The sequence below is a fragment of the Anopheles funestus genome, chromosome 2RL (genome assembly GCF_943734845.2).
Source record: "Anopheles funestus chromosome 2RL, idAnoFuneDA-416_04, whole genome shotgun sequence".
Lineage (NCBI taxonomy): Eukaryota > Metazoa > Arthropoda > Insecta > Diptera > Culicidae > Anopheles > Anopheles funestus.
Window position 1 is genome coordinate 8873804 of NC_064598.1, and position 232759 is coordinate 9106562.

At 41.0% G+C, this 232759-nt stretch overlaps 7 protein-coding genes across 15 annotated transcripts in view; 2 read left to right on the plus strand and 5 right to left on the minus strand.

Annotated features, from left to right (window-relative positions):
- Positions 1-730, minus strand: part of LOC125764757 (uncharacterized) — a 1970-nt gene extending 1240 nt beyond the window's left edge. The window contains exons 1-2 of the mRNA XM_049429336.1: positions 484-730; positions 1-409 (exon numbers count right to left, since the gene is read on the minus strand). The exon at positions 1-409 is cut by the window's left edge and continues 1240 nt beyond it. Coding sequence (XP_049285293.1) covers positions 68-409; positions 484-723 — 582 coding nt within the window. The 5' untranslated portion in view covers positions 724-730 and the 3' untranslated portion in view covers positions 1-67. The remainder of the gene's footprint in view (positions 410-483) is intronic.
- An 847-nt stretch (positions 731-1577) lies between these two features.
- LOC125764754 (uncharacterized) lies at positions 1578-2349 on the minus strand. Its single transcript, XM_049429333.1, has 2 exons — positions 2105-2349; positions 1578-2044 (listed from the first exon to the last, which is right to left on the minus strand). The coding sequence occupies exons 1-2, from the start codon at positions 2342-2344 to the stop codon at positions 1700-1702; spliced, it is 585 nt and encodes a 194-aa protein (XP_049285290.1). The 5' UTR covers positions 2345-2349; the 3' UTR covers positions 1578-1699.
- A 462-nt stretch (positions 2350-2811) lies between these two features.
- Positions 2812-4020, minus strand: LOC125764758 (uncharacterized). Its single transcript, XM_049429338.1, has 2 exons — positions 3513-4020; positions 2812-3438 (listed from the first exon to the last, which is right to left on the minus strand). Exons 1-2 carry the CDS (start codon positions 3750-3752, stop codon positions 3097-3099), a joined length of 582 nt encoding a protein of 193 aa, XP_049285295.1. The 5' UTR covers positions 3753-4020; the 3' UTR covers positions 2812-3096.
- Positions 4021-4073: 53 nt separating this feature from the next.
- LOC125764756 (uncharacterized) lies at positions 4074-7837 on the minus strand. Its single transcript, XM_049429335.1, has 2 exons — positions 5007-7837; positions 4074-4947 (listed from the first exon to the last, which is right to left on the minus strand). Exons 1-2 carry the CDS (start codon positions 5244-5246, stop codon positions 4606-4608), a joined length of 582 nt encoding a protein of 193 aa, XP_049285292.1. The 5' UTR covers positions 5247-7837; the 3' UTR covers positions 4074-4605.
- Positions 7838-41350: 33513 nt separating this feature from the next.
- LOC125764708 (octopamine receptor beta-2R) lies at positions 41351-131761 on the plus strand. 9 transcript variants are annotated; one of them, XM_049429245.1, is made up of 10 exons: positions 41351-41905; positions 42368-43039; positions 71664-71681; positions 102556-102605; positions 121494-122357; positions 122639-122737; positions 122948-123046; positions 123195-123316; positions 124799-125243; positions 125417-131761. In XM_049429245.1, the coding sequence occupies exons 5-10, from the start codon at positions 121870-121872 to the stop codon at positions 125736-125738; spliced, it is 1575 nt and encodes a 524-aa protein (XP_049285202.1). In that variant the 5' UTR covers positions 41351-41905; positions 42368-43039; positions 71664-71681; positions 102556-102605; positions 121494-121869; the 3' UTR covers positions 125739-131761. The 9 variants fall into 9 exon arrangements, with proteins under 9 accessions (XP_049285202.1, XP_049285201.1, XP_049285203.1 ...); XM_049429244.1 differs by having other exon boundaries at positions 41351-41628; XM_049429246.1 differs by having other exon boundaries at positions 41351-41540.
- A 649-nt stretch (positions 131762-132410) lies between these two features.
- LOC125764675 (uncharacterized) lies at positions 132411-190506 on the minus strand. Its single transcript, XM_049429142.1, has 10 exons — positions 189606-190506; positions 171734-172902; positions 158251-158349; positions 156968-157066; positions 155389-155664; positions 155074-155296; positions 149452-151129; positions 144416-144943; positions 140168-140279; positions 132411-136228 (listed from the first exon to the last, which is right to left on the minus strand). Exons 2-10 carry the CDS (start codon positions 172159-172161, stop codon positions 136009-136011), a joined length of 3663 nt encoding a protein of 1220 aa, XP_049285099.1. The 5' UTR covers positions 172162-172902; positions 189606-190506; the 3' UTR covers positions 132411-136008.
- Positions 190507-193091: 2585 nt separating this feature from the next.
- On the plus strand, positions 193092-205197 carry LOC125764764 (uncharacterized). Its single transcript, XM_049429344.1, has 2 exons — positions 193092-194854; positions 201615-205197. Exon 1 carries the CDS (start codon positions 194039-194041, stop codon positions 194474-194476), a length of 438 nt encoding a protein of 145 aa, XP_049285301.1. The 5' UTR covers positions 193092-194038; the 3' UTR covers positions 194477-194854; positions 201615-205197.
- Positions 205198-232759: the final 27562 nt, after the last annotated feature.

Consider the following 232759-nt stretch of genomic DNA (forward strand, 5'->3'; position numbering starts at 1 on the left):
CTTTTCAAATATGTCTGCCGTTGTGATCATCAAATTAATTCTACTTCCATAACTGCTGATCTAATATTTAAAAAAGTCCTTCCCGTGAAACTCTAAAATAAAATTCTGTTATACAGACGGGCAATGCTAAGTTGCCACTTTTATATATAATCATTGAGACCTGCCATAATCCTGCCTGGAAATAATTGTTGATAATGTTTGGGTCCAGCACGTGATTTTTGATGTAATACTGGTTGGCTTTTCCTGGGCACACACCTGCATCGGGAAAGTTCGAAATGTTTCTGTAAAACTCCCGATAGTCTCGATAGGTGGTGTTAAAGAATTGGCACATCTTTTGCAACGGCAACCGGAACGGTGACTTGATGAACTGATTATTACCGAGCGTGCTATACGCTAGTGCGAGGGTAAACTGCAACAAACATTACACATGAATAATTCATTTTAAATTCAGCTCATTCCTTCTGCTATTCTTTGTATACTTACGGAATAGTCGTCACCCACATCTCGAAATACATCAAACGTTCCGTTTAGTACGGAGACTGTTCGATTATACTTTCGGACGCGGAGATTCCGGGAGTCGAGTAGATCGAAACCAACGGTCTGTTCCACCCGTTCGTACATGACCGTTACACGGTCGGAGCAAAGTTGCATTACTTCCAGCGTCAGAATCAGCCAAATGGAGGATCGTATCGTACGGACTGTTGTTTCCACTAAACCGTACATGTTTGTGCGAACTCCAACGCTGTTGTGACGAAATGCTATCTAAGCATTATGTATGTATGTAAGTAAAATAGAAAATATTTAAAAACAATAAAAGGTCACGTTTTGTTGTGACAAGCGTGTGTTTTAATCTTCCATCTACATCATGCTGAACAATCACTTCAACAGATGCGCTATTAACAAGAAATAATGATATATGTATGACTTATTTAAAACTCTATCATTTTGGCGCCGTAGCACAGCAACGTTTTCGGAGTCGGCTCAAATATTCAAACTCAAAAATAACGCAAACAAAGGCAGACCAAATCATCTTGTTGCCATCGACCATGCTGCCATCTTCTTGGCAGACCGAAAGCTGAATATTTGTTTTCTAACAACTCCTTCCTTTAGTGAGACTAACAACTTAGTAACTTCGCAAAAAAACTTTATTCATGAACTCAACGTCGCCAAAAGTGACTTCATTCTTAGTTTTTATTTGAGGTAAAGGTATTGATGGTTTTATTATAGGTTTAGAGAGGGATATTTTCAAGGAGGAGTTCTAGGTAATATTCTGAAGTAAATAATTTTTGGTATTGCTTATATTCAATAACATTGCATTAAACGATGTGTAGCGGAACAAAAGGGGCGGCCCGATGGTGTATGTGATAAACGGCGCCAGTCCACACGGCCGGACCGGGTTCAAATCCCATCCAAACCGTTCCCCCCGTAGCAAGGATTGACTATCCGGCTACGTGGTAAAAATAAGTCTAGTAAGCCAGAAATGGCCGGCGTGACCTGTAAGGTCGTTAAAAGCCAAGAAGAAGCGGAACAAAAATAAAAATAATCACATAATCACAAGAATGGAAATGACGCTAGGATTGCTGATATCAGCTGACTATTGGTAATCAATTTATTTATTTTTATCAGAAGACATGAAGACTAGCCACACGATGATTCACATGTTATGTGCAACTAAACTGCTGAAATTGAAGCAAACTTTTCATTTAAACAACCCTTCGCGTGACACACGGAAAAGTACCTCTATTGTACAGGCAGATAATTCTAAATTGCTGTTTTTGTAGACAATCATTGTCATCCTCCACAAACCTGCTTGGAAATAATCGTTGAATATGTTTGCATCGAGAACCAGATTTTTGATATAGTACTGCTTTGCTTCTGCCGGACATGCACCAACGTCGGGGAAGTTCGTCGTGTTTCTGTAAAACTCTCGATAATCCCGATAGGTAGTGTTTAGGAACTCGCACATCTTTTGCAACGGCAACCGGAACGGTGAATTTATGAACTGATTGTTGCCCAGTTTACTGTACGCTAGCTGGACTGTAAACTGTATCGATATCGCACACATGAGAATGTTTTTATAGCATTTTGGGATAGCCATACTTACGGAATAGTTGTCATCCACATCTTGAAGTAAATCAAATGTTCCGTCCATCACGGTCATTGATCGGTTGTACTTTCGGATACGAATATTTTTGGAATCGAAAAGATCAAAACCATCAATCTGTTCCATTCGTTCGTACATCACTGTGACTGGACCGCAGCAATGCTTCACCGTTAGTATCGTGAGCACCAACAAGATGGCCGAACGTATCGTACGGACTGTTGTTTCCACTAAACCGTGCATACTGTCAAAGTTCGTAGAATACTGTGAAAAAACGTTCCTTAGGAGAAAGATAAAATTTATATAAAAACTAATAGTCACGTTTTGCTTCACGTGCTTGTGCATTCATCTGCAGCCCGTTTTAACAAGCTGTTTAATTGCATCAAGATCGTATGACTGTTGTCATCAATTGCGATAAACTAAACAGGTTTCTGTTAAAAACAACTAAACATCAGTATTGAACTTAACACAGCGGGTTTAGGTGGAACTGATTTCATGCCTTTCCCTGGTTCCTTGTGCAGACATACCCTGTAAGATCTATAGACGAACAAGAATATTTAGGTCAGACATGGTTCTAACCAAGTCCAAAAAAAAACATCCATTTGAATCGGCATCTGCAGCTCTGACTACTCTTCATAGAACTTATGCTACTAAAATTCGATAAGCTTTAACGAATTTAAACTAAACCGCATAAACTAATTGAACTGATGCAATAACACAAAACTGAGAAATAAAGTGTAATTTATTGAGGAATAATAAATCATCAATATCATCCTCATCAATAAATCGTTCAATTAATGATTTATGAGTAAAATGAAAAATTATGTTGATCAATGAATAATTTTGCGTGACATAGAGCTTGAACGTTTTTTTACGGGTATTTTTATTTGTCTGTTTGATACTTAAGATTCAGGTTTAGTTAGGAAAACAATCAGTTGATTGTGTCAAATGTTAAAGGTTAAATTTTTTATTTTTTATTTAAATTGAAGTTTCTGTTAAAACAGTCCTTCGCGGGACACTCGAAAAAACAAATTTCCCGAGACGATGGGTAAGTCTGGTTTGCTCTTTTCATAAAGAAATAGGGTGATCTTCCACAATCCTGCCTGGAAATAATCGTTGAATATGTTTGCGTCCAGTACCTTATTTCTGATGTAATACTGCTTCGCTTCTGCCGGACATGTACCAACGTCGGGAAAGTTTGTCGTTTTTCTGTAAAATTCTCGATAATCCCGATAGGTAGTGTTTAGGAACTCGCACACTTTTTGCGATGGTAACCGGTAGGGTGAGACTATAAACTGATTATTACCCAACCTACTGTATGATAGCTGGATTGTAAACTGTAACAATATAAGGCACAAATAAATAAAAGATTACAACTACATAACAATACATCTTCTACCTGCATACTTACGGAGTAATCGTCATCTAATTGCTGAAGTAAATCAACCGTACCGTCTAACACGGTCATTGATCGGTTGTACTTTCGGATACGAACGTTTCTGGAATCGACCACATCGAAACCAACGGTTTGTTCCAGTCGTTCGTACATCACTGTTATTGGAACTGAGCAACTCCGCACCACTAGCATCGTCAACACCAACAAGAGGGACGATCGCATCGTACGAACAGTTGTTTCCACTAAACCGTGCATGTTGTTAGGCCGAACTGAAACGCCGTTGTGAGTCAATTTTGTTTAGGTAAAAAGCAAAGTAGTGTAAAGTAAAGTGATAGCCATGTTTTGACTGACATGACAAGAAATAGGAATAAATGTAACAATTACGTTTTGATGCCGTTGTAATTCATTTGTATCATGCAATCGGATAAATAAACAGTTGATTTTAAATGAGTTTGTATCTCGGATTGTAATGTATGATTGTGGATGTTTAAGTGTATCAGATCATTTTTGTATTTCAATAATATATAAGTTTTCAAAGTGTTTTGCTAAGTTCTACAACTGATATTTCTGTTCTGATCAAGTATCTGAGCAAGTAAGCTATCAGATCATTGTGGACTCCGCAATGTGAAGGCTGATCTTTTGATTAGACGACGTATTTTTTAAAAGTTTTTTGGCAAGTAATTTTTTGAGTGATCGATTTAATAAGTTTCGTCTTTACCACAGTTATGCATGGCACGATGGGAAGGGATTGGACTCAGGGTTTTTTTTGTATTTTATATTACCTCATGGCGATGATAGAAGAACATTTACACATATCAACGCACTAAGTTTTTTCTCAGTAATGAGTACAGCTTTTTAATCAGAGAGATAATTTATTTATGTTGTTTCATTGAAGTGTGTTGCATTGGTGTATTTTGATAAAGAAAAATAAGTATAGGAAGTGGAGTGTATGCAAAAAGGGAAAAAAACGTTAAGACTACAAAAACAAGCTCCCTTCGTTCGATCGTTTATGCTAGGCGTTTCACTACAATGTTTAGCTGCCACGATTCAAAATATATTAAATTAAAAATATTTGCCATTGTTCATAATCTTTTAAGCTAAACACGTGTCAAAACATACCTTCGCGTGATACTTTAAACAGCAAATCTGCGACAACGACAGGTACTTGTAAATCGCTTTTCTCCAACAACATTAACGTTACCTTCCACAATCCTGCCTGGAAATAATCGTTGAATATCTTTGCGTCCAGTACCTTATTTTTGATGTAATACTGCTTCGCTTCTGCCGGACATGTACCAACGTCGGGAAAGTTCGTCGTTTTTCTGTAAAACTCTCGGTAGTCGCGATAGGTAGTGTTTAGGAATTGGCACATCTTTTGCAACGGCAACCGGAACGGTGACTTTATGAACTGATTGTTGCCCAGCGTACTGTAAGATAGCTCAACTGTAAACTGTAAACATAATTAATTACAATACAAGGTCACAACACTATTGCTGCTAGCATACTTACGGAATAGTCGTCATCCAACGATTGATGCAATTCAAATGTACCGTCTAACACAGATACCGTTCGGTTGTACTTCCGGATACGCATATTTCTGGAATCGAACATATGAAAACCTTCGCGTTGTTCCAACCGTTCGTACATGACCGTTACTGGACCGCAGTAATGCTTCACCACTAGAATTGTGAGCACCAACAAGATCGCAGATCGTATCGTACGGACTGTTGTTTCCACCGTACCGTGCATGTTGTTATGGCAAGCTTCAACGAGGTAATGAGAAATTGCTGCTCTGGTTGGGAATAGAATATTTGATAAATCAACAATTATATTTTCATTGACATGCTAAGGGAAGAAGATGTAACAATCGTGTGCATTAATCGTCCATCTACATCGTGTAGTCTGTTGAACAAGCGCGCTGATTGCGTGATTGTAGATGTTGATGTGTGTTATTTCATGTCAGGTCTAGCAGCATAATGGCAATCGTCTGTTTCACTGTACTATTGGCCAAATTAGTGCATATTAATATTTGAGCGAGGTTTTGGAAGATCAACCTGAGGTGATTCCGTTGAAAGTTAGTACGCTTGTTGGGATCACTGTTGGGGTGGCGCAATGATCCGTTCCAAACTAACCGAAGGTTAATCTCTTGGATGCCTGTTATTCAACATATTCCTGGTTTTTGTCATGCAACGGTTTATAATTAGGAATATGGAAAGCTTTTTGCCAGGCGTGTCTAAAGGTGGTCTACTCTATGATACTCTAATTTTGCTTTATATATCGAGGATATGAATTGTAATAATAAAGGAAGTCAGAGAGCACTTTTCTATGTATGATTTTAAATTTGACCATGTGAAAAAGGTAATTCGTAGTAGTGAAAAGGTATCAAGAATAATGATATCAAAAACAGAGAAGATATAAAATTCAGGAGCACAAGATGGAGAGAGGAAAGCGAAGAAGCAATGGCAAGCAGCTAATAGCCCTGCCTGAGGTGGAGTTGAAGGAGCTGAAAGAATCTTCACTGATGCATGATACGATAGAGTATTCAAAGAGGTAAGATAGAGGAGAAATTTTCAAAGAAGTTAGCATGTATAAATTAATCAATAGAATGTTCTAACGAAAGGAACTATTCTAATAGGTAATAGATATGTACTAGATAGCATTTTTACGACTAAAAATAAGTTTTCTTCAAGGAAATGAATGTTTCAAAAAATTATAAACACCATACACGTTGCACAATCTGCCAAGACGAAGACATGATTTGCTGTACCAACCGTTTCCTGCTGATCTATTTATCAAGAACCGAAAGTGGAAACAATGTGCCTGCCAAACAACTTATACGAGGCGAAAGTTGTTCGGTTCAGGTAAATTGAATAATTTCCCCGCCCCCGCTTCGAATAATAAGTGGATCGCAAGCTGTGACCATTCCTACCAGCAACCAGGTTCGCGTCTTCTTCAACATTCCTTTCCCAATGTAAGGTACTTTTGTGCCAAAAAGTTTTTAAATTTCCGTGCTACTTCCGGTGCAAATGTGATGTTAAACCAAGTTAGGCGAACCAGCCGTGCCGTGACGCACAGGTGTTTGAATGCATGCGTGCGAGTTGTCATCGCTGCACACCGACCAATTCTTGGTAAGGTTTAATCATATTTTTATTTCTCACGCGGTACAAACGTTTCCTACGCATTTTCACGCACCGTTTGTAATCAGCTTGTAATATTAAAACCCTCCTTACGATGGATGTGCGCGCAAGGAAGTGTTGTAGATTGGTGGATCTTCTTACGCTACCGAAATAAAGCCGATTCGTATCGACAATGATGAAGGTGCGTTAGGAAGAATCTTTTCCCCCGTTTTCCCCTCCTGCCGACGGTATGCTCTGTGCGTGTGTGTGTGTATCAGTGGAATTTGCGTCGAATTCAAATTCAATTCCTTCACTGGTTTCATTTCAAACACCTCATCAACCGTCCGGGTGGTGTCGATGCGGGCACAAAATAATCAGGCCAATCAAATTAATAAAGACTTTTCATTTTATTTTCGGTAAATGCTCGGGAATGAAGCGTACGGTGTACAACTGGGGAGGGGTTCACATATTTGTGTACGCTTGGCGGAGCATATTTGTGCTTGGGTGGTGATGATTGTTGAGAAGTCTTGCGCGTAAATAATCCCGCACAACAAAACCCAACGGCAACTTTTGTGGCCGCGAAAAAAGAGTGTTCAGTGTCAGTGGTTCCTTTTTTTTGGCGTGTACAGGAATGGACAGAATAAAAAAAGCCTTGAAAGGATAAAGGGTCTTCAACGGTGCGGTCTACGCGTGTGAGCATCATCGTGATCGTGCTCGTCATGATTGGGATGTTTTGTGAAGCTCACCTGCAAAACACATACACAAGACATGGCATACATACAAAAGTGCTAAAGTGCTTTCAATTGGTACAAACGGGTGGATTTTTTTTCCCTGTATGTAAACTTTTCATTTTATCATACGGATATGGAGATTTTTTTGCTTCGCCCCGTACATGAGTCTATAAGAATGATGAGCGGTGTGCGAGTGAACAAAATAAAGTATCACACACACACATGTAGGGAAAAGAAAAAATGTTCTCAGTTCATAACAAAACTGGGGGAAAAAAGTTTTATCAATTTTTTACCACCCATATCTCGCACTTCCCAAATTTCCTCTCTCGGCTTTATGGTGCGGCAAACTAGCAACGCATACACACTTTCAGTGAAACCGAAAACACACCTTTTTGGGAGGAAAATTGTTTGGTGTAAACGAAAGAAAAAAAAGGGAGAAATAACAAATTATGAAAAACGAAAAATGGGCCACCAAAAAAAAAGAAGTTTTTTGGTCAGCTTGTTGTGGAATCAGAAGTTTGGGTTGGTGTTATTGAAGCGTTATTCTTTTTTTGTTCAAAGAGATGCACTCTTACCACTTCTGACGCGGTGGCCGACACTGAATACAACGGTTATTGTGTGCGTTTTGTTGCTGTGTGATACCTAAAAGTGCTAAAAAAAAACATTACGCTACTGCTTAGTCACGAACTACTCGAAAGTTCATGTACGCAAGAGGGGATGAAACTGTTGCTCAGTGAATGGGCGATTTTATGATTCTTCCTTTTATGTTGGTTGCTCTTTTATACTAAAGTTTATTTTTTTTTTGTTCTTGAAACCTGTGGTCCGTTTTTGTGGTGGTGTTGATTTTATAGTGCTAATTGTATTGTTATTGTAATTTGGTAAATGAGTGTAAGTTTTTAGTGAATGAATATTTAATATGAGTTATTACGGGTTTTGCTACAATTGTTACATAATAATCCACAATTTATTATGGGTAGATGAATATAGAAATGTTTTTCAGCTTCTTAGACGTTTTTTGGGATGTTCAATTTAATCAAAATAAAATAAATACTCTAAATATTGATAATATATTTCTTTTCTAGGTTTTAGATTTTTTTCCTTTCATCGTGACTTAAAAACCATCTAAGAGACATGGTTGCAATATTGATCCTTCCAAGACTTATTTTTAGCTTGCACTTTGTCTTTGGGATAGAAAACTGATTTTGGTAAAATAAAATAAATTGATCGTAAAGTGCAGGGTCAGCACATACACTTGATATACCATTGATCGACATAGTATAGCAAACAACAAAAAATCACTTTTTCTATTAAAACTTTCTTATTTCTTCGCAAGCGGTTCATTTAATTTCCAAGAAAGAGATTCCAACGGTATTTATAGTACCGAAAGTTATCTTCCCTTTTTCTAGTCTCTACAAACGACCTTGACGACTGCTTCACTGTATTGAAGTTAATGGGAAATAAGATACTCACTGGAAGTATGTTTTTATTTCGGATATTATTTTTCCCGGTAGTTGACCAACTGACCCTAAATTGGTGGCTCTTGGAAAAGTTTGTAAAATATTCCAACTGCTTAAAATGCTTCGCATGTTTTGGATTGGGTTTTGGGACTTTAAGATGGTTTGTCTTGACAGTTGATTTAAGAACGAATATTATTAAAGTGTGGCTAAAAACTTGACGACAATTTCGAAAAAAGTAATAAAAGGCTTTACTAGACGTGGCCAACGGAAAAATAATACATTTGATACGATATGTGATTCTTTTTTGGTGGTTTCTTTTTTCCATTTTTATCTGACATTCATCTCGGAAGGAACTTTAAGAACACAGAAAAAGTGAAATGTAAATAAAATCAAATAGTTCTGCATATGTTTTTGTTTGTTTGTTTGTTTCGAAGGTTGGCATATCGTTTTTCCACTTAAGCCGTCCATTTCCATACCCATTGATCATCACCATTTGAGCGAAAGCTGCTTGAGACGATAAATCTTTTACCACGAGCTTCGTTCGAAACGAATGAAATGGTTCAGTGCCGTGGGTACTATAGTTTTGCTAGAAGGGTAAAGGGTAGTATTTTCTTCCATTTCCCATTATCCGATTCCATCCACAGTCAATTTACATTCAAACTATGTATGAAGAATGTTGAATAAAAAAAAATCGGTGGACTTTGTTTATGAGTGTAAGTGAAACTAAAAAAAAATCAACTTCGATCAATAGTGAAGGATAAGAAGATTTGTTTCGATGGCTTCAGAATGGTTTCGAATTGTATTATATTTACACCTCCTTTATTCCACCTCTTGCTCCCAAAGGTAGAATGAAACATGTCCACGTAGCTGCATGTAGCTGCATACTACCGACAATGTAAAAAGGAAGGGAAAACAACCACAAACGATAAGCCAGCACTGGAACTATATTAAATGATTTATGGTGCGACAGGATGGCGCATTGTTGATGGTCTTTTAGTTGTTTTTTTTGCTGCCGTTGCGCACCCCTCACCGACGCGTGTCGTTTGTTTATTGAGTGTTATTTAATTCCGAATTGCGTTTGCTTTATTTCATCGCTTTGTAAAGTATCCGTTACACAAACTGGTCTGTAATCAAGTGAGAGAACACGCGCATTCAGTAAGCGTTACTGCGTTAGCGGATGTGTTTCTTTTTAATTCGGGCAATATATTATAGCACCCTCCCTCTAGCTCCCGCCATCCCTTTGCCACCCTTCTATGGACCCCTATGGGGACGGATGGGATAACAGCTTGACGTTTCGTTTAAAGCTTCAGGTTAATATGAAAAGTTTTAATAAAATGTTTCGCTTCATTTCCCCGCATAGCTTGCGAAAGCTCAAATAATTTTCTTCGATCGTCACGATTAAACTTCCGAACACCTTCTTGGCCTCGTATCATACCTTACGCACCAAAACACACACACACACGCACGCAATGAAGGAAGAGGAAAAGTCACCGCAAAAAACGATCTAACCATCCCGTCTTGACTGTTCGCATCAACAACAGTCGATTGGTATCAAATTTGACACTTTCCCATTCGGTTTTGTGGTTTCATTTTCTCTCCACAACTTCGGGGCTTTTTCCCCCCAAAAAAAAAACTGCTCGCGTACCCCATCCACGCTAATGGAATTGTGTTTTATGTGTGGGATAAATAATCGAAATGGAAAATCGAACTTTCGGAAGACTCCATGGTGTTATGGTGCGTGGTGCGTTGTTTTTGGTTTCTTCCTTGTTTCCTCCTTGGCGATACGATGTCCACATTACGCTAAGCCCGTAGTCCATTGCTTTGTAGAGATTTTTGTTGTTTTTATTTGCCTTTCTTTCGTGCGCTTTATCTTCCGTCTATCGAAAGCGTCCATCCGGTTAACGGGGGCTAGACTAGTAAAAGTGGGAAAAGAAATCTGGTAATGGGAAAAACAATAGCCTTTCAGCGTAACCACTTCCGCGACATTGCTTATCGGATCGGAGTCTCGGGTCGCTTTGATCCCGTTTTTTTGTTGGGATGGCCACCGTTCGGCTATGGAGCGTTGATGATGAATGGCGGTATCCACGATATCAATACCCGATCGTGTTTTATTCTTACCCCTCGGAAACAAGTTTTTTGGCCAGTTTTCTTGGTGCGGGTGTAATCTTTTGAGGCGTACGTTTACGCTGGCAGTTGGGTGGTTATTTTTGATATTCCTTTTATTCTATTATTGAGAAATAAATAGAGAAAAACAACAAATGGTACTAGTTGCTAGTTCCTTTAGATGGAGAAAATGTTGCTGTTGGGTAGAATGTTTCAAGAGAGAATAATAAATGTCCTCTTGGTACGGGGTAGAAGAAATTTTAAATTAACCTTAAATCCTTGAGCTTCTGCAAGGGAAAAAGCCATTAAAGAACAAAGTATGGATTTTAGGATTAGTTTCCATTTTGTTTATTTATTTCTACTTTATTTTCTTCCTCTTCTTCCGTAACACACTTTGCCTCATTCGTACACTGAACTGGACATACCATTGGGCAACGAGAGATCTCGGTCCCTGTGTGCCATTTCTAGTCGCCCCCCCCATTCATCCCCATTTGATGTGTTTGGGCTTCGTATCGTACAGTTTATTACCTCGTGCTGTTTTTTTTGCTTCTTTCCAGCAACTGATGATTTTTGGGGAAAAGTTTTACTGGGGTATTATTATTTCCCTCGGCTCATGCTCAGTTGAACGGGATGTTTCCGGTACCGGGAGTGTTGGGAAGCTTTTAAAGGTAATTGAAATTTGTTTTTGTTTTATTGATTTGCATTTTGTTGTTGTTGCTCGTTTTCGATTTTGCTTTTTTGTATAAGACTGCAGCAATGTTTATGTGTGGGTGGGCCAAATGATTCAAGCTGGAACGTTTGTAGACATTATTGATCGTTTTGTTTGTGAAGCTTTTGTATTTTTGTACATACTTTTTGCGATTGTTTTGCACACCAGGAAAATATTGATTTTTGGAGTTAAAACAGTTTTACCATGGTTATGAATGGTTGTATTACAGGCTGACCATACAAAGGAGTAATAACTGATCGTCAATGTGGTCGAAATTCAGTTTCAATCAATCGAATGGCTTACCCGTTAGATAGTATTTGCTTAGAAAATTGTTCTCACTCTTAGCTAGTCATGTACATATACCTCTCATTGTAAGCCGTTTTTTGACTCAGTTCTAGGAAAATTTACATCCTATCGTAGGTAACGTGAAGTGCAACGTTTCAATGAATATGTTTATCGTACAGCTGGTATCAATTTATAAGCTTCGATGGGTTGTTTGCTTGTGGGCTGTTGGTGTAGGGGTAAGCTGTTTTTTGTTGATTGATTTTGCAGTAAAATACAAGCTTCGGCTTCCTGGAATTGTGGGGCGTGCAGAAATTGAAGAGATGTAAAGAAAATATGTCAAATTATTTTCGTCAAGTAATTTCCATACATATTTTATGATGATTTCATTCAATCGGTTACGGAGCAAGTTTCGTGGAAAATATTGGCACTGAAAGCGAAACCCTATTTCGATGAAATGCTCCAGGCAAATTGTTGTCATTCCATTTAACTCTAGTAAATGAAGAAACAGTTTCTGATTGGTTTTATTTAGGTTTATTTTATTTTCGACACTTTTGAATTGTATAACACAAATTGCTTAGTAAGACAGGTATGTTTAAAAAATGCTTGCTCTAAATAAATTGGTTTTGAACGTTAAATAGGAAACCAACAAAAAACTGGCCCAGGAAACCGGTATTGTTCGTGCCACAAAATAAAGTTGTGCTGGAAACGGTCGAAACAGCTGAAGGAAAAAGTTTCCCCTTAAACTATTTGCCGAGTTTGCCTGTTAGCTAACAGTCAGCTGAATGTACAATCAGCAGACGTTCCCATGGTACAGTTTGTAGACCAAAAAGGGTTCGAAACATTAAAGCAAATGAGTGGCAAAAAAAAAATCATTCCTCCGTCCATTGGTCAGTAAATAGATGGTGGTGCAAGAAAGGACAAAAACAAACCTTCACACAAGCGTTGGTCATTTTAGGTAAAGAAGTCATTGCGCCGGACATGTGTGTGTGTGTGACTATTGAAAAAGTTATTTCTTCCGGCGTTCGGGTGCTACCGTGGAAAATCGAACATCGTCCGAAACCGACTCACGACTCGTCAGGCAACTTTTCCATGAGCAAAAGCGAGCTACCACCCAGGGGCCTCATGTTGCCCCATTGGCATGAATCATTTGGCTTTATTTAGAGCTTCATTACAAGAACAAACCACAAAACCGTCGTTTCCGCTGTCCGGTCCTTTACGTATGCACAACCGAAAGGGTTGAGGGTGGATGGACCCGAATGCTTTCGCTACAAATGGTACAAATTTTCAACCTAATCGAATAAAACAACCCACTGCTTAGGTGAAACGGACACATTTGCTCATCACGCAAGACTGTTTCACTCGCACGTTTGTGGATGTGACCTCTTTCATCCTTTCGGTGTGCCGAAGGCATCTACACATCCGCTTCCTGGTGCGGATGTGGATTGTTTACACCGCTTACAGTAGTGCGCGTTTTACGGGACGACTTCGAACCGGTTCGAGTCGTTTTTCTGTTCAAAGTTCATTTCCGCTTCGTGGGTGCAATAATTTACATTTTAATCACAAAACCCAATTCGTGTCTCGGCTAGGCAAACCCAGCCTGCACGGTGTATGGAAACCGTCGTCGACTTTCGTTTGTGTTCGTTTTGCGGTTCTCGCTTTCATGTGGGTAGTAAATGCACCCCGTGAATCTGCCAATATAGTGGAGGTTATGTGGTGGTTTCGCAGCAAGAGATACCACTAAACACGACGTGTTGGAATATTTTGCGCCAAAAGTCATGACAGTAAAAATGACTGCATACTTTCGAAGTGGATTTACCCCATTTGCAACTACTTCACGGAATACCTGATAAAACGAGTAAATTCGTGAACTAAGCTTTCGAATGTGGCTGTGGGTTGAGGGAGAAAAGTATATTTATGTGTGTGCTCCCATCTTGTTTGGTGTGTTTTCTCCATTCGCTATGCAAGTTATCCTTAATTGTAGGTTACGATACTTTCAACGCAGCTACACCGTCGAGCGAAACTGTAAGTTGTGCTCGGCAGAACCCAAGCTGTTTGGATTTTAAATTAAACCTTTAATCACATTAATTATGGAAGACTTTGATGTACGCACGAAATGAAGCAATATTTTAGCACGGGAAAGGATGAAAATTTGGTGCTGAATGCGAATGCGTGAAGCAATCGACTATTGCCGCTGTTGAAAGAGGTTAAATTCTTGATGGAGGCGCCCGGTGGTTGAAATGCTAAAAGTGATGGAGGCGCCCGGTAGTTCACACTGTAGAACCAATGGAGACGCCTAGTACTTTAAGAAGAAATGGTGATGAAAAGTGAACACTGTTTTTTGCTCGCCAGCGTTCTATTAATTACAATAAAAATGATTGTAGAAAAGTGAAGATGTCTAGCTTACACCTGATGTGTGTTGAAGACACACGAAATAGAGAAACAAAATTTCATTGGGTAAAGATGATTTTAATCCGTATATTATATTGTATGATTTTTCCAAGAGCTTCAAGTAGATTGGCCTTGTTCATATTCCAAGTAGAATATTTTACATCAAAACAATCCTTAGACCATCGTTGAAAAGGTTGGCTTCTGTCCCTTTTATGTGACCGATAAATCGTCTCCAGTAACCAGTAACACAAAAGCCATTGGATTATGGACGTTAAGGTAAAACAATCGTTTCGTGAATTTTCTTTGACGAAACCATAAAATAGACTATCAACCGGTAGAAGTCATTTTTTTTTGCTAATGGCGATTTTTATTCGCCAGTGACCCAGCATCGCCGTTTATTAATATTATTCCATCATTTATTACGACCGATTATCGACACACAGGAATGACACTTTTTTTCTCTGACATAACCATTGGCGGGTGTCTTTCTGATGCGGGATCTACCGGTCATGCCGGATGATTCATGGCTGTGGATGTCATCGCCAGTCAGCTCACTATCCTTGACGCGTTTGCTTATCTTTTGCGTTAAAGTTCACTGGTCGAGAATGGTTGTGATAAGAAGTAGATGTGGATGAGGAGCAACAACAGATGAAGAAAAACTCGAAAGAATTTATGACCACAACCTGATCGTGAGTCCGAATCCATCGTAGTGGCGTCCCGGTTCCAGCTGCTGTCCGGAATACGTTAAGAGGTATCATGCCCTAGGAAAGTAAGGGAAACTCAAGCATAATGAAACACGTTTACCAAGGCATGGTAAGAGTGCGAGTAAAATGATGGACGAGCAGCAATGAACCTGTGCTGGGTGGAGGAGAGGGAGAGGCGCGTGGCTGGTCATCGTTTGGCTTAAGTTGGATGGCGATAACGGTGCGTTAGTGGTGAGAAAGGTGGCGGTAAATGGTAATTAAGGACATTGCGTAATATACGTGGTACGGCTGAGTTAAAGCCTGCTTAAGCTGCTCCCATACTCATGGGCTGGAACTCTCACCATGTTTCGGGATGATGATTCATGTGTCGAGTTTCACCTTTTCGATGAACTAGATGGTTGCGTCTGGTTTGGGGTGCGTTAAGTGGGCTTACGCGATAAATCCCATTTTGGCAGGGCTCATCAATTGCCCGGTTTAGTGGCTGGATGTTGGCTTCGGTTTTTCGGTCGGTTAGGCACCCAGCCATAACCAGCCAACCAGGGACGGGTTTTGCGCAAAGATGAATTCAATTGTTGCAACGATTTTTTATGGGCGTATAGCTTTTAAGTTTACGAGTTGCTTTTCCCTTCGAAGTGTCGTTATTTTGGGGGCAGATAAAAGTAAACTGGAGAGCTGAGGAAAATATTCTTTAGTCAGACGTATAAGAGAAAAATGTGTGCACATTTAGCGACACACAGTGTGGGAATACAAAACGTATTTGCTTAAAAGACCGGAACATCATCAAAATTTGACTTAAAAATGCTCACACAGCCCATACCTTCGGCGTGTTTGTGTGAAGTATTTCAGTGAAAGGAGAGCAGGGTAGATTGAACCAAAAAAAAAAAAAGAAAAATGGTCATTCGAAGCCCATTTAGAGGCCGGTTCCCGATTTAGGACTTTTTTTTTTGGTTGGGATAGCTTAAATTCTATTAACCAAAGGCCTTCGCCTTGCATTAGCTGTGGTTATGGTTTTTATGGGGCCCCAGGATTATGACATTACCCGGCCGGGGGGATGATTTAATTGATTAGGGCAGGCCGGCATTGCCGCTCTGGTTCGGATTAATTTGCTTTGGAAATCATCGCACCGTAGGACATTAGGGTGGGTTGGCCGAAACGAAACGTGATTATCGCACACGGCGGTTGGTTAGGGCCGCTTGTTTGCTTTGACATTTTACAGCAAAAAGGGAATGGTGCGTGGAGCTTTGATTTGCATACTGCAATCATAATGTTCGTACCGTTCGGTTAGGAGCTTTTACTGGCAATAATTTATGTTAGCAGTCAGGTGGAAAATGGGACTAGAGATTGGTGTTTTTAATACTTTAACCTTATTAAATATTTCAAAAACTGTTAATTAAAGTGTGAAATTTTAATGATGTCGAGTCGAGTTTATATTTTAATGGAAACAAATTGCAACGTTTAGGATATAATTGCCCTAGCTGTTCATGCATGCTTCATTATCAATCTCTTTATTCCGGAAATCCATTAATTAGTAGAAATAGATTGCTTTTGCTTTGTATGTAATATGTTCAACCTGCTGTGCTAATGTTTGTAAAATGCCTGGGATCACATCACATTACGGGACCCGACCCGATCCAAGCGATGAAGATACCGCACATCGTATCCAGTGACGTCCTCAAATCGGACAAACTCTTTGAGGAACGCCTGTGTGTGATCCGGCAAACTACTGTCAACTTCTGTACATTAGTCTAGAGCGCCTAATTAAACAGGCAGTACAGCAAACGGCTATAATGAGAAATGGGATGTAGCCAGGGATAAAAAATTTCCCCCGGAACAAGGGTACGGCCGGGCACGAAAGAGCAGCAATGGGACCACCCCTTTGCACCGGCAACTACTTGACGGGTGACTAGAAGTGGTGGACTGATTAAAAGCACACTTTATTAAAGAGTAACTTTGGTGTTGCTTAAGCTTCTGGGTTGCCGTTGAGGGCATGCTGCACCTTCACCTGCCTGACCGATGTGTTGCGCGAACGTTTCTCACTCACTAAACATAATTAATTGGATCAAATAATTCACCCGCAGTGTTCCATAAATGCTGCCTCCCATCCAGCGATGTGGATGTCGAAATGTCGGGAACAAGCAATGAAAAACCCGAAGCAGGAGCGTCGGTTCCGTCCCTGGGAGGCATTGCCGTGCTGGTGTACTTGTACGGCAACACGGGATAAGCCAACAGTAGCCAACGCAAGGATACGGGTATCCGATTTCTACCGTATTAGCAAACACCTAGACTTCCCCGGGTGTTGCATGGTGAGATGAAAGGAAGAAGATGAATGATGTACAATCCAATCTTTCCGTTATTTATGAAGGCAAATAGTGAATGTGAGGCAACCGGGAGGGGGGGAGGGCTACCATCCTGAACGGTGGCGAGGTGGCAAGAGCATCGAATGAAGCCGAATGGAAAGTGATTACACTAAATGAAACCAATTTTTCGAGCAAATAATTGTTTTCCCCCGAAACACTCAGCATGTACGTTTACGTTTTGCTTTGATAAAGGAGCCCATTTTCGTTGAAGTAAGTTTATCGATAGCAAACATGTCCAAGGGTCCATGGGAAAAGATGGTCGGTGCCTGAAGGGGAAAAGCGTTTGACGTATGCGTTGTACTGCTAATGAGCGTGGGAAAAGCTTTCCCTGTGAAGAAAGGCTAGCAAGGGTTGGTGGTGCTAGAATCCTTTTTTCATGGTAAAGATTTTCTCTCGTCCGGTGTGCAGAATGGATAACGAAGTTAATTCCATTCCAACTGGCCATTGGAGTCCAATTTATGTGCGTATGTAGATGTAGATTAGACGATATGCATCGTATTTTAGACTCTCGTGAGGTTGCATGGTTTGAGGTTGTACCGATTCGGTGAAAATTTTATTCAAATAAAGTAATGAAAATAGTTTTACAATATTATAAATAAAAGTTATTAAATGTTCTAGTATAACATTAATGACAACATTAGTTAATGTAAAATTTTAAGAATTTTCCCTAAATAACTTTTATTTTTTATAAAATATGTTAAATACATTTTAAATAGCTTTTCCTAATAATCAAAAAGACAGTCCAAGCTTTGAAGCTCAAATGAAATCATTTTTGAATCTCATTTCATCAAACATAAAACTGGCTTACGCACTGTAAAATTTAGCTGTAAATGCAATAATTAATCTTATGCACATCGTAACAAGGAACATACATTTTGCTTCCTAATAGAGACAAAGATCAAAATCGACTGTTCTGTCGTAGGGTCCTTTCAGGCAAAAGGCGGAATGGTCGATGTTTTTTGTTCGAATTTCTGAAAGGTTTCACATGTCCCCATGTCGTACAGTTGTCACCCATTGCCGGCTAGTTCCATATCTCTGTAGAGTGTAATAGCATTACCAAAGGAAACTCTTTGCTCACGTTCTTTGCTGTTCCATATTTGAAATCCCTTGGCATGGTTGTGAAAATTGCGAATCGAATGAAGATGACACGTTGTGTGGTTTCTTTCTTTCAGTTTCAACATCATAAAAAAAAACTCGAAAATGAAGCTAGATTGTACTCAATTTACTTGGATTTTTTCTAGTAAAGGTGTTCAAAATTGACTTCGACGTTCGTCTGTCCTAACCTCATTATTTCGTTTTCTCATCTTGGCTGTGGAATTGGAATTGAGGTTTTGAATGGTAAAAGCTATGTCGGTGTGATATGGAATCGTTACAGACAGAAAAGGGATGGATAATTAAAAGCGTCTGAATACTGTTTTCATTATGTGTAATTCCTTTCGGGATGACAATCAAACATACTGATGACTGTATTTTAGTGCAGTGTAAGACTACTGACAGAAGCACATAAACGGTAAGGCAAGACTAGAATCTGTTAACATGAGCAGAAGTCAATCAATAAATTTGAAGTGGAAAACATTTCCGAAACCCTTGGGAGAGAAAGGAAAAAATATTCATTTATCAATTAATCAGATTTATGTTGTTTTATGCCACTCTAGGGATCCGCACACCGTACCATCCCTTGGGTAATTCAGTTAAAAAGGGTTGATAATTTCTGCGTTTTTTTCCATATCCCAGCCACAGTAAATCTAAGAACAAAGTGTGATAAAGTTAGCTTCGGTAAAACAGTTTTATTTAAAGTTAGTTTTTCACTGTGCCATTCCGTTTACTTACTAAAGAGCTTTTGCGAATTTGCTTATGAATTGAGAGACCCTTGAGACTGTTTGTTTGCGCATACGTTTGACTTTTAGCGAAATTGCTTGCATGGAATATTGATGCTTTTCCTCCTCGTCTTACTTTCGTTATTGCACAAATATGCAGAATGCGAGAGGCGTAGAATCGTCTGATCACACGAACGCTTTCAGCACGAGGGAATGGCGAATGATTACGGAAAACAGAAAATACAAAAATTTCCTTTTGCAAAAAGGACACATTTGAGGGGGAGATCTAGAAAAACAAAAATGGCTGTAGACCGGTTTAGTGATGAAACGACATTTTCCCGCCCAAAGCCGTGCGGCTTGTTTGTCAGTTGGAATTCGACATTTTTCATCCTTCCAACTAACGCGCTGGTTTCGTATTTACACTGATGCTGCAAGACCCGTAACAGGAAACGAATGGCATGTCATTCACGGTGTGCGTTTCCTTTAACTTTTCTCGTATTTTTTTGTTGCGTTTGTTTGCCGTAGACACGTATCGATCTACAGGCTTGGAGCTTTACATTCAGTTCCATCGTACTAGGTGCTGGCTGGCGGTTTGTGGTTCGTTCTGGTTCAAGGCTGAGTGAAATTCACTCACACTGCATGAACTTATCCGATAGGACAGACCGAGTCTGAGGTTCGTTTCGGTGCGAAAGGTGATGATAGATGCCGTAAGGCACGGGACGAAATAATTTCCTGCGCTTGGCACACCGTGGGAAAAGCACCGTTTACGCTGGAAGCCAAGGAAAAGCTGTGTTTTTTGGGGTGGAGTATGTTGTAATGCACGATGGTTGTATGAAAGTTTTATCACAAAACTGGGTTGGTGTTAAAATATGCCTGCAAGCATTCCTGGTTAACCTATCGTAAGGTATCGATGGTAGGCAATGGCGTAGCTCGTACCAAGATAAGACAGATTCGTGATGATGATAGACACGATGAGGTGATGTGATCCTTCCACCTCTCTCATCAGCGCCAGGAGCATCAGCGAGATGGTCGGAATTAAAGGGGTGATCGGTGGTGGAAATGGCAGTCATAAGCTTGAGTATGGATTACGGATCGGAAGTCAGCAGGTTCGATAAGTGATAAACCGAACGTGTTCGATAGAGGTCAGCGAAGTTGAAGACTGTGTTTCTAGCCAGAGTTCTTAAGAATGTGACGATTTGCTGGAAGAGATAAGAGTTTATGTTTTAAGTGTCGTATATTACCTTGTTTCATTACCATCTGCCAGTCTGTTCAATGTTGATGTGGCTTGTTAGAAATTGACATACTAGAAAGCATCAGGAATTGAGGATTTCTTATCTAAAAATTTAAAAAAACAAAAATTGATGGATATTATCTAGAAATGTCAAACATTAAAGCTTACCTTATCTTCATGCCTATCAAACAAACCGAACAAGTTCGATCTCAGGAAAATAGAAAGCAAAAATCTCTATCTCCCATTCCTCATAATGTTGAAACATTCACATCTTCATCAACCCACAGCAAAAACACCAATGAACACCACCATACAGTCTTTTACGATTATCCTCAGTGTCACTACTTAATCAAACCTCGTTTTATGGTAGGAAAAATGGAAACGTCCAAAGCGAGAAACAAGATCGAAATTATCGGGACCATTCATTGCGAAAGGACAGTTTGCCAGCTGCTCGTTCGTTTCTCATCAACGCCGGGCCGGCGAAACGGTCCCACGCTTTTCGTTATTGTCGGATCCTTTCCGTCCTGAACGGATGGTTCAGGTGCGTCCATTTGGTCACGAACGGTCATAAAATTGTTTTACAACCAAATCGAGTTGGCAGTGGGTGATGGAAAGTTTTTATACATTGCGGACCCGTTTTTTGGACGAAGCTGGTGCGGAAAAGCACCGCCAACGCGTGTTGAAGATACAGAGTGTGGAGTTTATCGCCGACGGCTTCCGCCGGTAGTGGTGGTGATTTTTTCGGAAGTTAGTGGTTTGGATAAGGGAAACAACTGAACGGGTTTGACGCGGTGGTATGCTGTAGAGAGGAATGAAAGCGTAAGCTACTTGTAGCTCATCCGATACGATTCTATTCTTCTCCGATCGCTTCAAGGGTTTTGACTAATTTGGAATTCACCCGATACCGAGAACGTGTTCCGCCGTGGAATGGCGGGAGATCTGGTGTAACTTTACCAGAATGATAATGCACCCATCCGCGGGGAAAGAGCTTCAGCAAAAGGTTTCACCCTTCGTTCCAGCTCATCTCGCTCGTCTCGGTTTAGCCGGATGGGAAGATCAACCGCATGTTCATTGCCCGGGACGTGTCATTATTCAAATGCGGTAATGCCAAAAGTTTTTGAAATTGATTGAAGGTAGAACAGCGGGGTTGAAGCTCGTTTCGGGATGTTACGAAAATGTGATTCTATCAGTATTTCTTTCGCTTTAAAACATTGACAAAAAAAACGTGTTGGAAAGGCATTTCGTGCCAACGGTATCTTAAAAGGTAATCTTTTCTCCATTGCGAAGCACCGGATGTCAAAAATGTGGGAACTAAGTTGTCAAAAGATGAGGAGCACAAACGTGTCCTATCAATCTGACGGTCTGTGAAGTATTATGGCTGAAGGAGATGGGGAAGAAACATTTTGTACTGTCTTTTACCTGTGAAGTTAACAAGCTGTTTTGCGTGTCATATGGTCATCAGTCTTTTGCCTCAGAATACCTAAAATCTAGATACAAATTTCAAAGGAAGTAGCACATCCTTTATTCAATGCGTTACAGATAAACTCAAAAAGCGTTTTGAAAGCGATTACCTAAATGGCACGAAAAATGCAAGATAACTACAAGAACGAACAGTCTATCAGTAAAACAATAGCCACTCAATCAGGCTAACAACGATCGTTAGTGGTTGTAAATTTTGCATTCGTTAAGTTTTCAGCCTTCAGCCTTGGAGTAGAGCTAGACGATATTCACACAAAACTCCTCACGCTCACTGCACCGTACCGTGTATGGTACGAGGTGGAAAAGTTTTCCCCCGAGGGGAAAAGCCACAACCCACTGGTTTGGTTGCGGCTTTTTTCCGTAGCGCAAAGTGAAGATGTACCGTCGCTCGGTAAAGTTGGTTCTGTTTCTGATTTGAGATGGTACCGAAATTCAACTCCCTCTGCGGTTCAATTGCACCCGCCCATTGGGAGAATCAATCTTTATTGATGGAATTCACTGGTACTTCCCGGGGACTTGTACTCGATAAGAGCGTTCTGAGGTTCTTATTTCGTTTTCGTGGTTTGTGTTTTGTTGTGTGTGCTTTTCGAATTGTTGCTGAGGAATTGCTGTTTGTTTCGAGATTTTTTTTTTTGATTTCCCTTTTCCACAGTACTTACACTTGAGTTTGAAAATATTTTTCTTTTTCTTATGTCTTGCTTTGTAGGCGAGGGATGTTTTTGTAAAACTAAAGGTTTATTTTGAAGAAAAAGGAAAACATAAAATACTTATAGTTTTCACATAATTTCGCTTCACGATAGCTCGATTCGCGATTACGATTGCTGCTTGAAATTAGATGGAGTTTTCATAGATCTTACTATTTACGGTTTATCGTGCAAGCTGTTGGAATTGGCATTGAAGGGCTCTTTTTCATCGTACGGTCATCACCACGGTAGAAAGGCAAAGAATCAATCACACCAGATGCTTGTTGATGTTACCACTGTTTGGATTGGATCGTTTGCGGTCGCTTTCATCCGTGTGTACAATGTTGCTTCAATTGGTGTGATGTTCTAAGAAACACTTAATTTCAGTTTGATCCGGTGGTGAAAGCAATCACGCTCAACAGAAGCAAATGCCACTCTCATGGTGAATTACGAGATGTATCAGAGATGGTTTAAAATAAAGGGAGAACAAAAAAGTTTAATCGAACTGCATTGCTCTTTGTGAGTATTAAAGTCTTACAAAGACTAAAACATTAAAATACTCAGAGAGTTTTGTGTAAGAATTGTTGGTGTTTTATTATTTGTTCATTTACACTAAAAAAACCGAAGCCGAACCGAAAATTGATATTAAAATTTTGATACTAATATCTCATAGATAAGCAGATTAAAAGCTAAGTATTTAAGTAACGAATACTAGTGAAGCGTTATTTTGTTACTTATATTAACGAAATAATATTTAAAGCTCATTTTTTTATTCTGTTTACAGATCCGACAAGAAAAACAAGTCCATGAATAGCATCATTTGTTTTCCCTGATAAGACAGCTCTTTCTTCAGACGTCTAGTGAACTGACTGTGACGAGACTAGCTGAACCATTGAGCGATAATATTGTAATTTTGGGGAATCATGTCTTGACAAGCCCTCCACAACTGGTAGCCGTATTTGGTGTCTCCGGAATGCTTTCAATGTGTAAAAGCCGACATAATCAGCTGCGAAATCCGAAACGTCCATTAAGGAGAAGGGATGGTATTTTATTTCACTGTCGGTCCGTCGCACCGTCCTACATTTTTGGGGGACGTTTATGATGTTTTACCGGCCTCGTATACCTTAACCGCAAAGTACACCGTACACACCGGAGTTGTTTTAAATTTACGCAATTTTCAACGGTGAAAATTACCCAAAACATTTGCCCCCCCAAAAAAAAGGAACCAAAGTAGAGCGCGACATAAAACGAGACAAACATGTTCGGTGTGCAACGGTTTATCCGGTCACCCTGGCTGATATCACGAATGAGCTATCACACTTTTAATCCTTACTTAAATATTTATAATTCATAAATTATTTATCGCTCACCAAGGAATAGCGCGAGCAGCGCGGTGCGGTTAGATGCACTGCTTAGGCGACGACTCCCGACGCACTACTGGCGGTGATGGTGGTGGTCGTCATGTTTTCATGGTCAGGGTCGGGGTTTTCGGTAATGGGCCAAGCTTTGGGTTTTTGCAGCTGCATGATTACGCTTTAACTGAATAATTAATGTTTGCAGTTCGTTTTAACGTCCGTGTGGTGGATGTATAATTATATTAAACATGGCGAAGTGCGAAAATACCCGTGTGCCTCAGTTAGAAGGATTTTTTTTATGTGTAGGGATACGGTATTTGGTGAGGAAATGTTACTTTGCCTTTTCGTATAGAACTTTTGTTTAAACAAATTTTGTGAAAGGACACATACAACCATTTTAGATGTTTTGTGATCGATCCAGAGAATAAAAATGAACCAAAACTCAATTATTTAATACATATTCTACATATTGCCACTTATTTCTTGTCGATTGTTTAAAAACGCGAGCCATATTTGTAAGCTTTTACTGGCTTCAAGGGTTGGAAAGGGACATTATTGCATAACAAGCCGTAAGTACTGTACTCAAGCTTAATCATCTGCATAAGAAGCGAGTAAAATTTATGCAAAAAAGATTGTTGACTGCTGGAACTATGTCAGCTCCAACAAATACTTACACAAATCAGCTGTTCACAGTGTAAGCACTTCATTGCGGTTGACCGCAAAGAAAAATGCAGAAAAGAACCGTACCGACAGTTGCTGGCTTGTTTTACCCAGTGGTCAGTGCAGGGAATAAGTTCCAGCAAGCTGAATTGCGATTTGGTGACCGCACCAAAGATTGTTGGGCATTATCTTTTGATGCGTTCTAAGCTACCGCCGTTTAAGCGGCTTATCCATGCCGGGCGCCTTGTGTGGCGCTTGTTGTTCTGTAAAGCTTGTCGCCCGTTGTCGCCCATTTCGCAAAATACGTTTTGATGCGCTCGAGCACCAACGAGAACATGTTTTGTGTAACCCATCTGCAAACAAAGTGTTATCGTTGCCATCCCCGTCTGTGTTCATGAATTATTCAACTTTCTCTCCATTTCGATTTCTGATGCGTCTTACTTTTTGTTTTCCTCGTGGCCCTTGTCTGGGAGCTAAGAGTCAAAACTCTGCTCAGAGCAGAAGATGGTTGTGAGCACCGTTTGGGATGCGAAGTTTCGGTGGTACATCGTTCCACTTGATTTCCACTGACTTGTTCGCGATGTCAACGGTGGGCGAATGTTTGCGAAGTGCATTTGAAAGTGCGACCACTCAGGCTGTCTTTTCCGTCGTGTTAAATTTTCAATATTATCACGACATCATAACGTCTGAAGTTATGACAGTGAAGATGGCTGAACGATTCCGATCAGGGGGTGTGGAAATATAGCTTTTGAGGTATGTTTGTCGGTCGCACGTTATAGTCTCCGGTGAACTTGAACCGAATTCTCGATAATATTATCGCAAATAAATAAACAATTTGAACGATTTCTTCTTCTCCACTGGTTGAGAAAGCTCTGCTTGAAGAGTTATTGTGTTTAACAGTCCTATGGTTTTTATTTTGTAAAAGAATCTTACTTTGAAATGTAAGCATTCGAAGATACCGAAAGAGATATTCAAACGATAAAACATTCTAGAACAATTGAAGGAATTTTTACTTAGTTCACAGCTATAAAAAAATTATTTCCTCTTTCACAGCTTAACGGTACGATCTATTTTGATTTTTTGCAGCACGGATGCTTGTATTGTCGACAGAGCAGAAAAGCGAGGATGCACAACAACAAATGAACTACAAATCCTATTTTTGCAATGACCCAGATTTTTCCAATGCCACTTCGCGTTTTGCAATTACACGATTTCCATGTGCATTGACCCGGGAAAGTTTTTTTTTTGTTGCTTTCCCTACAACGGGTTGTGAAATTCTACTAGGAAATTCGTGAACCAAACGGATGGGAACGGAAAATTAGAACAAAGGATTGGTAGTGAACGGTAAAAACACAAAAGAATAATTCATAAAAAACGATAAAATCCTCTGTGAATGAATAAAAAATGGACCATTTTTACCGGGGTTTTTTCGATTTAATCTTTTCACATTTATTGTTGCCCGATAGTTGGTGATTCCTGCTACTGTGGAAGCAGCTTACTGCGCGATCGGGTTTTAAGTCAACTGTAAATGAGTTCGTGATAATGCTCGTGTTGGTGAAGAGTAATGATGGTTGGTTGCATTGTACGTCGCAGAAATACCATTTTAGCTAGTCATTTGCATTCCAAGAAGTTCGGATCATTGTGATTTGCTTGATTGAAGTCGAGCAGGATGTTGTAATGATGCTTTTGAAGCTAAAATTGTCTTTTCTGGGTTAATAAAATTAATAGTGATAAAATCGATGTGATTTGTTCTATAATAACAACATTTCAACAAACTTTGAAGATCGATTTTATGTAATCAACAGTAACATAGTACTCGCATATATCTATCAGACTCGAACTCTGTCCAAAACGGACGAAATCCTCTTTGGCGCATTGGAGAGGAAGATGCTCGGGAAGTCTTTTGTGTGAATGTGTGGACGAACATTGAAGGAGACGGAATAATAGTAGAAGCTCAGCGATAGAGTCATTATATTCTTGAGCTAATTGGGAATAATGAAAAATTGGCAGGATACTAAGGACAAACTACTTTATCCCTACTGTTGGATCGAGCCTTCTCCAGTAATCCAACGTTAATTGATGAAGATTTGAGCTTTTCTTAGTCCGCAGGTGTTGGGCGGAGTACTGGGACTCTCCAAAAAAACAGAAACGCAACTGTTGTCTGCGATTGCAAATGCTTGATTCTCACGAAGAAGCAATTGTTTCATGCATATGTCTCGTAACAATTGAAGCGCGTAATGCTTCAGTGCGTTTAACATGAGATTTTAATTCCTAGTCAAAGGTGGCAAAGCGCTAAAACAAACTTTTGGTCAGGATTTTTTGGATATTCGACATCTCGTTTAATTTCCCAATGCGTACTGTCCTCACGATGGATTTTTGAGTAGTGTGAAACGTTTGTTTATCTTGAGTACACACAGCTTCCCGGTCAAACACGTGTTCTCACCAGTGCTTGGTAGAAGTTTAAGTAAATTGAGCTTTAGCCGCTTAGTTAATGGGAAGCGAATGGGAATGAACGGAACGATGTCTACCATCGCCTCACAATAGGCGTAAAAGCGGATAAAATTAATTTGAAAAGTTTTAGATAATACATTAAAACACACTTTCCTCTCCATGGTTTCCTGGAGCAAGACTTGCTACAGTTTGTGTCATCGTGCAACACAGTACAATAAAAGTTGAACCACGAACATTTTCCAAACCAACTTCATCGTTACCTCCCGTGCCAACTTCTGCCAGCTGGATATGCAAGAGACCAGAAAAACAAAAATATCCAAAATGGGATAATAATAAAATGTCAGATGATTTACACCTTTCCAACGAAGGGTGACTTTACATGTTATTTCCCTTTTTTCGTTAGTTCCGTTCGGAAGGAGGAAAAAACTACCTTCGGCTGGTGGGCGAAAAAACGTGGAGCAGTGCTGCTTTGTTTCACTTTTCTCACCAACATCCAACAGTTGCGACACATTTTCTTCCCACGGTGCGACTAAGCCGCTTAAAAGCTTTCTTGGGTTTCTTTGCCGTTGGAGTTGAAGGATACCGTTTTCCCCTTTTCCACCGCATGTTGGCAAGCGATTGCCGTTTGAATTGCTTTAGCGTGTATCTTTGTACGGTTCTCGAATCCACGCGACGAAAGGGTATTACGGTATGTGTCACCTTTTGTTTCGCACCTTTTGCGTTGGTACTTTTTTTTCTCTCCATGGCGAACCTTGAGGGTCATAAATTGTGAAATTTTTTAACTTGGTTTGGATTGACGCTTGGCCGGTAAAGGATGGCGACTTGAGGCAGTATACAGGAACCAGACGTTACCCTCAAATCTTCAGTTTTATGTTGTTTTGGTTGTTTGAATTGTTAAAATAAAAGAAATATGTTTTCAGCCGGTACAGCACGTGGCATGAAGCTTTTTTTTCTATTTCCACAGTACCTCTAACACTTTCGCTTACATGCGGGAGGAGTTGAAGGAAGTTTTTGGTTGTTGCACAGAAGTGTACAGAGCAGTGATTGTGAATTGATTTGTGGCCTATTGGATTGTCATTCGATATGCTAGATTTATATGGCTTGAGATGGCTGAATAGCTTTGCAACAATTTTATTTTATTGTCATTTGATGCGATGTATGTAACTTGTGTAATAAAGTATTACTTTAATATGGTCTTCGTCGTTGAGTACGCAGGATTTAATTACTTTACTTTTTGTATTAAATTTCTTTCTATTATGCTTATACGAAGCTTTAATATTTCATCTAAAAAAAACAATACGTATACGCCTACGATTTTCGTTACCAACAGCCACCGCAACATTAAACTTGATCAAATATTCAATCTGATGTCTGCGATTGAAGGTTACTTAAAGGTAAAATAAACTAATCGGAAAAGTCCATTTGACATCCAAACAAATAAACAAACGAATCTACACAGTTGTGTACATTCGCAGCACAAAAGCACAGAACGAAAACACACGCACACACACAAACAAAGAAGCGCTGTAAGGATAAAACTTGTAAGCGGTAACCTCAAAGCCACAGCGGAAGCAGCATCGGTCTCGAATGGCGCTCGAGGGAATGTTTGTTCCGTAGCGACCATTCGATGTGCGCCGTATCTAGTAGCTAGTCTTGTAAGGGAATTTCGGTGAATTATTCATTCGAAACACGAAGCCCTGAGTGAACATGGAAACGGGATTTTCACGTGGAACTTCCATAGGATGATCGGGCGTGTGTGTACCAGCGGTTCTGTCACCTGTGAAAGTATGGCGATGGGACTGATATCACTCATTAGCGTGAAGTGACTATGCCAAAGGTGTTTCGCATCAGTGCCATTTTGGACACTGCGTCCGTATCGTTAGACACTAAGGTCAGGAAAAATCAGCAAATGACTGGCAGGCGGGATTAATTTATACATCGAGCAGCTGGAGTATGGCCAAGTTGGTGGGATTGTTGCATAGGCTCGAGCCATGTTCCAGCTGCAAACATTTGCTGCTGGCTTATCGATACAGAGCTGGGTCGTTTTCGTTTTGTTTGCATGTGGCTTGTAGTGCCCATTAGGACAAAGCTGATCCCGAAATAGCAACAGCGCTAAAATTTGATTTTCCGTTATCCGGCCGTTGGATGTTACGCCTACGGATGTTATGATGGAGACGCCTGGTGCTTGACAACGACGAATCGCAAATTCGTCGTTTTCTCATGATTATTTACATTACCATATTTTTTTATGGAGTTATAATTATGTATCACATAATAAACACAATTTCTTGTCTTTATCCAGGAAAAAAATTTAAATGGTACATTACATATTGTCAAAAGCATAAGAGATCTAAAATTGAACTGTGACCTACTTTTGACCGAGTATCCTCGTCATTCAATCGTGCATTTTTAATGAGTGGCTTTTCAACGCTAAACATAAGATCAAAATGCAAGAGGAGGGAAGGTAAGAAAATAGCCCTTACGAATTGATTATGTGCATGTGTGCTTAGTACTTTTTAACATAATTTGTGTATTTTTGTGTAAATTTGCGATGTTTTTTTAGGTTGCAGAAAAAACTCAACTGTTTAACGAAATTATCTATTTGAATTTGTATGGCACATGATTTTCAAAATAAATTTGCCGTAACTTTATAGGGCAATTGTCCTGAATAGGAAGAATAATTTTAAATGATGTTCATTACCAGCTCATTGAGAACAAAACCACTTCGGAAAAATGAGCACTAAGCCGTGGCTGTCACAGCATAAACCATGATTTTTAAGCAGCACAAAAAGTGCAAACGAATGCATTCATTCATGCATGAGCAAATACGGTTGGGGTGCAAAAGCCTTTCAAAATGGTTTCAGCTAGGTGCACAGTTTTCTAAAAAGCAACCGCACATTTTCAATTGAACACGATATACTTTTGTAGCTTTATCTCTACCCCATCCTAGCCATTCGGCCGGGAGAAGGAGTCGAAACTTACTCACTCTGACAAGTGCGATGATAAATGGTTCACTTAAGCATACATTCGAAATTAAACTTCATAATTAATTCAGCGAGTCGTGCAGAAGTTCTCCAGCGTGTGACCGAATCGGTTGATTGTGGGAGGTTTCCTTTTTTTCCTTGATGCTCCTTGGAAGTTTTCGTTGTGGTCAAAATGAATGATCTCACAGCAGAGGCTTAGATTTATGTTCGAAGTCCTGTCCACGTGTGTGTACCTTTTGTGCAATTGTGGTCGAAGCTAAGTGGTCGTACTGAATCCGGTGTTTGTTTTTCTTTGCATCACACATCGTCTTAAATTGAAGAAGAGCCATGATACAAAATATACTTAAATATCCCAACGACATTTTTGCTCCAATATTTAAATGTGTCCTTCGTTTCAACCCCGAAACGGAGCAAAATACGGAGCAAAAACCAAGGGGACTAAAGGCAAGAGAGAAATTGATCCAAAATCCCCTGAAATCATAATAGCCCAGAAACACAGCCATCATCCCCAATATCCCAAGTTCGTTTCGTGGTGCAATAACTGAAAGTTTCAACCGTTCATAAATTATTCTCATGCTTTGAAGCGTGTGGGTTGAGACCCATACCATTAGAATGGTGGGATGTAGGATCAGGTTCATGTGTTAGTGTGATGGTTGTTTTTTTTCGTGCATTTATTTCGTAGGTAATACCAAAGAGACCCAAAGGCTATCCATTGTAACATTTTCCGCTGTCTGAGGAGCACAGGAGCAGATAAGGGGATGATGGAGAAAGATATGATTTCTCGTTGTTTAACAAAACGATATTTAAACGATACATCTCGAAGGGTTCAAAAGAAAATGAGACGACCGCTGTTTGTAAGATTTTATTATGTATCGCAAGGGTGCAGGTTATAGCTCTTCGTTTGAACTTGAAAAAATGTAGCTTAAGTTGGGTAATATATTGAATATATTTTTGCATAAGAGCATCAAAACTAAATGTAATATAAAATAATCAAACTATAATGTACGAATAACACTACAAAAAATGTTGAAGTGATGGCAACAATTTGCATGCCACTGTTGTAGAAAATTTCATCCTTCAATACAGGTTCGTCCTAAAACTCCCCGCCCCGTTAGCAAGGTAAATAAATCATTAAACTTTCAAATTCTCTTAATGCGTGATGATGTGCGCCCTGTTGTCCATACGGTCCTTCGAGGACATTTTCCCATCGGTGCCGGGGCTAGGATTTGAGAAATAATCGTTAGACATTCGTAAGCTCTTGCCATCGTCATCGCAAAGCCGGCCCCTTTCTCTGTGATCTCTGTCTCTGTGTGCCTAAATTGAGTACCATCTTTTAGTGTCCTTGGTTTTCTGTGGAGCGGCTTTGGTTCTTGTCCGGGGCTGTCAGGTTACCACGTGGGAGACTGACTATTCTTGAAGTTAATATAAAAGTTTGCTTCATTCAATGAAACATGGTTATGGTGTTTGGTTCACTTTTCGTCCCAGGTGGATCGGATGATGTGTGGTTATTTTTGTTTGTTATATGAAAGTTTCTTAACGATCCGTTTGCTTGCGTCGAAGCCAATTGAAGTGTATTGAGGTCTTTAAACTAAAATGTGTTACGAGAAAAGGTTTGTATACTTATGTGTGCATTTAAATATTAAATTAAAGAAAAAAAATCTACCAGAATTCAAAAGAAACTTTACAAACGTTCAACAAATCAAAGTATTCTTTTCTCTTAAACGAAGGGCATAGGTATTCTAAAAACCGGAATAATTAGCTAACTTAATTTCAATATATTCAACATTAAACTAAAATTCTATAACATTTTGTTCTCCGAATTTGATGGTCCTGCGATGTGCATCGAAGTATAACGGTCATAGATAATACCGTTCACGTATATGCGAATATGACCACAGTCTTGTATGCAATGAAGAGCTTCTGTCTTTCTTCGAAAGTTTGCCCGTGCGGTATGTTGGTCAATAAGTTATCGTCACTAGAGCGCTCCCTTGCCGGGGCACGGAAGACAAATCAAATATTAAATGTCTCGGTTGAGATCATCTTACGAGTCAGGTGCTGGACATACGAGTGTCGAATGGTGCGAAACTGCCCCCGAGCGCTGCTGAGCTGTGTTTGAGTAAGGTATAAGCTAGCTGGAACGCACCCAACATGGGCGGATATCCTGATATGTAGCCCGCAATGACTCGGAGCAATGAGAATTGTCATTAGCTCACACAGTTCAGGAACGTCCCAGGAAGTTAAAGTGGTCAGGTCACGTTTAGGAAACAGAACGTTCTGCTACCGAAAAAGTTGTACGGTTGGACGAAGGACATTTTGAGCTATTGATAGACTTGACTTATGGGAACGCTATTCGAAGAAGTCAAACATGTTCGTCTTTCTCAAACCTATGTTGGGGTATGAGGTGGGACTTATCATCATCATCATCATCAACATGTAGCTATATTAAACGTTATTTGTACGATTTGTTTATTTTGTTCTCATTGATATTGATCGGTGATCAAATTTACAATTTTATCCTTGAATAATCTTCAGTGAAACAAATAATTAATTTTGAGTTCAAATGAAATAAAGATGTTTAAAAAAAAGATATTTAGATATTGTATGAAATTAACAAATTTCTGCATCTTACTCTACTTGCTGTCTTGTTGGGCAATACTGTTGACTAATTGTCCCACTGAGACAATAATAAGGTATAGTTACCAGTAGGTTCAACCCCACCTCTCGAACACAAATCATGTCACACTGACTGGTTTAGTGATGTCAGCCATCAGATGCACAAGATTCTGGTGCAAATCGATCGAATGCATCACCCATAAACAATCTAGAGCGAAGTTCCAATCTACTGTGCTCTGTGTAAACGCTGCTCCTTCAACGTGCTCGGCGACTGGGCGAATGCTTTGTGGTGGCCAATCGTAAATCCAATTATGTTAAGATCCCTATTTACATACGGTTAGGGTTGAATGGTACCGCCAACATCTCGAAGTAATTTTCCTTCTACGCTTTGAATTATGTTCACCCGGGGGTGGCCTGCTGCTGTAACCTCTGATGAAGCGAGCTCCAGAAATGGGTTATTCGAGGTTGCTTAAAGATGTAGGACGATGACATTGGTGAAATAATTTCAGACTTTAAAATTATGTAAAACATTTGCTCTACCTTTTTCTGGATGGAAAAGCATTCTTAAATTGGAGCACGCTGCAAAGTGCATTTTTCCATCGCTTTATTGTGGTCCATTTTAGCAAACAAGCTCCAATATCCCGCAGCAAACAATGTTGGCGTAACAAAGGCTACCCTCCCGTTGCTCGTGCCTTTCTTAATAAATATCGTTAATCACAGCGATATATCCTTGCGTACGGATGGACTTGCATGTGTGCGTTGCACCGTATCGCCGTTTGTTGTTCTTTCAAACGACCTTCAGCGCAATGGGAAATGGGTGCTGTGCCCGTGTTTAGGAATAGAGTGAAAAATAAAACCTTGGAAAAAAGGATAACAAAACACTCCACCATTAACGAGCATGTGGAGCAGTTTTTCGCTCATTTCATCCTGTAAGCTGCTCGGTTGGTGAATATCTTCATATTGCTGTCACTGATGCAGCACAGCAGCAAACGTGATCCCTTGCGGCCAGCAAACCGTTTTCGTTTTTTGTTTCTCCCCTCCCCGGTGCACTGTCGCATCGTTTACCTCGGTGATAGTTTTGCATGCTGGGTTTGTGTCCGTTTTTTTTTTGGTTGTTGCTGTTCTTATTCACCTATTGCCGTACGGCGAACGACGGCGGGAAAACAACACGAAACACTCATATTAAGTCGATTCCGTGCAGTGGCCGTGAAAAAGAAGCTTATTATTTCACATCGCTCCAGTACGGTGGCGTTTACTAGCTCGCACCAGCTAGTGTTACGGTGAGTCTACTTACTGGTGGCAGTGTCGTTGCTCTTAAGAGGTTTTCCCCAGTATCCGACCACCATCATTAGCACCGTTTTTTTTGGGGGGAGGTGAGTTTCGTGACGTCCTACTCTCGCGTCCCAGTAGCGGGCAAACATGTGAAATCGAAGTGAAAATCAACAACAAAACAGCACTGTTGCCGTCCTGTTTGCCAGTACCGTAACGCGTCATTTCGCCCCATTTTCTTCCACCGGCTCGGTGGTGGCCCGGATGTACGAGTGGGCAAACATTGTTAAGCTTGAAGAGGTAAGCAAAAGCGAAGGCGAGTATCATCATCATCTGAGTCTGACAATTAACGGGGTAAATTTTATTTACCATCATCCACCTTTCCAGGAACCGGCCAGGGAAAGCAAAAGTCTCGACAACGATTCTGCAGCTTTTTCGCCCCGATAAGTGGTGGAGCGTATTCGATGGCTTGTTTCTTTATTTTATTTTGTGCTGCATGTTTGCCTATTTCAGGGTGGTGGAGAAGCTTTTCCATGTGATTTTTTCATCTTCGGAACGGTAAACCACGCGGAAGCGATCGTATGTGAAGCTTGTTTTTGTTTGTGCAGAGAAAAGCGAATTTGCCATTAAAATGTGATTAAAGTATTTTCTACTCATTCGAAAGAGTTAGTATATAAATTTGTTTAAAATATAAAATGGCTTTAGGTTTAATTGATCTAAAGAAAGCTTCGATGAGACATTGAATAAAGATAAATAAGAAATTCCAGATGATTTAACAAGAACCAACCAGACGGTATGAAAAAAAAAAATTGTATTAATTATTGTATATTATTTATTATTGTATACTATATAATTGAAATATTTGATAAAAATAATTCCATAGTTAAATTATATGAAAAATATTTCAGCTTTTTTTAAATAATACTTTTGCTACCTTGTAACAACTGTACATATGGTTGCAACTGGTTCTCAATTTTTTATACTTACTTTCAATCACTGCAAAATGTATTGTATTAATAATTGAAATTGAAGTACTGTGTCAACTGTAAAAAAGGCTTTAGCGTATATTTACAAAACACATTTAATTTCTTTCCGTTTCAATTAAATAATGAAGTGCACCGTGTCCATTGCCTGAAGTACGGTAGCATGCAGAGAAAGACAACCGAATGGTTTTTTTTGTGTGCAAACGGTTGTGACCTTAATTTGATGTATTTCCCGTATGAAAAGCATCCATGAAAAGTCCTTCTGTCAGGCATTCGAGGCAAATAATGGTCAATTTATCTGTTATATAGTGCAGCTACCTCTTCTCGTTATTCCGATCGGATGCACTTGAACAACGCCGGGTCGTACATTGCAAACTGCAACGAAATCGCGTTGCACGATCAATGACTTTCGCCATCGATAGTACCCATTGAGCCGTCAGTTTGAATAAACAAACCCCAACCTATGGTTGTGCCTGATGGGCGGTAGGCTCTTTGGAGCTGATTTTTAAAAAGGGCCTCTTGATGCTTTTATTTCTCTGTATTCTCCCACAGCAGAAGGTCGGGGTAAGCGTGAAATGTGCTTGGAAAAGAAAAAACAAAAAATAAAAGAGGAAATGAATAAATGCAAACCCCGTTACAATGTTGTGTTGACGGATGGTTTTAAATAAACAACCATGCATACCGGAAACATAATCGTGCTGGTTACTCTGTTCCTTTTTTTTGGGTTTTTATACCTAAGAGTGCCGAATGTGGGCTGCCTGGGCTGTGGGGCAGTTCGTACAAGGATTAAAAAGTGGATCGCTTCCGAAATGGAATCGAAATTCAAATTGGAAAACGATAGGCCTGGGAATGGGAACAGCAGGGATAAAAACTGATACAAGCATCGATGAGTGAATTCAGTGAAAACAAATCTGAATCGTCCTTGAACCACCCTTCAAAATGCTAGTTGATCTGATATGCGCCGAATAGCAAAGCAAACATTTGATTTTTTTTAAATAACATTGAAAAACTAAAGGAAATTCGGAAAAAAGCTCATAGAATTGTAAGCTAAATGTATGCATATCGATGCTATTTTTTCTAATAGTTTAACTTTGACTGTGTCGAACTTGATTGAAAATAGTATTTTACTTTATAGAGGGTTGAAAAATTACGAAACTACTGTTGGAAAAATGTTGCTTTAGAAACATCTGGCAAATAATAAATTAAATAGCAAAATAGCACTAAATAGTATATAGCACTGACGAACGAATGGAAAATTAAGGAGAAAACATCATTGAAAAGTTGCAGTTCTTTGAATAGTCGCAAAACTCTATTGAATGAAAAAAGCACTAGAAACCAACAAGAGTGCGACGATGAACGAATGGACAAAGGTATTCCACAGGACGAGGCAAGCTTTCACTCGAACGACTTCATTAAAATCCTCACACAACTGTGTCGCTAAAAATGGGCAGCAGAGCAACGAGCGTCAAGCGCTGTAAAATTGACACACAAAAAATAACCTTATTCCGGAGTGTCCGGAAAATGAAGCAGAATGAAAAATAAAGCAGAAAAAAAGACTACCCCCGTGCTTCTGCTGAAAGAGACGAATTTGTTTATTAGCTAAGTAAGGGACACCGCACCCGATGTCATTTGCGGAAACCCGGTCCGTTCGGCTAAATAGCATAACGCTTGCGTGTAAATAAATAATCGCAAAATGAAGAGAGAAAAAAAATGACTCCCGATGCGGTGCGACGTAACAAAAAATCAACGCAATCACGTGAAGGGAAAATGGTGTATACACCTGGGGCAGTTAAAACGCGGCCAATTATTTGTGGCTCATCTCTGGTGGAAAATTAGGTTCGTTAATTGGGCCGCTGTGCGGTGAGGATAGCAAAAATCGATCGAAAAAGTGTAATAAAACAAAATAAAATCTTCCGAAGGTATCTGGTGGTAATAAGTGGTGTTAAATGTGAGGTGTGAGCAGGTTAAGCAGGTTAAAAATGTGTCTAAAAAGGTGAGAAATTAATTTGCACATTAAGGTGGATGATTTCTTTTCACTGTATTTTCTTTAAAAATGATATATAACTATGTTCAAATCGTGTAAAATTTGTGTAATAAATGGATTGACATTGGTTTTAACGCTTGTTAAAATTTATTTTGATTTATTTTAAATTTGTTATAAAAATTAAAAGTCCAAACCTGTAGAGTTTAAAGTGTGTAACTTTCAAAAGCTCACACGAAGACTGTCTTGGGTTCATTTTTGTATCAAGAAAATAGATTTTTTTGTCTTAGCAGACGTTAAGTAGAGAATGAAAGCAGATAAGCAACAACGCACCTGTACCTCGTTGCGTGTTGTGCGTCACATATCGCAATGAGCGTATGAGCCAAAGTGATTCGAAAACGGTCTGCCGTTTTTCCGTCCCGTCAAGTCAATCGTCGCTGGTAGTTGTTGCTGTCATCTTTTTTTCTTTTTGTTGTTGTTGAGCGGCTTTGTTTTCCCTCAAATCATAACGATGCTGCGAATAACGTGAAGGTGAAGCCAGAACGTTGACTAAAGATGGTGCGAGAAAAGTCCAATTTTCCGGATGATATCATCTAGCAGCATCTTGAGCTGCTTCAAGACAGAGCGAGAAAGCGAAGACGGGAAATATAGAACTGGGTTAGGCGGGATGGTGACGTTATGTGCATGCCTTTAAGAGCATTGCCACAGGAATAGAATACTCTTATGGATAAAAGGAAGGAAAAACACACACAAAACGCCATCTTTATCCACCAGCCTATTGCTTCTAGCTTCCACTGTGGAGTGGAGTGAATTGTGTGGAAATGTGGAAAAAATCCTTGAGAACGAATAGCTGCTCTTTAATGCAGCACGCTTGAATCGTACTCGTGTGTGTGTGTATGTCATTCCAGCGCTGTGGTATTAGTACGGGGTGAATATGTGTGCATGTGTGGTAGGATTCTGCTTAGATCCGTGGCCCCGTTACATGAACCCCCCAAAAACCCATGGTCGATGTGCGGGACCTTGAGAATGTTGCCGTTTGTTTGCACTCCGCTTTCCGTCCGCGAAAGCTAGTTCGTTACTTACATTCGGGCGCAAATCGACGCCCACCAACTATGTTGGCTGGCCATAGTTGGACGCATTTACTTAGGACCGAGCACTTTGAGCGGGTACGGCCGTTGCCGCCGGCCCTTTGAATAATGCCAGGGCCGTACTGCTCGTCATCAACATCCCGACAAGCCTTGGTGTCTTGTCTCGGGCGCTTTTACCTGACTCTACTAATGCAAGTGGCCGTGCTGGCCGTGTATTTCTTCATTTACAGTACATGCTCGGGAGCGTTTGTTTCCTTTTGCCTCGGTTTTTCTATCGGAATGTTCATGCTTATGTAAAGAACATCCGTTTTGATGAGGGTCGCTGTGTTCGCCGATAGTTGCTTCCCGTGTATCCGTAAAAGAAAGTGAAGCTCATGAACGTCATAGTCAGGGGTTTTATGATTTCCTAATCTGCTTCTGAGAGGCTAGAGTTTTGAGTTCTTAGTGGTAATGGTGTCGGAATAATGATTGAAACGTAAGTTTGAACTATGTTTGAACATAAGCGCATAATATGGTTAGAGGAAGTTCTTCATTTTTACTTGAGAAATTCGATTCACTTGTAGCAGCAGCAGCATTAAGATACTACTTTGTAAAGGTTAAAATAGTTTTGTGAATATTTTTTCCCCATTTTCTTTCTATTTTGCATGCATTTTCTACAGGTGATATTCTCTCATGGCGCACTAAAACTGCAACTGGGTGAGATGTAAATTTTGCAACGAAGCAATATGAATTGCGCGGTTTTTTGCCATTCCTTACTACACGTCACACGAGTGTAGTGTAATCACAGGTCCTCCTATTTTCCCGTGATTCATCCTGCAATACGTATGCACGGTGTCACTTTCTTTGATTTGATTGCATTTGTACGGGACGTGTTTTATTCATGCCTTTTTCTCCGGCTTCCGGGTCGGACTTTGAAGCAGTACTTAACGAACACATTCAGCGTACGTCTCGTCATCCTCGTGCCTCCTCCATCATTCGGGTATCAGGCTGCCGGGCGTTCAAACGCTTCGTACCAACGCATCACGCATTATACCGGCTGGCATTAGTTTATGCCACACTGGGAAAAGGTAAAATAAGAGCGGTAGTAAAAGTTTTATCACAAAACCCCCTTTCTGGCCGAGTGGTACGAGTTAGTGGTTCCCGGGGGCGGATTCGACAAACTTCACTGCGGTACGGGTTAGGTTATTCTGGGGGTTAAGTTTTTTTTCACTTCCCACGATCCTAACCAAATGCTTTCCTGTTCAGCTAACCCACTACGTCCATACCATCCGTTCTGCTTCGCCACTTCCGTCGTCCCACTTCTCCGTTTTGTTGTCGGGTTGAAGTGGAACTACTGCTTAGATGGTACCGAATGCACTTGCCACCCCTTGGTTGGCAAACGTATGTGTGTGCCACGATGCGAGTATTGTAATTAATTAGAAGTATTTAACTTTCTCCGAACCCAGCTGCTTCGTCTGTTCGGGTTTGCTAGGTGGTAATTTTCGGGACATGCTGGTTTTGTTGAAAACCATCCGGAAAGTACTGACATTGGTTGTTAAAAAAGTAAGTTATCAGTTCCACATTTGCAGGAAGTACTGAGTGATGACTTCATTACAGCATGCAAGGGATGCTGATAGTTTGCATGAGAGATCTGATGCACAAATAATGTACAATCTGTACTTCACTTTCAGAAATCTTACATTTGTAGTGCAATAAATTAAGCTCAGTAGCAAAGTTCGACCAAAGCTTTGGGCTAAGATGAAACTCAAAGACAGCGATGTATTTTTACTCACATATATTCAAAGTCACGCATCAGTAAAATGTTTCCTTATACTAAAGCGGGAAGTGTGTTGTTATTGCCATTCTTGTACCATGCTTACATTGAAAGAGTTAGCGAAATAGCACGCGAGACAACTTTCCACTTGTTTGCCGTACGGTCCTCGTGTCGGATCACTGACGCTAAAGTGCTGACAAGAAACCGAATTAGCACATGTTTAAGAGAGAGTGATGGTAGATCGTGAAGGGCGTGCTAAAGTTCCCTATCACCATTTTGTTTCGCGGAAGAGTGGAATTCATTAGTTCAGTCGAAAAACCCGACCATCAGTGTGGAAAGGCTAAAAGGTGCATGCTACGTGACATGGCGTGATGTGTATCGAACAATCGAATTTCCTTACTGACAGGCTGCTACTAATGAACACTTACCTTGTTCCGCTTCCCCTGTCCTTATCCTTCCACTGGAAGGGTGATGGTCCACACACACACCTGGAGGTGTTTGATGCTCCATGCACCAAAACGGAAGTAACCCAATTATTGCTTGATTGTTTTTGATACATTTGCGAAAATCGTTAAGCGTTTGGTACGCGTTTGTTGGCACATTTTGTTGGTTCGCTCAAGTGCGTTGTATTTGCCTGGTGGTGCTGAGAAATGTTAGGTTAGATTTCGAAAGCTGTCCGTACATAACTTGAAGGTAAATAGTTGAGGTTATCTGAAGTATTAAAGCGTTTAGGAGTTCTTTAAAATATTATTTTTCAAACTTGAAGCCCATAATTAATGCAATTTAAAATTGAACAGTAGCTTAGTTGCGTTAATTAAGCTCAACAAAATGTTGATCCTGTTAGCAAATGGCTATTGCAGTTTTTAGCTGCATCGGGGACAATAGACAGTAACACAGCCGAAGCTCACCGTGCAGTGTGTAAACTATGCGCGCTTCGATTTTCTAGCCAATTCCCGAGTCCCGGGCTTTGCTCTCGACCCCGGTAGAAAGAAAATCCCGGTCCTGGGTGAAGGAAAAACCATTCCTACCCGCGCGAAGGAGGCGGCTGGTGCCTCACGCAGCATACACTTGACTGTCGGTCGGTGTACTGTTGGAGCGGAGCGGAATGCATGCATGGAGGTTCAGTGCGAATTCGTTCGTTCGTGCACGAAGCAGTAACGCTCGCAGCATGGCGCTCAGCATGAAGCATATAGCATGTGGTGAGAACATTCGCATCTTTTTCCGAGCTGGGCTCTAAACGGAGATGAGCTGGGGACCTACGGAGCTGTGTTTGGTTCTCCTGTTGAACTCGAGAGAGCTGCGCTGCGAGCGATACTGTACGCAGCGTGTAATCTCTGTTTTGATCCAACGCAAGGTGTTTCGCGTTTCGAGCAGTTTGGTGCTGATGCTGAGTGAAACATTTCGAGCACAATCGCTTCTTCCTCACCGCACGCACAGCTGTTCGCTCTGGGTGAGAGTGAGTGACTGCCGTCGGAAGGGCAAAGGTACTCGACTGATGAGAGTTATTAGTATCCCATTCTCCCGTGGGGTAGTTTACAGTCGAAAACCGATACAGCGTCGTCTCGTGCCCTAGGTGCCCTTGCATTTCCGCCTACCCCCCGTAATTACTCAACCCTTAGTTTTTCCCACACGACGGGACGGAACGAAGCGTACCGTGAGTACTCTCAGTCTCGCCGATTGACGCGCCGATCGTGGACGGGTTTGACCGTAGCTCCCGTAGCAAATTGTATGGTGAATATCGCATTTGCTGTCAGTTATCAATAGTGAAGCTTTTGAGCACTACCAGGCTATCCGTGTTGCCAGCCTCACATATCTCATTCGATCCCTGTAACGTACGGGTACCTGTGTATGTGTGTCCGAGTGTGTGTGTGTGCATGGTGACAAAGTTAGGTTGAATGTGAAACCATTGCCTAAATAGAGGATGTAAATTAAAAGTATGGTCATGTGAATAAACCAAACAACCACAAGCACCACGCTGCAGTAAAACAGTACACCAAAAGGTCACACCAGAAGCTTGCTGCTTGTTGGGTGACGAATCTGTGCATGCGATAAACGGCGCCAAATGGCGACATTAAACTTATCCCTTTAAATGTAAAGCAAGTACTGCTTAGATGGAAGTAAAATAACCGAGGCGAGGAAAATAATCAGTGTCAGACTCTGAAGGACATGGCTGATGTGTAAGCAGCACCCAAGGCCGCTGGGTGGAAATGGGTAATAAAAAGGGTTAAAGAATCGTAGCCGCATTAGGACGATATCGCTTTGCTAAGAAAATGTTCCTTATGCTAGGATGAAGCCATGCATGCTGCTGGATGGAAATTGTTTTTTATTTTTATCAAGGTTTAGTAAAGGTTTTTCCTTATGTTGCTCGCCGTACTCCGCCGAATTGACGTAATGGTTAGGAATTCGATTATTTTAGTATTTTCAGCGGAAGTTTTCACTCCCGGAGTGAATCGTTTTTGAAAGTTATTTTGAATTGAGTGCACGCTAATAAGTTAAACGGCTGTATTTTTGGAAAATTGTGTACGAGCGAGTTGTTTGTAAATGTTGTTTGATTTTATTTTTTGGTTTTTCAATCGCCGACCTGCTTAGTGCGAGCATTCTAGTTCCAGTGTGTGATTTTACCGAAGGCTGTTAGGTTTATTTTTATTTTTCCTCCACTTTACAAAAATACAGATGCGTGAGTAAAAATAACGTGTGCCGTGCAAAAGTGTAGTCCCAAAAAAAAAAAAAAAAAGGCCGGAAAATGTCAACCGTGTGGCCATCGAGACGCCAGTGTCCTTCAGACGTCCAAGTGGTAGACAACAATCGGAAGAAGGCAGCAGCAAAGGCAACACAGCTTAGGCAGTGAAATGAGAGTGAAAAGTGTTGGTGAAAAGTGATGCTTGCGAAACAAGTAAGCTAGATTTGTCCGAGGGCCATCCTACCCAGTACCATTGCCCTCCCCAAACCATCCCGCTTCAGTGTGGCCATTGTTAACAAAAACATCCCATGATCGATTGTTTGAACCGCGCGTTCGCGAGTGTTTAGTATGTTTAGGTATACGTGCTTGATGGTTGTGGGTGTGTGAGTGCTTATTAGTTTACTGGGCCGTCTGAAGAAGGAATGGTAAATTGGCCTTTTTTGTTTGGAGCGTTGCGGCAGTTAGTTATTTTCGGTGAAGTGTATAAAAAATAAACCAAACGGAAAACGTACCATCGCATCTCGGAACGAGCGTTTGCCCCCCAAAAAACGGGACCGGATGGGTCGGTAGCTGCAATAAGCTGCGAATCGAAAGGAGTAGTGCTTCAACGTTTCTAACCGGTAACCCAATCATCTGGCTGCGTGGAATACTTCAAAACTAAAACCGTTAGTATCCATTTCGTTGTCGTCAGTGTTTTGACCTTTTTCGTATTGCCTTGCTCTTTAACGGCGCGTACGCACGTCCTTCGCATAAGAGCATTATCTATGACCATTATCTGCTAGCATTAATAGCCCCGTTCGGGATGATTGAAAGAGTTTCCCCCCTCCCCCCTCCGCCCCGCATCCCTACGTGGGCTTTAGCTCGGTGTAATGGGATCCGGCCACTTCGTAGCACGCTAGCGGAGATGTTCAATTTTTTTATTGCCCTTTTCGCTTCGAATTTGCGTTTACTCGAAAGAATGTTCCTTGGATGTGGGAGTCGAACGTGGCATGGGTCACGCGCGAAAAGGTATATTTCATACTAAACGCCTTCTGAAAGTTAACTGATAATGATGTTATTTGTTTGAAATTGTACGGCTGTTTCCGTATGGTGTGTCTTTCAAGTAAAACTTTATGAAAGGTAGATGGAAAACTGTTTTTGTTAAAGGTTCTACTCCATCCGTAGGCTGCTTAACATTTCATCAATTTACTTTTTCTTTCTCAAAAGGGTTGATTTAAATATATATTGCAACAGATGTCGACAAATTGCGTGGGATTGGTTTTTTGGGGATCCCCAAACAGTCCCAAATCGACGTTCGGTTGCGGTCAACATCGGAACGGAAAGCGACAAACGCAGCTGTTGCAAAGTGCTCGATGTGAACGAACACGCAGTATTAAAATTAATGATGCATCTTTCGAATGCGCACCGGGAACGACATTGAAAACGGTGCTATAGTGTTTCGAATGACGATGAGAATCCAACAAGTGTTTCGTATCGTTGGCTATGGCGAACGAATGAACCAAACGAAAATGAATGGATCTTACATCATGCTCAGGAAGCTTGAAACCTGTTGGACATCAGCATAAGCTAAACCTACATTTGTTTGAGTTTTATGGTTGAATGTTTTTATATCCAAACAAATTATACTTTGTTTCCAATGCTGCAAAAATATTTGTTTGAATTGATAAAAAAAACCTTTTTTCTCAATTATTGACAAAATATCCTTGAATTTTTGGATGATTTTTTTTGTTATTTCCGTCACCAAAAAAGGAATGGAACTGTAGTTACCACTTTTTTCATACCTTCAACTAAAGCCTTCTAATGAATTATGTGCTTGAAATTTCACCGAAATAGCTAAGCAGCGGAATGTTAGACGTTTAGCTGTATTTCCCTTCCAGGAATACTTAACCTGTAAAAGCATTTCTGTTCCTCATCTGCTGTTTTGCGTAGCTATTCCGGTGCACATTATTTTGGTGCAGAGTTAACTACTCATCTTAAAGGAATTTTTTGGCGGTAAAAAATATAGCGGTAACCATGACCTTAGTGAAGGATTCCATGTCGAATGGCATTCCTTTACTGGTACGCAAGAAACCTTTAAAAATGATTTTAAGAGCAAAATACTTGTTGGAGTTTTTATTTATTTTTTATATTTTAGTTATACATTCACTCCATGCGCTTAGAATCCTTATTAAACCTTGACCCAGTTGAAGCAGAATCGCACGTACACGTATTTGTTATTGAGCAAATCAAACTCACATTAATGTGTGTAGTATAACTCAACGATTGATTCGATTCCATATTCAAAACGAATCACGAAAAGCCCTAAAACCCCCGAGGCTCAACCCATCGGCGAGTAATGTCTAAACAATAATGTTACATGATCGATCGGTCGTTACGAATATCGAAATTGCCATCATTCGGATGCTTCTGGTCGAATATCCGTATCTAGCCCGATTGCTCCATACGCGTACCTCCACGGCAAGCAACAAATTAGTTAAAGCACTGCTAATATTGACACAACAATAATGACTTTTCCGCACTCGGAAACCAACCACGGTGGTTAGAGTAACGCCTTATGCCTCGATGCTCCATCCTCACGGCGAAAGCTCTAGCGGTGAAGCTGCGTCTCCACAATATTATGTTGATTTTCTGAACCTCGGTGCTGGTGCGAGGGAATGGTTTTGGTGAAATAATTCCCTCCGAGCGAATGGTCGTTGACGAACCAACATTGGCGTGGGCCAGCATCACTACGGAACACGGGCGTAGACGTAACACAATTTCCATTTGTTCATTCACTAGTCTCGTCCTCTCCCCCAATGAGCTTTTCTCGCTTACGTGCCTTTTCCAACAACATATCTACCATATTGTCGAAGGATGAGGAACACTGTTCTATGTGCGGCTTGAAGAGAAGAACGGAAAATGGACTATCTGGTCTTGCTTGTCAGCCTGAGGTCGTGTTTTTTCTGCCCTGGCCTGTCCTAGTTTGTGTGAGGAATCGTAATTCTTGTCTCATGTTTTCATCCTCTATCTCCTCTATCTCTTTATGTGGAATCCTGAAGGAATATTCTAGAACGTTGTACCCCTCCCTAACGGCCTAGTTCTGCATTCTATCCACATAGACACGTAAGCGAACGGTATGAAGCATACGAGAAGATAGAATAATATTTAGTACACCAGGATGTTGTTCGTATGCCAAGGTGGAGAAGATTTGGCAGCCGCTCAATTGAATTGTGGGTGAAAACAGATTTTCCATTTATTCAAATTACGCCTATTCATGTTACAGACGACTGGACGAAGAAGGGAACGAGCGAGAATGATGAGAATGGAGTGGCAGAATGATAAGAAAACTATACCCACCAAAGAAGGGCGAAAGAACACTCGCCTTGGAGCATTATACGTGTACTCGTACACGGTTTGCCGATCGGGTGTAACATATCCTCCAATCGAACTGTTCAATGTCGGCAAGATGAGATTTGTTCTTTCGCTGTCGCTAGCAGCATCCTTTCACCGGTCTGTTTTGCTTTTTCTTTCGTTTGATATAGACGCTCCGATTGGATGGTGGCCGGTTACTGGCACCCGATCATTTCCAATTTTCCGGTCTGCTAGTACCGGATAATCCTTGATGATGGCTTTACGCCATCGGTACGGTGGGAGCCGGTACGGTTCACCGAGGCAGCAATATTTGAGCCGTTGCCAATGAACGAAACCAGTGCAGTAGGTTCAAGTGTTAAACCGACAGTAAAATATTTGATACATCGTACGGTGAAAGTAGTTAACGAGCGATCCTTCCCAGATGGTCCGGGATACTCGAATGACAGTCGTCTTCTACTTCCACCAATGGCTGGTGGTGATGAAAGGATCTCTACTCAGGTGTGGTATTTTGAGGTTGTCTTTTTTTTCCTCTTCCCTTTGGGCTCAAGTCTTTACAACGCCTGGCAAACTAAAACGTGGATGATAAGAGGACATCGATGGCGTTGGTGTGGTATTACTTGAGAATTTAATATGCCTTTTTGCTCCCCGGAGATACCCGGAGATCAAGGTGGGGATATCAATATTTTATCAAGCACCCACAACAAGAAACACTCATTAGAGTACGGTTTCACGTGGGATGAGAAGAATAATAACAATAATGAAAGGGACAAGATTAGAAAAGCCTTAGAATAAATGTGCAAGAAGACTCCTACGGTGAACCTTTACAAGATAGTGTGAAGTAACATCTCGCTCGGGCGAAGCTGTATGTACGATAGAAGAAGAAGAAAAAAGTTCTATTCTGGACTGTGAAACACTTAAAAGCAGCCTGATACACGCTTGCCATTGGAGGTAGAGCATCATGATTAAAACAATTAATAATGGGAAACCAAGAAAATGCTCCCGGCTATTACGGTAGCTAAGCTTGGCCGCTTTCAGCACACCATTCTGGCACCAGTGATTGGCAACCGTTGATGTTGCAGCAAGCACACCGGGACCTTCTGCTCGCTGCTGAAGCCATTCCGGACGAGCTTTGTGCTTCACAAAGAAGCATTAGCCATTACTGGGTGCACCTTGGGACGCGTGGGATAAGTGCCTTAGATCCCAGTGCTAATCACTGTTGTCGTCGTAGTTTCTTGCCCGGGGATCACAGATGGCAAAACCCCCCAAAAAGGGTTTTTGCTCCGTGCGCCTTGAAGGCTGCGAAAGGTGTTCCGGTTGGGCGTGGAGACGTGAAGAAATCGCGTTAAAGTAACCGTTACATTTAGACCACTAGACGCAGTGGCAACAATGGGTACGGGCGATGAGTATGGGCTGTGAGTTAAAAATCTCATTTTCCACCAGCTGACGGTGGGTTGAAATGGACGAAGTTTGGGACTGTTCTCGCGAAGACGGAGGGTTTTTTTCGGATCCTTCCATTCGTGACGTGCCTGAAACTGAAGTAAACCGGTGATGCGATAGATGGATAGATGAAACCATTTGACAGGTTCATGCTCGCAGTACATAAAGTAGCGAAAAACCGAAAGAGGGAGAGAAAAAACTACAAAGACACGCAAACCGAAAGGGATAAACACGGGCCAGCAGTCGAAATGGAACCGAAAAGGATGTGGCGAATTCTCAAGTGTGACCACCCACGCTACTCGGTGCTCGGTTTGCTGTACTAATTAGTTTTAATTGGTTTACGACTAATTAGCTACGAGCGATCTGTCGAAGACACTGACATCCCGTTTCCCTGGACACCGTTTTGCGGTTGAGCACTTGTACGGATGCTTGATTCTTGCCCGATTTCGTCCGTGTCCTCGGTGTAGCGCAAAGGTGTAAATTATAGAGCGCATAGAACACGTAGGACAACACGTAGCGATACGTTGTAACGCTATCCGTTTGTGGGATGGTATCGGTTTACCGTGTTTTGCGAATCGTGGGAGAATCTTTCCGGATGTAAATAAATGATCGCTTGATGTGATCAGACTTCGTACGATGGCGGTAGACTGGTACAACTGGTCCTGATGGAAAATGTTGGCTTGCTGCCAAAACCAACGAGCACGAGTTGTAGTTGGTACGAATCGATTCGTAGTTTCACTTGCATTCGTTACGGTAAGCATCACTACCCGGTAAGATAGCTGGACTAGAACCAGTATCGCTAGGTGGAGTGTTTCACTAATCCTTACACGGGTAGAAGAGAGCACATCCTGCCCTTAAATATGCCGTACCACATCCCTTGCCTTGACCTATCACAATCCAGGTCAGGTCGTTAGAAAACGGATGTTTTTATTTAATCTTTCAAGTGTACATAAAAACAGCATAAATTCCCCTAGAGCTTCCGACAGCTTCCTTCCAACCGGTCCCATGTTGAACAGGGACGACCTCGATAGGCATGCTGCAAAATGCAGCCTTGCAGTGTGTACACGATCGATGAGCGGACTATTTTTATCCGCCCAACACCGGTACAAGTTGTGCGGAAGTTTTGTTTTTCGAGGTCATGTAGTCGAAAAATGGAATACCGTACCGGGTTTGGCAAAAATCGACCAGTTTTGGTATTTTTGGGCTGAGTTATGGAAACATAAAATAGAGCAAAAGCCTTGTTTCTACTGGTGTAGTTATGTTTGTTACGATTTGAGTACCGTGCAATGATAGGACATGAAAAGTTTTATCGTACCAAACGAAGCATGGGAATAGAATTGGGTTTGCAGGAACTTTACAAAGCATAAACATGCCAACATGGACAAGATGTACTACTTTTGTGTGGAAATTTCATCATAATCGTTCTGTTTCACATGGGTTTCAGTGGAGTAGTGCAGTTGTAAGGGTTATTTACAATATTATTAGCATTTTATGATATTCAACATGATATAGATGACATGCCTTTTAAGTGAATCATGCTATTTGGAAAGTCAAAATTATATTAATTTCTATGTTTCTACAATACATAGACATTCCGACATTTAAGTAAAGTGTATAAAAGACAATACTTCTTACATTAAGATCTCCCCATCAACCTTTCTGACAAATCTCTGTTTCAGTCACAAATGTTCCAGACAGCTTTTAGAAATTTAAATCGTAGATTCAAGTCCTTGAGATCTACTTTCCATAGCCATCACTTCATCTCTGTTGGAGTCTAGCGCTTGTCTCAACGATTTAAACCAAATTTGGCGGACAGAGTTGTCTGGTGTTGTTTGAATAACATTAGCGACATAAAGAGCCTGGAGAGTTTAATTCGTTGCACGATTTGGACGTCATCTTTGAGTCATCTCAACACTGTCGTAGTTCTTCCTACACAAAAAAAAGATCCAACAATATTTCTGGATATATTCCTTTCAAACTCAACAACAGAAGATTTCGTCAGTTATAGACGAGGTTTATGGTACTTAAAGAGGTACTTAAAGAAGAGTTGTCTACATCTATACGTTGAATATATCTTTATATTATCACTTATCAGCTGAACGGACTGGTCCTTATAACGAGAATAACAATATTCTTCTAAAGAAATGTTCTAATCATCTGACAAGACACCAATCCAGGAGAGACCCTAAGCATGCATATTAATTTATGTGCACACTTGATAGGTTTATTGTTATTCTAAGCATGATCTCTCTGAAGTGGCTTTAAACCTATCACTTTGTACTGACAAATACTTCAATCGCTGTTATGCTTCTGTGGGTTCAATTAATTATCACTAAACTATGCAACTTTCCAATTCAAATTCATGAATGGTGATGCGCGGAACAGAATATTTTAAGCTTGTTGAGTCAAGCACCAGAATACATTACCACATAATAAAGCATCTGGCACGGGAACGGTTCGATCTACGGTATCGATACATATTTGCATTCATTAAACCGGTGATTCACATTCGGCATCGATCGATTTAATACCATCGCTTACGAACGTTTCCCATTATGTGAATCGCAACGCATGAACTCGGCACAAAAGGAGAAGTGTCTATATTGTTGAAATTAATTTTCAATCCATTACCCGCGTGACACGGGCAGGACACTTTGGAATGGGATGATTGGTTAGACAAGAGCGTGGAAGAGGGGAAAAAAGAATGATAATAAAAAATAGGAAATGCCTCTAAGGAATGCTTTTGGCACGTTCGCCTTGGTGTGAAGTCGTTCGTTCAACTGGGCCTTTACGGAAGGCCTTTGGTATGAACCACCGTAAGGAAAGGTGTGAGCCGTGGGAAAGTAGCTTAGTTCCGACTGATAGGGTGGGTATGGCATATGATGAAGGTTGGCACCAACAAGAAAAGGTAGATGATGCCAGTGGAACCATTCATCCGTTCGACGTTTGATCCTTTGGCTTGATTACTTCATTCAGTCTGGGAAGAAAAATGACTTTCGTCAACGGTTAAATGCCGTTGAATGATTTACATTTGTGGATGGAGAATAGTATCGAAAAGAGGGAGAGAGAGAGAAAATGAAAAAAAAATCCGCACGCAGCTCGAGTGGATATCAAACTGGCAGCCGTGAGTTCTCAGTCACAGTGAAACATTAGCATATTCGATTGATTGGAACGAATCGAGAGGGAAATTTTTGAGTGTGTGTGTGTGTGTGGATTTTTTTTCTTCATTCATTTTTTGTTATTGCTTTCTTGCTTCATGCTTACCCAAGCACACTAGAAGATGTATTAACTGGCAAAGGAAAACTTCCGATTTATAAATCGAACTCATCTTGAGTCAGTAAACGAGTCGGTTACGGATGAGTTTATACGCCCTTTGCGAAAGGATTCCACGATGAAACGTTCCATTGGTTGGGTGAATTTAATCGTATGGAAGAAAAAAAACTGTTCAGAGATAACGATGCAAAGCGTATTGAAAACATTCTTTTATTTTCTGCACTCGGATGATTTTTATTTGCTTTTTGTATGGTTTTGACTGTGCTATCATGGAAAACATGATGTAGAATAAGTGGATTATGCTAAAAGAAATAATGCTGAACAGAGTTGTCCAGGAGGAACAGAAAGAATATTTATATGGAAATATACAGTTTAGCTTACCACGCGTTGAAATCTTTTCCGTATGTCATGAAACGGCAATCGATCAAAACCATTCAAACGCATTTTTCTGGGATCAAAAATAATGTCCTACCGTATTACTGGCGCCCATTATCATACCGTCAATTTCTTGTGCAAAAACCCATTTTGATTCATAAGCACGTTCATGCGCCCGTCAGTTCGAACAAATAGCCCGAAGGATATTGTAACGCGCCAGGCCAGCAGGGCTTACCGTCGACTCAAGCAGGGTTTACGGTCAGTGCTGCAAAGTACTGGATAATTTTATCTCGAATGGATTCGCGAACATTTGCCTGACAATTGACAACCTTATCGTGGTGCCCAATTCCGTTAAGTACCGTTTTCATGTAATGTCCATTTGGCTGTCAGGCGCACGTCTCTTTGACATGCACCGTACCGATGTGGAACTGTATCATTAAACTTATCAAACATTCAGGCACTTGGTCGCGTTTTCTTCGTTTGATTTCCTTCCTGCCACTGCCCGATTCGTTTGTTCAGCGGTCGTGGCTTCTTGAGCCGGCAATATCCTCCCGGGAGCCACTTCCGACACGTGCCATCGTACGATTTAGCTTAAACGCTGATGGCAGCGATTCACCGTTTCATAAATTGCTCCACTGACTGACGGTACCAACCGCCCAAGTGCATTGAGCTTTGTGGGATCGTGGCTTTTCGGTGGGTACGTAACAACTTGAAAAACAGGAAGAACTGAGAGCAAAAAAAAAAAATAAAGGATGGTCTGGCAATGGGGATTTCATAAATTTTAAATTGAACATTCTTTCAACCGACGCTCCGTACGGTTGGCACGAGGTCTGCACAAGGTCTTGCTTTTTTGGGTAGAGTGAAGCAAATCAGTGTTTCCACCTCGGTATTTTGGCATTGCTTGTGTAAGCGCAAAAAAAGGTAACAGTGGCTCAGTTCGTCCTGTTTCAGTGCTGCTCCCCTGCTTTCTGCTTCTTCCCGGAATAGTCCGGAACTCCCGTTTGAAAATGGTTCCCCTTGTATGGTACCAACCGTTGGCAGCAAAATGCCCAGCATCAGCAGCAGGGCATTAGTGCTCGGTTCGGAGGCCCACTGCCGTTGCCATTATGATTCGCCTTAATTCAATAAATTCCATCAGCAAAAGTGTGCGATAATTTGATAATAAATTCGAATAAATAAATGTGTCCGCTTCGTGAAGCAGACCGAGCGAGATAGTGTTAGAGTGAGAAAGAGAGAGAAAGAGAGAGAAAGAGAGAGAGAGAGAGAGAGAGAGAGAAGATAGGAAAGGGTGTTTGGAGACCATGAATTTGCATACGGCATTGCTGTCACTCCGTGGAATGGGGTTTTGTTGATGCGTTTGATTGCTGTCAAACGTGGTAACGATGTTTTGTGACATTTTCGGTTAAAGAATGTTTGTAGTGTTTGTGTGTTTTGGAAACCATTTTTGAAATTATGAAAACTTTTTTCTTAAATTTAACATTGTTAGTAAATATAATAATATTACTAAATTAAAAGCTAATTTCATATAGAACTACTTATGAACAGTAATGTTAAGTAAACATATAGTCTTACAAAAGTAAAACCATAACACAAAAACAATAAGATTTCGCCCAGTGTTACTTTAATTACTTTATGTAAAATTAAAATTAATCAAAAATTATTTTAATTTCCTCCCCGTTATTATTCGGGTAATGTAAAAAAGTGTTCACGAGTCTCTTTATAACAACAATACATACAATATTAATGAAACGAAGAAAAAAAAACGCTCGTGTACCCTTTTTCGCGCGCTAAGCTATACATTAAAATTGCACAATAATCGCGTCGGAACAATGAAAACGCGAGCTACACGCCTGACTTTGGCGACGAACTCAAACCACCCGGCCTACCTTCGTCTCTCTCTCTCTCCCATCCCCTTGGGTACAGTAATTGGTTTTGTTTGTGTGCAAATTGAAGCAAAAACTGAAAAACAAAACATACATTTAGCGCTAGCTGCTGGTACACCGCCCTTGCAACTGCAGCACTGAAAAACAAACTTTGAAACAATTCAGCCACTCGAGGGAGGGAGGGCTTGAAAAAAATGGCACGACAGAAAAACAAAAAAAAACTAAAGGACGGAAACTACGGAACCGGGTAATGCAGTAAAAGTGCTGCATTGTGCGTTAATCATGGTGTCTGTAATTTAATGAAAATGGTGGTATCCTTTTATGGTAGCGTTTCGCGTGGAATTGATTTGCGTGCAAAAAAGTGCCTTTTTGGTACATTGTTTTTTGTCACTTAGAGGAAGAAGGGAATTGTGTATGGACTAGCCATTTTTTAGGGAAAATACTGACATTAACGTCGCAAATCGGCCTGTCTAAAATACAAATTTAGCTTTTATAAGGTTATCACGCGCAACAAACAAATATGAACAGTAGTTACTGACATGAAATAAATTTCTTTAGCAAATGTGAAATAACCTTTAAAAGAAACGATCGAATTCGAAACCTAGCTCAACCAGAAAATGTCGTACCGTTTAAAAATTTTCCATCGACAGACGATTAGAATTTTACACATTCCATTGCGCTCCGTTGCGGTACGGTTCTTGTCTGGTGAGTGAAATGTGAAATAATGAAACGAAACTACCGAGCCAGAGTGGCCAGCCAGCGGTAAAATGTGATCAAATTAAGTAAGAAGCTTTTCCGTAACCGTGAGCTGGAAAGTTTTCGCTTCTATTTTAGCTCGCAGCAAAACCAACACTTCAGCGCTACCTTTTGCACCCGTAATGCGCTTTTAAGGAGGTTTGTGAGAAAAAAAAGGAAAACAGTGGCAAAACGAATCACACACCAACTACCAGGGTACTCAAGGTTTTTTTTTGTATCAGAATGGAGAGCAAAATTTTGCCACCACGCTGAGTATTCTTACCGGGAACCCGGGAAAGGATATCCTTCGCTTCGTTTGCTGACAAACTCTTCCTGACCGCTGGCTGATGTGAGCATTGACCTAGCCCGGTTTAGAAAACAGCAGCAATAGTAGCGAATAATATCAGATGAAGGAAGGCATTTCGTTTCGTGCGCCTTCCCGTCCCATTTTGCAGCACACAGCGCACCGGCGAAGCGCTGAAATATGCCACTGGGCAACGAAAGATAACGACCGGCACACGCTCAGACACGAGAATGGAGACGAGATTCGCAAACTTGTTGAGAATGGAGGACGAGCAGGCTGTAAATTTTGCTGACATTTATTCCACCATTTCACCGACCCGACTGCTGCAGGTAGGGGGAGGGGGATAGAATGGGTGGCGGACTTTCGCATTGGACAGAACGAGGCCGATGCACGAACATGCAATGGTCCGTTTCGTTCGGCGGCTTTCCTGTCGGAAGAAGAACTGAAATATTTTGAACAATTTCTGTGCAATAGTTGGTGGGCAGCGGAAAACGTTGGCTGGCATTTGTAGCGATGCTAACAGTAGCTCCTTCGTGTTTGAACCGTTTATTTGTTTAAGCACAGAAATGTTTGAATTGTTACAGCATCTCTCGGGCGGAATGTCGTAAGATTGTATCGCGAAATTAAATACTTTTAGCAAGATTGTGCTCAGATTGGCCCGTTTGCTAGAAGGTTGCAAATATTTGTAAATAATAAATGTTTAATTGTTTATCCGCTGGTGGAATTAAGTTTGTTTGGCATTGTGGTGGTATTTTGACCACATTTCGTAAAGTTGCTTCTTTCTATTTTCTCTGTTGAAGAGTTTAAAATTAAGTTTTCATCCAACTCGCAAAGACTTCAAAGTTATATATTTCTGTGATGCCTAACTAATGTACGACACTGTAACAGAACAATTTTCCCGTTTCTCATGAAGCGTACTGCATCAAGCAGAACTACACAGTGAATGAAAATGTCCATGTGTCCGCTGGAAGTTATTTCACGTCCAGCATTGGAACGACCAGAAATGGATGTTATGAATGCACTGACCTGTTGGTGGTACCGTACCGTTTGCCACCCTCATAAGTGACACTCATACAATTACAGTGCACTGTTGCTGTCAGTGCCATTATGGGGTAGATTGCTTACCATCCCTTGAAATACTAATCTGGCACAGTAATCCGCATCTTGCACGTCCTGTACGGTTTCAGCACAACTTGTTGTATGTTGGCAAAGGGCAGTATTCCACTATTGCTCAGCGACAAAATTTAGAGCTTACGAATCGATATTTATCTCTCGCTTTCTCCCTCGACAGTTGTCACAACCAAATGAAAACGAAGTGAGTGGAATACGACCGGTAACACGATACACACATACAATGTTGATGCAAAGCAGAGCGAGAAAATGGGTGTCGAAATTTTGGCCCCTTCGGCGTCAAACGATGAATCGGTATGATGAGAAAAGTTTTACCTTTGACTGCGGGCCAAGCCTTCGCTGCCAGTACGATTGTGTCCGGTGTAGAAGAAATGATCGGACATTTATTGAGAAAGTTTCGGGATGTCTTTGTTCGCCGGTTCTTGTCGGTTCCAATCTACCACCTTCGGAACCATACGGTCATGCTGGGATAAGAAGCTAGATGATGAAGATGATAAGGCTTTAGCTAGTCCTAACCCCCTGTTTGCTTTCATTAGCGGTCATTCTGTGTGCGAAGTTGTGCGAACGAAATCATTTGGAACGAAACCCTCGTTTTTGGGTAAATCGGTTGGGGGGTGAGAAATGCTTTGGGTATTGGTAGGAACCTAAGCATAAATGGGATGTGGATAATTAGTTTACGTTGGATGGTTAACGATCGAGAGGTGGAACCAACAGCTAAAGGTTAATGTTATTGAACTGTATCAGTAAAAAAAGCTCATTTGTGCTTATTTTAGCACGACCTCGAAAGAAATACATTGAGAATAGATTACTAAACACAACCAAAAAAAATTATTTCTTTTATGTTTCTTCCACATTGCGGTCTATTTCCCGCTGATACCACATGGAACCAGTGACAGCAGCATTTATATCTGAGAATGAAATTTCCCCAAATATTATCTGATTGGGAAGTTCTTGGAATCGCCATCATATATTCAATTTCATGCCCCGGATCTCGTCAGGCTTATCGACCACATCGTATACGAAAGATTCGATGCATCACTTCGACAAAGGCGTCGAAAAACCAATATTTACTTTGGCAAAAGTCTGCGCCTGTCTGCGTGTCTGTCAGCGTTGACGTGAAGCGGAAGCCCTTTGATTTCTGCCCACAAAATGGTGTGTGCTTGTGGTTTGGGCTGTAGGTACATACGGGTTCGATTCCTTCCAGGCTCCGGCGTCTGTCAGTTCCGATGGATTTTTGTTTACGTTAAAACTAAAAGTTTCTAATTCCAAAATCAATAACCTTCCGAGCTGGTACACAGCTTCGGTCAATTAAGGCGGTTAGCTGCCTTGTATTCTCCACTTGTTGGGTGACGTGTGAAACCGGAAGTAGTAGGTCTCAAAGGCATGAATTAACAATTTAGATTTACTTTTTTTTAATTCCATTTTTACCCATTTCCACCATTGAAAGCGTTAATCGGCTTTAGAAGATTTTTTTTGGGTGAAGATAAATCTGTTTTTTCAATAACAAAATGGCCTGGTTTGTGTTAGAAATATCATTTTAATCGCCTATAAATAGACAGAGAAAAGAATTTAAATGAATTATTGTCCGATACCAGTGTTGAAGATGTTCGTCCATTGACCGTCACTGAACATAACCTAGTTTCGAAGTGGCTTTTTTTTCTTCTTCTGAAGCATCCTCGACGAAACGATTCAAAACGGTATTGGTTAGGCCGCATTGCCATGGCGCAAGCTCTAGCTGTTATTGGGAATTAAGAAAGTTTTAATTAGTTTTTTTGTTGTTATTGCTTTGCACCTTACATACTATCTTCGGATTCTTGTTTGCTGTGCGCTAGCGCCATGGCAGACATCGGACACTGGGGAACGTTGGCCGATATCTTAACCTTCTTTCGGTGCGCCTTCTAATTGCAAGGTAGAAGAGCAACTGCAGCCGGTTGGGAAGGGTATAAATGCGATTCCCATTGCTCTTTGGTGCAGGGTTTTATCACTTTCTTTACACAAATTTATCCCGCCTCTTGGTAAACGATTTTTTCTCTTTCCCTCATTAGAATGTGTAGCTTCTTATTCAACTTTATTTCTCCATCGGGAGCAAAAAAAAAGTGTTTTTTGTTCCACGAATACTTGTCGAAGATAGCACCGGAAACAATGCGTCAGGAGTGCGTTTTTCTTTTGTTTTGCTACAAGTTGCACAAAAAGGGAAAAGAAAAATCAAAACTTCATGTCTTGGTTCTTACCACTTTTCACTCGTAATCTTCGCCCGGAGCTAAATTGGTTGGTAGAAATGTTGAAAGTTTTCAGCTTCATTTAAGAGTTTTCATTCGGGAATGGAATAAGGTGCAGAAGCATACAAAATGGTGTGCGAGACGAGAACTTGCGTTCCTTTTTTTGTTGAGAAATATGAAAACCCGTTCCCTTCCCTCAGAGGAACCAAATTCTAAAACATTCTTTGTGCAATGATTTTTATTGATGAAGCAAAAAACTCATCGGGTTATCTTTTTCCGATGAGTGTACCCGTGCCAAGGTTGGTAATTGAAAACAGAAAAGTTTTGTTCATACTTGGCCCTTTTCTGGCAAATCTTGGCAATGTTAAATGATAGCACGAGTTTGTTCGAGAGAAGTTTTTGAACGAATTTAATTTCGTACAAACTATTGAGAAACTAATAAAGATTTTTCTTCCTTGTTAATTAAACAATGTTTGCACATAGTTTGTTAATTATGATACGTTTTTAAGTGCTATAAGTTGAGAAGTAATATATATGAGATATGGTTTATTAAGCTAAAAGCAAAATAAAATGAAAATCTAACGCTGTCTTTCTTTGTTTGCTCCTGAATCGACTTAATTGTTCTGCGAATAAATTTATGTAACTTTAATTTGACAAGCTCGTCTGACGATGTTGTTCTCCGTATATGTAGTCTTCCTTTATTTTTCCACAAATACTCATACTTTTGTTAAATAACAAACCACAATTACGCTGCGAATGTAGGAGAAAGTATGCTTTGCCACATTCTTGTTTAGTAATTTGAAGCATCCCTAACTTTGCACTGTAATTGTCGTTGAAAGTCGACAAAATGTCTCTACCCAAGCAAATTCTACGAATACGGTGCTTGGTACACTTTAATTTGTTCGTTTGTACTTCCGGCTAGCGAGGGGGGCGAAAAAGCTTAACGCGACAATGTATTCGCATCGCGCCAGTCTCCATGTTTGGTGCTTTCTTCGCTACATTTTCCCGCAAAGGACAACAATCACTCCACATAAGCCAGCACCAAAAACCACATAGGGTCCCAGCGTAGGGGATCACAAACTGTACCGAATAGCCATGCCAGCGAGCGTGTGGAGAATGCTTTCGTTTTTCAAACTTTTACCCACCAACTGAAACTCAAACACACACAGCATCTGTCGGATCTTGCCCGGTGCTCTTGACAGGAGGATGCACTTGCACAAACGGTAAAGGAAACACTTGCCACAAAACCGGGAAGTGCCACTCTGCCCGGTTGGGTGGTAATGGTTGGCTGGAGCGAGCAAAAAGGCAAAAAGGCAGGGAATGGAATGGGTCGCCATTCTAATGGTGTGGTTATGCTGATAAAAGCTGTACCATATTTTAGTAGGCCACTTGTGTGCTACTGGGGAAAACGGTTGGGAACCGGCTGGCAAGTAGCATGATACATACATACGCACACCCATGTGCCGAAGGTGGAATGTTTCTGAATGTCTCGTTAAAAAGTTTTTCGATCGGGAAGTTTCACTTCGTCGCTTCCATAAGAGGAGGGAGAAAATCTGCACAGGATGGTTGGAATATTTGTTCTATTTTTTGGTGAAATTTTAAGGCTTCAAGGTGTTTGTCTACTTTGGTTTATATATGCTTAATTCTACAACACTTTATTTAAGTGATTTTCACTATTAAATTGAACATGTTATTAGGTACTCCTCTACCCCAAAAACAGTGCGGCAAATCAACCTGACAGCAATGTGGTACAAATTGTACAAAAGAAAAAAAAGGAACAACACATTGAACATTAATAACGTACATTTAATAGCTTTCCAAAATCGTTCGTATCGTGTTTTTTGTGTCGCATGTATGGCCACATGTGTACGAACCGTCGTAAATTCAGACGCCTTTAAGAAGCGGCGGTCGAATTGAATACTGTTTATGAGGGTACTTTTCACTAAGCCTTTGCCGTTACGCCGTTCGTCCACAGAGAGAAGGTGCACCCGGTGCGCACAAAGGATTAAGGTATGATATGCTTTCCAAGCGGATTAATAATTTGTCCCGCAAGCTTCCCCGGAACGAGAACATTATAGTAACACCGAAATGACTATGCCGGCCGTTTGCGAGGAATGATGTTTTATTTTCGTTATGCGTAGCCCCGTTGTTTGTTTGTGTTTTTTTGGATTAAAAAAGGCACAAATGGGCAATTTTTTTTCGTTAAAAATATTTTTGAAAAACAAAGTAAAAAACAAAAGATTTGATAGCATGTACCAAAAACAAAAACTAAAGATAATAAAAAGATTATGATAACACAGGTGATCGTAACAATAAGTATATATGTTCAAAAAATTCCCCATACCAACAAACGACTCGTACCAGATTGTTGCTTCAAGCTTAATCCTCACTGTTTACGGCTAGTTGTAGCCAGGAAGCAAAGTCCGTTGGAACCGCCGTTAGTATCGCTGTCTAGCGAATGCCAACCAAAGGTCACACGGGGTGTGGAAAATAATTAAATTTTTAGTATCGTTCCGTTTCGTGACCATGGATGACTGAACCAAAGCCAAGACACAGCTAGATGCCATTTTTGGCCGGTTCGTACACCGACCGTGAATGGAGAAAATCAACAAAAATACACCCAACACACAAAGATCATTCCATTTCTGTGGACCAATTTTGCCCTGAGAATAACATAATAAAAATCGCTACCACTCGTACTCTTTCCCATCGTATGGTTCTGGTCCAAGCAACTCCGGAATGGAGCAGCAAAGTAAGACTCAATTATCGAGCGTTTCGGGCAACCGAAATGGACTCGTATTTTTTTTCCTCCCATCAGGCAAGACGCTCGTTCAGCTGTGGTTTTATTAAATTAAACAACCATAACAACCGATCATAAAACATCGATTATTTTGAGCTTGTCAGGTTGCAGGGGTTGCTGTGGCACATTCCTTTAAGCGGTTCAAAACCCAAGAAATCGATTGACCAGTCCGAAATCTGTGGTGTGCGCCCGCGTTTGTCGAGATGTTGCTGACGATGACCTGGCGGCCTCCACCGATGTCTGGTGACGTCCGGTCGAATCGGAGTTTCGTGAGCGACAGTTATTACGGCCGTTTAGTATCAATTGTGACTGACCCCTTGATGCTCGTCACGTTTGCGACATAACACGGTAACTGTGAGTGGTGTAGAAGCAAGAACAACAAGACGCATAATAGCGATGAACTCGGTCACGTACCAAATAAACAACATTCCAGTGGGGCAATGCAATTGGGATAGGATATGTGAAAAACATCAACAAAACAAAGGCAGAAATACTTTACCGTTTATTGTGTTTTAGGAGAGCGCATTATTGAAAAGTGAATTTTAATGATTGTCGGAATTACTCATTAATTAAATTTTTCGTACTGAAATCGCTCACTGAGGAGTTTATTAATGCTGATTAATTATTGCTATAGACTTGGAATACTTGGAAAATTGTTCGTTAGGAACTTTACATTGTAAACTAAAATTTCATAGAAGTTCTGAAAAAGCTAGTTGAATATTTTATTAGTTTTAAACTCATTTCTTCACGGTGCAGTTTCACAAGCCATCGTTACTGGATGTTAAAAGGCGATAGTGAACTTTCCTCCAAAATTCCACATCTACTCCAACTATGCCAGGAGGAAACAATATTGTACATTTTTCCCTAGAGTGATTCGTACAACTTTCCTTCCATCACTCGACCGGACACGAGTCTGGTACACTCATTTGCTGCCAAATTTATCGCCAATGTCCCGACCTTCGTTGATGAAACTGGCGTAACCGATGCCGTCGGGTATAGAGCGTCGTCAGCAGCATGCCCGTCGTCGAGCACATCTCTCATGCCGCCGCTGGACGGTGTGTCGGACGGTGTTGGAGGCACGTTAGTCACGTAGCGTAATGCAATCGTCCGTTCATAGCACTCCAAAACCGCAATCGGCCGCAATCGAGTGCATGTGCAGCACATAGGATCGTTCTCGCACGGCCAGTTTAAAGAAGACGAACGAACCATCCGCACACAAAACCGATGAATCAATGCTGGTAAAAGGGTGTCGGTTGGGGAAGGAAAAAAAATCCCCAGTAAGAGATCGCTCGACAACCATAACGAGGGTATGGTTTATTGATGCGCCCTAACACACACTGCTCGTTTCGTGGAAACCTTCAATCGGACAGGGTTTCCTGTAAAACCGCCAACATGATTCGATCGTAAGTTACTGAAAGGGGAGCAGAACGATGGCAGCCGGGTGGGTCGAACAGCCATAGGTCGAACAGTTGACTAGCGTTCCACTTGGATGACATCATCGAACCGAGACGAGACGGTGAAAGATGCGATCGTGATTATGTTGCTTCTCACGAGCTTGATTGACGATATTGGCGTGATTGCAAATGCTCTCTCAACGCCCTGTCAAGTACGGGACCGGCGTTCCATCAGCATGAATGGCATCCGGCGAGTCGGCCTTTGGCGGAAAGAGAGAATGACAAACCTTCGAAGCTCCGAATGATCATTGGGCTGGGCTTAAATGGTCTCAACGGCCTACCATAATGGCCGCTTGATATGGTCGAATGGCGATGGCGTACCATTTCATTAGCAAATTAGTTAGTGCGTCCCTTGATAGATGTTACTATCACTGATAAGGAATGAAAGCGAACGAGTGGTTTGTAGAGCTTTCTTGACCTTTTTGAAAAAGCTTACCCATACTATTAGCAAGGAAATTTCTTTGACTTCGGTTAAGTTCGGGTATGCTAAAAGACGTTAAGTGATACGATAAAAGAAAACCAATCCTATTACAGCACAGCTGCCAGCGGTGCTATGCTGTGAGCAAATTGTAAAAGCTTCTCGAGTGCTTTCACATAGCTTTGCGTTTGCTAACAAACAGAGTGAAACTTGTTCAAAAAAACCGGATTAAAAGTAACTCTAGCAGACAAATCGGATTTGCTCTACACGCAAATTGATCAGTGCGGCGAAAGCAGCTTAAATAAATCAATTAGTAGCATCGGGTGCCAATCTCGATTGCATGTATGCTGCTGCTTCGCCATCGTACGGAGATGACAGATACGTTTCAATAATGTTCCTTGCTAGGCGATTAAAAGTTTCTTAATATTCCGCTCATACACTTTCCGACCGATCGTGTGGGAACGATGGAACGCACCGTTGCGATCGAACGTTTTCCCATTGCATCGTTGCACATAATCTACCGATGCATTATCCCCGGGCACTTGAGCAGGAGCATGCAGGGTTAGAAAACTTTACCTTCCCTGCTGTAAGGGGGATTTAGCTGTTAAGGGATGGGTGTTGAAGGGGTGATAGTTTTCGCACAAAACTTGTATACCATGGCTTCGTATTCAATTTCGCCTAATGCCACTGGAACCGAAAGTTTTCAGTGGGTGAGAAATTCAAACCTCCATCCCCATCTCTCGTGGACAGTTCTTTCGCACTGTATGCGTTGGTGAGTGGATGTCTCTTCCTTTCTCACTCTCATTTAGCTCTCTGGTTGTAAGTTTTAAGAATTTTGTAAATTTGCCACTGACGGCGCTCGATGGAATGCTGACGCAAAGTATAACATCTCGGAAGGTATTGGAAGAAATCTTCGCACTAACTGTATGGAGTGGCCACTTGGCACAAAGAACTTAAGTCAAACTGGTGCTCAAAAGCTGTAAAATCATCGAATGTAACGTAGTGGTGAAGTTTCTCCTGTTCAAGTAGCAATGAAGCCATCTTACTTTGTAGCATCGGATTGTTGCAAATGGATGATTTGTGCGATGGAATTATTTTGTTCTGTGTTTTTTGTGTGTTTTTTAAGAAACGAAAGTATTATTTTTTTCGGAATATGAAAGTTTACTAAAATTACACTTTAAATTATTTATTTAGTTAATTTAAGTACAACACATTTTATGCTCTGATATGCAAAAACAGGTTATAAAACTTTATCGATCAATTAATCAAGCAGCTAACGATAGATTAATTTACTTCGCATGAAGAACGTATAACTTTTCCCTTGGAATAGTTTATGCTACGATGCACACACTCGTTTTATGGTGTTTGCGTAAGTTTTTGCATCCTCTCAAGTGGCTTCGTATGGAACGCTTTATCGTCCGTAAAGCTCTCTCAAGCGTGGGATTCAATTTCAAGCAATTTTCGGGAAATTACACTTCTTATGGGTACGTTTCACCTGTTGCGGAAATTCAGTTAAGTTTTTCACACGATCATTTGATTTGTTTGGCAGACATTGAACTATTACCGAATGGAGTTCAACTAACCCTTAGAAATTGCACTGTGTGATGGACTTTTTCTGACTTTTCAACAAAAAAAAATTAGATTACAGTGAAATGCAGCAAAAAACACGGGAAAACTTTTGACGTGCTCCACAATTGATGGACTTGTGACATTCTCTTGCTTAGGAGACAATGTGTCAGACACTCGGGGTGCCTGTGTCCCGGATATCATTAATTCTTTGTGCGGTAATGGTGGTTGGATGCGATTGTTAGCAACACAAATCATTCACCCTGTTACGTGCGTCTGTGCGTACGGTACGAATTTATCCACGCACACACGAATGTCGTTTGCATGCGGTAGAAGACACAATGGCACAAAGTAAACTGTCCTTCTAATACCGCAGTTGATTAATGGCCGTATCGCACTGCAGGAAGGCCGGCAATGAAGGTAGAAATTTCATCCGAAAATGTTTGTTCTTCCAAAAACCGTCCGAGGAAACTCCGTAGAGTCACCATCCGTCTCGACTCAACGGACAACGGGTGGCATCAACCACACCAGAAATGTCACTTTTGCGGTGGTTTGTACCGGGTTGGTAAGAAACGACGTGCCGTTTCGGTTGTTTTCGCAGGGAACCGCAACGACCACGAGACGAATTCATTCCACCTTCGCACCGGGAACCGTTTAACAAGAGTAGCGCAAGATTGTCCCTATCTGCCGACAGCATCGTGTGGACGCGAACGGACCGCTTGGAATTCTTCCAAAAACGCAATCAACGCAGAACTGCGCTGCGCTGTTTTTGGGGCGGGAAGAAAGATTTAGTGAAAGTAATTCGGCAATTTTAGATGAGTGTGTTCCAACGTTGGCATGTCTGTGACGTTCGTGCGGGCAGACGAGCAGTTAAATTGTAAGAAAATCGAGCAACATTGTATTGTAGTGGTGCGGCAGAGCCAAAGACATCTTGACGTAAATTTACGTCAAGATGATTCTTCAAAGCAGCAAACGGAAAGAACGTGTCGGAGATGTTTGGTGACACACATGTTTGGGTTTCTATTTTTCCCTTCAACCCAACATATTAGCCTTTTCGGTTCATCACGATGCCGCGTTTAATTACAATAAATATTCTAACATATTGTCTAACATAATATTCTAACATAACATCTTGAAGATTTCATTACTGATATTAAGAATACAATTTTGAGAGTTTTGTTGAATTTATTTGTTATTAGTAAAATTATTTACATAAATACCTTTTCGTTTCGTAATTATATTTCACCTCCACCTGAGCCATTTGATAAAGAATGATTTTTGAGATCTTACGTAAGAAATTATTACCATAAGTAACACTTTATCATTGTCTTACGCAACGTTCGGTGACATATTAGGGGTAAAAGTTTTTCGTACTTCCTACCCCATCACTAGTCGCAGCCACGTACGCGTCACTGCTCATTTGAAGCGCCAGGAAACATTACTTAACTTTCGCAGCCTGACAATGTGTCACCCATGTCGGAGCTCATTAAATGTCTCTTAATTTGAACAGCGGCCCAACCGGTGTCCCGGTCCCGGTGTCGGGTACAAACAAAATGCCACATCAAGCCGCAGAAGCAGTCAGTGTAAGGTCGCTACAGTCGAGACGAGACCATATCCTTCCCGTAGCTGGACGATCCAACGCTAGACACTTCGTGTCATGGTCCGCTACTTGCTCACTAAGTATGTTGGCCGCGTCCGTAGCTTCTCGACCGGACCGGGGCCGGGACGGGCCGATGAATTGGGCCTGGCAGTGACTGGTTTGAAGTGGATCGCAATTGGTACAATTTAGATTGAAGAGACCGAACGGAAGGCGTATGTGATTAGCAGTAGCTGTTACGCTTGTGCACTTACTCAATCGACCCGCTTGATGGAATGGAGATTTATAGCCCCGCGAAAGTACCCGCGCAGCCACTGGTGCCAAGGTGTCAGGTTTTCTGCAACGCGCTTGATAGGTTACAATTAAGAAAAGGATTTAAATATCCGGGGCGCTTGGATGTGATTTAAACAAGAACCTTTCCAAAACCGGAAACGCAATCTGTGCGGACATCATGGTGTAGAAAAATGTCTCGAAAGCAAAGAAATTATCAATGATTTACTATCAGCCCGGGGGGCGAATAGGTGAGCATCAATTGATGGGACACGACGTTTCAATAAATAAATGCCACTCTAGGTCAGCGGTTTAGTCAGCGAGTGATGCGATGTTTGTGATGAAATGTATCATAAATTTACGTCGCTGACAGACGAATCGTCCGGCTCCGGTGATATGACACTCAAACGCGAGACGTTTAAGCAATTGAAACGAAGATGACCGTCGTTGTGTCGTTTTGTTTTGCCCTATAGTGGGTGACTGTAACAGATACGATTGATTCCGATGCGGTTCCGTACGTCTGGCAGAGGGTTGTCTGTGAAGTGTTCATGTTTTGCTACGTGTTTGCAAAGTAGCCACTCTTCAAAGGGGTTTTGTGGCCCGTTTGATGGATTTGGCTTTAAAGTCTAAATGCAACAAAGTACTCTACAATGTTGTATGTTTAATAGATTGCTTCAGCTTCAATTACGGCGACGTGGTTTCCGTGCTTCAGCCGGAAAGGAGGCATATGGTTTTCACAAACGCGGCCGCCCAGTGCCTTTGTAGTTGATGATGATGAGGCAACCATTCGATCAATTTTATGATCTTGTAGAGTGTTTCAGGTTTTATCACCGAGTGCTCGGTTAATAGAGTGAGAGAAAGAGAGGAAGTAAGGTTTGTTTATGTTTTGAATCAAGCCACCTGTCTGTTTTAGACAACGAACAAGTTGTAAACTTGCCATCGTGAGTGATTTATAAATGTTATAAAAAATACTATTTTTATTTTCAATTATAAGCTAGTAAAAGAATAGTTTTTCAATACTGTAATCTGTAAAATACTCAATCATTTAATTGAAATATATTATTTTAAAAATAAATTGAATAAGTTGCGACGCAAAAGAGTAGTCAAAGGATTAGTTTACAGCATAATTTTAATAAAATAGTAACGAATATTTAACGACGTTTAAATGTATTTCTTTGTATTGTGGTATGGCGCTAAAGACCCCAACATTGTAGTTGCAGATCCGTAGTATCATGGGCATGATCTATTCAAAGGCAACGCTAATCTTGTTTATTGTGCTCATTACATGATCGTGGCTAGTCACTTAATTTGAAAAGCTAATAAACGTAGTCTACGCTCTTTCACATACAACCTACAAACGACACTCGCTGGGTCGCTTGTCCATGCTGGTTAAAGTATGTTTGCACATAATCCTCTCCATAGCAGAGAGGACTTTTGATGAGGGGCCGTTGGCTTGTTTTTACGTTTCATTTTGTTTGCCGCGCTTTCGTGGATCTAATTATTATGCAGCATATTTCAGCGCACCGCTGCCATGGAAGTGGGCACGTTGAAAAACTGTAAAGAAAAATCCCTTAAAATTTCATTTCCTCCTCGCTAATGAAAGCTGGCGCTTTGAGTTGGCTGGGCCGGGCCTTGTATGAATTTCTGCGGCGCAGGGGCGCGCATCGGTGCGGTACGATCTTTTGTTTTCCTAGTGACCTTTCGCTCTATGGTGACGCTACCATAAGCGCAGTTAAATCATGGCCCTAGCCAACCGGGAGAGCTTAGTTGGTGCGTTGTGTTTCGCGTCTCTTTATATCCCTCGTTGAAAGGTCTTCGTTATCCTTGCCATTAGAAGGAACTGTTAGCTTGACGATGGTTTTTTCCGTTGCTTTTCTCTGTGAGAAGACGAACCGGTATGCTTCAATCGAAATAATGACCCCGAAATAAGAGACGCATCGGGATGAACCGCGTTGTGCGCGTTACTACGGTCCGCGAAGGTAGGCAATTTTTAATTAAAACCATTCGCGTCCGGTTATAAGCCCATGCTCGCCCAAATTTTGGGTTTTTTTGTGTGTGTCAGTGGGTGATTTTTGGGGGGCGCGGTTTGAATTGCAAATAGAAACGGTAACGATGAACGGGCCGGTTCTCGGTACTGATGGGAACGCGGTTAGTGCTGTGAGCGCAGGTGGAAATAATTAGCGATTCCACGGCCCATCACCTCGTCAGTGCTATTTGCTTACTGGTCGTTCGATCCAAGGAAGTGGGAAGATTGAGAAATGAGGGAGGAGGAGAAGGAGGAGAATTTTTGGCTCTCCCACCACAGCAGCAGCTACACATTTGTCCTCTGTTCGTCCTTGACCGAGCCGGAAAAGCCGCATGATGAAGATCATGTTACTACTTGGCCGCGCTTGGCATCTTCATGCTAGTGAGCTGTGAGCTCCATGCAATCTAATGGCCCTACCGCCGATGTGAATGACTTTGCGGACTGACAAAAAGGGTTCAATTCCTGTGGCCATGGTCGGATGATGGATTTCCATCAATCACGGCACGAAACATCATCTTTTTCAATTAATAAACGTCAGCCAGCGGAACTGACATCGGAATCTGGTACGAATTTGTAACCGTGCCCGGGTAAGATCATGAAGAAACGATGCTGATGCCTGGCGCATGGTGCCGCTTGCCGTCGCTCGACACACTTTTCGGATAAGATTTCTTCTAAGCTTGCGTTGTAAATCGTCGTAAATCTCGGACACTGTTGTGTGTTTTTTTTGTTGGCCGAAGAAGAAAACAGACTGCTTTCGCTTAATGCTTTTGGTATGCTTCAGTTTTCGTCGGTGGATTTCTCGACGGAATTTTTCATTTTTAAGGGTTTTATCGATAAATCACTGCCTGAAGGTTCCCGTGATAAAAAAAAAATGGAAACACGAACTAAAAGGATAAAGCGATATGATTAGGAGCATATTTTAACTGTGAGAGCTTAAGACGCCGTTGGAGAGCTTTTGCACTTGACAGGAGGATGAAAAATTAAGACCATTCACCAGAACAAAGCAATTTCGATGCATTTTCCAAGGTGTGCCACCGTACCTGGGATCTTGCTCATTTTGATAACTTCATTAATGTAAATTGTGATGGTTTATTTTGTGTAAGCGATTCGAAGAAGAGCTATAGAGAATTTGTTTTAACAATAAACATAGAAATTAAACTTCAAATGCTTAGCAACAAATGAACACTCAGTAGAATCAGCTTAACTTTCGACATAAAACGTTTTCTTTTTTCTTTTGCATTTGGACGTTCATTTTTTTGTGTTGCTTGCATTTTAACTACCACGGCGTTCAGATTTAATACTCTATTTATGTTTCAGCTTTTCCGGCTAAAAACAGCGAGAGTTGAACGATCCTTCTCTTATCTGTCTGCGCCACTTTTTTGTGCCGCTCCATGTGAAGCGAAATAGATCTGAAATCCTTACGAAAACAAACATCCCAACAACCAAAAACAAAAAAAAAACCCGGAACGAGAAAGGCACCTGATAATGGGGCTAGTATCTGCCAAGCGTCTTGCAGCATCAATGAACGTGCAAACACAGCCACAGACGGAGAGAAAATCTCTTTTAATTAAACCAATGAAATCCGTCAGACGGGAAGTGGGCTGGGCAGTAGCAAGTCCGGTCCGTTTTCTTTATTTCATCCGGTAAACAACAGGGAAAACTGAAGAAAGACAACAAAAGTATTAGGATCTATCTTGGCCTCACCGTAAGAAAAACCTCGGGGGGCTTTACCGTTCTGTGTGTTGGGGGATTGTTTTTGGGATTTTCGGTGTGGGGGGTTTTTTGTGCGTTGCTGTTCAGCCACAGTTTGCTGAACTTTTTGACTTGATTTTTGGGTTCTTCAGCATCCAAAATAGCTAGGAAGTGGCTACTCTTTCCCTTACAGCAATGGGAGCGAAAATTTGGCTACTGATGAAGGTGTGGTTGACCACCGGATTCTCATTTTATGCCAAACTTTCATTGCAATTGAACAGATTTGGTATTTAGTTTTTGTGAAGCTTTTTCAGAACAACAAAAAGAAGAAAAAAAAACGCTTTCCACCACAACAAAGCTGTCCTTCAAAAGCACCGTTATTACTGTCCATACATTTTATAATGTTTTGCTGGAGGATGGAAAAAACAACAAACAATCAATACAGCGGGATTCCGGGATGAAACGGAGTGAAAAATGGGTTTCGCCTATGGTTGGGTGAGTTTGTTAATTATCCATCTGGCTAATTTATGTGCAATTTCACTTGGCCTTCGATGGTTGTTCCCATCGCGCGGGAATGTTTTTGTTGTCGAAGGACCATCCGTGTGGCAATTGAAATAAACACGCAGGTTGTAAAGTTTTAGAAAATCAATCAAACGATAAAATCAATCGTCGCAATTCGTCCACCAGGCACGGTCGGTTGATTCGATGAATGTGAAATTGGATTCTCGCGTTTTGTTGTTTGTACCATTTTGCAAATCGACACGGCTCGTTACACGTGACTGGCGTTTGAGTTGCTCAACTCCCACCCGCCATAAACAGCTTCCGGCAACATTTCATTATCGGCCGATGTGCCGGCCCCATTATGTGACCATTTGTCGGATCCACTCCCAGCGCATGTTGTGATGTGCAGATGTGACCTTAATTCCAAACCACCGCCATGCAGTGTCGAATAATTAATACCCGTGCGTAGGATGCAATCGAATGGATGTTCGGAAGCCGTGGACGAAACAGCCGGGGTGGCATGTGAATGGTACCACGATTGAAGGTAATTTCAGAGTAATTGTGCTATTGTCAGCATGACACTAAACTCTTTACTTATTGTGCTTGTGATCGGCTTTTGCCGGTTGAAACAAGGGGGGGTATAACGAGCATATGTACTTGTGCTTCCCTCAGACTTGCACCTAAGCCTCTGCTTGGTTGGTAATCACATGAAGTGAAGAAATAATCTCATTATTGTGCACACAGTAGGGCTGTGATGATTGTATTAAGGCGCCAGCAAGACGGTATGCTGGATGGAAATAGAAATAAACTTTGTATAGCAGCTTTATCGAGTAGCTTAGAAAGGATTTGACGTTTAAAATCGTGTAGTGCTTATATGCTAATCCATAATTTATTTTGTAACAAAAAAATATTGTAAAATACGGCATTGGTAGCGATCGAGAGAATAAAATGTTATTGGTTTATGACACTATTTTTCTAAACAAAATTTAATAAGAATTAATTCGATTTTAATTGATCGATTTCGAATTTTCCTATATCACGTTGAACGACCAGGCGTCTCCATTATTTAAGCGGAGTAAATAATTGTGTTAGGTTGGTCGGAAGTTTAGTTTTGCACAATATATAAAATCCCAAATCCGGTTATTCCTAAAACATTTCCCTCACACGAAAAGTAAAATCTACTGGGAAATCAGTGAAAAAGTTTGGTTTCGCACCACAACAACACGAGAATCATTGCTTTTTGTGAGTCCCCCGTTGGAAGGAGCTGTACAGCGTGTATATGTGTGCGAGTGTAACAACGGCAAATGGCTAAACCAACCGGTACCGGGATTAAATTGACTTACCAAAAAGGAAAGCAAACGTCCGGTTGTTTGAACTTCGTTTGTCGCTTTTCGTCCATCGAATGTTGTACCAAACCGTTAGTCCAATTGTTTGAAGTTACGGATTTAGGCAAGGTGCTTACTGGAAGTCATCGCTACCGTAATGGGCTAAAAAGGAAAATGAAAAGAATGGAACACATTTATTGATCCTTGGAGAATATCCTAAATATAGCAGCGAGTATCGAATCCATGGTACTGTGGACACCTTACTTCGTGGAAGTGATGCTTTTTTTTTTCTTCTACTCGCCGCCGAATCATTAGAATATGAGCAAGAGAATTGACAGAACAATAGCAGAGCAAGGGCGAAATGATGAAAGGTCACCTAAGAGTAGAGTCGGATCATATTTGTTCGTTGCCTCTGGTACAATGATGGTGTGAGTGCTATTATGTAGCAAATTGATGTCGTTACGCCGAACGATGGTTTTGACACTTCGGGCTAGAAATCATTTGTATGATTGAGGAGGCATTTATCTCGAACGATGATACTGACGTTCATAAGGACGGCAAGGTGAATGAAGGCACTCGTTACGATCCAATCGACTGGAGATGGTCAATTTGTTGCTTTTGATGTTGGTGTTTTTGGTAGGATAATTTAAACATGGGTATGATAAATTGACAACATCATGACTATGATAATGATTTCTTTGAATTTTTTTACTCAATTGAAGGGGCGGTTTTGGGAAGAATATAATTTTGAAGTAAAATATCTTCTAACAGTTTTTTAGTTTATATCATTGAATGGAACGCTTACCAGAGAGCTGATTTCAATTAAATAAATATAAAATAAAATGTACAAATGAATTGAAAAAAAACTTTGTTAAATACTTGCTTTAAAATTGCAAATTATCTAATAACATTTTTCTTTACTTTATTTCCAGACATAATATCCAGCAAAGGTATGTACTGAACACAATAATTTAAATAATAATTTTCATCATTTTCAATCAAATAAGAAGCTCATGTTAAGAAACAATATAATGAAATGTATGGTAATGATGAGAACAGATAACATTTATTTATTTTTATTTATTTATAATTAATTATTACGGCTTCGGCCGTATTGTCAGCCTCTGAAGCTGAAGAAGTACATTTTTCACAAGGCATTTCCTCCTTGTATTTTACCTTATCCCGGGCATACTCGGTTGTGATAGCGCGTTTTGTGGTTATTGCTATTGTTGATGGTATTGTTGTTGTGGGTTGAATTGTTCGAAGTCCTATTGCTTTTTGTGCGTATTGTTGTTGAATCCATGTGGGTAATTGTCCAGACTGGTTCTATTGTTTGATGGTGGTGTTGGTGAAAATGGTGAGTGTTGGTGTTGGTGAAAACGGCACCAATAGCGGTCTTGTCACTCGTTGCGGGGGGCTGCACATGACTTTTGCGGCTCTGGTGTTATCCTCGAAGACGACTGTTTCCTCAACGGCTTGGCTAAGGCACTACAAAAAAACATGTAAGGACAAATACAACACAACGGATAACAATAGGAGTATGAGAAAGGGGAAGGAGGGAAAGTGGGGATAGGATTCAAAGGAGAAGACGGTTGTCCCTGGCGAAGCGGAAGACAAGCCTCATGTATTCCAGGTCCCTACAAGCCAAAACATCTCGGATCGGTGTATCCGGCTGTCTGCCGATGGCCTCAAGTGCGCTTATCAAGCTGGGTCTCGCAGCTTCGAATTCCACGCAGGACCACAGAAGGTGATCCACATCGTGGAATCCAATACCGCAGCCACAGACTTTCGTGCATCCAGAGCGAAATGATTCGACATGAGTCGAGACATCATCCGAATGAATGCACGATCTACAGAGAGCCCACCGAACCAAGGCCGCAGGGACACTTGCGGAGAGACCGAGAAAAGGAACCGCCCGAGTTCATCCGCTTCCCACATGCTCTGCCAGCGAGACAGGAAAAGTTGCTGTGGGGAACGAAGGAACTCTTGGGATGAGATGGGTCGGTCGTAAAATGCGCCCTCTTTGACGCCTGTTTTGGCCAGTGAGTCTGCCTTTTCATTGCCGGGAATTCCACAATGAGAAGGGACCCATATTAGCGATATTCTAAACGCCTTATCAAACAGCGAGCCTAGCAACTCGATAATTTTTACAATAAAGAAGTCTTGACTCTTAACAGCCCTTGGAGTTTTCAGTGCTTCAATAGCGCTAAGGCTATCAGTAAAAATGAAGTACTGGTCAGGGGGGCTCGCTGCTATTAGCAATAGTGCGTAAAAAATTGCGGCGAGCTCAGCTGTGAATACAGTACATGGCTGCCGCAATTTAAAGAAGGCTTCGGTAGTCTCGCTAAAAACACCGAAGCCGGTGCCCTCCTCAAAAGATGATCCATCAGTGTAAAACTGGCTCCTTTTGTCTATATGGCCGTACTTATTCACGAAAATGCCCGGCACTACCCTCGGGCGAAGATCATTGGGAATGACCTTGATTTCCTCACGCAACGAGGAATCTGTACTAACAATAGAACTGTAGCACTCAGGAAGGGCAGCACGGTTTACTGCTTGTGGGGCACTAGGATGGACTTGTAGAGCAACAAAATCATTATATATACTAATGATTTTGCTCTTAGAACCTGCCTCTATAAGCGCTATAAAATTCTCTATGATCAAGGGATTTGATACTGAAGAACGGACTAGAAGGCGAAGCGACAGCATTTCAAAACGTAATCTTAGCGGCATCACTCCGGTCATCACTTCTAGGGACATGTTGTGTGTTGATTTCATGCTCCCCAGTGCGAGTCTAAGACCACGGTACTGAATACGCTCCAGTTTAAGTATCTGCGTATTGGATGCCCAATGGAAGCATATGCTTCCATATTCCAATACGGATAACACCGTAGTCTTATACAGTCGCAGGACATCAGTTGGGTGTGCGCCCCACCAGAATCCTGTGACTGTCCTTAGAAAGTTGATTCTTTTCGAGCACTTTTTAATAAGGTATGTGATATGAGTGCTCCAGTTTAATCTTGAGTTGAACCACACACCAAGGTATCGAAAGTTGTCGGTGATTGATATCTTTTCCCCATATAAAAAGACATCAATGTTGGGGTCATATAGTCCCTTCTCCCTATTTTTGTCAGTGTCGCTAAAGGGAGAAAAGACTACCATTTCGGTTTTCGTTGCAGAAAACTTGATACCAAGGTTTTCAGACCACTCGGCAAGGTTATCCAATGTGGTTTGTAAAGCCTGTTGTATTTCGACGGCGTCCCTGCTAGCGACTGATATGACGCCGTCGTCCGCCAATTGTCTAAGGCTACAATTTGGCGCTAGACAAGAATCTATTTCGCTCACATAAAAATTATATAACAGGGGGCTCAAACAGGACCCTTGTGCTAGTCCGTGGAAGCTGGTTCGTTTCAGTTGTTCGTGACCATTGTTAAAATTCATTGCTTTTTCCGACAAAAGATTGAATAAGAAGTTATTCAATTTCGGCCCTAGCCCAGCAGTTTGCAATTTTTGACTCAGTTTGTGTGGAGAAACTGAGTCAAATGCCCCCTGTATATCTAGAAAAATAGACCCCATGTTTTGCTTGCGAGCACGAGCAAGTTCAATTTCTGTTACCAGAAGCGCTAAACAGTCATTAGTACCCTTTGCTTTACGGAAACCAAACTGGGTATCTGAAAGAAGGTTGTTGGATTCCAACCATTCTTCTAAACGGAAAAGAATCATTCTTTCAAGGAGTTTTCTCAGACACGACAGTAGAGATATCGGACGATATGAGTCGTGCCTTGATGGCGGTTTACCAGGCTTCAAAATAGTGACAACTTTCACTTCTCTCCATTCTTGTGGGACGATGTTGAGTTCCAACATACTGTTGAAGATGCTCAACAATCGTTTCCTCCCCACGTCTGGAAGGTTTTGAAGTAATTTACTACCAACCTGATCCAAACCTGGGGAAGAATTTTTACATGATAGGAGAGCCAAGGATAGCTCCACCATGGTGAATGGTGAGTCCAACATTGGGTCACTGCCAGGCGCATCTTGGATGAAATTCTGCGCTGGAACGAAGTCGGGACATAGCTTGTGTGCGAATTCAATAAGCCATTCGCCGGAAAAACTTTCGCTCTCCTTAATGTTGTTGCTGTTTCGCATCCTTCTAGCCATTTTCCAAAGCGAATTTAAGGAAGTGGAAGGATCCAGATTGTTGACGTATCTGCGCCAATAACCCATTTTCTTCGCCTTCAACAGGTTTTTACACGCTCTCTCTTGTCCTTTATATTTTTCATATAAAGGCCTCGAGCCCGTGTCCCGGAAGGCTTTATACGCCTCCCGCTTCTTATTGAAAGCCGCTTGGCAATCCTTGTCCCACCAAGGAGTGGGTGGCTTTTAAAATGTCCTTGCTTGGTGGGAGCGCCTTGTTTGGGCTTCAAGGGCACACTTGTTTATGACTGCAACAAGATTTTTATACTCATTTACAGGAGTTGAATAATAAGTAGCAAGAGAAAGCGAAGCGGCTACTAATTCGCCGTATCTTGTCCAGTCAATGTTCCTCGTTAAGTCACATTTAACGGGGATCCCATCAACTGAACATCCTCCCTTGATGTAAGAGATTTCTATCGGCAAGTGATCACTGCCAATAGGGTCCTGAATCACCTTCCAGCTAAAATTCAGGGCCATAGCTGATGGACATAGAGACAAGTCCAGTGCACTTTCCCTACTTTTTGGCGTCGACATCCTAGTTGCCTCTCCTGAGTTAAGAATTGAAAAATTGTACCTGTCGCAGAAATCTCGGATAATGGGAGCGCGGATATCATCCTTAACGCCCCCCCATTCTACTCCATGGGAGTTAAAATCTCCCAGGATTAAAAGCGGACCAGGCAAGACCACTGCTAAATTTCCAAGATCCTCTTTGAACTTTTCAATTTTTTCTTTTTCATTGTTGGCTATCGGAGGGATATAAACAGATGCAATTGTCACGTGAAGGTCGCCTATTTTGGCCTGTATTGCGACAGTTTCCATCATTTCTTGTCTAGGGGTTGGTACTCTGGAGAAGGTGTGACTCTTTCCTATACCAATCAATACTCCCCCACCCCTGGTAATTCGATCTTCACGGATTATGTTATATCCCGGGAAGGTTAGCGTAATGTCGTCCGATAGCCAAGTTTCACATAGGACGAACAGATCGCAATTGTGTTCGCCTACAAGTGCTTTAAAAGAATTCAGTTTTCCGAGTAAACTTCTACAGTTCCACTGTATGAAGGTAGCCATTGGTGAATTAATCGTCCAATCGGACCATCATACTTAGGCACGGCCATTGAGCCAGCCACTGTTTGATCATCCCCTTCAGGTAAGGAAGGGCCCAAGTAGCGATCAGTTGCAAAGGTTGCGGAAGGTTAAGGGTCATGAGGAGGGACTGGAGGATCTCAGAAAGGGATGGGGCAGGGATCCTCGGGAAGTTCCTAGGCTCTGTGGAGAAAGCCAGGCTTTCCACGGGAGCTTCGGTCCGAGGGGATCGCTTACTCTTGGGCTGTTTCCTGGGATTTTGTGGAGGAGGAGCAGAAGGAGCAGCGTCACGTGTTGGAGTGACGGGGGAGGGGGTTTCTTTTTTCCCGCGACGCTTTGGTGCCAAGGGTTTATTTTTCGCTCTTAGAACCTTCCGTTGTACTTTTTTATAAAGTACTCTCCGGTTCTTTACTGGTCTCATAGCTGCCTGCTCTAGAGCAGCCGGGTTAGATGCAGCATTTGCATCACCTTCGGACAATGCCGCAAAGGGATTAGAGGCGTTTGCTCCTTTGAGAGCATCGCTATAAGAGCCGCGTGCCCGTTCGGCTATCGTTTTGATCTGCTCCCTTTGTAGCTTCCGGTACACGGGACACTGCGCTACCTCATGCCAATCGTCTCGGCAATGCGAACATTTCTGAGACGATGCTTTGCACTCCTCGGTAGCATGCGTCCCTTTGCACTTTCCGCAGCACGTTTTGTGGGTACAAAACGATTCGGCATGACCGATGCGGCTGCACTTAGAGCAAGCAGCTACCTTAGGCACGTATGGCCGGTCGATGGGTATCCGGAGGCCTTCTATTACGAGGGCCTGCGGAAGTACCGTACCCTCAAACGTAATTCGGATTGAGGAGGTCTGAACAAATCTCTTTTCGTTTGGTTCTGAAGCGTCCAGCCTGTAAAGCTTTTTCGCTTCAAGTACCTTTACTTTGGGCATGTTAGGGGAAGAAAACACACCCTGGCCCATTTTGACAACTTCCTCTACGGGGTAATCAAAATCCTCAATTACGCCGGAAACCTCGACCAAACTACCGGGGATATAAACCCGATAGTGCTCCGTATAATCGGAATCAGCCGCAATCAAGTTGGCTTGAGCCCGGTCCTTTGCGGTTACCCTTATCTTGTTTGGGCGCATCCGAAACACATCGGAAACACCCGGATACTTTTTAAAGATCGACGCCGCGATCGATCTAACGTCGAGCTGCTTGGCCCGCGGCATGAAATATACACAAGGCCTGCCCTCCCAGGACGCGGGATACGCACGCGCTCGGTGTTCTAGTTCCTTCGGCTCATTTGCACCACATTGTGGTGCCTTAGAGGTCGACGGACGGGGGTCTTCCAAGGCCACTTTTTTAGCGGCTGGTGCGGATCTAGGGCGCCCTGGCTTTCGCTTCACGCATGGTTCTATCTCCCTTTCGGAATCAGAACACTCCTGCTCCATGGTAGAGCCGGAGGCAACGGTCAAGGAAGGAAAGGATACACTTACCGTAACGCACGTTAGACAATACACACACGCACTGTACTACACTACACACTGCATATGACAAACTACCTCGATCGAAGCGAAAGCGTTGCTACGGTAAGCAATTATCGCACTCGATCGAAAACACTAACACCACAATCGTCTTCCGAACGAATATCGGAGACAGACGGAGACACCGATTAGCACGATACAGCCAAATCGCACAAGCACGCTGAGTACGCAATCGTACTTCGGGGCATTGACCACTTGCTGCCTTAGCAAAATTCCGTAGGCACGCTTTCAAACGAAACACGTCCTCTCGCAACGGATGCTGGAGGCAGACTGAGAACAGATAACATAATGAAGCAATTTTTCACTTCAGAATGAAATACACCTCATTAATGTGCTTTTGTTTCTCAACAATGTGTAATGTGCGTTAAGCATAAAATAGCTTATAATTGTAACCATCATTATTTCATTTTGTGTACGCTGCAACGCTTTTCTGCACTAAAGAGAGTACATCAGCCAAACACACAATAAACTGATAGGCGTTTGTGTAGCTGTTTGTCAAAGGCGGAGAAAATATATCAAACCCATGTTGTGTACAAGGTATGGGCGGTGCGGGCGAAATACATGCAAGGGAAAACAAAATTAGCAGTCTTTCTACAGGGAAAGCCGATTTAAGCGATGTAAACAATCCCACGCTAGCAATATGTTGGTTGGTGGTGATTGTTTTTCATGGCGCTTTTCGTTCCTCCATCCATACTCAGCGCCCTGTTTCCGGCGCTGCTCTGCTATTGATGAGGAAAATCTGCATTGTGACTGCAGTACGCGAAACAAATGTGACACCATTTTGTTGCACCCGGTAGGCCCCTCAGCGGTGCGTTGGGGGTGGTTGTGGATGAAATGATGTGCAGGTGAACCATTAATGAGCGGATACTTTGTAGCGTAAATTAATGTACCATGAAAGTGTCATTGCGTGTAATTATCCGTTTCTGCTAACCGCAGCAAAATGTTTTTGTGCATCGTAAAAAAAAAAAACTGTTGAGAACCGATTCATGTTAGGTAATAAACCTAGGCCATGGGTTGTTGATGAAATGAAATCAATTGAGTAGAGTTTTGTGAAAAATTATATTCATGTATTAGCGTGTGTAAATTTATTCTATATCAAAACTATTTTAAAATTTGGCTTAATTAGCTCTCCTGAAACGATGAAGTAATTAATGAAGAGAAAAATTCCGAAAATAAATGAGCGGTTTGAATTCGTTTACTTCTGAAAAGGAGCAGAATAGCTCGAATTAATTTTTGATCTTGGTTCCAAATATCGCCTCTTTGACAGATTCAGCATCGTTTTTTTCCTGTATATTTGTTCGCTACAAGAAAAAAACGATGCTGAACCAATAATCGCTCGTTAAACACCAACTATCATGTTTATTTGAACGCTGTGCTTCGAGCACAAATCATGCCTTTTACATCCAAAGCAATGGCAGTGTATGGAACACAAAGCATCAACTTAAATCAACACTTTCCTTCGAGGAAGCTTCATTTCCTCCCCTACCAAAACTGTGCGCGGGCCGACAAATAGTCGTGGTTGTCGTGTAATTTCACCCCCTTTTTGCCGGAAAAGGGTGCCAATAACGAATCTCCGTTTAGAGATCCGCTAAACAACTTCTAGTGCCATTTACCGTGCGGAAAGTTTCCCGCATGCCTGACTTTGGAAGGAGGATGAAACGGATCCGGCCTACGGATGGGCTGGGGACAACCATGTAAAACAATAATCCACTTAATGATTTGCAACCATCACCTCCGGGCAGTATCGTCTCACGTTCCGCATTTGTCTGCCACCGGGCTACATCTTTTCGGTTCGCCGTATTCTACGTCCTTCGTGGAATTGATGTCGGACGGCATGGTAAAGCGAGTCGATGCTCTAAACGGTTCGGTTTGGAGCTTTCTACAACTCCTGGCTGCTACCCGCTACCCGGTGGCAATTGATAGTGCAGGTATTCGGTCGAACGATCCTTCTTCATTTCTCTAGGCGTTGACAGATTCGATGACGGTGAACCCCCAAACCATCACTAATGGGGAAGGTTCCTTTCATGGGTTAGGTGTGTCCTTACCCGATTTCCGGTCAACGGATGTAGAGAGTGATTCCGAGGAAGAGGGAGAAGGGCTGGTTAGCGATTTAGAGCATCGAGTTTCAAGTGGACATATCATCCGTTCAGCTTTACTCCGTAGCAACCGTCCATCGGTTTCGGTTTTTGTGCGAAGGAGAATGTGGAATTCAGTTAGGATTTGCTTTTGATCTTCAATCGTACACTGGATATAGGGTCGAATGGAATTTTTAACTCTCCATTGATGTGTGTGTGTATACTGAAAAAATGAAGATGGAGCTAAGAGAGTACCTTGTCAATAAAATATATTGATTTTTATTTCACAGCGCTTAAGTCGATTGCATGAAGTGGGGTTCGGTGTCGAAACAAAGGCTATTGTTTTAGATTGTTCATGTTGGTTTATGGTGCACGTGGCAAAATACAATATGTAGTAGTATAAATGAGTATTTTACTCACTACTGACGGGTGTAGATAGATAAAGAAAATAATATCATCATTACAGCGTTCGATCACTTCATCGACCAGTTGTTGCTGGTGCCATTAAAAACCGATAGTAGCCATTTAGATAATCGGAGCTCTTAGCACGAAATGGGAAGGGGAAACCAATAATGGAAAGCCATAATTTAATAAAGTTTACCGACACGTACCCATATCCAGGAGATCTCGTCTATAGTTTCACTTCGTACGGTGAGAATGTGGTATCACACCTAACCCATAGTGACGAGGTTTCTGGAATCTACAAAACATGGTGTGAAAACTTGTTGGATATTCGTTCGTAAGTGTCGGGATAACCTGTCGTAAATGGTGAATGTATGGTTGGAAATTTGAAATTGAACCCACTTGATAGTGTAATCGATAGATAAAAATTTTTTACACCGTACACTATCCTGTTGGAACCGATATTACAGTACAGCAATCCAGTGGGTAGGAAAATTCCGATGAAATCAACATAACGAATGCAGCTGTAGCACACTTCAAATGTATGTCGGTTGAAAATTCTCCCCGAAAGCGATAAATCGAGCTATCCACAAAACCCGACGGTGATTTTGAGGAATTTGTTGAGCTTAGGATGCAAACAGAATGCATTTTCGCAAAAGAAAAAAAAACCAGAAAACCATCATCCTGAGGGCTTTTGCCGTTTTGGATTGTCTGACTCCGTTTTGAAATTGGTCGATCATATTGAATGTATCATTCCAGCAAAACGGAGATATAAGCCTACCGTGCACAATCCCGTTCTATGCTCGGATAAAGATTTGTATTTCCAACGTTTCAATGGCTTTCGGTACTATTTCAAAGTACGGTACGCGTATCATTCTCAGGATGAAATTGAACCTAGTACTTTGGGGTGAAACGGAACGGTAAAAACAAATTATAAACTCAATGTTCAAAGTTTCGGATTTTATGAATATGGACGAATGAAATGATTTGGTTTTCCGAATGACATTGATAAAGATGTGTGATGGATGGAGTGTTTTTTTGAATGTACAGTATGAAAGCAGGACTTGAATATGATTGTTTTAAAATTACTTTTTACAGTTCAGTGGGTTTAATACGCAACCCAATAGATAGACAATACAGCATCGGCAGTTTATTTGAAACATTCGTTTTTCTTTTTTTCCCCTTAACCACTTCAACAAACAAAAACATTTTGCTCTATAGATCCAATCAATCGCCAGTATTTTAATTGGATTCCATAGCAGCTTTTATAAAATTTCCACAAGAATGTTAATTTGTGTGTCTTGTTCAAGTTTCCGCCAGAATGCAATACCGGAGGTTTAAAAACTGCTCCGTCCGGAAGCATCACGTTCGCATCCGCCGAACAAAACTTGTGCTGAAACGTAACAGGGACGATAGGAAAAAAAATGGAAGGAAGCATGATTTTCTATTCGACGAAGGACATCTTTCTACCGTTCTTTACCGTGGTCAAAACATTTTAGCCATCTTGCCCAACAATGTTAAACATTCAACAACAACGAAAATCAAGGCCATTCGACGCAAGAACGGTGAAACCATACCCTGCCGGCGACAATAATATCAGCGATGAGTACAAGGTGGTTCATGGTAAGGCGTCACTGGGAAATGGCGTGGTTGGCCATCCACACCCGGCAGAGAAAATACGACAACGAACGGCCTTGGGACTGCGGCTTGCTTTTTGGGGTGGCAAGAAAAACACGAATTTTCTCGCTACCGCACACGAATGGCACTGCCGGTGGCGGTGGTTTTGTGTTTTATTTTTATTTCAAATTAATTAAGTAGCTTCGTCGCCACGCAGGCTCAGATTGGGCAGGTTCGGATGATTTCCGAAAAACGCGAATGGAGGCGCCTGGTACCAAACCTGGTGAAGAGTTTCGCTTTCCCTCCTGAGTGGCACTTGAAATGGGAGGATCAAGGACGGGGTTAAAAAAGTTTTCCTTCTTCACTTACCGGCAATGGTACTGCGGTGTGCCTGGGTAGTGTTCGTGTCCTTTGCAGTTTATGAATTTGATGATTTGAGTATAGCATGAGAAGGAGAAGTTAGGGACCCGCTTTTCCTCAAATCCCTGGACAATCTGTCGACAATGGTCGACCATTGGGAGATATTTTGTGCGTATATCCCTGTGTGTATGTGTGCAGATTATAGGTGCTCGTTATACAAAGGAAAGCTTTTACCAACATTATGAAACACTGTCAAATGTGCAAACAAGCAGCGAGCGCGACGGTGAACTCTAGGAAAGTGAAAGTAAACATTAGTGGTTGTTCAGCTTTTTATAAGGTTAGGGTTTGTCTAGTAATTTGAAGTAAGTACAATATGCTTTCTGTCACTTTGCATTTGAAATATCCAACCATTAGAATGCTAGTATTTCCTTCTAAACTAGGCTTCTACGTAGGGTAAACAAATTGGATTTCGATTTGATTTTATTAGAATTATCCTTCTAATTAATTAATTTCTGTATAAACTGAAGGTCAGCGCAACAATTCATTACCTAGAAAGCCTCGGACTGGTTTTAGCATTCACCATCTGTTTGTGCTAATTAGATACAATATTAAACGATATCGATTTGTTCGATAGTGAACATTTCCCGTCCAAACAGTCCAACGGCACTATAAAGGAGCAAGTAACATTTCCTGCCCTGTCCAGTTCCAGCTCTGTCGACCTTGGTACAAAGAACCACTTCACATCGGAAAATCGGAAAAAAAATCTTCCACTTCCGATCAAATTATCCAAGAATAGAAGCACTATTTGCAAACCGTTCGTCGTACCCTTTGCTTTCCCTACCGAAACAGTCAACTGGGAAGGTCAACCATTTTGGATGATTTCACTCTTATGGCCATCGGTTCGGCATCGTTTGAACTTGGCCTTCTCCCCCCCCCCCCCCCCCCCCCCCGAGGGGGAACCAACCAGCAGCTTCGAAAGGGTCAAAAGGCATACGCAAGCACATACGACCGAGCAATAAAAACAAATCAAAACAGCTTCAGATGTAATCAGTGCCCTGGCGTTTTTTGTTGCGCTGGTACAAATAATGAAGATTTATTGGTAACATCATGAATTTCGGCAAAGGTAGGTAGCGTTCAGAGGGCCAAAAGGTATGTCAATTTCTTTGACCGTTAAGTTGGCGCGCCATTACAAACGATTCGGGCGGGGGATGCATGCAGTGCCGTTTGATTGGTCCACTGTTTACTGTTGGCTATGTAAGTTTGGCTTGTTTTGGGTAGTTGTTTTTGTTTTGTAGCAGAAGGTCATAAACCGTTGGCCGTTGGTTGGTATGGAGAAGTTTGGAGGAAAAGTTTTGTAATGACTATTTTGGGATGATTGACGGTGGCAACAGGCTGAAATTGTTCTACACTTTGTCGATCAGTAGCAATGGCTTGTTGTGGACTTCGAGACAGAAAGCACTGAAAATATGTCTTGTTATGTGTATATTATCTTTGAACAACTAATTCAATTATTGTTGAATGTTGCATCGAGAAATATCTTCAACGGTAGTTTCTTCTTTAGGATTTTGTTGAGGTTTTATAAAAAAAACTAATAATGACATTGAGTGTATGCTTTCTATCTGAAGAAGTTTGTGGTAGCCAATTCAGTCCAAAAGCGGGTTTTTCATGTTTTCTATGGAACATTCCTTCTGTAAACACACAAACAAAAAATCCACATACAAAGCACCCAACTTGTTTGAACCACCTAAGCACTGTCAATCCCTTGTCTACCCGCGAGACAAGTTGTTCCTCTTACCCTAAATCCTAAAACACATCCTAAACGTTGGCTTGTTGACAGAGTAAAAACTTTGATGCGGTTAGGAAGAACCTCGGAGCCAAAGGGAAAGAACCTTTTTCCTTATTGAGAACTTTGCCCTGGAAGCGAGCAAGTAGGTAGATAGCTTTAGCCCAAATCAAGTTGGCCCGAACTTTGGAACGTTTTGTTCGTTAAAATGGTGACAAATAGTCCGTACTTGTGAACCGAAAGGTAAACAAGACAGCAAAAGAGCCAACAAAACTATGCATCTTTCCTTCATCTGCAGGAAAAATTTTACTCCGTCAACGTTTGACGAAACTTTTCAAGGACTGAGTTGGCAACAAAGCAAACTGAGTGTATACAAATCTTTTTTCCCTGCTGGTCGTGTTCGTTTGATACGTACAGCACCCGTTGAAAAGTTTGCTCGGAAATTCGGTTGGTAAAACATGCGCATTTGCTTAATTCAAATCCCGTGTCGTTGCTTGACAAACCCCATGGATCACAAGCCTTAACAAGGTACATCTGCAAAGCATTATGTGTACGTTGGTAACATTTTTGGTCGAAATCTGTGTTTTACCACCCAGCACCGGCAGCTCTCGTTCCGTGCAGTGAAATAACACGTGTACGAACGCGTGCTCAGTGTGTGATGCGTGTACATCCTGCGGGTTCTTCTCATCGTCGAGCCAGTTTCGGTAGGTAGCAGCTAGACAGAATCAGTTTTTTTTCGGTTCACTTTAGCGCAGAACGGTGACCGGATTATCGGGAAGCTTCCATACATCCAATAAACACATCACCAGCCACATGTACTGAACGGCCACCATTTCGTCATCGAAAAACCCGGAAGGACATCCAACGCGTCCGACAGTCAGGACGAAGCGTCACATCACGAGATTACCGAAAGCTTTACACTTTCTCGCACTGTTCATCGGCGAGTTTTGAGTTTGGGCTAGCTTGTGCTTGTTCCCTACAAAGAGATTTCGCATCAGTCTGTTCCTTTTCACCTTCTTCTATCAGTCCCAGTGACTGAAGAATGTCGAGCCGAGTTGCTTATAGTTGAGCATGAAACATGAAGTGTAGGGTGGATTTTTGTATCCTTGGCTCAAGGTTCTTTGCTCTATTTTCTTGTCCTTTTTTAGTTCTCTCAGAGTCAAAGGATATAGCGAATGGCAGTGTAAATCCCTCAAGTAAGTCTATCAGACGCTAGCACAGAAGGGATCGTTTACGATGGTCATAATCTTTAAACTCTTCATAGCCATTATGGCATACAAGTACGCCTGCACATCGTAATGATGGGGGCAGAATCGATTCAATATAGTAAAATAGGAAAAAAGGAAACAAAATCCTGATTGCCTGACGTCCATCTTTTGCTGTACGAGCAAAAGGAGAGTCTTTGTAGACCATGTTAAAAACGAGTTTTTAACTACATGAACCAATCTACAGCATAAAAGAGTTGATAAACATTATATTATATTAAAACAACACGACAATCGATTAAAATGTATTTGCAAAAAGGTAAATGTGTAAAACAACAGAATAAAGTACCAACAATTAGTTTTTCTTCGACCGTATTATTCATTTGTTTTGCACCACTATGAAGTAGTCAAGTGGTGCAACACCCTTTTTAGATTGAATTAGCACTGCAAACGACCATGAATCAGTAAAAAAAATTGTAAACAAAGTTTCGAGACTCGTTTGCAGCGTACTGCAGATGGTAAATGTGACGATAATATCGATAAAAAAAATTGTTTCTCTAACGGCGTGACATAAACGAAACGATTGCGATAAACAAAGCAACAAAAACGCGGCACAACGAATGACTGAACTCACAGTACATCCGTTATACCACGTGCTGCAGCAAGCTGTGTGTTGATATGTGGTGGATGAGGGAAAAAAACATGGTAGCATGGTCACCACTACCAGCAAAGGTATGCAGTGAATGAGTGAGCAAAAAAAATGGTGGATATAATAATATAAACAACACCCTGGTCTAGCTTGTCGCGCCACTAAGCGTTCTTGCACGAGCGGTGGTGAGTTTCCAGCTGATGATCGTAAAATAGGTTCTACTGACGAGAGGGTGTACGGGCCCTTTTTTTCTAACCACGTTCATAACATATTGCACCCTCAGCAAACGACGGGTTGCAGTTGTGTTTTTGAAAGCAGCAATCATTGTGAAGTACCCTCAGAGCAAACGTGGCCCATCGGCGCGTGAGTAGTGCCACACCGGCAGTGAGTTGCTGTGCAAATAAACAATAATAGCGGGTATGTATGTGGCCACTGTGCTGCTACACGATGCACGATTCATCAGAGTTGGTGGTCAATTTTTTGTTGTAGTATTCGTTATTTCTGCATGTGTCGTCTGTACCACCTGAGTGCTATTGGAATGAAGTTTTTTTGTTGTTGTGTCGTGTTTGAGCTGTCTTTTGTAGTTGACTGAAAGCTAATTTGTGATACAATGTTGCCTGGTTTCGGTCGTTCATATCCATGCTTTCACTGTTCGTGCGGATGATTGGGCTTTTGCAAGAAGAAAAAAAAACGAAGGTGATGAGCTTTAGCTACACGAATCGAGTCTTGAACGATCGACCGGTAAGACGTAACGGAATGCATTTCTGTACCTTTCCGACGATTTATCACGATCTTAATTAATTGCATCTAATTCGATTGACAAAGATGGATAGTCCGTGCATATTCAGCGCTTCAAAGAGGAGTTTTGTTTTTCTTTTCCATTTTATTGCAATCCATTCCATACCTTTCCCAGTTCCAGTGAATTGTCGTATCGGAGAAGTGCATCTGACTTTGCTAACGAATGATGCATTTTAATTAAACTATTCTATGCATCACTTCTAGCTACCGTCGTCCGCTTGCGTAGTGTCATGCCGATGCCGGTTGAGCTATAAGCTCCGTATCGGGATCCATACATCACTTTAATTCTGGAACTACTCAACTACTTCGTATTATAGAAGTCTCCTCACTAACGGCAGCTTTGTATGCTGTTTAAATATATTTAGATCCATCGTGACTCTTCAAAGAATCGTTTCCAAAAGACTTCTTTGTCGTTATTCAAATATTCCACAAAAAGCTTATCTGTTTCTTGACGTCCCTCACTAGAACGAGAAGTGAATTCCCGCCAAAAGATGTTTCATTCCGCTTTCGGTGAGATGTTGAAGTGTTCTAACTTAACATCCTTTACTTTAAGCCTTTCAAAATAACATCCTTTACAATGGATGTACATTCGAAACATGGGCCGGAAGGTAAGGAAATGCACGAAACGAAATGCAGATAGGCAGTGGAGTGTACTCCATATGAATTCCGTAGCTTTCCATCAATCAATCGTTAAGTTGATCAATCGTTCGTCGAGTCAATCATTGGGTTTTGCTTTAAATCATTCTCAGATATGGTGACAAGGAGAATGTCCTAAAGGGATTTTTGTTTTGAAAAATCAACTTGAAACAATATTCAAGCATAAATCCTTTACATCTGGATTAAATCCTTTAAATTTCCTATATATGCGTGACATAAATCATATATATTTTGTTCGTGTTTTTTTTAAGATAATTAAATTATCTATTCATGAGACCATTTTTACCCCCTCTTCAATAGCAGCAATATTGAATCATTCCCATTGGCGTGCGCTCCAATCAATTCCATCCGTTTGGCGATACTGGTGGCAATGAGGCGAATCCATGCCTTAACTTAATTACGCTCAATCAACGCGTACCTCTGCGAATTAAAGTCCCATACCGGGTCCGCTTTGCCTTCTCTCGCAGTTGGGCCATTATTTGCGTTTCTCCTCTCCAAACAAAATGGTCCGTATCGAGCTGCATCTAAATGCTTCCGGAACTCCATATCAACCCCGTGAAGCTGAATTAAGTTCATTCAACACCCCCGTGTCTTTATGGGGACAGACACGCGAGCATACTGGACCCAGTGGTTCCAGCTGTCAATTTACGTTTTCAATTTGGAAGACCACTTCTAACAATCCAATTCACCCATGCCAGTGCTTACGGAACCAACACACCGACTTGTAGCTGTATCAGCCATGAATGAGCTGATGAGTGAATTTAGAAGCAACTCACGGCCTGTCACACAACACATATCAGTTTCAAGCGGTCGGTTTGTGGGGCGTCCGCAGCGAAATGTCATCCGGCGATTGATCGCGAGCGAAGGAAATGATCGCCAATTAAGCGAGTGCGAATTGACCGATCGCTCACGAGCGGGTGGTAGAATTAGTGACACACCATTAGCGAAACGTGCGAGCCGTGCATGGACGGCGTACGCGGCTAGCAGCGCTTACCGGAAGCCTTGAACTTTGCCGCAGCGCTCGTTAGTTGCGTTAGCGCGAACGTGAGACATGCGGTCTGGCATGGATGGTTGGGCACGATTTGTTCAGCATGCAAATCTCTGTTCATCTTCATTTTTAACATATTGTTTTATTTTTTTGGTTCAGGGTGCTATAGGAAGTTGAGAGACGGTGATGAAAGTTTAACGTTTAACGCGAAAATGCATTAACTTATTGGTTATGGCTCGTTTGTTTTAAATCTAATGTATTCCAAAATCATAGCACTCACTTAAACAAACAAATGAAAAGACTAAAACACTCAGAGCTTATATTATGAGGAAATTTGTTTTCAACTCCCTCGTTCTCTCTCTCTCCTTCTCTCAGTGGCTTTCGGTTTTATGTGACTATAGTTGATACTGTACTGTTCCACAAAATTTACCATTTAAATCAAACCACCGTCAAGATAAATAAAAAACTTCATTTAATTTGACATACCTTATCCAGTGATAATTTTCGGTTATCACGAAACCGATTGAGGTTTTGGTACGAATGTAGCAATCCTTTGCTGCAATTATCATTCCCCTTTTCGCTGAAAGCGAGATGATAACGATTCATCGCTCCGTTTCATTATCGACGCATAAAATCGCAAATTTGCATTGCAAATATGCCCACCGTTGCAGATTATCCGTCCGGTCTGGTGCATGTTTGTGCCGGCGTAACACGGCGTGAGTGCGCATCGAATCTTGCTTATGGCTGCATAACGCTTGCTATAAATAATTTCCACCGTATTATCACCATTCCGCAATGGTTCTAGCCGCATTTGCTTTTACTATTCCGGCGTGCAAGTTTTGAAGGCCATGGTGCCATCATCCACCATTGCAAGGGCCGGTTACACGGTCGGGAAGCGATAAAATGTAAAAAAGTGTCGTCTGTACTTCCCTCAGCACTGGGCACCATGTTTTAGAGACGATTTAGATTTTGTCCCGGGGTAGAGGAATGAGAGTGATCGCAAGCAACGAAGGAGGATGCTGGTCCACAATTCGAAATCGCAATGTGCAAACTGCATCCGCTCAATGCAATGGTGTCTCGCTGGCGAGTTACACGTTTTCTGCATGCTGGATGATGGCGAACGCTAGAAACGTGCCTCGGGTTGCTGATAATCTTTTACGGTGCACGGGCATTGCGCTGCCTTTGTGTGAATGCCGATGGTCATTCGTGCTCTGAGGACTTCATTGATGCTTCCATTTATTGAAGAAATTGTTTTCATGAAATAAAACGGCTTCATAAATAAGACTTTTTTGAATAATTTTTCATTTTTATTGTTTCTTGATTTTTTTTGTTGAAACTGCTATTGATTTTAGTAAAGATGACTCAACGAACTATGAACAAAAAAATTGAACGACGTATAAAAATGCTTTTTGAGGACGTTTATCATGTGAAAGTCACATTTTTTTGCAGCACAATTTCGGGGCTCAAGCTTACGCGGACGGTAAAATATTGTACCGTGCAATGGATGACACGTGTCAACGAAAAGAAAAAAAAAACAGATGATTCAAAAGTAATCATTTTGCTCGGTTGCGGCAGAATCGGTATGTGCGAGGTGTGAAATATTTTACACACATTGTTACAATTCATTGTTCTTTTTCACACTTGCACCTGGACCGAAATTTGAACGTGAATCGTAATCTAAACTGGCGCCATGGTGCATTTCATGGTGTCACTTGTCATCCCTAAACCGTGTGCTGGTATACGATATGTTGTGTTACAGCAGGGATGGGAAACCCATAAATCGAGGAAAATATTAATTGTGTGATATTTTAAAACTTTCAACATTGAAAAATATTGATTAATTGTGCAAAGATCTGTTAGGCGTACAGTAGAAAAAAAAACATTAAAAGAAATCTTATTACTTAGACGCTTTATTGTCTGGTTATCGACATTTACCTAAGAAAAAGAACAAAGTTATTTTCACCTTGTTAGAACTTTTTCGCCAAACAAACTTAGCTGGGTTTCAATTATATTTATATTTCCAGTGTTTTTTAAGTTATCAAACACTCCTATGAATGTAGGTCTATCATCAAACAACATTAACAGTCAATTGAAGAATAAATGGCACAGTTCTGGAGCTGGAAGAAATCCTCCAAAATATCAATAAAATTTCAAAATTCATTCAGATAATCGCTATCAACAAAAATGGAAGGAAGATACGATTCCAGTTTCTATATTTACTGAAAAGGTTGGTGGATTACGACGTTCCCTCCCGTTCATAATTGTTTTCTGACTATTCGAAGGTAGTTAATATCAATAACCGAGGCTATTAGCTTACTTTATTTAAATTCAAATAATTGAAAGCAATATTTCTTCCCAAGCAATTGCTGGTTGGTCAACCCTGCATTGCGCAATTCTCCCGCATAGAACAAATTTATCATTCACAGATCTGCTTCCCTGCCATGCCTCTGCTGACATCATCGGGTTCGGGTTGTATCGTCGCGAGGTTGGACAGCATGCTGCTGATCAGTTTGTTGTATAAGGGCACATTATGCACCGGTCGGTCCATTCACCACCGTTTGGAAAGTTCATTCAAATAAAACTGCATCGTGATCGCTTCGGAGGAATTGCATTCGTACGTTGATTGGTATTCCGATTAGTAAGCGTATGTTGGCTTTTTTTTTGTTTGTCTACGGATTACGGTACAGTTTCATTGCGACACCATCAGCCTTTGAACTTTGGCGAATGAAAGGAATGTTATTTTATGACATGAGGCGTTTTTGTTTGTTTGTATATTACAAGCGTATTAGAATGAACGAACTAGGCTTTATCTACCTCAAACAAAAAAAGTACTTTCCTTTGATGGAACTATAATGGATTATATGCTCTCACACACCTGTTCGCTCCATAATTGTATGATGGGAAGAATTAATCCAAACCGCCCCAAAAGTATTGTTAGTTTTTGTCAGGTATCAGTATGTGTCAGCAAAAAAAAAGGTAACAGCTCTGAGAATAGTATCCGTTACCGGGTGATGCAATAAAGCATATCACCCACCGCTGTCAATAAGGGGAAGCTGCCACCATTAAAGCAAATTGCCTGCAGTTATAGGCTCGTAAAAATAAATCCTACCCGACCCGGTTGGGCTCGGCGAGAGCAAACCACTAAATGGCAGCGGCACAGTGAAGCAAAAAAAAAAAAACCGAAACATTTAGCAAATAAAAAAATAAACAATGCTATTCCCTCATGCCTGGCTGTTCAAAGCACGTCTTGAAGCCGCTGTAGTGGGAACACTATAATCGCTTCATTACGGAAGCACCGTTCCGTTTCCTGCCATTTCCTTACACGTGCTAGTACGGTTCGCTGTGATGAGCTGCGCTCAGTAGCACGGAGCTCGCTGTTCATAACGATCGGAACAATTTTCGCCAGACTTCCCTCCAGGTTTTCCTCACCCTTCGTTGTCCGCTCAATCCCCGAGGGTGTCATTTAGCGAACAATAAGTAAACGCTTTGGAAACGCATATGTACATACATACAAACACACACACACACACATTTAGAGCATGATGCAGACACACCAAGACCAGCCACTAAAGTGAACGAGTAGGTGGGAATCTTCGCCGCGGGAAAGCTAACATCTGATTGACAGTGGCCGTCTTGCCGGTGTTTGCAGTTGCACTCGGTTGACGAGCATCGAGCATAGCGGGCAACTTTTCAAGTGTGGTTACACTATCGTCTCAACCACCGGCACCAAACACCGAAGATGATGATTAAGAAACAAGCATGCATGTCAGCCGCCCGAAAAACACAACGAATCGAGTTGTGGATCATTCCAGTTCCAGTGAGAAAAACCATCGTGAAGTTTGCGTGCGGTGCGGCTGTAAACAATGTGAACAAATGGCAAATTTATGTCCCGTTCCCCTTGGAACTGAAAACGCTCGTTGCAGTGGGTTGGACTGCTTGAACATTTGCAAACACGTTACAATTGAGTATAGTGGGCGTTTGACATAAGATTGCGATCTTTATTTGCTGCTTCACGGTCAATGATGTTAATGGAAAAACAATTGCATGAAATAAATCATTTGTATAACGGTTGTTTATTTTCACCCAAGTCCGATGGTATGGGATGTGGCTGAGGAAAGTGTTTATTTGCGATTGTGGATCGTGTAAGCAGTAGTGCATTTAATTGATCCACTGAGCGGCTTCTATCCAGGATTTGGTCAGGATTTGTAAACATTTTAAACGCGTTGCTGCCTGCGCTACCGTTTCCAATACGTAAAGACACTGCATTATATGTTTACTGTCTTAATGAAGTTGGCTAGTGATCAGCATTCACGTCAGGGAATATATCTTAATTTTGTAATGGTAGATGAAATTTGTAGCACATTTGTAGCAAGTTTTTTCGTTAATTTGAATGAGCTTACTTTCTGGATGCTGTTGAACTGAAGAATCTATTTTAATTCTTTTCAAATAGTATCTTTTTAGACGGCACGATTGTATATGTAAGCTGGGACAACTATCTCTGTACGGATATATTTAAAAAGCAAGTAAAAGCCAAGAAGTCTAGATGTTATAGAGACACAAAATAAGAAAAAGATAGTTGGATCGTTTTCTTTGTCATATCACTTTTAAACAGTTTAAAGACATTACCTACATATTACTGATGAATGCGATATACAAGAACATATAAACATAAGCATAACATCGACCAAAAGGCATAAGGCACATAAAAGGCAATGACTTAAAGACCTGGTGTTTAGAAACACTCCGTACAAATCACATCAAGTATTTGTCCGGGGAAGTCAATGCGTTCAGGCGTTCAGGGAACTCAGACAAACTCAGTCTTATACTATACAGAATCAGCTAGTTGTAAATAGTGACTAAAAAGTCCTAATTCCTAAATCTCATAATTAGTATCACGTTCATTTACATGGATGATGATTCTCGGCTACACAACTACAAAATCATTTTACCTGGAAGGCAAAAAGCATGGTTTCTGTACTTTTACACAAACATGCATGTCTTGTACGTCTGTGATGATACTGTCAGAACACAACGATGCCACTGACCCGCATTAAGACCAGCAACGGCAAATAAGCTCGTCATCATTTGCAGCTCCTAAAATGTACTCCACCTTACGGGATACATTGTTTTATCCACTGAAAAAAAAACCCGTCCGTTCCAGCTCACAAATTGGAGCTGCTGTGCAGGGTACAAAAATAGTTTACCCCCTATCTCACCCAAACTCGGTATGCTTCACAGCGACCGAACGGCAGGATGTCGTACAGGTTTGACTTTTTATCGGGTCAAGGACAAATCGTCCCGTCGTCGTCGTCGTCGTCGTCGTTGAACCCATGGTTTTGCTGGCGTGCTGCAGTCTCAACCCAAGGACGTACACGGTGACATTTGGCAGCAAGCTGGCCAGTTTCGCCCGAGGACAGCAAAACAGGTACTGTGGAAGGGTTGTTATTTTTGGCTCAATAACAAACGGCCAACCATCTGGATCTGGGCGAGCAGTGGCAAAGTCACGACCCGTAAAGGGGATATGCCCCATCATGCAATCCACGTGCCACACGAAAAAACTGTCCACCAGCGCGAGTGTGACACAGGGTTCCAGCACGAAAATCGTGCTAATGGGCAAATGTGGGGATGATATAGATTTTTGTTGTTGCTCCTCGTTTTGTTTTTCTCTCGCTCTCCGCCAATTTCATATTGCCAAAGGGTGCCTTAGGGTGCAGCTGATTGCAGCCAGTGACAGCATTGCACGCCATCGTTAACGGGGTCGTTTCGAATGATAAAAGTTTGCTTGCGCTTTTTTTTCAATTAATTGTCGATCGATCAACGAAGCGTGCGGGATTTTTCACTCACACAGTCACTTTTTGGAGGGGCGATACCGACTGAGGCCAAGGGTGAGGTGGTAAAGAGAGATCTCAAATTGAGAAAAATAAAGATCATTAATCAGTGATTCTTGTCAAGATACGTAAAAGCTTTCCCCGAGGGCACCATTCATTGACCTGATTTCTAATTAAAATAGCGTCTGAGTCTGTTTGCATATCCCAAAAGCGATTGCAGAGGGTACGGTTATATATTATTCACGAAAAAAAATCGCAACCAGCACCGAGATTTGCCGGAATTGGGAGGAAACGCAACGATAATACCATCCCCATCATGTCACATTGCTGGTCGGTTGCCATTGTGGATCAAGCGATTGATCGAATTCTGCTTAATTAAACCTATTTTCTTCACTCCATTACCTCTAATTAGTTTCGCCGTCCAGTTCCAGGCAGGATAGGGGGACTACGCCATAAGGGTTTCGGAAAAACTGTCTGCCAGTGGAGTGGAGAGGAGTCTCCGGAAATCCCGTTCTGTTCGCATGGGAACACCGTCATGTGAAACAAAAAGAACTTGGCCAGCAAAAATCGAAACAGTTTTCCCCAATCATGTGTGCGCCATGATACGGGAACACAATCATCATCAGTATCAACATCATCCTGATCATTGGAATCATTCCACTCATCCTGACCGATTATGATGACCATCAATATCCTCATCATGTGGTCCATTTTTTTCCCCTCTCGCTCCTCGAGTGTGGATACGATGGCAAAAAAAAAAACAGATCCATCGAAATCGAAACAGGAACCGTCCAAAAACGTAGTTCAATTTATCAGCGTGTCTGAAATGTTGCTGGCTTTCACAGCAGAGATCCCATGATAATTTGGGCCCTGTCAAGCTCAAGTTGTGAAAGCATTTTTTGTCGCTGCCATAACCTTTCCGAGGCTTCGGTCCCTTCAGATCAGCCATCCATTGGGAGTGCCTCGTTGGGAACTTGAATCCTGACGGGAACGAGCGGCACATGACATGCGAAAGAGGGTTTATATTATCATCGGTTTTTGCGTATCTGTGTGTGTGGTTGGTGAATTTATGTATGCATATTGAACGAAAATCGCTTACGCCGCGTTCATGTGCGAAATTGATTGTCGTCCTTTTGCTGGGAGGGTGATCCAACAGGGCTCTCATATTTTATTTACCAACCAGATACCGACCCGGGCTGATCGGGCCGAATTTTTGATTACCTTCCCTTTTTTCTTTTCTTTTCTTTTCTTGCATAAGACGGCTGTTGTCCCACTGCCATAATGTTAAAAGCTTTCGTTAAGCGTTGGCGTGTGTTTTGTGGTGATTTGGCAATGTGGTGTACCATTCCTTTTGTCAATGTTTCGATTTTTTGCGGTTTAGCCAACAGCTCATTAAAGAGCAAAAATTATCATAAATCTTGCAGAGTGCTATTTTTGTGCGAAAAAGAAAAGGCAGAAGAAAAATTTGCAAAGTAAAGAAAGTAAAGAAACAGAGAAAGGTGATGTTGTGGTTATGTTCTTAGATTGAATTTTAAAGACATGGTAACAAGGACTTCCTTTGAGTGACAGTCACGTTTGGTGAATTGGTAATGGCACCAGTCTTCTTTAAGGATGAACAAAACATTTCCTTCTGTACATTGTTGTAGAGAAAAATAATTCCTGTCTTTATTTAGTTTGCATTAGGAAGGCTGGTCATTATTTTATTTACAGAAATCAATCAAAAGAGTAAATTCACGAATTTCATCCATTATCTCAATGGTTTCGTTTTTTTGTATAATAATTATACTGTTATGGATATTTGAATCCGTAATCCGTAAGATAAACACACCAATATACACTGCCAGAGATGTTTCTTTTTGAGATTCTGATGTTTTTGTTCCAATATTTGGCTCTAATTCATCAGGGAAATCATAGAGTATAGTGGAAGAGCATAGATATGGCTATGAAAAAACTCAATAAACAATAAGTGAAATATTGTTTGAGTTACATTAAAACGTTTTCCAAAAGTCAATACGTATAAAATTTAAATTTTCGTTTGTTTCCTATCTTGGATTCCGTTCAATCCGCATCCGCAGAAAATTTAACGGAACCCGAATAAATCTCTCCCATTTCTCAATTCGTACGGTAAGCGAAATTATGTTTGCACAATTAGAACCGATTTTGTGGTTTCGTGCAAAAAGTTTACATTTCTTACCCATCCAAGCTTTGATGATCTAATATACGGATGGGGAAACAACGCACCCGAAAGCGAAAGCGGTGGGATGCAATTTGGAAATATGATTTTTACGACTTGCCATGATCAAACAGCCCAACAACCGTTCCGTGCAACGGCGTGTACGATGGATGGGCGCGAGTTTTCAATACTTTGATGTTATTTTTCATTACACGCAGCAACAACCTCCGGATGTTTAGCGTGATATGTGCGTGCGTACGGTTTCACAGCCCAGCATCTGTCTCGCTTCAGTAACTCGGAAAGAGGGTTTTTTGGTTGTTCCGTGAAAAAGTAAAACTGATTCCATCAATGTGATACAGCTACGGTAACAAACTTTTACATTTTCACCCCTCCATGTGTGAGGCATCGAAGCAAAGCGAGCTAGAATTATGAAGATTAAATTACGGAGCTTACAGGCGCAGCAGAAAGAGCGAAGAAACAACTTCCCGCATGCTGGCAACGAAGTCAAACGCAGAAAAAAAAACTTATGTTATTGATGCCGGTGTCTGTGGGCGCATGTGCGAGTGTGTACGAGTGTGTCGCCCTTTTTCTAAGCACTTACATTGAGTTGAATCCCACACGGAACAGCAGCAGTTGGACGTGAGCAGATTGTACCATCAGAAAAATGGTGATTTTGAATAAGAAAAAAGTACATACTTACACACAGTCTGCCAATTCCCGTACCCCTTTTTGCGAGGTAACTTTTACATTTGAAGAAAGTTTGCGTAATCCTATTACAACACTCTCGTGGACCGTTCGATGGTGACCGGTTACGGTGGTCGGGGGCATTGTAGTAACTCCTTCGGGAAAGTCAGTAACCGTTACAAATCAAATTTTGTGTACGATCTTTCGCCCTTTTGCACCCGGGGTCACATTGCAGCCCGTTTTCCTGCATTATCCCGCTGTGTCCCACTCCGGGAATAGCTGGAATGTGTGCGTGATTCGATTGCTTTACCCATCGCAAAATAGGGAAAAAGTAACATCGATCCACTAGGGAGAAAAATCAGATCTTTTTAAGGTTTCGGAAGGGTCGAACTGTGCTGAAACAGCCACAGCTGAATTTTATTTTAAAAGCATCCATGTGAGATAAACAATCACTGCCTTGTCGGGAGTTGCAAAATTTATGGTTGAAGTTGTTACAAAAATAAAAGTTTACACAGCTTTTTAAACAATAATAATACTTAACCTTTTGAGAATTATAACTTCTGGAAAAACACCTTTTATTACCCTTTTTCACATAAGATTTTTATTATCTTTTTCACATAAGATTCTACAAGGATTTGTCTTTTATTTTTGATTCTTGCAGTCCTTGTGATCTTCTTTTTGAATATATTCAGGATGGCATTTATTTGTTCAGCAAATCCTCTCGAACGTGGCTTAGATGGTTTCGTCAGTTTTGGACAAAGTCCAAATCTCAGATTCGTATGTGAGGAGTGGAACTATATGAGTTCTATACTATCTTAGCTTCTATCGTCGTGACAGATGTTATGAGTGGAGATGTTTCCTCAGACTGTAGAAAGACCTGCTAGCAGCCAGCACCGTGTGCTTAGTAAAGCTTAAAATTCCACTCACAACGACCCCTATTTCGACACAAGATAATTAAAGTTTCGAATGACTTCATAAGGGCGATCACCTATCTGTACATCAGGATTTGTTAGCAAGGCCACCAGAGATACCACCATCAATTTAGTTTTTGTCTAGTCAATCTCCAACACGAGGTTTGCTCCATCCGGTTCGATTCTCTGATTCTTCTTCAAATACATTGTACTTTAACTTCTAATTAAACATTTATTTATTTATTAGCGCTAGTGTTGGGTCAAGTAGCTCTTTTAGTGTTGGGTCAAGTGGCGCACCGCTCTCGTTCTCTTAATTGTGGAGCGATTGTGCGATTGTGCGAGGTTTCGCACCACAAGGAGTGCTGCACGCAGGAGCGATTCCTGCGATACAGATACCTCTTTTTCCCGTGAGCTATGCGGGAGCGCGCACAATAAGATGACCGGAGCGATTGAAATGCCCCTTTCGCTCTTGACCCACTAGCTATAGCCTTAGAAAATTTTCAAATTTTTAGAAATTTTTAATTTTTTTTATTTCTTTTTTATTAAAAGCATTATTTGAGTGAAAAGAAACTTATTCCAACCAATTCGCATCAAAATAAATCAATTTTTAAAATTTTGCTAAATTTCCCAAAAAAAACCAAGGCTATATATAGCCTTAGGAAATTTTCGGGTTTTCAGATGTTTTTTATTTTTTTCTTATTTTTTATGCTTTCTTCTATTTAAATCATTATTTGAGTGAAAACAAACTTATTCCAACCAATTCGCATAAAAAAAAATCAATTTTTAAAATTTTGCTAAATTTCCCAAAAAAAAAGCTAAGGCTATAGCCTTAGGAGCTACCTCTTTTTCCGTGGGCTGTCCGGGAGCGCGCACAATAAGCGCGGATGAGCGGAGCGATTGAGGTACCTCTTTCGCTCTTGACCCAACACTAATTAGCACTCATATGCAGTATACATAAAGGACCACTTTAATTTCGTTTCTTCATTTTAAATGTGTCTTCCATTGATTTCGCTGGAAAGTCATTCTTATATGCGAGTTTTGTCGTAATATTCGTTTGGCTTATTCCTTTTGTAATGTACGAAATGAAAAAAGAAAATGTTTCTACGGAAAACATCCAAAACTTCCAAACACACACTAAAAAGGAAGCAAATATCAATTTAATTTTACCAGAATCATTTCTAGGAATAACTTTGCCTCAATTGGGACCGGATTTCTCAGAACATTTAAGAGCTGTAAAGGCATCAGAAGCTCAACAAAACCGAATTTAGACAAAAGCTCACAAAAAAAAACACACAACCACAATACTCTACGGCAGAGATGTCAAACGCAGGATGTCGTTTGATTAGACCGCGACACCTTAGAGACAAAATATAGAAAATTGTGTCAAGTGCACACGTTCTACAAATAAAAATTTGAGAGCATTTTGTATCTACTTTTTGCCAAGTAAACACCTGTTATATATAGCATTTTATGTTATTACACATGTAAGAAAAATATTTATGTAATTTTAAAGCTCTCAACTGTTTAAGTTAAAATATCCTTGATACAAACCATTTTTGACCCGCAAACCAGACTTGGGAAGAAAGTTGGCCCGCGTGCTCAAACGAGTTTGACATCGCTGCTCTAGGGCAACAACAAAAAATAAACGAATGAAAACAGATCCAAAAATATAGAAAGGAAAAAAAAGGTTAAGGTTCTCAAACGCACTTTTTAATGGTTTCCATCGCTTCATTTTTGTGAATAACTGAAACGGAAAAATGAATTCCCCTGGCCGACCCCAGCAGCCGAAGGTGTCGGTCGAAAGTAATGAAAACAGAAATAACGCTTTACTTTTATAGCCTTATTGAGCTTCCGGTACCGTGGCCTTATTTTCTGCTGTTATTACATTTCTGAGCGATTTGGATACTTTTCGATGTCGATGTGAAAAATCTACCCTGCGGATACGTACAGTGAGTATTGGGAAAGCGTTTGATTTCTTTTGCTGTGTCGTTGGGCCACAGACAAACACTAAAACCCATTGAAAGTTTCTGGGGGAAAAAAATTGAGCGATTCAAATCAGCGATCCACTGATAGGCCGATTTGGAGTGGAAATGATTTTGACTCTGTACTACGGCTACTACTGGCTGCTAGTGGCAGGAACGGAAAAGTGTGTGTGTGTGTGTGTCTTATTTACTTTTGCATTGTTTTGTTTCCCGTGAGACGAATTTTGGGTGTATAAAAAGGATGCGGATCAACCTTTCCAAGAAGAAGTGATCAAATGCAGTCGGAAAGTTGTGCCTCCAAGCAGAGGGATTAGAAAGTGATCAAACTTTGTAATAAGGTTCAGGATAACGATTGGATGGAGAAAAATAAATAAAGTTCACCCAACCAATGTGTTCTTTATCTTTCGATTCTAGCAAATCTAGCTCAATCAGCAAAGTATTGTGTTTTTATGCATAGTCAACCAAAGACCCAATCAATTTATATGCTTCATCGAAAAAGTATTGATTTTATTCTCCATCAAGTGCGAAAAGTTTGTGTTGTTGATTTTACCATATTTTTAAATTCGCATTACAAACGCAAATAAGCGCAGTAAGAATGTATAAAGCCCGATCAGGCAGACAGTCCATCACGTTTTGGGACCTCTCCCCGATGCGGTTTGACTGATAGTTCGCAATCGTGTTCGCTGTCAAATTTAATTTACACCCCACCCAAAAAACCCCTTACTGTCACTTTGCGCCATAATTATCGCGGGATGCGTTCGTTCCGTCCGTCCGATCGACCGACCCGTAAGGAACGCGGATCGCGCACATCGCGCGAGCTAATTTGATTGTCACGTCGCGTTTTAATGCAGTAATTAGGCTGATTCATGCTCCCTTCTGGCCCGCCCGGTATGGGATTGGGTTTTTGTTCACCAGCTGTAGTAATCACGGCGCTATGGTCGACGATTATGGTCGCATTATGTTTATCATTCGGTTCGGCGCCTGCCGGGGATTATACGTCATTGTTCGCAACACCCCGGCAAAGCGAAATCTTAATATGCCCCAGGTGATGCGGATTTGTAGGTCGATTAGAAATAGATGAATGTGTGGGACAGGCATGGGATGTCTTAAGACGGTTTAACGTTAATTATTAAATTAAGAAGCAATGTGCCTACATCATAGGCAATTGTAATCGCAACGGGTTTAGCTACATATTCAACAATTATTTATAATTTATGGAAACGACCATTAAGATGGCTTTTTGATACGATAACAATAATCTCTACCACAGTTATTATTGTTAAAAAAATTGTGTAGAATGTTGTGTCATTTTGGCCATTTGAATTTGAAATTAACGAGTTAGAAAAAATAGATAATAACGTTTTATTACGATTCTTTCATATTTTTACTCATAAAATTATTGATGTATTAAAGAGGTGATTAATGAATTAACTGACAAAAGATGTATTAATAAAAGATCGAAAGGTGCAAAGGAAATAAAACTGTACTCTTATAAAAATAGACCTACCGGAAAATAGGTACAAAAAAAAAATCAAAAATCAGTTTTGTCTTCAACAGCAAACATCAAACAGGTAACAATAAATCTACAAAATTGAAATAAAGCAAAATCCTGCGAAATAGGTCATTCGTGTAATAAAGGTTAAATAAAAAATGAAACGAGCTAACGAAGCAGCTAACGAAATGTACCGATCGCCAACAAACCCACCCTAGCAGGTGGCCTTTCAGCTAGCCCTAGTGGTTGGAAATAAAACAAATGGCCAACCGGTCGGTACGGTGTGGAGCATTGTAAAAAATGACGGAATTTCCCATTCAACCATTCCATACCCGTACCGTACATACCTTCACGGACAACGGCCAGGCCCCACACTATTCGGATTCGTGCAATCGTGTGATGGAATTTCCATGCCTTTCCTTCCTTTCCCGGCCGAGCCGTTCACCATTCGCCATACATTACACTCTGCTGCCTTTGAAAAACTTCGAAAGTCACGCGCATCCATCTCAGCAGCTGAAAATTGGACATTTATCTCCGTTCGTGTGATTTTGCACGCGAAATGAAGATAAAACGGGGCGACATATTTCTTCCACCTCCCGAACGGATGGGCAGACGAACAGCAAAAGCCGTTGCAAACGGCATCATTCGGCGAGACATTTCGGAAGCCTTTGTTATTTATAACACTTTCCCCGTTTCTTTGCCCTCATTTACACACGAAAGCTGGGTGGTTGGTTGACGGTGAGTTGTTTTATGATATTTTTTTGTTTCGTTTCTTTTTTGGGACCATTTTCTTCACTCACTCGTCGCATCAGATCAGTTGATGTTGATGGTGATGATGATGTTGGAACCATCAAGAATGGCAGCTTAAATGAGTCACGACGTGCCGGGACGGAGTAGAAGCTTCTTACGAGCGATCTCGCACACCGCTTACAACACTTCCCTAAGAGATCATGGACTATAAATTGTTTCATTACTGTTTTAACGTACCCGGCCACCATCGATCGGCGGAGTGTGATTTACCAACAACAAAATTTAGCATTATTTCATGGTTTTCCACTCGAAGGTCATCACCGACACATGCACGGGGAGAAAATCCGCGACAGGATGACTTGGGTTCATCATCGAAGTATCGGGGAGGTGTTTCATATCGTAAGACGATAATTTGTTTACACTCAATTCATCACCTATCTATCAAGATTGATGTCGAAGATGGTACGTTATACAAAGTAAACAGACGTTCGAAGAGTGTTTTACAGTTTGTCGATGGCGGATCTGCTGGCGCACACCATGTAATTTGATCCAATTATTTATGTTTTAAATAAATTTCCTTAAAAAGGGGATAATATTTCCTGAATATTGCACTCATTATGCTCATTTTTCATGTTCGTTTCATATTTCTTCCTTCTCCACAGAGTCTGGAAAAACTTTCACCCGTCTGACCCATCGACAAATCATCGAAGAGGTGAGTTTTAACACCTTTCTCTCTCTCTCTTTCTTGTGTCAACCTCCACTTCACTGATCCTCATCAACAGTTCGACTTCACCGGCCTGACAATGACAAATGGCACTCGGCGGCATCTTGCCACGATGGTGGCTGTCCGCTTTAAGGATTCTCATTCTCCCACTGAAGTGGACACTCGCTGCGTACGCAGCAGGATGTAATAAGCGTCACCGTTGGTGCGTCCGTGTGGCGTTTGCCGGCCGGAAATTTGATACATCCTTCACCAAACGCAATCCACCCCACAGCGGTTCCACGGGTGTTCGGATTTGCTTTGTTGTCCAACATCACGCGCGCCTTGAGTCTCACTAAAAGAACAAAGCACAACATGCGAACCGAACCGTCCCGGGGAATGCTCGTCATATGTTGATAATATTCTGTTTCTTCCACCGTTGCGTTTTTGTTGTTTCGCTTCGCTTTTATCCTTCGTTGCCTCCCCGCCCCCGGGCTGTCTTCTTTCATCGAGCGAGAGAAATTGGAAAAGCTTCTACGAGGCTGAACATGAATCTCCCACCGGGGCTAAGAAAACAGGGCTTCGGTTTCTTAAGGGGCCGAACGCTCATCATCTGCAGTAGCAGTAGCGCCGGGGGCTTACGTGACACAATCCCATATCGGAACACTTGGGGGACACTTCGGCAGACCCTTCCCACTTTCGGTGCTTTCGGCTTGTATTGAACGTGCACGATGTCTCGTACAAGAACAGTCTGGCCGTGGGTTTGAATAGGATGCTGAATAAATGTCTCGAGAGGCATATTGCAGATAACGGACGTAAAGCAGATTAGACCTTGTTCGGTAGAACCAGCCCATGGAGGCATCGATTCGAGCAGCGTCTTTTGTGCTTTGGAAACATTTTTTTTTCATCTCCTTCTTCTTCTTTGTCTTACCTGTCGGGGCTGGTCAGCCGACCAACCGGTGCTAAAGAAAAGGTGGCGCCGGTGCCATTCCTGTGTTACAAAATTTTCTATGAAGAGAATGAAAAATAACTAAGCTCATCGTCGAAGTTCCGGACCGGCGCCAGCACAAATTGACTCGAAGTGTTCCAATGTTTGCACTGTTACGGGTGAGGAAACATTTTAACAAGAAGCTCGTGTGCGCATCATGGCAGGCAAAGGTTCGCCGAGGGACCGGCACTCGGAATGTCGTACCGTTGTATGCGTGGCCGGACACGTGCCGTGACATTCAAGCATTTAGAATGAAGGTGCAAGCACATGCGAAATTTTCAGTAATCACATCAAATGTTTGTTTGCTTGGTTGGTAACAAGACTTAAATGAAAAAATAAAATTCATTAAAAAATGATTACAATAAGCTTAATTACTATCTAAAGGATAAACAAATTTAAATCTTGCACGGTATTCAGGTCCAAACGAGAATGTTTTAAATATTTCTGAATATTTTCCAAGTTTAAGTAGAACATTGTTATGCAGATATTTAATCAATTATATTTTCGAAACTGAGAATTGAAATCGTTTCCATGTATAACTTTCACAATTGAAACACTGGAATGTGTGAGTTAAAAATGCATTGGATAAACTCGATTTTATCCTGCGAAAGATAGAGAAAAGGACATAGTTTACTTTTACCTGGAATTATCTAATTTAGCTTGGAAATGAGAGGAACTTTCTAACAAATTCTTTCTTCAATTCTCAATCATGTATCCTAATTTAATCCGATACGACTTGAAAGAGAGAATTCTTGACGATGAATCGCAATTCTAAAGTTTGAGTGTCTGAATGTGCGTTTGGTGTTAAATTTTACACTTTTTTATTATATCCTTTCATCGTTCCACCAGTCACCGTCTATTCATTTTTCAAATCCCTGTGTTGCTTCAAACCCATTCAACTTGTATGCGATTTTTAAACGAATTCGTTTTCAATTTATACTCAACCCATAGGAGGTTGTGAAAAAAAAGTAAGAGAAGAAAAACCCAACATATAAATGACGGGGTGGCCCTTCTAGTGCACGTTGAGGTAATTAGATGTTCCGGAAAACTCCATGGTTGGCAAACAGTACCGAGCGTACGGAAATGTAACTGTAAGGTACGCTGCACAACACGATACGGTTTAACTACCCGTGTAATGTGTGGTTTTAAAGTGTAATTTTAAAGCATTATTTCACACGCATTGAGCACGCAGCTAATCCTTTTTCCCCATGGGAACCTTGGGCGAATGGGAACGGTACCAGACCAGTAAAACCCAAGTTGATTACAAATGCGATTGAGCGTTTTAACGCAAGAGCGTGTTTTATAATGATTTACTCGCTGAACGAAAGCCTTTGCCGTTGCCGATTCGATTGTAGTAGACGAAGGACCGGCTTGTAATGAGTTTCATTTATTTCAGTGACTGGCAATGGTTTGCAATTAGATTTATGTGTTTTTTAGATTAATTTCGCCTTTCACGAAAATATCATTAGATGTTTGACTTTTATCAACAACTTTGCAACGTAAGGCTATTATGTTACGATTTACGTTACGATCCTGATGTTTGATGTTTTTTCCTGTAAGATACAGCTTAATAAAATCATTTTCTCAAAGCGAAATCTCGATTAAAAATCTAGGAGAAAATTCAACATTATAATTGTCACACAAAAATCATTTAAACTTATACAACGAAACCGATACGAAAGATAGGAAAAACCTGAAATGAAAAATGATCCCTTTTTTATTTCGAAACAATACATATTTGAGAGAAATAACCGATAGCAGAATATAAAAAAAATATTCAAGAAGAACAAATATTTTTCGCTTTGGACTGGAGTAAAGAAGTTCGGTTCATAAATAACTGATTGGAGCAACTACGACAGCAAAGGTTTCTAAACCTTCCCATTAAAAGGAAATAACTAATGGATGAACTTATTCGAGTTCCCGGCTAAATGGTTTCAAAAAGGAGTATCGGTGAAGAACCGGAAACTTTTAAGAGTGGAAAAAAGTCTCCAACACAGCAAGCTCCAGCATCGCATGAAGATGTCTTCCAGAAGCCCAACCCGGTATTCATCTTTCATATACGTAAAGATCAATGGAAGGATATCGACCAGAAAACGGTGAAAGACACGAAGACACCGAGAGGAAACACGTATATTACCCGGTGTCTTTTGCTGGTTTCTTATCGTGTACAATACCATGGGGATGTAGTGTTTCCCCCAACGGTCTCAGCCATACCGATCGGAATGATCGAATTAAGTAATTTACCTTAATGCAATGGCTGCCCTTTTCAATCCGCTTTGCTTTTGGTCCTTTTTGTTGCGAGCCAAAGCCAGGAGTACCACTAAACTTTACGGACGATGAAGATGTTGGGCGAGAAGAAGAAGACAGTAAGTAAAATGGACACTATAACCACAGCCACAAGCCGGCAGTAGTTCGTTGCCAAGGATGTGTCGGTTGAGACTAGTAAGGCTTCCTACTTATTCCTGATCGAACTGATTGGTCTTCACTAGCAGCACAGTTCATAAAGGCATGATGTCATTTTTTGATGAAGAAGTTCGAGATCGAAATTATGTTTTGTCCTGCTTTTAACAGCAAAACCATGTCATATTTCTAGATAATTTTAATAAACATGTGACTTTAAATATCCTTATTTAAAATAAAAAGTATCATGACAATAGGTTTAATTACACTCGACAAAACGGTATGAACCAGTTCAGCATGGTCGCAAAGTTTTATGTTAGACTTAATTTATTTTCCCTATTGTCTCGTGGACAACAGCACGACTGTTTGGTACGTGTTAGTTTCCGGTGCAGCTAGACCACTAGATTCACTGAAACTTAAGGGAACAGATCGGGGCTGCATTCATGCCGATTGTACCACGTTCCGAAAAGTTTCTAATCAGTTCCTGTCAGCTACTCATAGGAGCTGGTCCACAACCATCACCAGAAGCCACTTTATTTACGAGAGAGGGCTAAAGTCATAAATTAATTCCTATTTCATCGCTCACCAGCACACTTTGTAGTAGCACTTGCATGCAGCAACGTCTGTGGTATTTTTTTCCAACCCCTTCTATATAGTCTCTTAGCAAACCGCATCCCATCCGTACCGGCGGTGGCACACTCGTTCTCCCTGCTTTCGACCACTTCGTTCTTGTCTCACCTCGAACAAAATTTAAAGTTCTGCCATTCTCATTCACCACGGCGTGAGAAAAAGTTATCAACGTGAGAGAGATGTGAGAAGAAATGAGAAATGAAAATAAGGTGTCATGTTTTAGTTTGCCATTGAAAAAGCTCATCGTCGTTTATGGTGCTGGAAAGATTGGACTACTTCAGAAACCTCCGAAGAGATTGTGGCTCCTTTTTCACGACAAAATAACGTCCGCACATTGTGAAATATTAAGTCAATGGTTAACATTTCAACCACCGTCTCAAAGCTGGTTTATTTAATTTTTTTGTGGTTTCGCTTCGCTGATGCTACTGCCTTGAGCTTTTATTTGTTTTACGACTGTACCGCACGAAGAAATTAAGCTCGTAACTGTCGCATCACAACCCGTTTTTTTTACTTGCTACATGCAATCCTTTCAAACCGCTGCTACGTTCACACTTCGCTTACTAGTTTTTGTTTTTGCCGCCTCAACCCCAGAGCAAACTGTAGCAAAACATGCAGAAAGACTGATGCAAGTCGTCGCATTTTGTGTCCATGGTAGGTTTTTGTGTGCGTTTTCCCTTTTGCACTTACGTTCGCGAACCGATTGCTGATGACAATGGACGATGGGCGACGGTGAAAATGTGAGTGAAAATCTAAAATTCCATTATGAATAATGGGGACGATGTAATTATTTTACCGGATCGTGTTGGAGAAAATTGCAGCAATGGTTTTGCGTGGTTGATGAACGTCAGCGTAAAGTGCGACGGATGGTTGTGTCCTGTAGAGTGGAAAGTTAAATTAATAAGCTTTAGCTTGTACCGGGCAAAAGCCATCTGTCGGCGGTGCGTCCGTTGGTTGGCAGTGATTGTTTCTGCATAAAATATTGCTACCGACACGTGGAAAGGTACCTCTTTAAGGGTGTCCCCTTTAATGGTTGAGAGGATTTCTGTTTTGTTGAGAATATGATACTTGAATAAAATCTAGATCCCTGTTTTGATTTCATACGTTTAACACTGAGATATTCAATTGGCATAAATTAATATAAATTGAAATTACACCTTAAACCGAAATGGAGACACCCAATTAAAATAATGAAGCTATGACTAAGAACAATAGTAAAACAATCGACATTATGCAACAAAAAGGTTACAATGAACAATTCTATAGTATTTTTTCTGTCGATTGTAGGTTTGAAGTGTCAATTACTGCTTATGGTTATTTTCAGCACTTTAACATCGATTCTTATGAAATTGGTTTGTACCGAAACGGTTTCACAAATGATCGCACATTTCCACACAATTGAGCAACATACAATGATACATGGTTGGTAACATTGCGACGGGTCAACAGAATGCTCGACATTTTCGATGTCCTAGAAATACCGATGCGTTCGGTGAAATTTCCACAAATGTTTTCGAACACCGAACGTGCGAGCGTCGTTTGTTTCCGGAATAAAATGAAGCCATTTAGCGTATGTTACACGTACCGCACGTGTCAGGCCTGATTGGAAGGCTTTTGTTGGCATTTTTGTGTGGATGGTCTAACATCTAATTTGCATCTAGTATAGACTGTGCGGTAAGATCCACGAAGAAAATGATCATCGTGAAGATCATGAATAAATAATTTGTATGAATACTAGAACATGATTGAAAAATTTCATTTTCTGTGACGTGCTATGGTACAGAAAAAAATCCTCTAAGTCAGATGAAAGTGATTTCATCAGATGAAAGGATGAACATATGAAACATTATCTACAAATGCAAGGCAAAGATTTTTTTGTTCGGAGCTTTACATTCCAAGAAATTCGGATAGTATTAAAATGACATTAAAAGACAATATATTGGTATCTAAAAAAGTAATAAAATAAATTAGATTAATGTCCACATTAACTTTTCTGGTGTCATAATAAAGCTGGGCAACTTTCCAACAAGATTACAAAGAAAGACTTCAGGCTAAATGTTTTTCCTTGATAAACCTAATAAGCTCTCGGAAGTTACATCCAAGAACCTGTCAATTTGCATCATCAAAACTTCCTGGAGTTTTGGTTCACTTCCATATTTCGTGTGGGTGAAGTTAAGGAACAATTAATCTGGGGAAATTGAAATACCAACGTGACTAGTGACGCATGGATAAGATATCTAGCGTATAAAGCTCATTATTCATACAATAGGACAACTTCGTTGGACTTTCATTTTACTTGGAAGTTTGTTTCGTTCACAAAAGCACCGATTCTTTAATCAATGACAGTAATTGTAGGAATATGAGATTTTTCATTGAAAAGAGTGAGCGAAGTGATGGATGTGCAGAACACAATTATCTTTAACTCATTTGTGAGAAGTTCCAGGAAAGTGAGTTCTAAAAATCTGAACGAAAAGTAAGAAACAGTCTGGGCTACTATTTGTTTGGTGTTTTACTATGCATACATCTTCTACATGCAAAAGGACATGAAATGAGCAATAAACCCGGAAATACTCTTGCATTGTAAAAATCGTAAAAAATACTCATGTAAAATCACTCTCCCAAATCCAACATGCAATAAAACTCAGCTAGCAAACTGTACAGTAAACGTTGTGCATTGTAATAAATTAGAACAAAATAAACCTACCACAAGGTTTCACCTGTCGTCAGCAAATAAACCTATACTGCTGTACCAGCAGCTCAAAACTAAGAGCCAAACGAGCGTTCAGCAGCACCCGAACATCTGTCGCTGTCAGACGTGTGCCAGAATTAATGGATCAAAAACAATCGTACACCCGCAAAACCTGGTTGATGGTTATGAAAGTGGGATGATTGTTAATGCTCTGCTGTATATTTCCCCACAGCGCCCGGTAGTTGTGTGGGAAAAAGTTTTTGGTTTCGGGGACAAAAAGAAATATCCCGTACAGTGGTAAAACAAAGGAGAAAATCCACGAGATAAAGAGCCTGAGCGCTGTGCAAATCTGTTGATCGTGAACGGGAAATCAGTTCGCATTGTGCCAGCCGCACCGTGGTTTTGGTTTCGTGTGTTGATACATAGTGGCGACCGCATTCTGTGCAACTGTTTTGCTGTTATGATGTTGCGCCGATGCGTGAAGCGGGACGGTCGGACGCAACGTTGACAGACGCGTGAAGGGGTGGATGACGATATTTGTCGCCGTGCACGTTTCTGGCACAAAAATAGATGTCCCGCAGTGGCCAAAAATAAAACCCCTATCGAGACGAAGGGGAAACAGTGCTACGTTATGTCCCCCCCAACGGTTGCGTCTGGCCGGTGTGAATGTTAAACATGCGACAAATTTATCACCTTCGCGCATAGCATCAATCCTACCCCGCCCCGGACACACCCAGCGAGCAAGTGCAAATCCTTACCCTTCGGTGGTGGTGGCCTACGGTCGAATTGGTCGACACATCGACAAGAGCAATGCGAAGGATCTTTGGTGCAAACGCCATGAAACGACTCCCACCGGTGACCATCATGGTGGATTATCATCATAAGTGGATATATTTCAACAGTAATTATCTTGCCGCCTGCTTCCATCTTTTTGCCCTGTTTCCAATGTAGTGACCAAACTTTCCTTCACACACACACACACTCACGAAATCAACGCTAGCCTGGTTTTCCATCTTTATTTTCCGTTCCAGAGGACTTTGCTCTGCGTTTTGCAGCCGCGTGGCCGTGTTGGTTCGTGTTTGTTTACTTTTAATTTTCATACTTTGTGACTCTCTGGCGTGATAAATGGGTGACTTCTGGTCACCAAACTCTCTGGTCCGCAGAATGTTGCGCCACGAGTTGACGTGTTGTGTTGATGAAGGTAACCTGTATCTGGCCAGAGGTCGATTGAAAAGTGGCACACCTCTTGTAGAGCACGTGTTAATTACTTATGAAAGAATACAAACTAATCTGGTGATGAAATAAGATACATCTTTGATAATTACTTAAGAATGTTGTTGAAATTTCTTTATTAAATTAAAAAAAAGAAACTTGTAAGATCGAATGTTGGAGAATGTGTTTTTTTTATTCGTTAAGAATATCACTTCTTTACTTATAACCCTGAAAGCCATGCCGGTCATTTCTGGCTTACTAGACTTATTTTTTACCACGTAGCCGGATAGTCAGTCCTTGCTACGGGAAGGCGGACCAGATGAGATTCGATACCCGGTCGTATCGTGTTGAACCAGCGCAGTTTATCACATACACCACCTAGGCGGTCCCTTCTTATATTTTATGCGTTTATAAACCTTTCTTTTCCTAGATATCCAGTTACATTTAATGAGCATTTATGCATCATTAAAAGCACACTTCATAACGTTTAATTTTATTACTCTCCGATGAACAGACAGTACATGCAAGATGTGATGAAATACTTGATTTTTACAGGCAAATTAAACTGTCTGCATGAAAAAAGAAAAAAAGATTTACTGACTGATCGTTGAACAAAGCGGTACCCGAGTGCATGATGCACTTTACCACCCACAAGTGCCAATGATTGACGATTTGAATTGTTCTACCGAGCGTCACCATCGTTCGATAATTTCGCGACGAGTAACATTTAAATTGCATTTTACACTGCCACACGACGAGTTCCGGTGAATCGTTCGGATTTTATATTATTATTTCCCAAACCGCAAACTCAATGAATGAAACGGGGGAGGCGGTTTTTTTCACTTGTTCAACTCTCCATTCCACGTGTGTATGTGGCACTGGCCGGCACTGGATATTTATTACACAATAAATCTTCTACAACGGAACACATTCCCGGCGGTGCACGCGGACATGATTGCATTTGGTTTTACGAATTCCACTGCGATAACGGCCTCCGGTGGCTTGTGGACAACCCTCGAAATTGACGGTTTGATGAATTTATTCGCCCATTAACCTTCACCGAACAGCTAATCGATCTGCCAACGGGACTCTCGCCGGATCCCCTGCTATGATGGATGTTGTTTGATGAGGAATCAATTGCATTTTCGCGGAATGGCACTATCTATGAGAAGCTGCAATTTCTGGAGAAAAAAAAATTAAACTCTGTCATTAAGTTTTGCTGATGGGCTGTGAAATTATTGGAAAAACATTTACACTCGCTTTTAGGGTGCAAAAATCAGTTAGCCAACATTGCATTTATTACACGATTTATTGCAAGACAGCTTGAAAAGGCAACGTAAATCCATTTCGTAAAAGGCTCTTGCTAACACGACTTCATTACAGGTGGTTCACAGTGCCTTACGGTAATTAAATTACAATGTAAACTAACAACACAACCTTCTGCAACGTCTCCAGCTGGCAGACGATGCATCAAATATTGTGAGAAGAAAATTGCTTCCTTTAGATTTCTCTCCAACCCTAGCCCAGGTTAAACGTCAGCGTTTGATCGATTGCCACTAATTCTTGCCTTACTCCTCCTGCTGTATACGTGCTGCAGTTTGATTTTTTGGCTGTGAAAAGTCAGTGTAAACGGTGAATCAGCACGAACACAGCGTGCACCCTGCATACGAACGGTACCCAAGTGCAGGCAGCCGGTTCTGAACTATTGCAATCAAACTTTCGCCGTACGTAGCCACGGACCGGTTTCGTACGTTCCTTCAAGATGCACTATCAAACACGCAGATGGGAAAAGAGCGAATCGATTATTGATTTATTGCAAAGTGCTTCGGTACCGCCTTGTGGCATCCGGGTTTGTGGCCGAAGTGCCTGCAGCTGGTGGTGCTGCTTTGGAAACCGTTTGCAGGTTTTACCGTGAAATCCCCCACAGCTGAGCCTGAGTGAACAAAGGAAATCCATTTCCCATCACTTTTCCGTATGAACGAGATCTGCATCTTGTTGGTTGGCTTTTTCTCGCCACCTTACCCTGTCGCTTTCTCTTATTCTTCACACCGACTACCGCGTTGTTTGAGCCCACAAAACGCACACCACCGCCTTCCCGAATGTTCCCCAAAAAGGCCTGCTTGGTATAACGATTTATGAGCCCATTGGCAGCTGAAAATGTACGAACTTCTTGGTAAACTATTGCCCGTACGGATCCGATGGATGCCAGTGCCAGGGTTAGAACGAAAAGGAGATAGAAATTCCACTCTCAATCCTACCAAATACCTTACAAATACCAGTCGCATGCTTATGCAGTGACCACGTCATGGAACGATCGCCTCATTTTCAGTTCTAGGTCGCTGTTTTGGTAGTTTCAATAGCCATGGCAGCGCCTGGCAGGTGATTGAGGTCGATTACTATCGATTTCCATTCTGACCGACGCGTCAGTAGGCAACAGCGTTTGGAGGGGCGAGGCACTGCCGGAGACAACCCTCAAACGGAATGTAATTATAGCTTAACAAGCAAACAAGGAACAGGCGCACATTGTACTGGATTGCTTTCTGATGAAATATTCAGGACGTGCGCTTCTACATGCAATATGATGCTGCAACGCATTGATAGTTTTGTTCGGATGTAGCATAAGTGCACTAGCCCTCAGTAGCAGGGATATAGTTGCAACATTATTTGCGGTGCACAGAGTGTGGCAGATAATCAGATCTGTAAATACACCGATCTTTGAAGTAATGCTGAGGGTGTGTGTTACTTCGTTTGTTTATGCTCTTTGCATAGAGCGACCATATGCAAATATCAATTGAAGCATCGTTTCTTCCTCCAGAGTTGGTACACTAGATTGGAATTTCCGATTCTTCTTGAAAAAAAATTAATAAAAATCGACATCTCGACAGTCATTACTAGAAGACAAAATGTACTTGACACTTCGGCTTATTCGCAACCGCAAGGAGTTCAGGATATGGTAAACATCCTTTTTACATGAGTTTTCTCTCTTTCTCTCCTTCTCTCTCTCACCATCCATTTCTTATTTGCTAACAATCAATTTTACATTCATCTTTGTCTTCGTGTGTAGAAAAGCAAACCTGCCTCGATTGTACAACCGGGTGTGGCGCATACGATCAAAATGTGTCCTCCGAAATAAATTACCTTCAATCACGATGACAAATAGAATAAATTCCGTCACTGCCAGCTGGGCACAAGGTGTGCGAGAGAGTGAGCTTTCAGGGCCGTACCATTCGATTTAGCCACGGCCATGTCGGGCAGAGAATTAACGTGATTTTTTTTTCTTCTTCTGCACCTTACACTCCTCCCCCTTCCCATCTGCTTTACTTCCGTCACACACGCATACATTCCATAGTTTTTGGTGGTGAGTGACTTCGATACACACGGGGCTAAATTCTTACCGGTAAACCTGCAAACCAGACTGCTGCTGGCGTCAATTGTGGTTAAATCGTTTGCTGCCGAAACTGGGCCGAAGAAAAATGGTTCGCTTTCCTCGTTAGCTCGTCAAGTGTCAGTCTTCAGCCCGGTCGGAAGGTAGACGCTTGTAATGTGTTTTGCCTGCGCAACCGCGAATCACAACAAAATCTGCAAAACATGCAGTGAACGGGCAGTCAGCGACTAAAATGTGTTTTGCCACAAAAAAAAACTTGTCGATGATTGAGAATGACGTCGATCGGGTCAATATTTTTCACCGGCTAAGCATGTTGTCGCTATTTCGGTGCCGCTCGGATGGTTGTATATGTCTCAACCATATGCGTGTGTGTGTTTCAAGTAATTTCATACGAAACCGGACCAATGCCGATGAGTGATCTTGCACTTGAGCAGAGGAAAAATCAATCCACAGCGAACGAACGTTTAACAGCGAGTGTGAGTCGTGTGCGTTCTTGCTCTATCTCTCACACGTTGGCGGTCGTCGTTTATCTCACGTTCGGATGGGTGGATGGCTTAAAAATAGTCACAATTTTCAAGTTTCATCGATCGTGGTCAATAAGAATAGATCAAGCACGTTGAACTTGAATGGCGTTGGGAGAGGGATTGTTGCTGTGTGTGTCTGTCCGAATCGGATGAAGACGGTATTTACTCACGTGAGCTTCAATTGACGGTCAATTATCGCGATCGTGTTACGATCGCTGTGCATTGTTTTGATTTAGTTATCCAAATACATTAGAAATGTTTCGTTTTCCTGACGGGCCGAAAAAGACTTTCAAAAATTATGTTTTTCTGTTTACCATTTAGTTTGCCGGATGTTTCATTGATGTTGATATGTGAGTAAACATAATAAAAAAGGGGAATTTATGTTTAATGCATTATCTAATTCGTTCACTAACCACAAACTTCCGCTCCTAATAATCATGCTGATGCTTTTACAAATAGTAAATACAATTACCTAAACAATGTACGAGAAAATCCCCGACCCTATGTGTGACTTGGTTTACAGCAAACTGAACAAATTTACTATTATTTTTTTGCTCACTCACTTCCGCTATGAAAGTCCAGTACAATCACCTAGTGCAGGGGGTTTACCTTCACCGTTCGATAGTTTGTGTGCGGTTCAGTACAAAAGCTCTTCAAACCCCTTTCAGCAAGAATTCCTGCAGGATCAACCAACGAATCGCACACAAACGATGCTATTGGTATCGTACCGGTGGTTGGTAAAAGCCAATAAAAAAATCGAGCTACCGAGAATATACACTTAGGCACAACGTCACATTACCAAGGGAACATCGAGTGGCTTTGGCCATTTCGAGTGGACCGCATCGTTCGGAATTCAATTTGCACCGACCGACGAGACATGTGAAGCCATGTGTCCATGGACACAATGCAACCATTGGAAAGGGGAACAGCAAAAAAAAAAAAAAACAGAATACACGCTAACATCGCCGTGCTGTAAAGTTCCTAAACCGACAAACCGTACGGTTGAAGGGGGCCTATTTGCAAAATCCATCACCGTACCATCTACATTCGATTATCGAATTGACAAGGCAGTGGGACCGTCTTGCGACGGGACGAGCAGTGATGACGCCTCTCGAATCCTTTCAGCATGTTTATTTGAAATTTCAATCTGGTACAATTGGTTTTGCGGTTAGCTTGTTTGCGTGCGAGTGTACTTGAAGGTAAATATTGATGGCAATGTTTAGTTAAGGTGTAGCATGCCATTTAGAAAGGCATTTAGAAGGATCTGTTTTACTTTATTTATATTTTATTTTAATTTTTCTTTCTCGCTGAGTTTTGTCCTTTTTTTCAAAGATGTTTTATTTTAACATTTATTTGAAATGAAGGACAGCTCAAAACAAACGTTTTATTAAAGAAAATGTGTGTATAATAAAACAAAATAAACAGAGAGCTCTTTATAAATTCCGCCGTCTCGTGTGGTTGTTGCAAATGATGATTGAAGCTACTTTTAACATCTGATGCAAAATCTGTATGGCAGCATGACATTAACCAGATCAAAAGAGAATGGGAGCATTCACTCCTCTGCTTACGACACGATCTTCCCACGATGAGATCAACCTTGTGTCACATCACTTTCACCTCGCATGAACCTGTTGTCCCACGCCCACATTATTTTTTACGGTACATTTTTAGCGTAGTTTCGATGATTTATTTCACATTTCGGGACTGGGAATTTTAAATGCACGCTAAATGACAACATTACCGAGTAACGAAACAAACCTTTGCTATGTTCATTGTTAGAAGAAGAGAAACGTACGCCACGATGCGAACGGAATCACGATGGTGAGGTGTCAAAATGAAGCACGACAAAGAAATTCATTCCACACCAGATCCGATGATGTAGTTCGTGAACATGAAAATTTGTTTTACCTGTGCCATTGTTCACAATTTGTTACGTCGAGGTTTCGTTTCGTGCTTTAGCATGTTTTTTCTTCCTCCTTACAGATGATACTCTTGCCCCAGCTATCGACTCTATCGTCGTACAGAAAATGGTATGTGGAACCTTTTCAGGGCCGACCGAAAAACGATGAGAAGAGAAAAAAAAGTGTAACAAAAACAAATTGGAAAAGGCGGCAAAATGTGCTGGAAACCCGCAACAAACTAAAACAAAACCACAACAAAATGGGCGAACGAGTTGGGTCCACTTTGTTGTCACGGCATCACGGGCACGAATTTTCGGTTTTCGTGAACGGTAGCTCGCCCCGCTACGCCGGGACCGGTTTGACATCGATTTTTGGCCTCGATATTTTTAGTGTCTCCTGTTAAACACCACATCGACAGGGTACCAACCCATCAAATGGAATGGAATCGGGAAGGGGGGATGTTTTTTTTTTGTTGTATTCTCACGAGCGGATACGTGATTGTGCAGGAGTGGTTGGAAATTGGTTTCTAATTTTAACAAAAAAAGACCACCCCTTTTGTGTCTCGCTCGTTTGAGTTTCCTTTAGCACAGAAAACAATAAAACGAGCATGTGAGGAATGAGTACCTGTGTGTGCGTGTTGGTTCTTTGTAGTTGTATGTTTCACTTTTTAGCGTATGTCATCGCTTACTTTCATGACAAGTTCATTTTGTGTTTTGAATTCGTTATGATAAGACAAGGCCACGGCATGTGCGGTGAGAGAGAAGAGTAGAACGATGAAACGAACAGCTACGTCGCCATTTCTCATCGTCAGCACCTGCGATTTACGATGAACGGTTTGGGGTTAGCAGTAGCAAAAGCAGCACCGAGTGTGATTATGTTGAATGAATGAAATCTTCGAACGGAACGTTTCTATTCGCGGGAAGAGCCGATATTTACACAGCTGTTACTGTTGGTTTTGTAGCGCTACCGCTCGCGGATCAAACCGTTGGCCACCCTTTGGCCGATTGAATGTGATGTGAACGGAACCAGATGGTTTTTGGTACGTTTTCTACGGCAGACGTTAGAAACAAATTGGTGAATGGTGAACATACAAATTTACGTGTCGAAAGGATTGTCATGTTGAACAACATGAGAGTCCTTTTTTTAATTTAATAGCCTATTTGTTGAGAAATAACCGTTCTGTTGTGGTTGGTTAAGGTACGTCGGTTTTAAAAGTGAACTCGTTTCATTCGACGTTTGATTTAATTAATCATTAACGATCGTACACAAAATTGCATGTAATGGAGGCGCCTAGTGTTTCATCATTTTTAATGGAGACGCCTAGTGTTTTATTATTTCGAATGGAGACGCCTAGTGTTTTATCATTTCGAATGGAGACGCCTAGTGTTTTATGTGCATCGCAGGGCAAAAAAACCGAAATATTGAATTAAATTAATAAAGAAAAAGTAAGCCAGCTTTAAGCGAAACATCTGGCGAACTTTAATGCTTCGATGGGTGTTGAAGCTTGCGTATTGAGCACAATGAAACCATTCCCTACTGTAAGCGTCTTCAATTTATCACCCCACAGGAGACAAGTAACTGGTCGACTGCCACGGGGATATTGCATATTCGGCACGTACGAACTGTGCTCCTTCACCCCAGGTGACACGAACACATTTTATCCATCTTTTAGTGATATACGAACGGCAAACAGGCGTTTGCTTTTGGGGTTTCGTTTTCTCCCATCATTTGCACGTAGCATTTCGTTTCCTTCAGGCATTTCCCCATTGTGACGAGTGGTGGAACACAAAACAACCAGTCAGACTGGTATGATTTCTTTGCCTCTTTCATGTCACTGCTTCGTTAACGAAGTATCTTTCTTACGAAGATGTGAAAGAAGTTCAGTAGTAGCATGGCAGTGTCTTTCCGGTGTTTCATCAGGAGAGGTAGCAGCAGCATCCGTGGGACCGAGCATAGTGTGCGTATGTGATTGGCATTTGTTTCCGGCACAGGTGCAAAGATGGATGCCGTTGTTTAAAACATGCACCATCTTGAGCTTACGTGCAAAGGACACCGAAACACCTACAACGATGGATAGCTCGTGGTGTTTTATTTGTTTTGCTTTAATTCGTACCGCGTCAGAAAAGGGATGCAAAGATACAGCAAGGTACAAAAACACAAAGAGGTCAAGTGACAAATGGAACGAACGCCCAGCTTTGTCACGCAAACTTTTCAAGCTTCTAATGAATGAATGGTGTTTAACGAAGGATAAAAAAAGAATTTTAGTTCGAAGAGTATTAAATTTGCAAATTTGTCGCTAGGAAAAGCGATGAGCGCGAGTACTTCTCGCAAAACGTTCAGAAAGCGGAACGAATGTGCAAGCGAAAGCATTTCACAAAATGAATCCGGTTTTTTTTTATTTGCCTTTTCGATTGTTTCTTGTTGCAGGTGTTGAATTCTCGCATCTTTCCGCTTGGTAAGAGACCACTCCGGTCGATTCGTTCAATTATCTGACGTACCACTTAAGTTACGGTGCGATTTTCAATTACTGCGTTTCGAGTGCAATTAAAATGGATTCATGCTTAAAGCTAAGGCTTAACTCTTTACGTCTGCGCTTTACCTGCTCATCTGTACATTTCTGTAAAATGTTAGTAATTAGAGGTGAAAGAAGACAAAAAAAATTAAGCGAATATTGTACCACCGACCATCACGTTTGAATGAATGCGGTACGCTGCTGCTTAAAGACATAAGCAGCTTTTGCTATTATTTTCCGATTTCCACAGAAAAGCTGCTCTAGCCGCAAGACAAAGAGTTGCTCAGCTGCTTCGTATTTCCATTCACGTGTAGCTGTTGTTTTACGATAACCGCTTCTTCTACGTTCCGATTTTGTCCCATTTGGCGCATGAAGTCGACTGGTATGAAACTTTCCAGGGTAAACTTCTTTATTAAAATTTCATTTCATAGCAATATCATACGTGCCTGCTTCGGTGCAGTTTTATTGCGGATGTGGCATGATACGGTGGATAAGTTCTTCTCAAATGTAGCACTTTGGCGAGTGCAGAGCAGCTTCCCTTCTATTGCCGTCTGACACGACCGTCCGTCCGACCGACCGAGTGTGCTGTGCCGTGTCTCAACAGAAAATAAATAATCGTTGATAGTCTAGCACCGACCAAAACATGGTAAACATGCCATGACCTCGAGGAACACGAGAGTGCAACCATCATTAGTATGGTTGAGGCTAGTTACCGTTTGCTATACTGTCTTACGATAGCGTTATGAATGGTTTCGCTTCCTTCCTGCGCGATCATCTGCGCGTGTGCTCATGTGGGATGGATTGCATGCGTTCTAAACATTGAAACGGATGGAGCTCAGTTTAAAAACAGAAAAAAAAGACAGAAAGTGAGTGAAAGAGAGCGCGAACAAGAGTGACTAAGAGAATGAAGAAAACAGGTCAAGAGATGAGGACTGTGCATCGCGTCCCTAGAACGTTGGCGAAATTATTGCGATTATCTGCATTGCAAATAATGTGGAGGCTGTGTACCGTCAACATGCACCGAGGGTTCCTCCAGCCAGCAGAAACCCCCCTTCCAACCAATTCCTTCTGCTTGATGATGATGCTTTCCAGCGCAGCTCAAAGTGAGACGTGCATTATGAACGAGCGTATTCATTATGCTACCGTGCGCCATGACTCGCTACCGAGGGGGAATTTTCCATCCTGTCCAGCTTTTGTTTCACATTTCTAGTACTTGCCGGGGTTTCACTTTGGTTTACCAACTTGACGTACCGGCCATTGTCGATGGGAATGATGATTTTTTTTTTTGCTCTTTTAAAAGCAAATTTACGCTAGGATTCCGGTGAAAAGCAAAGGATAAGAACGTAAACGATTGATGTTGCAATTATTTGCTCCGCTTTTCATTTCCCAAGCACTCGACAGGACGAACTGGGCAAGGGTAAGCAAATGACCAATGAATCCTCTTGATGGCTTCTTTTAATGTTTTCGACAAAGTTTAAAACACTCAAATTACGGCTGATGTTTGCTGGAATATGCGATTAACTTAATAAATAGGAAGAGTAACACTATTCAGGAATGTTTTCAACAAGAAAAAAAAACTCTTCAGCTGTGAGATGTTTTCATCGTCATTTTTTTCTACCTACGATATGCTACCAGCATCGATCGGCAGGTGGGAATGAACTAGCTTCAACTGTCCTTATTTCCGGAGGACATCATTCTACCAGGGTAAATGATTCTTCTCCTTCGCTTGGACATTTTCCTGAATCGTAATACAAAAAATAGGAGGGACTTTTCCCTTAACAAACTCTATGACCCATTTCTCTCACACGTTGCACTTCCCTTCCTTCTTATCCACTTGGCGTGGACGTGACGCATTGTGCTTACTTTCATGCTCCGTTTCACAGAGCCTTCCGGTCCACATCTGAACGGACGTCAGGTGCAATGTTTTGATAAAGAGTGTGTCACTTCAAAGCGGACATTTTCCAACCAGCTCCGTACCGACCATATGCCTTCCCGCTGGCGCTTATGGGTGAACCACACCGAAGGAAGGAAATATCCCAAGACACATATCATTCTTGCACGATAAAGAGCGATACATCGAGATGCACCTTGCAAGCAGTAATTTTATTACGACAAAGTGCTTTCTTCATGATCGCTGGGCAATTTCGACCCGCTTTACGTGCAATTGACACATGTCAGATGGGAAACGGAGAAGCTAAGTTAGTTTTACGCGTCTTTTAGAGATAGTGAGGCAGAAGCTAGAAATAAAACTTTGTGTATGGCGTTCGAAGCGCTCCAGCGCTCTGATAAGATGTGAGATGAAGATAGCGGAAGTATTGTCTCAAATCACCGGGTGCATTCAGTGTTATTACAGAGCAATGTACAGATACTAATATTTGTTGGAAAGCTGCTATAAGCATTTACAAGTTAAAGGTAGTAATTCTAAAGACAACTAAAGTCCCATAAAATAAAGAATTGTCTTTATTATCGTCTAGAATATATATGCTGAACCCAATGCCGAGGTAGTTTTTCAACTAATATTTTCGTTTCATATTATAAGCTAGTTCATTATTAAATATTTTGTCTGGAGCGACACTTTTGTCAGCTAGAATATGTCTTATTTTCAAAGAATTTATACAACTTTTCTAAATTTCTCTTTCTCTCTTTCTCTCTCCAATTCCAGGAACATTCCTACATTCAACTTTATCACCCGGTGTGTGAACTATTGAAACCATTTCACTCAAGATGTGTACGAGGGTTCGCAGAACTAGCAGAAAATTAATGATCATCAAATCAAAGATGAAGTGTCACTGAGCAGCACCCCGTAGCGAAAGCTTTGCTCCTTCCAATGGAATTCCTTACCGTTCGCCAGTAACCGTGTATGTGTGCGCGTAAGTGTAAGTGTGTGAGATAGAGCGTGTAGAGGGTGTGTTGAAGTGTAGTGTGGCGTGAAAAAAGGTTTTCCACCAACCTGAGTGAGTGAAGCAACGAAGGGGACGCACGAAGCGAAGTGGGGCCGAACCGGACAGTGTGGTGTGGTCCTGCGTCCCGTATACTGTATGATGAATCCTTCCAACGATGACACGACAAAATACATGGTTTCATCCTCGTCATCCTCGCACCTGCAGTCGGCCGCCGCCCTGCTGGCTTCGTCGCTCGGACTCGCCGACGGTGGTCTGTTCTTCAATCAAAGTGCCCGTGATCGGGACGTTGGCACACTGGCGTCGTCATCGGCGTCGGCGGCGGCAGCAGCAGCAGCAGCAGAATCTGCGCTGGAAAGTGCCACTGCCAGTGCGGACACGCTCTCCATATTCGATGCGTCCGGAAGCAGCATAATGTTGCAGGGCTTCTCATCAACCGCACCCATCGGCAGCTCGATGGAGACGCCCGGTGCGGATGAATCGATCGTCGATGGAGGTGTTAGTGGCGAATGGATCGACGTGGTGCTGCTGGTGCTGAAGGCTTCCATCATGATGTTCATCATAGTGGCGGCCATCTTTGGCAACTTGCTCGTCATCATCTCCGTCAAACGCCATAGGAAGTTAAGGTAAGCACGGTGAGGAGCGTATTTTTGTTCCTGCCGGTCTCCAATCGAAAACAAAAGAAAAAGCCAAAACCTGTTTTATCCGGCTACGGATCGCAGTTACTAGTTTGCGGACGTGCTAATGCGTCAACATACCTTCAGGTTGATGGTAGAGTCGATGAAATGATCATTAGTGTGTAAAATGCGCAACTAATGGTAGGGAACTTTGGCGAAGACTCGAGCGAACCCCGTTGTAGACTATCGTCCGGCTAAAATGTCTTAATCGTCGTTTTCCTCCTTTGCAGGGTAATCACGAACTATTTCGTCGTATCGCTCGCCATGGCTGACATCATGGTGGCAATGATGGCCATGACATTCAACTTTAGTGTACAATTAACGGGAAGGTAAGCAATAGTGATGGGATTCATCCTTTTTTTCGTTCGTTTTTGAAGTTCGGAAAAACCATAACGTCATCTTCGGTCGATGACTAGCATTGAATGAAGAGCTTTTGCGTAGTATTTTTAAAAGTGAGATAATCTTTATAATCTTATTAGTTTAATGTATTACAGTAGAGTAAAAAGGTTTCAATAATTGAATTGACTTGTCTTAAACAGCTGGAAATTTGGGTCGTTTATGTGTGATGTATGGAACAGCCTGGATGTCTACTTCTCCACCGCCAGTATACTTCACCTTTGCTGTATTTCAGTGGATAGGTATGCGAATAAAACATTTTTAGAATTAAAAATTTCTCATATCTTAGCAAATGCGAACACAACGGATAGCAGTTAAAGTGAAAATAACAATTAATCTAGCTAACTTAACCTTCCGTAACACCTTTCGTATCGAACGTTATCATTTCAGATATTATGCCATAGTAAAACCACTTAAGTATCCGATAAGCATGACGAAGCGAGTCGTAGCGATAATGTTATTAACTACATGGATATCACCAGCGCTGTTGTCATTCGTGCCGATCTTTGCCGGTAAGTAGCAAGTGTCGAATGAATGAGTTTGCACTAAAGCTCCTAATCAAACCATCCTCACGGTTGACACCTATATGGAAGTTCAGGGCAAGTGATAATAATATTATAATCGTTTAGAGCTTCAATGTTCCATCGTTCGTTGATGAAAACGAATCGGTGGATGTATTTAAGTAAATTTCGCATCAAAATAAATCAATTTTTAAAATTTTGCTAAATTTCCCAAAAAAAACCAAAGCTAACCCCTTAGGAAATTTTCGAGTTTTCAGAATTTTATATTTTTTTGTTTTTTTTATGCTTTCTTCTATTTAAAGCATTATTTGAGTGAAAAGAAACTTAGTTCAACCAATTCGCATCAAAATAAATCAATTTTTAAAATTTTGCTAAATTTCCCAAAAGAAACCAAGACTAACCCCTTAGGAAAGTTTCGAGTTTTCTGATTTCTTTATTTTTTTCTTATTTTTTATACTTTCTTCTATTTAAAGCGTTATTTGAGTGAAAAGAAGCTTATTCCAACCAATTCGCATCAAAATAAATCAATTTTTAAAATTTTGCTAAATTTCCAAAAAAAAACCAAGGCTAACCCCTTAGGAAATTTTAGGGTTTTCTGATTTTTTTTATTTTTTTCTTATTTTTCATGCTTTCTTCTATTTAAAGCATTATTTGAATGAAAAGAAACTTAGTTCAACCAATTCGCATCAAAATAAATCAATTTTTAAAATTTTGCTAATTTTCCCAAAAGAAATCAAGGCTAACCCCTTAGGAAATTTTCGGGTTTTCAGATTTTTTTTTTTTGTTATTTTTTATGCTTTCTTCTATTTAAAGCATTATTTGAGTGAAAAGAAACTTAGTTCAACCAATTCGCATCAAAATAAATCAATCCCCTTAGGAAATTTTCGGGTTTTCAGAACTTTTTATTTTTTTCTTATTTTTTATGCTTTCTTCTATTAAGAGCATTATTTGAGTGAAAAGAAACTTAGTTCAACCAATTCGCATCAAAATAAATCAATTTTTAAAATTTTGCTAAATTTCCCAAAAAAAACCAAGGCTAACCCCTTAGGAGATTCAAATTTACAGAATCTTTTTTTTAAGATAGTATTTAAGGGATGCTTTTTAAATACAAAAAAAACATAAATGACCATCAATTCACCAAACAAGGAACTAAATCAACTAGGTGAATACAAATGAGGTATTCTAAAAGGTCAAAATAGTCTACACATTATCAGCTCGTGAAACGGAAACATTTCTTGCTAGTGTGAGGGTCATTAAGCGCGGCAGTTAGTTGTTGTTTACATGTTTATGATGCATGCTTCCATTATTGGTTGTTTCGATCGTAACACCAAACATCAAGGACGATCATTATCACCACAACCTTAAATGTTAATCGATTTGTATGAATAATTAATCATTAACCACAACCACAATATGTCACGTTCGCTTCTTTTGATTTCTCTTTTTATCACCCAAAATCACGTTGGTCATTAGGTTGGTACACCACGGACAAGCACAAGAAGGAGGTGCTGCTGAACCCGGACAGCTGCCTGTTCATCGTCAACAAGCCGTACGCGGTCATCTCCAGCTCCATCTCGTTTTTCATCCCCTGCACGATCATGGTGTTCACGTACTTCCAGATATTCCGCGAGGCCAACCGGCAGGAGAAGCAGCTGGCCCTCCGGCAAGGCACTGCCATGCTGATGCATCAACACAACGTGGGTGGGGGCGCGGGTGGTGGCAGCGGGGGCGGTACGAATGGGGAGGCACTCAGTGGTAGTGGTTCGTCGAAGACGCTTACCCTGCACGAGGTGGATGCGGAACAGACGCCAACCAAGGATCGGCATCTGATCAAGATGAAGCGAGAGCACAAGGCTGCCCGAACGCTCGGCATCATTATGGGAACGTTCATACTTTGCTGGCTTCCGTTTTTCCTCTGGTGAGTAGGCGGTTGATGCAATATATGCATGAAATATTTACCCAGCTGAGCTTCAGGTTTAAGTTTAAGTTTGTATGTATGCATTCAGTCTGATTAAATTCTTAACCGGATGGAAGCTGTATTTTATATAAACAATAAATTTACCCAACTTCATCTCGCCCTTCCCGTCCCAGGTACATCATCACCTCGCTGTGCGACAAATGTCCCAATCCGGATATAGTCGTTGCACTAGTCTTCTGGATCGGGTACTTCAACTCCACCCTGAACCCGCTCATTTACGCCTACTTTAACCGGGACTTCCGGGAAGCGTTCCGGAACACGCTCGACTGCATGTTCTGTGCCTGGTGGCGCCGAGAAACGTCCCCACTAGACATTAACGTACGGCGTGCGAGCCTACGGTACGACTGCCGGGCCAAGAGTGTATACTCGGAGAGCTACCTACGGCCCTCGTCCCAGACGGATCGGTTCAATAGCGAGATCGGTGAGAGCCTGTAACGGCGGTACGATGATGTCGATTCTGAAGCCACCGAGTGTACCCGGTTCTTCGAGTGAATGGGGTACATATCTCTCCTTCCCCCTCTCCCTTGCGCTCCTCCTACCCCCCTTCATGCCACATGCCAAAGAAGACTAGATCATGTTGTGTGCAACCGGAAGTGGAAAATCTCCTGTCAGAGGAAACATGTCACATGTCGTTACCAAGGATACGCTACAAACGCTTCTGTTGCACTAGTTAGTACACTAGACCTGTTAAGAGTTTATACATCGGAATCTATTGCTTGGTTATGTATTTATTACATTAGCTCATAGTTTATTGAGTCGTTTCGAGACAAGTCTGTTTAGTTGTGTAGTGTTGTTTTATTTTTTAAATACTAGCTCTAGAACCGGTCACTGTTCTCGTTCGCCAGATTGTTATAGGTTATCAACTTTAGGGAATATAATAATTGCACGCACACACAGTATGTTCCCATTATCTGCCTATAACGCTCAGATATACGCTGGTGTTTCATATACGTTCCCGCATTCGTCTTCACACAAAAAAGAATCTATTCTCGGACAGTTATTTCCGTCTTCTTTCCAGCAATAAAAAAACAACGGCAAGTCCCAAAATTAGCATACGCTAGCGTAAACCATCACACTTAAGCGAAGAAAAGTGGAGGTGGCTTTCTTGGCATCTCCGAAAGGGCAAAGGACAACTGTACGCATTCGAGGTGCAGCTGTAGGGTTGCGTTAAGAGTGAGTGGATCTACTCTTCTTCTTACCATCCCACTCCACTACTACTGAAAGACAGAAAAAAAATTAGACGAATCGCTGCCAGTTTTTATCCAACCCGTGTCGGGGTACGTGATGCATTCATGCGACACAAACCCCAAAACGAAATGATCTGTGCACGATCAGTCTTAAAAGGGCGTGTGTGTGCTCGAAAGGTGTTGCAAAGTGCAACGAATCTTGGTGTAGAAAGCGTCAAAAAAGCGTCGCACGCTGTCAAGATGGGAAAAACGGAACGGAAGCGGATATGTAAACCAATGTGACGTAAAACATAAATTGTAAAACATATAACAGAAATCAATTTAGTATCACAACATCCTTGTGCAAAACATTAAACAAAAAGTCGATATACATTCTTAACAATATACAGACTCGTACACATGATTCAAGATACACAAAAAACACACACACAGAGCATAACTATTCAAAGCGGGTATTTGTTCGTAAGAAATTATAGTCCGTACATCAAACGTATTGTGTAGTATGTAGCAAAGAGAGAAAAAAAGGTGAGAAAAGCCGAAAAGCGAAAAACGTGCGAATGTAACTGTAAACATGACACAAGAAAGCTAGTGAAAAAATGGTGAATGAATGTTAATATTTAGCATTGCAGCATTGTAGCAAATGTAATGGTGGTATCATTAGACAAAGTAGTAATGGAAAATGTAGCCAATAAATATTACAAAAAAACCATTAGATGAATAAGAATGCCCAAGTTTTCGGGGTTCCTTCGGATTGTATGTCGAACCGATTTACTGAACTGAAAGCAAAGCATGCAAAGCAAACAGATCGTTTAGCAGATCGTAATCTACAATAAGTTTCGTAGTTTGTGAAATGAAGAAAGAGAGAGAGAGAGAAAAAACCCAAAAAACTACATCGAACGTAAAATGTAAATGTAAAGTGAATGAATAAAGTGTGTAACAAAATTTCATCATTATACTGCTACGGAAGGCGTCGAATCAGTGACAAAATGTTACCCGTGAGCAGTCTTAACACAAGCAAGCAAAAAAAAAAAATCAAGTGAAAAAAACAATAATTTTCCCTCCCAAGTTGTAAACGAAAATTCGCTCCATGGACAATACATTCGTGCAATATCTTTAACACTCAATTATCTACCAGATCCGGTCGGATCACTTTTATGCTGGCACCATGCCAAGATATACACGTGCGACATGTTGCACCACTTCGGTGGACTTGCATTCCATTTGGCGCATTTTCCAGCGTTGCATATCGATGTCCGCGTGCTTGTAATGATTGATGGTCAAACACATGCACTGCGATTTGCCGCGTTGGAAAAGTAAGCTTTTCTGATTGGTCAGTTTTAAAAGCAACGATGGCTGCAGGAACATGGTTTCCTTCGCTTCTGCTGCGAAAAACCCAACAGCAGGGGTTAGTTGTTTTTACTGTTTTGGAACCGGATCGTTCGGAACGAATTAATTGACAAACCGAGGCAGACCGTGTGCGTGGCATCGTTGTCTCGGATGGGTGTGGGCGTGCGCATGTAAATGCAATGAAAAACAGATAAACATCGCCAGCGACTTGGAACTTGGAACGGTATCAATTTAAAAGCAATCCCTTCGCGAGATCCAATCCGCTCGCTCTCTCTCTCTGGAAGGATGGCGAGGATTCACTACTGTTGCACTGTTGCACTGTTTGCTTATAATTGCCAACGGGTCGTGATGCGTTGGAAGTAATTTACATACCTTTGCCGTAGCGTTCATCGCTGATGTTCGTGATTGTGTCCCGAGATAGCAATCGTCCCGATCGCGATCAATGTGGTTCAACACACGAGACGAACAGACGTTTGATTGCTGAAAGGTTAGCAAACAGCACAAGAGCAAAAACCCCGCCGGGTCAGTTTGGTTGTGATTCGACTTGATTCCTTTTCCGGATTGAATACAAGATCGGAGTACGTTCGACATCGTTTCGTATGCAATTTCGGAACGCGACTTCACCAATAATGTTGTCGATGCGTACGATACACTTTACTTTTCCCGTTGCAATGAGATGCAAATTTCATTTTGCGCTTTCGAAAGCTTCCAATTCTGTGCTAATGCTGTCTGTTTGATCCCTTTCGAATCAAATAATTCCTTCCCGTTTTTCTCGCGTTTCCCCGAGCAAAAACCCAACAGCAACACACATAAACACACGTAACGTAAGCTGACGAAGATAAAGAATTCAATAATCAAAGGAAAACATACCACCGGCATAGAAAGTGATGCATTTGGATGGTGCACCTCTGCTAATGCAGAACTGCTAAAACCGCAAAGCCCTGCAAAAACCGTTACGGTTTTGCAAAACGTAAAGCGCTAAGTTGTTGGAATAATACAAAAAAAGCAATATTAAGTGTAAAAAAATCAAGTGAAGTAAAATTGAAGAATAATATTTAAAACTGCTAGTTCGAGCTGGCGGTGAAAACAAAACCGGTGAGATGGAATGTTAGGATTATGGTAATAAGTAAAAGTAGTCCCGATTAAAGGTCACCGCCATCGTGTGGGCGGATGGCCAATCGTTTATCATTCGATGTGCACTCGTTTTTGATGGATTGGTAGAGAAATACGAGCAGGAACAGTGTAGAACTATAGGGGTAATTTCATCGTCCATTTTTCTACCCGTCTCGTCGGAAAATTGTAGAAATCATAGAGAAAGAAGAGAGGGAAAAATACATCCGTTCAAAAGGGAAAAGTATTTTTCTTTGATAAATGGAGTATAGCTTTTTTATTGCAATATTTATTTTGTTAGAGAAATTATTATTTAAAGCAAGTTAAACATAAATGGACGATTTGCATCAGCGAATGACGGCTTAAGACATTGATCGAAATATTTCGATTAGAGAGCTCGATAAAGGGAAACGCATGGCGAAATGGGGAGTAATATCAAAAGCGGTATATAATTTTTTTTACCCTTTGAAGCGTGTACAGTAGTTTCGAAATATACACCCATCACTTCCAATATAAATCAATCTTCCAAAGGAAAGTAAGTCGTTTCCAAAAAAAAACCTTCCTTCTTTTGAACCTTCCTTCCTTGCGGAGTTACACTAATGTACCTTTCATCCTCACCCACTTGCCCGTCTTTTCCCTCAACAACTCCCCATTTCAAATCCTCCCACTCCCTTCTAGCTCATCGTTTGATAAAGGTAGTGATGTAGAGAGTACTTCTAAACGTCGTTGTAAAATGTTGCATGCATGTGCAGCTCGTGTTGCACGGATATGCTTCGTCTGTAAATGCCAGAACATAAATGGGGCAGACAAAAAACCAAAAACCTTCAAAGTGTGCTGTTAACAGAGAAAATGCTCGGATGCTTCCGGTCGGAACTAGTGTGCTAGTGTATTTTGCAGGTACACGTGGGACGGTTGGGGAGGGCTATCAAGGGTGTGCATGTGACAGAGCGAATGCAGGATAAGGGTGTGTGTGTGTTTGTGTGGAGGTGCGTATGTGTGCAGTAGACAACCGTTGCTGCACTGGGTGTATGCGAGTGAGTATCGTTGTACAAAAAACAAAGACAACTCGGAAGCGGAAGAGCAAACAATCAGAATCAACGCGTAGTGGAATATAATTCATAAAATGCAAACATTACGCAAAGTCAAAAACAAGTAACAAATCCTTCCCTGTTTTTCTTCCTACGGACAGCGAGGCGACGGATTGTACATGTGGGATGTGTGCGGCATTACGATACACGTTAACTAAAAATAGTAATACAAAACTTCTTACAAACCCCCTTTATACAGTACGCACGCAATTACGCACAACGCGGAAAGGTCGAGTGGCGCACTGGCCGACCGATAAATACTGATGAATAAAACGCACGCGAAACGTGTGTACGAAGGAGCTGAAGTGGCGAGAATAAAAAAAAACAGTAAATAAAGTTGTATAAACACAGACAGAGAGCATCGTCCATCAAAGACACGAATGGCTGGAGATGGTTCAATTCCTTAAAGGCAAAAGCGTTTCCAGTTAACCGCCGGCACTCGGGAGGAATTGGTCCAAGCGCTTACTGTGTGTGTGCATCTCGTACATAATTAACTTACCCATGTATCGTGGCTACCGAAAATGGCAAAATGTAACAAATCTGGCGTTCAACAATCAAAACTGTTTCCCTACTTTCACCGAATGTTCCCCATTCTCCCTTTCTCCCCCTATGCAACCCTTCAAAGTAGACCATAAAAAATGATACAAAGCAAATCATCCATAGCAACCGAGTTAACCAGTGTGTGTGTATGTCTGTGCGTGTGTATGAGCAGGACGGGAATAAAAAAAAAGCAAAATCATGCTACAGCAATGTAGAAATGAGAAATAAGAAGGAGAATGGGTGTGTTTGTGTGTGTGAGTGCGTGCGTGAAGGGGTTGTAAGTGACAGAAAGGGTTTAGAACATTCGTAGTAGAAAATTTATATACAAATACACAAGTAGCGTTAATGGGTCTAGTCGTATAACTGATGCTTAACAAATAGATAACTTTAACTGGTGTAAATGTTATCCTTAAGATGGTGTTCAGTTTCCGAAATCGAACACTAAACCGAACAACAAAACCACAAAGATCAACACGAAAGCGAAACAACAACAAACCATGAAATTACGTTGGTCCTTTTGTATCGCTTTGTTTTGTATTTAACCAACTCGATTCATTTGGATCTAAAGCAAAAGTAAAAGTTTCTATTTATTAAAAAAAAAACAATGAAAATCGTTAGTAGTGAAAGGTGCCATAAAGGTTCAAATGCTAAAAAATGAAGTGACCCGACATGAGGTGATAAGAGTGAGATTATCCTGAGGATATGGATAAAAGCTCTAGGAGCTCTGAAGATTCTAAATTTGCAGCATGAGAAACAAAAACCTAACAATCCATCAGCGATCACGTTCTTGGGTTCCGAAAGCACAAATTAAAAATCGTTCACACATGGATGGTATGCATTTATTTCACCTATGAGCGGGAAGAGTAGTAAGGACTCATCCAATATCTATGATACCGAGAACAGAGTAATAGAGAACGGAGGCTCCAGCCAGCCGTCCAGTACGGTATGAGTGGAATTGTTGCTGCGAGCTGCTTATGGTGTTTTATTTTAAACTAGGAAAAAGACTAAAAGGCCGTTGTATCAGAGCAACATTTGATCATTAGAGTCGAAGCTTAGCGTAGAAGACAAAAAGCGTATAATTATTTATTAAGTCTTCTGATTTTCCCCCCGCCCTCAGTAATGGTGACGTTGAATTGAATGCGTTTCACTGAATAAAACAGAAATGATTAAAATGATGTAAACTTTACATGACTCGAACTATTGCATTAATATCACTATTTAATTTTCTTTAATGGTAAGTTATTTCAATTTAATTTAGATTATTTAGTCTTCTGTTGAATAAATAAAAACTTTTTTTTTGTAAATTTTTCTCAAACAAATCATGAGAACTGTAAAGTTTATGCTAATAATGAAATGAAATGTAAAAAATGATACTCACTCGTTCCGCTGTGCGTGACGTTATAATTCAATCGAATCCGTTGTGCTGTTATACATACAAACTGATATTGTTTCTCACATATAGATGGCGCTACATGACAGACGTTCAAAATAGATGTGCGTAAAATATTAAATAATTATGTTTCTTATTAAAGGATTATGTGGATATTTCATAATGTATTATTGTTTTAGAAAATAAAAAGAATACTTTAATTTAAAAAAAATATCATTATAATTTTTAATTATAGTTTATCATTTTACAACAAGAAGTTTGTTCGTTTTCTACAAACCACTAGGCGCCTCCATTGCATAAGAGAAGTCACATTTTCCGTGACACACCTTCAATTTTCACCCTCAGCTTCTTTCAAAGAGTTATCAACCAAAAGAAAAACAAATTTTCTTTCACAGCCAGGCATTTTCCGAAGCACACGGCAACACTAGTTAGTTACACTTTGGCATTTAACATTGGTTTCTATTTTCGACAGTCTTTATTCACGGTTGTTTGCAAGTGTTTATTGTTATTCGAGAGAGAGAGAACCTCCGTTAGTGAAGATACATGCGATAGCAGGAATCTGTTGTCTATCAAGATGTGTTTCATTACCAGTAAATAAATATATCCTTTCCGATAAAGACCTTCCACTGGTGGAAAAAAATACTTTCCATCAGAACGCTTGGTATAGCGCGTTGCATAGCTTACCTACAATTTCGCCTAGTGAGAGAGCACAATCGTTTCACCTAAATCCTTATTCTTACCAAACCGAACGCTTTCAAACGCCAAAAACCCAACAATACCGTAGCAGAAAGTTCTTACAAATAGTTGTTAACGGATAGCTTTTCTTTTTTAACAAAAAATCATGCCTTCGACCCTACCGAAGTGTTTTTGAAAATCATATACTGCTCTACACGTAATCTCTCACCCACTACACACTCACACATGCACACAAACATACACACACATACAAACCAACATATACACCAAACAGCGATACAGTTTTCAGTTAACTAGCGTGTGCATCATGTTGCGTTGGTTTAACATCGTACGTTTTCTCCTTGTGCGGGGATATGGTTGTTTTTTTTTGTTTGTTTGTTGTTTGCTGCTTGCTGTTCGCAAAGTTTCCAACACTACCATAAACTGTTTGACGCTTCAGCAGCAGTAGCGGTTCTATTAGTAAACATTACTTTAACTTCAATAGTTTGCAGGCTAATTTGTTTGCGTTTGTTTTTTTTTTCGTAAACTATAGATTTTGCACAGTCGGCTGATGAATATTGCCGCCAATATCTTGACGGATATGATTACAGGGAGGGGAACAACCTTTACATGCGTGTGGCGCTGTGTTTGTTTGCTTGATTTTTGCTTCTTCTCTGCTTTGTGAGTGTTTCATTTGTTAGAATGTTTCGCTACGGTTTCTATACAAAATATTTCACACACACACACTAACACCGTGCGCAACGTTTACTAGTGTTAATTTACCCGTCTGAATGTTTAAGCTAGGAGTTTTCTCACTTGAAAGTTTTTAACAGTACTTTGATGAAATGGCTGCAGCCCCTTCGAGCGTTCATCATTTCGATTCACACAGTGTTTTTTAGTTTTCTTCTATTTGTTTCAATCCTAACTTGCAATTTACTGCATGCTGCATCAATATATTTGCTACAAAAAAACATTGCCCACTAACATTTATTACTGCTTTGCTGTCTTTTATATTCTTTTACAAAAGAAATACAATCAAAGCTGTAAATGGAGAAAACCAAAAGTCTGCCCTAACGCGCTGGATTGTCGGTTTGGATTGCAATGTTGTAAAAACAAAACTCTTTCTATCTATTCGTTTCGGTCGAAAATATAAACAATCTGCATTCACCGTTGAAACGCAATGAAATGTTATTCTCCATTTTGAACTGTAAAATGGCGCAGCTTGTAAAGCCTCGTTACGTTTCGCACTAAACAACAAACAGCGGAAGCTTTCACGTCGAGGGCGCCACTATACGTGGTATGAAAGTATTCACTCCTTTAGTGAAATATTTCATCATGCGCTTTCCCGAACCTAACACTACTAAGCCGTTGCAGGAGGCAACCGATTTTTGGCGCGAAATGATGTAAAGCTTCGTGTGAACTAAAATTCAGACCGATCACTACCTTGGCTATGTCGTAACGCTATCAAGTTTCGTCTCTTTAAAACAAAGAGATCCACTATGCTATGAATTTATGAACACCTAAATTTCATTGCCTCAGGTTTCAAGCGCCTTCGTCAATTTACTTTGATATAGCGCGAGTACGTCTCGACTTTAGTGTTTAGACACATCGGCATTCACACATCTACAGGTAACATCTACGTGTGGTAGGACATGTTGCGTATGTGGCTGCTGCTGGTGATGTTTGTGCTTAGACAAACATTGACGGTTTGGCGTACATACAGATAGCGATATAGGACGCTTCATGCCTTACAACTGTCCAGTATGGGAGGAAGGCAAAACAGAGGATTCTCTTGGTTTGTGAGAGGAAATTCATTTAATAACAGCTATTATTGCTACATTTCACACTATGTACTCGGTGCATTGTTTGGGTCCGTAATATTAAACAAGAACACAGTTTCGATTTCGAGGAAGAAAAAAAAAGGTCTCTAAAAAACTAAAGTACCTATAAGTGATGTTTTTTTGCAAGGATCTCTCTTTCGTACGAATCTCGTTTGTAATCACAAAGAAATATTTCTATTTTTAGGGACGGGAGACAAAAAAAAGCAAATGTTTAATACACTATCATCCGGTTAGAGACATGTTTTGTTTTTAATTCCCATTAAAATTTGTGCGCTTCTGCTTAGAACGTTGTGTAGGTGTATGGAATCAATATTGATTGTAACTTCGAGCTCATCACCACCACCATTTCCCAGCATAAGGAACTTCCAGCACTGCCATGCTGGAAATCGGATTATTGCCAAATTTGGTCCTGCGAGAGCGAGCTACCGTTCCGCCTTCGGCACACACAAAAAAAGCACTGCAAAAGGCCCGTTGACGAGCAAGTTACATTCAAACAGGTAGCCAATTCCCTTTTGGGGAAAAAGCTGATGGGTAAATAACGCTGAAAGCGTTTGCACCTCCCGTATGTTTGCTTACCGTGACGCTCGCTCCGGATCGTTTCGCTGGTACAGTTACGAACACATCCAAACCACCCGAGTGTATGTGTACCACACGCAGCCCATCGTGCTGGCTTGAGGGGCAGGATGCAGGAAGCAATACGCTCGGCAATGTTTGTCAATATTTGTCCGCTGCCGAACAGGCGAGTCGCGTGAATTGATCAAAGCTGACACAATCTGCCGGGCTGGCAAAGTGAGCAAACAGTCAGGGTTCGAGCGACAAAACGCGCTTTTTGCCCCCCCGGGCGGTGCGACGAGGTGACACGACCCCCGGGCACTGTCGGAACGGGTCCACAAAACGGCTTTACACCGGTGAGTCAATAGTGGGGCCAGTTTTGCAACCGTAAACTTCCCCGATTGCGTCTCTTCGATGCGTTGTAAGCAGCTGTCTAATTCGATTTTGAATCCAAACACCCGACCATTCCTGCCACCCTGCCTGCTTCCAGGCGTTTGCCCAAATTTGTGACACCTTTGCGGGTGGTACCGAAATCGTTCAATTATGCAGCACAAAGTGTCAGACTCGATCAGCATGATACCCCGCGGAGCAAAAAGCTTACCGCAGAGAGCTTATCAACGACGGGTCGGGGTCGAGGGCGGGAAGGAGTTTGGATGCTTTTTTGAGGGGGGTTTCGAGACATGGAGTTGTGGTTGCTCCCGTGGGTAGACAAAAAAGGTACGCCGTTATAAGAAAGGGCAAACATGGGGCACTGTTTGATGAAGATATTCATCATACGCGGTTCATTCAATCAGCGTCGGAGGGTTTTTACTGTTGCGTCTTCGCCGCAAGAAAAAAAAAAGAGAAACACTAACAACAAGTTGAAACAAATGTCGTCTTTTCTTCCGCGAAGCTGATCCGATTCGAACAAAAAGCAAACAAAATCAAAATTGAAGAAATCGTCTATATGTATAACCTACGGGTATGCACTTAATACTACACATAGTACACGCTGTGACCGTACGGGCTACGCCGGACAAAGCACGGCAGCAGGGACTGGAGCGTATTCCGGAATGCTTCCCGGAAGTCCCGGTTGAAGTAGGCGTAGATGAGCGGATTAAGCGTTGAGTTGAAGTACCCGATCCAGAACAGTATCGTGATGACGACGTCCGGACATGGACAAGCTTCTTCGCCGCAGAGCGATGTGATGACGTACCTGTAAAGGGTGAAAAACGGACAAAGAATACTTTTTACCTTCCGGCAAGTTGAAAGTTTTGTAATGTTTTGAAACAATCATTTATGGCATGAAGGGAGAATTTATCAATTCCTTCACCGAGTGATACACGGAACAGATATTATAAAAACCAAAAACGGAAAGAAACGAAATTTGTTCGCCTCGGGATGTAAAAGGTTCAGGCCTACGGTTCACAGTGTGATTCTTTTTAAGTAAATGCTAACAAAAGAACAAAAGAAATTCAAACAAAAAAGCAAAACATAACTAAATTCATTTCTTGGTACCGGGCAACGGTATTACGCTTGTCCAAACTCGTTTAAAGTTGAGTTCGCTTTTTTATGTTTCAATTTGTCATTCACTTCCACACGCAACCCCTCCAAGCAACATAGCGCCGCATTGGTTCCTGATCCCCAAGATCCAACGGTTGAAAGACCACTTTATATTCCGTTTGTTTTATCTGACTTTGGTTGTGTAATCCGAAAAATCGGCTTCCCATTGGGAACAGGGGACGATACATCCCAACGTCCCTTTTGGGGGGATGGGCGGAGTGTTGAAATACGAAACGCACAAACCGAACCGAATCCTCTGAAAAGTTGTTGGCAAGCTTCCGATGAGGTAAGAACTGATGCTTCCAAAAAAGCGGAAACTGAAGTCAGTTCATATTTCACCGCGAGCACAATGACTTGACATGCGTTGACAGCGTGCTCAAATCAACGGTGTATGTACATCTCGCATATGGTTCATGTTCCGCCGACATGCATGCATCCGTTCGACTGGAATTGTTTGGCTGCTTTGGTAATTGTTGCCAGTCGCAGTCGGTATTCACACTGAATGATAAACAGACGGATAATCCGGGCACAGGCTCCGAAGCGCCCGATGGCAGAGTGTGCGTGCAAGTACTCGTGACGTTGCTCTGTCACTGTGTGCCCGTAACAGTGTGACCGGGACCGAAAGAACGTATAACGAACGTATCCACAGAGCGTAAAAGCAACAACAGAAAAAAAAGGAAAGGAAAATGTCCTGCCCAGCTCCGATTACAGCCACTTTTCACTTTTGATTCGCGGCAATCATTCTTGCGGATAACGAGCCGTTGAGTGGCTGCTCTGCCCTCCGATTCGTGACCAACGTGAACGTGAACGTAGGAAGGGAAACAGGGGTATCAAGGGATCAAGTGAAGTGATCGGAAAGGAGGAGAGTGTTTCATTTGAAACTTTACGAGGTTTTTGGTGTTTTTTTTCTGTTTTTTGTTATTTTTATTTTTTATTTTGCGTTTTTATTTCGATTACAAGCGAAAACTTTTGCAGCACGTCGCATAATGGAAGCGATATTCATGATTTTCTGGGCATTTTTTTGCGTCTTTTGTAAAATATTCTGACGTGTTCGGAGTAGCCGAAACAAGACGAAAGCAATCCTACGCATTAATTGAACGCTTCCATTAAATGGTGACAACCAGAAAAAGAAATTGGGCAGCTATTTAGATGACCAAACGAAGCACGACAATGGCTTCCGAAATGAGAAGAAGGCACTTAAATGGAATATTTTAAAAGTGTGTTTTTTTATAATGATTTTGTTAATTTTAATAAATTGCTAAATTGTACCAGCGCAAGTTTTCGGGATTAATACCTTATGAAAATATTAATATTATGTTTCTTCAAATCTTTTAAAAATAATATAACGACGCTCCAACCGAACATCTATATGCCAGCTGGGCCGAACCTTAGAATATGACTAAAGTACTTCGGCTCCTCTGTAATAGGCTGTCAATTATAGACTTTGCTTAGGCCTTAACATAATTGGAGATGATTTTTAGTTTGAGATTTCTTCAAAAAAGTTATATCAGTTAGATCTCAGCGTCATTAAGAGAGTTTGAGATCTACGTTAAAACTTTAATTTATCATTCCATCACCTCTATTGATCTCTTGGCAAGATGAACCCATATAATGGCCAAACACTCCAACTTGTGACAAATCTTTATATAGGCAGCAAATTCCAGAGGACATTTTGTGGACATGTCTATGGTTCCTGGCAGAAAAAAAAAACATTACCTTTATGCTGATCGTCAACCAAAGAAGAACCATTTCTCGGGAACATTTTGTCGTGGTGGCGCTGTCAACATTCATCGCTTATGTAAAAATTTTAAACAACCCAGCCATTATTCCAATTGTGAAATTTATTGACTAAAAAATGTATTCATATGCATCAATTTATTTCAGATACATTTTCAATCAACCTGTTACACCAATTAACTGCTCCAATGCCCAATTATAACACTAAGCGTTGTTACTTTGGTGAAGCGAATGTTGAAATTGTATTTTTCCGTATTCATTTTTTGTAGTCAAAAAACATACAAAGAGACGAAAATCTACCCACAACAGAATGAAACAAGCTCGGTAGAACGAACATCGCTGTAATGGTAGCAATGCCGGTACAGCAAAATCGTTCAGTGAAGTGGACATATTTTTATTCTCTTCTTCCGTAATCAACTTAATTTAATTGCACCAATATGGCATGATCACAAACCTTGCTCTCCCCACACACACACCAACACAAACTCATGCAAACATATGGAAAATAAACCATTCAGTGACGATTTCCCGATTCTAATGAATTCCCTTCGCAGACAGCCACTCTTTGGAAAATGCACGATCCACGTACGATGACGATGACTCAATCAAATGGAAAATCGGTCAATTAATGTGTGCCACTACGGACACCAAACGGATGTGTTGCAATTTTGATAAGCATCGATAGTTTTTTGTTTTCTGCTCCACCCCGATGCTGATGCGTTCCATTCTTCGTGCGAAACGAAGGACAAACAAATGATCGTTTTGATTTGATTCATTTATGCTTCTTCATGCGTACGATACGATGTGGACCAATGTGCTACCCACAGCTTTAATCCAATTTGTCTGTCGGCGTGTGAGTTAATTATAAATCGACGACACTAGTGCACGGAAAGGATAAATAAAAGCGCCACGGCATACGGGTTGGAACATGATTGCTGCTATCAAATTAATATGCCTTTGCCCAATGTGGTGCTAATTGGTCCGCAAGCATGTACGGGGTGTATGGAAGATTAGGGGATGGCAGTGACAGTTAGTGACCAGCAGCAGTTCAACGGTATTTGCGTTCAATTGCGGTGACATCGGTTTAAGTGCAGCATTAATTGCAATCGCTGAGGTGCGAAATAAATACCGTGACGGGATTAGTTCTAATGAAATGGTATTCGTTTAGGTTAGGTATTTAACAGTCGGAACAATATTTTGTAATTAGAAATTGTAAAATGCGAGCGGAAAATGCGCTCAAATAATGCATGCATAATAGCTTACCAAGTATGCAGTAGAAGAATTTAAACTCGACCACCGAATGAATTTTAATAGAAACATTACAATTTCCCACAAGGTATTCCGTTAATCTGTTGTCCATAGGCATGCAAACAATTCCATTCGAGGTCGTAATTTTAAGCTTTGATTTAAAAATAAACCATTAACAATGCTGTTCACATCTTTGATGTGTAAATTAAATCAATCAAACACATTTCCTGCCCGTAAACCGCAACCGATGCAAAACCAATTGATTAATCATATTATCTACTAAATGGCATTCCGGTGGCACAACCATACCTAAAGAGAACAAAAAATAAAGCTTAACCTGCTGCCAACCTTTCCCCAGAGCTGGTTGAAATAAACGGCCGACGGATGGGTAAGTGAAAAAAGCTCTTTTTCCACTAAAGAAATTAAATTTAAGCTACCTTTGTACGGTATCGGCGTGTGTGAAGATTCGCCCTTTTCATCCTTGTGCAAGGGCGCGTCTTTTAACCGGATCGGACAAACCCGAACGCTGATACTATCGAAAGACAAAAGCCGCTATTCGGCTGCAGAAAGAGCGAAAGGCAAATGTTCCGATCCGAAGGATACTCACCACAGAAAGAATGGAAGCCAGCAGAGCAGAAACACTCCCATGATGATGCCGAGCGTCCGGGCCGCCTTATGCTCCGCCCGCCATCCTTTCGACGGTCGGGTCGAGGTACCACCTGCCGTCGTCCGCCATTCCCGATCGACACCGATGGTCCAGCCGGTTTAATTAGATTTCCCGTCCGATCGGAACGCGATGTGGTCCGATTTGATTCAGCCGGTGGGCCATTTCAGTCCATTCCAGTGTGAAGTGAGCAAGGGTCCGGTGAACCGTAGGGTACGTTGTTTGATGTTTAGATGACGCCGTTGATGGAGGTGGCAAACACACAAGTACCAGGTATACCAGCACACCAGACAGCCCGGAATCGAACCCGAACGATCAGCACGTGCAAGCGCACACGCAAATGAGGACGACGACACGAGGGAGTAAGAAAAGAAAACAGAAACAGATCGAAAGGTGGTAAGTGTAGGGCATAATTAAATCACGTATCGAGTATGCCCACCGGGAGCAACATTTTATCCCGCTGCATGACGTTTGACGAGGCCTAGCCTCCGAACGAGATTGCGTTCCTGCGATACAGCAAAGCGATACGGAAAAGTGAAGCAACACCATCGCGATGCACACGGGCCAAATGGTGCTCGATTGTACTACAAGTGCAAATTACTATGGCGCCTGATGGTGTGGATTTGTTCGTACGAACGTGGACAAATACCTTTCGGCACTCAATGCTTTTTCAGCAGCGTACAATATCACACAATGCCGGTGTTGTTGGGTGTCATTTTTCGCAAAAACACTGTATTAATGAACCTTTACTTAGATGCAACGAGTTTCAAAGTAAATGACATTAAAGTTCTCAGTTTTCTGTCTTGGTTAGTTGGTGTTTAAAAGGAAAATTTTAGCATTTAGAAAAGCTTTGCGGGTTGCTTAACAATTTAAAAATTGGTCTTAATATTTTAATTCAATTATAGAATGTTCAAGGTACACGATCATTTCGCCAAACTTTTTTTCTTTTTATCAATTAAAGAATTAAGACAACATTCTGCTTTTCAAATACAGTCAACCCAAGCTCATAAACGGTCCCTTTCTATTTCAGCCAAAGAACAAACACAGAAGGGTTTATTTGGCTTATCACCTGTACTTTGAGTATAAATATTGTTTCAACATCACTTGGTCGCTTCGTTGTACTTCTTCGAAAATCGCTGCGTTGTTTATTCAATTACCCAATTTTCTACGAAGCTCACATTTAGATGATATTTCTTTGGGGTCGTTTACAGATGTTAAAACAACACAGAAGAGTAATAAAAAATAATTGCGGCTAATGAAAGCTCAAAAGGTTCAGATGAAACAATAAGAATATCATTTGCGATACGATTCGAAGCATGTAATAGCATACTTGTAGCATTTGATAGCACAATGTCCGTTACAATATGTTACAATATTACATTTCTTAAATATTTCTCTTGTACGAAACAGTTATCCTCTGGCTGCCATCATATATACAGATTAAAATACTGAATACCTTTCGCTTAACTAATTTTTTGCTATCATGTACCATAATTATGCTAAAATGTGTTGCGACCGTCTTGCCATTTGAAGATTTTAAGCTGTCATATGAAATAAATATTCTAACATCTGGAAAACTATGTAGTTTAACACAAAAAGTGAATGAAGCTTATAAAATAAATGAAAGCTTTATATTATATTTATATTGAAAATAAAATTGTTCCAACAAATGTCAACACAGTAAGAATGTTGTGATACGAATGTTAACAAATATTCTACAAAGATGAACGTTACACATAAACGTTACACTCAACCAAAATGCCAAATTTAGCTCTATTCACAGTTTTTTATATATTTGACACGTAAAATAAACACTCAATTAACAAGTATTCTCTATATAAAAACATTAAACAATGTTAACAATCCACAAAACATTGAAAGCGTTTTCTGCTTAAATATAATCACAGAAATTGACATATTTTCCGATCATTTTGGTATCAAACATTGTTGTTATAAAAGAAGCACCCACTTTCTCATATCATTTCATATCAATCAGACATCTTAATTTGGCTTCCATCGTCCAGAAAAGCATGAATTAATTTACACTGTTTAACAGCGTTGTGTTGAGGTAAACAATTTCACAAACAAAGAGATGATTTAATTTTTTTCCACAACACAATGTCCTTACTGTATGGTGCAAATAGAAGTAATGTATTTACCATAAGGGCAAAAATAAAATCAAAATGCCCCATCAGTTTTATAAAAACCATCTTTTGCTTTACTTCCCAGCATAACCCAACATTCGCTACCAGTAAAACCGCAGCAAACGGGTTCGCGGTTTTGTTTGGCTTCAGCGCGATGAGTGTGGTGTATAAAACGTAAAAGTAAACATTGTCCAGTTTGGGTGAAAAAATAAGATAACAACAACCAAATTCCTACAAATACCACCGTTTCATTCTACACATCGTCGTGTATGCTGAACGCAGTCATGCTCTGTGCGGCTGACAGTATTTCCGCTCACACTTTCATCTTCCAATTGCGATCTGGCCGTAGCACCGTTCGCTTTGATCGGGAACAATTTTTTCCCCTCTTATGAAAAGCGACATGACGGAGCAGGTGGGCAGCAAACTCTAGCCGTAATTGTTGGATTTTCGCTTCTGCCGCAAGCAAAAAAAAAAAATGACAACGACAGTGGGAAGCCAAAAGTGGCATAACTAGTGGTAGACATTTCCTATCCGCGTTTGCTAAACGATTGTCCTTTGAACTGGCGTACATTTCAATGGTTGTTCCGGTTAGTTTTTCCGTTCGTGCCTTGGTGGGATCAAGGAATTTAGAAGGATCAAGCGGAAAAAGGGAACGATCCAGATCGTGGAATAGACTGAGCGATGCTCGGTGCATTGTTAGCGGAAATAAATTATCGCTTGGTGAGGGATGTGCACATTGGCTTTGTTGGTTTCGCAGGAAAGATATCGTCTTTCAATCTATCTGTATTTATGAAAAAAAGGGTTTCTTCATTATTTTTTTACAGTAAACGGCGTTTAAATGTTGAGCAAAGCGTTTTATCAGCTGAATTATTTGTTAGGAATAAAAGAAAAGGGTCAATTTAAGGAATACATTTTTTCATCACGATGGTGTTTCTAAACACGCAAACATTTTCGTATACAAAAACTGTACCTATTGCTTGAAAGTTTCATTTACTATTAATAACTGTTCAAAACAATAACCATATATAAATATTGTTCTCGTAGTAAACATTTAAATTGTTATTACATCTTTTCTTAGATCATGCAATGCGCTATCTTTCCGGTAAAATAACAGTTTAGCATAACTTAAAGCCGATAATCTACACTTTCTATGCAAGCAAACGTTTATATTCAAAGGCAGTGAATAGATTGGAATTGCAATTTAAATATGTATGGCAAGCGGAAATGCGAAGCGCCACAGTTCCCAGGCGACCGAAGCGACCAAGCAGAGTTAGCAGATGTGATTATCCGTAAGGGAACGTACTCCTACTTCACCCGCGAAACGGCACACAATTTTCATCGTAAAACATTTAATACGTCCATTGGAATCCAGGTTTTCCGATCAATTAAGTACGGACCGAGGTTTAATCGCTCCGTTGACACGGACGCTTCCATTAGGCGAGGCGTTGTTGGAAGCCACGATGGGCGCGTAGTTTTTTATACAAACGGCAAAGAGATGCGCCATTATGAGAGTGTTGGTAGGTGATATGATGGTTTGCTAAAACTAATCGCTTTAATCCTAATGGTGAAAATTTAAAAAATAGGCTAAGCTCTAATGAACGGTGTGAGTAGTGGATTAGCAGATTTAACAGGTTCCGTAGATGTTCTACAACAGCTACAAAGCGATTGGCAGGAAGCAGTTTTGTAACGATCAGTTATCTATTGAGAACAGGAGTGTAGCTCTTTTGGAGATCTTTAAATGTGTAGTGTGTCATAATTCACTACAAAAACAGACACAACACGACTAGTGGCTATATATCTAAGGAGGTGGCTAAGCAAACGTTAAACGCTAGTAAGGGAATTTATCTTAGTAAGGGAAGGAAGAAAACAGACACATTCCGAAAGTTTGTTAAGCGGGACAAGCGTTACAGAAGTACGAACAACACAACTGTGCAAGGTAATAAGCGTGCAAAGGAAGGAAGAACACTACGCAAGCAAAAAAGCAATCGAAGCAAATCGGCCAAACAACGAGCAACAAGCGCCGGGACAAGTAGACAATCGGACTGACCTTCTCCACATCCGACGCTGGGGCAACGCGACTGCCGGCAACCGGGCGGTACGGGACTGGGCACGGTTAACCGATTTCCGGCACCGGCACTGGTGGAAACGGTGGGTGAGGGTGGACCGAACTCGCATCCACCGCCGCAGGACACATGCACGGACGGGGCACGACGCAACCCGTACCGCTTCAGATGGTTCCACAGGCATTTGATCTTGCGGAACTTATGGTGCCGGCAGGAGGCCGCACCGGAACCATCGTCCTGGTGACCGGCCGGATAGCAACAGCTTGGCTGATTCGGCCGATAACGTTGCTGGTGCTGGTGCTGTTGCTGGAACTGCTGATGGTGCGGATGCTGATAGTGCTGATCGCCATGGGTACGACTTCCGGTACCGTCACAACCGGGCACACCACACATACCACCACCGGCACATCCGTCATCGTCCAGATCCGTGTCGGTATCGTTCGCGTGCACCACATTGTCGTTGTTGATCACAATACAAATGGCGCCACGGCGCTGATGTTTTTGACTTGAGTCTGCGGGGTTGTTTCGTTTCGATTGTGTGTATGTGTGCGACATGTGCGACAGAATGTTTTCGTTGGACATTGTTTAATGGGTGTAGTAAAAAATGGTCAAATTTTCCATTTCGAAGGACACACACACAGACACACATACAAGCAAGTTCGATTCACGTCAACGTTTGGTTTTCGATAATTCAGCAAAACAGATAGTATGCGACAGTGGCGATAGTGCAATAGAAGATAAAAGAGATAGATAGACCGAGAATGAGCAAGAGAAATAGCAAGATATGGTAGAGATAACGAACAGGGTTAATAAGATGACAAAAGGGAAAACTTTCAAGTGCATAATAACGTAAAATCGTCGTCCCAATTTGGTTCAGTACTGTTGTATGTGTTCAGTTCTTCGCTGAAAATGCAAACGACACTTCGCAGCATCCGAAAGAATTCAACATCGTACACACGGGAAACACACGCACTCGCGTTCCAAAAATACCGGAAGGAATGGTTTTTCTTTTTCGTATCGTACTGTGAACATTGAGAAGAAAGAGAAAGGAAAAAAAACAAAACACCCGAATAGCTTCCGGATCACGCACTAATGGGCTTCGTCTCATGGGCAAATCAATCAACCATTGAACCGAACCGGGCACACTTTGGAGCATCGCCAGTTGTTGGAAGCGATGATAAACGAAAGCTCTCACACGCGGGCGAACAAACTGAAACGGATAGGCGAACGCTGCCGAAAGCACTCACGGGGTAGGCTTTCAGCTACTTGTCTCTGTTGTTTGGGGTTTCTTTACAAAATCCATTGAAAGCGCCATCAGACAACGTGCGATAACAATGGTTTGCTGTGCGGTACACGATTGTGCCATAGCAATATGTGCCTTGTTTGATTGACGTGGAAGATAAATTACACCTTTTGCTGATGTATGAAAGCAGCTTGGTTTTGTTCAATAATTTCTGATGCTGACAAGCGTGGTTACAAAAAATATATATAGTGTAAGTTCAATTAAGTACAACACACTTACAGCACGTATTCACATGTGTATAAGCAAGTTTTGTGTGGTATAAAATGTACACCACCATGTTGACGATCGTTTCAGAAGGAAAAAATAGCCATTTTCAGCTGTTAGGTCTTACACTGATTCTTGTCAGTTACAATCTGTTTATTTTTTGTTATTGAAGAACTACATTTTCGTTCCGCTCAAACACCCATAACGTTTGCATTCCATTTAGGAAAGCACAACGTTGCAAAGCAGTATTTAACTTTCCATTCATGGGTCCAACTTCAGACAGGCTGTTTCGGTACGGTGCAAAAGGTTGACGAAGTTGACGAAGGACCGACAGCACTTAGCAAGCATTGAAAAGCAACACCATAAATCCATTTTGCAGCCGAAAAGGTTTATGGGCCATATTGACATTGGGCACTGTAAAGGTTGAGTACTTTATTTACTGCAATTCAGTAGGGTACGTTGATCTCTGATATACAGATGCTGAGTAATGTCAGTAGCCTAGCTAGGTCTCTTAGTATATTGGTGGAAATTACTGTTATTTAATCTATTCCAAGCTGAATCTCAGAATTCTGTAAGTAAAACAGTTTTCTCTATGAATGTATGTAAAATAAAACATCAAAGAGATTTAATTGAAGCTTCAATGCTTTGTGCGTTTTTGAGTAATTTCAATGGAATTTAGAATTTTAAGTAGCATATTATAAATGAGATTAGTAAGCCAATAATCTGTTTTAAATACTTAAAACTTCTTTTATACTTATATTGTGTGTTGCCTTCCGTAGTATTATCAGTTGTTAAAGTAGGATAACATTAGGTGTATGATTAAACTCCACCAACAGGTACATCCTTATGCTTTCAACCTTAGTCAAAAAGGAGGGGCAAGAACACGTCTTCGTGAATGAACCACGAAATGGAAGAAAAATATAACGGCCTCAAAATGTAGGCCAGCGGGTGTTCCGAGAATGTTCTCCCTCGGTACCAAGATGCTGTCACTTTCTGCATAACGAACACTCATTAAATGCTGGCGATGATTTAATCCTCCACCATGGTACAACTTTTTAATCAACTTTCTGCAACTTTTACGAGCGAAGGGGAAGATTTCCCGCCAACAAACAGAAGCGAAAGCGAGAAAAAATTAACTAGAGAGGTACAAAACCAAACCCCAAACCTGTCGAACGAAAATCAACTGGATGCAAAACTTCACCATCCCCTGGAGTCCGTGCCTTACGATGGTCATTTCCATCTAACGCTGCACGGCCACAGGAGACAAGGGGAAAAGCGAACAAGACCAGAAAGAACGATGCAAAATAAATCCCAGCTTTATTAAAACCCAAAATATTTATCCGAATTTATTTATCCAACAACACATCACACGATGGAGGCGCCTTGTTTCTCACGCTACTTCATAGTCGATGGAGGCGCCTGGTGCTGAATGATAGTATTAAATATTAACAGGCGTAAATCGATTCATAATCCGACTTACGGTTGATATTTTTACGCCAGTTTATAAAATGAAAGTTAAAAAAATCTACCACAAAATTATGTCATTTGGTAATTATTTGTGATTTGTAAAATAAATGTCTTTGGCAAACAAACAAAAAACCCCGAATATAACAAAACGTGCTACATGAAACGTATTTCCGTAAAAATGACTAATCATTTTCTTGATTACCTGAGCCAATTCCATCATTCCACAGAGGTATTTACCGTCAACAGTAAAGCAATGTTAGGTACCAAATCGTACGATTTGGTTTTTAATGGCAGCATTAACGTACCACGCATAATGACATGTAATTAAATTCTCCATCCGAAATTCTTCTATATTTTCACCAACGATTTAATGACCCGACACATTTCGACAGTGCTCCAGATGATTGTGAAACAGCAAAAACAGCAACAGCAAAAAAAAAAATCGCACGTGGGCTACCAATGAATATGATCCTTGTTTCATTTCTTATACTTCAGCAATGAAAACACACAACCGAAAAAAAACGCCAAAAACTGTTGGCGTAAGATAAGTGTTACTTGTTTTTCGTGCTCATTCATTTCGCTTTCGTTTTGCTTTGTTGAACGAGCGTTAGCGACCATAAACGTACAATTTCTGCTTCATTCAGCCGTCTCGTGCCTGTGCGCTAGGCTGCAACAAATTGACCAACTTCATAATGCCGCCGGGCTATGATTACGTTTACAGCAGACGGAAAAGCCTCTCGGCTGCTTCGTGGGTGTCGCGAATGTTGGAGGGTAGGGAAAAGAAAAACAAACACCTGCATTTATCTAAACAGAAACACCCAGAAATATACACAAACACAAACACACGTTACACTGAGATGCTCTAGGCGACACCGACTGAGGAAAAAGTAGTAATGACGAGAGTCAGGTGTACCAGAATGAAAGTAAAGTAAAAACAAAACAATGCCTTTGGAAACACCACATCAAAGTTCGTCCTAGGACACACAGTCATCGTACTGGGAGTTTGGAGGATAAGGAGTAAAAAAATAACAAATAACACAATGTCCAATGACTGGGAAGGAAATGGTTTAAAATATGTAACAATCAGGCAGAAGAAAGAAATTATTTTTTTTTTTTTTTTTGGAGTAGAAATGAGCATCGAGGAAATAAAAGAACAGAAAACAATAGGGACAAATTTGGGTAGGAAAAACCACACAATCAACGATGGTAAAAGAGTTACCAGTAAATGTGCAACCTTTTATAACCGATGCATATGATAATGCAGATATCAATTCTATTAATTTGTTTTTGGCAAATTCTATTGCCCAACGCCTGAACACGTGCTACAGGAAGCACACCAACACTCACATCGAGTCGGAATTCATTATCGAAGGTACGTTTATATACACAGACTTATTTCAAACTCACACATACACACTGAACCAATTGGGACCCGAAACACAAAAAGGTTTTGTTTACAACGTACGTTGAAAAGAGTTATGGGAGAAAAAATCTAACAACCATTAATGCAGCTAAAACACACAAACACATCGTCCGATTGTGAATGGCAATCGTTTTGTGGAGGGCTTTTCTATTGCTTTAATGTTTTTTTTCCGGAATTTAGTTTTTCAAGGGGATATCTAATTTATAAAGCTTTTAGTGCCATATTTAAAAAAAAAGTATCTTTCAACCCAATTGTTTTAAGGCAATTCTGCTCGCATTCGGATCAAAACTAAAAACCACCGTTCCTATACATTTGCTACAACAAAACGTGCATGAGTGTGTTTTATACCGCATTGCAAACAAATCAAGATCATTGACCTACGTCGATCGTTAGACGGGGCACCAACACATCGAAAATAGGGAAGAAGGAACTCTGATCACAACGAGAAGGGGAAACAATTTACGCAAGGGTTGTTATAAATGGTATGGTGCAGATGAGTGCGACACTCAGTGAGTGCGTGTCGGACCGCGAGCTTTTCGCTTGTGGTGAGTGCAGGTATGAAGTAATTGTGAACATATGGTACGGAGCATAACAAAAAAAAAACACAATACAAGGTTACTCACTCGTAGAGCTGTTCGATCGTCCACCTGCCGTTGCCGCGCCACCATTACCACCGTACGCTCCGCTGCCGTTCCGATTGTTCAGCTGAAAGCTCGTGTCATCGTCTGGGTTATCACTCGCCTGGAAGTTGATTACGTTAATGTTGTACGTCACGGTCGAGGACTGCCGTTTCCGGCCGAGCCGAGGATGTTGCGGTGATGGCGTCATGATCGATGGTGCTCGCGAGGGTGTAACGGTGCGCGATGTTGGCGATACCGTCGCACCCGTATGGCTGTTGTCGATCACTATGTCCGGGTTGTCGGACAGCATCATCATCTCGCTCGCAATGTCGATCGTAGTGACGGTTGCCGGTGCCGACGCTGGCACCTTGGGAAGTTTCTCCTTGGGGCTTGTCGCGACCAGATCGAGCGAAATGGTGGACGCCTCACTGAGCTGAATATTGACCGGACTGCAACGCGCATTCAGCGACACGTTTAGCGCTGCCGATAGTTGATTGTCTGCCGAACGGCTCTGCAGTGAAGCTTTCGGTGATCGTAACTCATCGCCACCGTTAATCGTCGATATGAGATCGATCACTTTCGGTCCTTCCAATACTTCGACTGAACCGACACCGTTCGCCGGTACGGCCACCTTCAAGCTGGACGTTTTAATGAGCGCACTCTCATCGGCGACGAGATCTTTGACTGTCGGACTATTCAGGGTAGGCCGTGATCCCGTGAACCCATGATCAAAACATCCGATCAAGATGTCCGGTGTATCCATCGTGCCGGAACCATCCATCCCTGTTGCGCTGATCACTGCCGACGGAGCAACACCTTCTCCAGTACCATTCCCTTCACTGTTAAGCACAATTTTGAAGATACCTTCCTTGCCGACTTCGCTACTGACCAGATTCTTAAAGCACCGTCTAGCCACACCTTCATCCTGCTTCTGCATGGCGGTGCTAAAGTCCGAATCACTCAGCGCGTATATCAGCTCCTTCTCGTCCTTGTTGCAGTTCTTTAGGCTGTTGGTGTTTTTGCCCAACTTCTGACGTTGCTTTTCAATCATGGTAAGAAAATCAGATTCACTGGCTGCTATCTGATGCCGTTTGTGAGTGTTCACCTCCTTCTCGGAATCTTTGTTAAGCGAGGACGCAACGTTGATCAAATCAAGTATGTTATTATTGGAACGGTTGTCGTTGTTTTTGTTGTTCCGTTCGGACGATCGGTTTGAGTTGCTGTTGTTCAGACTATTGGCGGCCGCTGCAGTACCATTGCCAATTCCAACGGCAGAAGCAGAACCACCACCACCTCCACCACTACCAGCGGCACTCTTGATGTATGTCTTCAGTAAACTGTTGCGCGAAAAGAATGGTTGGAAGAAGTTGATCTGGCGAAAACTATCCTTGCGTGAAACGCGACGCTGCTGCTGATCGGTCTGTTGCTGCTGTTGCTGTTGTTGCTGCTGTTGTGCGTCCTTTATGTGTATCGGTTCCGAGCCCGAGTAGCGCAGGTTGTTGTCGTAATGCAGCGGAAAGATGGATGATACACTGTCGGAGCATTTAATTTTGCCCTCGTTCTTGTACTCTAGATCGCGCAGATCGATGCTGCTGCGACTCAAGCGACGCGGTGGCGAGGACGGAACTAGAAAATCGTCGTCAGTGTTGGCAACGACCGTTGGCACTATTGGCACCTGTAACTGCAAAGAGAAAGAAGTATTCATTATCAAACTAATTAATGCTCCAACCAATGGTTTAATAACTATAACATTACAAAGCTGGGGTAACACTGACGTCTGTTCGAAATTGTGAAGTTACTTCAAGTACCACAACGTGCCAGAAAGTCATTAATTAAGCTATTTTAGTCGACACAGTCTTCGACACCAAATCGAAACACCCTTTGAAGAAGCACAATTATCTCGATAACGCTTCAGTGTGATTAAAATCGCGACCGGGATCAAGATTATCGAAAGCTATTGAGAAGTGAGCGATAACAAGTCGTTTCTAACACTCACACAATGGCACACGCGCCGTACGCTTCTTATCGCACGGTTTGAAAGCTTAACGAATTCCCTTGATACGTAATAAAACTATACTGCAGCATCATGGGCACACAGAAGCGAAAGGGGAATTTTCTCACCAATCAAACTGCGCCAATGTCTAGTACCTGAAACGAAGACAACGTCGCAGGAAGGCAAAGCATGAACGATGCGAAACGACCGGTTTTGGCGAACGTTTATTGTTCGTAGCTTTCGCTATTACGAAGATTACCGGTTATTGAATGGAAGAAATCTGATCCCTCCGACCAGTCTCCAAACCATTCCGCGGGCCGCTCAGGTTTCACTTTGCAACAACCCTGGTTTGTCTTATCTTACGAGCTGTGGCCCAATGGCAGATGCAGGCCAGAGCCAGACAGCAAACGGACTTCGAAAGAGCAGATTGTTAATCTTTAATAACGATTATTATCCACTGCGGGAATAATCGTTTCCCCCAGATGCTGTCATTATCCGAGATCCTGCCAGTCGATGAACAGAAGCATTTTGTGGCAAAGGGCACGAATGGGATCTTATCATCCGGGCTGGAACACTCGATGCTACACACGTGTCTATCAGTTTATGGTGTGCTGTTAAGTTATCCTGATTGCATTTTCACCTAGTATGAAATAGTCGGAAAATGTAGTTAGCTATGGATCAATGCATCGATTTTCCGCAGGTAATTGTTAATATTGAGCACAAAACTAATTGAGTGCTTTATACTTCATTCATTGCTTTTACTTTAACTTTCTCCATTCTGAACAGTGAAAGTCATGAAATTAAATAATAAAATTATTATGCTTAATATTTTATCGATTTATAGATACATACAATTCCCAGAGTTATTCATTGCTCATATTTTCAACTTTTCCACATCCTTCATTTTAAACTTAATCGATATTTTGTTATTTCTATCGTGTAGAGATTTATCTTTTCTCCTTCAATGCCAACAACTGTCATTAGTGTTGTCCTGCTTTTGTTTTGATTTCTATCTCTTTCCTTTACTCTTTGCTTCTTTGACGCCATGAAGCACAGTGAAGACCGTACGATAGTAATTTAAATTTTATCTGCTTCACTCCATGATCAGTGGAGCCTGCAACGACAACCAAGACAATTCCCAACAATCGTACGTGATTCTTGTTTATGGCTTCCCATCTATTTCGCACTGAGACTACTTCCGGACGAAATGGGTTGCGTTCCGTTCCGTAACTTATACTCTTGCTGATTGTCTTAGGTCCTGATGACCATCAGGACAAATTCATCTTTTGATTTTTGGATAACTTTTTAATATGATTTATTAACTCTTTAATTGGTTTTGTACAATGTACAGACATATAATGGCGCTAAACCAAGGATTATTAATAGAAAAAAATCAATTAACTGCCAAACACATCCCACTGAAATCCCTTTGAACGTTTGAAAACAATGGACGATTGATCATGGCGGTTGGTCGTAAAATAAAAAAATTCAACTGAAAACTAAAAAAGCAAAAACAAACAAAACCCATTCACGTCACCACAATGTACAAACAACTGCAAACAATAGTTCAGATTCATTTAATTTTCATGCATATAACAAAGAAACTCATAAAGCAAAACAAAAGTAAACAACAAACAATTAAACGAATCAAAACAACGGGGTTTCCAGGAAATGTAAACATAATAGCGTAGGTTGAATTGATGTTTGCATTGCGTCACAACTGTTTTCACAAAATTTCTTCACAAAATACTTTTATTACATGACATACACAGTTCCACCACAAGTCTTACGCGTTAGTTTGTTCCGTTTTTGTGTGGGTTTTTTTCCACTACAGGCGTTCGTCCATAATATGCATGCAAAGCAACATAAAACCTCATAAATCATCCACTGTATGCCGCTTCGATTGTTTGTAACTGTAGCTTGCTTTGCTACGTTCTCTGTTAGCGATCAATATCCCAAATTTTTGATAGTAAGCAGTTATTTCTACTTTTATAGCAATAACAAACTCCTCTACTAGGAGAAGAATGTCTTTTTTCGGTTACCCAATTCTTCGCCACTTCCACATTCAGCATACATTCGAATAAATTTACTGCTCGCTGTAACTCGTGCTACTTTATTTCCTGTCTTGCATTCGGTCCCATTTTAAGGCGCAGATTTTCTTCAATAACATTTTATTACCCGTTTGCTCGCGGCTAAACCGAAAATAAAAACAATCGATTGTCTGGGCGATACCAATATCAAAGTTGCTCTTAGCAGCTCATTGAGGTGATCATAAGTAGCTGGTGGTAAAGTCAGAAATAGACTCACAAACAGGAAACAGGCACCAAATATACGGTTCCAGGTACATTTCACTCGAAAGGAAATCAAATAAAAGCGAAAACGTTTCGCTGACATGCAATCCCGTACACTCGGTTACCCTTCACCGAGCAATGGATTGTGGTTTCCTCGTTCGGTTCGGTCCATTTACAACGCCGATTAGCTTGCTGCTTCCAACCCACAAACAGTACGGGCGGGATAAAAACTACTGTGCCGTGGCGGAGGGCGATCGGGGTGGGTGGCGCACATTTATTTTTATCCCTTTCCTTCCGCCGAACGGTTGGTCAGTCTTAGAGGACGTTTGTCCTCGACCGGTGTGTGGCTTACGGTCGAGGTCAAAATGGAAGCTCACTCGGTGGAATGTTATTGATTCCTACTAGCGCCGCTTGCTTGGAAGTGAACCGACGGCCTTGCTTTCCCCCGTTACGATGGAGACGCCTGGTGGCGGACACACTCAGCGATGGAGACGCCTGGTGGTGGACGCACTCAGCGATGGAGACGCCTGGTGATGGAGTGACTCATTCACGTTTGTCGTCAGTTTCTATTTCGGGACCGGTTGCGTGCAGGAAACATTCCCATTCGAAGATAAGACTCACCGACTGCTGGTGTCGGTAATGAATTGCTATACGATTTGTCACACGTACAAATCACCCAAGACTGGCAACCAGCTGTCGATATCGGGCAGGATACGTACAAGCTTTATATCATACAAGGGCAACCAATTGGAAACGAAACGCATTTATTTTACAAATCGAACCCTTTTTTTATCATGTTTAATAGAAACTGAAACGAACCGTTGAATTGATTTGAAAATGCTCCGCTTCTATGGTGGGCCCTTTTCTTGAACATCATGTCTTAAAAGGCTATTACTACTTGAACTTGTGCTCAGAGAAACGAATCAAATACGTTAGTTGGAAGCTCTCAGAAACGAACAACGAAACGTTATATCTTCCATTGCTTAAACAATGCTCTGTTTTGTACCAGGTCAAGCATCATGAACGTCTAGCGAGCATCAATTTCCTCCATTTAAAAGCTCATTAATTTCCTCCATCCCCATCCCCTCCACCCTTCCATCGTTTTCCTATAGCAAGAAAAAAACGCAACCTTTTTCGCACAATTTACTCATTATGGATGAGTCCTCATCATCACGTTTCACAATCAAATAGCAAAAGCCTAAACTCCTCCTCATCATTGAGGGTTTTAATTTGGCAATTAATTATCGTCGACGATTAGCAAACGGGTCAAACAATGTCGACCGGCATGATTTGGTGGAAGAAAAGATGCACTCAACTACACTCATTCCCGATGGTACTCACGTCAAGATCGCTCAGCTCGCTGTGTGTATCGTGCTGGATGTCTTTAATATCGATGCCGAGATCGCAGTCGCTCGCACGCAAATGATGATTCCGATGATGCTGATGATGGTGATTGTGGTGATGGTTTGCGTGTAGCGTGTTGGATGCATTGTTGATTTGCACACTGTTCAGCAAAATGTTGGAACTGGTGCGGCTCAGTGCTTTCCGCTGACGTACCGCTTCTCTGTAAGCATTTGGGAGGGACAAAAAAAACAAAACAAAACATTAAACCCGTTTGTTCAAAAAGACAACACAATGGTGCTGGTGTACACCTACTTGTATATACGGTAGTACATCGTTATCATCACGATGCCCGGTATCCAGAAGCTGATCGAGCTGGAAATGATTGCGTACGGTTTATTTACAACGAATATACACAGATCCGGCTTACTCTTCAGCTCCGCCAGATGCTCGGTTGTTGTGTACCAGCCGAGAAATATGGGCGTAAAGGATATCAGTGCCGGTAGCACCCAAACGTTCGCCAGCATGAAGAACACCGTCCGTTGCGTCATGTACAGCGGATACTCGAGTGGACGTACGATGGCGAAATACCTGCAAACAAAAACAAGCATTTGACAAAACGCAAGGTTCAGGTGTTAGTGGTAAAGATAAAAACACACAAAAAAGCTGGATAAAACAAATTAAATTATTTTCATCAGCAACCTGGTTTGTGGTGGAATATGAGAAAAAAATAACCCGGCAAAACACTTCCCCTAGCTGGTCATCATGATAAATCTTTCGTTGGATGTAATTTTTCGTTTACCAAGAAAAAAACATACTTAAATTACCATTTACCTGGGAACCATTTTAATAATACTAATTCATTCACTCATTCGTTTGAAATATAGACCAAAGTTTAGTCAAAGCATAAATTTGATTGTTTAACTTTTCGTCGGAAGTTTTCCACCTAACATACTTCTCTCTTTCTCTCTTTATCTTTTTCTCTCTCTCATATCAAAAATCAACTACATTATACAAGTATGATAGCCATATCAATCATATTTCACATTCATTTTGTCGACTCATTTGTACAAGAAAAAAAAGGAAAACAAACGACGGATAACTTATAAGTGAAGTTGTAATATTTTCCCCTCGCTCAGATAACTGCCCCAGTGTGTCGACCGATCTGCTCATTTGCTCGACCATTCATCATAATTTACCATCCATCTTCGGGGAAGATTATGTTGCTCGTCTTCCGAGAATTATTCCCACTAGGTTTCAAAATCAAGTGCACGGATGTGAACGAACGAAACAGACGAATCGAAATAGGATAACTTTTCCTTCCCCGCCTCTCTTTCTACTGCTAGCTACATGGTCGCCTGTTCATGATGTAATGGCAAAAAAAAACAAAATAAAACAGGAAATAAAATACTACACCGAAGAGTAAATTGCACCGGCGTCTACCCCGGTTAAAAGGACAAAACTGTTCTTCTTCATGCACGAAAAAGCATCGAAAGAGAGCAAATGAAAAAAATAAGGGAAGAAAAAAAAACTGAACGCCTGCACCCAACGAAGCTAATTAATAGTTCAGTCTTATCATCATTTGTCGGAACCGAGGGCGTCTCGCTTGCACTACTGCAATTTTCACACCGCCTCGTTATACGCGTATGAGGGGAAAGGCGAAAAAAAAGTTATCCCTGGAATGGGAAAACTTTTTTGCAACTATTTGCCAACCGCCAGTACAACCAGTTCGTCTAACACCACAGAGAACTGGAAGCAAAAGTCGAGTTGTAGAAATAAGGATGGAAAAGAAACAAAAAAGAGGTCGAAAAGAAATGCGAACAAAATGAATTTACATGGTGAAGGTTACGGAGTTCGACAGGCAGGAAAGGAACTTGAGCGTGACAGTACTTACCGGTCGACCGATATGCAGCAAAGGTGAAGTATACTCGCTGTCGAGAAGTAAACGTCCAGGCTGTTATACACGTCGCACATGAACGCTCCAAAGAGCCACCTGAAATTGTAATCATCCGGCAGATCATTCTACTGCGTGCAACATATTTTTAGGTGGAGAATTTTCTATGCTTTGGAAACAAATATTTCTACTTTGGGCACACAATTTCCCTTTCATTTGAATTTTGATTTATACCTCACATTTTTAATTAAAAATAAAATTACATTTTACCATTATTTGAAAAATACTTCTTCATCGCATATTTCTTCATAATCGAAAAAAAGCATTCGGAGAACCAACTGTGGTTTTCCCACTACTGAGCAATCACATACATACATGTGCTGGAACACGTCTTTAAAGGAACAAATCATCCTGTACATGGCCATCCTTGTTTTCGGGCTTTTGCAAACGGTTTCACAGTGCGCTTGCATTCACGTTTTCAAAGCCACCTGGAACACAGCGGCCAGAGCCGTTTTTCGCATGTCGAAACCGACAGGCAAACATTTCATTTCACTTCCTCCCGGCTTCCTTTTGTTCCCTCTATTACATCCTGGCTACACTTTTCGGTACGGGTTTCTCAACTATCCAACCAGCAAAACTGTTCTTGTTCGCTTCCTCGTACGGCCAACGAACCATTGAGACGGAAATTGAATTTTCAGAGTCATTTGAAAGCATAAAACACCAACTCCCTCCCCACCCAAGTGTCACTCGGGCAAAGGAACAAACTTCGTTTCACTGTTTTGCTTCGCTTTCCTTTCTTTTTGTCTACCCAAAAATTCCATTGGAATTCTCAACACACAAACTATCACACCTCTTTGGTAAAACACGCCCGTAACCCGATTTTTCCGAATGTTTCAAGTTACGCGAAGCTCGCTAACGATTCGCGCCATGTTGGGAATGAAAAAAAAAAGAAAACAACTGCCACCACCCATTGGTAATTTCATTTGGCAAAATTTAATGCTGATCGAAAACGAAAGCATCCGATAATTTGATTGTTTTCGCCAACAAAGCTTTTAGAGTCATCGTGCCCATTTTCGGGTGCGTGCAAACCTTCATCTTTACGATGTGGCGACGCGACTGTTTAAAGGCAGTCGTTTTTTGTTTTCGGAGATGTCATAGGCTGTGAAGCATATTTATTTTAATTGGTCCAATTACTTGGGAAGCATTTATGATTAAGTTTTATTTTTTTAGTTATTGGATTCCATTTTATACCACAATGTCTGTGGTGCTTGTGTGTCTCTTACCTTCCCGACAGCTCCACCGATGCGTTGAACGTCATCGCACAGAATGCTACCAGCATGTCCGCCATTGCTAATGATACTACAAAGTAGTTGGTTATTACTCTGGAAAGGAAGAGAGAAAAATTTAACGAAAAAAATTAGCATTCATTGAAAGTATTTAAATCGGAAAAGTTTAATGAGTCGTTCAATGAAATTGTAACCTTCAGTTACAAATCGATTGTCGTAAGCTATAGGAAAGATAAGCAATAGAAGAATTGCAAAATGTCGTACTGAATCGATTACATAGTAAGAAATATGTCAGATACACAACCTTACACCAGAAGCTCGTCAATATCTATTCACATTCCTTCTCAAAAACCAATGATCTGTACCACACCACACTCGGAAGCATTTCTTCGATTGTCATGATTTTCTGCTTCTTCTGTTCTTATCACTTATTTTCTTGTGGTACAGTTTCATGCTCCATGTCCATGCGTGTTGTGTCACCCTATGCACTGTTTGGTTGTTGGTTTACGATAATTTTTAAACTCCCATTCCAACGGAACGTAGATAGAGCAACGGAAATGATGGAGAAAACTTCGTCCTTCGGCGAGTCGAGTCTAAGAAACGTTCGGCGAATGGTACAATCCAGTGAAGGGAAAGTGCTCTCGGAAGGCACACTAAATCTAATCAAACAATTCCTATTCTCCATCATGTCCGTACCATGCAGGCCACTCGACCCGTGCTAACCAGTTGCGTTGAAGGTTGAACCGAGCTGCTTCGGGTTTGCTTCATTGCAAATTTCATTCTTATCACCAACTGCTGTTCCTCCAAACAAAAAAAGGAACCTGCCAGCAACCGACCACGGAGGACCACGAGCATCGGGGGGCTCACACAACCGTTCCAAACAATTTACTCGCTGCATCTTTAATGCTGTCGTTTACAATCTCCGCACGGATGCAGTGAATAAAACCCGGCAAAAAGGCAAAGTAAGAAAAGAACAAGTAACACTATTTGTCAGTGCTGCTTTATCTGCCACCCAGCAAAGCGGTGGCCCTTTAGCAGACACAGGAACAATCGCATCCGGATGTCCTGCCCGTCTACTGTCGATGATTTCTTGATTGGTTATCGTTAGCTTTTGTTGGAACCGGGTACCACATTGCGGATATGAAATATTCTCAATCAAGAATGGCGGGAAGTTATTCCGTTGATAGCAGTACACAATAGACTAATTGTGTTATTAACCACCACAAAATCATATTACGCTTTTCGGTTTTCATGGTTGCCTGGAGTTGTGCAGCTGAATGGTGCATAATGTTTCATAAATTACTTTCACGCTTAGCCACACAATTATGGTTATGGTTGTTACGTGGGATGTGGATCGGGATGTGCAAGCGGTAACCGTGCAAGCGGCCACAGTTCTGCAGATAGCTGCAGTCTCATTGTTCTGTGTCGGACAGATACAGGTGGAAGCTGTTACGTATGGTTAGCACCGTGAAAGTGACATGAGTAGCAAAAGTTACATGAAATAAAAAGGAAAGTTGCTTCTATTCATTGTGTAGGAATTAACATTTTATAATCCTTGTTAAAAGGTATGTGGGAAATAATTTTGTTTTTTTTTGACAAAATATAAAATCTGACTTGGTGTACTTGTTGGACGAATGTTAAGAAATGCACTGTCCAAGGAGCAGCATTAAAATAAATGTTATTTTAATAAATTACCTGATCCGCTGATCATGTACAAAGCAATAAAACTGACAAACGTGCAAATCAATCAACAGAAAGGTACGTCTTGAAAAGTAAAACATAACAAACAAACACGCTGAAAGAAACTCTTGCCGGTCCTTTTACCCCGAAACGTTTGCAATAACTGAGTTGCAACAGGAAAACGGATGCACCTCCAATCCGTCTGGCATGAATATTGAACCCAATTGAGGAAATTTGCAATCAGTGAAGGTTTGCCCCATTGTTCATGCTCCCTGAGTACACACAAACGCTATTAAAGCTTTCCTGCTGGCACGTCCTGTCCGAGGTAGGAAAACGCACACACGGCTTATCCTTTGTGAGCTTTGTGTAGCTGTGTTTGTTGGCCCATTCTTTCCCGCACAAACGACGAACAGATCGTCCTTCGGGGGCCGCTTTGTTGGCCGCTACTTTCTCGACATCGTTATTGATTTTGCGATTTGATTCAATAAAATAAATATTATCCTTCAAGCGATTCCGATCGAATCGATGCGTTAGTGGTGCGTGTGTACGTGTGTACGGTGCTTTGTTTTTCTATTTTCTTCCCACTTTTTCATTCCGATTCTTTCTTTCGTGCAGACGGACACAAAACGTAACTCTCGTACCGGGCAAAGCAAGAAGAAAAATACACAACGACAGAGGACAAGAAAAACGCTTCTGTCCAGCGGCGAACAAACTTACATTCTTGTAACGGATGGTCGATGCTACAAGCGATATCAATGGTGAAATCCCGTTTTGGTCGTAGTAAATGGGCAAAAAAAAAACACTGTACAGATTACACGTCCCACGACGTGGACGATATGAAGCTCATTCTTTACCGAGGCTTAAGTCCCCCGAAATCGATTCCACGGCACAAAAACGCCGCAAATCCTGAAAGCGTTCGTGGGTAGAACAACTTTAATGGTAGCGTATCCTACGATAGAGTTGGATAATCCATCAAGCGAGGGTTTTGAAACTCTTTAAATTGAAATTATTGACCAAAAATAAGCTCCCGCTGGAAGTGATTGTATTACAATTGATTAAATTTAAAATTGATGCTTAAGAGATTTTTTGAAGATTTTTTGAAACTTTGAATTATTAGAATATCCTTATTTTATTGTACAATTTTACATATTTTACTGTATATAAAGTAGAAATAAAAAATATGTTTAGTGAGAGATAATCTAAAAACAATCAACAGTTTACTAAAGAAAATTATTCAAACTAATTTATTATTTTTCTTACGATGTATAACAGATACAAAAGATTATCACTCAAAATCAATAAACTGAATATTTGCACACATATTTGGAAACAAAATATTATTATGTTATTATGTATTATTTCTTCTGTAATCGTTTCCCTAAAACTTATATTTCTACACAAAACAATGTACATTCAATCAGTTCACAAACAGTTGCTCAGCACGAACCGACCACTACAAACACGGAAACAAATCTGTCCCTGAACCTCCTGCTGTCGAGCACAACACCCAACCCCGTCACGTGCCAATCCTTCTACAGCCAATGATTCCATTTACACGCAATATTTACCCACGCAGTCGTGAACGAAGGATTTTCTTGACCAGCAATTACCCTCCTAGATGGTCGGAAACGACCCGAAAGCCACGGTCACGGCCCGTGGAAAGCTGGGGGGCAGCTTAGAAGGGTAGCAAATAAGGCTAAGGGTAACGTTTTTACTTTCAACTCCACTGCTGAGTACTCGTTGCAAAAAGAGTGATGGTTGATGGCGCGATGTACAAATAAAGACTGCTTCCCGACGACATTGAGTAGACGCGCTCACGTGCTATTTTCAAGCTGCGAGTGTTGTAAGGACAAATTACAGCTGTAAGTAGTCCCATTCTCTACCCCTTGACTGATTTAGTATTTTCTTACGCCAGTCTTGTATTTGCTTGACCAGTGTTGTGCGTGTGTTTGAGCTGGCAACATTAATCTTCCGCTGCTCGAGACCGTGCGTGCTACAATCCATTGTCGGGAGGCACTTGAAGAACATAATTGCATCCGCAATCCGCTGATGATCATCAATAGTGGGAAAGATTCATCGAAACGGTTCTAAACGCTATTCTTCGCACCTCTCGAAAGCGTATAAATCACGAAATGAAAGGTGTCATGCAATTCATCCAACCGAGCGGTACGCACAAAGTTGACCGGGCCGAGATTTATCACACGCATTATGCTGCAAATGAAATCAATTTACGTGCCGTGTCGATAGGCTGGGAGGAAGGGAGAACCCTGGAAACATTGGTAAAGCGAACATTACGGCGTCTAGCTATATTAAGGCTTTTATTATAGTACAACACTGGCCCTACCCGGTAAACGTGGAACGATCGGTACAAACGTTACCAACGGATAGGGTTGGTACGATTTATGAAACTCTTCCCATGCGTAGGCTAGGTGAGATCCCCCCTTTTTCAGCAGCCATTTCCCCCGAAAAACGTTCTACGTCTACCCGAAGTGACCATCAAAACCCTATAATATGCATCCGGTGGCTGTGTGGCGCGAAGCCCAACTTCATTGGTTCAGACACCACCGCTCAAAACCACCTAACGACGCCGACGAGCAACGTGCACACGACGGGAGCCGGAATGAAAGACGCCGGCAACCGCAGCAAACACGCGCTTACCCATGCGACCATGGCTATGTTGGAATGTGGTTATGGGAACCGATTGGGTTTGCGGGATGCTTACAAGATGGTGGTCAGCAGTAGCAATTAGTTCGTACAACGGGTTCCCGTTTTGAAAGCAATCTAAGTTGTGAAAGGTTGATGGAATAAACGAGAGTAGAGCGAATGAGAAAGAGAGATGAATAGAGAGAGAGAGAGAGATAGGGAGAGAGAGGGTTTCCTTTTGCTAGCGCCCATTTTGCTTCATCATTGCAGGGTAGCTAATGTTGTAGATTCGACTTAATCTTTCTATGTTGTGTATGAATATTAATCTGCCTACCATGTTCCTTACAAAATTAGTTACCGAGAGCGAGGGAAAGGTTTAACAGCGATAATGGGTAGACATTTTGTACCGAAATGTTCTACCTTTTTGAAAGAACAATAAATTTTTGTGACAATGAGATTGAGACTGTGAAATTTTGAATTGTGGCTGGCTTGTATAACAGTTTGTAGAGTTCCATAAAAGCTTTATTCGAATTTCAATTTAAAGTAAAATTTGAACAATTTTATCGTGATGTTTTTTGTTGTTACATGCTTCAAATAATCTTTGTTATTATTTGTTTTTAATATTGTTTTCCATGAAAAAGAATATATTCACAAAACCATTCCTTTAGATTTTTTCATCACTTATCATAAGCGTGAAAGAAATTTTCATCGTATTCGCTCAGCTGGAAATACCGTTTCAATCGTGCATTATTCTTACTAAAAGCTTCAAGGATTTGCGTTTTTTCACCCTTTTGCTTATTATATTGCCAGACACTTTTGTTCGTGCATGCTGGTTTATTTCTCCTTAACCTTCTGTGAACAAACAACTTTCCTGGAAAGCAAGAGTTTATTACCAAACACCTCACCAAACAGCGTCAATATTGTCAAACTCATCCCCTCCCCAAAAAAAATACCCGTTGCGATGGGTTTCAATTTAATTACGCCTGTTTCAGACCGTATGAGAAAGCTACCGAGAACACTTGAAACGTTTTGAATTTCTGTTAAAGTACTCGTTTTTCTCCTGTATGCAGTAATGCTTGAACTTGACTTCTTGGTCAGAACGTTGCGGAATAGCAAAAAAACCCTTCTCCGGAGGACTCCACACGACGAACGAATCCAAAGTCAAGCTACGCAAACAACACCCGAAAAACCATGCGTCACTTTTGTTTGAATAGGATCCGTTGAACTTTGCGATAAAGTGTTTTTATCTGGTTTGTTCGGGAAAGTGCTTCGTGTGTTGTTTTCGTATTTGCTGACGTTTCTTGACATTCGCACACGACTTAAGTAAACGGGCTGCTGCCCAGAGCTTTCGCGTTTCGCTGGACAGTGTAAGCTTTTGACAAGAGCATCCGTTAACTCAGCTTAATAGACGCTGTGCTATGTTCCGTTTGTTGATGTAAGGAGAAAAGCACACAAACACACACTCATCACCACACAGCTTCATCAGCAAAGCAAAGGAAATTTAGTTCACTGGAAATGTGATACTGTTTGTCTGCTCCGTTTACCCAACATGCTTATCAGGTATTCGATGACAGCACATACAACCTGCAGACGATTCATCATTAAATCATGAGTCAAATTAATCTTCCAATACACTTCGACACCCGTCCACGTTCCGGCTATGTTGTACAGAGGGAAATCTCAATCAGCTAGGAATGCAACCGTTCTAGTCATTTAGAATGGAACTTGAGTCATGTATTCAAACGAGAATTTACTCGATATTGCTCAACCATTTCCCCCCAAACTCAGCATTAGGATTCCAAATCATAGCCCGAAGCTTTACCGGGATGTACAGGGCTTCGCGATTTGTGCACGTTTGCGGAAGTATATCGACCGGTTCATAGCAGCATCGTGCCATGGTATCGATGTCTTCAAGCATCCAGATCGATCGAACACCGTACCAACTTTTCCCCGGGCTTGTGGGCTTACGATGTTGGACGACGGATGGTGTATGATGTTACCTTCTTGAACTTTCTCCATGTCTCGCTCGCGGTCCGAAGGGAAAATGATGCAAACGATGATGGTAAAGGTATTGGCTGTTAGACCTATTGAAAAGGAAATATGATCGATAACCGTAACCGGAGACTAATGCTACCTGAAAAACGTTCACCACAGAAATGACTAACGAGCTTAAAGTTGACTTTGATTCGCAGTACTTTAATTTTATCTCGAGTATCTTTGCGCTTCTCGTGAAAGTTTTTTTTAACTAAAGAATGAATGAATAGAAAATGAGTTAACAGTTTCTTTAAAAAATATTGTTTGATTGTCTTTTAAATGTCTACTAAATTATGTATTAAGTTTTAATGATATTTGAATAAAAGTGAAGCAACACGTTTTGAAATGTTGAAGCAACAGCTTCCAGTAATTCCTTCACAATAAGAGGATATGAAATATAATTAATGTTTTGTTAAGACATGTTTAAAAAATAAGTATCATTTAACTCAAATCAGTCTTCCATCATGATGCTATTCTCAATGATCCAACGTTAAAATATGAAGAAGAAAAAAACGTAAAACTTCTCGACACTTCCCTACCTCCGCACAGTTCACAGCTAAACTTCATTGCAATTAATTAAAGGATTATTCAGGGGTGCTTAGCAAAGTCCTGGCCCTTGAAGTTGGCAGCCAAAGAAATGAATCAACTAGCATCACGAACTCCTCCGATACGACCCTTCCTACCGTGAGGTCGGCTTTCGGAGTGAGTAGACGCAAATGAAATCAATTTTTGCACATCCCCGGAACGTTGCTGGCTCTCGCACCAGCTACACTATCGAAGGCGTGAAGGAAGAAAACTCGCTCGAGAAAAAAGCAATTGCCTCACGTTCGAACTCCGACCTCCGGAAGCTTTGGGGGCCCGGTTTTTGGGGCATGGAACGCAGTAGAATCCAATCAACAGTCGAAGCAGTTCGATTTCACGGCACTCGAAATTGAGTTATCTTTCGCTTTCACCAAAAACCAATTTTCCGAATCTCTTCGAAACCATGTCGCTACGTCCCATTCAGTGCCCGCTGCTTCTTGTTGCTATCAATTTGAGTCTCACCATTCCGACCGGTCCAAACGTATGCTGGTGCTTGTCGTAAAAACTTTGACACTGGTCATCAAATTCGACTCATGCTTCATAAAAACACGACAAACAGCGTTGCCAGTGGCAACAAACTATCGATCTGCATGTGGGAGAGACAAGCCTCTTAAGGTTGCTGCGAAACCACGTGTTGTACTTAACTGGAAACACGTTTAAGCCCATTTCCAACAAGCAATCGATCCCATTTGTCGTGCTTTAACCACAAACAAGCGATTTCCACTGAAAACTGTGCGTTGATCGACTTTTTTTGTTATCTTAACAGGTGCAATTTTACATGTGAAGTCTTTGTTATACCAGAGGGTATTTGAAGGGTGACAAAGGACCAGTCGAGTCCATTTTGTGATTTGCATTTTTGGACCTCTAAAGAAAAGGACTCTTCCTCAACATATTCTATTTAATGAGGTTCTCAATTTATTAGGTGGATATTGAACAACAAGCATGTCTGCAACTGAATCGCAACTGAAAGCAAACTTGTTCTTAAGGCCTTCCTTGCCTATTCCAGACTTGTCGACTATAGCGTTCTACTCTCATTCCATGATAGCTGATTATTTTCAACAGTGCTATTAATGAATTTATGTATATATATATTTTTTTTTGCTCGGTTAGAACGGCCTGGCCGTATCAAGACTTATTTTACCACGTAGCAGGATAGTCAGTCCATGCTACGGGGAGACGGTCCGGATGGGATTTGAGCCCGGTCCCTGCCGTGTAGACGGGCGCCGTTTTTCACATGCACAACCGGGCCGCCCCAATTTATGTATATTGCACGGCATACAAAAGTAGGTTTCAGTCTTTCAAATAAGCTCTTTCCAAGAACGTTCAAAGCTCTGAGTTAAACGCAATTCTTTTACTCGCCAAATCATGTTAAATTTCCAAACTGCAATTCTATTTACGATTGCATTAACAAAATATGAGAATCTCACAAAAATAAGCCTCATCTCGTGATCGTTTGAGAAATTTAGCAAAATTTTAAAAATTGATTTATTTTGATGCGAATTGGTTGGAATAAGTTTCTTTTCACTCAAATAATGCTTTAAATAGAAAAAAAGCATAAAAAATAAGAAAAAAAATAAAAAAAAACTGAAAACCCGAAAATTTCCTAAGGCTATAGCCTTAGCTTTTTTTGGGAAATTTAGCTAAATTTTAAACATTGATTTATTTTGATGCGAATTTGTTGAACTAAGTTTCTTTTCACTCAAATAATGCTTTAAATAGAAGAAAGCGTAAAAAATAAGGAAAAAATAAAAAAAAAACTGAAAACCCGAAAACTTCCTAAGGGGTTAGCCTTGTTTTTTTTTGGGAAATTTAGCAAAATTTTAAAAATTGATTTATTTTAATGAGAATTGGTTGAAATAAGTTTCTTTTCACTCAAATAAGGCTTCAAATAGAAGAAAGCATAAAAAATAAGAAAAAAATAAAAAAAATCTGAAAACCCGACAATTTCCTAGGGCTATAGCCTTGGTTTTTTTTTGGGAAATTTAGCAAAATTTTAAAAATTGATTTATTTTGATGCGAATTGGTTGGAATAAGTTTCTTTTCACTCAAATAATGCTTTAAATAGAAGAAAACATAAAAAATAAGAAAAAAATTAAAAAAATCTGAAAACCCGAAAATTTCCTAAGGCTATAGCCTTAGGCCTATAGCCTTAAAAAAATCTATAACTTTGCCAATCTCTTAAGCAGAGGCGGATCCCGTTTCTTGTCCTTGCCGATCAGCGACTATCCCGCTAGTTCGCTTATACGCTTGTAGAAGTATATTCATTTGGCTAGTTTGGGTATTGTACACATGTATTCTGTTTCGTTTAAACTCATTTTTGTTTCAACTCACTCGCACATTGTCGTTCCAACTCACGTATTTACTCTTTTTGCGACTCGATTAACCACGGCTACATGGTTACACTCATGAGTGAGTAAATTGACCGAACCTTAACATATACGTTTATGCCTTTGTTATTTTTTATGACTCCGAAATAAGTAGTTGAACGAGCTGACTCCTAATAACGACTCATTCACTCTGAGTTGACTCACTAAAAAGATTTGTTATTCTCATCGCTAGTTTGAAACCAATAAATTCCTCAATATTAATGTTCCACTTAATTCACAGTTTCGCCATTTTCAATTTATCGCATTCCCAGGTACGAAATTTCAGGAAAACTTTCAGATAAATTATGTGGTGTAAAAAACAGTATGAATAATTAATTGTATGTTTTAACCATACCCCGCATTTGATTTGTTTTTCCTATGTTACGACATACGACATGATATTTACAATTCCAACGCATTGACTATTAATTAAACACTCGCATTACTCATTTACACAACGCATCTAAAGCTTTGTTCGTGATGCACATGTAGAGGGCTGAAACGGCACAAAACACTTCACACCACGAAGCCACAAATGATGCTGCTGCAAGATGCCGTTAAAGCGCCTTGAATTAATCACAGGCTTCTGCGCTGCACATCACTACGCTGGTGGCATCTAACTACGTTTCCAAGTAACACTATGCCACACTGTCACAGCCGCGTACGTACATCGTACTCAGCCACAAACGGAGTCGAATCGACGACCCGTAACACTCGACAGGGCAACTCAACAGCTGCCAACCGCGTTACCCTGAACCGACCGGGTTCTCCAGTTACATTCCCAAACCCCACGAAGAACCTTCGTCGCGGATGGGAAACGAAGAAAAATGGTTCCATGGTTCTTGGCGTGTGACAACTGCGCCAGACGGGAAGTAATTAGTGTTTTATAGAATCTGCTATATACATTGCAAAACTTTCAAACGCAGCCATGCCCGGAGGGGGGGTGGGCTGCCGGAAGATACAATGCGCAAGAGATGTTGCCACACCGAAGCTTGGGTACCGTGGAAAAGACACCAAGAATTGATTTTCTCCTTCCGTCTTCCGGTTGTTTGTTGCCATCACATCCTGCTTGGAAGGTAATGAATATTGTAGAGACGAGGAAGCGCAAACAGCCCAAACAAACCCTCCCCGAATTGGTTGGGAAATTCATCGTGGAAATAATCATTTTAGTATTCATCACACGCTCGACATTGATTACAGTTTTACATCGGCATGCCCGTAGTCACTTTTGATATCGATCAAACTTTTTGATAAAACTTTACAAATTTGATGATTCTCCTAACGGTTGAGTAATGGTTTTGAATATTAAGTACATCGGTGCCACACAAAAGTTTCACAGGCAAGGCAATGGTATTGTGATAACGTAATGGTAGATTTGATATTTAAATAATTCTTTGGTTTTGGGTAATATTGGAAAGAACAGTAGTTTGTTTACTTATAGCACCCAAACAGCAAAGCAATATACTAATTGAACTGTATAGCATTTTGGAAATCCATTATTCATTTATAACATGAGCTATTGATGCATCAACTGCTTCGTCGGTGGAGGCGAGCAAAAGGGCAAACGAACTCGGTACAACGATTTTTGCATCGATTTTCCTTAGCTTTCCATTTCTCACCAGAAATCCAGACCACACCAGAGTAGCAGAAAGTGAAGCGCCAAGATGCTGAATATTTCATTGCCTCAACGCTAAGGTAAAGGTAAACATAATAATTTCCACCACCGTCGTACCTCGTAGACAACCCCCATTTAAGGGAAGGAAACCATTTTTGGAACGAATTTTCCGAGGAAACTTACCACAACAATAGCGAAACAATCGCTAACCACATGAAATCACACCAGCTATTTATTTATTTATCCATGTAGAAAGGATAGGAAAACATTCTGCCATGATGCTGTCTGGTGTGAGTGAGAATTATAATTGAAATGCGTGGATTCACCCTTCAAGTGGTGCGTTTACCTGGTAGCATAGTATTTATTTCACCCGCGTAAAGGTAAAACAAACTCATGCCAAATACAATTTGGTGGTGTTTTTCTTCCACGAATAAACAGAAAGATGGCAAACATTACGCATCAATCAAATACTACGAATCTGCATGCTCGTTTCTATGGTGAGTAATGGCCGTAGCAACGCTCATTGGCGCAAGGTAAAAACAAAACCGATCGATCGATCTAGACCGGTGATGGTGGAGCATTAATAAATCAACAGGCTAAGGTGTTTGGTTTTAGATATTGCGCCTGTCAGAGCGTGATCGTATTGATTAATAAAGAAAAGCAGTGAAAATCCCCAAAAGCTTACCTGCAAAAGCACGGTAAAAGTGTTTTTTGGTTTTTTTGCTTTTTGATGTTTGTTTCTTCGCTTATGCTGTCTGTTACGATTTATTCTCAAGCGTACCGGAAGCTCAACGGCGAGTGAGGAAGTGAACAAGGTAAGTAAGTTTTGGGGCCACATGTCAATTACCTGTCAAACGGTATTTGTTTCGCATTACTGCAGCGCTTCGATTTTTTTCCGCCCAAGGGTTTTGGGAACCAATTGTCCTTTGCTGTTAAGCTTCGCTCCGTTCAAAAGGTCTGCGCTGGTTTTACTCCCAATCCATCACGGCACCACAGAACGCTAAGATAATGATTTCCACCAGCTGCCGTTGATTGATTTCTTTCTCTCTCTCTCTCTCTCTCTCTCTCTCTCTCTCTCTCTCTCTCTCTGTCTCTCCTTCCTTTGTCTGCAAATATCAATTAACCTGTCGTGGTTTTACAGCGCCATTTCAGCGCCATGTTGGTCAACGAGAACGTTAGCTCAAATTGATTGTTTTTGCCTTTTTTGACACATTTCCTACAGCTTCTTTTCCTATTTTCTTTCCCGTCTCGGCTTTTATTTTGTTTACTCGTCCGGTTTCGATCTTCTCAGCCCCTGGATCGATCTTATGCAAATGACATGTTGCTTCAAAGATAAAAGGCTACGAGAACAGCACCCATCAGAAAATCGATTATCACGTACATTCTAAGCGGTTAAGATCCGCCTCTTTAACGTTCGCCAGGATGAGCTGGTTCTCACATCACTGAAAAAGAGAACGATTTGCTTCACTCAATCCCTCGTAAGAATTGAGCAGTATTACCCTTGTGGGTTAAATAATTGTAGCTATAAACCAACACATGAACGAAAATACCCCATTTCCAAACCTTTTGCTACATCACCTCATGAATAGTGAAATGTATTTACGTTTACTCCCGTTCGAGTCGATTTCTACCCAAGGAAAGGAAATCCAATAAATGCAAATGAACATACTACAAACGAATATGTCTTTGGTACTGAAAGTGGTGGTTGAAATAGCTAAACCATCCCGAGCAGAACTGTATCAAAATCCACAACAAAAACCGTAAGTCAAAAAGTTTCTAACCAACGGATCGTACCAACGAAAAAAAAAAACATTGACCGAAAGAATGTACACAAAACTTTTCTACTTCACTAAACAACTCAACAAAACTGCTGCATATCATTGCACGACAATGTTATCAGAGTTCATTCGCTCACCAAAAGTGAAGCCAAGTTGGGGAAGCGTCTTGACTGAGCGAAACATTATCATAATCTTTTCGCGTGTTATTTATACAACAATTTGTTCCCGTCGCAAAATGAAACATAACTCTCGTACAGACGGTGAGATGTTTCCAATTTTCCTTTTTACCATGGACCAACGCAAGAGCTGGATGGTTTCGAACGAGATGGAGAGTAAAGTTTTTATATCAATTATACGAGACGTGTGCAAGGTGCGATGGTGAAAGTTTGCAGCAGCATGAAGAAACAAGCACCGAAGAGTTTAATGGTATCTCGGAATAATGGTTTTTCGAATAGACATTGAGCGTCTAGGTACTTGAGGAAATGTTGCCTCAAGAGGTTAAGTTATGTTTACAATGGAAAATGAAAGCAATTATGATATTCAATCGCGATGAGGATGGACGAAATTTATGCATTCTTACTTATTTTGTGTTCTATTTTGTGTCTCTTTTAATGAGCATAAACAGTGAAGTGGAATTGAATTGTTAATGTACCGAAGACGTAAGAAATCTCCAAAATTTCTTGATATATTCTGACCAACATGCTTGAGGTTGGTTTCATAAATGAGATTATTTTTAGATATTAATTATTCTAATTAAAATACAAAACAATTCATTTACTTACCTTAACTTTCTATTTTTGTGCACCGAAATAATAACGAGTGCATTGCCTAGCACAGCCCCGATGATGATCGATCCGAAGATGAGACTCTTCAAGCACAGTACCGTCAGCTCGACGAGCCGATCGGCAGGTTCTACGATTGTTGACGCGGTGGGTTCGGTCACGTTGAGGGCGGTGACGGTCCCGGACCGGTCGGCGGTACCATTCCAACCACCTTCGCCACCATCCGACACCGTCAGCCCTCCGCCGGACGTCGGTGCCATCGTGGGTGAGGTGAGTGAGGCGACCGTGCCGGTGGCCGACGTTAGCACGGACGCTACCGTCGCGAGCGTACCGTTCAGGGTGGTTTGAATCGGGCCGGTTAAATGCAGCGTAGCCCCAGCGACGTTCACTTCCGGTTGTGCTGTCGATACACTGCGGCTGGTAAACATTTTTCATCCGGTGCGCTTTCGCATCACTCACACGCGCGCGCCACGACAGAACAACACAACACAGGGTGTCTGGTGGCCGGGGGTTTTCGCTATGTCCTGCGAATGCTGACACTCATTTGTGATTGCACCGGTACATACACATACGCACACACACACGGTGAAAGCACACTTACAACACAATGCTTCACACAGCTACGCAAAACGCACTAAACATTACAATTCTGGCACGATTTACAGCGAGTGCCATTCCAGAGGTTGCTGCCGTCCCGGAAGTAATGGCCGGTCGGATGGGTGTGTCACTGCCATTAGCCAAAACGAAAGCCGTGGACCGTTGGGTGGTTTCTGTTGATGGAAGTCGTTAACCGGGTGCATCGGTTGTCTCCGGTAGGCAAACGATAGAGGCTATGACCGTTCGCGATCATCAGCACTATAATCACTGCGGGTGAATATTCGTTCGCGCGAACTAAACCGAACGAACTATCGGGTGCGTTTTACACGTACCTTGCAGCACTAATTTTACCCGTTTACGGATGCGAACGTTGCGTTGATTGTTCGAATTTAATTAAGCTGAGTTAAACGCCCCGGGACTCGAGGGGAGTACTCGAAAAAGCGCCGGCCTTAGCTATCGTTTTACTACGTACACTGGCACTGGAGGTGTTTTATTTTCATTTTTCCATTCATTTAGCACGTGTGACCGCGTGTGACTGCGATGTCAACCAGTTCTCGAGGGCTCATTAAAACCTGTGCAGTGTGAGAAAACATAAGCATTAACATGTATGCTAAACGATTCGGATTGAAACAAAGAGAAAAATCAGCAACAAAAAAGTGTCACAAAAAGATGAAAATCATCCACACAAAGTGTGTAAGAACTCAAGGAAGCGTGGAGCGAAAATGTGATTGTGAAGAGCTTTATGCCACGGATATCATGTCATTGGCAGACTAACGTTGGTCAATAGTCACCAGCAGACTGACCGTAAACATGCACATAATCACCTCGGTTGACATATGTGTCAAACGCAAATCGACACGATTTATGCCGTCATGGACATTGATCATCAATTCCCACAAAAAGCAACAAAAAAACTCATTCAGTATGAATTCAATTCATTTCCACTGTACAATTGTCCTGTACTGTCTCTGTTATTTTTTTAACACTCCATACACATCGAAACCGCTGCATGTTTCAATTTGTTTACGTGTGATCCCGGATAAAAGTGCCGTTTTGCGGCACCAGTTCAACCATCATCCGATCCCGAGCTTTTTGCTGTGGCTTTTAACGAAAAACCACCGCAACGCATCAATCTTTTAATGGTTCGGTATTGAAAGTAATCAAACAACAACAGTAAAAAAAAAATATACACTCCGAAGCCAACCAAAAATCGATCCAATGTGCAAACAAAGTTGCTGACGTGCTGAAAATACAACGAATACGTGCCTTGAAAATGTCATTTTCTTTGCCATTTATCAGACTCGCGAGATGGTTTTGTGATTTTAACATTACGGATTTATTTTCGGTGTGAAAAGATAAATATTTCTCGGGGAAAAATATAACTGTACACGAATCTTTAAATAAGAAACTGAAAAAAATTGTATTCTTACAAATTACTTTAATTTTCATTGATTACAATACTGTTTCTTATATATAACAGTTTGAATTATTTTAAACTAAATATGATTGTATAAATATTTGAATAAGCAATTTTTGTAACATTATTAAAAACTTTCTTAAAACACTACAAAATATGTATAAAATATAGCTGTGTTGACATGTGTTGTAAAAATACATAGACCCAGTCACTACTGTCATGCAAATCAGGCAAACTTGTTTGCGAAACAATCTTCTGTATTCGCATCAAATGCTAATAATAGTATCATGTTTATCGAATAAAACTTCCATTCAATGTAATAAAACAGCTCACGACCAGATCGATATCCAATTCACACCAGTGCGTTCAACCATTTTGCATAATGTACTGTTGATATTAACTGCAGGGTAAGTGTCATGTATTATTTATAAAAAAAAACATAAAAACTTGATCGAACGCAAGCACTGTAAACTGTACGTTCGCGTAACTAAATCACGCAAAATCCATTCCCAGGTTACCCAGGCCCTGGTTGAATACACCTAATTTCAGCGAATCTAACATCGTTTCCGTACGGGAGAAATAGATATTCCTGCTCCTCTCAAGCCCCTCCTTATGCTTCCCATGCCCGAAAGACTCCTCCGAGTCGGTTGGAGCTAAAATAGCTCAATCAATATTTAACATCATTATGAAAGTCAGCGAAGGTACGAAGGTCTTACGAAGTCTTACCAATGCTTTCACTCGGTACAACCATCAAGAACCCGTCCACCATATTCGCACACACATTATCACTCATTGCTGTACGGGTACGGGTACCATAGTGCAATGGGTAGGCCGTGGACATACTCATTACTCCTGACGGCATACACACTCACAGGGTCGATGGAGGGAAAAGGTGAATGTAGTTGAAAAATGAAAAAATAAATAACTCAAACCTAGCGCCATGTGCTCGATGTGCTAAAGGATGCAGTTGCAACACGCCGTGTTTGCACATGTGTGCAATGATGCTTTCACGTATATTTTAGCCCTGCAGCGTACCACCATCAACTATTCTTGCAGCTCTTTTAATAGCGGAAACCACCTTTTGCACCTGCTTACGACACTGTCGTGCACTTTAGTTATGATTTCTTTCCTCTTTTTCATTTTTTGCTTCTTTCATTGCATCAAGACGCGTCCCGAATTAGGTCACCAGGGGATTTCATGAACAATAGCTCCCCAAATGTGATGTCGTTCCCTTCTCATCTGTTTTCATTTTCATCTGTTTGGTTTGTTTCTTTTGTGGCTTACGAGTAAAAATGAGAAGTACAATGCAATTCCCTCCCCATAGCACTAACACACACTCATTTGAGGCGTCGCAGTTTTTTCGCACCCTACAAAAAAGAGGAGTTAACCCGATGCTAGGACGAATGCTTTCCGTGTAGGGAAAGCACCCGTCTCATATTTATTGCAAAGCACTTTTAAAGCCTGCTCCAGCAAACGACCATTTGCACAAGGCCGTCGCTCTCTCTCTCTGTGTTTCTCTCTTCTGCATGTACGGCTGGAAAGTGGGAAAGTCATTCCGCGGCTCCCCTTTTTGCATCGCATTTGTATGCTGGCAGTGAAAAACGATCCTGCCAGCGAATGCTTCCCAAACAGCTGGCAAACTCGTCTTTCCGGATTTGCCGCCTCCTTTTGCCTCTCATTCCACTCATCCTGGTGACCGTAAACGGCTTGATTGGAAATGGTCCGGTTGCAGAAGCGAAGGAAAGCAGCCAAACCGGCTGGAACCGGGGGCCGTAACTAAAGCGATAATGACCCGCTTTTTCGCTGCCAATCCGATTTTCCTTGGTGCTGGTATGAAACTACAGTTTCCACTCCGAGCGCGCTCGAACCGTCCGTTGAGCCAAATCCATTGGGAAGTGTGCCAAGTTCGTTATCGGCACAAATACTCGGTTCGCCCCGGTTCTTGGCGCTGACGAACGGCCTCGTGTTACCGAACAGAACAGGGTCACTGAGGACATACGACAAGATGGCAAATTATGTGCACAGACACTCCATCTTCGCTTTTGGTAGGCAAATAATTGTCCCACTTTCAACCCTGCTTCGATCGATTCAATTTACTTGCTTTATAAAGGCTCTCATAGGAAACTACTTTACGATGTTTCTAATAGTCTTTAAAAGTAGCAAATAATAAATAACATGATATTGCGATGTACGAGAGTGCCAAGTGTCTTATCGTTTTTCAGCTTCATAGAATCGATAAAAATAATTAAATTTGATTTAATCCCTTCACTCACTAAACTGTCCGGAAGTTAGTTTTTCCTGGGTAGCACATTACCTCGTTGACACAGCTTCCTAAAGTGATTAAGCAGATCCAAAACGGAACCTTGAGAAGGAGAACAAGTAGAATGAAGTATCTTTATAACTAGATTTTTTGGTATAATTTCGCTCATATTTTATACCCCATTTTTCGGTAACTAATTTAATTTCCCTTGGTTGCTTGAAACGAGTGCTTCAAGTAACATGGAACTAACCTTCCAAACGTACTTCACAAAAAAAATACACGCCCCGTAACCGTTGGCGCTTTACTAATGAAGATATTTTTTTCTACCCACCGAAAATGAAAAACCCTTCGCTGAAGTGTTTCTTCCGCATTTCTTAAGGAAAAATCAATATATTTTTGGGAACTCCCGCTAGCAAAAGGAGGGAAATTGCTGCCGAAAAAAACAAACCCTCACACACATACAACCACTTCAAACGCACACAAACACACAGGATACGAAAAGCAAAGCGATGTCATTTTACGGTAAAGGAAACAACCATTTCCCCTTGTACGGTTTGTCATATTGTACAACCAGCCCGAGCTTTTTTATCCGTAGCTTTTCGCAGGAGCATAAGCAGTGACAAAAAAAACTGTCACCAACGTAAGCGTTGTCCCAATGTAGGTAAAAAACTGCTTCTTCTACTAGGGAAGGTTAAATGGCAAACGGATTTCTTGGGTTCTGCTTTGTGAAAGTATCCGCCGAAAGGTATCCGCCGATGGGGGATACTGGTGGTCTTACTGCTGGTCCTTTTTCCCCCCAAGGACACTCTCGACTCTCAACACTCAGACGCTCATCGCTGCTATAAGACGACGCGTTGGTATGGGTGATAAGGTATTAATAAAAAAGGAAGGATAAATTCCCGCAAGAATTCCGCGCTACCGGTGAAGACAGCGCCTTAGATGATGAAGATTCATACTTGCGAAGCCCGGGGGGAAAAAACGGGGAAAATTTCATTTATTACAAATTAAGTATTGACATCACGGTTACGGATATTTCTTTTCTCTCCTGGTAAAGGTGACACTTTATACCTCGAATCAGTTGCAACAAAACTCAACCGGGTAAAAGCATCGTCATTCTAAGAAATGTTTCAAGACAAGGTGATATGCAAATCCGAGTAGCGGACCTAATGTCTTTAGGTTGGTTGGATTATAGACAAACACGTGAACGTAATACAGACGTTAAAAAACAGACCCATTGCATCACAAACGGTGATGGAACAAGCGCCACAGGTGGTGTGGCATCGCGGTTTTTTTTCTTATTCCAACTGAGCAATAATGTTCAACGATGAACACGAACAATACACAGGTCTTTCTTAATTTATTGTTTCCTTCGGTGTGTGTGTGATCAACATTTTCAAGATTTATGGTGCAACATTAACGTGTACAGATGGCTAGCGATAAGAGTCCACTTAAGTATTCACATAGAAACCGTTTAGAGGATACACGATCCTAAATCGATTCTCGCTATATTTTTGCTCCTTTTACGTTAGGCAAACGATGTCAAAATAAGATAAAAACGACACACGACATAATAAATAAATTTTAGGATCTCGACACTCTCACGTGTGTTGGGGGTGATAGTCCGTGGAGGTGGCTAAACATGTATGAAAGGCATATTTTAATTTTACACCGTGCAATAAAAAAGCTCCCCTTCGGCGGTTAATGATGAATAAATCAGTTGCTTTGGGATTTTGGGGGAATTTCGTAAATAGTGAAAAAAAATGGTCCCAGACACTCGATGAAAGAAAAAAAATACACACCCACGTTAGAAAGCTTTTCGATTTGTGACCTTCGCTTAATGGTAGGTGGCCGGGATAAGAAGGATTATGGACTATGGAAGATATCTTAGGGCCCGCTAGCAAAAAAGGACTTTGGATTTATTCGACTACGCGCGCGTATTTTCCACATCGCACCGTATAATCTTTGTTTTGCTCAATTTGAATCGTGCTTTTTCCTACTTTTTCTGTGCAGTAAGCACTTTCTTGTACCAGAGAAACCGAAAAACGCTTTTGCTACGATCAGCGATCGGTGATGGTATTTTACGAAAATCCGCATTAAGAGCTTCCGAGATAAATCCCTGCGCCCTGTTCCACACCCAACTGGTTGATGTTTCTTGCTTGCAAAAATGTACTCAACCCGCGAGCCAACTTATTAGTGATAAAGTACTGCCGAAAGCAATACATCTTACATGTGTCGAGTGATTGATGAATTTCTTTTTTTTTCAAGCACAACTACCCATCGAAAGCGATTGTTAACGGGAAAGGATTCAATGAAGGAAGACAGGTTTATTTTAAGCATTCGAAGAATTTCCCTCTTTTAACTCGCTTCAGTATGTTTACCCACAATGCTATTGAAGCAATAATTTTGCGATTGTTTTCCATTACTGAAAGAAGAAACGGTGCCACCGTTGGTGTTCGAGGTTTGTACTGGATTATAGCTGTTGAATGTATTCGTCGGGACAATCGCTGTAAATATTGTTCAAACATGCTATTATTCGAATGGTGAACGGGCTTCTGCGTAAGCGTTATGCAAAGAGCACCATTCTTACACGGGTTAAAAATGGATACTCACAAGTTTGCGTAAAGGTTTCTCCACGAAAGACGCCCATCTCCAGCGGCACAGTAAAGCCCGTGTACACGACATTCCATCACGGATAGGCAAAATAAATGGATAAATATGTTGAACATGAAAATAGCGCCACGAGTTGTGATTTTATTCTCCCATGCTGGAAAATCGACTACCACACACGCATCTCGTCCAGATAATAGACCATTTGGTAACGGGTTTTTGCCGAGCGCACAATAGTAAAAGCCTTCAAGCGGGACTACTTCCAGACAGCGCACCAATAAAAAGGCTTGTATGGTTGGTAAAAACAAAATCAAACATACAAACATTTTCCGTCGTTTGTCCTTTTGATGTCGCTCGGAAGTCGCTCGGAAACTAGGTTTTTCCCTCCTCACCATTCATGGCGCTTCCTTACCGAGCCGGGAGGGGGATAAAACGAGCTTTACGGGTTTGAATCATTCGTTCGCCGAAGTTATTCAAACCCCGGCACAGCTCTCTAATCCACTGAGGCTTGCAAATATTGGTTGTTAAAAATTAAAGGACCAATCCTTTACTTCCCTTCTTTGTGGCAGAAACACTGCGAACTGGACAGGTTTTTGTCCTCGTCGTATGAAAAAGGTTGTCTTTACTATTGAGGAAAAACAACATTTACCATTTACCTTTTCTGTCGGTAATTCTGTTGACTATTTGGTTTTTTTTGCATGTCTGTACAAAAGTACGTCGAAAAATCTGCCTTCGAATCCTTTTGCTAGAAACAAATCCGTGAAGATAGTGTTCGTAGGAAATCCAATCAACAAATCGATCAGTACGAGTCTTACGAGACCCTTTTCTTGTACGCGTACGTTTTAGAATTGGATTACTGGTTCCTTTGGGGTGATTATGTTGGTTTTTTTGCAGGCTTTCATTAGCAAGATCATTGTTGGCCTATACTTGGGTCGTTCAATTACAAGCAGAGGCAGAATATTACTCGACATGTTAGAGCTTACTGGATCTGATAAGAGAGGATCTTATTAGGCTTGCATGTATACAGTATTTGTCCGTTACATCTATGAAGAAAAGGGTCAACAATATTGCATGAAAAAATCAATTATAAGCACACAATCTAGATTCGCTTGGATGCCATTTATTTTATTCCCCTCTTTTATTCCCAAATGTACTTTGCTCATATTATTGCGAGAAGTAACTTACTTAAAAAATACGGTTAAGATTTTAGCACGACTCGGACGATTTGCTTCATCATAACATACCTCGTAATCGAAAGACTACTCGAGGTTTTTTTTATCCTACTTTCGACTTTATTAATGCAAATACTGCCCGAAAACATCACACATCATACTCAATCATGCATATCAATCAGTCATACATAATCAAATATCCAAGCAAGAAGCTCACAATGTGACAAAGACTAATGTCTTGAAATGATCTTGGCAAATGTTTGCTTCTCTCGTGCTGAGGTTACTGAAAGTTACTGAGAAAAGCTTTTATCCATCGTTTCCTTTAACAATAACCACAAATATTCACTTTTATTTCTTAAAAACCATTCCATAAGCTATATTCAATGTCTCATTGCACAATGTTTATTCATATTTAACAAAACATTATCATAGTACATTCCTTCGAAAAGGAATAAATCGCGTTTTTATTCAGCTTCATTGACCGCAATAAGCCAACCCAGCTTAATAGAAGGCAAAAAAAAACGATAAAGCCACACATTTATGATGAGGCAAAAATAGAACCTTATACCGATTGGATGTGGAACATGCAATGCCAGTGTTACCTGTTACGAGGTATAGTTGCCCGGATAGCTAACGGAACGGCCACTTCGACTAAAGCGCCGCTTTACCGGACCAACAGCCGCAACGTGATACGATGGCGCGGATCCTTGCCATATCGCTCACATTCAGGTTGGTATGGAAATTCTTTGAACCTACTCATATGCATACCTCTACTATGGCCCGGAGGCTGACAGAAGGTAGCCTTGGCTACGATGGCACAAACTAACCACATCTGTCTGTGCGTCCGCGTAACATAATTTATTCACATCAATAATCATTTTTATGCTGAACGTATCCAGCACACCGTGCAGGCTGGAGACGGCCCGGGGTTGTGCTACAACACCACAGGATATATGAGAAGTTTTCTCCTTCATACTCTATTGCCTCGACACTCCAGCCTAGCGGGAAATAAAAACAGGCCGTATTCTACTTTGGAGTGGATTTTTCTTCTCTCCATGTTTTCCCTTTTCTTAATGCTATTTCCCGTCGGATGTGATGTAGGGTGCAACGAAAGCGGAGGAATGGAGAGAAAACATTTTCCTACACTCTCAACAACCTCTTATGAACTTCGAAAAATATTATACATTCCGCATTATCCAGTCAACGCCTCTTTGTGCAACGTTTCCGAAACGGGGCTTAGGATAGGTTATCCATTCGGCACGGTAGGAAAAGGGAAGGAATTTTCGGTACGATTCGAGAATCCGGCCAAAGCTTTCGCGAATTTTGTGGGCAAACCTTTCCGCGCCAAACCAAACAATGATGGCTGCCACCCAAATCAGCCGACGATTGCACAGCCCTTAAAGATGTGGATTTTGGCCAGAAATACATTCACAGCATTCAGTACCGTGCGTCGACTAGCGGAAAATCATCGACTGAGTGTGCTTGAACGATTTGGTATTGAGAAGGAGCGATTATGGCTTACGGTGTATTGCGAAAATTCGCCAAACATTTTGTCGGCGCTTATGGTCGAAATTATTCGACCGTTTATTCGGGCAGCATTTGAAGGGAGGAATTTGTGTTGGGAGAAGTAGTTTTAGGTAGGCTCAGAATATGTATTCGCGATGTTCTGAAAATCAATATCGCTTTAAACTGAGTTTAAATTTGATTAAATTTATCCGTAAAAGCTTGGTTATGTACTATGATTAACTAACATTCCAGCAATTGAAGTTTCGTTGTGATATTCGATTATTATTTTCAATTCATTACATGATAAAAATCCTTTCTTGGATTTACTTGAATTCGTTAACGAATTAGTTATAAAACTTTTGTCTGTTTTCCAAGTCCTAAGAGCTTCTATTGTCACTTTCAACTGGAACAATATTACGTAGGAAAGAAAGCTTTCGTTTAACTTATTTACGCTTGAAAAGACTAGAACTTCCTTTCAATATTTCAACTCTTTCACAAAGGATAGCAATGCCATACCTTTTGCCAAAGCTACATTCGTAACAGACATTCGATGGTCCAAAAACAAACAACACAATAAATCTTACACGAAAGGTTACGATTTTTCAAGGTTCTCTTGTCTACCGTGATGCTGGCCATTTTCTTGTAAACTTACACTGCGATAGAATGAAGATCGTACGTTGTGCAAAAGTGTGTGTTTCAATGCTTTGCAAAACATCTAACCTTCCGAGATGCTGGTGATCCTGGAGGTCGTCAATTAAATTCCCCTTGCAGCTCTCTTTTCTTCCATTACTTGCATTGCACATCAGGTCACAATTTTCAACTTCATTGCCTTCCATTGCAATTTTTGCCTTTCCTTCTTTCCATTGCTCAAGATCTGGTCCTTCTGATATGCTGTGTGGTGTTAGTGGGTTTCTTGAGGAGTTCCATACTCTAGTCCAAATGGGAAATTCTTCAACACTTAAGGTTACTGTACTTAGCGATGTCCTTTTTTGCTCAAAGGACAAGTACTCCAAAACACCCTTCAGCGTGGCCTCACTATACCCATAAACACAATAGTGCACACTAGAGCACTCCTTCACTGGGATGCTTGCCACGCTTCAAAACCAACCAACATTCTTTACCTATCATGCCGTTTAATGGTGCTGTGTGTAGTTTTCTTCACAAGGTTCCCTTTAACAAGTTTGCTCGCAAAGAAAAAACGCTTCCCATCCAGCAGGGAATGTTGCACACTTTGTCAGTTTTGATTATGTTTTATTATTGCCCACGGCATCATCCAGGCAGTACCAGAAAGTGGTAACTTTGCACTCAAGGCTAAAGACTCCCTTGCCAACCATTTCATGCGTAAGGAGTAGTTTTTTTTTTTGTTGCTGAAAGAGATCGCGCTGCTTCTTTGTGCTTTAGTTGCCCAAAGGTGACTCGTTACAGTGGAGCATAAAGATCAAATATTTGATTAATAAAGCACAATGTGGGATTTGGTTGGAAGTTTATCAGAAAACGCATTTATAGTGAATTGCAAAGAATATGTAATGCCTTTGCTAGCTAGAAAGGTTCTTCGATTTACTATTGCTGATATCGTTAAATGAGGCTCCTCTTAAGACAAAATTGAACTAAAACAGTTACGAATCTTTATTGAAACGAAACGTTTTAAGCTTTATAAATATTATTTACTTAATTATTTTGCTATTTATGTGTTTTATAGTGTCTGATATAGTTCTGATTTATATTCGGTTCGATTTACGACTTACGATTTACAATAGCGAAGATTGATGAAAATTATAACGCGAAACAAGTGAACCAAATAACTGAGTTAAGTAATGTAAAAATTCATCTGTAAAACAATCACATCTATTTTTATGAACGAAGCTTTCCTCCAGAGTTGGTAGCTTATTGAGCTTATCAGAGGGAAGGATTGAACAACAATTCAACAAGCGAGATTTTACATTGTGCACACCGCATTTGGATCCACTTACAACTTACAACTTCAACCATGTTCAATCTCACAACGCTCGACAGAAAATATCGCTACAAATCGAACCGATCCGGTCGGAAAAGCGATCTGTAATGCGGCTATCGAAAAAGGGTTTTCCCTAACGATACCGTTGCCCAAAGCCATCGCGATGGAATCAATTTTGGTGACAGAATTTTTTCTCGCGAGTGCGTATTCAACCATACTTTCGTTCACTCCCTTACGCTTATCTTTTTTCGTGTATTTCTTGTCGTTCGTTGCCGCGGGCAGATGAATAATGCTCTGTTGATGGAAAACTTGATACCCCACCTACGGACTGTGTTCAGCTCAGCTCGTCGTTCGTTGATGATATTCCAAGCGCGAAAGTACTGTACGAAGAACGTCAGCAGTGCTCGACGGTGCTCAATATTTTCGACAGAAAACAACGATGCCCAGCAGCTTTCTTTATGGCAGATAAACAGAATGCGCCATCGATGTGGGTGTTGAAGGAAAATCCTTTCCTGTTCACCGGTTGGCAGTAGTACTCAACAAAGGATTCGTGACGGGAAGCAGACACTTATAAATCAAACAAACGCGACAGTTTTAACAAGTAATACAATGTTAATCTGTTTCCTTTGAGATGCTTCAAGCATTTTAAAACATGCAAATGTTCGATGGGAAAATATGTTTGTTTGACAGAAAAATTTGTTTGACATAATTCTGATTATAGTTTTCATACCATCTGCTACGAAAATTGCTGTAAAATTGAATTTCTGCTTGATTGAAACGAACTGTTACGAATGCTATCTGAGCAGACTCGTTAATCAAAATAATAGGAGAAAGTTTTAACCTCACAATTTCAATTCAAAGTTTAAGAAGAGACTGCTTTTGCTTACCAACAAAAAAATTTTTTTAAATGAAACAATCCTGCTGTGAATAACGATCACGACTTATTTGCACCTTCGTGCAGAGGACCAAGTAAACAAATTCAATTGCTTTTTTTCGCTCTTAGCCCTTAGCTTTATCATTGGCTGTGGGAATATTTCCCTTAGTGCCCACCCTTTCTATTATGCGCGAAGGAAAAAGATGGTGCTGCACTTTGCTGCACAATTTGCAGTCCACTGAACCATTTTCAATTTCACTTATGTTCATTTCCATGCCATTTCCAGGCAGCTCCAGTTTGCCCCAGTTTAATCTAAGCATAGTCGGTTTTTTTTACTGTTGCTGTTCGAAAAAGCTTTCCTTTCAAAACGGTTGCCTATATCCGATTCTGGCAGTGAATAGTTTTCCAGATTTTTTTTCTGGCAAACACCTTCCGATTTTGCATTTTTGCACTGTGTGTTTGTAAGGGTGCTTGGAAAATAGACTGCATTAGCAATTCGAACGAACTGTTGCAATGATTTGCATAGCATTTTCATGAAATATTTTGGATTTATCAGATTAAATTTTTGGCTACCGCTAAGCGGTTTTTTCCCCTATTTTAATAAACTAACATTGTCTAGTAAAAAAGGTTCTGCGTGCAGTAGCTGTATAAACACGTTTAAGTATTCATTTGATTAATATTTAAACGGTTTGTATGAGGATTTTTTGTGTGTTATTAGCAGACGCTTAACACGGCGCTTTTACAAAGCTTATTTTCCCGTTGCAAAAGCGCGCCTACCAAACATCCCAAGACAATCGTTAAGCTCAACCGAAACCCAATCACAGCCGAAATCCATTAATTAGTCATGCTAACCAACTCATCCAAAATATTCATGACTGCTAACCGTTCACCACCAACGGCAGAAGAAGAGTCACATTCAACCGTCACATCTTGTGTTTTAAAGGGCATTAAAGTCAAACGAGCATCGAGGGTCATTTTACAGCTTTCGGTGTTGGGCAACTCTTTTTCGGAATTCGCGCACGCGGTGCGCTCTTCCTAATCCTTGGGACCAATTCTACGGCTTCTTCGAATCGGCACTCCAAACCCATCAAAAGGTTACTAAGGTTGAGCAAAATGAGCTTCAGGTATAGCGCAAAAAATGTGCGCCTAATTAGTAATGTTTTAAACAACAGCAAAAAAAATCATCTCCTAACGCACTTTCCGGTAGAAACGTTCTGCCATTGATGGCTGAATCATTTTGAGTGGGGTTTGAAGAGTTCTTCAGGTGAATGGTTTAACTTTTTGTTGGTAAACTAAAGCATTTCAAAACAACCAATAGACCAGCCGACAAGTACATGTTACTGTCATTGAAACAGACCAGAAGATGGACTGTAGGGGAGAAAAAAGTTGAAATGGGCTCACAAGATGTCAAACACGTTTGATGAGATAACTATATGCTGTAAGATATTAATAGATATCTGGAATAGATAAGTGGGAGCTTCATAATAGAGTAAGAGGTAACAATGGGTTTTATTGGTTTTAATAACCAATCGGTTATTGTCAAATCGTTAACCCTTTTCGTAAAATCTCTTTTTGGCGCCTTAAACCTATAAATCGTCATTATTAAAGCTATTCTAGCATCTTGAGGAATGAATTCATGCAAAGCTCGGTTTGAGGATTAAACCGTTTAATCATTAAAATATCGTTACTAAGGAAAAAATTGATTTTGAATTAAGTATTAAATTAAAATTAAAACTTGCTTCAAGCTTTCATATAATAATCTACATCTGCAAATAAGCACATTCACATGACAGATTAAAAAAATAATAGTAAAATATTTTATCATATTTTCAAACACAGATCAAATGGAGACGCCTAGTACTCCAAGTCTAATCGGATCAGTAAATCTGATGGAGACGCCTAGTACCTTAAAGCTAACTGCGCCAGTAAATCTGATGGAGACGCCTAGTACCTCATGTCACATAGCGCCAGTAAATCTGATGGAGACGCCTAGTACCTCAAAGCCAATAGCGCCAGTGGATAGCTTCTATCTTGCATTGCTTCACAAAAACTATCCAAACGAAACAATTGAAATCAATATCAGTAAAATTTGCTCCACCGTTCGTATAATGTCAACCTTCAAGCGGATTCGTCAATAAATAATCATCTGCTCAATGTACCAAATCGATCGTACATCAATTACAGTCCTCGCCTTACAGCCCCATTCAATGTGCAGCAATAAACACACCATACCGTAGGCTACTTAGCACCTTTTTAATAGCGAACCGTTTTCACTTACGTGTGCCATGGCAGCTGTATGTGTGCGTACGAAAACTAATTATGGTTTCATAGAGATCGTAAATGAATTTGACCGTGTGGCACAAAAATATACCCACACGAATAATGAAGCTGAATAGCGTTTCTTACAATGTACAGCTGATTAAAAACACCCAACAGCTCGATGAGTCATGGGTCTATCAATGGAAAGCGTTTGCATGAATGTGTAATTGCAAAGCATAAATAAGAACAAAACCAAAAAACGATGTTCAGTCACACTATTCAATGTTGTGCTGTTTGTTGCATTTACGTAACCACGAAAATTGCAATTGCCTATCATGGTATTGCCTGAGCGACGTACGAGCGAACGAAACTAATACACGTGCAGCCCATACTATCAACCGTATGTAGTGCCGTGCCCTGCTTTTACTGCTGCTGAATTCGACGGATGCACTCACGGCTTTTACCAATGCATTTCCGTAGCACATCAGTTGTAAAGCCTCCCCCCAGTAGTCCCTCCTCTAAACTTCTCCTACCCTTTCCCAAAAACCCTAGCACAATTCCCAAGTGCAGTATCGATTTTTGCTAGCGAGTGGTTCACCGTAGCATTAGGCGACTGTGAACGGAGTTCGAATGGCTCGATAGATTTCGCCCTCACAGGCAAAACCACCCACTGTATCGAGACACGAGAAGCATCCGAAGCCGCAACCAGGAAGCTAGAAACAAAACTTTTGCACCCTACGGTGAAGACTGGCACTCGAATAGGTGGAAGCACCATCATGCTAGGAAGATCGATTGGACTGGCTTTCCGGCTTTTTCCTGCATTGGTCAGACAGTTGAGCAATTTTAGCTTTTTGTTTTTTTGCTTTGCTATGCACATTTATTTAGCATTTGCACGCTTCGCTTGCTTTTGTGCGTCCAAAAGTGCATACTGCTCAAATTTATGGAAGTCAAACTTTATGTCCCTATAACAAGCTTCACTACCACAGGATTAGTTATTAATTTGTCCAACATTTGTGTCACACAAAGTTTCATAATTTCGCAAACTTTGCGTTACGGTTGTGTGTTTTGTGTGTTCTGGTTTTTCCAATTTGGGAGATGTTTTGATACTTTGATTAGGTTTCCCAGTGTGTTATTTCGTTAACCTACCACTAACTTATGTTAGTTGATGATTTTGATTCAACAAAGTAATATTTTAATAATTTCTTATATGGATAGTACAAACATAACGCAAACTTATCTAATAAGAAATATTGCACTGCTTCTCGAATAAAAAAGTTGTAAGATTTACAGTGCAGCAATAAAAAAGGAAACAGAAAAAACTTTTCTTCCAAAGCGAAAATACGATGCCATCGAATGCTCATCATCCCTATCGGGAAGATAAGTTACATAACCCAAAAAGTCCGAGCTTCATGCACCTGTAATCCTTTTACGGTTCATCAATTTCAATAAACTTTCGCACAACCATGCGGAAGCCTAACTTCAAACTAGACGGAACAAGTGCAGGTGTGAGCGTTTGTTTTTCCAGCACCTTCTCACATTGTTCACGGGTGCTTTGAACCACACAAGTGCCATGCACGAGGCGGCGTAGATACACACTCACGGGGATCTTACTCCACTCGGCGGAACCTTCGTTCGAAACTACTCGACTCGGAGTGCATTAACAAGCTCCAATGCATCTGGCTGACCTCAATAACCACGCATCAATGGACACGATGGCAGCTACCGATGGCCAAGCTGGAACAGCTCCGAGATTGATGGGGCGCAAAACAACGACGATAGCGAGCAGATGGAAATCGGGTTCGATACTTCATCAAAAACCTCGATCCAAATAGGACGGATCTGTGGCACCTTTCCCTACTTTTAAGCCACCGACAAAGTGTGCTTCACGTGCCGGCCTTGGCAAAAGGGGGGGACCATTGTGGATGGTACGATTGTTGCCCGTTGTAGCCAATCATCCATCGATGAACTAATTAGAAAATTCTACGAAATTGTACCACTCACGTGGGTGCCTTCGGTCAACGCACACAGTCGGATGGGACGTTGGAAACCCCTTTCTCTCCGGAAGCAGTACGGAAGGAAGTGAATGCAACGGGCGACGTTGTTGTTGTAAAAACAATCGATCGATCCTTTAGGCTAGACGACAGGTGAAGCATAGCAAGTGAGTTATACTTAGCCAGCACATGCTGGCGATGGCACGCTAAGTGATCTAAATATAACACGCTTTGCTTCGACTGAACAGCAACTGTAAGAAACTATAGTTCGGTAACTACAACTGGAAACATCGTTTGCTGTAGACGCGTTTGAGTTTAGTTGTTTAGTTTCGTTACACAGCAAGGCTATTGTTTCTGCTATAACTCTTTTTCACGCTTCTTCGAAAGAAAAAAAAAAGGATTTTAATTAAACAATTCACATAAACTGTAAATTAATGATAACATAAAAGTTGCCTAACTTATCTCTAGTACATGACACTACACTTTCTCTTTTATCTTAACATTGCTTCCCCATTGGACGTTTATCAACGTTAGCAACATTGCCCGTACCGAAACTAGCGGACCTTCCGAAATGTGTCCGCCTTTCTTAGACCGTTAAGGTTTTTCATGCTGCTTCAACTATTAAGCATACTACCGATCAAAGGTCACACGCTTTTGCTCGAAAAAGGTCGGAAAAGACACCAAAAACACACCCATTGTACACTTCGTTCGCAGCCTCTGCCCAAACCATTGCTTTCCGTTATCAGACAATTGATCAGCCTCCGTAGCCGGAAGCAGCCCTAAAAAAGCTTCCCAAACATACCCGACCATCCATCCGCCCCCCACGTGTGTTGTAACTTTGCTCCCCCGAAGAAACATTAAACTTTGCTTTTTTGATTTCCACCCAAAAACTTCGCCTGGGTATACCCACGGTCTCCCATAAAGTCTAATGAAAACAGACACCTCACCAGTCCGCCACACCGGTGAATATCCGGCTGGTGTGAGATTTCAGTGCGTCTGGTTTTTGGTGAAATCGAAGAGCACATCAAGCGAAAGGAAAAGAAACTCATCGTACAACAAACAACACTCTCGACCCTGACATCAGACAAATCAGCAAGGGACATCGTGGACAATGGGTGGGAGTGGATGGGAAAGGAGATCAGTATACCAAAAGGGAAAGGAATTTAAAGCAAAGCGGCTGCAAATGAAAAAAATACAAACACACACATAGCTTAAGACACCAACACGAAACTTACATCAGCGACAGCCGGCAGGTTGAAGAAGGAAAAGCGTCCCTGTTGTGCCTACGGACGAATATTGTGCAATGTACTGCCACCATTGAAAGCACTTTTTTATACCATTCTGCAGCAAGTTGTCACAATTTCATAACCGGCAGTCTAACGCTTTGTTGAATTGTTTCCGTCCATTTACTACCTATTGTTAAAATTTGTTTATTTTTTCCTGTTTTAAACACAAATGAGTAGACAGATTAAACAAAGGATTCCAAGTAAAATAGATAGCAAAAGATCCACCATGCTCGTGTTCAGATTAATCTGTGATAAATTTCCCCTTCACAAAGCGTGCACATTTCTATACTCTAGCAGCTGTACGGTCATACGGCCCGGCTGAACACACAAGAACTATTCCCAAGATTCGGTAATAGTAGCACACGATGTTTTATCCATGGATGAGGTTGGGATTAATTTTCATCCGACTTTACGGTACAGTTGCACTGGCCCTACCACTACCGAAATCTTTACCGAGGGTCCTGTTAAAGGATATTGTCGTTATCAGTGACTAGACAACACTGCGCGATATAAAGCCCTTTATGCTTTCGCACGCTGCTGCTTTGGTGTGGTTGACCTAGTGCTGGCCTACGTCGGAATGCAGCCTGGGATAACGAATCAGGATTCACATGATTTCCGTTTTCCCACGATACACACGCTGCTGTGTACGGGCGTTCTCTTTTGCACCGATAGTAAGCACCTCTTCTTCCTGCACCAGCATGCCGTCTCAATTTGACACAGTTTGGCTGGAAAGCGTGCGCACCTTTCACTCTACGGCACGGTTATGGATTTTGTAAAAGTGTGCCACCGGTAGAAATTAGAACAACAACACAAATCTATACGCCAGCACACACACACACACACACTCACGCACACATACGAAATATCTTTCACCTGCACGCAAGCTCAGCAGCCAGCAGCCAGCTGCTGATGCTGTTGCGGAACCCGGATGTGAGCCGTTGCGCACTGTTTCTCGCACTGGCGGGTACCGATGGCCGACTTCCGTTCGGTACGCTCGCTGTACTGCAACTGGAAAAGCTCGACGTCGGGATACGTTCTTGTTCGATGCCACTACCACGAGCAAGGATACGACACGAAGCTAGCGCAATCACGGACTGGTGTGTGTTCATCTGTTCGGTGAACACTCGACCGTTATCGAATGAACCCGCACGAGGATATTAGAAGTCATTTAGATGCGATAAAATAACAAACCGTTCTGGCACCATGTGACTGAGGCGATTTCAATTGATTTGAATGCAAACATTGACTCAAAGTGCGGTAGTCATATTATTTGAACTTAGTGAAATAGAGACTGGAAAAAACCAATTTATATAAATAAAAATATGCATTACAACTAATACTTGTTTGCTTTACTAATGAATCTAATACAAAATAAAGAAAAAAAGATCAGAAAGAAAGGTTCCCAATTCTGGTATTCTCTAGTCTAACCGTTTTATGTGCAAATGATATAAACTGATCGAAAAATGATTTTACAAAAATGAAATACATTTTTTTAAATCTTAATTGTGAATGTTTATTTGTCATTATAAAAATAATAAAACACAAAAAATTAAAGTCACAAAATGTTTAAAAATTACATTCACATTTATAGAAATGTTTGTTATTTCTCTGAACAACTCCCTACAGTAAACAATTGATCCCAATTTCAAATATTGAGCAATACTTTTGCTACAACAATGCAACCGAACTAAATGGTACGAAAATTCCGACAAAACTAGACTATTATTGCAAGACAATTTGCCGAACCCAAGAGCCACTTCGTGGGTTCGTTCCGGTCGTCGTTGAGCACGTGTCATCAGTATCTTGATGTTCCGTTCAGTTCTGCTTCCGCAAAAGGGTCGAAATTGTTCCGTGTTTCCAACTGTATCGACAGATCCACCATTCTCCATTCTCGCTTGCTTGTCGCTCAACTTTTGCTCCACAACACGACGCTACGATGGGAAAGCTACACACATTTCTCCTGTAAACTAACGCCACGAGCGCACTTGCGCATTACTGATGCCCTGCTTGGAAGCGTAAGGAAAAAAGGAAATTTTGATAGACAGACGGTTTGTGTCGACTATGACCCCGAGCGTTAGAAAGAAAGCTGCTGGTGGTGTTTGAAATTTCGTTCCTCTTTCTTTCCGAGGTAAGCGACCCGTGCACACGTACCGATCGTTTGCTCGGTTCCCGGTGAACTCAGCCAGCTAAAGCGGTCGGAAAAAATTCATCCATCTATCCGTGTTTGACTGTTCGCAACTGTCGTGCATGCTGTACTACATCTTGCAACGGCCATTCAAAAGACTACTCAAATCTAATGAACACGCACAACTTTTTCATTTGACGCTTTGACCGTTTCAGTAATATAAATGAGGCTATAAACGTGATGCTCATGCTACCCTCTCTTGAAACAAAAACCATCAAAAGCTTCTCCTCATCCAAATACGACAGCATCATGCCGGATAGACCACAAACAATGTCAAACGGTTGGTGGCGGAAGCCAAAGGACAAAAGCACTCCCAAGGTCGTTGATGTCAGTGGTCAGACTAAGGCGGTTAAACTGTAACAACGTGGCGTCGATGGCCTTTTATGCCGTTAGCGGGGCACGTGAGTTTTGTTTCGAGGTCATGCGCTCGGTGACGTCAGATATTGACCGAATAAGGTTGAGATCCGATAAAAGTACACTATTTCTGGCACGGCTGTGTTTTATTGATGTGTTGATGGCATAAGAAAATATAAATTTATTACGAACCGAGCATGGTAATCACAAAAATGGATTTTTAATGAGAGCTTTCGTTTGATTTTAAAAATTTGTATCAGTTATATTATTGAACTATGCTTTTATCAATTTATTCAATAAATTTTTCGGCAACTTTGATACAATTTATGAGTTGCCTGAACTTAGTTGCCTGAACTTTACTATTTTAATCTCCAACATTGAACATATTTTAAAACGCACGTCTCAGATGGAAGTTCATTTATTATTTATGAATACAGAAACTTATCATTCAATGAGTCAGTTGCTCAACCCTGCCATTTTATAAGCGTGTGAGTGAACATAGTTAACCGAAGCACGACACAGCATAAACCAGGCATGTCAAACCAAAATAAAAACACATGTACATGTATGTTAGCAACAGTATTATTATTTATTTTTATAACATTTTTTAAAAGAAAACAACAACCTTTTATAGATTTCATACATTTTTTAACTGAGTTTACGTTTATATTTAATCTATTTTAGTTATTTAGATTTATATATGAATATGTTTAATTGTCTCGAAAAGGAAACTAATTGATGTTAAAAATGTTCTACGAGCTCGTTATTTTCGTACTGAACTGGATTTTTCTCACCCGCAATAAGTTTGCCATGCCTGGAATCGCCAGAGCATTTACGCACGCGGAGCCACTTCACTGTGCCGCATTGAGAGTGTTGCTCACAACATTATTAACCCTCGAGTCGAACGGACGTGTCGTGTGCGCGCTCCGCCCGAAGGCTGTTCCGCGTGAAATATATTTCCACCCACCTATAAGCGAACGATCATCGTACTCGCGCGCATCAAAGCGAATAGTAGTGTGAAAGTTTTTTGTTTCGTTTTTTGGCTTCAACTAAAGAAAGCATTTAACAGTTTCTGTGAATGGTGGGAAGATGCTGATCACAAAGGCGATTTAAAGCAGATTTATTTTACGGGTGTGTGTTGGAAGTGTGTGCAAGTTTGTTCATCGTATGTTGTGTGTCTTATTGGAAAAGAACCAAAGATTTTAGGCTTTCCTAGGGCAAAGTCCAGCAACATTTCTTTCAACCCGTCGATCGTCTTCAACGTGAATGGGCGTACTCCACACGCAAGTGAATGTGTGCCGTCGATCGTGTTTTTCTCTCCGTGCCAGATATGCGCGCTCAGCTTCCACTCGGAAAGATCTCTCCCCACGGTGAAACGTTGGCCATTAACGATAGAAAATAGCAGCGTGACAGGAAAATATGTGAAGCAGTCGTGTGCTGTGTGATACAAGGCAAAAAGGGCAAGCATATCACGCGTTTGCATTAAAAGTGTGCCAGCTCAATCTACCCAATCCCACCGAAAGATTGTGTTTGTATTTGTGTATGCGTGTTTTTTGGTCTAAGAAATATAGTGAAACTTCTTCCGTGCCTTACAATTCACGAAAACCGACCCGTGTGTCTGTGTGTGTGTGTGTTAGATACGATCGTAAAAAGGAAGTGAATCAAAGTACAAAACGAAGTTATGCTGTGGGTGCTGTGAAATCTTCCCCTTGCGGTAAAGAAGTGCGTAACGAAAACCCACCGAAACCGATACATTATAATCAGCTGGGGGTTGGCTGTGTGAATTCCCGTTTCCAAAAGCTGTGCCAATTGAACTTTCCATATTCCCACCACACGTGAAACGATGACCATCGGAAGCGTGAAACACTCGAACGTGCCTCAACCGGCCGCGGCTTCCTCTGGCCGTGTGACGTCCGCCTACGACTACAACGGTACCGGTTCTGGTGGTGTCGGCGGTGGCATTAGTGGCAGTGGCAGCCTTACACACGGTGTGGGTGGCAACGGTAGATCGAGCGGTATCGGTGGCGGGCGCATCAGTCCTCACTCGGCCTCCAACTCCTCATCCGCCTTCGTTAAGATGCGTTCCTCGGCCAAACGGTGCCTTTTCGATATCAGGCCCGATCCGATCGACACCAAGCGGATATGCGACGAAAATGACAAAGCCGAACGGCAACGCGCGATCAAGCGGTTCGAATTCGACACGCACACTTGCCGTAGTGTGGCCTCCTCTGGTAGCTCCTCATCATCCGGTGGACTGCATCATCGTCATCATCACCAGTGAAAATTCCAGCTTTGGTGGCTCCGAGAGTCGGCTGGTTCTTTTCTGTAGACTGTTGCAGACAAAATATATATAAAACAAAAAATTACGCACACCGTAAGCGAGCCCGTCCGTCACCATCATCACACCAATGTTCCGTGAAACGCTCGTTCCAGTGTAAAAGACGTACGCGCCACCAAAAGAGTGCAATACCGCCAAACATCGTGGGCTGTGTATAAGAAAAAATAATGAAAAACTAGACAAACAAGCAAATGATTCAAAACTATAATTAAACAAAACCCGTTTGTGTTAAAAAGCAGAGTACGTAAATTAATCTCCTTCCCTTCGTACAATATGCAGAGTTTTGACGGAATGTAGAAAAAGCCACAAACCAATCCACAGGTAAGTCGCATTCATTGGATTAAGAAAGGTAGAAAAGAAAACTTTAAATAAATTCAATTAATAAAATATTTTTCATCATACGTGTGAGTTAAAAAAAAAATGCATTTTCGCGCCAAAAATGCATCTTGCTAAACATACGCACAGCTGAACGAATAAGTGTGTGACACCGCACACACTAATATGTGGGTGAAAATGCAGTGTATATGAAAGAGAGAGAGAGAGAGAGAGAGAGTTCATATGCTCGTCAAGGTGTGTGCGTTTTTGCGCTATCTGACACCTGACGAAAAGGATGCGCGCGCAAAACGATCATCTGTGTTTCTGTGAGAGTGTTCTCTCTCTCTCTTTATTTATGCTGCGTTTTACCATTTTTCATTTTTAATATTTGTTTAATGGCATGTTAAGCCTATTTAATGTCTTCAAAAACATATCTTCTATTTACCCAAACAAGAAGAAAAAAAATAATGGAAATTCTTCTACTTCCCGAATTCCGCGCTTGCGCATGCAAATACTGCCAGAAATTCGCGCCCTTTTGGGGTCACATGTTTGAGCGGGAGAGAACACGCACCCGGCTGACAGCAATGAAACATCGTTAGCGACCTTCATTTTTGACACACCTGGTTCACCTACACCAATACCACCATTACCACCTGATTGGAACCCTTGGGAACGTCGTCCCATTCCGAAAAAAAAATCCCGCCGAAATGCGTCCTACCTGCGGGCCAGATTGCGCGCTTAGGATGAATAAAACACGAAACGGAAACAAAAATGGCGGTAAAGCTTTTGTGCGCCAACAGCGGTTTTTGCTCGTTTTGGACAAGGACTGCACATCCTCCTTAAAATCGATCTTTTCCTTTTGCCACTTGTACCATTGCGAACGAAAGATCATGTGAAAGATCGCTTAAAATTGCATTCTACCGTTTCTCGTTTGCAACTGTCTTTCTTTCTGTTACTTTTCCGCTCACACACACGCACACGCATACAGGCACGCTTAACGCGCGCACGCGTACGCATGAACGGGATTTTCGGCGGGAGTGCATTTTTCTTGACGTCACCATTTAACCGTTCGAGATGAGTCCGTCGATCGCGCGCCCTTTTTTTTTTGTTGTTCGTTTGCTTTTCATGAGTAACATTTTAGGCGCGTATTTTTTTTTGTCACGGAAGTTTTCCATAAGGAAACCTGTTTCTTATTCCGATTGAGAAAAATGTGCCCAAAAAGGGTTCTCTCTTGCTCGTATAAATATTAACACAAACGTTTGTGCCCTTTGAAGCGAATGAGCAAGCGAACGTCTTTATCTTTGCATGATTCATCTTTTGCCCATCTTGTTCGCTCTCTCTCACCTTCTCTATGTTAGCCCCATTCTATTCCCGGTGCATCTGTTTTGTGCTGCTTTTTTCCGACACTGCCAAATTGTTCGCACAAATATGCTAACGCACACAATGCCACAATCACCGCCTACAACCGCGTGGTCACGCGTGGTTCCGAACTTGGATGATGGCCCCCATAAGGTGGTGGCCCGCCAAAAAGGTGTGGTGCGTAACCAGCGCAAGGTACGTGATCATTGATAGCGCGAGCGCGCCCGCGCTCTTTCTTCGGCGCGGCTTTTTTCCCAAGCATGTATGTGTGTTGTGGCAGTTTTGCAAGCGTATTCTGTGTAGCCACGGTGTCTGCCTGGTGCGAGAAGAATTGGCGCGAAACATTGTGTTATACAGCTTCCGCGAGGTAGGATGGAGGAGATGGACACGATCATAACGATTCATCGAGGGGAGCAAAATGAGGCGAACTAATAATCACCTTCACTCTCTTTTTCAAAAATATAAACCCGTAACATTTTGAAGAAGGTGGTGGATGTGATGGTGGTGATGAGGAGCAAAAAAAAGGTGTATATTTATACAGATGCTTCACTCGCGTGGAAGGAAGCAAAACAACATCGTTCGTTAGAAATACAGCATGAAAATGATTGTTTCCTCGCAGAGAGACACCAAATGGAAAGACGAGGAAACATTAGCTTGCAACTGTGTTTGTTTTTGCAACACTTGTTTTTTGTTTTCTTTTTAACACACATCAACGAATAGAACAAACGGCTTCGTACTTGCCATCTTTCAAGGTGAAGGTCGTACATTGAATCGGGTAACGCTTGGTAACGAAGTCGCTAAAATAAACGTCAATTTTGGGTGACAGTAGAAATAAAACGAATGAACTGCCAGACCATCAATATCCGGAAGAGATTTTAATTTACACAAATTTGTGCAGACGAACCACTGATGGGTAAGTCAAGGTGTCCAGCAAACAACATAAATATGATATTTTTTATTTTGAAGCATTTTTTTCGTTACGCTTTACGATTCTTAAAGTATAATGTTTCGCCGAAGACATTAGCTAAACCGATGACCGATGATCTGTTGAATCCTGCTTGAAATACTTGAACAAAAAAGCCGCACCTTAAAATGTGCCCTCGACGTTGAGCGACGAACGGATGCAATCGGTTGAATCACTAATTGTGGCAACAACCCACACTGACCTTTGCCCAAAGCAAACGGCGATGGCAAGTAGTCCAAAAATAGCATTTTTTGAACGTTACTTTCCATTGCACCAGCTACGCAACTGTGTGCAGCGGTTTGTTGCAAGTAATTTTGCAATCATCCACACTGTGGCCAATTCACACTTCACCCAGGGGCCCGATGGGAAATGTTTTTTTTTTTATCGCAAAGTCGAACAAAAGAAGAAAACTTAATGTTTTTATCATTAAGAAGAAGCATCGTTTCTTTGTCCACCGCTAACGTATGCAATGGGCACTGCATACAATGAAACGATACGTTACTTAAAATGCATTTTCGATTTAATAACGTTCGTCGACAGAGTGACGACGATGATGGACACTGTTTGCCATTAGTTTTGTCCGGCGAACGTGCAACGATCGTTGGCACTTTACGGCACCATAAAATAAATAGAAATAAATTAAAAGTGTCGTTTTAAATGCACTCACTGGTGACGCGTTAAAATTGCCCTCGAGAAGCGTCTCGAATGACAACGCCACAATCATTTATTGTGCGGTTTAAAAGCAAAGTTTTTTTTGTATAAAAAATTAATAATTATACAAAGTTAAACAAAAACTCGTTCTTTACTTCTTTCAGCAATAAAAAAATGGTGTAAAATAAAGCAATTGATCAAATGCAACTGTGCGTTTTTAGAAGAACACACACAACGCGGAAACGATAATGCATTCCGCTTGCATCTGGCAAACGTTCCGATTGCCTGTCTCAAGAGAACAACTCAAACGGAAGCTCTGGGGGGACTCTGTAGAATGTGGACGGAATGAAGTCATGAAAGCGGCATTCACATTCAGCCCGTCTTGCCGACGGTAAATTGCAGCCCGGCAACTCGAGATGCAGCCGATGACTTTTACACCTCCTTGAGTAGAGAAGCGAACAGTTTGGGTGTGAGTGTTTTTTGTTGTTTTATTTGAGGTGGTAAATTAATTTAAGAACAGCGTATTTGGCTCTCCGTTGGACGTTGAATGCTTGTGCGTACGATGGTGTGTTGTGCGATGATTGATCCGTTGCTCGAATTTTGATCAATTAACGGCGCCATTGCGCCGGCTTCTTTTTTTCAAGAGGAATCATTCGTACATATTTGGAATTTCTAAAAAAAATGTACTTGCTTAAATATTTTATTTCACACTTCTTACTGCAAAAAGTTTTAATTTGAAATATAAAAAGAAAGACTTCTGCATCTTCATCACAAAAGATATTAATTATTTAACTGCATTCATTAAATATATATAAAGAAATTGCTTCTCATGCATTCACATTCAAAATCTTTTATTTGCAGTAAATTGTTTCGTGCTTATATCAAATAACTTGAACTACGGATACCGAAAGCCACTGAAAGTAGCAATTTATAATCTTTCCACAAGTTCACTTTATTGCTTTCAACCTACAGTAGAAAAACAATTGTCCGGCAACAGTACAGCGTTTAAATCTCTCTTTCTCTCTTTTAAACAGCAAAAAAGATAGTAATAATAATGGTTGTAAAAAACGCTATTCCACTAATGAACGCAGTGGAAGCAATAACTTTAAACAGTGCAACCTAGCATCGGAAACGTGAGCAATTAGCAACTCACCGTTTCATCCATTTCCTCCCTGTTACATTATTCCTACCCCCGATATACGACCATCATTAATGCAACACTTTTCACGCGACTGCACTCAACCACACGTTTGTAAGCGTTTTTGGAAATAAATTTGTGTCCGCAACGGGAAACTGACGCTGCACACTAGCTCTTTGCTACGGGGGGCGCCGGAACTTTACTTGAATTGGAAAGATGCAATTGCTTTTGGCGGTTTCCTTTAGCCTTTTTTGTTGCTATTAGCCTTCACAAACCAACCAGGCGTAGACGGTAAACATTTGGACCGCAACTGCAAACCGTAACCGGAACGAAATCCCAGAATACTGGACCAAACAGTGGAGAGACGTGGCTTCCATTCTTTCTCTTTTTTTTTCGTCGGGATTTTTCTACGTGTTAAAACAATGAAATATCTATCTGTGACACGGCATGGAACCAAAAAATGCATTCATCGGGAGGGGGAAAAAACCACCCCCGTTGAGGGTTTGAAGTAGAGCTCAAAATTAATGATCCATCGAAATGCACCATCGAACTGATTTTAGAATTGCATAATGCATGTCTCAATATTTAATTACTTCCGACAGGTATTCAAAGAGAACAGAGAAGAAAAAAAATTCTGACCCTTTGTGTTTCACGTTTGCAACTCTGTTGAGAGTACTGTAAAACGCTTGTTAACTGAAACTATGCTTTTTCCATATTATCTCGTTTTGGAGCAGATTCGGTTGAATCAAAATTTGGGAGGGCAAGTTTAGCATATTTTTGGCATTTAAATTAACCCAGAAGTAGAATTATTCATTTGCCCTCCTTTCATTCACTGTTTGCAAATGATATTCCACTATTGCGCGCTGTTTATTCAGTGTGGTTGTGTGTGTCAAATGTTTTCTATTTCTTCTTCCTATTTTGTTTGTTAGTTTGGTATATATCCCCCTAAGTAAGATGACCCTTGGTTCTTCTTTTCATAGAGACAAATGAGACGAGGCAATGCTTTGTCTTGTGACTGTGAGTCACATCGATTTTATTTTGGCTTATCTGTATGTCAAAACTCTAACTTTAAGTTCTCGAGAGTTTGCTAAGAAATAAAAAAATACATCAACCGTTGATCTTTAAACATGAATCTCTTTTCTTAGGAGAAAAATAAAATCAAATGTTAAATGAGAAAAAAGCAGTTTTTGGAGAAAAAAAGTTAAAATCAAAATGTGTTTTAAAAAAAGGGGAAAAAAACATCACATAAACCATCTTCAGTCTGCACCATTTAATTGCTACGAATTTAAATCACCTTTTTTTTCTTCAACAAAATACGACTGATGTTCATTAGAAAATGGAAAATAAAATCGTAAAACTAATCTTTACTCGCCACCTTTAACACCTCTCGTCGAAAATAAACCAACAACAAAAAAAAACACAGCCCCATATTTTATATGCCTCCCGTGTGTGTCTCCATACGATCGCAAGATAAAGTAGGAATCGGAACACACAGAAAAGCGTAAAGAAAAAAAAAGAAAAAAAACTGCATCCAAAAAAAGCGCGCGCACGCGTTGGCAAATAATTTTGCGCTAAAGAAAGAAGCGTAACAAGAAACGGCGAAGGTTACCTTTTAACGCCGATTACTATATACGCCTGCTCTAATGTGGATTCTCGCGCGCATAAGGACACACGGCACACAGTCGGCGCGCAGAAGGTATGGGTGGGCTCCATTTCGCCATCTCGTTGTAGCACGCCCCTTCACCGTGTTTAAGGAGCGTACTCCCATCGTTGTCCAGCTGACCGAATCTGGGGAGGTTGGGTGGTGGTTGGTTGATATATTTATTTCTCTCTTCTAAGGTCTTTTCAAACGTGCACGCCCTCCTCATCGACCACATCTTCATACTAACTCACACACACACAGACGGTCGTTACACACGAACACAGAAAAAAAATATTCATCTTGTGCCAAGAGGTTCGGTCGCCGTGGGGTGGTGATAATAGCAGACAGTCATGTTGGCCCCAACACCCTCGGAACCTCAACCACCATGTCACCCGAAACTCGAACTCTCTGTTTATATGTATAGCGTCTTATGATCGTGTTGGTGAAGGGGAAGGGGAGGACAATGGTAGGGACAATCTTGAAAGGAAGGGTAAAACGCTCACGCTCGACATCTCAGATTGGTGAAGATTGTTTCTATGTGTGTGCGAATGTTGCTTTATTTCTTGCTTTTATAAAAGCGTCGTAAGTAGTGATAACAGACACCTCCACCTTGCGAATGTGAAGGTGCGTTTTGCATGTGTGTCCGTATGCGCATCGAAATGGTGGGGAACGGGTGAAGCAAGCGACGAACCCGCAAATCGTAACTTCTGCCCAGCCAGCAGCAACGTCGTCAAACAACGCAACACACACTCGCGTGTATCAATTTGTCGACGCAAACGCAAATAAGATTTGCCTGCTACATCGGGATGGTTTTTTGGCGCGCAGAAAATGGCGCGAACATTTGTGCACCCCCCTTTCGTGGAATGAATAAAGTTTGATTTAATAGCAATTTATCTCGGAACATGATGGAAACTGCAATGTTGATTATTTTGTTTGAAGTGTAATTAATGGAAAGTTTTGTATATTTTATATGTTTCACTAATTATTCATTTTTATTTTTTCTCTTCCCCAGATTTACGTAATGTGTGTCCATCTTGTCCAGTATAAAATAGTGCACAATAAACATCGCAACAGCTCGAGACAATAATCCACACCCAGCAGAGACATATTAAGTGCGCGAATGACACGCGACCTACTCGCGCCAGTTGGTGTCTTTGTTGGCTTTCCCGTTTGCTTCGTTTTGAAGCCGTAATTGATACCGCTCCTGTTACAATGATGCTTCAAGGTTCGCGGTAGAAGCACAAGAATGGTACCGTCCAAATGGTACAAGGTTAGTTACAACAATGCATTGCAACCGGACCGGACCAGAACATCGTTTGAGAATGGATTTCAACACCTCTGGAGGATATGGAAAAGACCGCAACGACCGGCAATCGAACTGTGTGCGGTATCACTGCAATCGTAATGTTTTCTTACCCATGTTTGCATGTGAACCATGGTAGCTAGAATGAACAAATGATGCTAACGTGAAATAGAGCGATTGATTTTTGATCCGTCGTGCAATGCGAATGCAAATGTTTTAACATCAAAAACTATGGACAGCAAACAGCAAGCTAAAACAAAACATAAAACAACATACACAAAATCGGGAATGTGGCAGTACTGTTTCCTTAAGACAAATCAAATGCGCAAGAAAAGAAAACAAGTAAACACAGCAACAGAGCGATCTCATGTGATATTTTGTAAGCGAGTGTGTATTTCTTTTCGCATTCTCTCGATGCTCGTGAGTAGTGAGGCGTGGTAAAAGTTTAAAATTAGTAAAAGCTGATGGAAAAGATGTGTTAATTACCATTTATAAGAAGAAAAAAATATTCTTGTTTTTTCACTCCAGTATCCGTTAATCATATCGTGTTTTTTTTTTGTTTTTTAACCATACAGCCAATTTTAAGATCATAAGTAAAGGTAATGAAATTTTGTTTTTAATTGCTTGTGTCAAACATCACTTCCAATTTTTTCTTATTATCTGGAAAAAAAGAAACAAATATAAACCTGGCACAAAACAAAAAAACAAATATAAACCATTAAAGAATAAGGGTAAAGAATAGTGCTACGTGAATCTTTTGAGAAGGGTCCGTAAAGTTAACCGTGAATTCAAATCATGCATTAAAAGATTCATAAATATCTTAAAATTCCTTCATTTATCTGTAGCTTTATAAATCAGCACAATTAAATGAGTTAATGCAAATATAAATGCTTACCATCATGGAACTTTTGAAAATTTATGAAACTTTACAGACAAATCTTTTAAATGTGTGAATCTTCAAAATAGAGATTCAGAGTCGTTCATTCATTCGCTTGAACGACTCGTTCAGATTTATGAATCTGAATCAGATTCATCCAATACTTGTAAAGATGCAATTCACGAGCGTCGTTATTAGCTTTGATCGTAGCTTTTCTTTGTATCATTAGAATCATAATTGTTTGTTGATTTTCAATACATTTTCCCCTTTTTGCTCTACCATTTTGTGTAAATTAAATTAAATTCAACATGACTTGCGATATGCATGTCATATGAAATAATGAAATATTTTCTTGGTTCATTTTTTGCTTTTAATTCAAACGCCTCCATTTCATTGTTATTGTATCTACAGCAACAACATTTCGTTTATGGGAAAACTGAAAATAAAATCCCTTTTTCCTTAAGCGTTAAAGAAGACCAGAAGATGGCGGGTGGCGGAAAACATATTAGTACTAGAACTTTAGTTGATACGAATGGAAACAGCAAAATCGAAAAAAAAACATTATAAAGCGAAATTCGTATCGCTTAACAGCATGTAAATGCAACGAAAGAGCGAGAGAGAGAGAGAGAAGCAAATAATCGTTAAATTATATGTTTATATTTTGTTTCGTAGCTCGTTTAATTCTTTATTGACTAATATTATTATTTTTTTGTTTGTTGTATCGCTGCAATACGTGAACGATCTGAACTTGGCTTGCCACAATGGTTAGGCACAAGGTCAGATGGTGCAGGAAAATTGCAGTGAAGTGAAGGAAAATTCTTATCAAAGTTCCGATCTCAGTTTAATAATATTTTTTTTTGTATAGTAGCTACTTCCTCCCAAGACACCAGCCCTACGAAACCTCCTTCTCTTTCTTCCCATTCCCACTTGTTATAATGCTTAGTAGATTAGGGTGGATGTGTGCGATTTTTTTTTTAATTTGTTACTTTATTGAGATCGATCCAAGGGGACAGGAATCCCAAAATGGATGTGAAACTAAATACATCTCTTCGATTTTTTCTTTGTTTTTTCCATTAAAATCGACACACGAAAACCCATTGCGCAAGCTGCCTCGAAAGGCAATGCAACCAATTAGAATAAGAGGCAAATTATTAAATAAAATCGATTAAAACAAGAAAACAAAACACCCGCGCGGGCCTCCCACACAGGAACCTTAACGTCTTCCAAATGGGTGATGTGCCTTACTTTTTTGTGTCGATTCGCTTCTCCTATCACCAGGTCAGCCATTAAGCGGACAGACCATCGGAAGGGAAAGGGTGTAAAACAGAAAAAAGAGAAAAAAGAAAACCACGAGCAACGGCAAAAAAAAAGAAAACATTTCGTCACCAGTGCGTTCGTCGTACCAAATGTATGTGATCGAGCAGTTTAATCATTAGCAGGAAAGGTGTTTTATTACGTTTGTTTGTTTTAGTTTCTTTTTTTGTTTTGTGACACCCAACATTTGAGATTAGTGAAATTGATCTTTAAATTTGCCATACTTGAGAGAGAGAGAAAGAGATAGAGTTGACGTGTCGTGTGCGCAACGGCAATACACAGCACTGCACTTAATGCATTTGGATTCACTACACACAAAAAAAAACAGAACCGATACCTAAATAAAAGGTAAAGAAATATATTATATCTTACCGCCACAGTGCAGCAGACCACTCGCAGTTTCGGTTAACATATTTTGCTATTAGCGCATAAGGGTTTGACTTGCCCTCCCGGGTATAAGTGTAAGTTACTTTTTAACAAACATTTCCTTAGTTCCATTCTCCATTGCCAACAAACAAAATGGGCGAGTTCTGCACGCGGTCAAACAGCATAATAGAGTGCCCCCAGACAGCTTCCACTAGTAAACGTTTTTGCGCTTTTTAGGAGCGGAAATGAAGCTCAGCAAAAAAAAACAGGAATAAAAACTTATGCAGTTGCGTACACACAACCCATTTACAAAATTATCATTCAATGAAAGCGAAGCGAAGATTGAGCTAATTATTTATCCTTCTACCAAAATGTTACTACTGTTAGGATGTACTACATCGAAAGTAAGCGATACGAGTGAATCGAATGGTCCAATATCGTGTTAGCACCTTCTTATAGTTTAAGCGATGCAAAACTGCAGCGAGTGTTTCACTGTCGAAAACATATCCATGCAAACTTGCTGTTGGAAAGGTCAAAGGAATATATGTATCTCTAAAACAACAAATCACCAATGTTTGTAAGAGCATGTTTCTATCATTAAACTGTTTCGAACAATTTTACCAATCAGGTACAAAAGAAAATAAAAGAAAAAAACACATGAAGAAACCGCTGAGAGAAAAATACAATACACGATAAAGAATAATAAAATGTCCTATGGAATCTAAAAGTTTAAAACCACGTGCGTTGTGTTTTATCTTTATGCCCGACGAATGAAAAAAAAAAGTTTATCCGAAGCGGTCAGCTCAGAACAAAGGTTTGATTCATGATTCTATGGAACGAGGTTATTTACCCCTTTGGTGAAAGCGCTCGTTTCGGCAAACGTTTAGGTGACACGGATGACACGTGGTCAAATGCAGTGTCATTGACACCGCGAACGAGTCATGTCTGCTGGGTGTCTTGGTACCGGACGTTACGTACAAGGTTAGAGAAAGAAACACACACGCAGTCGAGAAAGTGAAGTTCACTTCACACACGACTTAATCTATGCGACCTACCTACAGCCAGTAGAAAGCATGGACTGATAGGGAATTCATAAAAAAGACACAACGAAAGAAACTTGATTTGGTAAGATATTTATTCTATCTTTTCCCCCCACAAAGGTTCGGTTCTTTTCTACATTTTTACCTAAGCCAACTAACCGATTGTATAGTAAATGTAATGTAAACGCATAAATCCACCTGAATATTTCTAGGAAAAGAGAAAAATGTTTTGCACAACAAATGTGCGCAAGGTGTACGCCATGATAACGCACCAAACCAACCAACGCAAACTAACGCAAAGTGCGTCGTCGTGCGTATCTTCAATCAGGCATTCAACGCAAAATTGAGCAAACAAACCAAGCGAATGGGGCACGGGAGACTCGGTGTGTTGGTTGGATGGGTGTTCGCTGTTTGATAAACGAACATAACAACTCGGGGAAGTACAGTAGTAAAAATGAATTGACAAAAAATAATAATGGCACCTCTCCTACACCCTAACAAGCGTATCATATCTGTAGCGAGTTATCTGTTTTGTTGTATAATTGTGTGACATGTTGTAGTGCATGTTGTTCACGTTCAAGCTTCCGACACGTTGGGCTACAATTAACTGTGCGCGATATGGCGATGAATGAAATTTAATTAAAAAGATGCGTGATATGTTCACGTGCACTACTGGAATGTTGTCTATGCGTTCAAATTCTTGTTATCGTGATTGAGAAATTGAACACAATTCCAATAGCAGGCGTGACCTGCGTCTGAATAGAGAATAGCGTCGCGAGGTTAAAAGGCGTTCGCGCTCCCGACAATTGACTTGCAATTTTTATCAGGTTCGTTTTAAATTTGATTTTATATTTACTTCTATTCTAGAGACACAAAGTGGTTAAGTAAAAAATCTTAAATCAATCATTAAAAGACCACCAATGAGAGTTTTTTTTTTGCATATTTTGCAAATAATTTCAATTGTCATTTACAGCGCCCAAATAGTCATCAACTTATACTAGTACGTCGGTACTCTCCCTGGAAACATTATAAATCTCTTATGCTGGAACTATGGCAATCGCCCTTACCGTAAAACTACTAAAAATCCACGTCAAGGACGCATTAAACGAAGCGAACAAAAAATAAATCGCGCGCACAAAAAAAGAGCAAGTTCCATGGTTCCAACATTTTTGGCGCCAAAAACCGCGAGACGATCGAATCCAAATTTGGTCCTCGAAGACGTATGCGATTTCGACGAAAACATTGAAACGTACGTAACAGTAACAAAACAAGAAAAAAAAACATAAATGTAGTGTGATGTGGAAACGCTAAGCGCTAGATGGCGAGAAGATGGCGACGACACCCAAAAGCCGCCGAGAAGAAACCCGTCAAACCCGGACAAACACCATAATATGACAACAACATTCTTCATCCATCGCGATGCCGTCGATTTCTAAAATAAAATTATAACCCACAACACACAACACACGCGTGCTAAACCAGCGCGGTACCACGGGAGATAACAACGCAGCGCGACACTCTCGTCCGACCCCGCTGATAGAGCATTGTGAGGGGGTTGAAAACGGGAGGTCGTGGAAGGCATCCAAATAAACGAAAAAAAAAAAATAGAAACCACTCCGATACTATGCGTAAGAAAGAACGAGAACATTATCAGTATGGAAGGATGTAAGTGGAGAAAAGAAGGCAGGAAGAGGCAGGTTGGATGTGGAGACTGATTTGAAGAAGACAAAAAGCGCGCGAAATATATACCCCTAAACCGTTAGGGGAAGGTGGTTTTTGGAGGACGATGACGGGAGTATTTTGCTCCGTCGATCAAACCATGCAGTGTCAATACTGGTGTGGAGACGTTACTGCTTCACAAGCGACAGATATACGCCTGAGCGTGCAGTGAATAGAAAGAGTAAGAACGAGCGAGATTATAAGCAACAAAAAACGACCAAAATAATTTCAAGGACTTATGCTAAAATAACAAACAAACAAACAAAAACAACGAAACGTAGCAATGGGGTGATGAAGAGGGAAGCAAAAAAAAAAATCCACGCGTAATACACACAACATCTTCGGCTTCTGGCCCAAAAAACCAAAACGCACACCATCGTGAAGGAAGCATGGTGATCGTCGTGTTCGGTGTGGAGATCGCGCTCGCGAGTGCCAATTGTTATGCAAGCACAACGTGCACCATCAGAATGGTTAGGTTGGGACATAAGAGATGCAGAATAGGAACGAGAGCGACTGACGCGTTGAGGATCAGTTTGTTGATCGATGCTCGTACACGCTGCTATGGAAGGGGACGGGTTTTGATAGTGTGCAACAAACATTGCGCGCCATTTATTCTCCTTTTTGGTAATTGTTTCCTCGTTTTTTTCTTTGTAAATGCGATTTAATTTTTTTAAGAAAGATAAAACGACAAAATTAAATTTGTTTTATAAATCAGATCATACACAACACAATACAAAATCTGTCATATCGTTCAGCAGGGCTCGGACTTTGCGCGGCAAGTTCAGCACGCGGCGTACCACAACCCTTAAAAAACGCACACTCGCACACGCATTGTAATTGAAATCCGTGTTTGTGCGAACGAGCCGCCGTGATAAGAAAACTGATTCCGTTTGGACTTGAGCGCAAATCAATGTCGCCCTGCACGAGTGTTGGTAGGGTTTATGTGTACACATACTACGTATCCATCCGCATGGGAGGAAAGAACCGTACACACCAAACGCCAGTGGCGGCAAACAGCGTGCTGATTTTGTTTGTTTCTATTTAGCAACGCAGTTCACCCTTTGCCGGCTTACGTCCAGCCATACCCGAATGATGGCCGTATGGCGGCGGATTGCAGCATAATGGCGGAAGATATTGCAAGATGGAGACGGAAGTGCGACGAACACGACGCGGCCATCGCGCATCTTTGGACCGATTTGTTCGTTATCTTATCAGGTCGGGTCGGGTTTTGCAACTGGTGATGGTGATTGTGCGCGTAAACCATCGAAAGGATCGCCGGTGCCGGGCTGTCTTTAATGTGCGACTTGTGCACGCCCGTCTAACGTTGGAACAGAGAACACAATGGTTGTACTTAATTTTGTTTTGAGCATTTTCAATAATTCGCCATTTGTCACCGCTCATTACGCTTGGTGGGATTTCGAACGGCGGGATTCTAATATTTAGACTATTTTTTTAATTTTACCGGCACTAAAACATACCAGCTTGGTGAACAAAATGGCGCGAAACTAATAAAGTCTGGCAGGTTGGGTGTTCGAGAGATAGAAAACCGAAATCACTATAGAATCCGGTTCAGGGGTTTGTTGCATCCACGAGGTTGTGATAGGGAGAAGGGTGGGGATACACCGATGCGATGGTGTGGGTGGACACGAACACGTACGGAATGGAATTTAACTTCTTAAAATGGTGACGTGTGCAAGTCGAAAAGCCGCTAAACCTGCGACCACCCGCCCCCCGTAGCATTGAGGGCGGGCGGATCGAAGATGCTTGGAGTATTTGGAAAGAGCACCCGCGCCAAACCAATGTGGCGTTTGTCGTGTTCTTATCGCTTCGTTTCGCTGCAGTAATGTTCACAAATCAACCGACCAACCGGCCACTCAGTGAAAACGCTAGGAACGTCACCGAAAGGGTAGCGAAAGTGGGGCCACTGGGGCCTTTCCACCATCACTTTACCACCCACTAGTGCACCCTCTGAGACAAATCTTGTAGCGTGTTCTTTATTTTTTTGTTGTTGTCCAGAACAGTAGCAAACGTAACGGAGACGATGAGGATGAGTGACTACAGTGTGTGGCAAAGCTTTAGCAGCAGTAAAATTAATTCCAGACAGTAAAATTACACCAGGCACAATCATTAACCTTGACCGTGGGGTAAGTTAACGACTGTTCTACACGTGTTGTGAAGCAATTTTTGATGGATTGTGTAATGTAGTAATTTAAACAAAATTAGCTAATATTAGTCATTGAATCGTGTGGTTAACCTTGACTCACAACATTTAGCCCGTGACGAAATTATTGTCAATGTGAGCTACATTAGTAAATTTTTCACCTACAAAATTTTCCGCAAAACAAAACGAAGAAAAAAAATTAATAATGATGTAAACTGAAAAGAATTACTGGGAATAAAAAATTGTTTCTAGGTGGCCAATACCATAAGGAAAATATAAAACAAGTTACATAATTCTAGATTTGTTTGTGTCTCTTATCACTTGTCCCAAACAAAAGCTAAGATCGAAGTAATTTAAATGTCTGGCTGCGAATTTTATGCCTTTTAACTGATTGTTTTTATATTTCACAGCTTTATTTAATTAGAAATAAAATCCAGCCACCATTGCTAATGCTTTCAAATTACCGTGTAGCATCATTGGGGCGATCATGCGTTTCTTCCTTATTTCCCAGACGTGTTGGCTTGTTTTCTCCTCGCAGGCTCTCATCCCATTTGCCACGCCACTAACCCTTTCCCGACTATCAACGCGCTTATCAACACAACCGTCCGCCATGTTTTGAAGCATTCAACCAACTTACCATACCCTTAGCCTTAGTTCAGGCAGCATCAGTCACCCAAAGCCAACGATCGCGTGCGTGGTCGAATTAGCTCCCAGTTGTTGTCTCTCTCTCCCTCTGGGTCTATATGCCTTCCATCCAGGGTTGTGGTGGACTACGGTTTCGTTCAATTTACGCCATCAACAAGGCGTACATCTACCAGAGACACACAGCCGTCACTGTGTAACCGTATAAAGCGTCACAAACTGCTCCACATTAATTCGGCTCGTTGGTGACGATGATTACGTTTGCGTCGACCACTTCCCAGCATCTTGGGTCGTGTTTGATAGAGCATCTTAAGTGAAATTAAGTTCACTAAGCTATCATTTTGATAGCTACCGTTCAATATAGACACACATGAGCCAAATGTCACTAAACGCTTAGCAATAGTCGCGTTTGCGAACGCGATTTAGAAAACTTTTGCGAAACTGCATATAAGAAAATTGCGAAAAGTCGCAATACTTGTATTTTCAGCGAAAAATCGCTATTCGAAACGCGACTTGACGCCAAGACAGTTTTCTGTAATGGCGGCCAGGATAGCTAAATTTTGCTGGCAATAACAGTCTATAGCCTATAGCCTTAGCTTTTTTTGGGAAATTTAGCAAAACTTTAAAAATTGATTTACTTTGATGCGAATTGGTTGGAATAAGTTTCTTTTCACTCAAATAATGCTTTAAATAGAAGAAAGCATAAAAAATAAGAAAAAAATCTGAAAACCCGAAAATTTCCTAAGGCTATAGCCTTGGTATTTTTTGGGAAATTTAGCAAAATTTTAAAAATTGATTTATTTTGATGCGAATTGGTTGAGATAAGTTTCTTTTCACTCAAATAATGCTTTAAATAGAAGAAAGCATAAAAAATAATAAAAAAAAATAAAAAAAAATCTGAAAACCCGAAAATTTACTAAGGCTATAGCCTTGGTTTTTTTTGGGGAAATTTAGCAAAATTTTAAAAATTGATTTATTTTGATCCGAATTGGTTGGAATAAGTTTCTTTTCACTCAAATAATGCTTTAAATAGAAGAAAGCATAAAAAATAAGAAAAAAATAAAAAATTTCTGAAAACTCGAAAATTTCCTAAGGCTATAGCCTTGGTTTTTTTTGGGAAATTTAGCAAAATTTTAAAAATTGATTTATTTTGATGCGAATTGGTTGGAATAAGTTTCTTTTCACTCAAATAATGCTTTAAATAGAAGAAAGCATAAAAAATAAGAAAAAAATAAAAAAATCTGAAAACCCGAAAATTTCCTAAGGCTATAGTCTTGGGTTTTTTTGGGGAAATTTAGCAAAATTTTAAAAATTGCTTTATTTTGATGCGAATTGGTTGAACTAAGTTTCTTTTCACTCAAATAATGCTTTAAATAGAAGAAAGCATAAAAAATAAGAAAAAAATCTGAAAACCCGAAAATTTCCTAAGGCTATAGCCTTGGTTTTTTTTGGGGAAATTTAGCAAAATTTTAAAAATTGATTTATTTTGATGCAAATTGGTTGAACTAAGTTTCTTTTCACTCAAATAAGGCTTTAAATAGAAGAAAGCATAAAAAATAAGAAAAAAATAAAAAAAATCTGAAAACTCGAAAATTTCCTCAGGGGTTAGCCTTGGTTTTTTTTGGGAAATTTTGCAAAATTTTAAAAATTGATTTATTTTGATGCGAATTGGTTGGAATAAGTTTCTTTTCACTCAAATAATGCTTTAAATAGAAGAAAGCATAAAAAATAAGAAAAAAATAAAAACAATCTGAAAACCCGAAAATTTCCTAAGGCTATAGCCTAGATATTTTTGAGGAAATTTAGCAAAATTTTAAATATTGATTTATTTTGATGCGAATTGGTTGGAATAAGTTTCTTTTCACTCAAATAATGCTTTAAATAGAAGAAAGCATAAAAAATAAGAAAAAAATAAAAACAATCTGAAAACCCGAAAATTTCCTAAGGCTATAGCCTAGATATTTTTGAGGAAATTTAGCAAAATTTTAAATATTGATTTATTTTGATGCGAATTGGTTGGAATAAGTTTCTTTTCACTCAAATAATGCTTTAAATAGAAAAAGCATAAAAAATAAGAAAAAAATAAAAAAATTCTGAAATCTAGAAAATTTCCTAAGGGGTTAGCCTTGGTTTTTTTTGGGGAAATTTATCAAAATTTTAAAAATTGATTTATTTTGATGCGAATTGGTTGGAATAAGTTTCTTTTCACTCAAATAATGCCTTAAATAAAACTAAGAATGAAAACTAATAAAAAAAAATAAAAAAACGCGAACGCAAACGCGACAATTGCTAAGCATGTAGTGATGGGGTAAGTTCGAGTTCATTCGATCAAAAACGTAGCAAGGTAGAGTACATTTAAATGTAATGCAAACAAGTTGTTGTGTTCTTTTTTTCTGCCTCTTCCGATCATGTTTCCAAAACCCTTACGAAAGCAGAACAGTAGAGAAAACATAGATTAAGTAGCTTCTCTTCGAGAAAATCAGAAAGGTAAAAAAATGAATAACACGCTGCAACGAAGCAGAAAGTGGACGCGGAAAGAACAGCATACAAGAAATATAATAAAAAAACCCCTTTACTCCCGTTTCATTTTTGGTTCAAAACGGAACACGTGCATCGCTGAAGAAATCAAATATCATGTTCGTATCGCGTTGATGTTTTTGTTCTTCTTTATTCTCTGCTCTTTTTTTCTCTCTCTTCCTTGTACACAATTTTCTTCTGTCCAACCCGCAGGATCAGTGTGTCGTCCTACATATCCAATCTACCTGTACCCGTACGAGATGCTTCCTTTTTTTTACTTTTTCTATTCGTCGTTTTTTTCTTCCTTCTCATTGTGATCCTTACTGCTCCGATTGTTGGCAGGATCTTATCGATCGGGCATCGAGCAAGTGCCGGAGCAACCGGTTTTTGTGTGTTACGTGTGACTGTGGGTGTATGTGTGAATTATTTTATATTTTTTGATTATCCTTCACGTGTTCTTTTCCTTCCAAAAACCTTTTCTTTTTATTTGTTCACCCTCTCGTCCAAAAAACCCACAACATGCATGCCCTCAAAATCTCATCGACAATAAATTAAGGGAACCGTTCGGTAAGGCGTAAGGCACAGCATCCACAATATTTTGTGTGTGTGTTTGACAGCGAACTTTGGGTGTAGAATTGTGCAACGGAGGAAAGCGAAAAAAAGGCGTAGGTGGTGTTATTAGAAACGGGTAGAATAATTCGAGAGATAATAAAGTAAATATAAAAAAGCATAAAACATACGCATACGATCCCTACCACACATAACAGCCAACGAGCGTGGCCCACGGAGTGGTCGACGGGACCTGGAGTAGAACGTGTCGGTGTTGTTCCGAGATCGTATCTCGCTTACTACGAGCGTAATTCGGAGTTCCACATGCACACCCGTCCCGCAACCCTACCGCCGACAGTTCCCCGCCTTACCCTGTTCTGTCCCGTAAGTCTATCCTAACAACGCTTCGGTTTGCTTTTTCTTATACTCTCACCCTCTCCAGCTTCTTACTGTGCGTATTCCTTCACCATCCAATTATACAGTGTGTACAGTGTGTCTCGGGGTCCGTAGCATTTGTTTCTTTTCTTTTTCTTTTTTCGCAAACCGATCCCGTTTTCAAACCACCCTTCTTGCACATCCTACACCGTGCCGCACACCCTGGCCAGTTGTTGTCTTGCTCGTTCCAACTGGGTCTGCCTTTCACTCGGCGCGTATTCAAATAATCGTAACCGCAACACCCGCGGGAACATCAACAGCAGCAACAGTGCAAAACGCGGACTTTTGGTCGACGCAAAGGTGACCCACGAGCGCGAAAAGGCGGGAAGACGTTGACTATAAGGCGAGCCTGCGCGATCCGCGATCCGCGAAGAAACAAAAAAAAGCGCGCCAAACGCAAGATCGCGACGATGACGACGATTCGTTGTCGTACGAAACAGGTTTGGCCCGCGCATGCTGCTTGCATATTCTCCGCATGCCCTGTGAGTGTGTTTGTATTTATGTGCGCAAAGTGTGTACATGTATGCTGCTGGCTGTCTTTTATCTCGGCTCAAAGTAGGAAGAGTGGTCGTTCCCTTTTTTTATGTTTTTTTGTTGTTGTTGTGCATGATTTCTTCACTTTACTCCTTGGCGTTCGGTTTTTTTTTATTTTGTTGTTGTTGGCAAATCATGCTTACTGCTTGATCGTGTGTCACGTTGCGTGGCAAGGATTTGTTGTTTTCCTTCCAGTGCTTTTGCGATTGCATTCGCAGAGTCGCAGAGCGGGGAGGGTTTTTTTTGTGGGTTGTTTTTGCCTCATTTCTATCGCTGGCTTTATTTTCATGCTTGAAGTTTTTTTTTACTATCGTGCTACCGATCACGCATCACCTTTCCAGCATCAGCACACATCCCCGACTCCAGTCAATCTTTTTGTTGTTGCCCAAATGGTAAGGAAAGTTATCGATCCCTTTGCCTTATCACTAAGCCACACAAGGTAATAAAGAACGTTTGCAATAAACTTTAAAACTCATTTTGTAACGTTACACTTTTTGCATATATTGCAAAAAAAATTCGCGTAAATATGCTTTCTTCTATAGAATCCAATTTTTTTTTATTTGCTGATAACACATTTCGATTTTTAAAGAAAGAATAAAACTTAAAACAATTTTTTTGGATCGAGATTAATTGAAAGATTTACTTCAGATTTGAATACCATCTGTTCTTTGTATTTTCTGCTTCCTTTTCTTCTCTTTTTCTCTCTTTCCTGATCCCTTTTTTATACATAAAAGTATATAGAAATTTTCAAAAAATATATTTTGACCTATCCACAAACCAATTCTTTGTTTCGTTTACAAAAACATTAAAAAAAATCAAGCAAAGTTCACAACGTCTTGGCTCCACTCGCTCTGAATTGTTCCCCTTCTTCTGGCCTTTAGATCAGCATCGTCCTTCCATTCGTTCCCGGATTTTCGGGAGCCCCTACCTTTCTCCCTGCCTCCTTCTCCCCACGGCGCACCATCAACAGTGTGCGCTTATCAGTTTTCCATCCAACTTTCCTACCCCCGGTGCACCATTTTGGCACTGGGCATTTTTGGCGCGCATATTCGCGCATCACGTTTTGGCGCAAAAATCGGTTTTTGATTTTTGTTTTCCTTTCGAAGCTTTTCGTGCAATTCCCGAATCCTTCCTTGTCCGAATAAACAAAACAAAACCACCATCGTATAGACCCCAACAGCAAAACCGGTTTCGCACGGCAGAAGGAATGGATGAGTGAGGTGCAGAAGGAAAAGGATCGATTTTTGGTGTTTTCATATTGTTGAGGTAAGGGATGGTGGGAGTTTGAGAAGAGTGATTGTTTCTTTATGGCATTTTATTCTTGCGCTCACTTCCTTTTAGCCCATTATGGAAGCGGGTTTTTTTTTCGGTGTTTGTTATATTTTTTGGCAAACAGCCAGATGGGGTTTCGTAGCGGACCTTTTTGCGGGAAGCCTTAATGCGTCGACAGCAATATTCGCAATCCCTTGGGAATGGGGTTCTTTTCTTTTTGTTTTAAGTAACATTTCATGTTGCGGCAAGCAATAGCGGAAGGGCCAACGCAAACCATTTGCGCACGAGCTGGGCCGACCGCCGAGCATCAGAAAGAGTTGTCATGTAATGGTAAAATGCACCTCGTCGAACACGTGCGCGGGACACAACGCCAACTGGTTGGAAACCTGGCGCGACAACCGGGCTCCAAAAAGGCGGGAACGTGCCGGGTTGAATGTGACCGCATTTGGGCGCAAAAATCGAACAAACGGGATGCAGCAATGATTTCCCGATCGAGTTCGTTGGGTTATGGTTTTGTGTTGATTGAGCTGATGAACCTTAAAAGGTGCATATTGATGTTGAAAGATGAGGTGATGGTTTCTTTAAATTATCTTTTCGTAAATAGTGAATTAAACAAAGGAAAATTTAAGGAAAATGTGATTCTAATTCAATTTAATTTTAATTTTAATTTAATTTTAAACTATTGTTGTTCTTATTTTACTTACTATTAAGTAATACTTTACTATTACTTGTTCTTATTTTTTATGATTTATATAAAATTAATGCATGTTGTAAAAAATTGTTTAAAAAATTTTTTTAATAGTATAAACCTTTTTCCTATCTTTTTTTTAACTTAATATAACACAATGTTTATCTTTCACTTTTAAAATTGTTCTTTTATTCTCGAAATATTACTTTGAATGTCTTTTAAACATGAAAATACATTTTAATTGAGTTCAAATTATATACGAGACTTTAAAATTTGCTCTTATTTACCATCCTTATATCTTTATATTTATTCTTTTTTCGCAAACAACGACTAGATTTTACTGTCTCTTATTCTGTTTTCTGTCAAATCAGAGCACATTATTATCTTCAATTATTTTGCAACAAACTACACAACCGCTCGAATGATGACCGCGATTTTTCATTCGTAGCTGAATTGCACTCATCTTGGGTAATATCATTTTAATTGCAAGCCCAATTCGTTCACTGCAGTAGAACAACGTTGCGCACTGCACGACGATGCAATTTGTTTCCGGGTTAAACATTCGTGGGATTCATCATCATTTTTGAAAACTTCCATCCAACCCATTAAGTTGGCATCGATCTGGGGAAGGTTGCTTTTTTTTAGCAATCAATGACTTTCCATTGCATTGTCTGCAACGAACCGGTACCACCACGCAATCGGCAATCATCTTCATATTGACGTGGTACAATTTGTGTTCGCCATCTCATGCGTTCGGCAACGAGTGTGCGCCACCTAACGAAATCACAACATCACGCATCCTGGAACCACCTGTGACTTTGAGTTTTGCAGCGCAACATTTAAGTATTGCAGTTTTGTGTGTTTTTGTTTCTCCTTCTCTCTTTCTCAATATTCACTGACGCTGCTGTTGTTTGTGATACTTTATTTTGAATTTGTTTCATGTGCTTTATTTTCATTCTCTTGTATAAAAATATGTTTTCTGTTGTTGCTTTTTGTTTTGTGTTTTGTTTTCTCTTCCCGCGGTCACGACGAATCAATTGAAGGGCACATTTACACGCTGCAACACTTGACGTCAAAGTAATATCAGGCTATAAAGTGAAATAGTGTTTGTGTGTGTGTAGGGGTGTGTTTTTTTTTATACGAAAACCTCTGTTCACAACGAGGAAGATGAGTTCATATTTTTATGAGCCATAAAATTAACATTCTACTTAACTTGCCACGCAGCGTGTAAGGAAGCATTGCGGTAGTAAAAGCAACCATTACAGTTATATAATTGGCCCTTTAGTAGGTAATTTATGGACGTGTTGAGCTAAGGATACGCAAAACATCTCAACGATGTGTGTGTGGGAAGGAGGCATAATTGTGTAATGATCATTCTTACATTTGCTAAAACATTAAATCTTTAATTTAATAATATAAACATAAAAAAGCAATCCAACTGTGTCATAACCGTGCGACATTATTCCGTTCACGGGTGTTGACAAACCCTTACCCAGTGGAAACATATCGTTTATTAGGCGACCTCGTTGTAGTGGCACGATCTGTAACCAAATCGAGAGATCCTTCGTACTCGAGGATCGATCTCGAGTTCGAAATTCCCCCCCCCCCCCTCCCCCTTTCCTCCAGAATCAACACTCCCCACTCCGCTTCAGCACTTTTGCGTTGTTTCCTCTTTCGTGCTGTTAGTTCGATTCGACCTTTCTCCATGCGCAAAACGCCACAGCAACGCCAAAGGAAACGATACGAAACACACGCGAAGAAATGCGAGAATAACAAGAGCCCAATCACGTCCCACGGACGAGCCTTGACATTGGCTTCTGCGCAACGGTACGAACGGATCGAATCTGGGATGCTGCAGCAGAAACGGACATTCATTGCCCGTGGCCAGAAAACCCGTAGGAAAGGTGTAATACGGTAAGTTGAATTTTATGATTCATAATGTTGTTATTCTTCTTACGTGGCCTTTTTCCTCTTTCGTTGTTTCGTTGCTGTGCCGTGTGCAGCATGACCTTCCGCTGCGTCTCGATGCAACCCAGCCCCCTACCCCCCCGGTCACTCTATACCAACGTCACCATCTTCTTCTTCTGTAGCAGCATCGTACGTGTTCGCTTCCCTGGCCGATCGAATGGTGATCGTGGCTGCAGGTTTAAGGGACTTGAGCGCGTGGGTTGCACGAAAAGTGTAGGACTCACGCGTTGAATATCATCCAATAATGCCATACAGCAATGATATGCGGACATTGGTAACAGCTGGAATCTAATTCATCATCTTTGAATGGGGATCGTAATTTCTAAATCAGTTAAATTATTTTTTTAATATATTCAATTTTAAATTCCTCAAATAATTGTCTTAAACTATGCCCAATTTGTAATATCAGCTCAAGCCATTTTTGCAGAAGCCTGTTCGTTATTTCAGTAACATTCAACAAATTTTAGATCGATAAGAACAGCTTCTCTCAAGAACTTTTTTTTCTCTTTGGGATTTTTCAACGTAACGCAAAAATGTGAATTTCACCAAAGTCCTGTTCGAAGCAAACCAGCCAGCCTGCCGATTTCGATGGAAAAATATGCCAAACCAAAATCTCCCCAGAAACCCCCCGCTTTCCACCTCCCGGAAACTCTTAACCCACCCCAAAAAGAGTGGAGAGTTATTATTACCATACCCTTTTAAAGCCTCATTTTTTACGCCCTGCCACGTTTGGGCGATCGCTTGTGTTTGCATCCAAACGTCGTCCATAGGTGCAGCGTCCATTCGTCTGCACGGGTGCACGGGTTTGCATCTTTTTTTCTTCTCGTTTCGTCCCTTTTCATCGTTTCCTCTGTTTTTTTTGCTCAAAGTCATAGTTTCTTATTTTTGGTACATCGTCCATGCTTCCGCCGATTCCCGGACAGCTTCGGGAAGGATTGGATCTAATTTGGCTTCTGCCTAATGTTGTCCATGCTGCGAGATATTTTATGCCCACATCTCTGCACCATCAACTAACCTTACCGTGCACAGCTTTGGTCCCGGCTCGTTCGTATGATTTATAAACGGACAGTATCAAATGACCCCCTGCTGTCGATTTATGTTAGGATCGTCCTCCGATTGTGCATGTGCATCCAATTCGCTTATATGGTGGAGTTAAAATTGGTTCGAAAACCAGCAGCAGCAGCAAAAACAGGGAGACACGAATACGAACGTATGCTTTCGTACCGAAATCGAGAAACCAATTTGAATGACCTTTTTCCTGCCCGTCCAACCCCACCCCCTCCCACAGTATCAAAATCGAGAAGAGTCCACATTGGGCCTTCATTGGTTTCGATGATTTTGATTCCTCCGCTGCCTCTCCGTTGGGGCATTGAATCATTCGCGTCCAATGTCGTATTTATCGTACTGTCAATAATAAACTATCGAACTGCGTTTCCTGCGTTTTGTGCTGCATTCGAAGTGGTTCCTTGTTCGGTTTTGCGGTCATCCGACCGAACGTTTCGCTCTAGCGGTATGCTGAAACCCTGGAAACCGTCCGGACAGGGAAGTCTTCGATGGCTGCCACCATCAACACAATCAAATTATAAGCTAACGAACTTGATTGATTGCCTCGTGGTGTAAGCCCGGTCAGGAAATGGTAGTTTGGTTGTGCAGAACATGCAACGGGTGTTTTGTATGGGTAGGCTGCGTTGTTCAGCTTAGTTAGGAGGCTGCAACGTTTGCATCCTTATCTGATTATTCATATTTTGTGTTGGTGTTTTGTGTGAGATCGCCACTAGAAAGGAAACGTTGAAGAGTGTAGAAAAATGTACCAAGTACGATAAATAAAAAAATAAAATTATCATATTATATCAATCGGTTTCCAATCGGTTGAAGATTGATGACATCAGCATCTCTAATGGCCTAAGGCTACCGTATTCCGAAGCTTGTCCATATGGAAGATTAAACTCTCTAATGATGTGCGATCGTATAAAATGATAAAAAATGATCACAAAATAGATGACGAATCTTTCAATGTTAGATGAGGTGTTGAGATTATTGAGAGATTTCCAACAAAGATCGCAAACTTTCAGGGTTGAAGAGTGATTTAATAATAATCAAAAGAGAAAACAAATACTTCAATGCAAAATTTCACTTAGCTCGTGCTTTTGCCGTTGTTTATTCTCACAAAAAGTATTGGTTTAACGATGTTTCAAGCCATTAGCATACCTACGGCTTACATACGCTTCCGTACGGATCACAACGAAACAGTTACCGTATACTTTGTTGCAAAACAGCAGGGGCGTTAAAACGCTATTAATGCACAACGCATCATGAAAAACCCCTTTCTTCTCGTCCACAGTTCCGTCCCAAGCACAGCCATCAGGATCTGTCATCTGGACAAACCATCCCTTCCGGAGCATTAAAAGGGGGGTTAGGGTTGCCCCTCATGCCCGTTCCTCAGCAACCGAAGGAAGGGATTTAATTTGTCATTCCAAATCCGGTTTCAGACCCGGCCAGCGAATTGGCACGATCGTTCAGTTATCCTTTTACGGGACCGTGAGCGCGTGAGCAAAGAAAGAAACGGTACACAAGGCTTAAAGGCTCATTACTCGCCGTACCCTTGGTACATTGTATCGTAAATCTCTGCAATCAAAGTTGCTTCAAAACGTTGAATCCATCACTCAATCAAACCAGTGGGACACCAAGAAAGAGAGAGAGAGAGAGAAACGAAGAGAAAAGCCCTTGGAAGGATATAATTCTTCTTTGGGTGAGGTTAGAAGGCCAAAGTTCTGTGCATGATCATGATCGTTAGCATGTTTCAAAAATAAAAAAACAAAGCTGGAAGAGGGAGAAGTACTTTTGAATACACGAAGCGTGATCCATACGACCTCGCCACTTAAATTGTGTCCCTGTGTCCAAACGGAACATGTTTGCCTCTCGAGGCACTATGAGTTTCCCCATTTTTTTTATTTTGGTCTTACGCTTTAAAGGTAAGAGACTGCGAATTTTCGATTGAAGCTGGGACTGGTGATAACAGTAATAGTAATAATGGCAATGAAAAAGACAATAATCATACCGTAGGCAATAAAAAACGCAACGCAACACTCATTGCGGTTAGATGGTTTGTTGTACGGAAGGATCCCTGGATTGAGTGTCCACTAGTGAAGGAGACATGACAGGATGGTTGTTTGGTTCGGTTGGGTGGATCAGTGATCCACCATCGGGGTATACATCGGTGATGTAGACGGGTGGCTCGAGATGGCAAAGACGGGTTGCATGATAAGTGAGGAGAAATGGATGTTCGATCGAAGATTCGTATGAACTGTAAGCAAAATGCTCAAACGCACTGTAGCTCATTTTCATTTGTTTTTGGACACACAGACATAAATAATGAATTGAGATTTGACTTAAAAATATACACACAAAACATAAATAATACCGGAAATTTAAATTTAATGTTGGAGGCAAAATTATAATTTTTTAAAAATATTTTTTTTTTTGCTTGGTTAGAAGGGCCTGGCCGTATCAAGACTTATTTTACCACGTAGCAGGATAGTCAGTCCATGCTACGGGGAGACGGTCCGGATGGGATTTGAACCCGGTCCCTGCCGTGTGGACGGGCGCCGTTTTTCACATGCACCACCAGGCCGCCCCATTTTTTTTTTTTAATAATTTTAACCTTAAAAAATGTCGATGTTTTTTTTTTGGGAAAATTATTTACTTTATTAGATTGAGACTTTTTTCATTCCATAGTATGTACTTTTTACTGTCCATTGAGAATAAAAATATGTAAATACATTCCTATCAACGAAAGCTTAAAAAAATAAAATTAAAAAAACTATTTCTATATGAAAATTTACCAATATTTTGCATCTCCAGGAAATCAGAAATAAACACATCCTATGGTAGTAAATTCTAAACACTTGACAACTTTTTCACTTAACTAGCAGTTTGCAAAACGTTGTTGCAAAATTGTGTTTCGCATGAGGCTCTTCAAGCTTTAAATTCGTTATCTGTTGTTATTTATGTGATTTTTACCAGATATTTCTAGAGCTATAGGGGCTTCTTAGGATTATGCAAATTTAAACAGATATTTTTTTCCTTTCAATACTTCAATTGGATTAGTAGAATTTGTTAAATACAACCCTTATTTAACTTTGCTCCATTAACTTTTTTTCTATAACCAGATTATGTCCAGCTGCGCCCCCAGAATGCTGGGGCGAGATAAACGTAACGATTGGTAGCGTGCTCGCGCGATTTCGCATCGGGCATTGGGCTGCGGGTGAACGACCGGTCAGGGTGGATGACTCTTGCCATGCGACGTCGCAAGAACCACAACACCAACCACCCAATCGTCCGTTCCCCTTCGCAACCCTTCGCCAACCGCACCCGTTGCCCGCGGGTATCAACATCGATCGGCTGCACACTGAAACCGTTGCGTTTGTGCATCACGTATCTCCCCAAGTGGCACAGCCGCGCACTGTCCTGTGCGTCCGTGTGCGTGCTTTGGTTTATGTTGAACATGGTGCGCAATGCTTCCAACGCTTGGCAACGAAGATTTTGGCATAAAATTCTAGAGCTGTATGTGTGATTTTTGTTGTTGCTTTATCATCTCTCTTTTTATGTTGTTTTGTACATTCGTTTGTTCGATTTTGTCAAACAAACGATCCACCCTAGCCTTCTTTATAAGGGTGCACTTTCTTTTCAATGTGTGAAGTATTTCTTTTCTTTCTGTTGTTAAAATACTACTTTTCGCTTTGTTATGTTACGTTTGTATGTCGGATGGGTTTATTCTTTACTTCACATTTGCCTCGATCGCGGTTCGATGCGATTCGAGTCGCGCGCGCGCGCTCGTTTGATTCCGTTGTGCACACGCGTTTTCTGGCGCGTCACAAAACGTATGCCTGTTCTGTACGTTCTACCGTTTCGTGCTGCTTGTTTTCCTTTACCTTTACCGTCAATAAACTTATTTACTTTCTTAACGCCATACGCCGATCGCACACCCGTGTGCTTGTACTCTAATGCTTGCTTTTACTGTTGTGTGTTTTCTTTTGCCACCTCCACCCTTTTACGGTACGCAATCCCTTTCCGCACTTTACCGGCTTTTAATCTTTAGGTCAATATTTTCTATAGAAATATCGCTGTTTAAAGGAGAGAGAGCGAGAAGGGAAAGTCAACACGTTTTAATTTTTCCTCAACCTTTTTTTCGGGGCTTTTCAGCTAAGTGCAGAAAGTTGTTCACTGAATTGTCAGTTCTTTGTCTCTGATTTGTGTATGGAAAATAAGCGTCATGCGTATTTCACTGTGACACATCTCATTCCATTTTTCTCCATTCTCGCTTTCACCTCCTCCTTCCACCTCATTCCATTCCACCAGCTTTGGCATGCGCCGCTGATTATGTCCTATGTAGGTTACGGTTTATGCTAATGCCGAAACACAAATGATGGGTTTTATTATTATTCTTCCAATATGCGTGAGGTCTCTACAGAATAGAAGGCTGTGCGTAGCTGAAGAATAAGTCGAATGATCAAAAATCAAGAAGCATTTAAAAAACGCACTAAACCGCGTTCTGGAACGATGTCTACACGATCGCTTTTAATACGCGCGTACGATCATGCCAAATTTAAACGCTTCCATAATGGACCGCAAAATTTGTCCCCATACGAAACTTGCCATTTTTTATTGTTTGGAAGGATTTTTTTGTTGGTTGTTTTCATTCTCGTTTGCTACCTTATCGTTCTACGCACGAACTCATTTGCATAATTGTTATGCGTGCCACTGGCGCACCGGTAAGGGACTTTTGGCGAAAATTTTACGCACAGCGCTGATTAGCAATTCAGGTATCGGTTTTGCAAATGATCTGTTTTTGGTGTTTGAAATGGACCATACGATGTGCGAATGCTAATTTCGGGTTAGGATAGCACAGACATGACAATAATGATAGCAGGTATAAGGCATACGGGAGAAGCGATAAACATAAGCGTATTAATTGACCTTGTTTTGCAAATAAGATCACCATTAGGGTGTTTTGACGGTGCTAATGAGAAATTCGGCAAAATGGTGGAGATTTTCGCTTCCTTTCGATATACTGAAGAATTTATGCATTTTTCTTCACGTTGGGAAATAATCCTAACTGATGTATTTGTACATAGTTTTCACATTATTTGGAAATATGTTTTCCTTTTTATTTTAACCTCTTTTTTAAGTCACTTTGAAGCGTCGCAGAAAAATCATAATAGCAAAAAGTTCATTACGTAGATGTGTGCGAGGTTTTTTATCTCTTTTTTGTTGCATATCTTCAACACTGCCGTAGCCCTGCGACTACAGGGTTTAAGAAGAGAGCCAGCAAATTATAAATTCATCTTAGACCCAGCAGGCACTCAACTTATGCTGCCTTCAGCACACTAGAAACCGAACAAAAGGCAGCATAAAGGCTGGTCGTGAAATTCTCGTCCAATAAAGAGACAATCCTTTCGCATGCAAGGAAGGCGTGGCGGTCAGCGGGTTGCGGCGGACAGTAAGGAACGGACGAGTTCATTGGCCCAACCATTTTGTGACCGCAAGCTCAACCAAGAGAGAGAGAGAGAAAGAGAGAGAAAAGGGAAAGAGCGTTGGCCTACAATCGATAGAAAAATCTCAATCCTAGAAAGCCCTGCGGCGTTGGTGTGTTTGAGCGTTGGCAAACTAGCCGTAGATGGCATCATGGATGCCGGCCATTGAATTCACGTGCAGAAAAAAACCAAAATAAAAGAAAGAAAGGAAGAAACCAATATGGGGGAGGAAAGAAATGTGTAAATACGACATGGTGGTGGGCAAAGCTGTACTTTTTGTTTGTCTTCCTCAACAATTTTTTTTGGAGACTCAATTTTGCGATCTTCTTGGTCTTCCTGCAATGTTCGACGATCGAACTCGAAACTTGAATAAAAAGCTTTATGAGTGAGCTTAAGCCATACTGGCGTGAAATAGTGTTTGTTTTTTTTCATATTAATCTACATACCCACCATTTGCACAAAGTAAAACTCCCACCCATTTTTACCAGCTCTGATCGAGCTTCAAACAGTTTCATCTCTCGCTTGATTGGCATGATCGTGTTTGCGGTGGATGAACTTTGACAGCATGGACATGGGGACGGAAATGTTAAAACCTAAGAAAAGAGCGGATGCGTGCCAGATGTCATATCTCATCGCCGTACGAAAATGGCCATCGTTCGATAAAGGGGCAGTTTGCACAGAAAGGAGTCCAAAAGCACACCTGGTAAAATTGGTCCAACAAAGGGATAACGGAAGGAAGAAAAGCTCCCCGTCATCGGCAGCTTCCGTGCTCGAAGAGATCGACCATAGGAACAAAGAAGAAAAAAAACCGAAATCCTAATCTTCGGTCAGCACGATATGACGATGATTTTGATGTGAGCCTGGGATTTCGCATTCGCTTTGATTATGCTTCTCGCCTGCACGATTGACGCTAGGAAACGCTTGTGTGACTAGTGTGGCACCCCCTTTTGTCATAGGTCAATGCCTTTTTTATGCCCTACGGCAGCTTCCTTTCGGGATGGGACAAAGAAAAAGCGCAAATCGAGCTCCACTCTGGAACGCTAGCTTGAGTGTAAGTCACAAGGGATAGGGAGATAGAGAGCGAAATAGAGAGAAAGAATGAATATCTAAATAGAAAAGAATTAAGCTAAACTTCTCTGACCGTTCGTATCGGCAACATTACATTACAGCGAGACACCAACTCCACGCCGGCATTGGATTTGGCAGTAGATTTAGCTTTGGCATGGCTCATCGCATCAACCGTTCCGTTTATCAACCGTTTCCCTTCTAGGTTGGGTGGTGGCTTAGAGTGGGGTAAATGAACGATCGAGCGTTCGACGGCATTAAGCTGAACGGTATTAGCACACACACGCACCCCGCTCAGTGACGTAATGCGACAAATGAATGGTTTTGGGGGTGCGAAACCGTTACTACACTGTTTTGTTTACGGATAGGTGGGTACTTTAAATGTTACTTTATGTTTTTTCTTGTTTTTTTTTGCGGGAAGCCAACAGGTAGCGTAGATAGCACGATTCGCACCTAACGGAGTTAAACTACCCATTGATGGAAATGTTTATTATCATTAAACCGACAACGTTTGCTTTTTTTGTCGACAGTAGACTAAATAAAACGTTTGTTGAATACAGTTAAAATTCTTAAACATTTTAAGAATATACTGAACTGGGTTTCTGTTTGTTTTCCGCTTGCTTTCAATAGCCCGACAGATGTGCGTTTGTTGTGGTTTGAAAATAGTTTTGCCAAATGTTTGTTTTAACCTCGTATAATGAAGTAAATATTTTAATCACTAAGAACGCATATTGCGTTTGTACTTTACTGTAGGGAAATAAATTTCTTTTATGCTTGGTTTTCTATCACTGATCATGATCTGTCGGTCGACGAACTCGCTTCAAGTCGTCACAGGCCCTTCGATGTGAGGTTTTTGCCATCTAGAGGAAGAGATCTAGCTCCGCTTCGTATACGAAAAAAAACACAAGATTTATATTATATTTCCACCCGTTTTCAATTAATTCCACAATAAAAATAATTTTGTGGAATTAATAAAATTTAAATGTACTAGCATTTTTTTATTAACTATATTTCTTTCGAATTGTAAAACTATTTGACATTCTGCTCAGTATTTGCACAGGTATTGCATACGTGACCACTGTAACGTATAGCTTCAAATCCGCCCTCGTTGTGGTTTCCTTCCATTCCACCATAATTCAAACCAATCGTGCAAGAAACAAAACAAAACTGAAAAATCGAAAATAAATCGATAAAGCCTTAGCTGCCGTCGTACCGTTATTGTGCAAATGTGCATTCTTGACCTTTTACGTTATCTAGCGACTGATGCCTGCGACGTATGCAATGCATTTACAAACATAGACGTAGCATTTAGCAAGAACTTGGCTACGTGTCGAAAGGGAAACAGATTGTATTCTTGACGCGTACTCGGGGTTTGCCATCAGCAGCCGTAAACAACAAGAATTCTGCACAGAAAGCGTCGAACATTCGCCGTATGGTGGTTTCGTCTTAACCGAAATGGCACGGTAAACAGTCGCCACATTGAGCTGGCACCGGCAGAATGGTTGCATTTTCACGTGTCAGAACACACCATCAATCGTGGCATTTGCTCGTAGAAAGAAGCAAACATAAAGGTTGTTGCTTTATTTCACTCATTGGTTTGGTTTGTGTTGGGTTGTTTGAATGTGGAAGAAAGATGTAGAAGGCGAAAAAAGCTGCACTAGAGCTACACGACCTTCACCAACTGGAACAGGCGAAGAAACGGATCTTCCAGTAGGAAAATGTGTTGTTTTTCTCACCACACGTTGCATACGGCCGTGTGGTATGCTGGTGTATTCGTTTTATGTTCAGATGAAAGGGAGAAAAAAACATTCCAAGCAACGGAAAACTATTAGACATGGGATTTTTTTTATCATTCTTGGCGTTTTGTTCGTGAAGAGTCCTGAGAATCACGAGTCGACTTTCACTAGATTCACTTACCTCTAGAGAATCTTAAATCTTTACAAATTCAATAACTCGATTAAGGTTCATGAATCTCTAAATTTTCAAGAATTTCTAAACGTTGATAAATCTCGAGGCATTAATTAAGCCTCATTTATTCAGTTGAAAGATTCATTCGGAATCGTGAATCTGAATCAGATTCGCAACACACTTCTCCAAAGCATTGTTTATCGTAAAAGCTGTTACTTTTTGCTTCACAAATTTTTAAAGATCCTTTGCTCGTGCTGAACTCGTGCCACCGAAAGGAATCATACATAAACAATTTCAAACACAAAAAAAGGGTGAAGAGAAAATAAATATGCCCTCTGGTATGCACTGTTTACGACAGTGCACGACAGCACGACATGATGCCTCAGTACATTTGTAAACAATAAAACCTAATAAAGGAGTGATTAAACTGTTCGTTAAACAAGCACTCGAACATGAGTGTGCGAAGAAAGTCCGACGTGTTATTAGCAACACAGAGACAAAGTCACAAATATAGTGTCCCATGCGAACGTACACACCCTGTTCTCGGGTCTCCGGTTAACCGTTGATAAGGGGTCATGTTTGATGAGGTTGATGGTAACATTTGACGCGAAACTTCGAACCCCTGGGTTGGATGCTGTACCCAGGAAAATCAGCAGAAAGAAGGAGAGTAAAAACAAATGGAAGACAACATCAATAAAGGGGCCCAGCGAAAACGTCGATCCACGTCCCTCATTTGTCTGTCCACACAAACAAAAGTTCTTAAATTTTTTTTTTTGCTCACAAATGCAAATGAACCAAAGCCCCAGTCGCACATCTGGTACGGCCGTGGTTAAAAATATACCACGAAACCCTTGAGGGCGTTTGTGTCACACCCTGGAAGAAATGTGGCTTCCATTTGGGCTGATGTGAATGTGAGGAGAAAGCGCGAAGAAAACGTTCTTCTGCGAAACCCCGGAGAAGAATTATTGAAAATAGCAAACAACAGCAACAACAAAACCGTATTGATGAGAACGTTTATATCACGCAAGTGAGGGGTATTGTGATTCTGGCACGGGACGCATGTAAGCGTGCGGGCAGAGTAGAAGCAAAAAGGGAGTAGTTTAAAAACGCGAACACGCGATCTGTGTATAGAAGTGAAGGGCAAACGCACAGAGGGGGGAGAAGGGACGATTGACAAAGAAAGAAGAACACGAAAAGTACGTCGTCATCTTTGCCGTAAGAAGAGGCGAAAGAAGGAGCAAAACGTAAACATCAGCCTCGTCAAAAACGCTACTCGCGCGGTGCCTTGTACGATACGAGATGCGCGCGGCTACTACGATTTCACTGTGGAGAGTGTGCGGGGGGAGGAGGAAAGAAGGTGGAGGAAGGGAGTGCAGAATACAGAAGAACACCACCAAGAAGGATACGATCGTGTGGATGCGGTTTTGAAGAGGCGCGATACGAAACCCCCGCTATGAAGTGAATAAAGGATAAGAAGCAGTGAAACCCGCGGTAGGGTAGAGATGCCAAAAGGGTTGCCAAAGAAAAGGGGAGCTGTTGGTAAGGGTAGTTTGAAACCACGAACGGCAAACTAACCATTTGAGCAAATCCGTCGCGGGAGTGGATGGAGACGAGAAGGTGTACGATCGTAGTACGTGTAAGAAGATAAGAAGAAATGACAAAGACAACGTCAACAAATGCACACGCTTGCGCTAGGGACCCCCAACGGGAGGGGTGGGGAAAACGATGGGCCCACGAAGGGAAGCGCGTTGTGAAGAGATAAGAGAACGAAGAGAAAGAAACAATCAACGATGACGGCGACGCGTTCGATTCGCTTTAGGAAATGGTGGAGCATACAGGAAAGGGCGAGGTGCAAACGAGCGAGCGGGTGAGAGAGAAAACGCAAGAGGGTGTAATTGAGACGAAAAGGGTGTCACTCGCAGAAAAAAAAGTAATTTTTGTGTGGATGTGTGTATAAGAAAATGAAAATCAAAACAACACACCACAAGCCCCCTGCTATTCTGGACGACGCTCGTGGGTATTGTTGCCCAACGATGATGTTGATGATGATGATGATGATGGCGATGATGATGTCGTTCTTGTTGACGAACGAAAAGAACGGTGATCTTCATGCATGTTTCACTAAAAGTTGCGTAAGAAGGTCCTGCATAATGTAGCAAACATGCACTACTTTCTTAAAATTTTTGAAGTTGTGATGAAAAATATTGAATAAAATGTCCAATTACTAAAAGACAATTATTATATTACGCAACTAAATAAAAATAAAAAAAATGATGTCTGTGGAAATGATATGCGAAAGAACATATTTCTAACTGTATTCCCCAATTTAGCCTTACATCATATCATGATGATGAATGATTCTGCAATAAAGCTTTGTAAGCCATACTGTGATTCTGATTTACTGTTTAAAATTGATTGAATAACATTTTGTATAAGTAAATTTGCTCAGCCTATAATTTTATGATAGCTCCATTTTCCATTCACAAATACCCAAAACCTTCAGACATAATTAAAGTGTCAGTTGAGAAAATATTTACATAAAATCAACTCCAATTTCCATAATATCGAGAAATTTAGAAAAAAATTCACTTCTATTTGAAAATATTTTAGAAAATGTTTGAAAACTATTTCAATTGAACTCGAAAACCATTCACAGTTCGATTTTTTTGTTCGTCTTTCTTGTGTCAAACAATCTCGATATTAAATGGTTTAATTTAAATTTAAAAACAATATTTATACTTTCTTATTACTATTTAAAAGTTTAACTTATTATACGTGTGGTTCCTTACTAGTATCACTCGTAAATTACATAAGTAACGACAGAAAAACTTAAAAATAGTTTTATTCCCCTGACAGACCATAAAAAACGTCACTGTGCGAAGACAAATTTAAAGCAAAGCGAAAGAGAAATACACAAAACACAAAACCGAGAGGAGCAGGTTTAGAGGACAGCACAAAGAGTGATGCGATTAATGGTGCTCCTCATCCAAAGCGATCGTCTCGCACACTTTACGCGCACCCTTGCTCGGTCTTCGCTTGGCAACGTCACACAACTCCCCAAACCCAACCAGGCCGCCCGAGAATGGATCGTCCTTGTCCATCCCCGCATGGAGCGTGCATTGTGTTGGTACGATTTCAAATCCCGACGCGAGAAAGGCGAAGGTTTGTAACGGATAAAAATTCAAATTTCCAACCCAAGCGACGCGCACGTTTTTTCGGAGAGACGCTGAACCTAAATGCTTTGGGTTTTTGGGGTTTTTTGCCGGCATTTATATTATTCTCTAAAAGTATAAATTATTTTTTGGTGTATAATTTAATTCAATTATTTAAGTTTTAAAGCGATGTAAATGTTCTCATTAAATTCATGTTTAGTAAAAAAAATATTTGTGTATATTTTTTTCTTGCTTTCTTTATGACTCTCCCGTGCTTTGATCTCGTGGTTTGCTTTACTTTAGATAGCACCGCCAAACAACACGCTACACTTCCGCGTTGACGTGGTCCACAGAAAAGAGGTCAAATATGCGATTACTCCATCCATCAAGTCTACGAGTGCACAAGCCACGCCACGGAAACAGATACTAGTGCAGTCTCGTGCAGAGCCCACCATGACGCTGCTTTCTACCAGCTTCACAGTACAATTTTCCCATTGCCCGGCCATTGTCTCCATTCCACACATGTCGGCATTTTACTCTTTAAACTCGGGTGTCACATTTTTGCGCATTTAAGCGATGCGTTGCTCGTACGCGATATGGTACGCGAAATCGTCCAACCGCGGGCCAATTGGCCAGAGATGTTTTTGCTGCACTGTTCACACTGTGTGCGCCTCTTTTAATCCTATTCGTATGTACGCCGGTTTTTTTTTTCTTTTATTATCCACCATTACAATGCAAGCCTTTGATTAGGTCCAGTTATGTTCTCGTGTTGTGACTTGCTTTCAACTATACCGTTTTACTCAACTCGTCTTTTTGCGTTTTCAACTATATGAATGTTGAACAGGCTGGTGCGAAATGTATGATGAAATGATTTATTGCCCTAGTTGGCCTCAATTCAGTTATGCTTTTGAAATGGAATTTAATTTTTTGTTTAAGAATTTTAATTTTCTTTAAAGACCAAAAGACTTTATTGACCATTAAATGGTTCAATTTATAGCATACATATTTTTGATATATGATAAAACTAATTTATAAAATATTAAAAATGAAATTAATCAAATATCAAATAAAGTTGCATAAAAAAATAAAAGAAGCATTTTTTGTGATAACAAATCAAATTGAAATAATTACGCAAATACAAACTAAGTCAAACAAGCTACATAATGTGTGTCAACTGTGTATGTGCTAAAGAAATAAAACAGATAAGTAAAGATAAACATGTAGAGCATTAGCAGCTACACTAATTGCCCTGTACTCGATAGCATGGCTCACATGACTCATTAGTACGTTTGTACACATTTGCTAACAAGTATGATGTTTTCTTTCATGTGTTTCTGTCTTCGCTACTACTACCAAGATCTGTGCCCGTGGCGGCTCCATGCCGGCTTGCGCACGAGCACTTCTGCGCACACCACGGTGCCCTCCTACTGCATAGGCTTGTCTGGGTCTGCATTTAACCTAAGTAAAATGTCATTTCTAGAGTACATTCGACCCGAAAGAAAGTAGTTAAATTTTTTGTTATAAAACTACTAATTTACACCTTACTGGCTGAACTCCTTTTTCTAGCACTGTTCTATTTTCACACACTTGTATGCTTACATAAAGATAACGAAAAGAATAGAATGTGAATGGAACGTTATCTTTCGGGGTTTCCAAATGATATGACAAACCATGTATTCCAATCTACATAGACCTAACAGATAACAGTGCTCTTGACCTTCAATTATTGTCATCGAAGTCAAAGACAACGATAACGTTTTTCGTTACTTATTGGTATGTTAAGACTTTCGATCTTCCTTGATTTACTGTTTTAATTAATGCTGGTTCACAACAAACCGTTCATTAAATTTTCAAAACCAGTTCTTGCTACTCTAAAATGCCTCTTTTTTATGAATTTCTTATCTGCCGTTGTATTTCGATGCTGTTTTATGATCTTGTGAATTGCTCGACCCCGTAACAGAGCTCTCCGCTTCTGGTGTTCAACAACGCACATCATAAACGCAGCATAACAAACATTGGAACCGAAACCCTCGTCAAAATAAAAACCGGAACGACCAAACGAACTTTAGTAGGATGCTCTAAATAAAATACGATAAGCTTTACAATGAAAAGCT

Excerpts from the sequence above, each read along its gene's own strand:
- LOC125764708 (XM_049429245.1), top strand. The coding sequence starts at position 121,870 with ATGATGAATCCTTCCAACGATGACACGACAAAATACATGGTTTCATCC. Across the intron at positions 122,358-122,638 it reads AAACGCCATAGGAAGTTAAG|GGTAATCACGAACTATTTCG; the intron begins GTAAGCACGGTG and ends CCTCCTTTGCAG. Across the intron at positions 125,244-125,416 it reads TGGCTTCCGTTTTTCCTCTG|GTACATCATCACCTCGCTGT; the intron begins GTGAGTAGGCGG and ends TTCCCGTCCCAG.
- LOC125764758 (XM_049429338.1), bottom strand. The coding sequence starts at position 3,752 with ATGCACGGTTTAGTGGAAACAACTGTTCGTACGATGCGATCGTCCCTC. Across the intron at positions 3,439-3,512 it reads AATTAGATGACGATTACTCC|TTTACAATCCAGCTATCATA; the intron begins GTAAGTATGCAG and ends ATATTGTTACAG.
- LOC125764764 (XM_049429344.1), top strand. The coding sequence starts at position 194,039 with ATGACCATCGGAAGCGTGAAACACTCGAACGTGCCTCAACCGGCCGCG.
- LOC125764675 (XM_049429142.1), bottom strand. The coding sequence starts at position 172,161 with ATGTTTACCAGCCGCAGTGTATCGACAGCACAACCGGAAGTGAACGTC. Across the intron at positions 144,944-149,451 it reads ACGATCGAACAGCTCTACGA|ACTCAAGTCAAAAACATCAG; the intron begins GTGAGTAACCTT and ends ACAACCCCGCAG. Across the intron at positions 136,229-140,167 it reads TGGCTTCCATTCTTTCTGTG|GTACGTCATCACATCGCTCT; the intron begins GTGAGTATCCTT and ends CACCCTTTACAG.
- LOC125764754 (XM_049429333.1), bottom strand. The coding sequence starts at position 2,344 with ATGCACGGTTTAGTGGAAACAACAGTCCGTACGATACGTTCGGCCATC. Across the intron at positions 2,045-2,104 it reads ATGTGGATGACAACTATTCC|TTTACAGTCCAGCTAGCGTA; the intron begins GTAAGTATGGCT and ends ATATCGATACAG.
- LOC125764756 (XM_049429335.1), bottom strand. The coding sequence starts at position 5,246 with ATGCACGGTACGGTGGAAACAACAGTCCGTACGATACGATCTGCGATC. Across the intron at positions 4,948-5,006 it reads CGTTGGATGACGACTATTCC|TTTACAGTTGAGCTATCTTA; the intron begins GTAAGTATGCTA and ends TTATGTTTACAG.